The 266,976-nt window shown below is 43.3% G+C and overlaps 1 protein-coding gene across 3 annotated transcripts; it reads right to left on the bottom strand.

Moving 5' to 3' along the window:
• Positions 1-18,728: 18,728 nt before the first annotated feature.
• Positions 18,729-239,026, bottom strand: ROR1 (receptor tyrosine kinase like orphan receptor 1). Of its 3 annotated transcripts, XM_040407575.1 has the most exons (10): positions 238,778-239,026; positions 95,113-95,184; positions 65,721-66,008; positions 65,588-65,618; positions 39,821-39,948; positions 37,847-38,164; positions 36,917-37,162; positions 30,924-31,135; positions 21,101-22,045; positions 18,729-20,605 (listed from the first exon to the last, which is right to left on the bottom strand). In XM_040407575.1, exons 1-10 carry the CDS (start codon positions 238,863-238,865, stop codon positions 20,522-20,524), a joined length of 2,412 nt encoding a protein of 803 aa, XP_040263509.1. In that variant the 5' UTR covers positions 238,866-239,026; the 3' UTR covers positions 18,729-20,521. The 3 variants fall into 3 exon arrangements, with proteins under 3 accessions (XP_040263509.1, XP_040263508.1, XP_040263507.1); XM_040407573.1 differs by having other exon boundaries at positions 18,731-22,045; XM_040407574.1 differs by lacking the exon at positions 95,113-95,184 and having other exon boundaries at positions 18,729-22,045.
• Between the last annotated feature and the right edge of the window lie 27,950 nt (positions 239,027-266,976).

Here is a 266,976-nt window from a genome sequence, read left to right on the forward strand (position 1 = left end):
TTCTTTACAGTTCTGTCTGCGGAGCTGTGTGAGGGCTCCTGCTTTGTGCCGCGATCTGTAGTTTTTATTCATACCATTTTGGGTTGTGTATGACTCTAATCGCTTTTTTTTTTTTTTTTTGGGGGGGTTGAAGCGACGAAGAAATGGCGAATCGGTCATTTTGCTTTTTTTCTGTTACAGTGTTCACCGTACGGGATAAAGAAGTGTATCAGTAACCTTGCTTACTGTCAGTGAATGGAATTCTGCTATAGAGAATTGAGAAAACTGATCAGGCACCATTTACATGACCTTATTTTTGGTCCGTATCCGATCCGTATTTTATTGCGGATAGGATGCACTACAACTCCCAGCATGTCCAGGCTGATATAATGTGATATCAGAGGACAATACAGCGAGGAAGTATAAGAGGGGAGCACTACAACTCCCAGCATGTCCAGGCTGATATAATGTGATGTCAGAGGACAATCCAGGGAGGAAGTATAAGAGGGGAGCACTACAACTCCCAACATGTCCAGGCTGATATAATGTGATATCAGAGGACAATGCAGCAAGGAAATATAAGAGGGGAGCACTACAACTCCCAACATGTCCAGGCTGATATAATGTGATATTAGAGGACAATACAGGGAGGAAGTATAAGAGGGGAGCACTACAACTCCCAGCATGTCCAGGCTGACATAATGTGATATCAGAGGACAATACAGGGAGGAAGTATAAAGGGGAGCACTACAACTCCCAGCATGTCCAGGCTGATATAATGTGATGTCAGAGGACAATACAGGGAGGAAGTATAAGAGGGGAGCACTACAACTCCCAGCATGTCCAGGCTGATATAATGTGATGTCAGAGGACAATCCAGGGAGGAAGTATAAGAGGGGAGCACTACAACTCCCAGCATGTCCAGGCTGATATAATGTGATGTCAGAGGACAATACAGGGAGGAAGTATAAGAGGGGAGCACTACAACTCCCAGCATGTCCAGGCTGATATAATGTGATGTCAGAGGACAATACAGGGAGGAAGTATAAGAGGGGAGCACTACAACTCCCAACATGTCCAGGCTGATATAATGTGATATTAGAGGACAATACAGGGAGGAAGTATAAGAGGGGAGCACTACAACTCCCAGCACGTCCAGGCTGATATAATGTGATATTAGAGGACAATACAGGGAGGAAGTATAAGGGGGGAGCACTACAACTCCCAAGGTTTCTCAGGCTCTCCACTTTTGCGCTCCACCCCCTACACTGATCACATGTTGGTGATGTCATCACAGGTCCTTTTCACTTCTGATCTCCGCCCCTACACTGATCACATGATAGTGATGTCATCACAGGTCCTTCAGCTCTTGCACTGTAGAAGATGATAGGTCCCAGAAAGAGGTCATGTCCAGTAAAAAGAGGAGTTATGTTCACCCTAAGAATACAACTAGTTAAAATGGCGCCTGCCATGCTTCTGGAGGAGGATTCCATATATAAGCTCCACCTGTGCAGAGCTTGTCCATGGCTCCGCCCACATCACGATGAGTCATGGGGGCGTGGTTTGGCCACAATACTGTTAGGAAGCGGCAGCATGGAGCCTCCTCTTACCTTCCAGCACAAGCTGAGGTGAGGCTGCCTCATAGGAGGAACCCCTCCCGCAGTCTGTGCCGCTATGTGGATGAGGCCTCCGCTGCAAGTCAGTGACCTATGGGCAACTAATCCAGTTCTACATTACACCGGTTGTGATAACTCTCCCTCACTGACTATAAGGGCTCCTGCACACAAACATATCTTTATTCCATGTCCTTTCCGTTTTTTTTATTTTTTGCGGCCACTAGTCTAATATTTTCTTCGGTGCCTTTGATAGACCCAAATGGAGTGTCACGGACAGTGCCCCATGTGTTGGACAAGTCGCCCCTTAATCACTTGGGAATGATGTTGTCACGAGGGTGTCGAGGACCACGCCTGACTCCGTTATACCCGGGGTCAGGAAGTCGCAGCGGTTGGCTGCACGCTCTATTTAAGATAGGGCTGTTTTCCTTATGGTAGCTTTCTGGGTTTGCTTAGCAAACCCTTTTGGCTCACTCAGGGATCCGTAGCTCCTTCTCCTCAGCTGTTCCTTGTCCAGCACTCCCAGACCTCCTTATATTTCTCTCTCACACTTCTCTGGTTGCCAGAGATAGAGCTTCCTGCCTGGACATCTATTCTGACCTTCTGGAGCTGTGTTGCTGCGTTCGCTGGTAGTTGGTCCAGTACGCTACCCTCCAGATCCCTGTTGGACCTTTTTGGTTTATTGTGGTCGCCCACCTGGGTGTATGTGTTTGTATGTTTTGTCTGTCCTCTCCCTGGTGTTTCCCTCTTAGTGATAGTGGTGTGGACTAGCGATCCCACCGGCCTGTTCACTATCCAGGGCTCATATTAGGGAAAGCCTGGGTTTAGGCACGTGATCGCCGCACGGGTGAGGAACCCGTCTAGGGACGTCAGGGCAGTCAGGTGCCAGCCGCAAGGTGAGTTAGGGGTCACCACCTTTCCCTCTCCCTTGGGCAGGGCTCTCCCTGTTTTCCTCCCTGTGCGTGTCGTCGGTCATTACATTATCTCTGGCCTTTATTTTGTGTAGGTAAAAAAAAAAATAATCAAAATTTTTTTTTTACCTACTTAGAATCCAGTATGGATCAAATTGCTGCTCTGTCCAAACAATTTCATGGCCTGTCTTTGGAGGTGGTAGGATTGAAGGTGTCGGTCCTCCAGCAACAGCAGCAATTACAACTGACTGCAAGCCCAGCGGTTGCTACTGGTAACCAGGTTGTTGCGGAACCCAAGGTCCCTCTCCCTGACAGATTTTCTGGGGGAAGGGACAAGTTTTTGACATTCCGTGAGGCCTGTAAGTTATATTTTAAACTGCGCCCTTACTCCTCTGGTAATGAAGATCAGCGGGTGGGGGTTGTTATTTCCCTGCTGCAGGGGGATCCGCAGTCCTGGGCGTTCTCTTTACCTACTGATTCCCAGGCTCTTCGGTCAGTGGATGAGTTTTTCGGGGCCTTGGGTCTCATATATGATGACCCTGACCGAGTCGCCCTGGCTGAATCAAGATTACGGAGACTCTTACAAGGAGAGCGGCCGGTAGAGGAGTATTGCTCTGAATTCCGTAGGTGGGCTACGGATACCCAATGGAACGACCCGGCTCTTAGGAGTCAGTTCTGCTCTGGGTTATCCGAAAGGGTTAAGGATGCGCTTGCATTATATGAGACCCCCTTTTCCCTTGATGCGGTTATGTCCCTTTCTATCCGAATAGATAGACGCCTTAGGGTCAGGTTGAAAAAACCGGAGCAATTGGTAACCCTTCCCAAGCAGCAGTTAGTCTGTACGGACTTAGACGAGCCTATGCAGCTAGGAGGAACTACTCGTCAGGCCCGTCCTCCTGAGGCTCGCCGTAGGCGTGGGGTTTGTTTTTTTTGTGGGGAGAGGGGTCATTTCATTAATGTCTGTCCTTCTTTCCTCAGAAACAAAAGACCGTCGGAAAAACTACTAACCCCAGGCTGTGTGGAGGATGTCAGCCGGGGGGTATACGTTTCCTCCATACGTACATCGCAATTTGTGTTGCCAGCGGTTATTATTTTTGGTGATAAGACAGAGACTATTTCTTTCTTTCTAGACAGTGGAGCAGGGGTAAATTTGATAGATGCCCATTTTGCCCACACTATGGGTTTGTCTCTCTGTACTTTACAGAGACCCATTCCCATATTCGCTATTGATTCTGCTCCCCTGTCTCAGAGAAACCTCACGCACATTGTTCATAATTTACACCTTCGGGTAGGGGACCACCATAACGAGATGCTTTCAGGTTATGTTCTGGAGGGGCTTCCCACTCCGGTAGTGCTGGGTCTTCCCTGGTTGGTAGCGCACAATCCAGTGGTGGATTGGCAGGCCAGGGAGATATTGGAGTGGAGTGAGCAGTGCAGAGAAAATTGCTTAAATAGCAATTGCTTAATCGCCTCCATAGCTTCCCTACCTACATTTATTTCGGACTTTGAGGATGTTTTTTCTGAAAAGGGTTGTCAGAAGTTACCACCTCATCGTCCTTATGATTGCCCGGTTAACCTTATTCCCGGCGCAAAATTACCCAAGACCAGGTTATATAATCTTTCGGGTCCAGAGAGACAAGCCATGAAAGATTATATCTCCGAGAGCTTGGCTAAGGGACACATCAGACCCTCTTCTTCACCCGTGGCTGCAGGGTTTTTCTTCGTTAAAAAGAAAGATGGGGGCCTGCGTCCTTGCTTAGATTTTCGCGAATTAAATCAGATAACCATCCGTGACCCATACCCTCTTCCTCTCATTCCTGACCTGTTTAATCAGATTGCGGGTGCTAGGTGGTTCTCCAAACTTGATCTTAGGGGTGCCTACAATCTGATTCGTATTAAGGAGGGGGATGAGTGGAAGACAGCTTTTAACACCCCTGAGGGGCATTATGAAAATCTTGTTATGCCTTTCGGTCTGACCAATGCTCCTGCCGTCTTTCAACATTTCGTTAATGACATTTTTAGTCATCTAATCGGCAGGTTTGTGGTAATATACCTAGATGATATTTTAATTTATTCGTCCGATCTGAAAACACATGAGGTGCATGTCAGACAAGTACTGCAGGTCCTACGGACGAATGAATTATATGCTAAAATTGAAAAATGTGTCTTCGCCGTTCAGGAGATACAATTCCTGGGTTATTTTTTATCTGCGTCAGGTTTCCGTATGGATCCTAGGAAGGTCCAGGCAATTTTAGATTGGGATCTTCCTGAGAACCTCAAAGCACTACAACGGTTCTTGGGCTTCGCGAATTATATAGGAAATTCATTAAAAATTATTCACTTATTGTAAAACCGCTTACTGACATGACTAGGAAGGGGACTGATTTTTCTAAATGGTCTGACGCCGCTAAAGTTGCTTTTTCCTCTCTAAAAGAGAGGTTTACCTCAGCACCTGTACTGGTCCAACCTGATGTCTCTCAGCCTTTTATTGTTGAAGTCGATGCGTCAGAGGTGGGAGTGGGGGCGGTGCTGTCTCAGGGTCCGTCTCCTGGCAAATGGCGTCCTTGTGCTTTCTTTTCTAAAAAACTATCTGCAGCAGAAAAGAACTACGATATTGGCAATAGGGAACTATTAGCTATTAAACTTGCGTTTGAGGAGTGGCGTCATTTCTTAGAGGGGGCAGTCCACCCCGTCACTGTGATTACGGACCACAAAAATCTTCTGTACCTCGAATCAGCTAAGCGTCTCACCCCTAGACAGGCTAGGTGGTCGCTATTTTTTACCAGGTTTAACTTTGTGATTACCTATCGTCCTGGGGCAAAGAACACCAAGGCTGATGCACTATCTCGTTGTTTCCCTGGAGGGGGTAATGTGAGTGATCCGGTACCCATTCTTCAAAGAGGAGTGGTTGTTTCTGCGGTACACTCTGTTTTGGAGGGGAAGGTGTTAGAGGCCCAGGGGGACGCCCCGGTCTCTTGCCCCTCAGAGAAATTGTTTGTACCGTTGAACTTACGTTTCGAATTATTAAAGGAACATCATAATTCGGCACTTGCTGGGCACCCGGGTAGTAAAGCAACCTTGGAACTATTGTCTCGTCGTTTTTGGTGGCCAAGGTTGCGTCAGGATGTATTGGATTTTGTGTCTTCTTGTTCTACCTGTGCGCGCGCGCAAAAGTTTCACATACACGTCCTGCAGGGTCTCTATTACCACTCGTCATTCCCAATAGACCGTGGACACATCTGTCAATGGATTTTATCACTGACTTACCTTTGTCTGCGGGTAAAACAGTTATTTTGGTAGTAGTGGACAGGTTTAGCAAAATGGTACACTTCATTGCGTTACCCGCACTACCTAATGCTAAGACTCTTGCTCAGGTATTCGTCAGTGAAATCGTGAAGCTTCACGGGGTCCCCTCCGATGTTGTTTCGGATCTGGGTACCCAGTTTATTTCTAAATTTTGGAAAGCTTTTTGTTCCCGTTTGGGGGTACACTTGTCCTTTTCCTCTGCTTTCCATCCTCAGTCGAATGGACAGACTGAGCGTACCAACCAAAACCTTGAGACATATCTAAGATGTTTTGTGTCTGAAAACCAAGAGTTGTGGTCATCATATTTACCGTTAGCTGAGTTTGCCATAAATAATCGTCGTCAGGAATCCACTGGCAAGTCACCATTTCTTGGTGCATATGGTTTTCATCCCCAATTCTGTACTTTCAAAGAGGGGGGGTCTTCTGGGGTTCCCGAAGAGGAACGGTTTTCGTCATCTCTTTCGTCGGTATGGCAGAAGGTGCAAGCTAACTTGAAAAATTTGGGAGGTAAATACAAATGCATGGCTGATAAGAGACGGTCGCCAGGTCCGGACCTAGGAGTGAATGACTATGTGTGGTTGTCTACTAGGAATATTAAATTGAAGGTTCCCTCTTGAAAACTGGGTCCTAGGTTTATTGGCCCTTACAAAATTGTAGCCATCATCAACCCCGTGGCTTTTCGCCTGGAGTTACCTCAGACTTTTAAAATTCATAATGTTTTTCATAAGTCGTTACTCAAAAAATATGTTCCATCTCTAGAACCATCACCGCTGCCACCCCCTCCTGTTGTCGTAGATGGTAACCTCGAATTTCAGATATCCAAAATTGTTAATTCTCGTCGGGTCCGCCGCTCTCTTCAATATCTGGTGCATTGGAGAGGTTACGGTCCCGAGGAAAGAATGTGGGTTCCTGCGTCTGAGGTAAACGCCGACAGGTTAGTTCGGGTTTTTCATGCCTCTCATCCTGAGAGACCTGGTCCTGAGTGTCCGGAGGCCCCTCGTAGAGAGGGGGGTACTGTCACGAGGGTGTCGAGGACCACGCCTGACTCCGTTATACCCGGGGTCAGGAAGTCGCAGCGGTTGGCTGCACGCTCTATTTAAGATAGGGCTGTTTTCCTTATGGTAGCTTTCTGGGTTTGCTTAGCAAACCCTTTTGGCTCACTCAGGGATCCGTAGCTCCTTCTCCTCAGCTGTTCCTTGTCCAGCACTCCCAGACCTCCTTATATTTCTCTCTCACACTTCTCTGGTTGCCAGAGATAGAGCTTCCTGCCTGGACATCTATTCTGACCTTCTGGAGCTGTGTTGCTGCGTTCGCTGGTAGTTGGTCCAGTACGCTACCCTCCAGATCCCTGTTGGACCTTTTTGGTTTATTGTGGTCGCCCACCTGGGTGTATGTGTTTGTATGTTTTGTCTGTCCTCTCCCTGGTGTTTCCCTCTTAGTGATAGTGGTGTGGACTAGCGATCCCACCGCCTGTTCACTATCCAGGGCTCATATTAGGGAAAGCCAGGGTTTAGGCACGTGATCGCCGCACGGGTGAGGAACCCGTCTAGGGATGTCAGGGCAGTCAGGTGCCAGCCGCAAGGTGAGTTAGGGGTCACCACCTTTCCCTCTCCCTTGGGCAGGGCTTTCCCTGTTTTCCTCCCTGTGCGTGACGTCGGTCATTACAGATGTCATGTTATATGCTCCTCCTTGATTTACAAAGGGGAGGGGCATAGGGCGGCGACTAGAAATCTAAGTTATCACCCCCCTGAAAGGTTTTTGTAGAGACCCCATAGTGTTCCCCCTGATTCAGCGATAATTATGGCACCCAGCACGTGGCTTAATGCTAACGGGCTACTTCCAGTGACTGGTCCCCTTTTAAAGGGGATTTTCACCCATAGCCTAAAAATTGGCCAGATATTAGTAAATCAAAACGCTAACAAGGAGTTAAAGTTTTTTTATTGTATTTCATTTCCTTACAGAGATACCGGCCTGTTTCTTTTATGTTGTTGTGACGGCAGGAAAGGCAGCCATATTGTCTCTCACCTTTGAATTATGATAAAAGTGTAACTCTGTCAGCAGGTTCCGTCAATAACAAAGTGATAGTTCAGCAGTTTCTTAAAAGCCAACGCCTAGGTGACAACCAATGTGGCTGCACTTCCTGCTGTCACTTTTGCAAAAATGGTCACCACTGCAACACCAAAAAATGTCTATCTTTATAAGCAGAAGTAACATAATCGCCACATTGTGGCTGCTGCTTTAACTTCTCATTAACTAATTATGCCAATTTTATGTCTTAGGTGGAAGTTCTACTTTAAGGGGACCTGTCAGCAGGATCAACCTCATTTAAAAAAGCATACTGTCTGTATGTATACTTGTCTTGTGCAAATCGGGTGTGAGGTTCCAAAGAGAAAAATACTTTATGCAGATGAGGGCTTCGGAGCACCAAGGGGCAGGGACTAGCCCCTGAGTGCACCTCAGCTTTCCAGTGCTAGCAATGCCTCTCGATGCACTGAAGTCCTTATTTCCATAAAGGATGGAAGTCCATTTTCTTGGGAACGCCACAACTGATTTTCATAATTCAGGTATTGTTTTTGCCAGCAGGATCGACCCTACCAGACAGTATACCTGGCCATATATACGGTTGATCCTGCTGGTAGGTGTTCAAGTGAGTGTTCCTGCAGTAATCCCCTTAAAACTTTCTATAATATGCACCTCATTGTGTAAATTTTGGTTTCTAATTTAGAATAAAAAATAGTGCTGCATACTGTTGTTAATGTCATTAACTAGCAGGCTGCACACTCCATTCAATATGGGATGCGGCAGAAAGACTTGGATTACTGTAGCCCTTTACTTTCTCCTTGCAGTCAGTTATACAAGCAGATAGGTAGATTTGAGATAGATATGAGATAGATACATACTGTGACACAGTGAGAGGTTTTGTCTGGGAAAACAGATATTTTCCTCCCAGCATGTGCTGCTGCGCTGGTTTCCAGCCAGGTGAGGTCAAATACCGGACCGGATTTTAAGTGCCGGTCTGGGTTTTGGCAGCACCTGGCTGTCCTTAAATAGGCAGCTGGGCTCAGAAGCTGTGTCTCTGTGTTAGGATCTGGGAGCCTTGTGTCTGGATGAAGGCTTGCTACCTGTTTGGCGTGAAAACAGGTTGGTGCTGCTATGGTTAAGGACTCTATGAGGCAGAATTGCCACATGGTGTGAATTACCACCAACACCGCAAGGTGACTTTTTGTTTGAGTATGACTGCTTGTTTTGAAACTTGCCTAAAGTGTGAATAAAACACTGAACTGTTTGATCCAAAGAACCTGTTGTTGCCTCTATACTGCGTCCGCTAATCCTGTCTACCAGAGCGAAACCCCACAATACATACATATAAATATATATGGGAAAGATAGATATCACATAGTTGTGAGATAGATATGGGAGAGATGGTTAGGTACATATATATATATATATATAAAAAGAGGGCAGCACTCTTAAAAAGAAAGTCCTTTATTCACCCAAGTGGTAACAGCAAAGGCTGTTGTTGAGCTGAGACGTTGCTGTTACCACAACGGTGAATAAAGGACTTATTTTTTATTTTTAAGAGTTCTGCCCTCTTTTGTATTTTGGTCCATTTTTTAAATATTTATCTATATATATATACACACATGAGATAGATATTACATAGATCGATATGAGAGAGATATGCTAATAAAGACCTGTGATTACAGCAGCATCAGCACTGGTTCAAGTAAGCAGTAGGTGTGGGGTTTGGAGTGTACTAACAGGAGAGCTTAGGCAGGTGTGCCTCAAAGTGAGTGTTTCTGGAGGTTCTTTGTGCACCCCTGGGTGGATCGGAGGTTAAGCCTAAAATGTCGTGCATATGAAAAAATCAAATGCAGGGAGATATTTTGCTGGATATAATGCAAGAGAAGCTAAGATGTTGAGACCTTTATGACCTCCTGCTTGGATTAATCTCTACTTCTCACTCCACGCCCACCCTAGATCCACAACATCTTGTGTCCACTCCAAGAACCAAGGTTTGATGGTCCGTCCGGGACAGACACAGATGCTTAGGATAGTTGAATCTTTTATTGTATTTCTCCCTGTTTTCGGTACTTGACCCCCACGGCTGTTTGATGTGGGCACGTAAGCTGTGGCTCTGCGGGTAAATATATTGATGCTGGAGATGGAAGACCGGAGCTTAATAGGAGACGACCCACTGGGGAAGAAGCCTGGCCCGAGCGAAGAATTATCCAGATATCCAGGAATTTGGTGTATCTACGGTTTCTTCATTGTGAAACATTAAATGTTAACGGATGCAATAAAAAATACATGGAAAACGCAGACAGGTTTACAGGGCGCAGGACAGGAGCTTACTGCATGTAACAGCAGGTCTTAAAGTGATATACCGGTACGTCAAACGTTACAAAGAGACGAATAGATATATACAGTATATACTCCACCCACCTGCTGCGCACCGACCATGGCCATCCTCCATTAGCAGGCATTTTTTATAGTAAAGTTGTGCAACTTTCTATTACAATTAGCGTTTCAGTTTCTCACCAGTTTCAAGATCTCTGCTTGCTCTCAGTGAATGTGAGCATCTTTATTTACATCTGTAGAGGCTACAGCTTTTATCTTTATTACAACTGGTTACAATTGAAATCAGTCTGGACACCAGTTCTTTCCTATGAACACGCAGCAGCGCACTCTTGTAGTCCGGTGCTACAGTTTGTCAATGCAGGTAAATGTATCATCATCAGGCCACGCCCCTTTCTTCCACTTGTCTGCTGAGGCAAAAAAGTGTCTGCAATACTTGAAGGGGTTGTCCAGCAGTTGGTATTGATGACCTATTGTCAGTATCTGGTGTCGTACCCCCGCCGATCAGCTGTGAGACGAGGAGGCCGCTGTCCATGCGAGCGCCGCATCTTCGTCATTACATTACGTCTCATCTTCTGTGTAGCGGTGGCATAGTGTAATTACAAGCACTTGGTCCATTCACTTGAATGGAGCGGGTACTTGTATTACACTGCCCTTCTGAGACACAGTGCAGTGTAATGAAGAGAAGAAGGAGGCGCTCACATAGGTTGCCGCCTCCTTCTCAAACAGCTGATTGGCAGGGGTGCTGGGTGTCAGACCGCCACCGATCTGATATTGATGACCTATCCTGACGATAGGTCATCAATATTAACGGCAGGACAGCATCTTTAATAAATGTGGTGCACGGCCTCTGCACTAGAATTTTCAGTTTAGTTTGTGCGACAAAAAAAGTTGCATTTTCATTACTAAATCTGCCCCATTGTGTTTACATTTTTGGTGCAATTTTCTATTTTTTGGTCACTGTCCAGAAAGTCGAGCTTCAAAGTTGTCTGACATTTCCTTTTTCTGCAGCTTACCTTTCAGCTTTGCTGTGTAGACTGGGAAAACACCAACTGAGTCATCTCATTATCGTTATATTGCAGACTTTGCCGAATCATTCTTTTATCATTAGAGGTAGGTCGAGAAGAGTCATCTCGTTATCATTGTACTGCAGACTTAGCCAAATCATTTCTTTATCACTAGAAGTAGGGCCAGAAGAGTCATCTCATTATCATTAGAGGGTCAGCAGAGTTTCCTATCATTAGAGAGCAGGGACAGTAGAGTTATTGTATTACCATTAGAGGTTAAGGTAAGCAGAGACATCTCTTTATCATTAGAGGGCAGGGTCAATAGAGTCACCTTGTCGTTACAGGACAAGGTCAGCAGAGTCATCTTATCAATAGATGACAGGCAGAACAGAATCATCTCATTATTAGAGGGTCAGCAGAGCGATGGCCGCAGTGCTACTGGGAGCGCTGGTGTCTTCAGATACCCACCAATCAGATACTGATGACCTATCTAGCGGATCGATGATCAACAGTATAAAAATCTCGGAAAACCACTTTAAAAAGCAGGGTCAGTAGAGTCATCTTATTAGAAAGCAAGGTCAGCATAGTTCTCTCATTATGATTACAGGTAAATGTAACCAGAGACATCTCATCATTAGAGGGCAGGGTCAGCAGAGTCATCTCATTGTCATTAGAGGCAGGGTCAGCAGAGTCATCTCATTATTAGAGGGCAGGGTCAGCAGAGTCATCTCATTGTCATTAGAGGCAGGGTCAGCAGAGTCATCTCATTATTAGAGGGCAGGGTCAGCAGAGTCATCTCATTGTCATTAGAGGCAGGGTCAGCAGAGTCATCTCATTATTAGAGGCCAGGGTCAGCAGAGTCATCTCATTGTCATTAGAGGCAGGGTCAGCAGAGTCATCTTATTATCATTAGAGGGCAGAGTCATCTCATTATTGTTAGAGGGCAGGGTCAGCCAGTAGCGTACCTAGAAGTGACTGGGCCCCATTGCAACTTCTTCGCAACCCCCTTCTTCTTTGCAAACCTCACTCCCGTGGCTAGTCAAGATCATTCTCTCAGACTAGACCCGCCAGCCTCTGTCCATTTCCTACAATGTCTCTGTATATAATGTAATTTTATAACGCTGTTGAGGAGGCCCTGACAATAAAATCTACGCCCCTGGGGTCAGCTATGCCATCTTATCATTAAAGGGCAGAGCCATCTCATTATCATTAGAGGGCAGGGTCAGCAGAGTCATTTCATTATCATTAGAGGGCAGGATCAGCAGAGTCATCTCATTATCATTAGAGGGCAGGATCAGTAGAATCATCTCATTATCATTAGAGGGCAGGATCAGCAGAGTTATCTCATTATCATTAGAGGGCAGGATCAGCAGAGTCATCTCATTATCATTAGAGGGCAGGGTCAGCGGAGTCATCTCATTATCATTATAGGGCAGGATCAGCAGAGTCATCTCATCATTAGAGGCAGGATCAGTAGTCATCTCATTGTCATTAGAGGGCAGGGTCAGCAGAGTCATCTCATCATTAGAGGGTAGGGTCAGCAGAGTTATCTCCTTATCATTAGAGGGCAGGATCAGTAGTCATCTCATTGTCATTAGAGGGCAGGGTTCGCAGAGTAATCTCATTATCATTAGAGGGCAGGATCAGTAGAGTCATCTCATCATTAGAGGGCAGGATCAGCAGAGTTATCTCATTATCATTAGAGGGCAGGATCAGTAGTCATCTCATTGTCATTAGAGGGCAGGGTTCGCAGAGTAATCTCATTATCATTAGAGGGCAGGATCAGCAGAGTCATCTCATCATTAGAGGGCAGGATCAGCAGAGTCATCTCATTATCATTAGAGGGCAGGATCAGTAGAGTCATCTCATTGTCATTAGAGAGCAGGGTCAGCAGTCCTCTCATCATTAGAGGGCAGGGTCAGGGGAGTCATCTCATTATCATTAGAGGGCAGGGTCAGCGGAGTCATCTCATTATCATTAGAGGGCAGGATCAGCAGAGTTTTTGTATCAATACAGTATGCATGCAGTGTGCTCCCACTAGTGGCAGCTGCAGGTAACACAGTACCTGTGTGAAGTGAATCAGAGGATTTGGAGCTCTGACCCATATAAAAAAATAATTGCGTTCATGATCACAGAACTGAAGACATAAATCAAAATGATGTTCATAGCTCTAGAAATGACTTATATAGTGTGTGGCTGATAGAGGGTGTTTAGCCCCCGTAGGCAGAGGCTGATCTGAATGTCAGTGCTATATCGGCAGTGGGAGAGGAGTGATATCACGCCGTAGATAGGACCCTTGTCTGGCTACACTCGTGTATTATACAGCAATGTGTACATTACCTGCCACAGCAGTCATTAAACCATAGCAGTTTGCGGTTTCTTGCCGTGTTGACTCGCGGTGAATGGACGGTCTATCATCTGGTGTCTTACCGTACGCAGTGAGCTTTTCCTGCACATAACTTTTTAGGATCCAAAAAGAATGATTTTATGAATATGGATCGACCTCATTTTCTGGAAATATATCTTTCCCTTCAGCTCTATACATTAATATGGAACATGGCTTCAAACTTTCCTTTAACGGGCTGGCTGTGAAATCTGCAGCCAGAAGTTTCCTCAAAGTTTCCATTCATTGTGCAGTCGGCTAAAGGTGAAGCCACTCTGAATATTCGGTGACATTATTAGTCCAAATATTATTAGTGTGAGAAGCCAGAGAGCGCCCAGCATTCCTCCCAGGGCCGCTCCGGCCGCTCACACCTCGGCCATGGATAGCTAACGCTTTTGTATCCTCTGGATGGGGGGTGGTGGGAACGTCCCTCTAATGCTCTGAAGTGAGGCCAGGGGAAAATAAGAACACTGTCCCTTTAATCAGACCCCTCCCCTTCTGACAGTTCAGCTGAACCATGGAGCCAGCCAAACTGTGAAAGGTCCCTTCTTCTCTGGAAGATTTCGACAAGACTGTTTGTTTCACGGGTTTGCAGAAGCCGCTACAGACTGGGCTAAGGATGCATGATTATGATATGTTATATTTCTTAATATTCATTTCCAGCTTTAGTGTCCCTTTAAATCACACACTGGGAATATTAAAAGGGTTTTTACCAATAATCTGTCCTCTGGATCGATACCCAGGACCCCCACCGATCAGCTGTTCGAGAAGGCGCCGGCGCCGCGACCTTCTCTCTGCTCACCAAGCACAGCGCCGTACATTGTATAGTGGCCGTGCTTGATATTGCAGCCCAGCCCCATTGACTTCGATGGGGCTGAGCGGCGCCTAGGCCATGCGACCGATGAACGTGATGTCACATGGCCCAGGGAAAACTGTGAAGAGGCCGTGGCACTACTACGAACGCTGATTGGAGGAAGTCCCGGGTGTCAGACCCCCACCGATCAGATACTCATGACCTATCCTGAGGCCGGGTCATCAGTAAAGAGAGCTCGGAAAACCCCTTTAAATGTTAAAATTTTCATAGTTCCCAAGATATCCTCGCATTTACTTGAGCTGCAATACCAGACAAAACCCATAAGGAGGCGCTGTTTCTAGAAAAAGGACAGCCATGTTTTTAAATGTTATTTTATACAACCCCTTTAAACATGAGATGACCAGTATAACAAGCCCAATATGCTAAAAGGGATCGTCCAGTTTGGTTTAGATGAGCTGATTGCGGGAAAGGGAAGAGGGGGAGGGGTGTAGGACAATCAGTGGGGGGCTGATTTTAGGAATCAAGGGGCTGCAGCACTGATTTATTGTTTGCTGTGTATCCCTTCAGAGCTGCGCTCCTGGTCACGTGGGTAACTCCTGAGGTCCATTCAATTGAATGGGGCCATCTGCAAATCCCTGCATAGCTGATGTCCACATACCCTGATCTGCAGGGAAAACTATCAGGGGGATGTAGCTCTGAAGTAACGCTGCAGCCCCTTCATTATCGAGATCGGTGGGGGTCTCTTTTGTCATCCCAGGGGCTGATACTGTGGCCGCCTCTCCTGTAGACCAGGGTCATAGCTTGTCGATCTTCACTCAGGGGTAGAGATGAGCGAACTTCTGTTTTAAGTTCGGCGTCTAAAGTTCGGCTTCCGGTTAGCGGAGGATCCCGATATGGATTCCGAATTCCGTTGTGGTCCGTGGTAGCGGAATCAATAATGGTCATTATTGATTCCGCTACCACGGACCACAACGGAATTCGGAATCCATATCGGGATCCTCCGCTAACCGGAAGCCGAACTTTAGACGCCGAACTTAAAACAGAAGTTCGCTCATCTCTACTCAGGGGTAACATTGAGTCTACTGCCCTTGCTCTAAATACCTTGGCACCCCCGTCCAGCACCCAGTACCTAAGGCAAATGCCCCATCAGCGCCTCCTGCTGTAAATAAGCAGTAATGCAATTCAATGAATGTAAAAAAAAAAAAAAGGCCACACGCAGACATAAAACACAGACTTGTATTTCCACTTCTGCTGTATAAAACATAACACTTTGTGCAAAACTCATAATACAAAACTGTCAACGGCTGCATCTCCCCCCTCCCCCATAATTACAAAAAACTAGTATTTATATACATAACCCGACAGTGTGAAGATCAGAATAATATCAAAAATACGGTCTGAGCAATGCTGAGTGGTTTTCATAAGAACAGTTCATATTCGCTACAAAATACGGTTCCAAAAGATTCATACAAGTAGAAAAAAAAAAAAGGCACAGGGGGAGGTAAGTACCAGACTGTAGATAGGTAACTGCGGTTCACTGGTTGCTACTATATTGTCACCTAAGCAACAGGAATGTTTTTGTAGGTGCCTAAAGAGGAAAAACAAAAACATCTGGATACATTGTATCTGTGGCTTTCCAGCTGAGGTGAAACTACGACTTCTAGCATGCGGCTGTCAGGGGATGCTGGGAGTTGTAGTTTCAGCACAGCTGGGAAGGTTGATATAAATATGGTATGGAGTGTAGTGTACTCTTTAAAGGGTAACTCCAACCACAAGTGATGGAGCAGTAAATTTCCCTAAAATACCTGACAAACCAATTTCCCCCCCAAAAAAAATAATCTTTCCCAACATGCCTCAGGTTTCAGCAGATTGCTTTTCATCATAGGAGGAGCTTTCTCTTAGGGCTCATGCACACGGCCGTTTCCCGGCCGTTCCCGTATTGCCGCCTGCAAACAGCGGGTCCACAACATGCGGGCACCGGCCGTGTGCACCCCGCATCACGGATGCGAACCCATTCACTTGAATGGGTCCACAATCCGGAACTCCGCGGAAGCACTACGAACATGTTCTATTTTTTGTGGTGCGGATAGATCACAGACACATTGAAGTTGAATGGGTCTCGATCCGTCTGTGGAATCCGCACAGATGTTGCAAATTTCCCCAATGCACGGAACGGCTGAAAAACAGTTGTGTGCATGAGCCCCTATGCTCAGTGTCTCCACCTGCAATGTAAGTGAAGTGGGGGAAGGGAAGCGACAACTGCTCTGAGTCCATTTCTGTCTTGCAAAAGAAGCTGCCACTATTTAAAGGGATCAAGAAAAAATCCCAGAAATCGTCGCTTCCCCCCGCCCATCCTTTCCCTCTGCCCGCCCATCTACTTACTTCTTGTCTCGCCGAGATCCCGCGCCTGTGCGCTGAGTTTGTCAGCCGGCGCATGCGCATTAATTACTGTGATGCCGCACCAGGAATAAACATCGCAATGCGCATGCGCCGGCTGACAAACTCAGCGCGCAGGCGCGGGATTTCGGCGAGACAATAGGTAAGTAGATGGGCGGTCAGAGGGAAAGGATGGCCGGGGGGAAGGGACGATAAGGCAGAGCTGCCTGGGCACCTACGAGGTTGACGCTGCCCCTGGGGACTTGCGAGCCCTCATTTGCATATGCTACTAAGATGATTTTTGCCGGTTTTATAAGTCCACGATTGCTCATAAAGGTAACGTTTTTATCAACTGTAAGGCTGCTAGAAAGCTATGGGAAGGGTTAAAAAGGTGAAACTGTGATGACAGACTCCCTTTAAGCCTACTAATATAATACCGCCCCCTATGGGCCATCAGACTTTTATTCCACCTCTCCCCCATCCTCACACACCTTAAAGGGGTTTTCTGGGATTTTAATATTGATGACCTATGCTTGGCTCGGCGGCTCAGGCACCAGAGAGAAGCACAGAGAAGCCTCAAGCCGGGTGGCTGCCGATTCCGTTTTTTCCACGATAGTAAGAGACACTCTTTCCATCGAGTCTGAGAGTCTTGACTATGATAGACATAATGGCAAACGCGTCTCTGTAGAAGCCTCGCAAGCGTCACACCTCACAGGAGAGTCCTCACTAGATTGTCCATTCTTAAGGCTACATTCACACAACCATGTCCATTTTGGGGTCCGCAAACTGCACATCCGCAAAATCTGGATGCGGTCTGTGTGCATTCTGCATTTTTTTTTGCGGACCAATTGACTTCAGTGGGTCCATGGTCCATGTTTTGCGGACATATTCTACATTTTTGCGGAACGGACGTACGGCTGATTATCCACGTGCTTTCTGCATCTACATGTCCGTTCTGCAAATAGATAGAACATGTCCTATACTTGGCTGCAAAATGCGGACCACCGAGTCAATGGACAATATCTGCAATATACATACGGTTGTGTGTGAGGGAAACATCTTGCAGTGGCCCTGTCAAGATACTGAGCTACAGAGGGGGCTCATGACTAAGGCCTCATGCTGTCCGCAAAAAAACCGATCCGCACAAAATACAGATGACGTCCGCGTGCATTCCATAATAGAAGAGTCCTATCCTTGTCCGTAATGCGGACAATAATAGGACATGTTCTATTTTCTTGCAGAAGGGAAATACGGACAAACAGAAAGGGAATGCACACGGAGTAACTTCCTTTTTTTTTTTTTTAACGGACTCATTTAAATGAATGGTTCCGTATATGGTCCGCAAAAAAAACTAAACGGACACGGAAAGAAAAAATACGTTCGTGTGCATGAGGCCTAAGGATGGTTCACATATGTGCTTTGAACTCCGGCAGGCTGTTCCGGCGGACGAACAGACTGCCAGAGTTCACTGAATCCGTCATAGCCGGATACCACCGCGCACTGCCGGATCCACATTCACTGTAATGGGATATGGGCGCTTTCCGGTACACACGCCAGCTTTCGGCTGGACAAAAAAATGCTGCGTGTAGTAAAGCCGGTCACGTATGCCAGATACAGTGAATTTCGGCAGTCTGTCCCTCCGCCGCCGGAGTTCAAAGTGCATATGTGAACCCATCCTAGGGCCTTATTCACAGTCAGTGTTTCATCAGAGGTGTGGAGGCCATGCAGAGATCAGGTAGATTGGAAAGATCTGCACCTGTTCTGTGTTTTTGACCTGCACCTGGTTTGGGCTCACAATCACTGATGGAAATCACTGATCAAACACTGATGTGTGAAGGCCTAAAAGAGTATAAAATGCGAGCCTCCGATATAAGGTCTCTGGGAGGCTGATTTTAATAGGGCAGGCTCTGGCAGTACAGTTCACTGAGTAAACTGGAAAGCAGCCAGTGCTTGGCAGAGGAGGTGGCACAGGGAGCGGGCGCCGTCTTGCATTCTGAGCTCCGACACTAAACGCCCCCTTTTTAAGCTAAACATAAAGGCTCTGTTCTGGATTAGCAGGAGCTCTGAGCGTTATCATGATTTATAATGCTGCGTGCCTCTGCTTGACCTTACTTCTAAGGAATCATACTGACATAAAGCTGTCAGTATGAGTCTCTATCTGTAAGGTCAAGCAGAGGCACGCAGCATTATAAATCAGTATAATGCCCTGTGCTCCGCAAGTCCAGAATGGAGGATCACACACACACACACGGAGTGTGTTTCCCCCAATGGGCTCGCTGGAGTAAAACAGTCCTAATGCTGATGTGACCCTCTGTGAAAATGAGCTTGACACCCCGTTCTAAAAAGTAGGAGAACCCCCTTTAAAGGGCCCTGGACTGCTAAGGAGACAATAAGTCCGGCGCTACCCTTACATTTTACAGGCCTGGATCCATTACTAGGAAGGTGGAGCTGTGACAAATGCCATCGCGGGATGGATTCTTGTCCTAACAACCTAAAGAAATTACTTTAATGGGGTCTTGTGGTTGATTGATTATTGCAATTTCACTGTACAAGGCTAAGGGCCAATATTTAGATAGGAAAAGGCTTAAAGGGGTTTTCCAGGTCTTGTATACTGATGGCCTATCCTCAGTATCTGACTGGAGGCGGCGTGACTCCCAACCACCTGTGTGACATCGGACACGTGGCCTAGGCTCAGCTGAGTCCCACTGAAGGGAATGGGACTGAGCTGCAATACCAAGCACAGCCACTATCCAATGGAGGGGGGCTGCGGCACACACCGGAATGCCCCAGCCTCTGATAACCAGGGGTCCCGGGAGTCGGACCCCCCACCATCAGATATTAATTACCTATTCTGAAGATAGGTCATCAATATTAAACACCAAGAAAAACCCCTTTAGAAAAAATAAAAGATAGTACTTTGCTTTAAAGGTTTGTTTAAATTGAAGGGCTTGTTTAGGATTAGACGACATGGCCGCTTTCCAAAAATAGTGCCACACCTGTCCACAGGTTGTGTGTGGTATTGCAGCTCAGCCCCAGTCATTTCAATAGAGCTGAGCTGCAATGCCTTCAACACAAGCTGTGGACGGGGGTGAGGCTATTTTTTGGAAAGCGGCCATGTTTTCTAATCCTGGACGGTCCCTCTAAGTATTCATACACCGTGCGCAGAGGGCAGACATCATACACTATTAGAACTACATGAGGTGCACCATATGTCATTATTTCGCCCTGTTGGATACGAATATCAATGTTTTGCCGTAGTTTTGGACAAGGAGGTGATGTTCATGGTTCGGACTCGGCATGGAACGCTGATGACAATGACCAAGGGATTACATTCCGCAGCCAATGGCTTTTTAATGGGTCTCGTCTCACTCAAGATCTTTGGCAATATCATAGATACATATATATGAAATTAAAGAGGTTGTCCAGGAATGAAAAAAAAACAAAAACACGACAGCTTCCTTCCAATAACAAGGTTAACACCAGTCTATGGGTTGTGTTTGGCATCGTAGCGCCATTTAAATGAATGGGACTCGTCTACAATACCACGCACAGCCGGTGGATAGGGTTGGCAGTGGTTTTGGAAGAAAACAGCCATGTTCTTCCAATCCTGGGATCCCGTTTAAAGGCAATTATCTAAGGCGATGACACTGATATGAAACGATAGAGTCACCAATTTCTGAACTACATACAAGTCCACCTGTTGAGGACAATATTCAAACTTCACAGAAGATACATGAAGGAAACATCCGCGGAAGATCTGGAATGACCTCTGTTCAATAAAAATACTTTATATAAAACTTTTTTTTTCTTCTTAAAAGGTCCATTCGATTGTTTTCCTGCATATAGTATGTACATATCTACCACAAAAAAAATTACAGCTCTGCTGAGATCATTGAGTCGTTGTGTCCATGGAGGTCCGAGTCTTCCAGTAAGGAGGACTGTTTCATGTCCACCTTGTACGGTTTCATACCTTTGCTTCCAAAGGACTGTACTCCTATACTACTGGGATGGCTCTGCATAGACATATGGGATAATAAAGGGATGTTTGCATCCTGATTGGATCCTGAAGATGGTAAGCTGGTCACATGACCAGTACTTGTTGATCCGCTTGCACTACTTGGAGAGCGGCTCTTTGGTGGTGGGCAATGCTGAATGACTCTTGGTGGCCCAGGTGGTTGGTAGTGAGCAGTTGGGAAAGCAGCATATCCTGGTGGGATGGGGTATCCATTGATAGGTATGAATCTTTGATTTTGAGGTAATGGTGGGCCTATAAAACCAGTAATCTGGCCCTGTGGCATTCCTTGTGCTGAGAAAATAAAATTAGGATACCTCTGATTGCTCAAATTGCTTACCGGGCTAGCACTCAGAGATGTGGTCTGCGTTGTGGCATTACCTCCCGACGGCGTTGTGGAGCTTGTATGGCTTGAAAGTCCTTCCCATGACCTCAGCCTCATGTGGATATCCTTGAACCTCGGCCTCCTTGATGGCATCTCCTGCCAACATTCAGTCATGAGACTGTGCATTCGCGGTGGACAGTCTTCAGAACATGGAAGCAGTTGCCTCTTCCTGACCATCTCGATGACTTCTTGGTTACTGAACCCATAGTAGGGTTGAAGACCAAAGCTGAAGATTTCCCACAACACCACACCGTAAGACCAGATGTCTGAATCGGTGGAAAATTTCCCATACATGATGGCCTCCGGAGGCATCCATCGAATAGGAAGAAGGGACTTGTTTTGGACTCTGAAGTAATCAGCCGAGTAGATTTCTCTCGAAAGTCCAAGGTCGGAAATTTTTACATGAAGTTGTTCTCCAACTAATATGTTGCGAGCGGCAAGGTCTTTATGGACAAAGAAATGACTTGACAAATACTCCATGCCGGCTGCGATCTGAACAGCAATGTGGAGGAAGTCTCCATGGTCGAGGCTTGACTTAACCGTCCCATCCTCATCGCTGCTACAGCCAACGTCCGAATGAGGGGACCTCATAATGAGGAATTCATGTAGATCCCCAAGATTCATGAACTCGAACAACATGCACACCGGCTGCTCCTGGGTGACCACTCCAAGAAGACACACAATGTTGGGATGGTGTAACTCCGCCATAAGAGACGCCTCCTGCTGGAACTCTGCCCACTGCTGTGGATTGTTATAATCCTTCAACGTTTTGATGGCTACAAGTTGAGCGTGATCCATCCCTGGGAGGTAGAGGTGACCTTTGTAGATCTTCCCAAAGACACATTCCCCCAGCTCTTCCATGAAGCGCACCGCAGACAGGGGGAGCTCTTTAGCCTTGGTCTGCAAAGGTAAAAAAACAGATGAAAATCAATGACTTGGGAACATTTCCACCCAAATAGTACACAGCACTCTGAATGCTACAGAATGCTAGCTTCCGTAGGCAGCTCTGATGGCATTTATGAAGAGCTGCTCAGTCACCAGGTCACCCGGCCTGCATATACAATTGATTTATTTCTCTTACCTCCCTTTTTACTCTCTTAAAGGGGTTATGTCATGACGGATGTAAAAAATGAAAATCAGACATCATAGATAATGACAATCTCTTTCTAACAAAGCCTGTTAGAACCAGCCCTGCACCTCCCATGGATCCAGAGATCTCCCCATTCATTGCTCCAATTGTTCTGCTAGATTTATTTCAGACTGAGAGCTCAGGAGACATCTCCTTTCTGCAGCAGCTCTCTCCCTATCACAGCTCAGGAGACATTTACTTTCTGCAGCAGCTCTCTCCCTTTCACAGCTCAGGGGAGTGTCCTTTCTGCTGCAGCTCTCACCCTATCACAGCTCAGTGGGGGTGTCCTTTCTGCTGCAGCTCTCTCCCTATCACAGCTCAGGAGACATTTACTTTCTGCAGCAGCTCTCTCCCTTTCACAGCTCAGGGGAGTGTCCTTTCTGCTGCAGCTCTCACCCTATCACAGCTCAGTGGGGGTGTCCTTTCTGCTGCAGCTCTCTCCCTATCACAGCTCACGAGAAATTTACTTTCTGCAGCAGCTCTCTACCTATCACAGTACAGGAGACATTTCCTCTCTGCTACAGCTCTCTCCCTTTCACAGCTCAGGGGAGTGTCCTTTCTGCTGCAGCTCTCTACCTATCACAGCTCAGCAGACATCTCCTTTCTGCTGCAGCTCTCTCCCTTTCACAGATGAGGGGAGTGTCCTTTCTGCTGCAGCTCTCACCCTATCACAGCTCAGTGGGTGTGTTCTTTCTGCTGCAGCTCTCATCCTATCACAGCTCAGTGGGGGTGTCCTTTCTGCTCTAGCTCTCTCCCTTTCACAGCTCAGGAGACATTTCCTTTCTGCTGCAGCTCTCTCCCTTTCACAGCTCAGGGGAGTGTCCTTTCTGCTGCAGCTCTCACCCTATCACAGCTCAGGAGACATTTCCTTTCTGCTGCAGCTCTCTCCCTTTCACAGCTCAGGGGAGTGTCCTTTCTGCTGCAGCTCTCACCCTATCACAGCTCAGTGGGTGTGTCCTTTCTGCTGCAGCTCTCTCCCTTTCACAGCTCAGGGGAGTGTCCTTTCCGCTGCAGGCCTTTTCCTGTAACAGCCACAGAAGATATGGCTGGTGACAGCTGAAGATTTAAACTAAGCACATGCGACCACCACATGCGAAATTTAGAATATTTTTCGTGGCACAAATTCGTATTATGTAAGAAATTTAGCTCTCTACCGGAAGAAAAAAAACCCTGTCTCACTGGTGCCCCCTGTTGGAGATAGCTACCTTAAAAATTAATGTCCAATCCATTAAAGAACCCTGGAATATGTCTAGGGATTTAGCCAAAGACTCCTCCAAAAGTAAGAGACACCCATCTGTAGACAAAAAGTTCTTGCCCCTTGTCAGAAGAGAGCAGGGGACGTGGCCTCCCTCATACTGATATTACCATAATTTACGTCAGAAACTGGCATAAATTACGGTAGAACTTTTTTTTTTTTTTTTGGTGAATGGAGCCAAGGATGGGTGTGCCCCTCAAGAAATTTGGCGTATCTTCCTCCAGCTTACTTTGGATTAAGACTGGCGTATGAACCGCCGCCCTCAATAAATCTCCCTCTCCCTCTAGGACCACCTATTTGAGGAGACTATCCTGTAAGCCAGAGTCTGACTTTTTAATGGTTTGGACTCACAGGGTAGCTACCTCCAATAGGTGGCAGTAAAGAGGCAATTTCTTATTAGTATTATGAGTATTATATCCTGGGGTAATACATGAATTACTCCATGCCCATTATACTGCACCACATACAGCTTCCTCCAGGGGGCAGCAGAGTGCTCAGGTTTCTTTGAATATCTATGGCAAATTCCTAGGCGTCTATTAATAGGCGTCTATCAAACGAGCTACTGGCTGCAATTATAAGATGGAAACTTTCCGACATCCGACGTATCAACAAGCAGATTCCATCGTGTCTGCAAAACTACGTCTGCATGAGATGATGAGGTTTATACTCCTGCGTACACAACTAATCAGTGCTCTCTCGGCCGGGAGTAGTTCTGTATGTCAGATAATTAGTATAAATGGTGGGATCTATGGCTGAGACCCCATCTCTTCTTCTGTGGTTCCCAAGCCTTTGCAAAACTACTACAACTCCCAACATGCCAGCACGGTTATATGTGACCTCTATGGATAACCCTTTCCTGTAATGGCACGTGGCGTTTATAAAGGGAGACGGGTCAGTGCAGAGAGGATGATTGCTACTCTTCAGATACAAGGGGGGCAGGTACCCCTTTAATATATGGCAGTAATAATTCCCCTATTACTTTGTGGCTTCTAACAGCCCCGCATCCCCTACTAAGGGTCTGAGAGATCGGACCCCCACAATCATAACATGATGGCATATGCTAGTGACATGCCATCACTTTATGATTTGGAATACCCCATTGAGAAAGGGGGTCCCTTATTTAGATACAAAGAGCGTCTCTCTCTCTCTGGAGGACCCAGCTTGTCCATGCATTACGCACACCATCAATGATGTCAATCAGCCCCGTGTAATTCTCAATTTCCCCTGCGGAGGCGCTGTGGAAGAAATGCCAGGTTCTCCCAAAGACTACTTTGTGGTCTCTCAGCAAGTCTGAGAGACCCTTCTAACAAAATAAGTTGTATAAGGGTTCATGCACACATCCGTAGGTATTTTGCGGTCCTCAAAAAAACAGATCTGCAAAAAAATCCGGATGACGTCCGCGTGCATTCCGTATTTTGCGGAACGGAACAGCTGGCCCCTAATAGAACAGTCCTATCCTTGTCTGTTATGCGGACAATAATAGTACAGGTTCTATTTTTTGTGTGCGGAATGGACACACGCAAACGGAATGCACACGGAGTAACTTCCGTGTTTTTTTTTTGCGAACCCATTGAACTGAATGGTTCCACATATGGTCTGCAAAAAAAACGGAAAGAAAATATGTTCGCGTGCATGAGCCCTAAAACAGACTTCCCCTTTAACCTACAGTTTAGAGGTATGCAATAGAGATTTGTAGTGCTTCTGATCAGAAAATCGTGAAGCGCATAATTTTGTGTGAAAAATTAAAAGGGGCTTTTACCCAAAAAGTACAATAGTAAATCTTTCGGTCCTCATGGCCCCACAGCTCCTTCCGCAGCGGAGATCCCCCTAACAAGACACAAGTGTCCAATTTTACTCCAATTACTAAACTATCGGCCCGATGTAACCGTACCCCGGCGCAGTCAGTGACCATGTTACTGCCTGATTTCTCTTCACACAATTAGTAAGGAGAGGATATCGGACCCAGGTACTGAAATATGGAGCCAGTTAAGTGCACCGCCACGTCAGGAAATTAGCTGTGTTGTCGGACTCCAGATGGTTTACGTTACACGAATCCTTTAGGCCAAACTTGTTTACATCTGGCATATTGTAAATTATATCCCAGTAATGAAAGCGAGGTGACCTCTCCCTCACCTCCGAGCCGGCCGGCCTGAACCCACATCACAGGGGCCTATTAATGCAACCACCAAACTCGCCAAGACTCGGCGCTGCCCGAACGTGTGCAAAGAGACGAAGATAAGAGAAAGACAGAGACACACGGAGATCGTCTTCATCCACAAAAGGGTCTGTCTCATCTTAGGCATTGGAGGCATGTCGCTAGGATGGGCCATCCATGTCAGATAGGCGCGGATCCACACCTAGCTCCAGAGCGCATGCGCAGTGCGCTCTCCTTCATTTTAGGGGCCCCCTTCTGGAAATAGGTGTGGATCTTAGAGGTGGGACCAAGACTTATCTGACTTTGATGACACATCCTAGTGATACACCATCAAAGTCTGAGATGACACAACCCTGGAGGAACACAGAAGATTAAAGGGGTTCTATCATCTCAGACACTGTTGGCATATGTCGCCAATTGAGTCTGCACCTCTCTCCAGAACAAGCCCCAGAAAGTGAAGGAGAGTGAACTGTGCATGCTCGGCGTGCTCTCCATTCATTTCTATAGGAGTTCCGAAAATAGCTCAGCAAGTGTGCAGTATTATAGTAGTTATATTCTTGTACATAGGAGCAATATTATAGCAGTTATATTCTTGTACATAGGAGCAGTATTATAGTAGTTCTATTCTTGTACATAGGAGCAGTATTATAGTAGTTATATTCTTGTACATAGGAGCAGTATTATAGTAGTTATATTCTTGTACATAGGAGGCAGTATTATAGTAGTTATATTCTTGTACATAGGAGCAATATTATAGTAGTTATATTCTTGTACATAGGAGCAGTATTATAGTTATTATATTCTTGTACATAGGAGCAGTATTATAGTAGTTATATTCTTGTACATAGGAGCAGTATTATAGTAGTTATATTCTTGTATATAGGAGCAATATTATAGTAGTTATATTCTTGTACATAGGAGCAGTATTATAGTAGTTATATTCATGTACATAGGAGCAGTATTATAGTAGTTATATTCTTGTACATAGGAGCAGTATTATAGTAGTTATATTCTTGTACATAGGAGCAATATTATAGTAGTTATATTCTTGTACATAGGAGCAATATTATAGCAGTTATATTCTTGTACATAGGATCAGTATTATAGTAGTTATATTCTTGTACATAGGAGACAGTATTATAGTAGTTATATTCTTGTACATAGGAGCAGTATTATAGTAGTTATATTCCTGTACATAGGAGCAGTATTATAGCAGTTATATTCTTGTACATAGGGGCAGTATTATAGGAGTTAAATTCTTGTACATAGGAGCAGTATTATAGCAGTTATATTCTTGTACATAGGAGCAATATTATAGTAGTTATATTCTTGTACATAGGAGCAGTATTATAGTAGTTATATTCTTGTACATAGGAGCAGTATTATAGTAGTTATATTCCTGTACATAGGAGCAGTATTATAGTAGTTATATTCTTGTACATAGGAGCAGTATTATAGTAGTTATATTCTTGTACATAGGAGCAGTATTATAGTAGTTATATTCTTGTACATAGGAGCAGTATTATAGTAGTTATATTCTTGTACATAGGAGCAGTATTATAGTAGTTATATTCCTGTACATAGGAGCAGTATTATAGTAGTTATATTCTTGTACATAGGAGCAGTATTATAGTAGTTATATTCTTGTACATAGGAGCAATATTATAGTAGTTATATTCTTGTACATAGGAGCAGTATTATAGTAGTTATATTCTTGTACATAGGAGCAGTATTATAGTAGTTATATTCCTGTACATAGGAGCAGTATTATAGTAGTTATATTCTTGTACATAGGAGCAGTATTATAGTAGTTATATTCTTGTACATAGGAGCAGTATTATAGTAGTTATATTCTTGTACATAGGAGCAGTATTATAGTAGTTATATTCTTGTACATAGGAGCAATATTATAGTAGTTATATTCTTGTACATAGGAGCAGTATTATAGCAGTTATATTCTTGTACATAGGAGCAATATTATAGTAGTTATATTCTTGTACATAGGAGCAGTATTATAGTAGTTATATTCTTGTACATAGGAGCAGTATTATAGTAGTTATATTCCTGTACATAGGAGCAGTATTATAGTAGTTATATTCTTGTACATAGGAGCAGTATTATAGTAGTTATATTCTTGTACATAGGAGCAGTATTATAGCAGTTATATTCTTGTACATAGGAGCAGTATTATAGCAGTTATATTCTTGTACATAGGGGCAGTATTATAGGAGTTAAATTCTTGTACATAGGAGCAGTATTATAGCAGATATATTCTTGTACATAGGAGCAGTATTATAGTAGTTATATTCTTGTACATAGGAGCAGTATTATAGCAGTTATATTCTTGTACATAGGAGCAGTATTATAGTAGTTATATTCCTGTGCATAGGAGCAGTATTATAGTAGTTATATTCTTGTACATAGGAGCAGTATTATAGTAGTTATATTCTTGTACATAGGAGCAGTATTATAGTAGTTATATTCCTGTACATAGGAGGTAGTATTATAGTAGTTATATTCCTGTACATAGGAGGCAGTATTATAGTAGTTATATTCATGTACATAGGAGCAGTATTATAGTAGTTATATTCCTGTACATAGGAGGTAGTATTATAGTAGTTATATTCTTGTACATAGGAGCAGTATTATAGTAGTTATATTCTTGTACATAGGAGCAGTATTATAGTAGTTATATTCCTGTACATAGGAGCAGTATTATAGTAGTTATATTCCTGTACATAGAAGGCAGTATTATAGTAGTTATATTCTTGTACATAGGAGCAGTATTATAGTAGTTATATTCTTGTACATAGGAGCAGTATTATAGTAGTTATATTCTTGTACTCAGGAGAAGTATTATAGTAGTTATATTCTTATACATAGGAGCAGTATTATAGTAGGTATATTCTTGTACATAGGAGCAGTATTATAGTAGTTATATTCTTGTACATAGGAGGCAGTATTATAGTAGTTATATTCCTGTACATAGGAGCAGTATTATAGTAGTTATATTCTTGTACATAGGAGCAGTATTATAGTAGTTATATTCTTGTACATAGAAGGCAGTATTATAGTTATTATATTCCTGTACATAGGAGCAGTATTATAGTAGTTATATTCTTGTACATAGGAGCAGTATTATAGTAGTTATATTCTTGTACATAGGAGCGGTATTATAGTAGTTATATTCTTGTACATAGAAGGCAGTATTATAGTTATTATATTCCTGTACATAGGAGCAGTATTATAGTAATTATATTGTACTTTTTTTCTAGGGAATCTGTCATGTTAATATCAGTTGTGACTGTAATACGTCTTTAAAGTTTTAAGGCATTAGGCGCATGTTGCATTGGATTTGGAGATAGGTTGTGATTAGATATTTTTGCAGTGATGTCTGTGTTTTAGGATAATCCTAGTCATAAACTGTAATATTTTTGAAGAATTTGCGGTTATGAAATCAGATTTTGTTATACTTTGAGAAATCACGTTTTGTGTCTGTACATTATATTTGCGCCCGTTGGGTTCATGTAAGTACACGATTTTCTGCATCAGATTCATACACAAGGTCAAAATTTTGATAATTGGTAACAGAGCAGGTTTACACCGGATGATTGCTATTCTGCGACTAGATAAATATTCCTCTGACTTTTCTTAGCCCCATCTGTGAGTAACATTTCACTGCATCATTTGGCATGCAGAATCCATGGGATCTAACACCTGCTGGATTATCAAACATCAAATAGTTAAAAAACTGCTTAAAAGAGAACCTGTCACCTTTCTCCAGACATAACCACCTACCTAACCATGCCCACAAGCCATTGTTTAATAATAAAATGTTGAATTCTGCACTGACTGGGAGTGCACTAGAGAAGATGCTCAGCAGGACAAATGCTGCTTCTGAAGAGCCTACTGCCCAGTGTTAATACATTCACAATGGCAGTATCCATGCTCCCTTAAAGGCTACATACACCTTCGGGGGCAATTTTTTTAATGATTGCATTTTACTAGTTTTGGGCTAAAATTAATTTTTTTAATTGATTGTTATTAAAAATATTCAACCGTTCTGTCACAAAAGGTGAACAGTTTGTCTAGCTCTGTGAATTGTACTTTCACTTTGTGCCTGTCATCTAATAAACCTTATCTCTAAATTATTAAAAGGACCATAAACACTTATTTAAGCGTCATTCTCATCAGTAAGATAAGAATTGAGCTATAATTAGAGTTTAGGAGGTCAGAGATGAGGAGCCGTCAGCTGAGCTGCCTGACGGGAGACAGAAAAGATATGGAGCCAGCTACTAGAGAATCTCAAGGCTGTACAGAGAAAGGGACTCAACATTTTTAATAAAGACCAATTGAAAAAATGATTTTAAGCTCAAAATGAATGTAGTAATAATAATAATAAATGCCCCCAAAGGTGTACATAGCCTTTAACCCCTTAAACCACACATTTTTTAAAAAATTGCATTCCAAGAGCTATAACGTTTGTTTTTTCATCAATGTACTTGTATGAGGTCTTAATTTTTGCAGGACAAGTTATAGTTTTTAATGCACCATTTTATGTACATGTAATGGTTGATTAAAGCAAGCTGTTTAGCTAAAACCCCCTTTGTTTACGTCCATAAAAAAGCGTATTAGTGGTCACTAAGGGGTGTTTTCCCATCAAAGATTGTTATGGCATATCAACTATGAATAATGGGAAATTATGCAGTTTAATGGGTGACTCAGTTGGCAAATTATTCTCCTCAATTTGCAAAAAAAGAAACGCCAAATCATCCAAGTGATTTCCTCAATTGGACCCTTAAAGAGATATTCTCAACTTACACATTTATGGCGTAGCTTCCATTCTCCACCTACAGGGAGAATGGAGGTGGCACGCTATCTCCCACAGAAGCGAATGGAGAGATCTCTGCTCATGTGCGACCACCTCACCCAGATATCTTACCAGGCAGGCCAGGGACCCCATTCTCCATATAGTTGCAGGACCCAAAGGTTAGACCTGCACCCATCGGACATATCCTGTGGAAGTGCCATAAATGTCTACATTGCGAATACCTCATTAAGGCAGCGGGGTCGGTCCTGAAACTTGATTTGCGCTAATCAATCCCCAAACTATAAACGACTTCATTATACGAAGAATGAAGGAGTTTGACTTCATAAGATATGGAGATGTCATAAGATATGGAGATGTCGTAAGACAACCTTCAGCCCTCAGTATAACAATGAACGCAGTGTCTCTTACCTTTGGTTTATATGCATTTAACATGGACATCTCAACATTCTGCCCGCGGACGGGCTTGGGTTGCCGCTGCACTGCTGGAGAAGATGTCTTCTGATTATTGCGACAGATACAAATGAAGAAAAACAGCAAGGCGATCGCCAAAGGGATTGTGACACTTGGAACCAGGATGTAGAGAATCTCCATTTTGCTCTTTTCTTTGGAGTCCTGGGTATCTAACATTTAAAAAAACACATGAAGTGAATTAAAGCTCCCACTAGTGGCCTTCAAAGCCCACAGAGAAAAAGTGTAGATTAGGAGACCTTCCAGAAGAAATAAGTAGAAGTAATTAACTTCTGGGAGATGTATGATAATGAGGCCCTTTCTGACTTCTGTCAGGTACAGCATCATCATGGACACCTAGTGCGGACCCGAATCTACGTGAATGCTCACATATATTCAAGCTGGAGAGGATGTTAGATATTGATGTAGAATTATCCTGATGACATCACTGCGCCAGAAGATGACGTGTGACCATCAGAATGTCCCAGTAGTACAGGCTCAGGCTTTGGGCCTTTAACCTCAAGCGATCAGATCTCAGCCTAGAAGTAAAGCCGACCATACATATGAGAAAACGCCTATCCCTTCCGGTCACCTTGTACCTCATATGGATCCAAAGATATCCCTATTTATTGCTTTATTTGTTCTGCTAGATTCATTTCAAACTGGCAGTTCATTGGTGTGCAGTTTCTCAGGGGGCATGTCCTTTCTGCCACCACTCTCTCCCTATCACAGCTCAGGAGTGTGTCCTTTATGCCACCACTCTCTCCCTATCACAGCTCAGGAGCGTGTCCTTTCTGCCACCACTCTCTCCCTATCACAGCTCAGTAGCGTGTCCTTTCTGCTGCAGGTCTCTCCCTATCACAGCTCAGTGGGGAGTGTCCTTTCTGCTGCAGCTCTCTCCCTATCACAGCTCAGGGGGGAGTGTCCTTTCTGCTGCAGCTCTCTCCCTATCACAGCTCAGGGGGGAGTGTCCTTTCTACTGCAGCTCTCTCCCTATCACAGCTCAGGGGGGAGTGTCCTTTCTACTGCAGATCTCTCCCAGTAACTGCCATAGCTTCTAACAGTATATATTGCTGGTGGCAGAATGGAACTGAGCATGTGCGACCACCACAGGGATGTTACTGAGGTGGACAGAGAAATAAGAAAAAGAACAAACAGCAGGTGGAGCTAGACAGATTTAATTTCATTGGCTATATTACATTTTTAATTTCATGCAATTACAAAAGAATTCAGATCCGGTTGCGGTTTTGAAAACTGCAGAATATTTTTCATGGGACAGACCCTTTAAGTTTTAATTTTAGAAACCTTTTACAAAAATGTGTAAACTTTGTAACTAGGAGACTGATGGATCTGACGTGTGGCAGTAACCTTGAGAAATATGTACATGAGGCTTCCTATACAGCAAGTATAAAATCACCATTGTAGATGGAAACCACAAGGTCACAGATGGGAAACGGGCAGTAATGGGACCAATTAGTGCCGTAACTGGGGCCCTTCCGCAATGTTAGCAATGCTTTGGGCCTGAGATATCAGTGCGGATATTTTCTTTCCTTGTAAACATCTACAGTGAGAATATTTGCTGTAATTTCGGGACTTGCTGCACACATGGAGCAGCGGTGAAGCTTTGCCTTGTTGGGGAATTTCCTGTTTGAGATGTTGTGGCTTTCAGATCCCGGCTGCGCTCGGCTCCTCAGCAAGGCTCGTTTTTCATGTACTACAAAGGCCGCCTGTGTCCAGGGGCAGCCGCACCGCACAGTAGCACCGCTAACACGAAACAGGCGCCTCCCTCTCTCCACAATAAAGGGGCATATCGAACTTCCAGGCAGAGGGATGCGTATGGTGCATGCTATTGGAGGTATGACTGGAAACTGCAGGGGGTGCTCCCCCCCAGGGTGCTCCCCTTCCCCCCCCCCCAAATCGTTACTGGAAAGGTATTCCATGGGCCGTTTTCTGAGCAATGTGGCTGAGTTATCAAGCCTGCTTTTACCAAACTCCGCTTAAAGGGGGATTCTGGTTAGAACAAGTTATGTTATCCCCGATCTAGTGGATAGGAGATAACAGTAGGATCAGTGTAGGTCCCACCGCTGGAACCACCACCCATCAAAACAGGGGACCCGTGTTCTCCATTTCAACAGAGCATTGTCAAGCATGGCCTATCACTAGGATATGCATCAAATTGGTGCTGGTTCAACCTGTGGGACCTGCTCCTGTCTACAAAAGGGGGCCCCCAAAGTGCAGGACAACACATAGCGCATTCATCACTATGGGAATACCAAAAATAGCAGAGCGAGGGCACCCAGCTGTATTCAGAAGTCCCACAGCTCGAAATGGAGAGCGCACCGCGCAAGCGCAACCACCACTCCATTCATGCTCTGGCTCGGCTATATTTGGACCTCCCATAACAGTGATTGGAGGGTGGCCATGCATGAGTGGCTGCTCTCCGTTCAATTTGCATGCCGCAGAGTGGCGGTAGAAGTGGGTCCCAGACAAGGGACCTGGGCCTATTTGACATGGCATATCGTAGTCAATGCCTGGGATGGTAATACACCTTTAGGCCTCATGCACACGACCGTTGTGTGCATCCGTGGCCGTTGTGCCGTTTTCCGTTTTTTTTCGCGGACCCATTGACTTTCAATGGGTCCGTGGAAAAAACGGAAAATGCACCGTTTGGCAGCCGCATCCGTGAGCCGTGTTTCCTGGCCGTGAAAAAAATATGACCTGTCCTATTTTTTTCACGGCCAACGGTTCACGGACCCATTCAAGTCAATGGGTCCGTGAAAGAACACGGATGCACACAAGATTGGCATCCGTGTCCGTGATCCGTTGCCGTAGGTTAGTTTTTATACAGACGGATCCGAAGATCCGTCTGCATATAAGCTTTTTCAAAGCTGAGTTTTCACTTCGTGAAAACTCAGAACCGACAGTATATTCTAACACAGAAGTGCTACACTACAAACTGTGTACAAGACTGCCCCCTGCTGCCTGGCAGCACCCGATCTCTTACAGGGGGCCGTGATCAGCACAATTAACCCCTTCAGGTGCGGCACCTGAAGGGGTTAATTGTGCTGATTACGGCCCCCTGTAAGAGATCAGGGCTGCCAGGCAGCAGGGGGCAGACCCTCCCCCCCCTCCCCAGTTTGAATATCATTGGTGGCCAGTGCGGCCCCCCTCCCTCCCTCTATTGTAATAATTCGTTGGTGGCACAGTGTGCGCCCCCCATCGGCCCCCCCTCCCTCTATAGCATTAACAACATTGGTGGCCAGTGTGCGGCCTCCCATCTCCCCCCCCCCCCCCCATCATTGGTGGCAGCGGAGTTCCGATGGGAGTCCCAGTTTAATCGCTGGGGCTCCGATCGGTAACCATGGCAACCGGGACGCTACTACAGTCCTGGTTGCCATGGTTACTTAGCAATAGTACAATAGTAGAAGATTCATACTTACCTGCTGGTGGCTGCTGCGATGTTCGTGTCCGGCCGGGAGCTCCACCTACTGGTAAGTGACAGGTCTGTGCGGCGCATTGCTAAATGAACTGTCACTTACCAGTAGGAGGAGCTCCCGGCCGGACACGAACATCGCAGCTCCCAGGTAAGTATGAATCTTTTACTATTGTACTATTGCTAGTAACCCGCTGCCACCAATGATCGGGGGGGGGGAGATGGGAGGCCGCACACTGGCCACCAATGTTGTTAATGCTATAGAGGGAGGGGGGGCCAATGGGGGGCGCACACTGTGCCACCAACGATTTATTACAATAGAGGGAGGAAGGGGGGGGGGGGGCGCACACTGTGCCACCAACGAATTATTACAATAGAGGGAGGAAGGGGGGGGGGGGCCGCACTGGCCACCAATGATATTCAAACTGGGGAGGGGGGGGTCTGCCCCCTGCTGCCTGGCAGCCCTGATTTCTTACAGGGGGATATGATAGTACAATTAACCCCTTCAGGTGCGGCACCTGAGGGGTTAATTGTGCTAATCACGGCCCCCTGTAAGAGATCGGATGCTGCTAGGCAGCAGGGGGCAGTCATGTACACAGTTTGTAGTATATTCTAACTAGAAGCGTCCCCATCACCATGGGAACGCCTCTGTGTTAGAATATACAGTCGGAAATGAGGTTTCACGATCTAACTCATATCCGACAGTATATTCTAACATAGAGGCGTTCCCATGGTGATGGGGACGCTTCAAGTTAAAATATACCATCGGATTGGAGAAAACTCCGATCTGATGGTATAAAAGGGACTCCAGACTTTACATTGAAAGTCAATGGGGACAGATCCGTTTGAAATGGCACCATATTGTCTCAACGTCAAACGGATCCGTCCCCATTGACTTGCATTGTAATTCAGGACGGATCCGTTTGGCTCCGCACGGCCAGGCGGACACCAAAACAACTTTTTTTTCGTGTCCGTGGATCCTCCAAAAATCAAGGAAGACCCACGGACGAAAAAACGGTCACGGATCACGGGAAAACGGAACCCCGTTTTGCGGACCGCAAAAAAAATACGGTCGTGTGCATGAGGCCTTAGCGTCTATGGGACTGCCACAGATAGCGGAGTGCTCTCTAGCAGTCCCATAGAATTAAAGGGAGCATTGGTGGGACTGGGACCCACACCTATCTAATAGTTAACCCCTATCCACTAATTAGGGGATAACGTCTTCTAATTGAAATACCCCGCTTAAGAAAATATTCTCAAAATTGTATAAAAAATGTTGAATATCATCTAAAAGGTGCATTGTATGATCATAGACAACCCCTTCACAATCAAAGCATCTGCAGCAATCACTTGATTCTCCTGAGGGACGTTGCCATCAGCTGCTTGTTTTCCCTGCAGCGGCCACTACAGGTTAAATGTAGCATTACATGCAGCCATTCAAATACTTGGCCGACCATGTGACACAAGAACTGTCTCACGTTCTCCTCTCTGGTACTTAGTGGAGGAACCTGGAGGGTTTGTCCAGGTTGAAGAACCTCTTAAAGCAGGCCAAATCCTATGTGCCACATTACCCTATCATACATGTGGTACACATGGCAGAGGGTAATGGGGATGAGGGTGCATGACATGAAGGGTTTAGCCTGCGAAGGCACAGGCACAGATCCCCATCACTAGCCACAATAGGGTTCGTATCCATAGGGAGGGCGTGATAAGAAACCTTAGGGGTCTCCACTTTTCAGAAATTGTACTGTTGCGCTTAGTTCACCACACGTGGCGCTGTTCCTGCTATTTATTCTTGCCATAGCTCCCCCTGCAGGGGAAGTCAAGCCTAGCATTTCGCCATAGTGATGACAATGTTTTACGGGGTGGGCTTGTTTGCTATAGGTCTTTCCTACATAATCCACTACTAATCCACCTCTCACCCTGTTACTCCTCTGCCGATCCCTTCACTGGCTCCCCATTGCCCAACGAATTCACTTCAAAATATTAACAAATACATACAAGGCCGTCCACCACCTGTCCCCTCCCTACATCTCTGAGCTACTTTCCCGATACACCCCCACACGCACTCTCCGATCCTCACAAGACCTCCTTCTCTCCTCTCCTCTTATCGCCTCTTCCCACAATCGCCTCCAAGATTTCTCCCGTGCATCCGCCATACTCTGGAACTCGCTGCCCCAACATATCAGACTCTCACCTACAGTGGAATTCTTCAAAAGAAACCTAAAAACCCATCTCTTCAGACAAGCCTACAACCAGTGACCCTGCTGCCTCTATACCGCCATGACATACTTCACCCGCACCTACGGTGTCCTTCTCCCACACCATGTAGATTGTAAGCCTCGCGGGCAGGGCCCTCTCTCCTTCTGTACCAGTCTGTACCTCGTCTTGTTCATGCTTAGTGCAATTGTCTGTATTATGTATGTGCACCGCTTATCATATGTACAGCGCTATGGAATGAATGGCGCTTTAATAATAATAAATAATAATAGTGCCGAGTACAAGGGTCTCTCACGCTTACCACAGGCTGGGATGTCGCACACCTCGTGCTTGACGTTTTCGTCCAGTGTGAAGCACCAGGGAGCTTCTCTCTGATTCCCGGGGTTCCTGCAGTAGGAATGACCCCCGTTAAGCTCCTGGTAACGCATGGCGTTAAACATGTGGGTATGCGGATACTGGGAATTCCACGGCTGACACTGACGTCCTGATTTGGTGACGCTCACCGTTCCCCGATAATCAACCCCGGTGCTGTTGTAGCATTTATGGTCTGCAATGAGAACGGGCGCATTAAAGTAATAATCATAACAAGAAACTACAAACAAGGAGTAAAATCCGACCGATCACAGATCAGCTGCTAGGAATCTGGAGCAAGAGGACTAACTGGTCCCCGTTGGTTCTATGGACGACGTGGACCCTCATCTTGCGGTATGTGCTAAAATAGGAGCCATGTGTTGCTGTGCGGAGGGGCGATTATGTAACATAATGAAACGATTGAGTCCGCGGTTTGTAGCAGATATCAAATTGCTGTGATCAAGAGCTGAGGCTCTCGACCGTGATAGTAAAAAAAAAAAATTACATATGGCCCTGCTGTGGTGTTCCGCAAAAAAAGTCTGCAGGCTTCAAGGTCCTCATCGTGATATGATGGATCATGGTATACGGTAATAAAAGGAGGACAAGTCGGCATAAAAAGATACTGGCGGTATCCCAATGATGCGGAGTGATTGACACATCTGTTCACACGTCTGAGGCATCTCTCGGGGATTCCGACATATTTGATGGCAAGAATGGCACAGCATGCAGCAGTATTCTTCTCATCAAAATGACGGACGCCATGACGAAACTCATGGAGGTCCACTCGGCGCCATTGGTGTCCGTCATATGGCGGATCTGGCAATGAAAGTGTGAACAAAGCTTAATCTGTCTCTCAGATGAGGTCATCGGAAGCACTTACTTTTATTGATCGGGTCCGCTATGGGTATTCCGATCCGTATACAGTTACTGGCCTCGGGGCTGTCCGGCTGCGGAAGGTCCTCGCAGTTGGGTAGTTTTAACGTCCTTAAAATAATCGGGTTGGATCTGGCGAAGATGTACTCGGCCTGACACAGGACGTTCTCCAGGATCTCACACTCGTCCCGGCACAGGTCTCGCGGTTTGGCCGACGAGGATGCTTCAGAGCAGTATGGGAAGGCGTAATGGCAGAGAGAGGGGATGGCAAACTTCGAGCACTTATCCGATAGGTGATTGGAAGTACCGATCATTGTGAAGGCAGCTGAAATAGAAAGAATGGGTTAATAAGCTAGGAAGAAAAAAAGAATTCCCCAGAAACAGCGCCACTCTTGTTCTGGTGGCCGTGTCTAGTAATGCAGGTCAGCTCTATTCATTTCAGAGGCAGAGAGCAGCAAAACCAGACATAGGAGTGGCGCTGTCACTATGTGAGAACATAGTGGAAGTTAATGGCACTTAAATATGGATAGACTGGGAAGAAAACGCGTCACATGTATCACAGCAGAGCGCGCTGTGCAATAGATTCATCGTATATGGCAAGGTAGGCTAGATACTTTTCTGTTCCTTACATCGCCTCTTGTTGGCTTACTCTAAGGCTACATGCACATGACCGTATGTGTTTTGCGGTCCGCAAAAAAAAACTGATGAGATCCGTATGCCATCCGTTTTTTTTTTTTGCTGATCCATTGTAACAATGCCTAAAAGGGATAAGAATAGGACATGTTCTAGTTTTTTTGTGGGGCTACGGAACGGACATACTGATGCGGACAGCACACGGTGTGCTGTCCGCATTTTTTGCGGACCCATTGAAATGAATGGGTCCGCATCCTATCCGCAAAAAAAAAGGAACGGAAATGGAAGCAAAATACGTTCATGTGCATGAGGCCTAAACCAATACCTTGTGTCAAAATTCTGGGGCATGCCATCAATAAAAAAATGGGGGAGATTTATCAAGACTAGAACTTTCTGTGCCGCTCTTGGTATCCTCTGCGCTGCCGGAGGATGGCGAGGCGTAGGCCCTACGAGGCGTAGTCATAAATTAGGCGCATCCTTCAGCAGTCCATGCGCTGCTGTAGAATCCTGGCTTCATTTGCGCCAGAAAACTGGTGTAAATGAAGATAATTTTGTCTCCGCTAACGAAATAAAAAAAATAGAACATGTCCTATTTTGTCCGTTTTCACTGACCAACAGCCCCGATACAACTGGAGGGGACCGGTACCATTTCTCTGAAAGGTGAAAAAAACCTGCGTTAAAAATGGATGGTTTTGCAGTTTTTAAGATTCGCTACTTTTTTTTCACTGTCGTGTCAATGCAGCCTTAGGGCTCGTGCACACGAACGTATTTTCTTTCCGTGTCCGTTTTGCTTTTTTGCAGACCATATGCGGAACCATTCATTTCAATGGGTCCGTGTGCATTCCGTTTCCGTATCTCTGTTCCGCCAAAAAATAGAACATGTCCTATCATTGTCCACATTAGCTGTTCTATTAGGGGCCAGCTGTTCCGTTCCGCAAAATATGGAATGCACACGGACGCTGTGCTTACTTTTTGCGGATCCGTTTTTTTGCGGACCAGCAAAATACATACGGTCGTGTGCATGAGGCCTTAGTGTTTTTGAATCCTTGCATTATGCTTAACCCCTGGGGCCCTGTTTTACCTGGTGTGTTCCTTTAAGAACCAAAGGGTCTGTCACAAAGTATTAGAAGGAACTAAACACTGACATCAAATCTAAACACTATTAAGTCTTGTCTGCTACTGGGAAAGCTGGGTGAGGTTGAGCACAGTCCTGAATGCCAAATCTGCCTATCTGCGGATACATTACGAGGCAGGAGTCTGGGAAAGCAGAGTGATGTCACATATCATACAAGTATATCAGACTTCTTAAATAAATATTGAAAATAAGCAAACCCAATGGTGTCTGCACCTGTGATCTGGTTCTCTATTTCTCCTTGCATGTGCAGAGACTCCATGTAGATGGTCCGGTTGCCGATGAATCGAGCGCAGGCAATTCCTCTGTACGGTTGGCAGTAACCGTCTTCTTCAAACTCATCCCTGGTCAATATAATAACAATTATTAATTATAAAAATAATAATAAATATAATAATAATAATAATAATAATAAATAATAATAATAATAAAACAGATTCTGATCCACCACTAGAGGGCGCCAGAAAACAGTGCACTAAAGAGTTCAGAGCTTCCTTCCTAAAACACAAGAATCCATCAAATAGTATGAGGGGTAAAATACAAGGGCAGGAATAAGAATCACCCACAAAAAGTCACCTTTATTATTCTGCATAAAATTAAACAAATCCACATCTAAGATATTCTTACATAGTGGGTTACTATAGGACTCCTGGGCCCAATGCAAAATTCTACACCTATACGTGTGTCCTCTTAGGTGGCAGAGGGAGGTCAAGCTCCCCTATGGGACCAGGGCCAGGGGGCGACTGCTACCTCTGCACCCCCTATAGCTGTGCCCCTGTAGTGGCTGTGAGGCCTCGTTCACATTCTGATTTACTGCCCTGAGCGCTTTTCAACTTCAGTGAACCTGAAGATCAGCAGACCAGTCAGCCTTTGACCGTAAATTTTGTTAATTAGCTCCTATAGAGTGTCAGTATGACCCCTAGTCAAAGGACCTACTGGTATTCTGGTCCTTAAAGGGGCACACACTGCATAATCCGCAACAAAGAGAAAATGGTTACAATTGTTGCAGATGCCTTTTATGCAGAATGTTACACATGTATTTCATCTTCTAATTGGACGGATGCAGCACCAGAGAAGCGGATGGCATTTTACGAAATTCCATCCACGCTGCAAATAAAAAAAAATTAAAAAAAATCTTTAATTTTTAATCCACAGTGTCAATTTATGCTGCAGATTTCCTTAGTGGATTTCACACTGTGCAATGTATAAGGTAAAATCCACGGCAGAATTTTCTTTGCTCAAAATCCGTCCCTTGTGGCCGTCTCCAACATAGGCCAAACTGCTAGACCCCGTGTTGACAGTTTGTTACAATGTATCAACGCAGTTATACTATATCAGTCTGGACTCCAGAGAATTGTCTAGACTGGAGACAACTGTAGCAGAATCTCAGCAGTGAAAAGTATCAGCTCAGGATGGGTAATAATCTTCTGGATGTAAATTAGACCATTCCCATTCTCTGACAGCAAGCAGAGACCGTGAAACGGTGAGGAACTGAACTTATTAATATTCACCGTTTAAACTTTAATCGGAAAATTAAAAAAAGAAAATAAATCTATCGAATGATATAGTTTAGTCTGGTGTAAATGCTGCAGAACATGCTGTTGACCAGCAGAGGGCAATAAAGGTATATGAAGCCCTGCACCCTGAGAACTTGCCGTAGATCAGCAGAATTTTGAATGCAGCTCTGGATGTAACTGTTGCATACAACACAATGTCACTCAAGCAATGCAGAGTACAGGGTTATACTCAGGCGTCTTATGGCAGGGGAAAAGTTTATACTTTCTTACAGAACTGGCGCTGGGTCAGATTTAAAAATGAGAGCTTTGAAAGTGACTGCCCTTAAGGGCTTATTCAGACAAACATAAGGGCTCCGTGCCCGTGCTGAGGACCGCAAATAGTGGTCCCCGGCTGTGTGCACTCCGTGCTGCGGATGCAGACCCATTGACTTGAATGGGTCTGAGATCCTCAAAATACGTCAAACCATGTATCCTATCTTTTACGGTGTGGAGGCACGGATCAAAAACCTATGAAACCCTTCCGTGGGATTACGGGTCCATGCCTCCACACCGCAAAAGATAGGCCATGTCTTATCTTTTGCCGTATCTTGCGGATCGCGGACCCACTAAAGTCAATAAGTCCGAACGTCAGCACGGTGTTCGCATGGCCAGTGCCTGTGTATTGCGGACCCGCCATTTGTCGTCCGCAATACAGTCGCGGAGCCCTTATGTTCGTGTGCATGTGCCGGAATAGTAGGGATAGTACGCTGGTAAGAACTGAACTGAGGGAAGTGATACGGCAACTCTGGCGCAGGATTCAGCCTGAAAGACTCCACTGGATTCTATAATCAGTAACAAAAGAGGGGCATTCAGGAGATGCCAGGCGCATTCTGAGTGCCCCAGTGATTATACTGCCGGTTGGCACTCCACAAGGTGAAATGCATCAGGGTGACGGCTAATGGCTGCTTTGTGATGTGAATGCAGTTTTTTTGGTCTCCTGTTTGGATCATGTTTTAGCCAAAGACTAAAGGGGAGTCCGGGCTCTGAATTCCTGGCTGCCCTCCATGCGAGTATTGTAAGGCCTTCAGGAATAGAGGGCTGGACGAGCAGACAAGAAACGCGTTGTGTGCGTGCTGGGTGTTAGGACACAGACTAGGAAATCCCTCTTGTCTTCATTTCCTTTTTCCTCCATAGTCTTTAGGCCTCGTTCACATTTCTGTGTCCATTTGATGTCCATGGAAAATCCATGTTTCATCCATGAAGAATCCGCGTGTCAGTTTTTTTTCCCTGCGCGTGTCATCCGTATTCCACGGACACCGCTCAGCTGAAAATTCATTTCCTGAGTATCTCCTACCAATGGTCCTTGAAACACTGACAGGGGGGGCATTTGCCCCAGGTCTGCCACCATTTAGGGGCTTCAACCGACTTGTCCCTGCCATACTAAGGGTGCATTCACACGACCATATGAATGAGTCCGCATCCGTTCCGCAATTCATTTCAATGGGGCTGCAAAAGACCATGTGCTGTCCAAATCCGTAGTTCCGTTCTGCGGCACCGCAAGAAAGATACAGCATGTCCTATTCAAGAATAGGCACTTTCTATATAGCGCCGGCTAAAATGCGGACCACAAAACACTTACGGTCGTGTGAATTCACCCTTAGGGCTCATGCCCACGAACGCAAGGGCTCCGTGCCCGTGCTGTGGACAGCGAATTGCTGTCAGCAATGCACGGGCACCGAACGTGGGGCAGCCGCATGCGGATCGCGGACCCATTCACTTGAATGGAGTCCACGATCTGCATCCGACGGTCCGCACCGCAAAAAAGTAGTGCATTCACTATTTTTTTGCGGTGCGGAGGCACGTACAGTAAACCCACGGAAGAACTCCGTAGTGCTTCCGTGGGCTTCCGTTCCGCATCTCCCGGATTGCGGACCCATTCAAGAGAATGGGTCTGTGATCGGTGATGCACACGGGCCGATGCCCGTGTATTGCGGGCCACAATACGGCCACGGCCGGGCAACGGCCGTGTGCATGAGCCCTTACCCTGAGACAATCCCTTCAATTGATCAGATGGTGGAATTATACCTTCACGATAAAGTACTGCCATATGTTTACTATATGGCTTATATTATACCGCTAATCTATAGCCCTAATCTAGAGCACTGTATAGCACCATGACATATGTTAAATCTGACACCATATGGTGGCATTATTTTGTCGCAGGGTGACGTTATTATTTGGGTGGTATTATGACGGTATTACTTGGCACGCGTTGGCTTAGAAGTTCGGTGTGATGTGTGTGTCCTCTTTGTGAAGGGCCATGAGCCTCCAAGTCCTAAAGGGACAGCAGATGCACAGGTTGCATTCATATACTGTGCGTGCGGAACATATGAGGTCCGGGCTCTCATCCCCTCCTGCACCAATTGTACAACTCACAGACTGGTATACACATGCCCACAGATGGGGGTCTGATCGCCATCTGTGACTGAGCATGCCAAATCCTGGCAATGACTTTTATTACCGACTGCTAATTATTTGTCAGACAGCGCTTGTAAACCTCCGCAGTTTGATCCTATAGAGCAGAACATCTGATTTACATTCGTCCACAGACCCGTTTACAGCCGCGCAGTAATTATGGGACCAGATGTACTGAGATCCCGGCTTCTCCTGACGAGAATCTCATTAGATTGAGCTCAAATGTGTCTCAGGATGTAATATTTTAGGTATGGCCCAAATAAGATTGTCGCCCTCCTCCGGCTAGGCTGCCTGCTCCTCGTATCCCTTAAGTCAGGGATGTCCAACCTGCGGCCCTCCAGTTGTTGTAAAACTACAACTCCCACAATCCCTTCTTTAGACCGATAGCTGTAGGCTGTCCAGGCATGCTGGGAGTTGTAGTTTTGCAACAGCTGGAGGGCCGCAGTTTGGTCATCCCCGCCTTAGGTCAAGGCAATCCTGTGTGTGACCCTAATCATGGGACGCGGGTTATGGGGCCTTTTACTCCTATTGTACTTTTCATCCAGCAAAAGCGGCATCCAAAATGGGGAACCCTTCTGGTGAATGACATTGCACCCCTGGCGGTCTATGGTAGCAGGTTCTGGAGCAAGCTTGTCCCATATCCCCTTGGCAAAGATCCTACCACCCATAAGGGGCTGGCCTCCCTCTGTCTAGGGACCCCAAGAGCTGGGAATGACAATTCCTCCACTCCATGGTTCATTTATGTATAGGGCAATTATATGTAAGACTCTTTCATCTATACCACCAAACATCCTGGCACCACTTTACTATATGGCACTGCTGTCAGGGTATAGGCGGTACTATTACTCTCCATGGTCCTCCTTCCCAAAACGATAATGTCAGCCCCTGACCCAATGTTACCTATGTGCCATGAGATAACACTACCCCCTGGCACACCCGGCCGACTGGCATGACTCAGGGAGTGATGTCATCGACCAGAAGTTTCCGGCTGATGAGGTAATGTGATTAATGAATCCAGTGGAGGAGCATAGGAAAACCCATTCCTCCACAGTGCACTGATGGCTCCTGTGAGCAAAAGGGGCATGTAGTGCCCAAGGGGGATCCGCCACTCTGCCCCCACCATGATCTAAATTGGCTGGGTCATTATTAGAAGCTATGTAGGGTTATATGCACATTACATAGTTCTGTTATTTTGGCAGTGTATACCAGTGCTGAGTGGCTTTATTATGTAAGCACTATATGGTGGTATTATGTGGGCACTGTATAGTATTAGATTTAGTACCACAGGGAGATCTTAATCCAGCATTAGGCTCTTTCACACTGTGCCTTGTACAATTTTCATAAGAGGAGCGTCATGTTACCAGATTCCCAAAGTGCAGATCCACACAACTTTGGAACAATAAGTAACTTTCTCCTACAAGCAAGTTATGTGTAATGAAAAGGGTTTTTCCAGGTTTTTAATATCTGTGACCTATCCTTGGGGTAGATCATCAATAACTGATCACTAGGGTTCCGACACTTGGCACCCCCGCCAATCAGCTTCACCCCCGCCAATCAGCACTGAATGTAATGTCAATGTAAATATGCCTATAGCACTGGGGTGGGGGTATACTGTGCCGTATACTGGGCCTTTGTGTCACTTCATCTGCCCCTGGGTACAACATGCATGCATTATGAGTCTGGAGCACTGCCCCATTACTAATCCCAGCAGACGCCGATGATATGCGTGTTTTATCCACGTTATTTACCTGAGTGATATGTCAGCACAGAACTGCTGACAGCAATATCTCTCCGAAATTAAAAACTGATGTGGAATGTATGGCAGGAAAGATAAGCCCGAGCCTTTCAGCACTTTTAATTACAGCTCATCTGGCTGATGGCGCTCGGCGACTTTTACGGTTCTGACTCCAAAACGGGGCAGATTTATTAATCTGTCTGAAAGAAAAACTCACTCTGTTGCCCAAAGAAACCAATCACAGCGCAGCTTTCATTTTTGAAGAGGAACGAAAGCTGTGCTGTGATTGGTTGCTATGGGCAACAAAGGCGTTTTTATAAATGTCTGACTGTGTAGGCCTCAACCAGACGACACAGGGGGCCCAAGGTCTAGGAGGTTCTGTGATTGGTTGCTATGGGCAACAAAGACACCTTTGTAGATGTCTGACTATGTAGGCCTCAACCAGGCAACAGAGGGGGGTCCGAGGCCTAGGAGTTTCTGTAATTGGTTGCTATGGCCACAAGACACTTTAATGAATTTCTGACAGAGTAGGCCTCAACTCAGGGGGGCCTGAGGCCTAGGAGTTTCTGTAATTGGTTGCTATGGGGAACAAGACACTTTCTGAATTTCTGACAGAGAAGGCCTCAACCAGGCGACAGGGGGGTCCGAGGCCTAGGTAATCTGTATATGGTTGCTATGAGCAACAAGATACTTTCATAAATTTCTGACAAATTAGGCCTCAGGTACTGGTAATGGAAACTTGGCAGTCAGGAATGAAACGTCACTAAACGGTGTCTACTGACATGCCAATTTTAAGGATGAGACCGTGAAAAAAGGTACAAAGGTGTAACCGCCACTCTCTACGCAAACAAGGTGGAAGTAGTAATGGTAGCCCAAGGGACCAGCGAGTGGAGTGGTGTATCCTCCACCCAATACAGTGGTGTTACTGGTAGTGATAAACAATTTAAAGGTGCCAGATGCTAAGATAAGGATATCAATAATATTAAAATCAAAACATCAATTAAAACATCAATCATGATATATTAAAACCGTAAGAAACATACTGTAATAAGTCATAGGATGAAAAATCATAAGGTAAAAAACCCAACCAGAGTATAAACTCTAGTGAACGCACTTCACTGGGGGGTTGGCACCAGGATAAAGCTCAAGACACCTGGGGCAATACCCTCTGGCCGGGATCGCCTGTAGTGTGGTGGAGATTGAAGTCAGCGCTCCGGTCATGCAGTAGAGATGACAAACAGCACGCAGGTCACAATGGGAGTGGGAGCGGTGGAATCTATTTTACGCGAAAGATTTTTAATGGTGAAATGGCGGTGGAGAGTGAGTTTACGTATGAATTGGTTAAGGTCTACGAACAATTCAAAGAGGTCGGGTTGATTGGTAGGACAAAAGGAAAGGCCCTTACTCAACAGTTGTATTTCTTTTCTAGTGAGGACGTACTTTGATAGATTACATATACCCACTTCCCTTTCTAAGGTTTTTTGGTCACCGATGTTACTCTTAGTGGTCTCAGAATTCCTTATTGTTTGGGTTTTGCGGGTCAGCAACTTTTTCTTCAATCACTTTATTGCAAGGATATGCGGCTCAACGCGTTTCGGGGAAAGCATAAAATCCCCTTCATCAGGAGCAATAATAATAATAAAAAACGGGTGACCGGTAGTACACATATAAATACACAAACGGATAACAATATCCGCCAAAGGCCTAGGAGTTTATGTAATTGGCCTCCTAGGTCCGAGGCCTAGGAGTTTCTGTAATTGGTTGCTATGGGCAACAAGATACTTTCCTAAATCTCTGAGAGAGTAGGCCTCAACTGAGAGAGGCCTGAGGCCTAGGAGGTTCCTTCTAGCTCCCAGTCTTATTTACATGGCTGTCCCTGTACAATCATATGAAGCCTGGTGGCTGCGAGGGGTTTCTCCACAGCTGGAACGCTTTGGAGCAATGCCCGCCCACTCCTACTAAGCCCCGCCCACTTTTATCACCCCTTTTGAACAGTAGCGAGGGAAGTGAAAACTCGCAAATTATGGCCCAAATGTAGCGTGTGTCATAATTTGCAAATTTTTACGCGGGAGTATATTATAAACTAAGACACCCCTTTACATACAACCTATGGGGTTATATGGACGTCATATAGCGCAGGGTTTCCTACAACCCTGATGCTTTTTATCTGCATCCTTCCTTCTAGGAAGTTGTTTATAAGATCCCGCCGCCGATTTACAAGGTCTGTGGGGCTTAAATGTAAAAAAAAGGCAACTTCACGATATCTCAGGCCTTGATTACATGGAAGATTTACATACGTGCTCTCTGTAGCGCTGTAATGAAACTCACTGATTACAATTCTATGATGTCAAGTCTAATTACAATAGACCCACGCTGAGACAAGTCAGATTTGTACCGAGACGTAAACATCGGCTGCGGAAGGTGACATGTTAAATGTCCAAATTAAAGGGCGGTCTGCCGTCTAAGAGACGGTAAGAAATCGTGCCAGCATTGTGCGAAGACATTATTTATTGTAGAAGATACAGAAAAATGTAGACTGTAAAAAGACATATTATAGAAGTTATATTCTTGTACATAGGAGCAGTATTATAGTAGTTATATTCTTGTACATAGGAGCAGTATTATAGTAGTTATATTCTTGTACATAGGAGCAGTATTATAGTAGTTATATTCTTGTACATAGGAGCAGTATTATAGTAGTTATATTCTTGTACATAGGAGGCAGTATTATAGTAGTTATATTCTTGTACATAGGAGCAGTATTATAGTAGTTATATTCTTGTACATAGGAGGCAGTATTATAGTAGTTATATTCTTGTACATAGGAGCAGTATTATAGTAGTTATATTCTTGTACATAGGAGCAGTATTATAGTAGTTATATTCTTGTACATAGGAGGCAGTATTATAGTAGTTATATTCTTGTACATAGGAGCAGTATTATAGTAGTTATATTCTTGTACATAGGAGCAGTATTATAGCAGTTATATTCTTGTACATAGGAGCAGTATTATAGTAGTTATATCCCTGTACATAGGAGGCAGTATTATAGTAGTTATATTCTTGTACATAGGAGCAGTATTATAGTAGTTATATCCCTGTACATAGGAGGCAGTATTATAGTAGTTATATTCTTGTACATAGGAGCAGTATTATAGTAGTTATATTCTTGTACATAGGAGGCAGTATTATAGTAATTATATTCTTGCACATAGGAGCAGTATTATAGTAACTATATTCTTGTACACAGGAGCAGTATTATAGTAGTTATATTCTTGTACATAGGAGCAGTATTATAGTAGTTATATTCTTGTACATAGGAGCAGTGTTATAGTAGTTATATTCTTGTACATAGGAGCAGTATTATAGTAGTTATATTCTTGTACATAGGAGCAGTGTTATAGGAATTATATTCTTGTATACAGGAGCAGTATTATAGTAGTTATATTCTTGTACATAGGAGCAGTATTATAGAAGTTATATTCTTGTACATAGGAACAGTATTATAGTAGTTATATTCTTGTACATAGGAGCAGTATTATAGAAGTTATATTCTTGTACATAGGAGCAGTATTATAGTAGTTATATTCTTGTACATAGGAGGCAGTATTATAGTAGTTATATTCTTGTACAGAGGAGGCAGTATTATAGTAGTTATATTCTTGCACATAGGAGCAGTATTATAGTAGTTATATTCTTATACATATAGAGCAGTATTATAGTAGTTATATTCTTGTACATAGAAGCAGTATTATACAGTAGTAGTTATATTCTTGTACAGAGGAGCAGTATTATAGTAGTTATATTCTTGTACATAGGAGCAGTATTATAGTAGCTCTATTCTTGTACATATATGGCAGTAGTATACCAGTTATATTACTGTACATAAGGACAGAATTATAGTAGTTTATCTTGGATGTAACATAGCTTGGGTGCTTCACTGTTTTCGTGACTCCTCTAACTGGCAGTTTAGGTGTCAAAGGATGAAATGCCCACTTATCCAGTTACCTAAAGACATCATTCTCCTACACTTTGGCGTTTGCCCTCTACAGACCACATGAATTCCTGATAATTTCCTCTTAATTACACAAGGTTATTCTCCAGGAGTGTAAATAAGGCTGTAAACACTATTTGTGGGGCAGGTCACATTAATGATCATATTAACCACAGGAGTCAATGAGAGCCTCATTTAAAGGGCAATTACTTATTTCACCACAAATGACCTAACCACAATTAATCACATCTCTTAGAACCGACTTAAGTTTTTCTTCCTCCCCTCTGGCCTCACATGCTGCTGGTAATAATAATGTATCCGCCATGATTTACAGCCATTAATACATTTATTGTACTATAAAACTGGAGATATGTTATAACTGTTAATGTAATGCATCGTATGTCAGCTCCAGGCAGAAAACAGCTCAGTAAGAATTAATAAAAAAAGAACCTGACGCCACATGTACAGTTCCTCTAAACGGGGGCACTTAATGTACAGAAACTGCTTTATGAAGGAACCACAGCTGCACATTTCTGCTGGTGAGAATGCAAAGTACATCTGCAAAAGTCCCGGGCACAGAACAATCCCCTCTGCTCATCATGTGCCAATCACATGGGGAAAAAGTGCCCCTACATGTCGTAGGACTGGCTAAAACCTACACATGATTAGTAGAGGGGGTTCCTCTATACCTCTGCAAGTGTAATTTGCATTGGCAGCAGGTAAGATTTCAAGGCTCCTTACTTCAACACTCACAGGATGCTGTAAGCAGACTGTGCAGACACTAAATAAGCAGGGAGTACTGGGAGATTTCAGCTTTGAAACAAGCAGAATAGTGAGTGCAGCTCTGGAGTATTACACAAGCCATAACTCGGGATCAGTACAGGATAAGTAATGTAATGTATGTACACAGTGACTTCACCAGCAGAATAGTGAGTGCAGCTGTGGAGTATAATACAGGATATAACTCAGGATCAGTACAGGATAAGTTATGTATGTACACAGTGACTGCACCAGCAGAATAGTGAGTGCAGCTCTGGAGTATAATACAGGATGTAACTCAGGATCAGTACAAGATAAGTAATGTAATGTATGTGCACAGTGACTGCACCAGCAGAATAGTGAGTGCAGCTCTGGAGTATAATACAGGATGTAACTCAGGATCAGTACAAGATAAGTAATGTAATGTATGTACACAGTGACTTCACCAGCAGAATAGTGAGTGCAGCTATGCAGTATAATACAGGATGTAACTCAGGATCAGTACAAGATAAGTAATGTAATGTATGTTCACAGTGACTGCACCAGCAGAATAGTGAGTGCAGCTCTGGAGTATAATACAGGATGTAACTCAGGATCAGTACAAGATAAGTAATGTAATGTATGTACACACTGACTGCACCAGCAGAATAGTGAGTGCAGCTCTGGAGTATAATACAGGATGTGACTCAGGATCAGTACAGGATAAGTAATGTATGTACACAGTGACTGCACCAGCAGAATAGTGAGTGCAACTCTGGAGTATAATACAGGATGTAACTCCGGATCAGTACAGGATAGGTAATGTATGTACACAGTGACTGCACCAGCAGAATAGTGAGTGCAGCTCTGGAGTATAATACAGGATGTAACTCAGGATCAGTACAGGATAAGTAATGTATGTACACAGTGACTGCACCAGCAGAATAGTGAGTGCAGTTCTGGAGTATAATACAGGATGTAACTCAGGATCAGTACAGGATAAGTAATGTAATGTATGTACACAGTGACTGCACCAGCAGAATAGTGAGTGCAGCTCTGGAGTATAATACAGGATGTAACTCAGGATCAGTACAGGATAAGTAATGTAATGTATGTACACAGTGACTGCACCAGCAGAATAGTGAGTGCAACTCTGGAGTATAATACAGGATGTAACTCCGGATCAGTACAGGATAAGTAATGTATGTACACAGTGACTGCACCAGCAGAATAGTGAGTGCAGTTCTGGAGTATAATACAGGATGTAACTCAGGATCAGTACAGGATACGTGATGTATGTACACAGTGACTGCACCAGCAGAATAGTGAGTGCAGTTCTGGAGTATAATACAGGATGTAACTCAGGATCAGTACAGGATAAGTAATGTAATGGATGTACACAGTGACTGCACCAGCAGAATAGTGAGTGCAGCTCTGTGGTATAATACAGGATGTAACTCAGGATCAGTACAGGATAAGTAATGTAATGTATGTACACAGTAACTCCACCAGCAGAATAGTGAGTGCAGCTCTGGAGTATAATACAGGATGTAACTCAGGATCAGTACAGGATAAGTAATGTATGTACACAGTGACTGCACCAGCAGAATAGTGAGTGCAGCTCTGGAGTATAATACAGGATGTAACTCAGGATCAGTACAGGATAAGTAATGTAACGTTTTTACAAAATGCCTCTTCTTTTTATGTAGATTCATGTAATAACAAGCAAGTAGTCACAATACACAAATAATATTTGAACCAGAAGAACACATTTAGAATCCTCTTATTTCTATTACCACCTTAAATGAGGTCATCTTGGCTCCATCAGTACGTAGATTACCTTGTATAATATCAGAATTTCCTTTCATACTTTCATGGTACATAACTGGTTCTGTACACAACTGGCACGCTTTTGTGGCCTCAGTCCCAGGCGGCCTTGCAAGGGTTAAATGACAGTCCTAACGTGTTTACAACAGCGGCTGCGCTGAGCAGAGTTAATGCAGCGCCGAAGCCGCTGGACAATTAGAGTCCGGCCCACATCTGGAATTCATCTCGAGTCTCATTTCTAAAGAGCTGCCGCGAGATTGCTGCTTTCCCAATGACAAGTGAATGAGTGTGCGGGAGAACTTCACATCTCATTGATTATAACTTATTAAACACACAGCTCTAACTGCTTCTCCCAGAATGCTTCATTAACTCAACCGGAGCAGAACTCCCCCTCCCCCCACAAAACATATATTTCAACTGGAAAATGATTGAGGTTTATGAACTCGAAAGGACACAGCAGACTGAGCCCATTCCGTACGTGATTTACATTGAGAAGCCGGTTAATAATCGCCGATGGGGCTTTTTAATTCCAAAGTCAAAATTGTATATTAAAGGCAAATCTGCCCGACCTTTTCTAATTATGCAATAATATATCATTAGACGTCCATTATTCCACCCTGCAGCTACATTCACACTGCATGATCACAGGCATGATTTGCTGATACTGGCTGTAATATCTTCCTCTTTCATGATCCTGCTTATTGTCATAATACACATCCATCCATAAGGGCAAACATTTGATAAAGCCGTCTTCATATGGTGCCTTGGAGACATACATTTTTCCCCCTTTACCTTCACATTCTATTACTACAGATATTGTGCAACATGCTTGGTAAAAAGTGGATTTTAGGGCTCGTTCAAACGAACGCGTGATGCCCGCTGTCGTATTGCGGACCGCATTTGCATATCCGCAATACACGGGCACCGTTCCGTGTGCATTCCGCATCACGGATGCGGACCCAATCACTTCAATCGGTCCGCAAATCCGGAGATGCGGAACGGAACACTACGGAGTGCTTTCTGGGGTTCCCTTCTGTGCCTCTGCACCGCAAAAAGATAGAACTTGCTCTATCTTTTTGCGGAACGGAGGGATCGCGGACCCATTCAAGTCAATGGGTCTGCGATCCCCATTCGCCTGCCTCACGGACGGTGCCCATGCATTGCGGACCGCAATTTGAGGTCCACAGCACGGGCTTCACACGTTCGCGTGAACGAGCCCTTAGGCTGTTTCTTCTGTGGCTGAGAGGCAACTTACTGCTGCAGTAACCTCCCTCCCTGCTGTGTCTGTAAGAGGGACCTACTGTAGCCTCACCACTCTATCTAATTCTACCCCAGCAAACATGGAAGCAGCAGGAGGTATTTTATTGTTCTTCTGGTTTTCATATGACTCTTATTATTTTTAGGTTCTGTCCTGAATAAAAGATTCAGAATGGCATGAAGAAAGAAAAAAAAAGTCACACTCATCTCCTCCACCGATTTCCTGCTGCTCCCGTTCCAGCACTCCACTCTACTTCCTGGACACACAGGAAGTTCATTCTCAGCCAATCACTGGTCGCAGCAGTGACCCGTCCCAGCCAATGGATGGCTTTGTAGGCATTTCTTGTGTGTCAAGAGTAACATTGTCCATGACAATGTATCACACTGCTTGACTGATTCTCCTGATGTACCAAATAGTTAGGAAATGTGTTGGCAGAAAATGATGGGATAGAGCAGGTTTGAGCAGGGTGGGGGTGGAGGATATTAGTGTCAAAGAATAGGGAGACGGATTGTGAAGAACACCACTATAAGGGTCCATTCACACAAATGTATTTTCTTTCCGTGTCCGTTTAGGTTTACTCCGCGCGCATTCCGTTTCCGCATGTCCGTATTTCTGTTCCGCAAAAAAATAGAACATGTCCTATTTATTGTCCTGCAAGGATAGTACAGTTCTATGAAGGGCCAGCTGTTCTGCAAAATGCGGATCCGTTTTTTGCGGACCGTAAAACACACCTGGTTGTGTGCATGAGCCTTTTACTGTGTCTATTCATAACGGGACTAAGACCATTAAACCAAAGCAAACCGTGCTTTGTAGAAGACCAGGGGTGGACTGGCCATAGACCCTGCAGTGAAATTTCCCAGTGGGCCAATGTCAAGGGGGCTGCACAGCCCTCCTTACTCCGTCGGCCACTTACATAACGATCTGATGCTCTCAGCATTAATTAATGCTAGTGGCATCAGGTACTTATACACCTGGCTGGTGGCTCCAGATCTCCTCAGGACGGTGATACAGTTGAATAATACTGCAGCGGGCATGGAGTATTTTGGGCTGCACTGTGGTATTTGGTTCTGCTAGGGCGGTATTTTGAGCTGTTCTACAGTATAGCTGGCCCCACCTACTGATGTTGTCTCTATCTCTTTGTAGTGGGTGTAATGATAGGGAATGGCAATCGAGTCGCCCCCCATCATTGAAGCTCTCACATGCCACGTTCATCACTGATCGCGGCATCTGAAGCTACCTTTTAGGGGTTAATCAGGGTAAAAAAAAATACATACTTACCTTATCCGTTTGCTAGTGGAGAGGCAGTTGCGACCATCTTGATTGAAGACACTGTGCAAAATCTTCCGTGATGACCTCAGATTTCAAACGTTATCTTCAATAAAGAAGGCCGCAACGGCCTCTCCACTAGCAAATGGATGACGAGAGTATGTTTTTTTTTTTTTTTTTACCGCCATTTCCGGAAAATTTGATTCAATACCACGAAATGTGAGGAAATTCGGCCTCACAGCGTATCGAATTTTTCCTGAAATTTGAATTGAAGTCAATTCGTTTGGCTTCGACTTGCTCAACACTACTGGTTACACACCTGACTGGCGTCTGTAATAGATCATTGCGTGCTTTTGTGGATTTGGACGTTGTTTTTTAAAGATTTAGTAAAAAGTACATTTTAGTCAAAGTATTTTGCCGTGATACAGTGTATCATGGCTGCATCAGGTGTATCATCATCCAATTCCGAGGAGGCAATTGATACATGCCGGTGACTGGATTTAGAAGCCATGTTTGAGCGCAAATCCGGTTCTTCATCTTGATCTGGACCGCAAAATGTACACACGAGAGAGGCTGTGAGCCCCATGAATGAAGACATGTTCTAGTGCTGGCCGCACTGTGGTGGAGATGTAATGTTTTATGCCTCGTGTAACATATGTGGATGTCGGTTTCTTTACTTCTTGTGCTTTTTGTCTCTGGGATATTGGTGCGAATCCAAATGCTGATCCGTAAATGAGCTCCTGGAGATGGGTTTATCTCAGAGATTTCCCTGTCCTGCTCTATGTCTTTCTAGCTTTGTATCACATTTCTGGATGTTTTCATCCTGCACGGTGGAGGAAGAAGATTGCTGGAATTCCTGACTTGTTGCATGGACAAAGAGACGTTACCGCTGAACCGAAAATCATTCCGCTGGTTTCTTCTCTGGCATCTACAAGGTTATTTTAAGCCAATGCAAAGAAAGGAATCCAAAGAGATGTGACTACTGGGGAAGGAGGTGCTAAGAAGGGCATCCAACAGAGAGAGATATGGCTTCCAAGAACAGTTATTCGATTCCATGTCTTCATGGGTGGTTTAGACCTTTGAGATGGGGTCACAGACAAGCAAGGACCAGGTCTTCCGGTATGGCTTGAGTTTGCACAAGGACAGCGTCCAGTTTACATTTTGCTAAGTTCTCTCTTAGTCATGCATGTAAGCTCAATGTTGAAGGGGTTCATTAGACTAGAAAATGATGGCCTATTCTTAAGACAGGCCATCAATATAAGACTAGTCTGGATCTGACTCTCGACGCCTCTGTTGATCAGCTGATTAGAGGAGCTGTGGTATTGCGGAAAAGGCAGACATTTGAGACCCCCATAAATTGAACAGCACAAAGATCCTCCTCTTCCTGGGGAACCAAGTAGGTCCATGTCTCATGGGCAGCATGTGATCCCTTATTTCCCCTGTGGTGGCGCTGCAGGGGAACTGGAGACTTGCTGTTCGCTCCCCCTGCAGATTACAGCTATTTGTTTAGGGCTCCATCGATGGACGTCCTGTCATCGGCTTCTTTTTTTGTGAAGCCAAAATATCATGTAACAAAAATAACAGCCCCTTTATATATTTAAGGATGAGCACTTGAGGAACACCTCCTGCTTAAAGGGGTTGTCCACGGTAGATAACCCAATTTTATAAAATCAGTTAGGGAATTCTGGGTTAAAGGAGGGTGTCCTCTGTTTAGGATCCTCATTTTTGACCAGATTGTAGAGCATTTATGAAGAGCATCTCTTTCTCTGGAGGACCCCTCCTGTCCTATATTACACAGACAATCCATTGATATGAACGGACATTGTGTAATACTTCCTTTACTCTTTGGGGGCGCTGCAGGGAAACTCACTTACTGGCAGGTTTCTCCATTTTTTCTTATTTTGTGATCAGCTTATTTTCAAAAGACCCTTCTACAGATGCAGTCCGTGTGCCATCTGCATTTTTTCTTTTTTTTTGCACACCCATTGACCTCAATGGGTCCGTGGTCCGTATTTTGCAGACACAGAGGAAATTTATCATGAGGGGAAAATATGAAGTCAGTTTTGCTGACATTTATCAAATGTCTTCTGTTACTTGATAACTTTGTCTTATCCTTAGGCTAAGTTCACATGAACGTGTGTGATCCGTGGCCGTATTGCGGCACGCAAATCGCGGGCCGCAATACACGGCCACAGTTCCGTGTGAATTCCGCATCACGGATGCGGACCCATTCACTTCAATGGGTCTGCAAATCCGGAATCGCGAAACGGCCGCACGGGACGGGACCCCTCGGAAGCACTACGGAGTGCCTCCGTGGGGTTACGTCCCGTACTTCCATTCCGCAAAAAGATAGAACAAGTCCTATCTTTTAGCGGAACGGCCGGATCGCGGACCCATTAAAGTGAATGGGTCCGCGATCCGATGCGGCAGACCTACGGCCGGCGATCGTGCATTGCGGCCCGCTATTTGCGGGCCGCAGCACAGGCACGTGTCACACACGTTCGTGTGAACTCGGCCTTAGACCTAAGACTTTTGTCTAGAGAAGCTACTCCAGTTTTCCTACTCCACCTCCTACTGGAGTGAGATTGCCACTTTTTTGCGACTTAAAAAAAAAAAAAAAGTCTCAGTAATAAATCTGGAGTGAATCTCTTTAACATAGCTAAAACTAACCACACCCACTTTTCCAGCCAAATTACAAAACTGGAGTGAGTAGTGTAAAAATGCAAAAAGTTGCAGAATTTTTAGCAAGTAAGTGCAAAAAGTCACAAAAGCTCTATTTTTGCAACTTTTTGATGCCAGAATTTTGAAGTGAAGGTATGATAAATCAGGGCCATAGTCTATCTTTTTGTACAATGGACATACGGATGCGGAGAACACGCATACAGTATTATCCACAACGTGCTTTCTGCATCTGTATGTCTGTTCTGCAAAACGGTAGAAAATGCCCTATACCTGGCCCCAAAATGCGGACCACAGACCTATTGAAGGCCGCAAAAAATGCCCATGCAACACGGACGGTATCCGTATTTTCCAGGTCCGCAATTTGCGGACCACAAAATGCATACGGTCGTGTGCATGAGCCATGAGGTCTAACAAGTAGGGATTTTCCAAAGAGGAGAACTTCTTTAATACAGAAACCACCGCTGCCCCAGGGGCCAAACAACGACCTCCATTCTCAATAAGGAGGGCACCGAGTCGTCGATGAGCATGTAATGTGGTTCAATGTAAACACGAGCGTATATGTGAAAATGATTTTGCACGACCACAGACAAAACCACATCCCTCCCGTTGTTAACAAGATCAATAAAACCAAGGTGGTTTAAACACCATTTATCCAGAAGGTAATGGAGGCGACTGCATTAAGCGCTCCGTCCTCTGCATGGTTTTAATTATAGAGGTATATTATGTAACACCTCGTAATTGCCTTTTTTTGGACCTCAATTTTTTTTTTTATAATATGATGGGACAATTGGTTACTTTTACCATTTCCAACTATTATAACCTTAGAGGGTAAATTATATTGTCAGGCACTTTAAGGGCTTTTTAAATGCTTTATAACGCACAGCCGCAGAGGAAAGTATATTGGTCTAGCAGAAATTTTACGACCCCATTTAATGTTTTTATTAGGTCAGATAAACATGTTCCCCGGGCCGCTGGGACTGATACAAAGGTCCCTGCGCCGTGATTGACAAGTCTCTACAACAATGGCCTGCATTGTCACGCCAGCACGCCCATTGTTCTCCTCGGTCCCCTATTATGTTTCGCGGTGCCCAGGTGGTCCTGGAAGCACAAACACCATCCTGATTAATGACATCTGAAAGAAGCTACAATTTCCAAAGCACTAATCCTCAAGGAAGGAAAGAAAGGAATAGAAATGAGTCTTTCGGAAGTTCACACCAAGACCACAGTAAATCGGAGGCAATGAAAATATTTTTGAATTTTTTTGAATATCTTTGTACTGGAAAAAATGTGGCATTCCAGTAATTGAAGGATATTGATTGATGATTGGTGCGGGTTTGACTGCTGGGGCTTCAAGTGGCTTCTGTCCAAGTGCTGTGCCCCGTTCAAGTAGATAGGGCTGCAATATCTGTCCCTTGGGTCCACAAGTGATTAAAATACCCTATTTAAAAATAATTTCTAGATCCTTTTTTAAAAAAAGCTCATCAATAACTATTAACCTTTGATTGGTCCCATGGGCAACTGTCCGTGCTTCTCATTCCTATTTCCGCAGGATGCAGAAAACAGACTGAGGGCCGCTCTTCGGCTCTTGTCTGCATTTGACTGCTCATGTCTAATATTTTTATTATATTGCTTTAACAGCCTCTGTGGCCAAATGCAGCACTGCACGTGAAATAAAAAGTACGAATTCAATACTTTGCAAGGAAAACTGTTTTGGGAATCTTTCACTAAAACTGAATAACAGCAACCTGTGGTGTCTGTATATAACTGTATGCGGGTGGCATGAGCAGCATGTACAGTATATAGTGCAAACTGTGAACGGCACCTGATCAAGGACTGATCAGCCTTTACATTTCCATGTTGCACATGAGGGGGATCTGATGGCACTGTGCGGGAGCTTATGGAACTGGGGGAGCTAATCGCATTTGGGGGCTGATGGAACTGGGGGAGCTGAGGGTATTAAGGTAGCTGGTGGCATGGGGGAGCTGATGGCACAGAGGGCTGATGGCACTGGGGGGGAGCTGATGGCACTAGAGGGGAGCTGATGGCACTGGGGGAGCTGATGGCACAGAGGGCTGATGGCACTGGGGGGGAGCTGATGGCACTGGGGGGAGCTGATGGCACTAGAGGGGAGCTGATGGCACTGGGGGAGCTCATGGCATGTGGGGGTGATGGCACTGGGCGGGAGCTGATGGCACTGGGGGGGAGCTCATGGCACTGGGGGAGCTCATGGCATGTGGGGGTGATGGCACTGGGCGGGAGCTGATGGCACATGGGGGGGAGCTGATGGCACTGTGCGGGAGCTGATGGCACATGGGGGGGAGCTGATGGCACTGTGCGGGAGCTGATGGCACATGGGGGGGAGCTGATGGCACATGGGGGGAGCTGATGGCACTGGGGAGGAGCTGATGGCACATGGGGGGGGGAGCTGATGGCACTGAGGAGGCAGCTGATGGCACTGGGGGGGAGCTGATGGCACTGTGCGGGAGCTGATGGAACTGGGGGAGCTAATGGCACTGGGGGGACCTGATGGCATGGGGAGGGGATTGATGGCACGGGGGAGGAGACTGATGGCACTGAGGACTGATGACAGGGGGGGCTAAAGAGTTTTTATTAAAGAAAATGTTCTTTTAATTACTTTTTTTCTTATTAGAGTACTTGATTAATCGTTGGAGTCATTAGTAGAATACTTGATTACTAAAATGATCAATAGCTGCAGCCCTACCTACAACCACCGACTCATTGTACATGGCACATAATACAACGCAGGCTATGGCCACCTGTAGATTGTAAGCTCTAGCGGGCAGTGCCCTACGTCCCTGTGGCTCAATGCTTGCAGACATTAGAAGTAACAGGACGTAGCTTGAAGCCTCCAGGTGTAAAATCCTTACCAGGGACCCCAACCGCAGTATTGCTGCCAGGGCCCCTTGTGGCTCCTACCTCTGCGCCCCCTATAGCTCCAACGCTGAATAATAATAGCGCTAACAATGATAATAAATTGTAATACGGCTGAGCTGCTGACATCTGAGACAAGATAGAAGTCCTTGTCTGATCCCATTAAGTCGCTGCTTAGGTTCCATTAGCGAGAGGCCAAATATAGTAATTAAGTCTCATTCGGCTTGAAATGTAAACCATTCAGGAAGAATTCTCTGTCGCTGTTATTAATTATCTCCCGGCTATTTGCTCATCCACATCAGAAGAGTCCCGGTTATGCCCCCCCCATGCATGACCAAGCAGAGACAAATACAGATCAAACAGACTGAAGCCGCAGCCAAAAAACCCGCTCAGATATTCTCAAAATAAGCATGAGAAAAAAAATGTCATAAAACGGCAAGAAGGCCATAATAATGTACCACTAAACCCCCAGCGTGCGCTGACAAGTGCCTTCATGGGTTAATAAAACGCAATCAGTGTATAATGAAAAGTTCTGCAACTTTGTAATATACGTTCAGGGTCATCTACTAAACTGTCAGTCAGGGACTGGAGTCGGACGGCCGGTCAGGTGTGCACAGGGGCTAACAAAGACCCACATAAACCACTAGTCTTTGATGAAGGACCCCCGTTGTGTTTCAATCCTTCACCATTTTCAAGTTATCTGCTGCCTGTCACTGAATAGAAAGATTCATGTTTATCTACAGAGGCGAGCACATGGCTTGTCTCAGTGCGCCAGAGCTCTCTCTCCTAGCGGAGCTGGCCGCCTGGATACAAGCATGCTTCTTTTCACTGACAGCAAGCGAATGTCTTGTATGAAAAAGCTAAGTAAATTAGCAAAACGCAGAACTACAAAGAGAATGAAAGAAGTCATTTGACTGACAACTAAAATCCAGAATCAGATCTGTATGCAGATGATGTAGCTTATGTACTATGCAATGTATTGCAACCTGTAGCTTCCCAGCTTTTCTGATACTACTACTCTCAGCATGCACGTGCAGCTTCCAGAGGACCTGTAACCTCCCATGACTTGTCTGTTTTACCAAGTACTTGCATTCCCAATTAAATAACAACTCTGCTTTGTTCTATTCTTCTATTATACCTTCTAGAACAGGCATCCTCAAACTGCGGCCCTCCAGCTGTTGTAAAACTACAACTCCCACAATGCCTTGCTGTAGGCTGATACCTGTAGGCTGTTCGGGCATGCTGGGAGTAGTAGTTTTGCAACAGCTGGAGGGCCGCAGTTTGAGGATGCCTGTTCTAGAAGTTATACATTCGTTGCTAGCAGTTTGTAATAAAGGTCCAACTGGGTGTTACCAGTTGGGGGGGGGGGGGAGGGGCGTCCCTAACTCTGGTAGCACTCACTGGATAAGGTCAGACACTCCCCCAACTGTTAACACAAGGCTGCACCTTTATTTCAGACTGCTGGCAATTCACTTATAATTTCTAAAAGGAATAATAAAGGAACAGAACAACAGAGTCATAAGAATAGATTCTCCAAGACTGTTATTACATGGGGAATGTGAGTAGTCAATAAGACATGTCAGTAGAGGGGGCAGCTCCTCTTTAAAGCTGACTGACAGTCTCTGACTTGAACACTCATTCATTAACCTTGCCCTGGCAATCCCTGTGCATGCTGAGAGTTGTAGGTTCAGCTCATAGGTCTACAGCTAAGTGTTTGACTTCTTCTACCCAGCGGGAATTCTTAGACTTTTAATGGCCTTTAAAAATGGCGCCTGCTCAGAAGCTGAGTGGGTGACATAGCTGCCGGGTGCCTGCTGTTTCACACAGCAGACACCCTTAATCAATATCTGTGATCGGCGATAACGCTTATCATGGACATTCAATTCCTCAGATTCTGTGGTCAACTGCGATCATGGTACCTGAGAGGTCTTTCCCCAGAAGCGATGCTCTCCCGGGGCCCGAACGGCTCCTCAGCACTCTATCTCGGGATAGAGGGAGCTGTTCGATTTCTGTGGCAGCCTCAAGCCTTCTGAATGCTCCAAGGCCTCCCATAGGCTGCATTGATAATTCATTGCATTCTATGGGAATAGCAATCTTACATTTGCATATTAAAGACCCCAGGGGGGACTTAACAGAAAAGTGGCTGATTTGCCGTTTTTTCTTCAGTTCACCTGCCAAATTTTTTTAATAAGAAGTAATCAAAAAATCGTACGTACTCCAAAATGGTATCAATAAAATCTACAGATCACCCCACAAATGATGATCCCTCGCACAGCTCCGTAGATGTAGATATAAAAAAAGCTATGGAGTCAGAATTATGGCGATGCAAAGAAAAAAAAAATTCAAAAGTATTAAACTACAAGAAAAACTTATTGCACTGACCCAGAGAATGAAATTAACAGGTCAGTTTTACCACATAGGGAACACAGCAAAAAAGAAACCCAGAAACCTGTGGCAGAATTGTAAATTTTTTCCCAATTTGGAATTTTTTTCTAGCTTCCCATTATATTGTATGCAATATTAAATGGTGCCATTGGAAAGTGCAATTTATCCCGCAAAAAAATAAGCCGTCATTTGGCTATGTGAAGAGAAAAATAAGTAAAGAAAAGTAAGTAAAGTAAAAAAAAAAACGAAAATGGAAAATCGCAGGGTCTTGAAGGGGTTAAATGGAGTTGTAGAAGTTCCAGCAAGTGACTTATGAAACATCTGCAATGAGCTATTAGGGGTACTAAGCCCTGACACCCGGCAGAACGGCTTTCATGTGTTGCACATGTCAGTTTTAGCACTCCGGGCATCACTAGGAAACATAAAATCTGAAACATATATCCATATTTGTCAAAATCAAAATCGTACCCCCGTAGTGCCAGGGAAACTGGCAGGATATTAAAGAGAAAATATCTTGCAGCGTCGGCCGTTGGAGGCAGCGAGTTTGGCAGCTTTCAGTAACCACGTCAGGGATATTTTTGCTTTATTAAATGAAAGGGGAACTGGAGGGCAATGAAAGAATAGGGGGGGAGCTATGAAGCTGCAGGCTGGGGCTGGCGGGTAATGGCGCATAACCATGTGGGGGGCACCCGGGCTGATCTAGAATACAGTCACACAAAGCATCCAGCTGTAAGAGGCTGCAATATATAAATGTTTTCAAAAGTCCAAATCCGCATTTAACATTGCTCTATAGTGCCCCCTCTGGAACAAACTTTTACAAAACTTACAATGAGTAATTTGCCGATACTTTGTTTCACTTATCTTGAGTTTTATACTGATGAGGTATGCTGAGAGATGAGATTGGCAGGGGTCCGACGCCGGGCACCACTGATGATCAGCTGTTTGAGGAGGCCACATGGCTACGGTACTGCCGCCTCCTTGCTGCCTACCAAGCACAGCGCCATCTATTGGATTGTGGCTGTGCTAGGTATTGCAGCTCAGCACCTAGGGACTGGAACTGAGCTGCACCTAGGCTATGTGACTGATGAACGCGACGCCTAGGAAGAGGCTGCGGCAATCACTGATCGCCGGGGGCTGCTGGGAGTCAGGCCCACAACGATCTGTGGACAGGTCATCAATATCAAAATCTCGGACTCCCCAGTGTTTTATACTCCAGTCACATCCAAAGCTGCATTCAAAATGTCACTGGCTAATGACAGACAGATTTAAAGGGGTTGTCTCATCATGGACAATGGGGGCATATCGCTAGGATATGCCTCCATTGTCTTATAGGTGCTGGGACCAGCACCTACAGTATATCGAGAACGGAGCCCCGCAAGTGAAGGCGGGCACACTGCGCATGCGCAGCCGCCCTCCATTCGTTTTCTATGGGGCCGCTGGCTCAGCTATTTCCGTCGGCCCCAAAGAAATGAATGGGAGCGAGGGCCGAGCATGCGCAGTACGCGCCCATTCACTTTCTATGGGAGTCGGATTGGTGGTCGACAGACCAGAGTCCTCCAGCCACCACCTTGCGGGGCTCCGTTCTCGATATAGGTGTGAGTCCCAGCGGTAGGACCCGCACCTATCAGACAATGGGGGCATATCCTAGTGATATGCCCCCATTGTCCATGATGAGACAACCCCTTTAAGGCTCTCACACACACTGCCTCATGTCAATGTTGTATGGATCTGTATTTTTCCACGACCTGCTCCAGGCCCTCCATATATCCTTACATACAACCGGTAACAGTTCTAGCATGTTCCGTCATACGGTGAGACAGAGAGCTATTCTGCCCTTCATACTACAGGATGCTGGACTGAGGTTTGGGTAACAATTACATCTTCTACTAGGCACCACAGGAAGACACGACTGTCCAGACATTGAACAAGAAGGGGCTGCAGGGAGATGTGAAGTCAGCCTGAGAGCTAACAGAAAATCAGCAAACATTGTGGGCACAGTTTTAGATGTGATCGGAGTATAAGGCATGATGAAACCCACCATAGGATTCATTGGCATAATTATTAAACTTTTCATGTAGAAAATGGAAAAGTTTATGGAAGAGGATGTCCAAAGTGGAGTTTTCCTTTAAAGGAAATGCGTCACCAAAAATGTTTTCTGCCAGATACAACCAGATAGTGACACATCTTTCTAATCAGTTTTTATTTAATGATTACAGATTTTCTTTATAAATTCTATTTCCTGAACATGATTATGGGGGCGGCCATCTTGCCTGAACTGTTCTTAACCGCATTTAGAAGGCATTAAGAAAATTGCTTTACCGGCAGCCCCATGGTCCATAGACACAATGGACAGGAGGGGACCTCAATGACTTCTATGGGAGAGTTTTCTGGGCTCCGTGACCTGAGGTCATCGTACAAGGAAACAATAGATAAGCTCTGACAATCACCTATTGTGAATGGTGAATACTGTCTTATCCTTAATTCTAATTCTGCCTGTAATGATATCCCCCTCTGCGTATAGATAAGCAGATAACTGCAGTAAAGTGATCTGTACAGACCAAGAAGTGGCGACTATTATTAGGCTTAGTGGTCACTGCGAAAACTGCAGGATTTTATTTTTTTTGTTTAAAGGGGTTGTTCGGGTTCAGAGCTGAACCCCGACATACCCTTATTTTCACCCAGGCAGCCCCCCTGAGTCTAGCATCGGAGCATCTCATGCTAAATCGCGCAGGGCACGGGCTCTTTTGTTTTCAATAACACACTGCCGGGCGGAAACTTCCGCCCGGCAGTGTGTTCGGTGACGTCACCGGCTCTGAGGGGCGGGCTTTAGCTCTGCCCTAGCCGTTTTACTGGCTAGGGCAGAGCTAAGTCCCGCCCATCAGTGCCGGTGACGTCACCGGGGTTCCTGGCAGCCCCCATCACCGGATCTCCAAAAAATGCCTTTGCTCTGCGCAATTTAGCACAGGGCAAAGGAGAGCATCGGAGCATGAACATGTCAGGGGGGCTGCCGGGGGGGAAATGGAGGGATGTCCGGGTTCAGCTCTGAACAAGAACAACCCCTTTAAATACAGATATTGACATGAAAAATAAATTTGAAAAAAAATCACCAAAAATTCTTTAAAAATATGTTAAACATAAAACATGCTTTAGACAATAGGTCATTTTCTGATGATACATTCCCTTTAAGTAACAGGATTCTATGTAACAAGTCAGAATTAAAAGAATGTGTTACTTACACAGAGCCAGGACTTGCTGTAGGAGGGGGACCTGGAAATGCAACGATAAGGAGTTTAATTAATCCAAATGATTACATAATTACATTAATGTTAAGACACAAAAATTGTTTCTGTTCTCTTCTCAAAAACTCACCAAATTTGACAAACAGGACCCCGGTGGTGGAGACAGTCTTCCTCCCATTCGTGGCCACACACTGGAAATATCCGGTATCGGTTGTGTCCAGGTTTCGTATCCGCAGCCTGGAGCCATAATTAGTGGCACGGAAGGATATCCTGCGGGGTTCTTGCACGACAGGAGCATCATTTTTCAACCATCGAATGGTAGGGGAAGGATTCCCTGACACCCTGCAGTGCAACTCTGCCGTCTGGCCCAGCGACGTTGTTATATTATTCATTGGTTCATCAAGCGTCAAATAAATATCTGTCAGGACAAACCAGAGGACAGGGAGTGTTACAAAAAGTTACATAGTTGCCTTGTGTAGAAACTGTTGACTGAATCCTATTGCACTTGTCCCACCCTCTTATACACACCTGTCAAAAGAGCTGTCAGCCTTTGAGCTGCAGTTTACATACAGATAGGATCTATATAAAAAGTTGAGATACTTTGTAAATACATTGTGTAACTTATTTTGAGTTATGGCTGTACTGAACTCCAGAGCTGCATTCACAATTCTGCCCGTTGCAATGGCAAACAGTCAGCAAGCTTCTTGTCACATACCCCTAATAGTTTAGCTATAATTTAGGGAAAATGTTTTGCTTTTTTTCATCAGATTTCTGTAGAGTATGAAATCTTTCTGCAGAACCTGCTGGTTCAGTGTCTTTACAAATTAACCCCCTGTTCATTTGCATTCCAATAACCTCTCGCCTATTTCCTTGCATTCTGGGAGGTGTTTTCCTAAGTAACCTACCACAAGGTAAATCATGATTAGAACAGACTCTGAACAAGCAGAGACATTTTTTTTAACCAAGTTAGAACATCAGTAACACTGGGTGTGAATATAAAACACAATGAAAGCAGATTTACAGTATTTTGAAAGTTGCTCAGCATTGTACATGGATAATATATAGCTATGAAATAAAAAAAAACTGTGATCACAGAACAATAAAGACTTCAATCTTGAGGAACACAGCGAAGAACCTGTAGATCATTAGGCTATGGACACCTTTAGGGGTATTTTTTATGATTGCATTTTACTCATTTTGGGCTAAAAAATTTTTTTTAATTGGTCTTTATTAAAATTCTTTAGCTATTTCTGAGATACAGGGGTAAAAAAATCAGTATGTTTGTATTTTAATCCTGTCATCTGACAGTTCATGTGTAGCTGTTATCTCTGATCTCCTGACCTCATAAACACTTATTTAAGCCATATTCGTATCAGTTTCAGAATTGAAATTTATCACTTTCTGTTTTCTTTTAATCCTGTCCTCTGACGGTTCATGTGTAGCGCTTATCTCTGATCTTCTGATCTCATAAACACTCATTATAGCTCAATTCTTAACACACTAATAAGAATATGGTTTAAATAAGTGTTTATGAGGTGAGGAGAGCAGAGATAAGAGCTACACATAAACTGACAGGTGACTGGATTCAAAGAAAACAGAAAGTGACAGCTTGCAAACCCATGAGCTCAGAATCAGCTGAACATTTTTTTGGGAAAAAAATAATTTTTAGCCCAACAAGAGTAAAATACAATTATTAAAAAAATACCCCCAAAAGTCTACATACGATGTTAACAACTTGAATTCTATACTGCCGTTCTCACAGGTGCCTTCTGTACAGATTCTTTTTCTCAGGGTCCCATATCTTCCTGTAGACCCTGCTGGTTCAATATCTTTATAAACCACGCTCAGCCCAGTTTTTATTCCAGTAGCCTTTGACCAATTGTGTTTCATTCTAGGACACCTACCAATATGTAAATCATGATTAGAACAGACACTGAAGAAGAAGGGTTTGCTTGGAGATTTTTAGCCTACAGCCAACCGGAAACCAGCAAAATTGTTTGCAGAACATTGTTGCTTGGTCTTAGAATATAGAATATGCAGTGTATATCTGTACAGTGAAAAACAATGGAACGGCAAAGGTAACTAACATCCTGCAACACGCACAGCGCGTAACCAACATGAGAATGTTACCTATTTTCTCAGTCTCTTATAGATTGTATTTGACCTGTTGTATCATATGGATACATTGTGTCAACATAGGAATGTTTCCCGTGCCAAAATAACACGCGGGATGACTAATAAAGCTATCCTTGTTTAATTCCTACTAGAAACTGTCTGTTTAACAGCATTCTTGGTTTTTGCCAAGACAAACACTTTGGACCAATCTCTAGATATGACATGGACATCAAAGCCAGGGGGATCACATAAAAACAGAAGCTTCCCAGAACCAGTCAAACAAAAACTTATTTTTCCCTTTCTTCTTGGCACTGTGGCCACATTGTTCAGCTGCCGGCACCATGTGCGTCTCTTTCATGTCAATCTCCAGCTATTCCTTAGGAAATGAATACTTTTGCTTTGGCTCGGGAGTGCACTGTAAAACGGTAATAATCCCCGATTTTGCCGTGATTGTCACCAGACCATCTTAAGAACCAGCCAAGACAGACGGCTTCGTCAGGAGGGCCCTGATGATGGGACCTGGCAGATTGAAGACTTATCCTGTAATTCTACAGTAATGAAAAGCCAGAATGTTCTTCTAATGATCCGCAATCTTTACTTAATTATCCGAAGACACTCAACACAAGCTCCGCCGTCTCCAAGTAATCTTATCAGGAGAACGGACAGGGAAGGGTGTCCAACAAATGAGTCAACCACTGCCAGGAGAACTCACCAAAGATGCCACACAAACAAATGCACTGTACCACAAAAGTAACCATAGTGGCTGCACCTGGGCCCCCAAAAATAATGGGAACAAAAAAGGGCCCATTGGAGACTGGTAACATAAATTGCACATGATGGGGGTCCTGTTAGATCTTCCATTAGATTCTCAACTCATTCAGTCCTGCATTGATGTAAAAAAGAGGGCAGAAGTATCGTAGATATATCCTCGTACATAGGAGCAGTATTATAGTAGTTATATTCTTGTACATAGGAGCAGTATTATAGTAGTTATATACTTGTACATAGGAGGCAGTATTATAGTAGTTATATTCTTGTACATAGGAGGCAGTATTATAGTAGTTATATTCTTGTACATAGGAGCAGTATTATAGTAGTTATATTCTTGTACATAGGAGGCAGTATTATAGTAGTTATATTCTTGTACATACAGGGAGTGCAGAATTATTAGGCAAGTTGTATTTTTGAGGATTAATTTTATTATTGAAGAACAACAACCATGTTCTCAATGAACCCAAAAAACTCATTAATATCAAAGCTGAATATTTTTGGAAGTAGTTTTTAGTTTGTTTTTTGTTTTAGCTATTTTAGGGGGATATCTGTGTGTGCAGGTGACTATTACTGTGCATAATTATTAGGCAACTTAACAAAAAACAAATATATACCCATTTCAATTATTTATTTTTACCAGTGAAACCAATATAGCATCTCAACATTCACAAATATACATTTCTGACATTCAAAAACAAAACAAAAACAAATCAGTGACCAATATAGCCACCTTTCTTTGCAAGGACACTCAAAAGCCTGCCATCCATGGATTCTGTCAGTGTTTTGATCTGTTCACCATCAACATTGTGTGCAGCAGCAACCACAGCCTCACAGACACTGTTCAGAGAGGTGTACTGTTTTCCCTCCTTGTAAATCTCACATTTGATGATGGACCACAGGTTCTCAATGGGGTTCAGATCAGGTGAACAAGGAGGCCATGTCATTAGATTTTCTTCTTTTATACCCTTTCTTGCCAGCCACGCTGTGGAGTACTTGGACGCGTGTGATGGAGCATTGTCCTGCATGAAAATCATGTTTTTCTTGAAGGATGCAGACTTCTTCCTGTACCACTGCTTGAAGAAGGTGTCTTCCAGAAACTGGCAGTAGGACTGGGAGTTGAGCTTGACTCCATCCTCAACCCGAAAAGGCCCCACAAGCTCATCTTTGATGATACCAGCCCAAACCAGTACTCCACCTCCACCTTGCTGGCGTCTGAGTCGGACTGGAGCTCTCTGCCCTTTACCAATCCAGCCACGGGCCCATCCATCTGGCCCATCAAGACTCACTCTCATTTCATCAGTCCATAAAACCTTAGAAAAATCAGTCTTGAGATATTTCTTGGCCCAGTCTTGACGTTTCAGCTTGTGTGTCTTGTTCAGTGGTGGTCGTCTTTCAGCCTTTCTTACCTTGGCCATGTCTCTGAGTATTGCACACCTTGTGCTTTTGGGCACTCCAGTGATGTTGCAGCTCTGAAATATGGCCAAACTGGTGGCAAGTGGCATCTTGGCAGCTGCACGCTTGACTTTTCTCAGTTCATGGGCAGTTATTTTGCGCCTTGGTTTTTCCACACGCTTCTTGCGACCCTGTTGACTATTTTGAATGAAACGCTTGATTGTTCGATAATCACGCTTCAGAAGCTTTGCAATTTTAAGAGTGCTGCATCCCTCTGCAAGATCTCTCACTATTTTTGACTTTTCTGAGCCTGTCAAGTCCTTCTTTTGACCCATTTTGCCAAAGGAAAGGAAGTTGCCTAATAATTATGCACACCTGATATAGGGTGTTGATGTCATTAGACCACACCCCTTCTCATTACAGAGATGCACATCACCTAATATGCTTAATTGGTAGTAGGCTTTCGAGCCTATACAGCTTGGAGTAAGACAACATGCATAAAGAGGATGATGTGGTCAAAATACTCATTTGCCTAATAATTCTGTACAGGGTGTAGGAGCAGTATTATAGTAGTTATATTCTTGTACATAGGAACAGTATTATAGTAGTTATTTTCTTGTACATAGGAGGCAGTATTATAGTAGTTATATTCTTGTACATAGTAGGCAGTATTATAGTAGTTATATTCTTGTACATAGGAACAGTATTATAGTAGTTATATTCTTGTACATAGGAACAGTATTATAGTAGTTATATTCTTGTACATAGGAGGCAGTATTATAGTAGTTATATTCTTGTACATAGGAGCAGTATTATAGTAGTTATATTCTTGTACATAGGAGCAGTATTATAGTAGTTATATCCTCGTACATAGGAGGCAGTATTATAGTAGTTATATTCTTGTACATAGAGGACAGTATTATAGTAGTTATAGTCTTGTACACAGGAGCAGTATTATAGTAGTTATATTCTTGTACATAGCAGCAGTATTATAGTAGTTATATTCTTGTACATAGAGGACAGTATTATAGTAGTTATAGTCTTGTACACAGGAGCAGTATTATAGTAGTTATATTCTTGTACATAGAGGACAGTATTATAGTAGTTATATTCTTGTACATAGGAGGCAGTATTATAGTAGTTATATTCTTGAACATAGGAGCAGTATTATAGTAGTTATATTCTTGTACATAGGAGCAGTATCATAGTAGTTATATTCTTGTACATAGGAACAGTATTATAGTAGTTATATTCTTGTACATAGGAGCAGTATTATAGTAGTTATATTCTTGTACATAGGAGCAGTATTATAGTAGATATATTCTTGTACATAGAGGACAGTATTATAGTAGTTATAGTCTTGTACACAGGAGCAGTATTATAGTAGTTATATTCTTGTACATAGGAGCAGTATTATAGTAGTTATATTCTTGTACATAGGAGCAGTATTATAGTAGTTATATTCTTGTACATAGGAGCAGTATTATAGTAGTTATATTCTTGTACATAGGAGCAGTATTATAGTAGTTATATTCTTGTACATAGGAGCAGTATTATAGTAGTTATATTCTTGTACATAGAGGACAGTATTATAGTAGTTATAGTCTTGTACACAGGAGCAGTATTATAGTAGTTATATTCTTGTACATAGAGGACAGTATTATAGTAGTTATATTCTTGTACATAGGAGGCAGTATTATAGTAGTTATATTCTTGAACATAGGAGCAGTATTATAGTAGTTATATTCTTGTACATAGGGGCAGTATTATAGTAGTTATATTCTTGTACATAGGAGCAGTATTATAGTAGTTATATTCTTGTACATAGCAGGCAGTATTATAGTAGTTATATTCTTGTACATAGGAGCAGTATTATAATAGCTATATTCCTGTACATAGGAGCAGTATTATAGTAGTTATATTCCTGTACATAGGAGCAGTATTATAGTAGTTTTATTCTTGTACATAGGAGCAGTATTATAGTAGTTATATTCTTGTACATAGGAGGCAGTATTATAGTAGTTATACTCTTGTACATAGGAGCAGTATTATAGTAGTTTTATTCTTGTACATAGGAGCAGTATTTTAGTAGTTCAAGTGTTCCTTTGGTAAGAATTGTCAGGAAGAAAAGAAAATCCCAGCATTTTAGATGTGAGCATGTCTCTTAATATGCAAGAATGTTTGGCACAGTACTCTCTAAATGGTATAATTGTAAGCAAAAAAATATAAAAACAAATTACAATAATTATGTTATTATTTAACCCCATCATTATTTCCAGATTACACTGTTAAAATGTGGCAAAGATTTTCTTCTTTGGGGGGGGGGGATAGAATCTGTATTTTGAACAGTAATTGAATCGAAAATGCATCAGGTTTTGTCACGGTTTGGTTATAGAAAGCCATTTTGGGCCCATATTTTTATTTGAATCAGGCATAACCCCTTCCCACAATGAATAATATAATAGGCATGATGTAGATATAGTGGTCCAGGATTGCTAGTAATGGGTTAATGTGTTGATAATGGTCCAGTACCACTTTGTTAAAGACCTTCTCCTTCCTTCATGTACCTTATCCTCATCCAAGACATCTGCAGCGACTTAAGTCCTTGGCACTTAACTCTGCATGATGCGAGTTCTACCAATCCACAGTCCTCCATTCACTTTCACCAAAGTGAGTTTGGCTCGAGAGCCCGAGACTGCAGCCAGTGTAATATGCCTGCCAGCTACTTCTCTATCTCGGATCTTAAAAAGTAGTAAGAAAACCCAGTAATTAAAGCCCAAAGCTGAAATACTAATTATTTTGTGTCAAAGCGTATCTTCTCTACGATAAATTTGGATTCATAGAATTTAATTCATTCAGTTCACCTTATATTTACAGTATAATTCCACTTTTATTATGACTTCAAGACCTAAATTTACATAAAGTAGTGACTTTATCAATACTTTACTTTTGAGTTATTTTATGTTTTTTTTCCCCCATTTATATTCATCGCTGCTTTCAAATTTCCATTGGTTGCCGGTTGAAACAGACAGAAGTTTAGCTCCACCCCACCGACGGTCATGTGACCTAACAAATGAACTCATGTGCAACATTGTTGCAAGGAGCAGATCTTACATGAAAGTTGTAGAAGACCGAAGATGAAGCTTCAGACTAGCAAAGTGATGACATCTACAGGTACTGTAGAGAATCTATACCTGGGCCCCCACCTAACCGCCTACAATTTCATGACCTTCATTTGTGTAGTGAGATCTGTACAGGATACTTACATTACTGTGCAAAAATCATAGCACCACCTTCCTATAATCCTGCTTTCTTATGTGGCTATGGACCCCCAAGATCTGGAAAGCCATTGCAATTGCTATGTCTGTAGCTCTAACATTTATTAGGTTGGAAGTATTCAGATGTTCTACAAAAAGTCAAACATATTACCTGGAATATGTGTAGAGTAGAAGAAGAAATCAAAATGGCACCCCCTTGTGGAGACAGTTCACTCGACCACATGACAAGTCCTTCTCATCTTTTTCTCCAGTGCAGTGGCGTAGGGATCGCCATAGCAGCCATAGCAATGGCTATGGGGCCCTATGCCACTGGGGGCCCAGGCCGCCGGCTGAGGATTTAAAAAAAATAAATAAAAATTATGCGGCGAGTGGCGGTGCGATAGGGGGCAGCCTCCCCCCCATCATTGGTGGCAGCGGCAGTTCCGATCGGAGTCCCAGCAGTGTAATGCTGGGGCTCCGATCGGTTACCATGGCAGCCAGGACGCTACTGAAGTTCTGGCTGCCATGGTCAGTTACTCTGCAGCAATATACTTACATGCGCTGTGGCTGCCCGACGCTCCTTTTTCTTGTAACTCATCACAGGTCTGTACGGCGCATTGCTATAAGCATAAGCAATGCACCGCACAGACCTGTGAGTTACAAGAAGAAGGAGCGTCGGGCGGCCACAGCGCATGTAAGTATATTGCTGCAGAGTAACTGACCATGGCAGACAGGACTTCAGTAGCGTCCTGGCTGCCATGGTAACCGATCAGAGCCCCAGCATTGCACTGCTGGGACTCCGATCGGAACTGCCGCTGCCACCAATGAAGGGGGGAGCGCACTGCCCACCAATGATTTTAATACCGGGTAGGGGGGGAGGGCGCACTGCCCACCAATGATTTTAATACTAGGGAGGGGGGAGAGAAGGCGCACTGCCCACCAATGATTTTAATACTTGGGAGGGGAAGGGGGAAGGCGCACTGCCCACCAATGACTTTAATACCAGGGAGAAAGGGCAAGGCTCACTGCCCACCAATGATTTTAATACTGGGGGGGGGGGAGGCGCACTGCCCACCAATGATTTTACTACTGGGGAGGGTGCACTGCCCACCAATGATTTTAATACCGCGGAAGAAGGGGAAGGCGCACTGCCCACCAATGATTTTAATACTGGGGGGAGAGAAGGCGCACTGCCCACCAATGATTTTAATACTTGGGAGGGGAAGGGGGAGGGCGCACTGCCCACCAATGACTTTAATACCAGGGAGAAAGGGCAAGGCTCACTGCCCACCAATGATTTTAATACTGGGGGGGGGGGGAGGCGCACTGCCCACCAATGATTTTACTACTGGGGAGGGTGCACTGCCCACCAATGATTTTAATACCGCGGAAGAAGGGGAAGGCGCACTGCCCACCAATGATTTTAATACTGGGGGGGGGGGAATGCGCACTGCCCACCAATGATTTTAATACCGCGGAAGAAGGGGAAGGCGCACTGCCCACCAATGATTTTAATACTTGGGAGGGGAAGGGGGAGGGTGCACTGCCCACCAATGATTTTAATACCGGGGAGGGTGCAGTGCCCACCAATGATTTTAATACCAGGGAGGGGGGGGAATGCGCACTGCCCACCAATGATTTTAATACCGGGGAGGGTGCACTGCCCACCAATGATTTTAATACCGGGGAGGGTGCACTGCCCACCAATGATTTTAATACCGGGGAGGGTGCACTGCCCACCAATGATTTTAATACCGGGGAGGGTGCACTGCCCACCAATGATTTTAATACCGGGGAGGGTGCACTGCCCACCAATGATTTTAATACCGGGGAGGGTGCACTGCCCACCAATGATTTTAATACCGGGGAGGAAGGGGAATGCGCACTGCCCACCAATGATTTTAATACCGCGGAAGAAGGGGAAGGCGCACTGCCCACCAATGATTTTAATACTTGGGAGGGGAAGGGGGAGGGTGCACTGCCCACCAATGATTTTAATACCGGGGAGGGTGCACTGCCCACCAATGATTTTAATACCGGGGAGGAAGGGGAATGCGCACTGCCCACCAATGATTTTAATACCGCGGAAGAAGGGGAAGGCGCACTGCCCACCAATGATTTTAATACTTGGGAGGGGAAGGGGGAGGGTGCACTGCCCACCAATAATTTTAATACCGGGGAGGGTGCAGTGCCCACCAATGATTTTAATACCGGGAAGGGGGGGGGAGGGTGCACTGCCCACCAATGATTTTAATACCGGGGAGGAAGGGGAAGGCGCACTGCCCACCAATGATTTTAATACTTGGGAGGGGAAGGGGGAGGGTGCACTGCCCACCAATAATTTTAATACCGGGGAGGGTGCAGTGCCCACCAATGATTTCAATACCGGGGAGGGGGGGGAGGGTGCACTGCCCACCAATGATTTTAATACTGGGGAGGGGGGGAGGGTGCACTGCCCACCAATGATTTTAATACTGGGGGGGGGGAGGCGCACTGCCCACCAATAATTTTAATATTCGGGAGGGGAAGGGTGAGGGTGCACTGCCCACCAATGATTTTAATACCGGGGAGGGTGCACTGCCCACCAATGATTTGAGGTGTGATCTGAGGTCTTATTGGGGTCTTATTAACATTGGGGATCTTATTGGGGCTGTGAGCTGAGGTCTGATTAACATTGGGGGTCTGATTGGTGGTCTGACCTGAGGTATAATGAATTTTTTTTTTTTCCCGGAGCATCTTGGAGAAAAAAGGCCTCACAGTCTCCCACACTCCTTCTGCCTGGCCAAGCGAGCCAGCACCCCTGAGGCCAAGCCTGCCAGCACCCCTGAGGCCAAGCCTGTCAGCACCCCTGAGGCTAAGCCTGCCAGCACCCCGAGGCTAAGCCTGCCAGCACCCCTGAGGCTAAGCCTGCCAGCACCCCTGAGACCAAGCCTGCCAGCACCCCTGAGGCCAAGCCTGCCAGCACCCCTGAGGCCAAGCCTGCCAGCACCCCTGAGGCCAAGCCTGCCAGCACCCCTGAGGCCAAGCCTGCCAGCACCCCTGAGGCCAAGCCTGCCAGCACCCCTGAGGCTAAGCCTGCCAGCATCCCTGAGGCTAAGCCTGCCAGCACGTGTATCAGCACTAGATATGATATATACCCCTTACTCTCCCTAATACCCAAACTACACAAGATACATATCCCTACCTTCTGTCTAATACACATACACACCCCACGATATGTACTTTCACCTTCTTGTGTTACAGACCCCTGTACAATTTAACAATCTTCTTTAATACACAGACATTTAGATTCATACATTTCGTACACTGGCACAAATGCGTTGCCAGTGACCAACTGTCTGTGCTCAGTCCTACGCGTAACTGTCGCAAGTGCATGAGGAGCTGCGGATGTGGCGGCGAGGTCCGAGAGGTGTGTGGGGGTGGGAGATGCGGGAGGGGGGGCCATAATTTTTTTTTGCTATGGGGCCCAGTCTTTTCTAGCTACGCCCCAGCTCCAGTGTTACAAAAACATGGCCACTTTCTTCCAAAAACAGTGCCACAGATGTCTACAGGTTGTGTTTAGTATTGCACATCAGCTCCACTCCTTTCAATGGAGCTGAGCTGCAAAATCAAACACATGTAGATGTAATGTTGTTCCTGGAAGAAAGAAGTCATATTTATATAACCCTTTGCAAAGAGAAGAACGACCTCCAAGCTAATTCTACTTAGGGTCATTCAAGGCACTGGGGTGGCAATGGCCTTGTGCCATATAATTCTGCACTCAATACCCGATAATGACAAAGTGAGAACCGAACGTTTAAAATTTTTGCTAACTAAAAAATATATGTTGCATTGACATAAGTATTCAGCCCCTTTACTCAGGACATGAGGATTCAGCCCAGGGGCGTAGCTAGAACTGACTGGGCCCCACAGCAAATATTTTGCACGGTACCCCCTCTTCATGACCATCGCATTGCATGTGTGCATATGTAAGAGTGGGTTCACATCACCTTTTTACCATCTGTTTGACATATACGTTAGAAAAAAGGGATACAAAAACGCAGCACACCGCGCTTTTGTATCCTGCAGAGTCCGGCAAAAAAGTATACTTTCTTTTACAATGGAATCCTATATATGCCGCTGTATGACATCAATCTGAGTCATCCGTTAAGGTATACGTTTTTGTATATGTTAAACACATGGCAAAAAGGTGATGTGAACCCAGCCTTAAGTGTGCCAAAATAAGCATTAGTACATGGCGGAGCAACATGGCAGAGAAGGGAGGCTGCCATGTACTGTAGGCTATACTACAGAAGGCTGGTCCTGGTGGTCAGTGGTGTGGACTGTGTTCTACAAGGCTCATTTACTCTACCGGGAAATACAGGCCACACTACAGCATAATATACTGGAATCTACAGTATACACTGTAAATATATTAGCCTTCCAACCAAATAATAACACCGCCATACAATGACCTGATAACACCTACATACAGGGACCGGATAACACCGCCATACAGTGACTGAATGACGCTGCCATACAGTGACTGGATGACGCCACCATACAATGACTGGATAACGCTTAAATACAGTGACTGGATAACACCACCATATTGGATGACGCCACCATACAGTGACCGGATAACACCGCCATACAGTGACTGGATAACGCCGCCATACAGTGACTGGATAACACCTCCATACAATGACTGGATAATGCCTCTATACAGTGACTGGATAACGCCACCATACAGTGACCGGATAACACCGCCATACAGTGACTGGATAACACCGCCATACAGTGACTGGATAACGCCGCCATACAGTGACTGGATAACACCTCCATACAGTGACTGGATAACACCTCCATACAGTGACTGGATATAGGGTATTAAGGGGCACAGTATAGAGTATTAGAGGGCACAGTACAGGGTATGGTAAGGGGGCACAATGGAGGGTATAAAAGGGCATAGTAGAGGTTAGGAGGCACAGTACAGGTGTATCCCCTTATACCCTTGTATTGTGCCACCAACAGTGTATGTTTAGGGGGCACAGTCCAGTGTAGGGTAGTGGGCACAGTCCAGTGTAGGGTAGTGGGCACAGTCCAGGGTATCAGACTCACCAAAGCTGGCAGGGAGTCTGAAGCAGGAGGGTCCTGACTCCTGGCTCTGGCTTGCAGGCCGGCAGCAGCGGTTCTCAGAGGTGGGTGGTGGGCGGCAATTCAAAGCTGCAGCTTGGCGGGCATACAAACGTGCGGCTGGCCGGGCGGCCATACAATATGGCTGGGTGGAAGGGCGGGCAGCCATTCAACCGTGCAGGGTGGCTGAGCAAGAAGGCAGGCAGCCATACAAACGTGCCTCAGCAGTAGGAACCCCACCACCACCGTCAGGGATAGAGTTGAATAGCACCAGGGCCGTATTTAATATTGTTTGGAGTTGGACCCTGGGCAACCCCACAGATCATCCCCCCTTTGTACTTGTTCCGCTGATCCGCTCCGTACTTGTGAGCTGCGCGGGCATGAGTTCGGTCACTTCGGTGCGCAATCCCGTCCTGCGGCGTGTGATCCCGTGAGACCCGTGATTGCACTCCGAAGTGACTGAACTCTTGCCCGCGCCGCCTGCAAGGACGGAGCGGATCAGCGGAACAAGTACAAGGGGGGTGGGGGGATGATCTGTGGGGTTGCCCAGGGTCCAATCGATATTAAAGACGGCCCTGGAATAGCCAAATAAATAAAATAAATTAATAGGGCCCAGATGGCCCCACCCCCCTGCTGCTGCTACCGGGCCCCTCCTCAGCTCGGGCCCCAATGCAGCCGCTTCCCTTGCTTCCCCGATAGCTACGCCACTGATTCAGCCCCTTTACTCAGGACATAAGTACAGTGATCCCTCAAGATACAATGGCCTCAGGATACAATATTTTCAACATACAGGGGTCTTCTCTGACCCATCGTAAGTTGAAACTAGACTCAACATACAATGTCTCAGACTCAGATCCAACCACTCAAGGCCATTTGTCTGGTAAAATATCTGTACTAGTTGGTAGTTATCAGCTCTTATTGACTGTTATATGTGAGGACTTTCCCGCAGCATGATGCTACCACCTCCATGCTTCACTGTAGGGATTGTATTGGGCAGGTGATGGTGCTGGTTTCCTACAGACATGACACTGAGAACTGAGGCCAAAAAGTTTAATCTTGGTTTCATCAGACCAGAGAATTTTGTTTCTCACACTGAGAGTCCTTTAGTTTTGTTTTTGCTGAGTAGAGGCTTCTTTCTGGCCGCTCTGCCATAAAGCCCAGATTGGTGGAGGCTGCAGTGATAGTTGACCTTCTGGAAGTTTCTTTCTGGAGCTCCACCAGAGTGACCATTATGTTCTTGGTCCCCTCTCTTACTAAGGTCCTTCTCCTCTGATTAGTTGTTTGATGGGACAGCCAGCTCTAGGAAGAGTCCTGGTTGCTCCAAACTGGAAACGTTCAGTGCAGCAGAATTTTTGTACCCTTCTCCAGATCTGAGCCTTCACACAATCCTGTCTCTGAGCTCTACAGGCAGTTCTTTCCTCCTCATGGCTTGGTTTTTGCTCTGATATGCATTGTCAGCTGTGAGACCTGATATAGACAGCCCTGTGTCTTTCCACGGCATGTCCAATCATCTCAATTTAGCACAGGTGACTCCAGTCAAGGTGTAGCAACATCTCAAAGATGATCAAGAGAAATGGAAGGCCCCAGAGCTAAATGTCAAGTGTCATAGCAAAGGAGTTTGAATACTTATGTCCAGGCAAAAGTTTCTTTTTTTTCCTTTTTAATAAATCTGCAAACATTCTGCTTTCACCTTCTCATTATGGGATATTAAGTGCAGATTGATGTGGAAAACTCGATTTATTTTTAATTTTAGCAAGAGGAGCAACATAACAAAATCAGAAAAAGTGAAAGGGTCTGAAGACTTTCCAAATGCATTGTAGGACCAGAATGGGAGCCACATTTTATTTGCCTCCATGTTATGTACACCCTTGACCGTAACGATATTCCTCTACATATTCAGCCCTATATCGCTGGAAATCTCACCTCCTCTAGACTCACAGGTCCTTTCTCCTTGCTTCTTCAGGCAATATCTCGTTCTCTGTACACCATTTTTATTGGCAGTTGTTAATTTAAAAGTTGAGAAAAAAGTTAAATTCTTTCCACAAATCAGTAAAACTTAAGAATAGTAGAGATATATCGTTGGCGATAATGTCTTGTGATGTATGGCGAGATTCATGGCTCTCTTATGTATAGTTCTGCTGTAACACTCAACATAAATATTGGATCAACCACAAAGCATGAAATGTATGGGAAGAGCCGTCTCTGGCACGAGGAGAGCTGCGAGCCTTCAGGAATGGGGCTCTTTCCTCACTAATGAGAGAAGTTTTCCCAACAGTGCTTTTTTTTTTTTCTTTTCTGCTTCAAAAAATTGGCTTTTTAGTGGGTTCCTCAACATTTTTCTTGGCTCATCTTCTCACCAGCAGAGGAGACAAGGATTTCCTTAATAAAATGCATCAATCCTGGTGTGACTTCCTTAAAGAACATTAGAAGCCGTTGCGTTTTTGAGGAAAGGTATCAGACAGGTACCGCCTTGCACTGAAGATGTATGGGGGAGGGGGTGAGAGGCAGCGCTGGGAGTAGTTGTTCCCCTGCCAAGTTCTAGACTCATGGTCTGAAGTGATGTTGCTGGCCACCAGTTCTTTCCTGAATCTTGATGTTTATGTGAACATTTAATGAGTTCCGTGCTGTAAGCATGAATCAATGTAAAATCACGGAGCAGCGAGCGGGGACAGTGAACTGATTCTGCAGGGCAGCAGATCTCAGTACAAGCTGTGAAACAACAGGGAATCAGAACAAAGAAGTACGTGCAGGTTCAGGAGGGGCCACAGATTCTCTCAGGGCACGGTGCACTTTTTTTTTTTCCATTCCATTGCAAAACACTTAAAGAGCATTTCCAGTCACTACTCAGATAAAGATCAATGATGCAGTAACATTCCTCAGTTATATTGTAAAGATATAACAGAAATAGATTTTATTACTAATTATCACTCCCATAATATCTCAGGATAGAGAGCACTGGTTCGATAATCTCTTTCTACTGGGAGAAGTGTTTGCTGTGTGCTCATTACTGCCCCCTGTCGAGTAAACAACTTTGTATCAGCTACCATAAGGAGTGAGGGAAGAGGAGTGACAAATGCTCTGAAATGTCTTCAAGAGTGACCTGCCAAATGAAGGAAATATACAATATTTTTTAGACTATAAGACGCACCAAACTAAAAGATGCACCTTTCAGACTCCCCAACTTTCATCAGCCTCCTATCAGACCCCCAAGCTTTAGATCAGACCCCCCCAGCTTCCATTAGCCTCAGACAACCACCGCTACAGCCCCCCCAGCCCCCATCACACTCATATCAGACCCCCAATAAGCCTTGGATCTGGCCCAGTCAGCCTCAGATAGGACCCCCCAGCCACAATCTGCCTCAGATCAGAACCCCCCCAACCCCCATCAGCCTCAGATCTGCCCCCATCACACTCAGATCAGACCCCCAGCACCAATCAACTTCAGATTGGAACCCCCCATCCCCAATCGGACCCCCTATTAGACCCTATCCGTCTCAGATTGCACCACCATCAGCCTCAGATCGGACCCCCATCAGATCTCAGATCAGATGTTACAAATAATAAATAAACTTACCTTGCTTCCTTATCTTATAGTCCGAAAAATACGGTAACTACTAATAGAATCATATAATGCTGCCACCTATCTACAAGAATATAACTACTATAATACTGCCTCTTATATACAAGGATTTAACTACTATAATACTGCTGCTATGTCCAAGAATATAACTACTATAATACTGCTCCTATGTACAATAATATAACTACTATAATACTGCTCCTATGCACAGGAATATAACTACTATAATACTGCCCCTATGTACAAGAATATAACTTCTATAATACTGCTCCTATGTACAAGAATATAACTACTATAATACTGCTCCTATGTACAAGAATATAACTACTATAATACTGCTCCTATGTACAAGAATATAACTACAATAATACTGCCTCCTATGTACAAGAATATAACTACTATAATACTGCTCCTATGTACAAGAATATAACTACTATAATACTGCTCCTATGTACAAGAATATAACTACTATAATACTGCTCCCATGTACAAGAATATAACTACTATAATACTGCCTCCTATGTACAAGAATATAACTACTATAATACTGCTCCTATGTACAAGAATATAACTACAATAATACTGCTCCCATGTACAAGAATATAACTACTATAATACTGCCTCCTATGTACAAGAATATAACTACTATAATACTGCCTCCTATGTACAAGAATATAACTACTATAATACTGCCTCCTATGTACAAGAATATAACTACTATAATACTGCTCCTATGTACAAGAATATAACTACTATAATACTGCTCCCATGTACAAGAATATAACTACTATAATACTGCCTCCTATGTACAAGAATATAACTACTATAATACTGCTCCTATGTACAAGAATATAACTACTATAATACTGCTCCTATGTACAGGAATATAACTACTATAATACTGCTCCTATGTACAAGAATATAACTACTATAATACTGCCTCCTATGTACAAGAATATAACTACTATAATACTGCTCCTATGTACAAGAATATAACTACTATAATACTGCTCCTATGTACAAGAATATAACTACTATAATACTGCTCCCATGTACAAGAATATAACTACTATAATACTGCTCCTATGTACAAGAATATAACTACTATAATACTGCTCCTATGTACAAGAATATAACTACAATAATACTGCCTCATATGTACAAGAATATAACTACTATAATACTGCTCCTATGTACAAGAATATAACTACTATAATACTGCTCCTATGTACAAGAATATAACTACTATAATACTGCTCCCATGTACAAGAATATAACTACTATAATACTGCCTCCTATGTACAAGAATATAACTACTATAATACTGCTCCTATGTACAAGAATATAACTACAATAATACTGCTCCCATGTACAAGAATATAACTACTATAATACTGCCTCCTATGTACAAGAATATAACTACTATAATACTGCCTCCTATGTACAAGAATATAACTACTATAATACTGCCTCCTATGTACAAGAATATAACTACTATAATACTGCTCCTATGTACAAGAATATAACTACTATAATACTGCTCCCATGTACAAGAATATAACTACTATAATACTGCCTCCTATGTACAAGAATATAACTACTATAATACTGCTCCTATGTACAAGAATATAACTACTATAATACTGCTCCTATGTACAGGAATATAACTACTATAATACTGCTCCTATGTACAAGAATATAACTACTATAATACTGCCTCCTATGTACAAGAATATAACTACTATAATACTGCTCCTATGTACAAGAATATAACTACTATAATACTGCTCCTATGTACAAGAATATAACTACTATAATACTGCTCCCATGTACAAGAATATAACTACTATAATACTGCTCCTATGTACAAGAATATAACTACTATAATACTGCTCCTATGTACAAGAATATAACTACTATAATACTGCTCCTATGTACAGGGATATAACTACTATAATACTGCTCCTGTGTACAAGAATATAACTACTATAATACTGCTCCTATGTACAGGGATATAACTACTATAATAAGTAGTTATATTATTATATATAATATAACTACTGCAAAACTGTCTCAGACTAACTACTGCAGAATAAAGCAGATTTGTGATTAAGATGCTGGGATACTCAGAGGACAACCCCAGGAGGAGTCTTAGAAGCCATATTTGTTGTCAGCCTGGTTTCCCTGGAACTTTTGTGATAATTTTTGGTTTTATTGGAAATCCTATGTACAGTGAATACTGTAAAATTCCTTACTTCTCACGCCATATGGTGAATTTCAGGTGACACTGATTTTAGGACCATTTATTATCAATTTTAAGACACTGGGTTCTCCAGAACATTTGGTGCCAGATTAACAAACCGCCATCAATATGGGGGAACCCCTCTCCCACACTGATATACACAGATCTTCTAGGATGTAAAGTCTATTTTTCAATGCACCAGCTCCATGAATTATGGTCCCCCCAGATGTCCAGAGGGGTCTCCAGACTCAATTGATCACAAGAGAACAGTCGGAGTCTCTCACCTCCAGGACATGAGTGATCTGCTGTCACACGGGGTGCACATACATACGAGACAGGAGGGGCTCATTTATAAGCTTTCATGAATATCTATACGCCTGACTTTCAATAATAAATATCCACATTAGATCTATTCCTTTACACCCCATAATTCAGCCGCTTTGTGTTTTCGGCTGGTGGATGACATTTCCCAGGCGGGAGGAATGTAGCAGAGCTGTGTGTAAAGCCATCTCACATACAACATGCTCAGTCACTGGAAAGATGGAATACCATCCTGGAGCTGGGTGACTCCCACCTACAGTCCAGGCGCTGCCATAACTCACCAGTGCCCTGCCCGAAGTCATCAACATAGAATATTGTCCAGTTTTCTTTATTATATGCAAGTTCCTCCTTCACTTTCATGTTTTTTTATGTTGTTTGACATATTGTTTGGTTTGTAGCCTGGGTGGGATGATGGTTTGGCAGTTGGACAGTACCATACAACCCCCGAGCAAATGGTGAGACCAAGTGGTAGACCAATATCTGAACCTCCAGCTAATTGCTTCGCCTTGTCCCACTATGTGATGTCACAGCACTGGTCGATGATGTCACTAAGGAACCCATCTGTCCACCCTTCCTACAACGCTATCGTTCTGTCTATTGCCCAGATGTTCATGGCCATTTCCAGTTGAAGTCTCCTGCAGACACCTTTGGTGGCCAAACTATGGTGCACTGCAACACATGCGTACAGTAGGGAGTGTGCAAAGTTAAGGCTATGCGTAAAACCATAAAAAAAAAAATGCAATATTGTATTTTAATGTATGGCTCCATCATTGTATATCACTTTAGTTTATTAGCATGTGTCCTTCTGCAACTTTCGCTTTTTTTTTTTTCATTTTAGCCATGAATTTATATAATTTGATACAACTGTAACATAAAAAAAAACTAAATAACCCAAAATATTATTGTCAGTGTGCGCAAGACTGATCCTTTAGTCTAGAAACACAATGGTGTGGATGTTTTGGAGACACCATAGAGATGACCATTGTAATGCAATAGCCTAATCGCCCGGTGGTCCCGAAGATACAGCCTTAGCCTGGACCCTCAGCTATTGGAATTTTACTGAAATCATATGTTCATATAGTTTTAAACATAATGCGACATCACTCTGCAAACAAATAAAGTAAAGTGTGTTTTTTTCTTCGTGTTTCTAGCCATGGCAGCGTGCATCTGCGCATTGGGATGTGCTGACGGACCCCCTTTTTTTGCACTTTGTACTGGAGGTGTGGCTGACTCCAGTTAGTCTTGCACCCCTGACCGGCCTGTCTGCCCCACTGGCTGATTTTAATCCGTGTAAGGCCTCCTGCACACGAACATGTGCACCCTGTGCCCGTGCTGCATGAACACCGACCGTGGGGCAGCCGCAGCGGATCGCGGACCCATTCACTTTAATGGGTCCGCGATCCGCCCGTTCTGCAAAAAGATAGGACATGTTCTATCTTTTTTGCGGAACGGAAGTACGGGACGAAACCCCACGGAAGTACGCTGCCAAAATCCCGACTACGTCAAAGTGAGGAAGCCGGCATCAGGAGAGCGGCCTTCACTCACTGCGCCTGCGCCGAATACAGAAGTGAACGGCGCAGGCGCGGGATTTCGGCAGCGATGCAGGGAACAGTGACATCAATCAAGAGGAGCGGGGCGGGCAGAACCGGGGACCTGGGCGGGATAAAGGGTGAGTGGACGGAGCCTCTAGGTGCTGATCTTACGCCCTAGAGGCTCATTAGCATATTTAAAAAGTGCAGGGACAAATGTCAGAAACTTACTGTTATGTAGCGCATCGCTACTGTCAGTCAGCTACATAACAGTATTTCTGGTGGTAGAAACCCTTGATTGTCACATTGGCTCATAATTGTACAGATAGGCATTCTGTGTGTATATATTATATGCTGACTGGCATATATATAGTTAATATATAGTAATAAGAGGCTCTCTAAAGAAAGGGATCTATAAAATGTCAAACTGGTTTTTCCTTAAAAGTCCCTACTTGTTAGAAGGGTCTAATGACAACAAGCTGATCACAAATTGTCCTCCTCCCGGAACCTCCAACAATCAGATGTCATTTGTAACGTGTTCAGTTTTCCTGCAGCGCCTCCACGGGAGAAAGGAAGCATTACACATGTCCATTCAAATCAGCAGGATGTTATGTCTGTGTCTTCCAGAAGGAGAGATGCTCATTGAGATGAGGAACCAGAACAGAGGACCCCCCTCTACTGATCCCCAAATAGTGTGTGCCTGGCATCCAGCTGAAAAGGACTGGGAGGGGTGTTACAAAAAAGTCCTGTCTGCTGCAGAAGACATGATATGATTGGACATAGAGATGCAAATGGTAAACTATGACCTCTTTATGGACACAATTATTTATTCTTTACACCAGTGCACACCCACAATGGGTTAACGCTGGAGCGTGTAGCAGCATAAACAGTTGTCACCCATGTTACATGCTCCACATTGCCGTATACAGGAAACATTACTCATCGATTTCTGCCATAACTAATGCAGGACGTTTTATTTAGCCGATCCTATTCTTAATATGTTCCAAAATCTCCGTTCTGTTAAGAAAATGTTTAGTTTTTTTTTACTTGGAGAGCGCGTCGGAGCCCGTGCGTTTCGTATCTGTGTACAGTATATGTTATGTGAATTATGAGGCTGAATTATGATGTGTTTTGTGGGAGCTTTGCAGATATTGGTGAACGTTCCCAAGTTTATAACTGCTGACTACCCCATTGTTATCCTTTATGTATACAGATAGTGCTGACAGAGTCCGCCGCCGCCGCGCTGGACTGGAGCGGCCCCTGCAACAGCAAAGCATGCAATCTAATGGTCATGTCTGCGCAAATTAGACTCAGCTGCTGTGGAATACACAAAGGGGAAGGAGGGCAAAAAGCAAAAATAGAAAGGAGGTCCCCTCCTGTCACCTCCACCACCCCACCTACAGCTAGAAGGACCTGCTGCATGTTTTCTGCAGCCTCTCTGAAGGAGAGAATGATGGTGCGGCCCTAGAACCGGTTCCTCTCTCATTTGCTAATGTTCCTGTGGGGAGAAGTAGCATCAGCTGCACTTCCCCCCATCTATATGCTCCTCGGGGGTGTATCTATAGGAGGTGCAGAGGACGCAGTCACACCTGCTCACCAGTCCCTGAGGAGGGTCATAAATGGCTGCAATGTTACAGGTCTTGCATTGAGGAGGACCAGGTTCTTCAAGTTAATCCTTTGGGCCCCATAGATACATATGGCCATGTTCAACTGGGTAATACCCTGATCCTGCCCAAAGGATTAAGTTGTGGGGTGCAGTTGGAATGTGTCAGAGGAAGGGATAAGGCCAAGTAGGACCTATGGAAAACCAACATGAACATGGGGAGAGCAAGCAGTGGTGTGATGGGGTCTGATGAAAAGGGGTCCACTCACTTAATATTTATCTGCAATGAACATGGAAAGATTGGCCGAATTCCACCTGTACTATGAGGTCCCAGGGTGGTGACCCAGATGGGCCCAATTCTACACAGCTTGAAACTCCTGTGCCCCCTAACAGTTACCGGACCCTTATAGTCCTCCAAGGTGCAAAAAGCCTTTAGGCCCCAACAAACGTGACTGTAACCTCGGCTCTACACCCCCCATAACCGACCCACTGGTCCCATTATGACTTTTTATGGATTGGAGTGAAAGAAAGTAAATCCATATGAACACCTCCTTTCAGTAGTCATGGGAGAATTAGGAAACAAGAGCAAAAGTTTAGCAAACGAATTAGGACCGGAATGAAATCTAAAACAAATGTAAGACACAATATTAAATGACCAATTAGCAGATACCGCGTCAAAAAGGAAACTGCGCCAGTTGACATAGTGGTCATGTGATATGCTCCCCATAGAGGGCCGACCTTAGGGCCTGTATGGGCCCCAGTAGCCGTCCCTCTCCCAACCTTAAATTAGACTTGACGCGTCCTAAAACTTCGAGGGACTGTCCTTTTAAGAAATGGAATACATTGTTACAATGCCCGATCCATCTTAAAGGGCCATTACTCCTATTCTTTTGGGATATGGGGCATGTGTTTTCCACATTCTCTAGACTGTTATTTCTCCTTATCTCTCGCAGACAGGCAGAGGAGCCCCCGAGGGGCATTGGGGAGCGAGTGTAATAATTTATCCCCCACTACCATGTATCAGAAGTCGGACTCTGGGAATTCCTGACATGCACACAGAGACAAACTTTTCCGATTATCTAGCAGTCAGCACATACCCAATCAGAGTCATGAGAGGCCTGATGAAACAAAGGCTAATGTGATATCTGTCTAACACGATTAGGTTGTATAAGGTTATGCTTCCCCCCCACCCCCCTTTCTTTAATAAATGTTTGCAATCGGGTATTATTGCAAAACTCCTCTGGAGCGGCTGGAGATGGACCCCATCTGGATGTGCAGCTGTACAGACCATCTGGGTCTTCTTATGAAATGATAACACAAATATTAACAGAAGGTTAAACGATCTATTACGTGGTGTGTTTTGCAGGGAAGAAGCATTTGAAGGGCAGTTCCATCCAGAGACAAAATACTGAGTCCGATCAGCAGCACTTATCTATAGATGGGTCTTTAAAAGGGTTGTCTAATTTAGGGAATATTGAGTTGACCAGAGCATCTACAAAGAGTGTCTCAGTACAAACCATGCATCACACATAAAGCCCATTGACTTTAATGGGAACTGTGTAATTCCTCATTTGTCCTGTAGTGGCGCTGCGGGGAAAATGACTACTTACAGCTGGGTTCTTTTGCGGATCTCAGCCGATTGCTAGGGTTCCCTTGGTTGGGAGATTCAAAAAGCAATTGACCAAAACAGACAATCCCTTTAAGGGCATTCTGATCATCCCATAATGTACATACTTTTTCAGTCCTATAGGTAGTATTATAGCTACTAGTGGCGGAATGTGGTACTGCAAGACAAATGCAAATGAAAATAAGAAGGCATTATTCCTTAGTACCTAGAACGGAGCATTAAAAGGGACTGTCCCCAGATTTACCCTTATCTCCTTTTCACAGAATGGCTATAAGAACATTATCGCGGGGGTCTGATAATGTATGAGTTGAGCATACACGCTGGCGCTCCATTCCTCTCCATGGGACTGCAGGAGATAGCCATGCCCTGTACTTAGCCATCTCCAGCAGTCCCATAGAGATAAATGGAGCGGCAGTGCGCATGCTCCATGGCGCCTCCATTCATAAGACCCTCGTTCCCAGCAGAGGGAACAAATCAGAGATTTGTCACAAATGTAATTTTTTTATTATGTGGAAGAAAATTATACAAAAGAAAACTTTAAAAAAAAGTAGCGCTCCCTGACTTTACCTAACTTTTATGTCAGCACTTCATAAATATGGCGCCCATTACGACGCCTGTATTTCTGAATGTACTTTTTGCAAAAATAAATCTTCCGCTCACACAGCGTATTATAAAAGTAGCTGCCTGCAGTCACCACAAGGGGGAGCTCAGTGCAAAAGAATGTATACAGTTACCATTGAAATGAATGGAAGTTGTACAAATCTCTTTTCGTTATGCTCCCTCTAGTACAGACTTCAGGAAAATGCCAATTGCTTTATGTCGGGACCAAAAGAAGGAGTTCAGCGCTGGTCCCCAGGCCACAGAGCAAGAGCAGTCTCTTGGTCTTCCTTCATAGAAGGTAGGGCACTGTATAGATCTAAGAGTTAATGATGATAAAATTCTGCCACCACTAGGGGGAGCTTAGGAACTTACTAAATAGTGTGTACGCCAGGGATGCCCAACCTGCGGCCCTTCGGCTGTTGCAAAACTACAATTCCCAGCATGCCTGGACAGCCTACACCTATAAGGGCATGCCGGGAGTTGTAGTTTTGCAACAGGTTGAGCATCCCCGTGTACACATTGAACTGAACAATAGCACAGTATGCAGACAGCTCCCTCTAGTGGCAACAGCAGGCAGCCAAAATTGTATCATGTCTGTGCAGGGACTTTGGAGCTCTGTAACAGTAAGTAAGACTGGGATTCAACTGCGATAAAAAGAAACCAATATACCATAATATGTTATATTGTATGTGAGTTTGGGTCAATTGCATTTAAACCATAAACTAAATGAAGACTATAAACAACTTGCAAAATTGACACCTATTGCATATATATGTATACATGTCACGGGCAGAACAAGATCTTAAATGTCTGCGTGCTGTGGATCAGGGGATACTTAGGCTCTATTAGCGCTGGGCATTATGGAATGGAGAGAATTTAATGGCAAAAAGTTCAAAAACGCCAACTATTCTGACACTAAGACATATGGCTTTCATTGACTTCGGCTTCCATTAGCCTAAAGTTTACCTGCTAAGCGTCTGGCTAACAGCAGTGTCATATGACTTCAAGCAGAAAGGTATAATGGGACAAGTCTCTTGACCTCTTCATCACTTAACGTCTCCGAAGAACAAAAAAAAAAAAAAAAGTGTTTGGCGAGCCCGGCAGGCATTATTAATATAATGTGTTTAATTAGTTATTTACGACCGCACAGTTTGAGATGAATGGATCCCAGGAGAATTACATTTCACTCGGGGTCTCCAGTCCTGGAAAACATGTGATTTGCGATACAGTATTGTGCGCCCTATAAATATTCATAGACCGGTAGTAAAAAAATAAATAAATTATCATATAAAATGCTGTTTCCTCGACTCCTATGGAAAAGAAAACAAAAGGAGTAAATGTTCTGCATCTACAATAATGTTTAAATAAACTGCTGGTAATTTAGTGCTCGGGGCCCCGGGGGGGCCGGGGGGGGGGGGGGGGGTCGCACGCAGGCCTCGCTGGGAGTGATTTAGTAAATGGCTGAGGATGACTGGGGGAGGGGGAATAAAAAGGTTAATTGGGCGTTCAAGCCTCTGTTTGTGTTCCAGTTTATTGGATAGAAGTCATTTATTAACACAAGATTTAAAGTGATGGATAAAAAGTTCAAAAGTTTGGAAAGAAACAGAATCACTGCTGGAGCGATCCAGATTATATGGATTAAAGGGGAGGCCATCTAATGGGAATGTCAGAATTTACCCCCCCGATGGCGGATGTTGGGGCAAAGAAGGTTCGGCCTGTTGGATTTCAACATGCCCAATGGGACTCAATTCTTCGGAGCGCCTTATTTGCATTTCATCGTAGCCAGAAGTCCCACATTTTTCAGGGATGGTCCCTAATTTTTCGAGACCGTCCAGACAAATGGGCCATTTGTGGGCGGTGCTTTGTGGGGTTGGTTGTTCCTCTGGGCGGGGATTATTAAATGTCCCAAATTTACTGACTACCATGTGACCATTTTGTTGCAGCCATTTTAATCTTGACTTGAAGACTGAACAGAAGAACTAACCTAAAGAAAACCCGTGCGGTGATAGAGCCCCTTTAAATCAAATTCAAAGGGATTTTAAGAAAATCTCAGAGATAGTCTTGTAATATAGAACATGATGGGGGTCATTTATTAAGACCAGCATTATACACCCTGTCTTAAAAAAAATCTCTGCGTTTGGCGTTGGTGGATCCACCGAAGTTATGAAGAGGCACCGGCATCCGCCGCCAGTCTACATGTAGGACGGCTTCCTCGCTGTCTTACATATAGATCATTTTCTACACTTAAAACAGGCGTAGAAAATGATAAATGAGACGGTCCTCCTGGCCCGTCCCCACCCACGCCAAGCCCACTTTTTTTTAGACATGACGCGAGCAGGGAAAATTCGCAGATAGCGGCGCCTCAATCTGCGATGGATATACTCCAGAAAACTGTCGTATATCTGATAGTAAATGACCCCCGATATTTCTACACACTGTGAAGCAGGAGGCGGAACATGAAACACGTCTTTTCTCCTGTTATAATTAATACGTTTTCTCCCGCGGATATTATTACATCACAGTGCGACGTCCAATTTCCACCTGTCAATCAAAGGCAGGGAAATTGCTCCACCTGTACCTGACGTGTGTCAGGGAGTCGTGACCCGCTCTCACTATCGGATTAGGTCACTTCCACATGTGGCGGATTTATGAGGCAATAAGAAGCCAGTCTTTGGAGGGAAAGTTGACTCGCCGGGTCGGCCGTGGCGGCAAATTCAAGAACAATGGCCTGTATTCAGTGCGGATCCCGGCTGCTCATTGTACTGCAGGGACATCCCGAGCCCAAAGGTCACTCATATCTGCAGAACCAACAGTAAGTTTTAAGATGCCCTATAGATTAGTTACAGGCCGAAGCCTGAGGCTGCACTACTGAGAGATTTTGAGGCCACCAGGCCCGCTTCCCATTAATATCAAGTATAGAAACACACATCACACGCAGCTTTCATCTCTTAGGGCAGAGGTTCAGCAACCTCCGGCACTCCAGCTGTTGTGAGACTACAACTCCCAGCATGAACATTTGCTCTGCTGTTCTCAAAACTTCCATAGAAGAGAATCGAGCACACTGGGAGTTGTAGTTTCCTAACAGCTGGAGCGCCAGAGGCTGCTGGACCCTGTCTTAGGGGGGTTCACATCACGTTTCTGTCATACGTTCAAGGGGCTGTTCACATCTCATTTTCGTTGTACTTCAAGCGGATACATTTGCAGAAAAAAAACGTATAGAAACGTATTAGGCTACTTTCACACTAGCGTTTTAGTTTTCCGGTATTAAGTTCCTTCATAGGGGGCTCAATACCGGAAAAAAACGCTTCCGTTTTGTCCCCATTCATTGTCAATAAGGACAAAACTGAACTGAACAGAACGGAGCGCTCCAAAATGAATTCCATTCCGTTTAGTTGCGTTCCCAGACCGGAGAGCAAACCGCAACATGGGGTTGGGACGGATCCGTTTTCTTTGACACAATCTGCCACAATAGAAAACGTACCCATGTTTGACTTGACTAGTACCCAAAAGCATACCACGCTTTTCTATGGTGCACAAAATCGTATACGTTTTTTGTTTAAAAAACCCCCAGACACAAACGTATTGAAACGTTCGCACATCCATCAAATGTATACCTAAAAAAATTGCATCCGTTTGTGTTACTGTATAGCTAAACATATCCGCTTGACGTACAGCAAACACTAGATGCGAACAGCCCCTGAAATATATTTAAGGGGTTGTCCGCGTGCAGAGCTGAACCCAGACGCAGCCCCTCTGAGTGGAGCATCGGAGCAGGTTTCCTCGCCCTGTTTGTTTGCCTTTCGACACTGCTAGGTGGAGGCTTCCGCCTAGCAGTGTTGCCGATGACGTCACCGGCACCGATGGGTGGGCTTTAGTGCTGGCCTGGCCATTTTACAGGCTAGGGCAGCGCTAAAGCCCGCCCATTAGTGCCGGTGATGTCACCGGGCTCACTGCTAGGAGAAAGCCTCTGCCTAGTTTACCCATGGAGAGCCCCGATACGTCACCGGATCTCCAGAGAAGGCCATTTCGGTGAAGGGCAAAGGGGAGCATCGGATGCTGCTATGCTTATATCGGAGGGGCTGAGTTGGGGAAGAAGGGGATATGTCTGGGTTCAGCTCTGACAGATGCCACAGACCAATGTCATACAGCGGGATCTGTCACCCTAGAGTTTCATTGTGGAAAAAAACTAAAACTTATATGTTAATGTAGACATTTTTTTGCTGGACTTTGCAGGAAGGATAGTGTACCACGTTTTTCTATCCTGCACGTTGTACCACGTTTTTCTATCCTGCAGAGTCTTGCAAAAACAATATAAATAAGTATACATTAATGTACACGTTTCTTTTCACCATGGCACTCTGTGGTGACGGACGCCACATCAGTCTGAGGTATCCGTCAACATATACGGTAACCCACTGCGGTATCGTGCAGCCACACCAGCCACAGTGGGCTCTAAATAATAAGGACACACTGTTTAGGCGGTCTGCTTCGGTAATGGCTGTGTGGCACCCCCAAAACCGCACGGTTATTGACAATGCAGCCCGACTAAACAGTGCGGCCCTAATTAGTTGTGTGGCTGGTCGCAACTGCAGCGCGCCCGTGCCGTGTGGTCGCACCCTCAGACAGTTTTTATAAATTTTCAGTACCCCAGAGCATGCGACCAATGTAATCTCAAGGGGGACTCCGGGACTTCAGATTTCTTGATCGCTGGGGGTCTCAAGGACCCGATTAGTGTTGACAATGAAATGTGTATCTTGCACCCAGGACCACCCGCTTTGGGGTTAGTTTGCACAAACACTGCCCCCTTGTGGTCAGCCCTGCCTGTTTCTTCACACTGCTGTCAACTATGGTCCCCATCACATGCAGCCCAGTCCTCTTTACCATCATCCCAGAGTAGACCGGCCTTCCACTCCATCAGCACACTCCTCTCCTGAAAAGCTCTGTGCTGCTGTGCAAATCTGAAGCTCATTCATTAGCAAGAACGATCTGGTAACTAGAGGTGTGAACAAAGGCTTGTCTGCCCCTAAGAAGAACATGAGGCAGATCGACCGTAAGCACCGAGGCTCCACTGGGGGGGGGACGCAAATTACCAAGCAGGTGATGACTGCGCAGCCGGCGGTTCATAAGTAATTACTTCAATTATAAATGTGCCCCAGCGACAACCCGCCCAATGGTACCAGTGATCTCCGTAACACAGTGCAGGCCTCGCGAGGTACGAGACATCTTGAAACATTTTCACCATGTGGAACATTTTATAAAAAGGAAAAAAATAATTCCCGTCAAATCACCAAAGATATTACTACTTAGATGTCAGAGCGATTACGAGATGAAGACAGCCGCCTGCGGATGGGGCCGGCTGATGGGACGCACCTTTGTCGAGGTCACTTGAAGCGCTCCACGGTGAGGTAGGCCGTAAATCAGCGTCAACTGTCAGCTCGGTTCCTGTTCGGGACAAAACAAGACATATTTAATATGCATCAATTTATGAGCTGCCACCAAGTCTGAATATACGAGGCCGCGGAAATCTCTAGGAGAAATGGCTGACGTGCTCTAGAGTTACCGGCAACTAATGAGATGTAAGTGACTCCAGAGATAGCGAGAGCGAACGCGGAGTCAAAGGGTCACATACAGAAGGGGCTACATATAACGGGTCAATATAAAGGGAAAAGGGTCACATACAGAAGGGGCTACATATAAAGGGTCAATATAAAGGGAAAAGGATCACATACAGAAGGGGCTACATATAAAGGGTCAATATAAAGGGGAAAGGGTCACATACAGAAGGGGCTACATATAACGGGTCAATATAAAGGGGAAAGGATCACATACAGAAGGGGCTACATATAAAGGGTCAATATAAAGGGTCAATATAAAGCGAAAAGGGTCACATACAGAAGGGGCTACATATAAAGGGTCAATATAAAGGGGAAAGGGTCACATACAGAGAGGGCGATATGTAAAGGGTGAATATAAAAGGGAAAAGAGTCAGACCCAAAAGGTCACATTGTATGAAGAGCGATATCTAAAGCGTCATATAGAAAGGGCCACATATAAAGGGAGGCTTCCGCCCATCAGTGTATTCGGTGACGTTACCTGCTCTGATGGGCAGTCTTTAGCACAGCCCTAACCATTTTACAGGCTAGGTCTTCACTAAAGCCCGACCATCAGTGCCGATGACGTCACCGGGCTCACTGCTGGGTCGAAGCCTACGCCTGGCAGTCCCCATGGAGAGCCCGCTACGTCACCGGATCTCCAAAAAATGCCTTTGCCTTGCGCAATTCAGAGCATCAGAGCATTTCATATCAGGGGGGCTGTTGGGGTGAAAATGGGGATATGTCCAAGACAATTCCTTTAAGAGCACGGCAGCCATGTTTAATCCTGTACAAACCCTCTTCTCCCACCTTACAGAATTTGCCATGAGTCATCCCTCACTACAACCACAATCATCCTTCTCCCAAAATATTCAAGGAATTTCTTCTAAAAGGATAATATTTAATGTTCTGTAACATTGAGGCATTGACTCTGGATGGATCCTGAGAGCAAACGACTGAGAGGAAAATCATCACCTACAATTAACACAGATATGTCCATCAATGATGCTACAAATGAGCAACGCCTAAGAGGACATATAGTAACCAGATCACCTTCCCGAGAAAGAGAATAATAATAGGAGCAGTATTATAGTAGTTATATTCTTGTACATAGGAGCAGTATTATAGTAGTTATATTCTTGTACATAGGAGCAGTATTATAGTAGTTATATTCTTGTACATAGGAGCAGTATTATAGTAGTTATATTCTTGTACATAGGAGGCAGTATTATAGTAGTTATATTCTTGTACATAGGAGGCAGTATTATAGTAGTTATATTCTTGTACATAGGAGCAGTATTATAGTAGTTATATTCTTGTACATAGGAGGCAGTATTATAGTAGTTATATTCTTGTACATAGGAGGCAGTATTATAGTAGTTATATTCTTGTATATAGGAGCAGTATTATAGTAGTTATATTCTTGTACATATATCCTTGTACATAGGAGCAGTATTATAGTAGTTATGTTCTTGTACATAGGAGCAGTATTATAGTAGTTATATTCTTGTACATAGGAGGCAGTATTATAGTAGTTATATTCTTGTACAAAGGAGCAGTATTATAGTAGTTATATTCTGGTACATAGGAGGCAGTATTATAGTAGTTATATTCTTGTACATAGGAGCAGTATTATAGTAGTTATATTCTGGTACATAGGAGCAGTATTATAGTAGTTATATTCTTGTACATAGGAGGCAGTATTATAGTAGTTATATTCTTGTACATAGGAGCAGTATTATAGTAGTTACATTCTGGTACATAGGAGGCAGTATTATAATCTTGTACATAGGAGGCAGTATTATAGTAGTTATATTCCTGTACATAGGAGCAGTATTATAGTAGTTATATTCTTGTACATAGAAGCAGTATTATAGTAGTTATATTCTTGTACATAGGAGCAGTATTATAGTAGTTATATTCTTGTACATAGGAGGCAGTATTATAATCTTGTACATAGGAGGCAGTATTATAGTAGTTATATTCTTGTACATAGGAGGCAGTATTATAATCTTGTACATAGGAGGCAGTATTATAGTAGTTATATTCCTGTACATAGGAGCAGTATTATAGTAGTTATATTCTTGTACATAGAAGCAGTATTATAGTAGTTATATTCCTGTACATAGGAGGCAGTATTATAGTAGTTATATTCCTGTACATAGGAGCAGTATTATAGTAGTTATATTCTTGTACATAGAAGCAGTATTATAGTAGTTATATTCTTGTACATAGGAGGCAGTATTATAATCTTGTACATAGGAGGCAGTATTATAGTAGTTATATTCTTGTACATAGGAGGCAGTATTATAATCTTGTACATAGGAGGCAGTATTATAGTAGTTATATTCCTGTACATAGGAGCAGTATTATAGTAGTAATATTCTTGTACATAGAAGCAGTATTATAGTAGTTATATTCTTGTACATAGGAGCGGTATTATAGTAGTTATATTCTTGTACATAGGAGCAGTATTATAGTAGTTATATTCTTGTACATAGGAGCAGTATTATAGTAGTTATATTCTTGTACATAGGAGCAGTATTATAGTAGTTATATCCTTGTACATAGGAGCAGTATTATAGTAGTTATATTCTTGTACATAGGAGCAGTATTATAGTAGTTATATTCTGGTACATAGGAGGCAGTATTATAGTAGTTATATTCTTGTACATAGGAGCAGTATTATAGTAGTTATATTCTGGTACATAGGAGCAGTATTATAGTAGTTATATTCTTGTACATAGGAGGCAGTATTATAGTAGTTATATTCTTGTACAAAGGAGCAGTATTATAGTAGTTATATTCTGGTACATAGGAGGCAGTATTATAATCTTGTACATAGGAGGCAGTATTATAGTAGTTATATTCCTGTACATAGGAGCAGTATTATAGTAGTTATATTCTTGTACATAGAAGCAGTATTATAGTAGTTATATTCTTGTACATAGGAGCAGTATTATAGTAGTTATATTCTTGTACATAGGAGGCAGTATTATAATCTTGTACATAGGAGGCAGTATTATAGTAGTTATATTCTTGTACATAGGAGGCAGTATTATAATCTTGTACATAGGAGGCAGTATTATAGTAGTTATATTCCTGTACATAGGAGCAGTTTTATAGTAGTTATATTCTTGTACATAGAAGCAGTATTATAGTAGTTATATTCCTGTACATAGGAGGCAGTATTATAGTAGTTATATTCCTGTACATAGGAGCAGTATTATAGTAGTTATATTCTTGTACATAGAAGCAGTATTATAGTAGTTATATTCTTGTACATAGGAGCGGTATTATAGTAGTTATATTCTTGTACATAGGAGGCAGTATTATAGTAGTTATATTCTTGTACATAGGAGCAGTATTATAGTAGTTATATTCTTGTACACAGGAGCAGTATTATAGTAGTTATATTCTTGTACATAGGAGCAGTATTATAATAGTTATATTCTTGGACATAGGAGCAGTATTATAGTAGTTATATTCTTGTACATAGGAGGCAGTATTATAGTAGTTATATTCTTGTACATAGGAGCAGTATTATAGTAGTTATATTCTTGTACATAGAAGCAGTATTATAGTAGTTATATTCCTGTACATAGGAGGCAGTATTATAGTAGTTATATTCCTGTACATAGGAGCAGTATTATAGTAGTTATATTCTTGTACATAGAAGCAGTATTATAGTAGTTATATTCTTGTACATAGGAGGCAGTATTATAATCTTGTACATAGGGAGCAGTATTATAGTAGTTATATTCTTGTACATAGGAGCAGTATTACAGTAGTTATATTCTTGTACATAGGAGCAGTATTATAGTAGTTATATTCTTGTACATAGGAGGCAGTATTATAATCTTGTACATAGGAGGCAGTATTATAGTAGTTATATTCTTGTACATAGGAGGCAGTATTATAATCTTGTACATAGCAGGCAGTATTATAGTAGTTATATTCTTGTACATAGGAGGCAGTATTATAATCTTGTACATAGGAGGCAGTATTATAGTAGTTATATTCCTGTACATAGGAGCAGTATTATAGTAGTTATATTCTTGTACATAGGAGCGGTATTATAGTAGTTATATTCTTGTACATAGGAGGCAGTATTATAGTAGTTATATTTTTGTACATGGGAGGCAGTATTATAGTAGGTATATTCTTGTACATAGGAGCAGTATTATAGTAGTTATATTCTTGTACATAGGAGGCAGTATTATAGTAGTTATATTCCTGTACATAGGAGCAGTATTATAGTAGTTATATTCTTGTACATAGAAGCAGTATTATAGTAGTTATATTCTTGTACATAGGAGCGGTATTATAGTAGTTATATTCTTGTACATAGGAGGCAGTATTATAGTAGTTATATTCTTGTACATAGGAGCAGTATTATAGTAGTTATATTCTTGTACACAGGAGCAGTATTATAGTAGTTATATTCTTGTACACAGGAGCAGTATTATAGTAGTTATATTCTAGTACATAGGAGCAGTATTATAGTAGTTATATTCTTGTACATAGGAGCAGTATTATAGTAGTTATATTCTTGTACATAGGAGCAGTATTATAATAGTTATATTCTTGGACATAGGAGCAGTATTATAGTAGTTATATTCTTGTACATAGGAGGCAGTATTATAGTAGTTATATTCTTGTACATAGGAGCAGTATTATAGTAGTTATATTCTTGCACATAGGAGCAGTATTATAGTAGTTATATTCTTGTACATAGGAGCAGTATTATAGTAGTTATATTCTTGTACATAGGAGCAGTATTATAGTAGTTATATTCTTGTACATAGGAGCAGTATTATAGTAGTTATATTCTTGGACATAGGAGCAGTATTAAAGCAGTTACTAACTGCCTATTTACTAATCCTATAGATGGTGTAAGCTTAGACCGGTATGAGATTTATCACAGTGGCTCAGGCTGGATGGTGAATGTGGTGCAGGGATAGACCTACATGTCAATTGCACCCCTCTCAGATAGAAATGTGGAGCCTGATCCCCGCTTTCTTTGAACTTTTGAGGTCCCGGAGAAAGAATCCTCACCAATCATATTTTAATGGAAGTTCTTCAACTTCCCCCGCCTTTCACATTATTGGTACAATGTTTTTACAGGTCAAACAGGATGAAACTCCATTACATAAACATGAATACTATATAAATAACCAAATGTTCTTCACGTGCCCCCAAAAAAACTAAAGCACAGAGTTTCCCTTCTCTTCTCTACCACCATGCTGCATATTTTCTGTATCGGAGCAGACAGTGTTCCCTACTGACATTCTTCCACCCCGATCTTATCTTCCTGCGGCTTCATCTCACCGAGACGTTACAGTTTGATCTGAGCTTCTATTGTGTGGAGTTTTTTTATAAGACATAAATTATTAAAATATAGCGGACCACCCTGGAGACGATGAGAGATGGGCCTCGCTCAAGCACTTTTAATATAACTGTAATGTGTCATTTGTATCCATCAATGCTATGGGATGTGGCGTCTGATCCTGCAACACTGGATCCTCTGCTATCAAGGCATGCTGAGAGTTGTAGTTTGAAAGTAGTGGTTTCTAACCTGTGGTTCTCCAGCTGTTGCAAAACTGCAGCCCCCTTCATGTCCCAATAGCCTGCGGAGGTGTAGTTTTGCAACAGCTGGAGAGTCACGGGTCTAGGAACGTTGGTGTAGGACATACAATGATATATGGTGGAGTAGGTAAGTATATCTAATAGGAATCCTCTTACAGAAATGTAGGTGATTGACGACTTTTGACTTAGTTCTTGTACCAACACGAGGATCAGAAGGCACTTGTACCGAAGTCAGATTTTTTATAATTATTTGAAATTATAAGCAACTGGTTTTATAGGAAAGTTTCTAGGTAAGTTGGGTGACAGCTCGGGTGGACACCCAGTTTCCCAAATTCCTAAATGTCAAGTCGGCCTAATTTTGCAGTACCTGGGTGTCCCCATCACCTGGTGCTTCAAACTTTAGCTAAGACCAGTATGAGGTCCTGTGCAATGGGTGCAGCTCTTGGTTTTAGGTTACACAGTTGATCCCCAACCCAGGCAGTGGCGGATCCAGGGGGGAATCAACGGAGCAATTGCCCCCCCCCCCCCGAGCTGCTCAGAGGCGGGGGCGGCGGCAGGACATCGATACAGAAGGCGGTGCGGAGGAGCAGGGGAGAGGTGTGTCCCTTCCCTGTTCCTCTGATAGGCTGCAGGCACTAGGCCAGCAGCCTATCAGAGGCCGGCGCAGGACACAGGTCGGAAGAGGCCTGCATCGCATCGCTGCCAAGGAGGTAAGTATAAATGTTTATTTTTTTTATATATATATAATACTTTTACTGGCACATTGGGGGGGCTGTTATTACTGGCACATAATGAGGGGAGGCTGTTATTACTGGCACATAATGAGGGGAGGCTGTTATTACTGGCACATAATGGGGGGGGCCTGTTTCTACTGGCACATAATGGGGGGCTGTTATTACTGGCACATAATGGGGGGGGGGGCTGTTATTACTGGCACATAATGGGGGGGCCTGTTATTACTGGCACATAATGAGGGGAGGCTGTTATTACTGGCACATAATGGGGGGCCTGTTTTTACTGTCACATAATGGGGGGCTGTTATTACTGGCACATAATGGGGGGGCTGTTATTACTGGCACATAATGGGGGGGGCCTGTTATTACTGGCACATGATGGGGGGGCACTATAGGGGCATCTACTAAGGCCACAAAGGAGGGGTATTTTATATGGGGGCCTCTCCCTGCTCTGCTATCCCTCTGCCCCTTCTCCAAATCCTTATTATAAAATTTTTCTCATTAGGATAAAACACAACATCAGCTTCGCCGAGCCCCCGGCCAAAGTGTGGAAGTGGCGTCCGAGATCCCCAAGGACCAAGCCAAGTAATTGTAAGTTTTCATGTGAAATATGTTTGTTATACACATATAACCTACACTGTGCCACACAATGTACAGTATACCGCTACACTGTGCCACACAATATACAGTATACCGCTACACTGTGCTCCACAATATACAGTATACCGCTACACTGTGCTCCACAATATACAGTATACCTCTACACTGTGCCACACAATATACAGTATACCTCTACACTGTGCCCCACAATATACAGTATACCGCTACACTGTGCTCCACAATATACAGTATACCGCTACACTGTTCCCCACAATATACAGTATACTTGTACACTGTGCCACACAATATACAGTATACCGCTACACTGTGCCCCACAATATACAGTATACCTCTACACTGTGCCCCACAATATACAGTATACCTCTACACTGTGCCACACAATATACAGTATACCGCTACACTGTGCCCCACAATATACAGTATACCTCTACACTGTGCCACACAATATACAGTATACCTCTACACTGTGCCAATGTACAGTATACTGCTACACTGTGCCACACAATATACAGTATACCTCTACACTGTGCCAATGTACAGTATACTGCTACACTGTGCCACACAATATACAGTATACCTCTACACTGTGCCACACAATATACAGTATACCGCTACACTGTGCCACACAATATACCTCTACACTGTGCCCCACAATATACAGTATACCTCTACACTGTGCCACACAATATACAGTATACCTCTACACTGTGCCACACAATATACAGTATACCTCTACACTGTGCCAATGTACAGTATACTGCTACACTGTGCCACACACTATACAGTATACCTCTACACTGTGCCACACAATATACAGTATACCTCTACACTGTGCCAATGTACAGTATACTGCTACACTGTGCCACACAATATACAGTATACCTCTACACTGTGCCCCACAATATACAGTATACCTCTACACTGTGCCCCACAATATACAGTATACCGCTACACTGTGCCCCACAATATACAGTATACCGCTACACTGTGCCACACAATATACATTATACCTCTACACTGTGCCACACAATATACAGTGTACCGCTACACTGTGCCCCACAATATACAGTGTACCGCTACACTGTGCCCCACAATATACAGTATACCTCTACACTGTGCCACACAATATACAGTATACCTCTACACTGTGCCACACAATATACAGTATACCTCTACACTGTGCCCCACAATATACAGTATACCTCTACACTGTGCCCCACAATATACAGTATACCTCTACACTGTGCCACACAATGTACAGTATACCGCTACACTGTGTAGTCTGTTCTATAAGCACCATTGTTTTGTGGCGGCGGACAGAAAATAATCTGGAAGTGCCCCTCCCGAGACCAGGCTCTGGATCCGCCATTTAACCCAGGGCCCCCCTCCATGCCCCCCCAGTCCAGGCTGCACCTGCTTCCCAATAATGTCCCGGTCCGATTATTTTTCCCCAATTATCCTGACAATAAATATTTGACTTTGGCTGTCAGTGTTAAGTGCTTGCGTTGCCTTTGGACACATCAACGACTCCATTCACTTCCTGAACGACTGCAAAAATGCTTATTATTTTCAGCCGCGTCTGGCGTGACATAAGATTTCCATACAAGGCCTATATTGTCCGGCGTGAGAGGGACAGCAGACCATCTGGACAGTGCTGGAGATTGTTTATACAAGTGTCAGCGAGTCTGGGCGGCGAGGGCGGCAGGAAAATGAAAGATCTTCATCCACCATCACCACGATAAGGGTCATTCTGTCCGGGTAGAAAAAAATCTGAAATCTGGAGGCAAATCTTCCTGTCTATGGGCAACTATATACCTAACCTCAGATACTTCTGCTGTATCTGACTATACGTCATGGTCCCGGCACCGGCGTCAGGTCTGCTCCTTAAAGAAGCCATCCAATCTAATTGAATAGGGTTTAAAGGAAATCTGTCACATTGAACATGATGTCTAATCCACAGGCAGCAGGTTATAGAGCAGGAGGAGCTGAGCAGAACGATGGGAAAAGATTCAGTATAACCTGTATTTTGGTCATGTAAATCCCTGCACTTTCTATGCTGAGGAGTCCAGTGGACGAGCTTTCTCTATATGCAGGACAGCCCACCGGACTCCGAAGTATAGAAAGTGCAGCGATTTACAAGAAGAAAATAGGGTCCATTCACACGTCCGTTGTTTTGGGTCAAAATTGCAGAACGGGTGCGGACCCATTCATTTCAAAGGGGCCACAAAAGAAACGGACAGCACACCGGGTGTTCCCTGGCCCCACAAAAAAAGATAGAGCATGTCCAATTCTTGCCCGCGGACAAGAATAGGCATTTCTATCATAGGGCAGGCCATGTGCAGTCTACAAAATGCAGAACGCACACGACCAGTATCCATGTGTTGCGGATCCCTTATACTAAATATTTTCCCATAAAACTATATATTAATCTTCTCAGCTCCTCCTACTCTATAACATGCTGCCAGCACATTACACACAGGCTCTATATGCAGGACCGCCCACTGGACTCCGAAGCATATAAAGTGCATCGATTTACAAGAATAAAATACTGAATATTTTCCCGTAAGAATATATATCAATCTGCTCAGCTCCCCCTGCTCTATAACATGCTGCCAGCACATTAGACATCACATTTAATGTGACAGGGTCCTGAGTCCAGTGGGCGCGCTGGTCTCTATATGCAGGACCGCCCACTGGACTCCGAAGAATTGAAAGTGCAGGAATATTGCAAGAAGAAAACACAAGATTTACAGAATCTTCTCCCATAAAACTATATATCAATCTGCTCAGCTGCTCCTGCTCTATAACATTATAAGCATTCTTGTTTGCTGAGGATTTGTTACAATGTGTCAGCAGAGAACAAGTTCGGTCTGGAATGTATAAGGCAGATAGAAGTTACACCAGCTCTGTGAGCATGAATAGCTTAGGATGGTTTTTCAACAATTAGTATTTGCATTCAGTGGCAGTCAGCAGAGATCTTAAAAATGATGAAAACACAAACATAAAGTACATTAGACAGATACACATAGCCAATGAGAATATTCCAAGATGTGTTAGTTTCCATTGTCAGTACAGGATTAGGAAAAAAAAGATTGTTGCCTTTGTAGCTGGCCAGCTAAGACCTGTCCTAGGTTGCTAATATAGCTTATATGTTTATACAGCTAAACCTGCCAATAACCTTAATACAGTTCCTATGTTTGTGTGTTAAAGACAAAAGCAGAGTTATTTACAGTGACTTCATGTTTGGATGTAATATAACTGTTATATATATTGTGTTCACAGAAGCAGAAAAGATAACATAAGATTCATTATATAATGTAAGGTAAGCTCAATGACACAGCAGAAACAACAGAAAGCATAGAGTTAAACTGTTGTTGCTGGGCAGGAGTCTCGACCAATCACAGCCAGCCTCACACACAGCAAGAGTTTTGACCAATCACAGCCAGCCTCACACAGTAAGAGTTTTGACCAATCACAGCCAGCCTCACACACAGGCTGTGTGGGAAATTCCCCTAGCAGGATCTGCTAGAATCATTACACTCCACTAAGAGCTGTGTTTTATGGAAGCAGAGAGGCCAAAATAGGTATTTAAACCATATAAACATAGAAAACATAGAAAACAGTTATATAATGTTCCTACTGTTAATATAGTGATTAGAACTGTATACTGAACCAGTTATATGTGTGTTTACTTACAGTTCCACCAATTGCATACAAACTAACTACTGAGCCATACAATCATACATTACTACAAATTGCATACAAATGCGAACTGCTCATACCAGATTATAAGCAATTGTATAGAGCAAACTGCAAACCAAGTAGAGCAAGTGAACTATTGGTTAACCTCAGATATACCTCTCAGAGAGATCACAAAGTGCTTAAATAACTTAAAGTGAGAGTACAGATACTGAGGAGAGAAATTTATCCACCATTTTATGTTGAATGACAAGATTGAACAGTTGAACCACCATTTTATGCATACCGCCATTTTATGATACTTTATTCAACACGTGTTTTGTACATGGACTATCTGCTGCGGAGGCGGCAGTGTTATATGAAGAAAAGTTGAATCTAATAAAGAAGTTATTTCAAGCATTTGATGTGCTATTTAAACCTACTGCTTCCATAGAACGGCACTAGAGGAATTACAGAGTAACAGACAGTCTGGTTAGACTAAAAAGTCAGAGATATGAAAATTCTTCTAATGACACAGCGCAAAAGGCACTTCATAGTGTTGCGCCTGCCACAGTGGAACTATTACCCTCAGAGGGCGAAGTGATAGCGCTCCTCAACTTGCAACTGTTCCCTGTGTGAGGAAGCAAAGACACCTCAGCGGAGCTACCTTAGAGCCCATAGAACGTGTGCATTAGTCAAACTGCAGCCGACTCTTAAAGTTGCAGAACAGCAAAGGCAAAATAGTCAGAGAAAGAGCCAACCCTCCTGCGATCCCTAGAGAGAGAAAGAGACGCATGGTGGGAGGCAAAAGTCCAGAGCTTGAGTGCCCGCACAGCTATCAACCGAGAGACCACGTACTGCAGCCAGCTAGTTTCCCGCCACTAGGCCCAAAGCATACAAGCAGCGTATCCAAGCCAGCGCATTGCAAGTCTGCACAGAGCATCGCAAGTCTACACAGAGCATCGCAAGTCAGCACAGAGCATCGCATCATTTCAAGAAAAGACACGTCTCCTTTCAGACTGACATTTGTTCCTGCTCTTCAGAATAAGGTCAGAGCTTTCCTTTTATTACTTATCATTGCATATAGGCTTTGGCATAAAGAGTCATTTTTTGTGTTCAGAAATTAGAGACTTTAAAGTAAAAACAAAGAACAGTTTGTAGTATATGGACTCTAAAGTATTTAAAGTGAAAGCCATTTATTGCCTGTATCTATTGCTATTGCATTTAAAGTGAAAGTCATTTATTTATGCATTTTGTCAGTATTGCATTTAAAGTGAAAGGCATTTATTTCTGCATTTGTCAATATTGCATTTGAAGTGAAAGGTCCTTTAATATTCGTATTGATTGTTATAGCATTTAAAGTAAAATGTCTGAGCCTAGTATTACCATGTCACTGTTAGAGGATGCAAAGATAGATGGAGTAGAAGTTGAAGAGCAAGGGAACCTGTCTGAGGTAGAATAGTCTGATACAGCATTAGTCTTGCCTCAAACAAATATAGCCCAAGCAGATAAACTAAGACATACATCACGTGCCAGAAAACCGACCTCAAAGATGCTGGAAAATTTGGAGCAAGAAGCAGCATTAAAAGAGAAAAAGTGAAAATTATACATTAAAGACATTCGTAAAAAACTAAAGCAAGAAAGTATAAAAGGGAACTTGAGTGATATGGTAGAGACGGTAGAAGAATCTGAATCACAGCTTATGGCAGTATATGTCACCCTGTGGTCGACACCTTTCCAGGATATTGTAAGGAACATGGACACATGTACTGCAGTCGCTAATGATTTAGTAAAGAGATGAGAACTTTCATCTGCATTTACCGTATTTTTTGCCCTATAAGATGCTCTGACCCATAAGACGCACCTAGGTTTTAGAGGGGGACAATAAGAAAAAAATATTTTTCATTACACCTCAGGTCAGTCCACCAATCAGACCCACAATGTTAATAAGACCCTAATAAGACCTCAGATCAGACCTCAGCTCAGACCCCAATGTGAATGACCCCCAATAAGACCTCAGATAAGAGCCCCATGCCTCTCTGCAGCCCCCATATGCCTCTCTTCAGCCTCCATATGCCTCTCTTCAGCCCCCATATGCCTCTTTTTAGCCCCATATGCCTCTCTTTAGCCCCATTTGCCTCTCTTTAGCCCGAATATGCCTCTCTTTAGCCCCCCCATATGCCTCTCTTTAGCCCCCCATATGCCTCTCTTTAGCCCCATATGCCTCTCTTTAGCCCCATATGCCTCTGTTCAGCCCCCATATGCCTCTCTTCAGTCCCCAGTGCCTCCATCAGCCCCGAAATAAAATAACACTTACCTTTCCTGCTCCAGACGCTCCTCACCGCCCGTGCTTTGTAATCCTCCTCTTCAGTCTGCTGTGTGACTCCCACAGTGTGAGGTCACAACGTGCCCACACCCGTGCGCAGCCTTCACAGCAGAGCGCCGAGGACCAGGAAGAAGTGAGTATAGCCCTTTCACCACTTCCCGGTCCACCGGTACTAATCAGCGCTTCCATACGGTAATTATGATGAAGTTAAAGCAAGAAGTAGAATGAATGAGATTTTTATGAGAGACTATGCTAGGTCCTCAGGGGGAACCACAATCTCCAGTATGACTTCCTTTGCTAGCAGAAGTACCACCCACATATCAGAGTCCTCAAATACTAGCCAAAAGAAAGGAATTAGCTGAACAACTTGCTGTCAAGAGAGAAGAAACTGAAATGGAAGCTGCCATCGAGGCACAGCGCTGTCAAATGGAAGCACAGTGCCATCAAATGGAAGCTGAAATGGAGGCACAGCACCAACAAATGGAAGCTGAATAGAAAAGTTTGGAAAGGCAAAAAGAAGTTAAGATCATAGAAGCCAGACTCAGAGTACACGAAGAGGATATGAATCAGAGTAGTCATAGGTTCAAATCTGTACTAAGTGAAGAAGCAGACTCCTACTTTCCTACATACTCCCAGGAGAATAGAAGGAAATCTCCAGCACTTAGTGAGGAAATAAGTCATTATCCTTCCATCACTGCTCAGAAAGACAAAGAGAGGCCTAGTCCAGTGGTAGGAAAAAGGTGTGTGGATTTACCCTCTATCTCTACCGGAAAAGAAGAAGAAAGGGACTCACCTAATTCAGAACTAAGTGAGAAAATAGAACCGGATGATTCTATTCCTAGATGCCACGGCAATGCTCAGAAGAATGTTACAACCATTGTCCTAGCAAGAACACAGAGAACAGTCCTAACTAGACTTCCCGTTCCGGAACCTACTGTATTTTCGGGAGACGTACTGAAGTTCATAGAGTGGAAGGCAAGTTTTGAAATGATCATTGAGCATCATTGCTTCAGTCCAGTTGACAAGTTATTCTTCCTTCAGAGATATGTTGGTGGGGAAGCAAAGAAAGTTCTTGAAGGTAACTTCTATAGAAAAGACGAAGAAGCCTACAAGCTAGCTTGGGAAAAATTGAATGCAATATATGCTCATCCTTTCTTAGTACAAAGAGCTTTTAGAGAGAAATTGAATAACTGACCCAAAATAGGTCCTAAATAACACTTCAGACTCCAAGAGTATGGTGACTTCCTGCAAGCATGCAGCAATGCCATCCCACATGTTCAAGGTCTAGAAGTACTGAACGACTATCTAGAAAACCACAGGATGCTAGCCAAGCTGCCTGAAGAAGTGGTTTCTAGATGGAATCGCTATGTGACTGAACAGTTAGATCTAGGCAAGAACTTCCCAAGTTTTAAAGAGTTCTCTGAGTTCGTCAATAAGGAAGCACGGATAGCATGTAATCCAGTAACATCATTTACGTCGTAAAATCCTTAGAAGAAAGGCCTACAAGAGAGATAAGACGTGCAAGAGCAACTAGCTTTGCAACCAACACAGCAGCTAAAAGTCCAGATACCTACGAGAGCAAGTTCAAAGTCACTACTGGGATCAGTAGAGAGACAGAACCAACACATCTTTAGACTACCTTCAAATGTATGTTCTGTGTAGAGAACCACTCCATACACAAGTGCCAACAATTAAAGGAGAAGTCCCCAGATGAAAAGAAAAGGTTTGTACTTGAGGACCAACTGTGTTTCGGTTGCCTAAGAAAAGGCCATGTTACTAAGGAGTGTAAGAAAAAGGCCACATGCAGCGTTTGCAAAGGGCGCCTTCCTACACCACTACATGAAGAACGTCCAAAGAAAGATAAATCCTCAATACCTAAAGATACTGAGGAAGGAAAGAAAGTATCAGTATTCTCTTGAGGAGTGAGGGAAGGAGAAAGCAATGGCACATCAGTGGTTGTACCAGTGTGCATTTCAAATCCTAAATGGAGGAACAAGAAGGTATACGCCTATGCGCTACTGGATGCCCTGAGTGACGTCACCTTCATTGATCAAGAAATCTGCAAGAAATTACAAGTGGCTACAGAACCAGTGAAGCTCAAACTCACCACAATGACAGGGAGAGACACATTAGTGAACAGTCAAAAGGACAAAGGACTGAGAATTAGAGGACTTCATTCAAACTGCACATTAGATCTACCTCCAGCTTATACAAAAGACGATATACCTCTAGATCGAGATTGCGTACCTACCTAAGAAACAGCCAATAAATGGGAGCACCTATCTGTCATATTACATGAAATGTCCCCGCTGAAGGAGTTTGGTATTGGACTGTTAATAGGCTACGATTGTTCCGAAGCTTTGGTACCACGGAAGGTAATCACAGAAGGAAAGGGTGAACCCTACACTGTTCAAACTGATCTATGATGGGGTGTTGGAGGAAAACAGCAGATCGCAAACTCAAGACAGGTGACAGGATTGTGTCATCGAATATCTGTCCAAGAGTTACCAACTGTAAGCCCAGCAAAAGTAATTAAGATCCTTGAATCCGACTTTGCAGACATAAGTTCTAAAGTGTATCCCAAGAAGACATAAAGTTCGTACACACTCTAGAAGAAGAAAGTATTCAGCAGAATCAACAAGGTCATCTTGAAATGCCCTTACCTTTTAGAGAACGACCTCGTCTGCCAAATAACAGAAATCTTGCCATAGCAAGATTAAAATGTTTGAAGAAAAGGATGGGAAGAGATCCCAAACTTAAAAATGATTATTTGAAATTCATGGAAGGCATCCTCAAAGAAGAACATGCTGAGAAAGTTAATAACCAAACTAAAGAAGAAGTGTGGTACATCCCACATCAAGGTGTTTACCACTCAAAGAAACCAGATAAGATTAGAGTAGTATTTGATTGCTCAGCAAAGTACGATGGTGTTGCATTGAATGATCATCTACTTAAAGGAACAGATCTTACAAACACTCTGCCTGGAGTAATCTGTAGATTCAGAAAGTATCCCGTAGCGGTCATGTGTGACGTTGAAAAGATGTTCCACCAGTTTCATGTGAAGAATGAAGATAGAGACTTCCTGAGGTTTCTATGGTGGGAGGATGGAGATACAGATACAGAGCCAACAGAATACAGAATGAAAGTACACTTGTTTGAAGCAGCATCATCTCCAGGTTGCGCCAATTATGGTATAAAGTACCTGGCCAATCAGAGTGAAAAGGATTGCCCATCAGCAGCAAATTTTCTGAAGAAAAACTTTTATGTAGATGATGGTCTCATATGTCTAGAGTCCACAAAATTATGCGCAAGAGGAAACCTGCGGCTTCATAAATTCATCTCAAACAGAGAGGTACTGGAATCCATCAGTGACTCTGAACGTGCATCATCAATGAAGAATGTAGATCTCAATTATGATCATCTTCCAGTCCAGAACATACTTGGATTGGGATGGAATGTAGAGAATGACAATTTCTTCTTTGAAGTGTCTATTGAAGAGAAAATTTCAACTAGACGTACCATTCTTTCCACAGTGGCTTCTATATTTGATCCATTGGGATTCTTGGCCCCAGTAATCCTCAGAGCAAAATAAATACAAGAATTATGCAGACAGAAGTAGGGATGGGATAAGCCCATACCTTAAAATTTGAGACCAAGGTGGGAGAGTTAGATAAGAGACCTGCAAAACTTGAGAGAAGTTCGAATACCCAGATGTTTTGTACCTCATGATTTCGGAAAATACAAAAAAATAGAACTTCATCACTTTTCAGATCCTAGTAGTTATGGTTATGGTCAGTGCTCCTACATCAGAGTGATAGGAGAAGAAAAGATACACTGTTCCCTGGTTATGGAAAAGGCCAGAGTTGCACCTACCAGTATTCAGACAACACCAAGACTTGAACTGACATCAGCTGTTGTTTCAGCATCAGTAAGCAAGTTTCTGAGAGAAGAATTGGAATAAAAAATAGATAAAGAATATTTTTGGACACACACACAAGTTGTCCTAGGATACATAAACAACAAAGCACGAATATTCCATATCTTTGTCACCAACAGAGTTGAGAAAATTCAGAAAATAACAAATCCGGCACATTGGCATCACATTGACACAAAGCATAACCCAGCAGATCATGCTTCAAGAGGCCTGAATGTAACAGAATAGAAAAATTCTAATTCGTTCACAGGCCCAGAATTCCTTTGGAAAAAGGAAATCACGCCCAATAAAGGTTACATAGAATTGTCTATGGGTGATCCAGAAGTAAAAGTTGTACAAACATTGAGCACTGCTGCCAAGTGTCAAGATGACATACTTGAAAGACCAGCCAGATGTTCAAAATGGAATACGGACATAAATGTAGTAGCTCGAATTCAATGTTTGGCAAAGGGAATCAGAAAGAAGGAATTTTTGAATGTAGAAGAAAGAATGAAAGCTGAAGAAGACTCATTCAACAGAGATTCTACAGTGAAGAGTTGAAGAGACTTAGTCAAGAACCTAAAAGGCTTCCAAACAACCACCCATTGTACAAGCTTAATCTTGTTCTGCAGGATGGTATACTGAATGTGGGAGGGAGACTGGAAAATGCATTGTTACCTAGCAGAGTGAGGCACCAGCAATTCTACCCAGAAACTCTACCTTCACAAGATTGATTATTGATCACCACCACAACAAATCCTTACATGAAGGAAGAAGCTTTACCAAAAGCTGTTTGGGAGAAGGTGGTTACTGGATAGTGAAAGGAAGCAAAGTTATAGCAAAGTATATAAGTAAATGTGTAGTCTGCAGAAAGGCACGTAGACCTACTGAAGAACAAAGAATGGCAGATTTACCGGCAGATCGTGTAAACCCATCACCACCATTTCTTTACAGCGGAATGTATTGCTTTGTACCATTCATCACCAAACAGAACCGCAAGGAGTACAAGAGATATGGACTAATATTTACATGTCTAAGCTCCAGAACAATTCACCTGGAAATGTTAGAAGATATGTCAAATGACACATTCATCAATGCCTTGAGATGTTTCATAGCCATTAGAGGTACTGTCAGAGAGCTTAGATCTGACCAAGGATCTAATTTTGTCGGAGCGAAGAATGAATTGAAGAAAGATCTAAAAGAGATCGATAAAGAAAAAGTAACTGAGTATTTGTTAGAGAAACAGTGTGATTTTCACATGAATGCTCCACATGCAAGCCATCCAGGAGGAGTTTGGGAAAGACAAATCAGAACTGTAAGAAATGTGTTAAGTTCAGTGTTGAAAAAGAATGCCGGAAGAATGTATGATGCTTCACTTAGGATCAGTAGCGTAGCTAGAAATGACTGGGCCCCACAGCAAACTTTTGAATGGGGCCCCCCTCCTCCAGTAATTTTTTCACAACCCTTTCCTTTCATGCCGCCCCCATTCCTGTGACTAGTAAAGATCGCTTTTTCAGACCAGGCCCGGCAGCTGTTCCTTCCGTTTTCTACACTGTCTATACTGTCACTGTATATAATTTCATTGTGTAATACTGTTGAGGGGGCCCTGACAAAATCTTTTAGTCCTCCTCCTCCTGGATGGGCCTCTTCTGGGTCAGGGCCCAAAAGCAGCCGCTTCCCCTGCTTCCCCTATAGTTACGCCCCTGCTTAGGACCCTATTCTATGAAGCAATGTCTATTGTTAACAGTCGTCCACTTACAGTTGATAACATCAACGATCCAACAAGTTTGGACCCTTTAACTCCCAACCATCTACTTCATCCAAAGTCTGATTACATACAGCCACCACCTGGCAAGTTCACCAAAGAGGATTTATATGCCAAAAACAATGGCCAAGAGTTCAATATCTATCAGAACAGTTTTGGAATAGATGGAGGAAAGAGTACTTAGCCAATCTTATGCTAAGAAGTAAATGGCAAACACCCAGAAGAAATTTCCAAGTTGGTGACATAGTGAAAGAAGATTTACCTAGGAGTCAATGGAAATTGGCCAAAGTTCTAGAAGTTCAAAAAGGATGAAGACAAACTAGTAAGAAGAGTGTTGTTACAAATAAGAGACTCAAAACTTAACAAAAAGGGAAAATGTCTCACTACTCCACTCAAGTTGTTATGTCCTATACAGAAGTTAGTTGTTCTACATGAGAGTGATAAAAGACACTTGGAAGTTGAGAACCTGATGGAAAATCCCTCAAATTCATGTTCAATTCCTACCACTAAGAACATAGAATTATAGGTCATTTTGGTGGGAGTGTAGCTGGCCAGCTAAGACCTGTCCTAGGTTGCTAATATAGCTTATATGTTTATACAGCTAGACCTGCCAATAACCTTAATACAGTTCCTATGTTTGTGTGTTAAAGACAAAAGCAGAGTTATTTACAGTGACTTCATGTTTGGATGTCATATAACTGTTTTATATATTGTGTTCACAGAAGCAGAAATGATAATATGTCTTAAAGATTCATTATATAATGTAAGGTAAGCTCAATGACACAGCAGAAACAACAGAAAGCATAGAGTTAAACTGTTGTTGCTGGGCAGGAGTCTCGACCAATCACAGCCAGCCTCACACACAGCAAGAGTTTTGACCAATCACAGCCAGCCTCACACACATCCTGTGTGGGAAATTCCCCTAGCAGGAGCTGCTAGAATCATTACACCAGAGGAGAGAAGCTGAACAGACATTCACTCCACTAAGAGCTGTGTTTTATGGAAGCAGAGAGGACAAAGTAGGTATTTAAGACGGTTATATAATGTGCCTACTGTTAATATAGTGATTAGAACTGTATACTGAACCAGTTATATGTGTGTTTACTTACATTTCCACAAATTTCATACAAACAAACTACTGAGCCATACAATCATACAATCCAAACAAATTGCAAACAAATGCGAACTGCTCATACCAGATTATAAGAAATTGTATAGAGAAAACTGCAAACCAAGTAGAGCAAGTGAACTATTGGTTAATTTCAGATATACCTCTCAGAGAGATCACAAAGTGCTTAAATAACTTAAAGTGAGAGTACAGATACTGAGGAGAGAAATATATCCACCATGTTATGTTGAATAACAAGATTGAACTGTTGAACCACCATCTTATGCATACCGCCCTTTAATGATACTTTATTCAACACGTGTTTTGTACATGCACTATCTGCTGCGGAGGCGGCAGTGTTATATATGAAGAAAAGTTGAAGTTAATAAAGAAGTTATTTTGAGCATTTGGTGTGTTCATTAAACCTACTGCTTCCATAGAACGGCGCTAGAGGAATTACAGAGTAATAGAGAGTCTGGTTAGACTAAAAAGTCAGAGATATCAAAATTCTTCTAATGCCACAGCGCAAAAGGCACTTCATAGTGCTGCGCCTGCCACAGCCTTCTTCCAAAAACAGTGCCACACCTGTCCTCAGGTGTGTGGTATTGCAGCTCAGCACCATTGCCTTTTTGCAATACCCGATGCAGACATTGACAGGTGTGGCGCTGTTTCTAGAAGCAGCTATGTTTTCTAAACTTATGCAACTTGACAAAACTTTTTTTTATTTTTATAAAACTATAAATTGCATCCCCTTCGCCCACTGCACCATAGACGACTGCCTAATCTGCCTCTTCCATGTGTCTCTGCTAAATGCAGTGCAATACTTTTTAAAACCAGAAAATTGAGTGCATGCCGCGATTTGATAACAACACCAGCAAAAATCAAAAACTTCACATGCTCCTACTACTGACTACCTGCAAATAAATCATCAATGTGATTAGAGCAACAAAAAATGGCAGAAAATGGCACGGAGTAAATATTTGTAGGTGCCATTAAAAGAAAAAAAGTAACAAAAAATTTAATAATAATATAAAATGTGCAAAATGATATAAACATGTAAAATAGTATTTAAAAAAAATATACCGTAATACAATTTAATAATACATTTTTTTTTTTACAATTTTCCAAATGATATATTCATTCCTACAGTTTTACTATAGGCCTCTTTCACACTACTGATACGGATTGTGTCAAGAAACTGAACTGATGGTTTTGCACGCAAGTTCAATCAGTTTTTTATGCAACTGGGTTCAGTGTGTGCGTTTTTTTCCGTCCGGATTGTACCCGGATTGCATGCGTTTTTCAGAAGAAAAACGGAAGAATAACAATCTACATCTCCTATCGACCATCAGTGAATAACCCAATGCACCCGGATGTCTCCGGTTTTCACGCAAGCCCCATTAACTTCTATGGGGACAGAGCGGTGTGAAAAACGCAGAATACAGAACCTGCTGCAAATTTTCCTGAACGCAGAGATGATGCGTGAAAAACGACGCCCATGTGCACCGACACAATGACACGGATGGCTCAGGATTCAGTATGAGTTTGCTACATGCATCGCATCTGGGTGGAAAACTCGCTCGTGTGAAAGAAGGCCTTATACCGGACGACTATTGAAACGCTCCCTCAGCTCTGCTTAGTCATACAAGATACATCTGTTCTGTGCAAACTGAAGCAGGAAGTACGCAGGACTCCAGGTTACAGGGCTCCGGAGCTTTACCAGACCTGGCCGCAGCATTCTCAACCACTTCTGTGCACCGGGCCTGGTTCAAAGTCAACGCCTACCCAAAAAATATTAAAAGCCACAAAAACAACACCCAACTTCCTTGTATTAAATTTCAAGCATGTTCAGACCATGGCCAATTGGTACATGTGTGATTTGCTAGTATGTCAGTCTTTACTATAATTTTTACTTTCAGTTCATGCCCCACCCAAACAGAATGTCATCTATATGGGGCGTCCAGTAATAGTTTTTATTTAAAGGGATTGTACAGGATTAATAAAACATGGCTGCAGAAACAGCGCCCCCCTGTCCATAGGTTGTGTCTGGTATTGCAACTCGGCTACACTGTAAGTGAATGGGACCGAGCTGCAATACCACCCACACTCTGCGCACAGGTGTGGCGCTGTTTTTTTAGCAGGGAAGCAGCCATGTTTTACTAATCCCATACAACCCCTTTAACGATTATCGTAATCCTTCTGTGGTGTTATGACATGGGACGTGATCCAAACCCTGCAGGCGAACTCATCTTGCATTCAGCTCCACCACCTCGGGCGGCCGAGACGATCCTTAGGAATTTACCTACATTTAAATATGCCGAGGGATTACACAATATTCTCTGGATTTATTTTGGCACTTTGGGAGGACAGCGTGGCGCCATTTCTGCAAACGCAACGATTCTTCAGTCCAAGATTGTTCAGATTAGGTTTATTGAATATTTAGAAAGATCAAATCTTGACCCAATTTTGAATAAAGGGGGGGGGGGGGGTTTGGAGTCATAATAAAAGAAGACATCTGTATGTCTGTTAAAAATTTTCAAAAAAACCTGATTCCCAGAATTCAATACATTTTTATACTACAGTTAGAAATAAATGTATCAATCCGCTTTTATTTTACCGCATATACTGTACATATAACTGCAATTTAAAGGTGGTGTGCTCTTTCTGCTGTAGCTTTCTCTCTATCACAGCTCAGGGGGCGTGTCCTTTCATCTGCAGCTCTCTGCCTATCACAGCTCAGGGGGCGTGTTCTTTTGGCTGCAGCTCTCTGCCTATCACAGCTCAGGGGGCGTGTCCTTTTGGCTGCAGCTCTCTGCCTATGACAGAGCAGGGGGCGTGTCCTTTCTACTGAATCTCTCTCCCTATCACAGCTCAGGGGACGTGTCCTTTCTACTGCAGCTCTCTCCCTATTACAGTTCAGGGGCTGTGTCCTTTCTGCTGCAGCTCTTTCCCTATCACAGCTCAAGAGGCTTCCCCTCTCTGCTGCAGCTCTGTTCTTCTGACAGCTCCAGGGGCATGTCATTTCTGTGGCAGCCCTTTCCCTATCACAGCTCAGGGGGGGCATGTCCTTCTGCCGCAGCTTCCTCCCTATCACAAGTCATGCAGTTTGAAAAGTATTCAGATCCAGGGGCTGGTTTGAAAAATGTGGAATATTTTTTGCGGGGGGAAAACCCTTTAGGTATAAATGCTGCTCATTTTTCTGAAATAGACCTGCCAAAATTGTGACTTTTGGCAAGACTGTGTCATCCAATGACTCTTAGGTCGGCAATACACAGATGGCTGCAGCGCGAATGTTCATTGGACTGACTGCAATCTCTTTTGCCCTCTTTTAGATGCATACTCAGCTCAGCCGAGCATGCATGTCTCCTAAACACAGAGAGGGAAGAAAGCCATGGCCACGCTCCTCTGGAGCCATCTTATATGAATGTGTTGAAATCTAACAGCCGACATCTGTTCCACCACTCTGGTGCATGGACGCCTATTGAAGTAATACCAGGCACCGCCCAGGGACAATGGTGGCGTTATTTCTAATCCTGGACAACCCCTTTAATGAGAAATCACCCCATTAGGCCTCATGCACACGACCGTTACGTTTTTTGTAATCCGCAACTTGCGGATTTGTAAAACACGGAACCCGCCCGTGTGCCTTCTGCAATTTGCGAAACGGAACAGGCGACCCATTGTAGAAATGCCTATTCTTGTCCGCAAAACGGACATTAATTTTTTTTGCGGAGCCACGGAACGGGGCAACGGATGCGGACAGCACACGGATTGAAGTAAATGGGTACGCACCCGAGCCGCAAAAACTGCAGCTGGGATGCGGGCCAGAACAACGGTCGTGTGCATGAGGCCTTATCATGCAGATTTCATCAGTTTCTGGTGACTCCCCACTGGTCCCTATGTAACGAGGTCACGCTCATGGCCACTTCCAGGACAGGAACCAACCTGCACGTGATACCGGCAGCTGTAATGGATCACTTTAAGACCCATCATGTGGCGATGATTGCTCGGGTTTCATCATGTGGAGAATGCAGGGATTTCTCTGGAGACCTTTCAAGCCTCAATGTTTTCTTAGGAGGAAAGAAGCAGAAAAGCCGAACAGATATAAACAGATTTGTTGTGTGTTAAAAGCAAGAAGTAAATCCGATATTGTCACAACACTGCAGCGGATGGAGCGGCCTCCTCCATAGCTCCAGGGGAGGCCGAGAACACGTCAAGAGCCATGACAGCAACGTTACACCTTGTGGTAATGAAGTGACTAGCGTGAACGGAGGAGAAATCTCTCATAGACTGAAGTAACACGAGAATATATTTATAATTAACAGTAATTTACCAGCCTAGAATAATTGTGTACATATATTATATTAATTATCCTGTATTATACTCCAGAGCTGCACTCATTATTCTGCTGTTGAAGACCTTGCGTGCATACATTACATTACTTATCCTGTACTGATCCTGAGTTACATCCTGTATTATACTCCAGAGCTGCATTCACTATTCTGCTGGTGCAGTCACTGTGTACATACATTACATTACTTATCCTGTACTGATCCTGAGTTACATCCTGTATTATACTCCAGAGCTGCACTCACTATTCTGCTGGTGCAGTCACTTTGTACATACATTACTTATCCTGTGCTGATCCTGAATTACATTCTGTATTATACGCCAGAGCTGCACTCACTATTCTGCTGGTGGAGACACTGTGTACATACATTACTTATTCTGTACTGATCCCCAGTTACATCCTGTATTATACTCCAGAGCTGCACTCACTATTCTGCTGGTGGAGTCGCTGTGTACATACATTACATTACTTATCCTGTACTGATCCTGAGTTACATCCTGTATTATACTCCAGAGCTGCACTCACTATTCTGCTGGTGCAGTCACTGTGTACATACATTACATTACTTATCCTGTACTGATCCTGAGTTACATTCTGTATTATACTCCAGAGCTGCACTCACTATTCTGCTGGTGCAGTCACTGTGTACATACATTACTTATCCTGTACTGATCCTGAGTTACATCCAGTATTATACTCCAGAGCAGAACTCACTATTCTGCTGTTCCTTCTGCCCTCTTCTCCAGGCTCAGCCACTACCAAATATACAGCACCATGCCTGGTAAACAGTGAGGAGGACCCTTCAGGCAGCTGATCAGCGGGGGGAGTCAAGAGTCAGACCACCACCAATCTGGTATTGATAGTTTATCTGAGGTATAGGCCGTCAACATCCCCCAAAAAAAACCTTTAAAGTTTATTCATTGACATGAAGTGGATTTTGGAGGCTCCCCCTATTCTGGGGTCTCTGCCGGGGGTCCGGTAACAGGAGACGCTCAGTAACAAAACTGCCTTTGTGATGCTGAGAGACAGCAGATGGGATCCTGCAGGTTCGGGAGGAACAGAAATACCCCACAGACTTCATACCAGATGCCAGGAGCTCCACATACAGAGAGAGAGAGCGAGACAGAGAGAGCAAAAGAGAGAGCAAGTCAGCGAGACAGAGCAAGTGAGAGACAGAGAGCAAAAGAGAGAGAGCGAGTCAGAGAGACAGAGCAAGTGAGAAACAGAGAGAGCAAAAGAGAGCGAGTCAGAGAGACAGAGCAAAAGAGAGTCAGAGAGACAAAGCAAGTGAGAGAGCAAGTCAGTAAGATAGCAAGTGAGAGAGAGAGACAGAGAGAGAGAGCGAGACAGCATAAGTAAGAGAGAAAGAAAGCAAAAGAGTGAGAGCGAGAGACAGTGAAAGAGAGCAAATGAGAGAGGGACTGAGTGAGAGAGAGTGAGAAAGAGCAAGAGAGAGCAAAACGGAGAGCAGTACAGAGAGAATAAGAGCAAAAGATCAATAGAGAAAGAGCAAGAGAGAGATTCTCCTAAAGGACGTGTCTTATTGGCTCCTTAACTTACAGGTGTAGCTATGGGGGGCAGAGCAGTCACATCCTGGCCCTGGTGTCTGAGGGGCCCCTCTGCCTCATAAGAAGACACCAGTATTATATATAGCACATGGTAGGTGGGGCCCCCGTTATAGATTTTGCTTTGGGGCCCAGGCGCTTCAGCTGTGAGCACATCCTATAATATATATGGTAAGGGAAACCTTCTTCTCCAATGGAGAGGAGTAAGCGCTCCTTAAAGGCACACCGCCATGAGGGCAGAGACATTCCTGATTAGTTTTGCCCCAATTAATGGACTTGTCCTGGGGCTTTCACCTCTCAGAGGTCTAGTGACAGGCTTCTCCTGAGCTTATAAGACATCCATAGGGGCAGCCATATTGCCTCCAGGCCCGAGGAGTTAACCTAAAGCTCCTGAGCCCCTATGCAAAATCTGTCAACCCCCTCACCATGTGCCATCTATAATAGTATCCGGATGTGACTGCTACCCCTGTACCCAATAGTGTGAACGGAGAAGAAGATATTGTGCAACTCAAAAATGGTAGAAAGTAAATAATGCAAAGAATTTCCAAAGTTGCTCAGCGTATCCTGAAGATGTTAAAGGTGCAGTACTGTCAACTGCTCTTTCAAAGTGGAGCTCTCCTTTAAAGGGGTTGTCCTACAAAAACTCATCTACATTTTTTAAACCAGCACCTGGATCTGAACACTACTGCAATAAAAAATGTCGTTTGGCCACGGAGTTAGGCTACCAGTGCTTCTCAAATAGTGGGGCGCGCCCCCCAGGGGGGGCGCCAGGCTCCGTGAAGGGGGGCTCGTTCAGGGCCTGGAGCTGGGGGCCGGCAATAGCGGTGGGGCGGTGCGGTCGCTGTACTATAGCCCCGCCCCACCGCTCCTCCCCACTTATAGAATGTGTAAAATTAATAATGATTCTATTCACGAGGCCCCCTCTGTAGTAGAACATTCAATATATCCATCCTACTCACAGGGCTGTTATCGTAATCCAGGCCGGCCGGGCAGACGAGCGGCAGCGTCACTGACTGACGTCACGTGCCCGGCATACTTTATGAATGAAGCAGGCGGCGCAGGCACGTGACGTCAGTCAGTGACGCTGCCGCTCGTCTGCCCGGCCGGCCTGGATTACGATAACAGCCCTGTGAGTAGGATGGATATATTGAATGTTCTACTACAGAGGGGGCCTCGTGAATAGAATCATTATTAATTTTACACATTCTATAACTGTACTGGAGCGGCAATGGGGGGAAGGTCTGTGGATGGCACTGTTATGGGGTGGGGGGGTCTGTGGATGGCACATATATAACAGTGCCAGCCACAGATCCCCCTGTAACAGTGCCAGCCACAGATCCCCCCCATAAGTGTCCGTCATCCACAGATCCCCCCATAAGTGTCTGTCATCCACAGATCCCCCCCCATAGGTGTCCGTCATCCACAGATCCCCCCATAAGTGTGTGTCCATCATCCACAGATCCCCCCCATAAGTGTCCGTCATCCACAGATCCCCCCCATAAGTGTCCATCATCCACAGATCCCCCCCATAAGTGTCCGTCATCCACAGATCCCCCCCATAAGTGTCCGTCATCCACAGATCCCCCCATAAGTGTGTGTCCATCATCCACAGATCCCCCCCATAAGTGTCCGTCATCCACAGATCCCCCCCATAAGTGTCCATCATCGACAGATCCCCCCCATAAGTGTCCGTCATCCACAGATCCCCCCCATAAGTGTCCTTCATCCACAGATCCCCCCCCATAAGTGTCCGTCATCCACAGATCCCCCCCATAAGTGTCCGTCACCCACAGATCCCCCCCATAAGTGTCCGTCATCCACAGATCCCCCCATAAATGTCCGTCATCCACAGATCCCCCCATAAGTGTCCGTCATCCACAGATCCCCCCCATAAGTGTCCGTCATCCACAGATCCCCCCCATAAGTGTCCGTCATCCACAGATCCCCCCCATAAGTGTCCGTTATCCACAGATCCCCCCATAAGTGTCCGTCATCCACAAGCGGCGTCCCACGCGGCGTCGGTTCCCTAGCAACTCTACGGCTGGAGAGAGGGAGCCCCCGACAAATTATACTATTTACAGTCGCGCGGGGGGCGCGAAATGTTTTCTTCTTCCTAGGGGGGGCATGACAGAAAATAATTGAGAAGCACTGGGCTACATGCACACGACCGTATGTGCTTTGCGGTCCGCATGCATCTGTATGCCATCTGTTGTTTTTTTTTTTGCGGATTCATTGTAACAATGCCTAAAACAGACAAGAATAGGACATGCTCTATCTTTTTGCGGGGCTACGGAACGGACATACTGATGCGGACAGCACACGGTGTGCTGTCTGCATTTTTTGCGGACCCATTGAAATGAATGGGTCCGCATCCTATCCGCAAAAAAAAACAAAAACGGAACGGACAAGAAAACAAACAACGTTCATGTGCATGTAAGCCTTATTCAGTAAAAATGTATCCGTATGACGCCACCTGCTGTTTGCTCTTTTCCTTATTTTATGTCCACCTTGCTGGGGTGGTCGCACATGCTCAGTTCTATCCTTCAAATGCCACCACTCATATCTACTGTTAGAAGCTGTGATAGCTACAAGGAGAGAGTTGCAACAGAAAGGGCATGCTTCCTAAGCTTTGATAGGGTGAGAGCTGCAGCAGAGAGGGAACACCCCCCCGAGCCGTCATAGGGAAAGATCTGCAGCAGAAAGGACACAGCCCCTGAACTGTGATAGAGAAAGAGCTGCAGGAGAAAGCTTACATTTCTTAAGGCGTGATAGGGAGACAGTTACAGTAGAAAGGACACGTCCCCCTGAGCTGTGATAGGCAGAGAGCTGCAGCCTAAAGGACATGACCCCTGAGTTGTGAAAGGGAAAGAGCTGCAGCGGAAAGGTCAGATCACATTTAAAGTGCAGCTATATGTACAGTACTTGCGGTAACATATAAGCGGATTGCCAGAGACTTAATAGAGAGAGCTGCAGCGGAAAGGACACGCCTCCTGAACTGTGAAAGAGGGAAAGCTGCAGCAGAGAGTGCACGTCCCCTGAGCTGTCAGCTTGAAATAAATCTTGCAGAGCGATTGGAGCAATGAATGGGGAAATCTCAGGATCCATGTGAGGTGCAGGGCTGGTTCTACTTTTGTTAGAAAGAGATTCATGGTTTAACCCCTTGATGGATGAGGACCGGCTTCTCTGGCACGTCTACAGTCAGCTGACCTGGAGACGTCTCAGATCCTACTGTTTAGCTTTGCCGATAGCTGGAGCTTTATATGGGCAGCCAGATACATGAGTCTTGGCAGTGGTGGACAAGAAGCTAATTCCTTGTATCACCGGAGGAAGCTGCTGACGTCCCACTGAAGAGAATTTCCAAAATGAAGATGATCTTGCAGACAAGGGAGATGCACTGTCTGTGGGCGACGTGTGGAAGGATGACCACGATCCTCATTCAGATGGAAAAATTAAACACAAACACATGGACAGGTAATTGCCCCTAAATGCGCCAATTACAGGAGACATCATTTGGTCATTTTCGGTAACACGATACAGAAAATTAGGCGAAAAGTGAAAATAACTAATTCATCCTGACATCCGAAGATTTAGGAATCATGTGAAATGAAAAAATGTGGGGGTCTGGGTCACCCCGTTACAGGGCTTCAATGTCATATCCCACATGTGGGTCAATCACTCCTGGAATTTTTATGTCATTTACAAAAAGTTCTTGATTTTCTTCTGGGTGTCATTTTATTTTTATTTTTTTAATTTAATTGACATATCATGAAAAGTTGTACAGTTTTCTAATATACCTAGTGCTTCAATTCTGCATCATATTCAAAATCTTTGCTTGCTGTCGACGAATGGAAATACTTACCGTAGATGCAAATCCAAGTGTCTTTATGCCTTTTAGGTGAGAAATGGCTAGAATCCAGTCAGGACAATGCTCTGTGAGCGAAGCACATCAGCAGCAGCTGCACAGATCTGGTTTGTGACAATGTATCAGTCTGACGTCACAGAGCGTTGTCTAACCTGGTTATAATTGTATCCACTTCTCAGCTATCAATGTACTGTATTTTTCACCCCATAAGACGCACTTTTTCACCCAAAACAGGGGGGAAATGCCAGTGCGTCTTATGGAGTAAATACTAATGAGAGCTTCCATCAAGGAAGCGTTCATAAGTACTGGAGGACCAGGAAGCGGTGAATGCAGCACCCCCCGGGGTCTCTACTCACCGCCTCCTGGTATTCCTCTGCCATCGTCTGTGCTGTGCGCGTCAAGTCACAGCAGAGGCCAGGCAACAAGAGATGGCGCCAGATCCTGGGACCAGCAGTGGCAATGCCCAGCGCAGGAGAGGTAAGTGGATTTTTTTATTTTGTTTGCTCTGAGCAAGGGTGTCTTACTGAGGCCTGGGGATAATTCACATTCAGTGGTCTGATCTGAGGTCTAAATGGGGGGGGGGGGGGGGGGGGGGGTCTGGGAGTCGTTCAAATTGGGGGTCTGATCTGAGGTCTGAATGGGGGGGTTCTTATTCATATTGGGAGTCTGATCTGAAGTCTGGGGGGTCATTCACATTGGGGTCTGAGATGAGGTCTGATTTGAGGTGTTATTGGGGTCTTATTAACAGGGGGTCTGATCTGAGGTCTGATTGAAGGTCTTATTAACATTGGGGGTCTGATCTGAGGTCTGATTAAAGGTCTTATTAACATTGGGGGTCTGATCTGAGGTCTGATTAAAGGTCTTATTAACATTGGGGGTCTCATCTGGGGTCTAATGAAAAATATTTTTTTCCTTATTCTCCTCTTAGGTGCGTCTTATATGGCGAAAAATATGGTACATAAGTGTGTTCTCAGCAAACAGATATCTTGAAAATGGTGAGGAATTGAAACACAATCTCTATTAGAAGATGCAGAACTTTTTATTATATAGTAATTAAAGGGGTGTTTCAGTAATAACAAGTTATCCCCTATCTACTGGGTTAGGGGTAACGGCTAGGTCGATGGGGACCTGACTGCTGGGTTTCAATGAAATCTGAGGATCCTCACCGGGGGACACCAATGATGTGATTGATGGCAATCTCTAAACAGAAGCAATCGGCAGCAGAATTTTAACGAATTTTGAATAAATTAGAATTTATGCAAAATATATTTTTTATGTACACGATTTTAGACAAGCTATAAACAAGCAGAATATAATATAACACAACTGTTCTATAAACCTAAACAAGACTATAAGACATTGGACGCCACCAGCCCCTTGTTTCCCTCTCATATGATTCGTGACCTTAAAGGGCCCCATTAAGACTTGAGGAGTAAACCTAATATCTGTCCCTCCCGATTATATCTGTTTAGTAAATCTATCCTGAGAGTGACTCCCTGTGAGCTGCAATGAACTGTTCCTTCAGGGATAAGCTCATTAAAGAATGTTAATAACCTAAAGCAAAGTCATGCGTAGTGATACAAAACACAAGAAGTACCCGGGAAAAACAAAAACCTGCAGAACCCACATCCCTCCATCGCTATATCTCCTAAATCCCTGCCGAAAGCCAAGGAAGCCATCAGGAGATAGCGACCACGGCTGATAACTGGAGCAGTCTGGAGGAGCAGGGATTCTAACAAATGACCTGATATCTCCATCCCTGTGAGATAATATATCTGGACTGGGCACATGCTGGATGTTGAGCCCCAGGTTTATCTCAGACCTTTGTTGTTGGAGTGATGGGTAACAAGTTGCAGAGCCCAACAACATCCTGGCTCCTGGCCTAACATTCTACCGCCAGATATCTGACAGGGCCACTAAGCCCAGAATAGAATTTGATCCTTTTGTGAAAGGTCTCAGCAAAAACTGAATGTTGTAATGTATAAATACATTGTATAAATAAAAGTTGAAACATGTATCCAATTTTTTAACTGTTTAGATAAAAAAACAACTTCTCTAAATAATATTAATTATTAAATATATTGAACTAAATAAAATCCCATTTAAAGGGCATCTGTCAGCAGTTTTGTACCTATGACACCGGCTGACCTGTTACATGTGCGCTTGGCAGCTGAAGGCATCTGTGTTGGCCCCATGTTCATGTGTGCCCGCATTGCTGAGAAAAATTATGTTATAATACATGCAAATGAGCCTCTAGGAGCAACGGGGGCGTTACCATTACACCTAGAGGCTTTGCTCTCTCTGCAACTGCTGCACCCCCCCATTTCCACTTTAATTGACAGGGCCAGGTGTGATGGCGTTTTCTCTGCTTGACACTGTCAATAAAAAATAAATAAAAAAGATCCCTGTCTGTAACTATAGAGGAGTAAAACATAATGAAATGACAATAAAATAAAATTATTACGCAAATACATTTTCTTTACAGGATTTTTACGGTGCAATGGAAATGAAAATGGCGCTGTCCTAAAGGACTAGTGTTGTAGCTGGGCTTTCCCTTACTCGGGGTAAAGGTCCGGTCCTCTGCCCCGATACCTACCAACATTTAAAAAGGCAAAAATTGGACATTTAAGCCCTGCCCCCTGGGACTCCCCAAACCTGCCTAGGAAGACCACCAGACACCCACTTTTGGATCGGCTTTCCTGCCTCTTTTTGGCAGTGGGACTTGGTTTTCTGGCTCAGTTGTGAATGTTGGTCAAGGCAAAGGTGCTTATTTGCATCGGCTGGCGCCCGGCACTCAGGTCACATGCCCGGTAGCCCCCTCCAGCTATGACCTGGACTATGGCCCACCCTATAACATCTAAAAATGATGCAAGAAAGCCAGAATTTGGTTACTCACTGCTAACAAATCCTTCAAAACATTTTAACATTATACACTATTAAAGGGGTTGTCTCATCTCAGACAATGGGGGCATATCGCTAGGACATGCCCCCATTGTTTGATAGTTGTGGGACCCACACCTATATTGAGAACGGAGCCTCAAAAGTGGTGGAGGGCGCACTACGCATGCACAGCAGTCTTTCTTTCATTTCTATGGGGCTCATAGAAGTGAATGGGAGCGGCGGCCGGTCATGCGCAGTGCGCTCCCATTTACTTCTATGGGGAGAGCACTTGGCGGTGGCCGTACCGGAGTCCTCCAGCCACCACCTTGCTGTCTCCATTTAGGAGATAGGTGCGGGTCCAAAAATGATCAACCTTCCCATATACAACAGCTACCCCTGAACTGCGCAAAATATAATTTATAATGAAACCTAAAAACGGAAGCCTTGACAATTACATTTACAGGTGAATCTGCTCCACGTGAACGCACTCCCAGATCTGTGTTATTAATCTTAAAGGGGATGTCGACTAGTAGGAAAAAGGCTATTCGTTTTTCCAAGCAGTAGCGCCATCATAGGCAGTGAATGGTATTGCAACTCATTCCCATTCAAATAAATTGGCTTAGCTGCAATACCAAATACAGTCTATGCACACGTGTGGCACTGTTTCAAAAAGTATCCTTTAAATTCTGACTTTACGGCGAACAGATATAGAAAATGACGGCGAGGACGTGAAGCAATCACCAACTGTAATGGAGAATTAATACGGGGTGGTGAGCAGCCAAGTGAATATTTCAGTTAATAAGTTGGATCGCTCCTCTTATTCTTCGAGCAAAGCCAGCAGGAATTCCCGGGGACTGATCTTCCAAGGCATTCAATTTCCATGAAAAGTTTTCCTTCCAAAACCACAAGTAATAATCTGTCTGAAGAGGCCGGGAAGGATTATGAGATTTATGCTCCGTACAGGCGGCTCCAGGTAGTTCGCGAAGGAGCCGATGACAACGTCTTTGTCTTTAGAGGCCGAAGATGAAGACATGTAAAGTTGCGAAAGGCTTTCGTCATCATTATACCAACCAGTCGGTAACCAAATCTGAGCGTCAACAAGAAGGTCTGGAAATAATCCTCCAGAAAATAGAAAAAGTGGCAAAATTCTACGGTTAGAAAGAAACCCGTGTAACCCATTAAACTGATATAAAACAACCCCCCCCCCTCCCAATATTATTTTTATGGCAATACATGGTGTTTTTTGGCATCTAGGGAGGAGATGCTGCACAACTGGTCCAGTATAGTGCCATCAGATATAGTATCATCAGATTTTCTATACACATCTCCATCCAATGGCATTGGTGGGACCAAAAATGGGCAGATGTCTCAAGGACCCTTTCCTACAAGATCTACCCAGCTACTTCTAAACCACTGTTTACCTATCTATATCTATTCTAATCTGCATGCCTGATCTGGCACAAATGCCGGCTGTCGGCCAGACGAAGAATGGTGCATGCAACAGTTTTTGTCTCGAAACTCGCCATCTATGCCGGAAAGCAGATGGATCACCGTTGAACCCCATTATAGTCAATGGGGGTCCGGCAAACTGTAGAATCCGGAAATGCTGGATCCAGCGAAATCTGTCAGGCTGCTCTACTCTGGGACAGCCTCCGCTGATGCATATGTGAACGTAGGGACTGTGCCGCTTTCTCCTGCCCATAAAAGTTGGGTGAACTGGGCAATTTTGGTCAACTATTGGACTGTTCATGATGGCCGGCCTCTCTGCCAAGCTAGAAAATTTTGGCCATGGTGGGCTGAGCCTACAGTGGTTCAGGCGTGATCAAGCCGATTTCTCACTACTCTGCCCACTTTTTGTCTACACTGGTTCCCTGATGGGCCAGTTTTGCCAGTTTTAGAAAACGGAACCGCTTTTGAGAGCTGAAGCTTTACATGGTCCTACAGGCCTGGTCCTGAATGAGGATCCCATGTGGCCCCTTTTAATAAATGTATATAATACTGGTGTCTTATGTGGTAGGGAGACCTTTGGGCAGGGTGCACCTAGCCTTTTTGCTGCCTGAGGCGAAAAAAACTGAAACAGTAACCCCCCCCCCCCCCCCCAATGCCAATTTCTTAACCTAACCCCTTGGCCACAATGAAAGCGCTCATTGCCCGTGGCCCTTCCGCTGCCCCCCTCTTGCCCCTTCGTGGTGCTGCCTGAGGCGATCGCCTCACCCCGCCTCATTAGTGGTGCGCCCCTGCCTTTGAGGCCTGTTCCTCCCCTCCCCTGCAATCAATACAATACTGGGAAATGATGTGAGCCAATCCATAACATGCACCATATTTGTCCATTTTTGTAATTATTTTTTTTAAAAACTCTGCCTCTGCATTTAAAAAAAAGCAAAGGGTCAAAAAAATGTGTTACATGTACAGAAGACGTTCACCATTCAGTGTACATGTATGTTACCCATCTGTGCATGGAAGCGTCGACACGACTGCCTTTCAGGTATAATTGAAATTTAAAGGGGTGACATCACCATCTCTTACATTATGACCCTCCAAACGTACATTGACTTCACTACTCACCAAGCACGGGGATGTTATTTTCCAGATATTCATGTCACTTGTGTAATATATAGTCATATACAATGTAGGCAGGTGTGCTAATTGGCAAGCGTCGGGCCCACAGAGCATTCCTTTTCCATTGTGTGATCTTTTTTGGCAATTTTAAATGTTTCTTTTTATATTATTTTTTATTTGTTTTAATAAATCTGCTTCGTTCTTTATGGCTTATTACACTGGCAGGATGTACGCAGCCCTGGCGCTGTCGCTCTTGTTTTATTATTATTTTTTACAAGTATTTTGGTGCAGAGAGCTTCAAAACTAAAGTATGTTTTCCTTGGCCGATACGTCATTTTTTAATGCAGTTTCGACTGACATTTTAAGATTTTTTTTTATAGCACTGCTCTCTGCGTTTAACATCCGTGGAGGTCAAAAAGGAAATAGCTGTTCTAGAAAAATATAGATCTGTGGCATAGAAGACAGGAGTCAGCTGTGAATGGCTGCATTGTGGCCGTTCTACATGTTGGGTCTTCAGGGATGAGGGTAAAATTCAGGTTTTATTGCTAGGTCCTTGCTTTACAGACAGAGGGAGGAAGAGTATCACTTTATGGAAGAAATTGATCCAATTTTATATATGTTATCATTATAGAATTCATTTTTTTATCTCCCCCACAGATATATTACTATAAAGGTTTTGGCTCCTCATGGGTGTGGTCAATTTATTTACCATCAGACTAACCACACCCACTTCAGTAAAACTCTGCACCATCTTAACTGATGGAAATTGGACTACTGGCAGGCAATAGGAGTAGGCTGCTGTATTGCAGACTAAGCCCATATACAAGGTATAATTAGGCACCAATTAATATTTCTGGTGTTATATAAAAAAAAATTAACAACAGATATCTATGAAGTGTAATAAAGCCACATACTACAAAGAATCGTGCAATTTCTATTCACCACTGGCTAAGGAGAAGAGTTCAGTAAATTAAAGGGGCTCTCTGATAACATCCTAGTCATGTTCTACCAAAAGACGGATGGGCTTCAGAACCCTTATATTTTAGACAGAGGAGACAGCAGCTACAAAGACCATCTGGTACTCTGGAGGACCCGATGCATTACATGGACGGCCCATTCTATTTTAAAAGGAACGGTGTAATCCTTCAAGTTACCTGTGGTGGCGCTGCAGGGGAATTGAACACTTTCTGATGGATCCTTTCACAGATTACAGCTGATCACTAGGGAATTTTGCAGCAGAACAACCTGTGATCACCTTATGATTAGGGGAAGGGACCCTTCTAAATTAAGGAGGAGAATCTAGATAGATAGATAGATAGATAGATAGATATGAGATAGATATGAGATAGATAGATAGATAGATAGGAGATAGATAGATAATAGATAGATAGATAGATAGATAGATAGATAGATAGATAGATAGATAATAGATAGATAGATAGATAGATATGAGATAGATAGATAAATACAAACCGGATTCCAAAAAAGTTGGGACACTATACAAATCGTGAATAAAAACTGAATGCAATGATGTGGAGGAGCCAACTTCTAATATTTTATTCAGAATAGAACATAAATCACGGAACAAAAGTATAAACTGAGAAAATGTACAATTTTAAGGGAAAAATATGCTGAATCAGAATTTCATGGTGTCAACAAATCCCAAAAAAGTTGGGACAAGGCCATTTTCACCACTGTGTGGCATCTCCCCTTCTTCTTACAGCACTCAACAGACGTCTGGGGACCGAGGAGACCAGTTTCTCAAGTTTAGAAATAGGAATGCTCTCCCATTCTTGTCTAATACAGGCCTCTAACTGTTCAATCGTCTTGGGCCTTCTTTGTTGCACCTTCCTCTTTATGATGCGCCAAATGTTCTCTATAGGTGAAAGATCTGGACTGCAGACTGGCCATTTCAGTACCCGGATCCTTCTCCTACGCAGCCATGATGTTGTGATTGATGCAGAATGTGGTCTGGCATTATCTTGTTGAGAAATGCAGGGTCTTCCCTGAAAGAGATGACGTCTGGATGGGAGCAGATGTTGTTCTAGAACCTGAATATATTTTTCTGCATTGATGGTGCCTTTCCAGACATGCAAGCTGCCCATGCCACACGCACTCATGCAACCCCATACCATCAGAGATGCAGGCTTCTGAACTGAGCGTTGATAACAACTTGGGTTGTCCTTGTCCTCTTTGGTCCGGATGACATGGCGTCCCAGATTTCCAAAAAGAACTTCGAATCGTGACTCGTCTGACCACAGAACAGTCTTCCATTTTGCCACACTCCATTTTAAATGATCCCTGGCCCAGTGAAAACGCCTGAGCTTGTGGATCTTGCTTAGAAATGGCTTCTTCTTTGCACTGTAGAGTTTCAGCTGGCAACGGCGGATGGCCCGGTGGATTGTGTTCACTGACAATGGTTTCTGGAAGTATTCCTGAGCCCATTCTGTGATCTCCTTTACAGTAGCATTCCTGTTTGTGGTGCAGTGTCGTTTAAGGGCCCAGAGATCACGGGCATCCAGTATGGTTTTACCGCCTTGACCTTTACGCACAGAGATTGTTCCAGATTCTCTGAATCTTCGGATGATGTTATGCACAGTTGATGATGATAGATGCAAAGTCTTTGCAATTTTTCGCTGGGTAACACCTTTCTGATATTGCTCCACTATCTTTCTGCGCAACATTGTGGGAATTGGTGATCCTCTACCCATCTTGGCTTCTGAGAGACACTGCCACTCTGAGAAGCTCTTTTTATACCCAATCATGTTGCCAATTGACCTAATTAGTGTTAATTGGTCTTCCAGCTCTTCGTTATGCTCAAATTTACTTTTTCCAGCCTCTTATTGCTACTTGTCCCAACTTTTTGGGGGATTTGTTGACACCGTGAAAATTGGAATCAACGTATTTTTCCTTTAAAATGATACATTTACTCGGATTAAACGTTTGATCCGTCATCTACGTTCTATTACAAATAAAATATTGACATTTGCCATCTCCACATCATTGCATTCAGTTTTTATTCACAATTTGTTTAGTGTCCCAACTTTTTTGGAATCCGGTTTGTAGATAGATAGATAGATAGATTTTTTTTAACACTTAACAAGTGACAAAATATTTTTTTTATAATTTTTTTTATAATTCTGTATCATCACTCTGTAGTGGGTGGAAAAAAAATTCCACAAGAGCTTACAAGTAGGCGCTCTTCAAAGGTGAGGGATTTAGAAGGATATGAACTCGTACACCTCACAGGTCAAATTAAAAAATCAAAGCCGGGAACCTGGATGCTTGACATAGCTGAGACAAGCGAGCAAATTCATCCACCGCTCCTGATGTGACGCCCCCGGGGGGCGAGAGCATCAGACGATATCAATCACAAGTCAGGAGGGGAAGTATAGATAAAAGAGGGGCAGATGTCCACCAATCACCTGCAATCATAATGTATAATATGTTACACAACATGCAAAATATTCTAAACGCGGGACTAAGGCGACTTTCACACTAGAGTTTTTACTGCATCCTTTATGGATCAGCAAAAACGCTTCAGTTCCTGATGATACAACCGTCTGCATCTGTTATGAACGGATCCGGTTGTATTATCTTTAACATTGCAAAGACGGATCCGTCATGAACTCCATTGAAAGTCAATGGAGGACGGATCCGTTTTCTATTGTATCAGATTGGGTCAGAGAAAACGGATCCGTCTTCCATTGACTTGCATTGTGGGTCATGACGGAAAGAAAACTACAGCTTGCTGGGGTTGGCTCTCCGGTATGAAAACGCAACCAAATGGAACGGAATGCATTTTGGAGCTCTCCGTTCTGTTCAGTTATGTTTTGTCCCCACTGACAATGAATGGGGACAAAGCGGAAGCGTTTTTCTCCTGTATTGAGACCCTCTGACAGATCTCAATACCGGAAAATGTAAACACAAGTGTGAAAGTAGCCTAAGGCCTCATGCACACGACCGTATGTGTTTTGCGGTCCGCAAATTGCGGATCCGCGAAAAAAACGGATGACGTTCCGTATGGTATCCGGTTTTTTTTTTTGCGGATCCATTGTAATAATGCCTATCCTTGTCCGCAAACTAGAAAAAAATAGGACATGCACTATTTTTTTTTGCGGAGCAACGGAACGGACATACTGATGCGGACAGCACACAGTGTGCTGTCCGTGTTTTTTGCGGACCCATTGAAATGAATGGATCCGCATCCTATCCGCAAAAAAAACGGATCGGACACGGAAACAAAATACGGTCGTGTGCATGAAGCCTAAGACTGAAGAGGATATCACTGAGGAGCATGTGGAGAGCAGTAACCAGAGGGCGGAGTGGTGGAGGGAAAAGGATACAAAGTAAGACAATGTATCTAACGTATCCAACGCCCATGGCGCTACTCCCATCATTCAGGTCCTGAGGCTGATAACTCCAGGTTCCTCCGCTGGCAGCACAGGTCCAATCACCATAGTTCTGCTACGTCCTTGGATGTAGATAGTGATGGAGGAGCCCGGCTGGTAAGGCTACTTTCACACTTGCATCGTGAAGATCCGGCAGGCAGTTCCATCACCGGAACTGCCTGCCAGATCCAGAAATCCGTGTGCAAGCGGATACCATTTGTAGACGGATCTGGATGCGGATCCGTTTAACAAATGCATTTAAACACCAGCTCCGTCTCTTCGGTGTCATCCGGAAAAATGGATCCAGTATTTTATTTTTTTGCATTTTTAAAGGTCTGCACATCCATTTTGCCGGAACACTTGGTGCCGGATCCGGCATTAATGCATTTCAACGGAAGTGTTCTGGAATTTTGGACGGAGAAAATACCGCAGCATGCTGCAGTATTTTCTCCAGCCAAATACCGTAAGAGTGACTGAACCGAAGACATCCTGATGCGGATCGCTCTCCATTCAGAATGCATTAGGATAAAAAAGATCAGTTATTTTCCGGTATTGAGCCCCTAGGACGGAACTTAATACCGGAAAAGAATAACGCTGGTGTGAAAGTACCGTAACACAACTCCAACATGTTATTTTTATCATGTATGATGACTATACTATGATTACTATTATTTATATCCATTTCTGAAACCAAATGTCGCAACCATTAGACATATTATATAAAGTCAGGAGCCATAGAGTAATCTACCCCACTCCTCACTTGAATGGGGTGGGGGGAGGGGTGTGGCTTAGCGAAAGGGATGAGGCATAAAAAGAGAGAGGACATAAAGAAAAGTCATTACACCATCTTTACCAACTAATTGGGGCAGTTTGCAGAACAGGGACTCAAGAATAACACAGTATACAGTGAGCTCCCCCTAGTGGTGAATGAAGGTAACCAGGATTTTCTCATTTACCCTAATGTCTGTAGGGATTTGGAGTTCTGCTTCAGAAAAACAAAGCTCCGACCTCTATAAAGATATGTTAGGAAATTACTCCGCACAGAATGTTCTATCTAAACCTGGTGTTAATATTTGGAGATCGCATCGTTTTTTCTGAATTTGCTCTCCCGGACTAAACGTCTCCTGTTAGTTTCGAGGATCTGAGACAATCCTCACCTAGACTTCTACTTACTCTGAAGTCAGATACGACCAATGCACAGAGGGGGGGGGGACGCTTCATGCTGCATTGTAATCTGTCATTCTGGTCGGGGGGCCTGTAAACCCCTGCGGGGTATAGCAGATGACACAGGAAAGGGAGCGTCATTCATGTACAAAGTACAGACACAAATATTTTGAATTGCTTTGATTTTTGCTGAGTTTTGTGGTCAGTGGAGCGTGACGGGAATACCTCACCCCATGGTGGAAATATATGGGGCGTCGTTTAAAGCAGGAAACAGAAATAAAAAATAATAATTATCACTAATAATAATTTATAAGAGATGAATCAAGAGAGACTGTAACACTATAAGGCCTCTTGCACACAAACGTTTATTTATTTATTTATTTTTTCTTCGGTTATGGTCCGTTTTTTTTGTTCCGTATATGGACCGTATACAGAACCATTTATTTCAATGAATCCGCAAAAAAAAGGAAGGTACTCCGTATGCCTTCCGTTTTCTGTATTTCGGTTTTTCCGTTCCGTTCAAAGATAGAACATGTCCAATTATTGTCCGCATAACGGACAAGGATAGTAGTGTTCTATCAGGGGCCACCTGTTCCGTTCCACCAAAAAATGGAATGCACACGGACGTCATCCGTATTTTTTGTGGATCCGTTTTTTGCGGACCGCAAAATACTGAAAAAGCCATACGGTCGTGTGCAAGAGGCCTAACACTGCACTAAGGCTACTTTCACACTAGCGTGTTGGATCTGGCAGGGTTCAGCAAAAACGCTTCCGTTACTGATAATACAACTGTCTGCATCCGTTATGAACGGATCCGGTTGTATTGTCTGTAACATAGCCGAGACGGATCCGTCATGAACTCCACTGAAAGTCAATGGAGGACGGATCCGTTTTCTATTGTGTCAGATTGTGTCATAGATCCGTTCCCATTGACTTGCATTGTGGGTCATGACGGATCCGTCTTGCTCCGCATCCCAGGACGGAGAGCAAACCGCAGCACGCTGCTCTCCGATATGAGAACGGAACGGAATGCATTTTGGAGCGCTCCGTTCTGCTCAGTTACTTTTTGTCCCCATTGACAATGAATGGGGACAAAACGGAAGCGTTTTTTCCCAGTATTGAGACCCTATGACGGATCTCACTACCGGAAAATATTAACGCTAGTGTGAAAGTAGCCTCATACCATACTAATACTATACTACTGTACCATACTACTACATTTACTATAATTCTATGCTATTTTATATTACCCTAGTATTCAAATACTACCCAACTATACTATGATAGTATATTGCATTATGCTAGACTGCTAATAGTTCCCCGTTATTATACCATACTAAATGATACTGGATTATACTGCTCAATTATATGACAGTGTTACACAATACAAAATGCTGCTGTATTATACACGATTATATTATTATGTACACAATGATACTATATTATATGACACAGTTATATTATACTGTTATGCTATACAAAATGCTAGCGTATTACACATTGTTATATTATACTGTTATTTTATGTTGTACAAAGTGACACTGTTATATTATACTATACAAAATGAGAATACATTATACCACATATTACACTATACTGTGATACTACGTTACTTAGATTACCCCATTCTTTTCCGCTCTCCCTCCATCTACATAGACAGCTGTGCTTTTAAAAAATTCTTCCTTTTCATCACTTCATAAAATGTTTTTTACAACTAAATGATTTCAACCTGATTATCTTATCAGCAAAATCCAGCAGATTGCACAGACACATGACATCATGCGATGACATCACGGCGAGGGGATGAAATTACCGCTATTATGATACGGACATTTCCCAGGGGCCCAGAACTTTGAATGATTTCCAATTTGTCAATGAGCTGCTTTACATTTCCTGCACAAATCACAGCGATATTAGTCATTGGGAAGGGTTTAGATTCCCCCTCAGGGGAAAAGAAGAATGGAATCCGATTCCTCCGGCACTTTGTGGTAACGGCGAAGAGGAAGACGGATTGTGTTATGTTTTGTATCTTGTGCGGCCATTGTACTTGTTATTACCCTGAGTCTGGGAGAGGCTTCTGCAAAACATCAGCTCCTATGACACAGTGAGATAGTAGGGACTAGAAAACATCACATTTAAAGGGGCTGTCCAGGATTAGAAAAACATGGCTGCTCTCTTGTAGAAACAGTGCCCCACCTGTCTGCAGGTTGTGTTTGGTATTGCAACTCAGCTTTTTGGTAGTGAATGGGGCTGAGCTTCAATACCACACACAACCTGTGAAGAGGTGTGGCGCTCTCCTTGGAAGAAAGCAGCCATTTTTTTTTTTTTTAATAATTCTGCAACGAGAGGCCCCTTTAAATTAGGGCACTTGTATCTGCCTTAATATAGGGAGCATATGCAAGAACAGCCATTATTAGGAGGTCAAAATGAAGCATGCTCCAGAAGGGCATTGGTGCGAATACTCATTGTCTACAGCTCCTATGCAGAACTATGTGTCTCCATGGTAACAAGCTTCAAGATGTGTATCTAATTCTGCAATCACAGTTGCTTCCATCTGTCCCCCACGTCTTATATAAATGTGGCAGGTTACCATAAAGGGAAAAATGGACAGCAAAATGACTGCAGCATCAGACTGCACACTGGTTGTAGTCTGTTACCATGGAGACGCACAGGTCTGCATAGAAGCTGCAGTCACAAGACTATGGGATATTTTTAAATAACATTATTTGCAAAGCTGTTTCTTTTTCCGTACCAGAGGCAATGGCGCAATATAATACCTGGCTGTGATGGTGGACATGGCCTTTAAGAAACCCTTTTCAAAATCAATGAAGCCATCGGATTGGTTGCTTTTGATAATGTAGCCATTCGCCGGTTATTGTGTCGGAGAAAACGGATCCGTCCCCATTGACTTGCATTGCGTGTCACGCCGGATCCGTTTTGCTCCACATTCCATGACGTTGTGGTTTGCTCTCCGGTATGAGAACGGAATGCGTTTTGGAGCGTTCTGTTCGGTTCCGTTTTGTCCCCATTGACAATGAATGGGAACAAAATGGAAACGTTTTTCTCCAGGTATTGAGACCCTATGACGGAACTCAATACCGGAAAATGTAAACGCTAGTGTGAAAGTAGCCTTAATCTCAGTAACAATAGTTTATTTACAGTTTATCGGCGCTGACTCCGCGCCAGCATCTCCGCGTCCAAAGTAAACCCATTAGTGGAGCTTGAAAGGAAGCAGTTAATGCTATCTGGCAGAAAATAACTGTAATAAGATTATGAGAACGATATCAGAGACATGGAGACAGTCCGCGAGGGAAATTCCAGAAGAATGACTTATTTCAGGAGAAGGAGATCAGGTTATTAGAGTCGAGACTGATAGGGGCAAAGTCATGCAATGAGAAATAACTGTCATTTAGGTACTTTCACACTTGCATTTTTCTTTTCCGGCGCTGAGTTCCGTCAAAAGGGCTCAATGCCGGAAAAGAACTGATCAGTTTCATCCCCATGCATTCTGGATGGAGAGCAATGCGTTCAGGATGCATCAGGATGCCTTCAGTTCAGTCGTTTTGACTGATCAGGCAAAAGAGAAAACCGCAGCATGCTACAGTTCAGTGATGGCCAGTTCGCCAGCGAACACATGCGGGCTGCCATCTTTAGTAAGGTAGACTCACCCGTCCGGCGATGCACAGGTAGGCCCTTACCTGTGCCTGTGCGGGGAGCCGGTCTGAAATCAAACGCAGTCACTGGGAGCAGAACAGCCGTTGGGGGCCTTCATCGGGCTGTTCTCGGTGAATGCGTTTGATTTCAGACCGGCTCCCCGCACAGGCACAGGTAAGGGCCTACCTGTGCATCGCCGGACGGGTGAGTCTACCTTACTAAAGATGGCAGCCCGCATGTGTTCGCTGGCGAACACTGCGAACTGGCCATCACTGCTGCAGTTTTATCTCCGGCAAAAAAAAACGGAACACTTGCCTGAATGCCGGATCCAGCGTTTTTTTCCCCATAGGAATGTATTAGTGCCGGATCTGGCATTCAAAATACCGGAATGCTGGATCCGTCCATGCGCAGACCGAAAAAAAGGTGAAAAAAATAAATGCCGGATCCGTTTTGCCTGATGACACCGGAAAGACGGATCCGGCATTTCAATGCATTTGTAACGGATCAGGATCCTGACAGTCTTACAAATGCCATCAGTTGGCGTACGTTTTGCTGGATCCGGCGACGGAACTGCTTGCCGGATCACTCTGCTGCAAGCGTGAAAGTAGCCTAACACGTAATTAATGCGACAGATAGATAAATAGATAGATAGATAGATAGATAGATAGATATGAGATAGATAGATAGATAATAGATAGATAGATAGATAGATAGATAGATAGATAGATAATAGATAGATAATAGATAGATAGATAGATAGATAGATAGATAGATAATAGATAGATAATAGATAGATAGATATGAGATAGATAGATAGATAGATAGATAGATAGATAGATAGATAGATAGATAGATAGATAGATAGATATGAGATAGATAGATAGATAGATAATAGATAGATAGATAATAGATAGATAGATAATAGATAGATAATAGATAGATAATAGATAGATAGATATGAGATAGATAGATAGATAGATAGATAGATAGATAATAGATAGATAATAGATAGATAGATATGAGATAGATAGATAGATAGATAGATAGATAGATAGATAGATAGATAGATAGATAGATAATAGATAGATAGATAGATAGATAGATAGATAGATAGATAATAGATAGATAGATAGATAGATAGATAGATAGATAGATAGATAGATAATAGATAGATAGATAATAGATAGATAGATAGATAGATAGATAATAGATAGATAGATAGATAGATAGATAGATAGATAAATAGATAATAGATAGATAGATAGATAGATAGATAGATAGATAGATAGATAGATAGATTGATATGAGATAGATAGATAATAGATAGATTGATAATAGATAGATAGATAGATAGATATGAGATAGATAGATAGATAGATAGATAGATAGATAGATAGATAGATAGATATGAGATAGATAGAAGATAGATAGATAGATAGATAGATAGATAGATAGATAGATAGATAGATAATAGATAGATAGATAGATAGATAGATAGATAGATAGATAGGAGATATGCCCGCCTTCTGCCTCCATGTATGAGACACTCCATGGTAATAGCTTGGCATTACCATGAAGGGTTAACGCCGGTTGCGCAGATGACTTCATGCTGGGTGGGTAGAACATTACACTCAATTAGTCCTGTGAAGCTATTTTGGGGCAGATTAGGGCCAGAATGGGGTTTCGCAGCATGTGCACGGTTTGGGTGGAGATCCCTCAGACATGTCTGCTCTGCCCCGAGAATTGATTACGTGAGATTTCGGAGCCCTCTGGGGGCGATTTACCTCTACGGAGAGACGCTGAGAACTCTGCATCATCCACATGTAACACGCCTCACTCATCACTCCTTTTAGGAGGGCAGATGTAGCAGAGCTGAGTTTGTCAATGTAGAAGATTAGAGTTTATAATGCAGCAGGGTTGAATTTGTCAATGTAGCTGAGCTGAGCTGAGTTGGTCATAGCAGTACTGAGTTTATCGGCGTAGCAAAGCTGAGTCTGTCATTTTATCAGGGTTGAGGTTGTCAAGTTAACATTGCTGAGTTTGTCATATGACAGGACTGTCCGTCAACTCCGTCCATTCTCCATCAGAATTCAGTTTGTCTATGTAGCAGTACTGAGTTTGTTTATGCAAAGGACTGAGTTTGTTAATGTAGCAGTGCTGAGTTTTTCAATGTAGCAAAGCTTAAGTTTGCAATTGTAGCAAATCTGAGCTTGTTAACCTAGCAGGCCTGAGTTTAGTAACATAGCAGAGCTGATTTTGTTTACGTAGCAGAACTGAATGTGTGAATGTATTAGAGCTGAGTATGTCAGTAGGGCAGGCCTTGTCACAGATGAGTTTGTTAATGTGGTAATGCTAAGTTTCTTAATGTAGCAGTGCTGAGTTTCTCAACGTGGCATAGATGTCTTTGTTAGAGTAGCGGGGTTGAGTTTGTATTGTAGAAAAACTGAATTATTTAATGTAGCAGGGTTGAGTTTCTCAATGTAGCAGAGCTGACTCTATTAGAGTAGGAGAGTTGAGTTTGTTAATGTAGCTGGGCTGAGTTTGTCAGCTTAGTGGTGTTGAGTTTGTATTGTAGAAAGGCTGAATTATTTAATATAGCAGGGCTGAGTTTATCCATGTCGCTGGGCATTTCAGGGACAAACGCCAATGTCAACCATGAAAAAAACCCTGCAGAATCAAGTCCTTATGCAAACGAGTCAAGGTCCCATGATGATTGTGCAGTCATGAAAGAATTCACACACATCTCACAAGGTCTTGGGCCTATGTCATGCAATGGTGTGGGTGCAGTAACGTGCCCACAGCGGGGGGCTGCCCGCTACAAATGCAGTACAGGGACCACAGACTGGCAGCAACAAAACCATCAGGTCATTTATTAACAGTGACGAGCCGGATTAATTAATGCACAAAGTTCACCGAGAGGTTAATACAGAGAAGGCATTGAGGGCCCGAGTGTCAATCACAAGATGGATGGGACGGACAGGAATATTCTGTCCTGGTTTCCCAGGAGGGGACCTTACAGTAGATCTGATACAAAGGGGACATTCATCTGCTCGTTACTCATCAGCCACTAATAAAGTCTCAATAATGAGGAGGACACGAGAGGCTAAGGGGACATTAGATGAGTTCTGGGACAGGACGCCGCCGCCGTCGTCTAAAGGGTCCCCAGTGTAAAATCTGTGTCAGGGCCCCTCATGTATTATAAAGGCTCATAGAGGGGGCCCTGGGTTACAAGCAAAGCAGGGTCCCTATCTTTCCAGTTTCAGCCAACACAATAGTGGAAAGATAATTATATATATATATATATGTGTGTAGTCCATGTAGTGCTTTTATATAGTTCCAAAGAATATTGCCAGATAGTTCTCACATAATCCTGTTATATAGATTCCACATAATGCTGCTATATAATGGACTACTATATATTGTCCACATGATACTACCATATAGTTCCCACATTATACTGCCACACCGTTCTTACATAATACTGCCAAATGGTTTACATATAATACTGCCATATATAATCCCCATAATACTACCATATATAGTCCATATAATACTGCCATATAGTTCACAAATAATACTGTCACACATCTGTCACATACTACTGCCATATATTTTACATATATAATACTGCCATATATAATCCCCATAATACTACCATATATAGTCCACATAATACTGCCATATAGTTTACATATAAAACTGCCATATATAATCCACATAATGCCGCCATACAGTTCACACCTGAATCAAATTCCGTGGCCAATTTGGACGAATTGGACCGAAACCAATGTTAGGAAATAATCTCTATTTCACATAATAGTGCCATATAGTTTCCACATAATACAGCCATACATAGTACACATAATACTGTCAAACAGCTCCCACTTAATACTTCCATATAGTTCCCACATAATACTGCAGTAGAGTTCCTACTTAATACTGTCATATCGTTCCCACGTAATACTGCCATACAGTTCCCACATAATACTGACATATAGTTTTTATAAAAGACTGTCATGCAGCTTTCACATTATACTGCCACATAGTTCTCATATAATACAGTTCCCACATAAAACTACAATGGATTTCACAGATAATACCACCAAACATCATTACATAATACTGGGTGGGTTCAGTGTCCTTCTAGGGTTCTTGTCTTTGGGGGGCACCTAGGAAATTGGGGAGATGCCCGTTCAGCAGCATACTAATGCCAGACGTTCTCTTACGTGGCAGACATGGAGGAATGCAGAGCTGTATCACACATGATAATACAAGTGGCAACTATGCAGAGCTATATAATGAAGATGATATATGGGGAACATCAAAATTATTATTATTATTATTAAAGCACCATTCATTCCATAGCGCTGTACATATGATAAGCGGTGCACATACATAATACAGACAATTGCACTAAGTATGAACAAGACGAGGTACAGACTGGTGCAGAAGGAGAGAGGGCCCTGCCCGCGAGGCTTACAATCTACATGGTGTGGGAGAAGGACACGGTAGGTGCGGGTGAAGTATGTCATGGCGGTATAGAGGCAGCGGGGTCACTGGTTGTAGGCTTGTCTGAAGAGGTGGTTTTCAGGTTTCTTTTGAAGGATTTCCCTGTAGGTGAGAGTCTGATATGTTGGGGCAGCGAGTTCCAGAGTGTGGGGGATGCACGGGAGAAATCTTGGAGGTGATTGTGGGAAGAGGCGATAAGAGGAGAGAAGGAGGTCTTGTGAGGATCGGAGAGTGCGTGTGGGGATGTATCGGGAAAGTAGCTCAGAAATGTAGGGAGGGGACAGGTTATGGACGGCCTTGTATGTATTTGTTAGTACTTTGAAGTGAATTCGCTGGGCAATGGGGAGCCAGTGAAGGGATCGGCAGAGGGGAGAGGCAGAGGAGTAACAGGGTGAGAGGTGGATCAGTCGGGCAGCAGAGTTGAGGATAGATTGGAGGGGTGCGAGAGTGCTAGATTGAAGGCCACAGAGGAGAATGTTGCAGTAGTCTAGGCGGGAGATGATGAGGGCATGTACAATTAGTTTTGCAGACTCAAAGTTAAGGAAAGCGCGGATGCGGGAGATGTTTTTGAGTTGGAGGCGGCAGGTGGTGGAAAGGGCTTGGATGTGCGGTCGGAAGGAGAGGGCAGAATCCAAGGTCACTCCAAGGCAGCGGACTTGGTTGACCGGGAAGAGTGTGCCGCCATTGATCGTGATAGATAGGTCTGTTGGGTGGGTTGAGCAAGATGGGGGAAAGATGATGAATTCTGTTTTATCCATGTTAAGTTTTAGAAATCGAGAGGAGAAGAAGGATGATATGGAAGATAAACATTGATTCTGGATAGTAAGGTGGTGATGTCTGGACCAGAGAGGTAGATTTGTGTGTCGTCAGCATAAAAGTGATACTGAAAGCCATGGGACTCTATGAGCTGCCCCAGGCCAAAAGTGTAGATAGAGAAGAGCAGGGGTCCAAGACAGAGCCTTGCGGGACACCAACAGAGAGGGAATGAGACGAGGAGGTGGTGCGAGAGTGGGAGACGCTAAACGTCCGGTCTGTGAGGTGTGATGTGATCCAGGAGAGGGCCAGGTCAGTGATGCCAAGAGATGAGAGAGTTTGCAACAGAAGGGAATGGTCGACAGTGTCAAAGGCAGAGGACAGGTCAAGGAGAAGGAGGACAGAGTAATGGAGAAGGCAGAGGACAGGTCAAGGAGAAGGAGGACAGAGTAATGGAGAAGGCAGAGGACAGGTCAAGGAGAAGGAGGACAGAGTAATGTTTTTTGGTTTTGGCTGTTAGTAGGTCATTGGTGACTTTGGTAAGGGCAGTCTCAGTCGAGTGGTGGGGTCGGAAGACAGATTGTAGGCGGTCAAAGAGGGAGCAGGAGGAGAGGTGAGAGGACAGTTCAGAATGGACATGTTGTTCAAGTAGCTTTAAGGCCTACGGAAGAAGTGACATGGGGCGATAACTAGACAAAGAAGATGGGTCAAGTGAAGGCTTTTTGAGGATGGGTGTAATGGTAGCATGTTTAAAAGCAGAGGGGAAGACACCAGAGGTTAGTGATAGGTTGAAGAGATGAGTTAGGGCTGGGATAAACACTGTGGTGAGGTTAGGGATGAGGTGGGATGGGATTGGGTCAAGTGCACAGGTGGTGAGATGAGATCTGGAGAGTAGAGTGGAGAGTTTTTCTTCTGTAATGGCGGAGAAGTGGGTTTTGGTAGAAGAGGACCGAGCAGTTGTGTAGAGGGTCTGTGGGGACTGTGCACTGAAGTTCCCTTGTCTTCGGGGCTCCCTTTCAGGATTAAGAGGCTGCCATAGTGCCGACAGACAAACCAGAGTGTCGACAACTGCCAAGCGGCCGGGGTCATGGCTTCACCAGTTGAAGGCCGGGCTGACAGTCGCCCAGTTGGTTCGCCCTATCGATAACACAGCTGCTATTTGCCATTGTATCAGGTAGACCGTGGGAGATTGATCTTGTGCACTGCTGAGCTCCCCCCCCCCCCCCCCCCCAGCTCATATTCTCATGTAATGTACGCAGAGCTGGTCCCTTCTGTACTGTACTGCCATTTAAAGGTACGGAGTACCACAACGACAGATGAGGATTATGTTGTCCCACTGGACATGGTCCCTGTCCCTGCAGTTGTCACTCTTTCCACATTGATAAGATCTAGATATATTTGTCAATGACAAAACCATAGGGACAGAATATACATCAGAGGGCTGGTGGGGATTAACATGAGCCAGTGAAACAAAGTATCCAGCAATGTATAAACAAAGAAGATTTATTGTTACAATGCATGAAATTGCGGATTTAAAGGGCAACTCGATTCTATGTATTCATTAAAAAAGACAATGTCAGAGCATGATGGGAGTAACTGTGTTTGCAGCTTGGGGACTCAGGGGATGAATCCATGATTAAATAATTAATTTTAATTTGTTATGTTGCGAATAAACATGTTTAAATTGCTGTCTAGCAACAGACACAGCAGACTACAGGTGACATCACCGCGGCACCTTTCTCTTGTGTTGTCACTTATCGGTTTGTAGAATTTCTGGATCTTGTTTCTTTACTGCATTTAGAGTTAATAAATGGGAGTCCTCCATTTAGGACCCTCGTCCATTCACCAGAGCAGAGAAAAGCCACAAAGAGCATCTCTCACTCCGGAGGACCCGACGCGTCCATCCATTACATGGACAACCCATTCTTTTCAATGGGGACTGTGTAATACTTTATTTCTCCTGTGGTGGCGCTGCAGAAAAACGGAACACCTGCTGCTGGGTTCCTTTACAGCTGATCACAGGAGCTAGCAGCGGAACATCCTGTGATCTGCCTTGAGTTGGAGGACCCCTTTACTTTCTAGTGCAATAGATCAAATGCTAAGCATGCTTTCTGCAAGTCTGGAATTTCTGGAAGATGACGCCATTTCTGCTTCATATCTGGACAGAGAAGTTTCCCGCTAACCACTGGCAGGACTGCTTCTAGGCCTCTTTAATCATCTGCTGATGAAAAAGTCCCTTGGATTCCATCAGTATTATCTGCTGATCAAAGCCTTGAGGAAAGACAGACATGAGCCTCGGATCCAGCCCCCCAGACGCCATGCTGGGACAGAAGGACTGCTGATCTGAGAGCAGTGCAGAGGCTATCCTTAATAAAAACAGCATCACATGAGCAGACTGACAGCCGCGCCAAACTGCACCGTGCGACGTATGTGCACCACATGTATGTAGTATGTGTCATATACTTATCAATAGTGTCCTACATTACAATGAAACAAAACAAGTGTGCATGATGGGAGATGTAGTTTCACCACAGCTGGAGTGCCGGAGGTTGCTGCCCCCTGGTCTAGTCCTTTCGGGCGTGCCCCCTTTTTTGTTGGTTGCTGACCCCTGGACTAGACTATTGCCCAATACACAAAGTAGCAAAAAGGCAGCACTGATTTTGGAGTGCTGCCTTTTTGCTACTTTTTATTTATCTATCTATCTACCTGTCTCTCTATCTGTCACTCATATCTGTTTATAGTTTTGCTTTTTAACACTTGATGCGCTGGAATTGGCCACTTGTGGCCTGTAAATGGCTTGTTAAATGCTGGGAAATGTTACCTCGTAAAAGTAAAACATCTACAACGTAACCGCTTGTAAATGGCGTCCTGAACGGCAGCAATAACACCGTTTACTGGCGCTCTCTAAAGGGACTGATGTTTGAGCTGGGACTTTCCCTCATTAGCGGCGTTTCATGTAATTAGTAATATCATTGAAGCGTCTTCAGAAGTTTCTTACAAGAAACGCAAAATGAAAAGTGAGACGTCTGTATTTAGGATAATGTTTGGCCCTATACTTTACTGCGACAGGCCGGATCCTCGGGCGCGGTATTTTCTGGATCTCGGAGGACTTTCAGTCTTTTTAAGAGTTTGTGGTTGTTAAGCCCCTGGAAGAACGCGCCCTCCTGTTTTCCTAATTTATTGGACCTGCCATGTTTGGGTCTCTCCAATAAATAAAAGTTCTTAGAGATTCAGCGAGCACATGAAGATATATGTCTCCTGTAGTAGATCTGCGGTCAGGAATGCTGGGAGTGCGCTACTATAAATCTACCGCATATTTTTCCTGTTAGAAAAATTGTTCTCATAAACCATAACCTACACAAGTTGGGATGAACATAGAGCTGCGTGTGTTCTCCGCCAGCCATTATACAGCACTGGATAGCCCCTCAGTTTAAGTAGTCGCCTAGACCTGGGTGACTACCCGGTGATCTGCACTCTCTTGTGGTCACCACTGATACAGAAGGTGATCCGGTGCCCTAGGCAGGTAATAATTGCACCCAACTTGCCATATACACTGTGCTTAGTTCCAGAGAGTTCCTACCACTCAAATGAATGTCTAGGGCTAGGCACATTCATGGCTATTCCTATATACAGGGCCCACCTACAATGCTACTGTATATATAGTGCTCCAGCCAGAGAGGAGCCACACCGTAATCCTATATACTGAGCCTTGGCCAGAAAGACCCCTAATCATCATAGCGTTGGGTCAACCTGAAGATCCTCCTGTGCCGACCTTCAGTGTAAAGGATGGAAATGATGCGTTACATGGCAACCAATGAAAAAATGGCAGCAGGTGCCTGTGGTGCTTCTAGAACTGAGGTCTTGGCTTTGTCTATTGGGGGTGGGGGTCCCCTCAATTCGCTTACTAGGGCATACGAGAGGAATTTGAATGGGGTTGTCTAGAACACTTCATACCTAAGTGCTGCTGAGTTGCTTCCAAGTTTCCACATTCATGTTCCAGGAAAAATTTCAACTCAGAGATTAAACATTTATCCTCAATGTCACCGAATAAGCCCGAGATTCCATGTGACTGATCTGAGAGTCTCCTCTGTCCGGCGAAAATCTAACTCTGAATGTAAAATGCTTCCTTAATTTCCACTGACGTTGTCTTTGTACCAGTGCAACAGATGGGAGGGGGTTAAAGAATATGGGTAATGGACTGTGGTTTACAGAGTGCAAGTTACAGATGGCAGGTTACAGACTGATTATAGACTGCACATTACAGACTGCAAGTTACAGATGGCAGGTTACAGACTGCAGGTTACAGACTGATTATAGACTGCAGGTTACAGACTATGGGCTCATGCACACGACTGTATTTATTTTACGGAAAGGAACAGCCCGCTCCTAATAGAACAGTGCTACCCTTATCCGTAATGCAGACAATAATAAGACATGTTCTATTTTTTTGCTGAACGGAAATACGGACATAAGGAAACGGAATGCACACGGAGTAACTTCCGTTTTTTTTTTTGCGGACCTATTGAAATGAATGGTTCCGCATACGGTCTGCAAAAAAAACAGGACGGACACGGAAAGAAAATATGTTCGTGTGCATGGGCCCTACAACATACAGGCTACAGATTGCAGACTGCAAGATACAGACTGCAGGTTACAGACCTTTTCCACTTCGGAAGAAAAAAGGAATGAAGGAACGGTGAAAAGGATGGAAGGAGAAATGTAAAAAAAAAAGAGGTGAGAGGAAAACAAATGTGAAAGGGATTTTCTGTGATCAGCTCTGATGCTCCCCACGGGTCTTAGGCCTCTTTCACACGGGCGTTGCGGGAAAAGGGTGCGGGTGCGTTGCGGGAACATGCGCGATTTTTCCGCGCGAGTGCAAAACATTGTAATGCGTTTTGCACTCGTGTGAGAAAAATCGCGAATGTTTGGTACCCAAACCGAACTTCTTCACAGAAGTTTGGGCTTGGGATCGGTGTTCTGTAGATTGTATTATTTTCCCTTATAACATGGTTATAAGGGAAAATAATAGCATTCTGAATGCAGAATGCATAGTAAAACAGCGCTGGAGGGGTTAAAAAAATAAAAAATAATTTAACTTACCTTAATCCACTTGCTCTCGCAGCCGTCTTCTCTTCTGTCTCATTCTTTGCTGATTGTAGGAACAGGACCTGTGGTGACGTCACTCCGGTCATCACATGATCCATCACATGATCCATCACCATGGTAAAAGATCATGTGATGATCACAGTGACGTCACCACAGGTCCTTTTCCTGCAATCAGCAAAGAAGGAGACAGAAGAGAAGCCGGCTGCGCGAGCAAGTGGATTAACCACCTCCGGACCGCCTAACGCAGGATTGCGTTCCGGAGGTGGCAGCGCTGCGCAGAGTCACGCATATACGCGTCATCTCGCGAGACGCGAGATTTCGCTCAAAGCCGGCCCGCGCATGCGCATCGCGGGCCGGCAAAATTAAAAGAAGTATTTCGTCACCAGCCTGCCAGCAACGATCATTGGCTGGCAGGCTGGCGATTTTCAAAAAATCCAATCCAAAGTCATATAACAGATCATATTAGTAAATATGATCTGTTATATGGCTTGTCTGCTCCTGTGCTGGTCCTTTTCGTCGGTTGGATCCAGCACAGGAGCAGACTGAACTGTGAGTACACCAAACACTACACCTTAGCCCCAGATCACCCACCTGCACCCCAATTAACCCTTTGATCACCCCTTTGATCGCCCCTGTCAATCACTAGTGAAAGGAAAAAAAGTGATCAGTGTAAACTGTCACTTTTTTTTTTTCACTGGTATTGGCTGTTAGGTTTTAGGGATAGTTTAGGCCCCTTGGTTAGGTAGTTAGCGTCAGTTAGCGCCCACCCCACCGCACCGCAGTCACTTTTATTCGCTGTTTAGCGTATCGCTAATCAGCATTTGTACTTTTATAGTATCTGTAAGTGATCAAAACTGATCACGGTCAGATCTATAATAGTATTAGTGTCACCTTAGCTCGCCCTCCACCCAAAACGCAGTGTTTGCCCGATCAGGCCTGATCGGTCGCCCACACGTGCGTTCACCCACGCCCGCCCCACCGCAGTGACAAAAAATTATTATTTTTTGATCACTGCACATTCATTTTACACGCACTGCGGCGATAAAAAAATCAGTTTTGATATTTTTTATCAACCGCAGCAGCCTCCGGTACTTCGCTAGCCTCCCCTTTGTAAGACAGGTTTGCTTTTTTTCTTGGGTAGTCTCAGGGAATACCCCTAAATTTAGTAGTCCAAAATGTCAAACAGGGGGTATTCTTCTGAAGAGGCCTACAGGATTCTGACCCAGTCGGATGAGGAGTGGGAACCCTCATCTGACGAATCTAGCGGGTCAGAATATGAACCTGTGGAAAGCAGTGGCTCTCTGACCCAAAGTTCGGACGAGGAGGTGGAGGTCCCTGGCAGCACCAGGCGTACCCGGCCCCATGTCGCTAGACCACAGGTTACGCAGGATCCGCTTCAAGAGCAGCAGAGTGGGGCTGTCGCTGCCGGATCACGTGGTGAGGCATACACCAGCAGCGCAGCCCTTCCTGGACCTAGTACCAGCACTGCCGTACAACCTGGTGAAGTAGCGAGCACCAGAAGGGCAGTTGAAGCTGGTACGGTGGCACGTGCAATAGTTACCCCGTCGCAGCCACCGCAAAGACGGGCCCGTAGAGCCCCTAGAGTCCCTGAGGTGCTGGCAAATCCTGATTGGCAGTCACCAACTTCAGCCGCACCAGTAGTTCCCCCTTTCACCGCCCAGTCTGGAGTTCGGGTTGAGACGGCTCAAATCGGTTCGGCCCTGGGATTTTTTGAGCTGTTCTTGACTGCGGAGCTCTTGGACTTAGTCGTGGCAGAGACCAACCAGTATGCCACACAATTTATAACCGCTAACCCGGGAAGCTATTATGCCCAGCCTTTCCGGTGGAAACCAGTCCAAGTTTCCGAGCTTAAAATTTTTTTGGGCCTTCTCCTCAACATGGGCCTGACAAAAAAGCATGAATTGCGGTCATATTGGTCAACGCACCCAATTCATCACATGCCCATGTTCTCTGCTGCTATGTCCAGGACACGATTTGAGACCATCCTACGTTTTCTGCATTTTAGCGACAATACCACCTCCCGTCCCAGAGGCCACCCTGCTTTTGACCGGCTCCACAAAATTCGGCCCCTCATAGACCATTTCAACCTGAAATTTGCAGATTTGTATACCCCCGAGCAAAACATCTGCGTAGACGAGTCCCTAATACATTTTACCGGGCGCCTTGGCTTCAAACAATACATCCCAAGCAAGCGTGCCCGGTATGGGGTCAAATTGTATAAGCTCTGTGAAAGGGCCACAGGCTATACCCACAAATTTCGGATCTATGAGGGAAAAGATCAGACCCTGGAGCCGGTCGGTTGCCCTGACTACCTGGGGAGCAGTGGGAAGACAGTCTGGGACTTGGTGTCACCCTTATTCGGCAAGGGGTACCATCTTTATGTGGACAATTTCTACACAAGTGTGGCCCTCTTTAGGCATTTGTTTCTAGAACGGATTTGCGCCTGTGGCACCATGCGAACTAGTCGCGTGGGCTTCCCCCAACGGCTTGTAACCACCCGTCTTGCAAGGGGGCAGAGGGCTGCCTTGTGTAACGAAGAACTGCTCGCGGTGAAATGGAGAGACAAGCGTGACGTTTACATGCTCTCCTCCATTCACGCAGACACGACAATCCAAATTGAGCGAGCAACCCGTGTCATTGAAAAGCCCCTCTGTGTCCACGACTATAATGCGCTCATGGGAGGGGTGGACTTCAATGACCAGATGTTGTCTCCGTATTTAGTTTCCCGCAGAACCAGACGCTGGTATAAGAAGGTGTCTGTATATTTAATTCAATTGGCGCTCTACAATAGTTTTGTTCTCTACAGTAAGGCTGGGAGAACAGGATCCTTCCTCAAATTCCAGGAAGAGATCATCGAGAACCTCCTTTACCCAGGAGGTTCCGTGGCCCCATCCACCAGTGTAGTTAGCCGTCTACACGAGCGACATTTCCCCAGTGTCGTTCCTGGTACCTCAACCCAACCGTCACCCCGAAAAAGATGTCGTGTCTGTAGCAGGAGTGGAATAAGGCGTGACACCCGCTATTTCTGTCCTGACTGTGCTGACCACCCTGCCCTATGCTATGGAGAGTGTTTCCGGAAGTACCACACACAGGTACACTTAGCATAGGGATCACATCTCACCAGGACAGGCACACAGGGCTATTAGGGCCCATTCACTCACAGCTGCTGCAAACCTCTCCTTTCACCTGGGATAAAGTGCATAATGTACTTCGCCACATCTTTGGGCGATTTGCGCTTTGCACATTGTCCCATGGGGAAGGAGAGGTTTGTTCTATAAAAGGTAAAAAAAACTAAACAAAAAAAAAAATACCGGTAAGTAAAAAAGTTAAATGTTCAGTTAAAAAAGTTTAAAAAAAGTTTCTATGTTCTGTTCAACAGTTAATAAAGTTATTGCTTTGCGGCCTGGTTTTTTCTTTTTTGTTTTGTTTTTTTTACCTTTCAGGTGGACCAACCGATCGACCAGCTGCAGCACTGATGTGCATTCGGACAGAAGCATTGCGCTGCTGTCAGATTACACGCAAGTCGGTGTATGCGGCGCTGCAAGACGAGATTTCTCCTCTGCAGTAAAAGATACGTTTGCCGAGGCATATGAGCTGAGGAGGTGGCGGTGTTCATATACTTTGGCAAACACTTTGTATATATAAAAAAAAAAATCCCGGCAATGATTTATTCATCCACATCGATTGATGTGAATGGAGAAATCTGGTTTGCCAGGGCATACGAGCTGAAGTGGGTATGGATGTTGGGCGGAGCTCCTATGTCCTGGCAGACGCCTTTCCCCTCCTTTTTCTTTTTTTGGCAGAGATTTTTTCATCCACATTGATCGATGCGAATGAAGAAATCTGTGCCGTTCATTTTTTTCTTTCAGCCCAGAGGCTGAACGGAAAAAAAAAATCTCATTACCCGTATGCTCAATATAAGGAGAATAGCAGAAACTCCTAATGCTGGGCATACATGTAATGATTGCGGAGACCCTCAAATGCCAGGGCAGTACAAACACCCCACAAATAACACCATTTTGGAAAGAAGACACCCCAAGGTATTCGCTGAGGGGCATATTGAGTCCATGAAAGATTGAAATTTTTGTCCCAAGTTAGCGGAAAGGGAGACTTTGTGAGAACAAAATCAAAAAAATCAATTTCCGCTAACTTGTGCCAAATTTTTTTTTTTTCAATGAACTCGCCATGCCCCTCATTGAATACCTTGGGGTGTCTTCTTTCCAAAATGGGGTCACATGTGGGGTATTTATACTGCCCTGGCATTTTAGGGGCCCCAAAGCGTGAGAAGAAGTCTGGTATCCAAATGTCTAAAAATGCCCTCCTAAAAGGAATTTGGGCACCTTTGCCCACCTAGGCTGCAAAAAAGTGTCACACATGTGGTATCTCCGTATTCAGCAGAAGTTGGGGAATATGTTTTGGGGTGTCATTTTACATATACCCATGCTGGGTGAGATAAATATCTTGGTCAAATGCCAACTTTGTATAAAAAAAATGGGAAAAGTTGTCTTTTGCCAAGATATTTCTCTCACCCAGCATGGGTATATGTAAAAAGACACCCCAAAACACATTCCCCACCTTCTCCTGAGTACGGAGATACCAGATGTGTGACACTTTTTTGCAGCCTAGGTGGGCAAAGGGGCCCACATTCCAAAGAGCACCTTTCGGATTTCACAGGTCATTTACCTACTTACCAGACATTAGGGCCCCTGGAAAATGCCAGGGCAGTATTACTACCCCACAAGTGACCCCATTTTGGAAAGAAGACACCCCAAGGTATTCCGTGAGGGGCATGGCAAGTTCCTAGAATTTTTTATTTTTTGTCACAAGTTAGTGGAAAATGATGATTTTTATTTTTTATTTTTTTTTCATACAAAGTCTCATATTCCACTAACTTGTGACAAAAAATAAAAATTTCCATGAACTCACTATGCCTATCAGCGAATACCTTGGGGTCTCTTCTTTCCAAAATGGGGTCACTTGTGGGGTAGTTATACTGCCCTGGCATTCTAGGGGCCCAAATGTGTGGTAAGGAGTTTGAAATCAAATTCAGTAAAAAATGACCTATGAAATCCAAAAGGTGCTCTTTGGAATGTGGGCCCCTTTGCCCACCTAGGCTGCAAAAAAGTGTCACACATCTGGTATCCCCGTACTCAGGAGAAGTTGAGGAATGTGTTTTGGGGTGTCTTTTTACATATACCCATGCTGGGTGAGATAAATATCTTGGTCAAATGCCAACTTTGTATAAAAAAATGGGAAAAGTTGTCTTTTGCCAAGATATTTCTCTCACCCAGCATGGGTATATGTAAAATGACACCCCAAAACACATTCCCCACCTTCTCCTGAGTACGGAGATACCAGATGTGTGACACTTTTTTGCAGCCTAGGTGGGCAAAGGGGCCCATATTCCAAAGAGCACCTTTCGGATTTGACAGGTCATTTTTTTCAGAATTTGATTTCAAACTCCTTACCACACATTTGGGCCCCTAGAATGCCAGGGCAGTATAACTACCCCACAAGTGACCCCATTTTGGAAAGAAGACACCCCAAGGTATTCCGTGAGGGGCATGGCAAGTTCCTAGAATTTTTTATTTTTTGTCACAAGTTAGTGGAAAATGATGATTTTTTTTTTTTTTTTTTTTTTCATACAAAGTCTCATATTCCACTAACTTGTGACAAAAAATAAAAACTTCCATGAACTCACTATGCCCATCAGCGAATACCTTGGGGTGTCTTCTTTCCAAAATGGGGTCACTTGTGGGGTAGTTATACTGCCCTGGCATTCTAGGGGCCCAAATGTGTGGTAAGGAGTTTGAAATCAAATTCTGAAAAAAATGACCTGTCAAATCCGAAAGGTGCTCTTTGGAATATGGGCCCCTTTGCCCACCTAGGCTGCAAAAAAGTGTCACACATCTGGTATCTCCGTACTCAGGAGAAGGTGGGGAATGTGTTTTGGGGTGTCATTTTACATATACCCATGCTGGGTGAGAGAAATATCTTGGCAAAAGACAACTTTTCCCATTTTTTTATACAAAGTTGGCATTTGACCAAGATATTTATCTCACCCAGCATGGGTATATGTAAAAAGACACCCCAAAACACATTCCTCAACTTCTCCTGAGTACGGGGATACCAGATGTGTGACACTTTTTTGCAGCCTAGGTGGGCAAAGGGGCCCACATTCCAAAGAGCACCTTTTGGATTTCATAGGTCATTTTTTACTGAATTTGATTTCAAACTCCTTACCACACATTTGGGCCCCTAGAATGCCAGGGCAGTATAACTACCCCACAAGTGACCCCATTTTGGAAAGAAGAGACCCCAAGGTATTCGCTGATGGGCATAGTGAGTTCATGGAAGTTTTTATTTTTTGTCACAAGTTAGTGGAATATGAGACTTTGTATGAAAAAAAAAAAAAAAAAAAAAAATCATAATTTTCCACTAACTTGTGACAAAAAATAAAAAATTCTAGGAACTCGCCATGCCCCTCACGGAATACCTTGGGGTGTCTTCTTTCCAAAATGGGGTCACTTGTGGGGTAGTTATACTGCCCTGTCATTCTAGGGGCCCAAATGTGTGGTAAGGAGTTTGAAATCAAATTCTGAAAAAAATGACCTGTCAAATCCGAAAGGTGCTCTTTGGAATATGGGCCCCTTTGCCCACCTAGGCTGCAAAAAAGTGTCACACATCTGGTATCTCCGTACTCAGGAGAAGGTGGGGAATGTGTTTTGGGGTGTCATTTTATATATACCCATGCTGGGTGAGATAAATATCTTGGTGAAATGCCAACTTTGTATAAAAAAATGGGAAAAGTTGTCTTTTGCCAAGATATTTCTCTCACCCAGCATGGGTATATATAAAATGACACCCCAAAACACATTCCCCACCTTCTCCTGAGTACGGAGATACCAGATGTGTGACACTTTTTTGCAGCCTAGGTGGGCAAAGGGGCCCATATTCCAAAGAGCACCTTTCGGATTTGACAGGTCATTTTTTTCAGAATTTGATTTCAAACTCCTTACCACACATTTGGGCCCCTAGAATGCCAGGGCAGTATAACTACCCCACAAGTGACCCCATTTTGGAAAGAAGAGACCCCAAGGTATTTCGTTATGGGCATAGTGAGTTCATAGAAGTTTTTATTTTTTGTCACAAGTTAGTGGAATATGAGACTTTGTAAGAAAAAAAAAAAAAAAAAAAAAAAATCATCATTTTCCGCTAACTTGTGACAAAAAATAAAAAGTTCTATGAACTCACTATGCCCATCAGCGAATACCTTAGGGTGTGTACTTTCCGAAATGGGGTCATTTGTGGGGTGTTTGTACTGTCTGGGCATTGCAGAACCTCAGGAAACATGACAGGTGCTCAGAAAGTCAGAGCTGCTTCAAAAAGCGGAAATTCACATTTTTGTACCATAGTTTGTAAACGCTATAACTTTTACCCAAACCATTTTTTTTTTACCCAAACATTTTTTTTTTATCAAAGACATGTAGAACTATAAATTTAGAGCAAAATTTCTATATGGATGTCGTTTTTTTTTGCAAAATTTTACAACTGAAAGTGAAAAATGTCATTTTTTTGCAAAAAAATCGTTAAATTTCGATTAATAACAAAAAAAGTAAAAATGTCAGCAGCAATGAAATACCACCAAATGAAAGCTCTATTAGTGAGAAGAAAAGGAGGTAAAATTCATTTGGGTGGTAAGTTGCATGACCGAGCAATAAACGGTGAAAGTAGTGTAGGTCAGAAGTGTAAAAAGTGGCCTGGTCTTTCAGGGTGTTTAAGCACTGGGGGCTGAGGTGGTTAAGGTGAGTTTAATTATTTCTTTTATTTTTTTTAACCCCTCCAGCCCTATTTTACTATGCATTCTGTATTCAGAATGCTATTATTTTCCCTTATAACCATGTTATAAGGGGAAATAATAATGATCGGGTCCCCATCCCGATCGTCTCCTAGCAACCGTGCGTGAAAATCGCACCGCATCCGCACTTGCTTGCGGATGCTTGCGATTTTCACGCAACCCCTTTCATTTCTATGGTGCCTGCGTTACGTGAAAAACGCACAAAGAGGAGCATGCTGCGATTTTCACGCAACGCACAAGTGATGCGTGAAAATCACCGCTCGTGTGCACAGCCCCATAGAAATGAATGGGTCAGGATTCAGTGCGGGGAGTAGGGAAGAAAGGAAGTGATAAGAGAGATAGTAGAGGAAAGGCATTAAAAGAATGACAGGTGAGGGGAGGGGAAGAACAGTGAAGTGGAAGGAAGGTTGGAATATCCTCATATTTTATTTCTACTTATTATTTCACTTGCTTCATTCTCCTCCAGAACCTTTTATAGCAGAAGGATTTCTCAATACTTTCACTGAGATTTTTATTAAGAATAAGCTTCACCTATTGACCTCATCAGTGAAATATAACTTTACAATGATTCTGAGAATACATTCCAGGAAAATCATTCACTGATAAAGAACATGTGACGCCTATTGTTTCCCAATGGAAATTTGCTGCCAATATTCTTAGCGAATCCCACATTTTATTACAGAGAATTCTACAGTATGATGTCTACTTATTGCTAACCTTTTATGATCACCAGATAAATATACAGAGGAAGAAATGCACTCCTGCCCTCACTGCTCAGTAATACAGTTCTCTGAACTGCAAGAAAGAGTAGGAAGGGAACCAACTACTACTCTGAGCATGAGTCTGCCTCACAAAAGTGGCTTTCACTTTCACAAATCATTCATTCATTGCCCTAATCAGTATTGTAATTGCACTAGCACTAAAAATCTAAATACTATAAATCAATACTGTGCCTTTACTACAAGAATAATACTGCCTCCTATGTACAAGGATATAACCACTATAATACTGCCTCCTATGTACAAGAACATAACACCTACAATAAAATAGAACTACTATAATACTGCTGCTATGGACAGGAATATAACTACTATAATACTGCTAATACCGCTCCTATGTACAAGAATATAACTACTATAATACTGCCTCCTATGTACAAGAATATAACTACTATAATACTGCCTCCTATGTACAAGAATATAACTACTATAATACTGCTCCTATGTACAAGAATATAACTACTATAATACTGCTCCTATGTACAAGAATATAACTGCTATAATACTGCTCCTATGTACTAGAATATAACTACTATAATACTGCTCCTATGTACAAGAATATAACTACTATAATACTGCTCCTATGTACGAGAATATAACTACTATAATACTGCTCCTATGTACAAAAATATAACTACTATAATACTGCTCCTATGTACAAGAATATAACTACTATAATACTGCTCCTATGTACAAGAATATAACTACTATAATACTGCTCCTATGTACAAGAATATAACTACTATAATACTGCCTCCTATGTACAAGAATATAACTACTATAATACTGCTCCTATGTACAAGAATATAACTACTATAATACTGCTCCTATGTACAAGAATATAGCTACTATAATACTGCTCCTATGTACAAGAATATAGCTACTATAATACTGCTCCTATGTACAAGAATATAACTACTATAATACTGTTCCTATGTACAAGAATATAACTACTATAATACTGCTCCTATGTACAAGAATATAACTACTATAATACTGCCTCCTATGTACAAGAATATAACTACTATAATACTGCCTCCTATGTACAAGAATATAACTACTATAATACTGCTCCTATGTACAAGAATATAACTACTATAATACTGCTCCTATGTACAAGAATATAACTACTATAATACTGCTCCTATGTACAAGAATATAACTACTATAATACTGCCTCCTATGTACAAGAATATAACTACTATAATACTGCTCCTATGTACAAGAATATAACTACTATAATACTGCCTCCTATGTACAAGAATATAACTACTATAATACTGCCTGCTATGTACAAGAATATAACTACTATAATACTGCTCCTATGTACAGGAATATAACTACTATAATACCGCTCCTATGTACAAGAATATAACTACTATAATACTGCTCCTATGTACAAGAACATAACTACTATAATACTGCTCCTATGTACAAGAATATAACTACTATGTTACTGCTCCTGTGTACAAGAATATAACTACTATAATACTGCTCCTATGTACAAGAATATAACTACTATAATACCGCTCCTATGTACAAGAATATAACTACTATAATACTGCTCCTATGTACAAGAATATAACTACTATAATACTGCTCCTATGTACAAGAATATAACTACTATGTTACTGCCTCCTATACACAGGAGTCAGGCCCCTCTAGTGCAGACACTGACCCCAATACTCAGGGAACTGAGCCTCCGTCAGGCCTCTCTAGAGCAGACACGCACCCCAATACATAGGGGAAGTGAGCCCCGTCAGGCCCCTCTAGTGTAGACACTGACCCCAATACTCAGGGTAGTGATCCTCCGTGAGGCCTCTCTAGTGCAGACACTGACCCCAATACACAGGGTAGTGAGCCCCCGTCAGGCCCCTCTAGTGCAGATACTGACCCCAATAGACAGGGAACTGAGCCCCCGTCAGGCCCCTCTAGTGCAGATACTGACCCCAATACACAGGGAACTGAGCCTCCGTCAGGCCTCTCTAGTGCAGACACGCACCCCAATACTCAGGGAAGTGAGCCTCCGTCAGGGTCCTCCCAGAAACGCCTGGAGCCGCTCCATCCTTCACCTCCAGTGCAGGCTATACAGGCCAGGCGTTTAAGAGGAGGAACGTGGTGAGGTTTAAATACTGAGGCACCAAAGAAGACCTCCTAGACAGGAGGTTTGTGGTGAGGGAACTCCTGTGTCACCAGATGGGGTTTGCTCCAGAGGACATCCTGGCAGTGATAAACCTACCAGACAGGCAGGGCTATGATGTCAGCTTTAAGCTCATGTCTAGTCTGGATAGGTTCTGGGCAAACTTTGCCAGGTTGAGGGACACAGATGGCTGGAATAAATTCATTTTCATTCCGATTTCCAAGCCAGACACAGTTATTGTCAATGTCATCTTCTGGAATGAACCTGTTCCTCCGCAGGACATTGTGGTGTGGCTCCGGAGGCACTGTGACCTCGTGTCTGACCTCACCAAGAACAGGGACGATGATGGTGTCTGGACTGGAGGGTGGAAGGTGCTGGTGAAGCTGCGCCAGCACAATAACATCACCTTACATCTTCCTAACCCCTTCTTTATTGGTAGAGGAAAAAGGCGTCTGCTTCTATCCTGGGCAACCTAGGAAGTGCTTCAAATGTGGCAAAGTCGGTCATGTGGCAAGTGTGTGCACCGTGGTCAAGTGCAACCCGTGCGGTGAGCTCGGCCATCTAAGTGCAATGTGCAAGAATGTTAGATGCAATCTCTGTGGACAGATAGGCCACTCTCATAAGGATTGCCCAGATGCCTGGCATAACGTATGCAGGGAGCTTCCAGATAAAGATCTAGTGGAGGCCGCAGACGCTGTAGAGGAGGAGGCTTTGATGTCAGGGACCATACTGACAAGGCAAGAGGTGCAACAGGGGTCAGGTGAGACAACACCCCAACCTCAGCCTTCAGAGAACACACAGGGCACCATGGAGGTAGTCACTCAGGACCAGCCTCAGGCAGCCGCCTCTGTATCACCTTCTGTATATGAAGAGGCCAAGAGGAACAAAAGGAGGAAAAAAGATAAGTCTTCCCATAAGTCTGAGGAGGAACATAACCTGGGCCAAAACACCAGGAGAAAAGTCAGTAACGGTGCAGGAGTCCTGGTCCTATCAAACAGATATGAGGCTTTATCAGAGTCTGATGGGGATTATGAGCAAGAGCTGCAGAGAATAGATAACGAATGCGAAGCAGACACAGGGGACCCCCCAACAAAGAAGAAGCCCCCTCCTGTAGAAGCCCCTATAGAGTCAGATATGGAGACTGGTGGTAGGCAGGAAGCCTCTGATTCTGACATAGGATGATGGGAGTCGCTTATCTGCTCTTTCTCTGTTGTCTTATGATGGCTGGGTTTTCTCTAAAAGTTGCTTTAATGCAATGTGAACAGCATCAAAGTAAGAAGGACCAGACACGAGGTATACGATCCCCTCAGATATCTAGATGCAGATGTCCTCTTTCTACAGGAGACGTGTTTGACCACCTTAGTCTACTTTCACACTGGCGGTTTGGTTTCCGTTTGTGAGATCCGTTCAGGGCTCTCACAATCGGTCCAAAATGGGTCAGTTTCGCCCTAGTGCATTCTGAATGGAAAAGGATCCGTTCAAAATGCATCAGTTTGCCTCTGTTCCGCCTCCATTCTGCTCGGGAGGCTGCCTGCAGCGTTTTGGTGTCGGCCTGACGAGTCGGCACACAATGTAAGTCAATGAGGACGGATCAGTTTTCACTGACACAATCTGGCACAATAGAAAACGGATCCATCCTCCATTGATGGATCCGTTTTGGCTATGTTACAGATAATACAAACGGATCCGTTCTGAACGGATGCATGCGGTTGTATTATGTGAACGGAAGCGTTTTTGCGGATCCATGAGTGTGAAAGTAGCCTTAGGGCATCTACGGGAGGCTGAGAGTGAATGGCGGTCTGGTCCTTCTTACTGCTCACTGGCTGTGGAGCCTTATGCCGGGGTGGCCATATTGTTTAATACCAATGACGTGACAGGTTCGGCACAGTAATAGGGCGGAACATCTCTGGAGCAGTCATCTCGATAAGGGAGATGTTTGAGAGATGTAAAGCTTTTAGGTGTGGGAAATATGTTGTTGGTCTTGACCAGGCTAAAGCCTTTGACAGAGTAGACCATGAGTATCTTTGGGCCACTTTGTCAAAGTACGGTATTCCGGGACAATTTATTGATTGGCTAAAAACCTTATATTGTGAGGCGAAGAGCTTTCCTCTGATCAATGGTTGGCAAGGGGACACCTCTGAAGTAGAGGCAGGGGTGAGACAGGGTTGCCCGTTGAGTCCACTACTGTATGTGTTTGCCTTAGACCCGTTCCTGAGGTCGCTGCAGAGTATGATTTTCAGGGGATGCAGGTCCCCCACTGCTTGCCTTTGAAAGTAGTTGCTTACGCGGATGATGTGACTGTGGTGATATCTGAGCCTCGTAAGGTGCAGATGTTGTCTGCAGCCATCAGAAGCTACTCAGAGGCCTCCGGGTCTCTGGTCAATCTTGAGAAGAGTCAAGCTTTATGACGACAGAGGGTATGGATAAGTGCAGCCCTAAACTCCACCCCACCTCTGTCCCTGCCTACTTGCACGGCCCGTCCTAACCGACGGCGTACAACTTGGCAGCAGTCCCTCGCTTAAATATGTGCATGGGCCTAAGAAGATAACAGAAGTACCGTAACAGAGTCAGACAAGCCAAAGTCAAAGCCAGGAGGTCACGCAGGTACACAGGAAAGTCAAAACACAATCCGGAGTCTGAAGCCAAGAGGTCACGTCAATTCCAGGGAGGTCACAAGGTCGAGGTCAAAAACAGAGCCAAGGTCCAAAACACACAGAAGGCACAATACGGAAATGCTGGTGAGGGTAGCAAGACCATTCCCAGGCAACCTGTGGCCAGCAGGCTGCCTGTTTAAATAGCAGAACAAGTGGGTCACATGACGTGGCCATGGTCACGTGACCCAAGTCCAGCCCAAACCATCTGAGCGCCGATTAATTGAGATCGGCGCTCAGTACCTCTTTCAGCTAGGAGGATGCCTCCCCGCTCCCAGGTCCCCATGGAGACGAGGCCGCAGGCCGCGTCCTCGCTCCTGCACAGATGCAGGATGCCGGCAGCGCCGCAAGGAGGAAGCGCGTCACCGGCACCCCGTTACACTTTCTAGACTTTAAGTACTGATCCTGGCTTTGATCTGCCACAATTTGCAAAGGCCTCCACCTATATTAAAATCCTTGGGGTCAAATTTGGGAGGGATGATAACGCCAAACTAAATTGGGAAGAAAACTTGGAATCCGAAAATGCAAAGGTTCAGAGATGGAAGAACTGGAGGCTGACCTATAGAGAAAGGGTTACTATTTTGGAGACTTACCTGGTCCCTGTCTTCCTATATATGTCTCTGTTGTCTTTCCTTTGCCAGAATCTTTCTCGGCTAGGCTCTTTAGCCTGTTCTTTCAACTTTTGTAGGAGAACAGGTTGAACCCAATAAAAAGAGGCATCACCTACCTACAGAGGAGAGAAGGTGGTTTGGATATGTTAAATCCAAGGGTTTTCTTTGACTCCATGTTTCTAAAAGTTAATTTTGGTTGCCTGGACTCAGAGAACAGCTCCCTGTGGGTGAACAGGGTCAGGGACTGGATATTGCCTTTTGCAGAGTCTTGGGTGCGAGGCGGCAGTCTCAAGAGGGGTCGGTTGACTCGTGACTACCTCCCTAAGTACCTGGAATATGGTCTTAAGTGCCTGAAGAAGTGGAGAATAGAGAAGGTTTATCTGGAGACTATGACCAGGAAGGATCTCTATATCAGGATCTGTAGGACCTTCTATAACTTGCAGCCAGCACTGAGAGACTGCACAAAGGCCACCTTGCAGGAGAGTCTAAAGTTCCTCAATGGATCGAGGCTCCCTGCTAAGTTTTTTTTGTATACGGTGTATCACAGGTAGCTGACATTGACCGGGGGACCATGCATCTGATTATTGCCACCATCAAATATTAGCACTGGCATACAAGAACGATTGAGCCCTTCAATCATGTGAAAGCCGTAAACCTCATCCTGTCAGAGCTAAGGTGGATCAGATCTATAGAGGTTAGGAAAAAGGGTCAGAATGAAAAATTATGGAGGAATGTATATTTGGAGTAATTTTGGCTCAAGTATCCTGAAATTATGTTTATTTATTAATTCCCCCCCCCCCCATTTATTTGTGATGGACTATTAAGTTAAAGTTAATATACATTTATTCTTTAGACAATATGTATGAGTTGTTTGTTCATTCTGTTTCTGAAATGTATTACTGTATTTTTGCTTGTTCTTACTAATAAAAATTGTCTCCTATGTACAAATATATAACTACTATAATACTGCCCCTATGTACAGGAATATAACTACTATAATACCGCTCCTATGTACAAGAATATAACTACTATAATACTGCTCCTATGTACAAGAATATAACTACTATAATACTACCTCCTATGTACAAGAATATAACTACTATAATACTGCCTCCTATGTACAAGAATATAACTACTATAATACTGCTCCTATGTACAAGAATATAACTACTATAATACAGCTCCTATGTACAAGAATATAACTACTATAATACTGCCCCTATGTACAGGAATATAACTACTATAATACTGCTCCTATGTACAAGAATATAACTACTATAATACTGCCTCCTATGTACAAGAATATAACTACTATAATACTGCTCCTATGTACAGGAATATAACTACTATAATACTGCTCTTGTATACAAGAATATAACTAATATAATACTGCCTCCTATGTACAAGAATATAACTACTATAATACTGCTCCTATGTACAAGAATATAACTACTATAATACTGCCTCCTATGTACAAGAATATAACTACTATAATACTGCTCCTATGTACAGGAATATAACTACTATAATACTGCTCCTATGTACAAGAATATAACTACTATAATACTGCCTCCTATGTAGAAGAATATAACTACTATAATACTGCCTCCTATGTACAATAATATAACTACTATAATACTGCTCCTATGTACAGGAATATAACTACTATAATACTGCTCCTATGTACAAGAATATAACTACTATAATACTGCTCCTATGTACAAGAATATAACTACTATAATACTGCTCCTATGTACAAGAATATAACTACTATAATACTGCCTTCTATGTACAAGAATATAACTACTATAATACTGCCTCCTATATACAAGAATATAACTACTATAATACTGCCTCCTATGTACAAGAATATAACTACTATAATACTGCTCCTATGTACAAGAATATAACTACTATAATACTGCTCCTATGTACAAGAATATAACTACTATAATACAGCTCCTATGTACAAGAATATAACTACTATAATACTGCCCCTATGTACAGGAATATAACTACTATAATACTGCTCCTATGTACAAGAATATAACTACTATAATACTGCCTCCTATGTACAAGAATATAACTACTATAATACTGCTCCTATGTACAGGAATATAACTACTATAATACTGCTCTTGTATACAAGAATATAACTAATATAATACTGCCTCCTATGTACAAGAATATAACTACTATAATACTGCTCCTATGTACAAGAATATAACTACTATAATACTGCCTCCTATGTACAAGAATATAACTACTATAATACTGCTCCTATGTACAGGAATATAACTACTATAATACTGCTCCTATGTACAAGAATATAACTACTATAATACTGCCTCCTATGTAGAAGAATATAACTACTATAATACTGCCTCCTATGTACAATAATATAACTACTATAATACTGCTCCTATGTACAGGAATATAACTACTATAATACTGCTCCTATGTACAAGAATATAACTACTATAATACTGCTCCTATGTACAAGAATATAACTACTATAATACTGCTCCTATGTACAAGAATATAACTACTATAATACTGCCTTCTATGTACAAGAATATAACTACTATAATACTGCCTCCTATATACAAGAATATAACTACTATAATACTGCCTCCTATGTACAAGAATATAACTACTATAATACTGCTCCTATGTACAAGAATATAACTACTATAATACTGCTCCTATGTACAAGAATATAACTACTATAATACTGCTCCTATGTACAAGAATAGAACTACTATAATACTGTCTCCTATATACAAGAATATAACTACTATAATACTGCCTCCTATGTACAAGAATATAACTACTATAATACTGCCTCCTATGTACAAGAATATAACTACTATAATACTGCTCCTGTGTACAAGAATATAACTACTATAATACTGCTCCTATGTACAAGAATATAACTACTATAATACTGCTCCTATGTACAAGAATATAACTACTATAATACTGCCTCCTATGTACAAGAATATAACTACTATAATACTGCTCCTATGTACAAGAATATAACTACTATAATACTGCTTATATGTACAAGAATATAACTACTATAATACTGTCTCCTATTTACAAGAATATAACTGCTATAAAATGATAACAATTTGTGGCTGTAATCTAAAATAAAAAAATTTCACATAGAAACAATAACTCTTGCAAGGCTCAAACTAAATAACAGTCTTATTCCTTTATACATATGGGTCGGCTTCTTTATCGTCTGTTACTTAGGAAAAAGTTCTGGACTCTGAGTATTTCTGACAGTTTCCTGAATTCCATTCCTTTAGGACTGACCTTCTCAGATGAAAATTCCTAGATCCTTATCTTTGGGCTGAGATTCAGTATAATTTTTTTGTATTCTTGGACGGCAGAATTTGGGGTGACTTCTTGTTTGGCCAAAATGCTTATTGTTCGATCAGAATATTTATTTATCTTCCAACAATGAACAATTTTAGAGTCTGTACAAATGGCCGCCGCAAAGTCACTTCTTGTTTTACATCCTCTTGTGTTTTAGTTTATTATTATACTCTGGGCAAAGTCCTGTCCAAATAAACGTGACAGGCTATTTACTCGGTAGTTGGCTGAGGCCTCACTGCCCCAAGAGCGGTGATGACAGAACCTCTTGGGTGTCTGTAGCTATGGGTTAGCGCATACAAGTATCAAAAACAAAGGCTGTCAAATCGAAAATGTGCTCATGCAGGAATATAATTCTAACATATTCTGTGCCCTGGGAAGAGGGGGTGGGGGATGCATGGCAGAAACATAGAGTTGAACATTTTGTCATGTAACATTCACACAGTCCAATCACACAAGTAAAGAAAAAACTTTAAGGGCATAAAAAATTCTCCCAAAAATATAAATAACATACGGCCTTTAAGTTTTTCTTTTTCCTCAACTTTATTTTTTGAAATTTTGCTAATCCCATTTCTTTGCTACAACTTTATCTTCTTTATAATTTTTCTAGGAAGAGGCTGCCATTACATCCCCAACAGAAGTAGTCACCTATTGTTTCCAGACTATTGTAAGGATAACTGGTTACACTCTGCTGTGCAGGTAAAACTGGATGTAGTGCTAAACCAGTGCTGCTGCCCCTCCATTCTCAGTGGGGGGTACCCTAGAGGTCATAACTCAACTAATCATAAAATGATGGAATTTCCTAGAGACCACTTTGCCTTTGATGGACAAAACCAAGTATGACAACCAGTTTTATGATTCAGATTTCTGTTCAAAGCAGTTGTCAGTCCCCTTCCCCATCTCCTCCTCTCACTGGCTGATAAAAAAAACTGCATTACGGAGCAGGGGGCGCCAATGAGCCCAGGAGAAAGCTCATCACATGGGGACTATGCGCAACCTGTGCTCCATTCTGAGGAATCACAAGAATCAGAAGAATGAGAACTTTTTGAAACTCAAAAACAGTTCTATACAGTGTGACAACCTTCCATTCAGTTGTCCTCAGGGTTGACCTGATTTCCTTCTGAATCCCGTATGTTAATTATTTTATTCGGGGCTCATGAGAGGTTGACAAGAAAAATACGATATGTAATAGCCATAGGCAGAAGAAAGAATTTGGTTCAGGTCAGAGAGACGGGAACGCCAGCCTTAAATAATTAGAGGGATTAGTTTTGTATAACACACAAGGCAGATTACTAATGATGTTATGATACAAGATCGTGGGCACCGGCGTACACGGTATGGAACATTTAACCCTCCGCTGGTCCTCAACCCAAGTTACTTAAGGACACGTTAAGGAACAGATTAATAAATGTGAGTAAATCCACATTTCTGGCCTTCAAGCCAAAAATCCAAAAAAGCCTGTTACTGGGATAGACATTTGATGTGAAACCTGACCTCTCCACCGCTTAAATCTTTAAGTCCTCCAAACAAACATCTTGGAGGAAACCTTTGGAAAGCGACAGACCCTCAAGATCACGAGCGTGAATTTTATACTTAGGAAGGAAAACCATTAATTCCTAAGAGAGGAAACAAAAGAAACATTACAACGTATTGTTGAAAACCTTCAGACCTCCAATAGCAAAATAGTATCTGGTGTATATGGACCATATAGGTCAGTGCAGCCGACACAAGGTCAGGTCTGGGCTGCCCAGGTTCCAGAATGTCAAATAATCCCACACTAAGTAGGAAGATATGCCTTCAGGACTCCAGTAAAGCTAACTGGAAACCCATTTGAGAAATGCAATGGCAGCCATACTGGTTGTAACCCTAACCCTAACCCCTAAACCAAACCCATAAAGACGTTATCCAATGTTCTGAACTATACTTTGTTAGAAAAGTGGCAATCATAAGTTTCCGTTGCTGAAACCCCCATCGATCAATTGTAATATGCAGAAGAATAGAACAGCAACTGCTTAGTGTCCCTGCAGCTCCCCCACAGGAGAAATGAGGCATTGCATGGTGCACATAGAATTCAATAAGTTTTTCACATACTCTATGAATATGCCGGATCTTCCAGAAAGAGAGGTGCTCTCTGTAAGCGCTCGTCCTTTAATTGAAGGAGGGTCCAAACAAGGAGCCACCCACTGTTAATGTTCTAGAGACCAGATGACCCCATTGAGAAATGGTTATATACTATAAACATAAAATAGGAATTCCACTGCCGTCAGTCATTCATCATGTCTGTTAGACCATGGATAAGGTATCCAGAGAGAGACACTCTAGATGCAGCAGGGGGCAACCAAAACTGGACTCAAGAATCCTCTGACCAAATTTTTCTCTCTGGGATCAGTCACTGAAGCAGCATTTTTAGAAGACAGCAGAGACGCACAATAATACCCTGGAGATTCACAGTTTCAGGTTCCCACAATTACCAACCCGGCTGCCCTGATGCTTTTACATGTCCAGGGAGCCTGGTGCCAAATCTGTAGGGGCTCAGATATAATTACATACCCAAATAATGAACAGTAGATGTCTGCCCTCAAACTGTTTATTTGGGGCTGATGGAATTCACAAAAGTTCACAATTCTGGGCTTATTAATTTAATAAATCAATTTTTATAGCGGTCATTTTTTCTGATGCAAAGCTCCATATCTCCTACATGGACACAAAATGAGATGCCACAATTCTGTCTGCCTGCAGCCACCACTAGGGGGAGAGATGAGGAGCTTACTGCAGACATGCTTTGCATTGAATCCAATCATAAATCTGTCTTCAGTAAGCTTTTAAGCTCCTTCTAGTGGATGGTAAGTCTGACCCCTATAAATAAAGTATTTCTTAGAAATGATTAGAAACAGAAGCTCAGATCTTTTTAAAAAAAATGGTGCTAAAAGACAGTATAAGCGGGTCATAGACGTTGAATATTTGTAGGCCGGTCCTGCAGATTTCAACTGAATCTACCAACAGGATAATGTCAGGTTGTAATCTTTCCGATCCTTAATTGTCCACATTGTAAGCAATGAAAAGGTAGTCCTACACATCAAACAACTGTTGGTGGACTGCTCATTTGCCAAACAGTCGTCCGTTCCAACCCCCCCACCCCCATTCGCATGCACATTTGGCTTGGTTGAGCATACATGCGTTCAGAATGGGGAGAGGAGAGAAAGTCGCCACCAGACACCTCCAGCGGCTGCTTAAATCTTGAAAACAAAAAGATCAGGCATATTGAAATCGAACAGCCCTATCCCAGACGTTGGGGGAGAGTCAGGGGGCTTAGCTCGGCCAATCCTGCCAAATATAGGTGGGCTGGACTGAGAAGCATCCGTGGTATGGCTGTGTATGGTGATTTTACTAAAATAAGCTGGATCAGCCACTGATCTGCAGATAAACATCTCGGTCTGCGGCCAGCACTAGCTGCAGGACCCTCGACTACAAAGAAAGAAATCCGTATTAGAGCTGTTTTTTTTCGTTTTATTGAGTCTTTCCAGATAAAACATTGTTTTCATATCTTCTAAGATTTATCCAAAAGTCATAAAGTCTGCAGCATTTTCACATCTCAGTCAAAAAATATTGTTACTTCAGATATAAAAATACAGATAATAGGGTCTGATCTGGCAGCTCGGTGAGAAGGAACACAGGCGCGATGCCATCACACACGCCTGAAAGCGGCAAGACCATAATGTGAAGGGGAAGCTCTGCTCGGGGGAGCCTTTCACCTCACACAGAATATCATTTTGTAACATAAACTGGTCATACACATTGATATTGACTGAAGCTCCGATTTTGGCAGAACCCATCGACCATCTAATGTGTATGGGAGGGGAAGGGAAGGGGGGGGGGGGGGTGTCCAGACTTTTTCCCAACAGAATGACACCTTGCAGGATAAAGCTGCTGGATTTCAACATGATACTGATCCTATTGTGTTCAGGGGAAACAAGCCATCGCCAGTGGAGTTTGGCAACAGTTTACTCCCATCTCGCCATCCAGAACACATGCATGCCCGGCTAGGGGGGGGGGGGGGGGGGGGTGGAGAAGGATAAGCTATTGACAGCTATCTAAAGAATATAGCCAGCTATAGAATATACACTAACTTTGTGACACAAAATACTATCGTGTGATACAAAATAAAATAGGAATAAAAAAGGATACAATTTGGTGACAAATTATGCTCGTTTATTTGACTATTTGATGTCACAGAGTAATATTTTATGACCTGTAATCTTACTTTCTGTCATTTTGCAAGAGTTGCTTTTAATTTTGATCAATTTATGTATTTTGTGTTTACAAAATATGTTTTTTACTACAGAATATACTGTTTACAAACAACATCTGGACTCTGGCCCCTGTAGCTGCTGTACCACAGGCAGAGCCGTCTGCAGTACAAGCCGCTTATCGATAAAGGTTAGGGGAGCCCAGAAGGGTTTGGTCCGAGATTATGACAAAAGCAATTTTTGCAGATTTTTTTTTTTTTTGTAAATGGCTCCTGATACTATAGGTATAATAAACACCTTTTCTTGGAAGAAAGCGTTAAGACACAACAAGGCATTACTATTCCAAGTAATTATAGCTTCTAAGGCTTTGTTGAGCCTTGGACTTAAGACCCCCTAATGTCATTAATTTACAGCACTTTAAAGCCAGGTCAACCATTCTGACCCCGGGGCTTTACTTTCAGACACTTCCCTTTGAAGGTGTTTTCCATTCTGCTCCTGTTGACTGTTTACAAACCTCTCGCCCTCCATGTAAGGGCTCATGCACACGACCGTATGGCTTTTTCAGTGTTTTGCAGGCGATTTTTAACGGATCCCTTTTTTTGTTTCAGTAGTGTTTCAGTAGTGTTTCCGGTTCCATTCCGTTTTTCCGTTCCGTTTTTCTGTATCGCATATACAGTCGTGGCCAAAAGTTTTGAGAATGACACAAATATTAGTTTTCACAAAGTTTGCTGCTAAACTGCTTTTAGATCTTTGTTTCAGTTGTTTCTGTGATGTAGTGAAATATAATTACACGCACTTCACACTTTTATCGACAATTACATGACATTTATGCAAAGAGTCAGTATTTGCAGTGTTGGCCCTTCTTTTTCAGGACCTCTGCAATCCGACTGGGCATGCTCTCAATCAACTTCTGGGCCAATTCCTGACTGATAGCAACCCATTCTTTCATAATCACTTCTTGGAGTTTGTCAGAATTAGTGGGTTTTTGTTTGTCCACCCGCCTCTTGAGGATTGACCACAAGTTCTCAATGGGATTAAGATCTGGGGAGTTTCCAGGCCATGGACCCAAAAGGTCAACGTTTTGGTCCCCGAGCCACTTAGTTATCACTTTTGCCTTATGGCACGATGCTCCATCGTGCTGGAAAATGCATTGTTCTTCACCAAAATGTTGTTGGATTGTTGGAAGAAGTTGCTGTTGGAGGGTGTTTTGGTGCCATTCTTTATTCATGGCTGTGTTTTGGGGCAAAATTGTGAGTGAGCCCACTCCCTTGGATGAGAAGCAACCCCACACATGAATGGTCTCAGGATGCTTTACTGTTGGCATGACACAGGACTGATGGTAGCGCTCACCTTTTCTTCTCCGGACAAGCCTTTTTCCAGATGCCCCAAACAATCGGAAAGAGGCTTCATCGGAGAATATGACTTTGCCCCAGTCCTCAGCAGTCCATTCACCATACTTTCTGCAGAAGATCAATCTGTCCCTGATGTTTTTTTTTGGAGAGAAGTGGCTTCTTTGCTGCCCTTCTTGACACCACGCCATCTTCCAAAAGTCTTGGCCTCACTGTGCATGCAGATGCGCTCACACCTGCCTGCTGCCATTCCTGAGCAAGCTCTGCACTGGTGGCACTCCGATCCCGCAGCTGAATCCTCTTTAGGAGACGATCCTGGCGCTTGCTGGACTTTCTTGGACGCCTTGAAGCCTTCTTAACAAGAATTGAACCTCTTTCCTTGAAGTTCTTGATGATCCTATAAATTGTTGATTGAGGTGCAATCTTAGTAGCCACAATATCCTTGCCTGTGAAGCCATTTTTATGCAACGCAATGATGGCTGCACGTGTTTCTTTGCAGGTCACCATGGTTAACAATGGAAGAACAATGATTTCAAGCATCACCCTCCTTTTAACATGTCAAGTCTGCCATTTTAACCCAATCAGCCTGACATAATGATCTCCAGCCTTGTGCTCGTCAACATTCTCACCTGAGTTAACAAGACGATTACTGAAATGATCTCAGCAGGTCCTTTAATGACAGCAATGAAATGCAGTGGAAAGGTTTTGTTGGGATTAAGTTAATTTTCATGGCAAAGAAGGACTATGCAATTCATCTGATCACTCTTCATAACATTCTGGAGTATATGCAATTTGCTATTATAAAAACTTAAGCAGCAACTTTTCCAATTTCCAATATTTATCTAATTCTCAAAACTTTTGGCCACGACTGTACAGTATACAGTAATTACATAGAAAAAATTGGGCTGGGCATAAAATTTCCAATAGATGGTTCCAATAGATACGGAAGAAATATGTATTTTTTTTGCAGACCCATTGAAATGAATAGTTCAGTATAAGTAACGCATACTGAACTCAAAAAACGTTTGTGTGCATGAGCCCTTTCTCAGCTGAAGGTGGGCGATCCGCTGATATCTCTGCTGGTTATATCTTTACCCTATGTTATATCAGTTAAAGGGGTTTTCCCATGAGCTCCATTACAGCATATGGACATTAGAGGTGGGAAGCCCCCTGTTTGAGTCAGAGTGAAGAGCCACTGGCATTCATATGCATGGCCTCCATTTAAAGGCATGTTCAGATGGTGTTTTTTTGTGTTGGAAAAATCCACTGCAGAAGATGACGCTCCTAATTCCACAGCAGATTTGCAGCTTCACATGCCGCAGATTCAGCCCCATTCAATGGGGTCAATCTGTGTGTGGCCGCCTGCCGCAATTTCCAAATGGGATCCGTTACACGTCAGTTCTTTTTTTTTCTGCAGGGAGGATTTTCAAATCTGCATCGGAAAATCCAAAACCTTATATTACCGCACAGATTTCCCTTTAAAATCAATGGGGTGTAGATTGTGGTTGTATTAAATGCAGAATATGCGTCAAAATCTTCGTTAATATTGCATCGTGCGAACATGCCCTTGGAAGCTGTGAAAGGGGTTGTATGGGAGTAGAAAAACATGGCTGCTTTTTTCCCCAAATAAAATATACCGCCAGGTTGTGTGTGGTATTGCAGGTTAGCTCAGTTCACTTCAATACCAGATACAGGCCATGTATAGGTGCGGTGCTCTATCTGGAAGAAAGCAGCCATGTTTTTGTAATCCTGGACAACCACTTTACGGGGATAGATCACACTAACTACTGGAGGGGCATCTGTTATCCTAGAAGGAACACACAGTGAATGCTGATATACCCAAAATAAGCACTTGCAATCGAAATCAATGGGCGCCCCCTGACTTTATTGGCCCTTCAGAGAAATAAGTTCTGCTTGCCCTTCTGCAGGTAGACATTATAGCTCTGCTACCTTGCGGTCGTGGTTTCGAATGTTTACGTGCTTCCTTCCTTACTACAAGGACCTTTTTTGTGATTCTTTTATTTGATTTTTGTGCAAAAAGAAGCAAGACCAAAAATCTGTAATACGGGCATGAAGTACTGAAAGAACTCATTGACGTCTTACTAACACTTAGCTCAGCAGTGGAGGACGGTCCGGTGAGAGATCAGATCCCGCCGTCTCATCACAAGGAACCTGTATTGAGAGCTACAAGTTGATTCCTAAGACAAACTGCTGTCCCCCCCCCCCCCCCCCCATTAAAATGGACGGGGGTCATTTGTCAGGGTCTTTGGGGAATGATACAGATGTTAAAGTCTTCTCGATGTATCGCACTGTATATCCATCCCGCTCTCGGGGGCTCAATGAAGTTCTAATCTTTGAAGTAATATTTAAAGTAAATTACATTCCAAACTCTTCTAAAAGGGAACGTTTATGTTTCTATTTAAAGCAGAACTGTGGGTTCTCACTTCTCGGCTCTCGGGGGTCCGGACGGTGGTCTCTTCCGCTCACATGGTGACTGGCAGCTTCTAACATTTTCATACAGCCAATGGTATCAGATGTTCCAGACCATACAGATAATTACGTGGCTGATAAATCACAGATAGGCGATACATATACCTATTATCCCGTACCCTGCACTGATCTATATGGCCACGCAGTTCAGGAAGAGAAGGACAAAGGGGTGCATCACATTCAGATTCCTGCATCAGGCAGCACAGAATGCGGTGGGGCCTTCACTGCCCTACACCACCAGGGATACTGATGTCAACCACTTCTCTAGACCATCAGGGATGGTGGCATTAATCCCTTTACTGCCCTAGATCACCAAGAATCCTTCATTCAAAGACTTTTCTGGAACTTAATAATTGATGAGCTGTCCTCAGTATATCTGATCAGTGGGGGTCTGACTCCCAACACCCTGACCCCAGCACTCAGTCAATCTCCATGGCCTCTTTCTTGGCTCGTGACATCACATCCATTGGTCACACGTGTAGCTCAGTCCCATTCAAGTGAATGAGCTGCAATATCAAACACAGCCAGTATACAATGTGTGGCAATGGGCTTATACTGGGAAGAAGCCATAGTGCTTTTCAATGCACTGGGGCCCTTTCAACCAGTTGATCGTTGGAGGTGCTGGGTGTCAAATCCTCGCAGATCAAATATTGATGAACTATCCTCAATATATAAATCCCCAAAAACATATTTCACCCTTCCAGTAGTCCATCAGGGAGGACGGCACTAAACTCTTCACTACCTTACACCACCATGCACTGTGGCCCGTTCAACCAGTTGATCGATGGGGGTGCCGGGGCGTCAGACCCTCGCCAATCAGATATGGATGACCTGTCCTCAATATATAAATCCCAAAAAGCTAATTTTACTCTTTCACTAGGCCACCAGGGATGGTGGTGTTAAGCTCTTTGCTACCCTAGACCTCCAGGGATACTGAGCTAGCCCTCTTCACTATCCCAGACCACCAAAGTTATTACCATTATGTCATTAATCCACATAGTCTATCTAGGATAAAAGTATGCATGTGCATGTAGTAGTGTACCACCCAAGACTACCAGGGACATAATTAACCCCTAAGAAATCTCATACCTCCTTATGCAGGGGGAGGGGGTCAATAATTTAATCTTGGTAGGAAGCCCAGAACTTTTTTGAGTAGGAATGTATGTGACATCTAATCCACTGTTAGGGCCAACAATGTGACTGAAATGGATAAATATGTTTGGCCCCTACCTCAATGGCAGGTACGCTACTGAAAACTAGATGGCCAAGAATTTTTGGATGGTGCTGCCAACTCTACTGAGCTCACGGCTTGCACCACACCATATTTGCACCAGTCTCCGTATTGAACATGCACCCTTAAAATACATTAGACAGACGTGGATGGAAGTGACATGTGTTTATATACAGGGATCTGCTCCCAAATACAATACTGTCCTTTAATGTCCTATACACAAACAATAAGGAGCTGGACATCATTACTCAAGTAATACTCAGGTTAAAAAAAAGGGACCAGGGTTCCCATCCATCAGACTTTGTTGTCCCCATGAATTGGTCGGCCATAAATCATGACGTAGTGTTTAGTAAACCCCAGTCACATGACAGAGTGCAGGATTTAGGATTCCCGACAAAGACAGCCTATGTTTAACAGTCATTAGTCTTAATGATCCCGTTAATGATCCTAAATGGCGGCTGCGCCTGCTTTCAAGCTCTGCTAAATGTTACATGGCAGGAAATGGTCTAACCGTATTAAACCGCCATGAGCAGCGCAGTCTGGAGTCATTTGTGGGAGAATTAAAGCGGTTGTCACTGGGGGCAATCCCCACCGGAGAGGAGCCGAGTATGGAGGGGGCGCGCTAAGGACTTACATAGAGCACAACTCCCAACATGGCCATGGCACAAATCTATTGTACTACTGTATACATAGAACACTATAACCAACAAGATGACCATAATACAATTGTATTACACTCTATACTTAGAGCACTATAACCCCCAACATGACCGCCACACAATTCTATTATACTATATAGATAAAACATTATAAACCCCAACATGACCTGACCTCTATTATACGCTATAAATAGAATACTACAACTCCCAACATGACCCAACCACTGGACAGGACTATAATACAATTCTATTATGCTCTATACATAGAGCACTACAACCCCCAACATGACCTGACCACTGGACATGGCCATAATACAATTCTATTATACTCCATAGATAGATCACTACAACCCCCAACATGACCTAACCATTGGGCATTTCCATAATACAATCCTATTATACTGTATACATAGAACACTATAACTCCCAATATAACCCAACCACTGGAAATGACCATAATACAATCCTATTGTACTCTATACATAGAACACTACAACTCCCAACATGACCCAACCATTGGACATAACCATAATACAATCCTATTGTACTCTATACATAGAATACAACAACTCCCAATATCACCCAACCATTGGACATTACCATAATACAATCCTATTGTACTCCATACATAGAATACTACAACTCCCAACATGACCCAACCATTGGACATTACCATAATACAATCCTATTGTACTCCATACATAGAATACTACAACTCCCAACATGACCCAACCATTGGACATTACCATAATACAATCCTATTGTACTCCATACATAGAATACTACAACTCCCAACATGACCCAACCATTGGACATTACCATAATACAATCCTATTGTACTCCATACATAGAATACTACAACTCCCAACATGACCCAACCATTGGACATAACCATAGTACAATTCTCTAATGCTCTATAGAACACTATAACCCCCTACATGACCTGACCACTGGACATGACCATAATACAGCTCTATTATACATTCTACATTTAAAAAAAAAAATACTCCCCCCATCATGACCTGACACAGTCATTCAGATTCAGTATCAAGTCTAATGACTCTATTGAGATGTCATCTGCCCTGCTCTTGGGTTAATATCTGGACTGTCAGAAGCTCTTGGACTTTCTTCCTCTTTCTTCCAGTCCCGGACACAATCAAGTAGAAGGCACTTTCCCAAATTTTTATATTTCAGCAGGTCCAGTCCATGCATTATCACTGGGCGGTGACCTGCACTGGTCATGGTTTATTTGCAGGGTGACTATGAGAAATCTGTCTGCAAACCACAGCACAAAGAGGGAGGAATTCAAAGACTCTGAGATCCTGGACTCATGGATCCACGATTGCTGAATAAACATAGGTAAGAAGACACAGATCAGATGTCACAGGGAAGTTTCCCTTTCATACGCAGTTCCAGCAAGGTCACGGCCACATGTGTTCAGGAGATCACAGGGCACTCTCATGCAGAGAGGGCTGCCATTAGTCAAATTCTTGGTCCTTACCCTTTAGACCCTGAGCATTAAGGTTGGTGAGATGTCCCCTCTAGACACTGAACATAAAGGTGGGTGAGATGCCTCCTGCAACCAGATATGGGACAAACCCAATGCAAAGTCAACATCTAGGCTCAATCCATCTGCCCTATGATCAACCTTAAAACTAAACAGTACAATCTAGAAGTCCAAGTCCAATTGGACTTCTAATGCATGCAAGTATGACTGAAGAAGGTCCAGGTTTAGCAAAGGGGAACATACAACAGAGTAGTGGTCTTCAACCTGTGGTTCTCCATATGTTGTAAAACTACAACGCTCAGCATGCTCTGAGTATGTCAGCAGTATGTGGTGTTCAAAGGCGGCCAGTCTGATGAATGTCAGTCCGTCCGTGTGGTATCTGTGAGAGCAGATCCTAATTTGGATTCATAGAGGCGATTTCAGAGCAGGGCCCCCACCAGTATGGCATCCAAACAGAACATTCATAGAGCCCCTTTAAGCTCTAACAAACCCACACAAATTCCAATATATTTGGTAACATAAAGCTCCAAAATAAATTTCATTAAGATCCGGTGAGGTCATGGGATTCCAGATAATTTTGGCTTTTTCCATTGTGTACATAGTGGAAATGTAAAGTCATAACATTAAGTCAAAATACATAATATCTAAAGTAAATACATTAAATACATTGTATCAAATGATTTCGTCTCAGATACAAAGTACATTTTCCTGAAGAAAATCTGCAAAAACCCCCCCCCCCCCAAAAAAATGCAATAATTTATATACTAAAAATAATCATAATAGGGAAGAAAATAAAATGTAATTTGTGTTAGCGGCATCCAACATTTTTGCTGCGGTCATTTGTATGGGCTTAATAGCCACCACATCCTGGTGGTCTGCACGCTACACAAATTGGGTTGTAATTTAATAAAAAGTCTGGATGGGTCGGGCATTCCTGGGTCGTCCCAGAACCCTTTGTGGCTCCACGGATCTCAGTTGGTCAGCGACTTGAGGCTTAGCCAATATCTACTGGTATCAGCGGCTACAGAATGGTAATTTTAGAAGAATATTGTACTGTCTGATATTTATGACGGTCGTCCTTATTATGCCAAATTTCAATCAAGACATCCACAGAGGAAGAAAAAGAAAGGGACACTACACCTAATATCAGTCACACACTGGAGGAGCATGGCCATAGACAACACAGCCAGCCGGCTGATTTCAGTGGGCACAGTGTAATACTTTATCTCTCCTGGGGTGGCGCTGCATGGAACCTGAACACTTGCTGTCAGATCAGCTTGAAAATTACAGCTAATTACTGGGGATCCCAAGGTGGAGCAAACTGAGAATAATTTATTTTTGGGGTACGCTTCTAACAAAAGGGGACTGCGGACTGCAAACGGACCCTTTTAATATACACTGAACAAAAATATAAACGCAACACTTTCGGTTTTGCTGCCATTTTGCATGAGCTGAACTCAAAGATCTGAAACATTTTCTACAGACACAAAAGACCCATTCCTCTCAGATATTGTTAACAAATCTGTCTAGATCTGTGTTAGTAAGCGCTTCTCCTTTGCCGAGATAATCCATCCCACCTCACAGGTGTGGCACATCAAGGTGCTGATTAGACAGCATGAATATTGCACAGGTGTGCCTTAGACTGCCCACAATAAAAGGCCACTCTGAAATGTGCAGTTTGATCACACAGCACAATGCCACAGATGTCGCAACGTTTGAGGGAGCGTGCAGTTGGCATGCTGACTGCAGGAATGTCTACCAGAGCTGTTGCCCTTGCAATGAATGTTCATTTCTCTACCATAAGCCGTCTCCAAAGGCATTTTAGAGAATTTGGCAGTACATCCAACCGGCCTCACAACCGCAGACCACGTGTAACCACCGCAGCCCAGGACCTCCACATCCAGCATGTTCACCTCCATGTTCGTCTGAGACCAGCCACCCGGACAGCTGCAGCAACAATCGGTTTGCATAACCAAAGAATTTCTGCACAAACTGTCAGACACCGTCTCAGGGAAGGTCATCTGCATGCTCGTCGTCCTCATCGGGGTCTGGACCTGACTGCAGTTCATCGTCATAACCGACTTGAGTTGGCAAATGCTCACATTCGATGGCGTCTGGAACGGTGGGGAGGCGTTCTGTTCACGGATGAGACCCGGTTTTAACTGTTCAGGGCAGATGGCAGACAGCGTGTGTGGCGTCGTGTGGGTGAGCGGTTTGCCAACGTCAACGTTGTGGATCGAGTGGCCCATGGTGGCAGTGGGGTTATGGTATGGGCAGGCGTATGTTATGGACAACGAACACAGGTGCATTTTATTGATGGCATTTTGAATGCACAGAGATCCCGTGAGGAGATCCTGAGGCCATTGTTGTGCCGTTCATCCACGACCATCACCTCATGTTGCAGCATTATAATGCACGGCCCCATATTGCAAGGATCTGTACACCATTCCTGGAAGCTGAAAACATCCCAGTTCTTGCACGGCCAGCATACTCACCGGACATGTCACCCATTGAGCATGTATGGGATGCTCTGGATCGTCGTATACGGCAGCGTGTTCCAGTTCCTGCCAATATTCTGCAACTTCGCACAGAAGAGGAACGGACCAACAATCCACAGGCCACAATCAACAACCTGATCAACTCTATGCCACGGAGATGTGTTGCCCTGCGTGAGACAAATGGTGGCCACACCAGATACTGACTGGTTTTCTGACCCCTCCCCCAGTAAGGCAAAACTGTGCAGATTTCAGAGTGGCCTTTTATTGTGGGCAGTCTAAGGCACACCTGTGCAATATTCATGCTGTCTAAGCAGCACCTTGATATGCCGCACCTGTGAGGTGGGATGGATTATCTCAGCGAAGGAGAAGTGATCACTAACGCAGATCTAGACAGATTTGTGAACAATATTTGAGAGTAATGGGTCTTTTGTGTCTGTAGAAAATGTTTCAGATCTTTGAGTTCAGCTCATGCAAAATGGGAGCAAAACCGAAAGTGTTGTGTTTATATTTTTGTCCAGTGTATTTCTAGATGAAACTTCTCCTCTGATTAACATTAGATCTAAAGTCAGAAAAAATAAAATCCAAAATGTTTTTATTTTTTATTTTTAAAATTTTATGACCTTTTCTTTGCTAATTTGTCTTCACTGTACAACGTAGGGTAAAAAAAAAAAAAAGGATTGCTTACTGGAAACTGTCAGCAAGCAGATGCTGACTGATGCACAGTTTGATTCAATAGCACATGAACATGCAAATAGCCTGACCTGGGAATATCTAGTAACTATATTGAGTATTTATGTGTTAATAAGTAGTGGCTGCAGGGGGCTATTAAGGGGTTAATGAGCAAATGAACCCATTCACATGAGGAAACCATCAGGGTATATTTACAGAGGGACGTAATAGGGCAATGACCAAACTTCTGCAAATCCACATGTACTTACATGCACGGTTGTGCCGCAGATGCAGTTTTGCTCTCTGTCGCACCGTCACCGCCCTGTGTGAATATACCCTTAGGCCCCTGGCTGTATATATTGAGTGCCTATGGCAGATTAATAATACAGTTATTACGCTTTCCCTTTCACCCCCTACGGCTCTGAAGACAGGACTCACTGACAGATGATGATTCTTCCCTTCTGGAGGAGCAGGTGACAGAGGAGCCATAGATAAAGGGAATGGCCTCCTAGACTCCAGACACATACAGTGAACGGCAGGGGGTCCGGTAACCGATCCCAGCGTTCCTCCTCTTCCTGGACACGGGGTCCTACCCTTTGTAATGTTATGCAGGGGTATTACCTCTCCGCAGGAGGACTGGACCCTGGTATAATAATTATCTGCTCATCATGATACATAATACATGATAAAGAGCCGAGGGGTTTACACTAGAAAGAATGAATTTAAAGGGACAGTATGCCATATATACAGTATATAGAAAAGTTGTATCATTCGCTAAACAGCTGCATAAATCACAACAGGACGGCAAATATGTGATATAACCATGTGATTGTATGACCCACGGACTCCAGCTCATGCATACACTGAGGTCAAAGTGCGATTCAATATGTCCGCCTCCATAGGCTATTATGGGCCCATACCGTACCGCCATATAGCCACTCCATCACATGCCATGTTATGAGGCACTTTCCCCTACAAGCACAGCTCCTGTGGGAGAACTCAAATGAGTCGCGTCCACTGGATCACGGAATAAGGGCTCATGCACACGATCGCATGTATTTTGCGGTCCGCAAAAAACGGATCCGCAAAAAATACGGATGACGTCCGTGTGCATTCCATATTTTGCGGAACGGAAGAGCTGGCCCTTCATAGAACTGTAAAATCCTTGTCCGTAATGCGGACAATAATAGGACCTGTTCTATCTTTTTGCGGAACGGAAATACGGACATATGGAAATGGAATGCACACGGAGTAAATTCAGTTTTTTTTTGCGGAACCATTGAAGTGAATGGTTTCGCATACGGTCCGCAAAAAAAAAAACAGAACGGTCACGGAAAGAAAATATGCTTGTGTGCATGAGCCCTAAAGGAATTTTTAAAATACATGTAATAATTGCAATCAGCCATGACAAGATGAAGGCGGCTCCCCCTGCACCCGCCGCTATACAGACCCCAGATCCGGTTTTCCTCCTTCCTTTGCCTACCCTATCAATGGAACAAACCGTGCAAGGAATGCAACATGGAGAGGGGAGCGGCATAAGGATCACGTCCCCTGGGTGGCAGGGCTGGTCTTACACTAAAAAATGTCCACTTTTCCATTTCAAGTTTTTATAATTTCAGGCTGAATATGGCCATATAGTGAAAAGAGGGAAAATACTATATAGAATATAGGGTCCACATAAAACCACCACAGAGTGCTCAAATAATATGCCGCATCTGAATACTCCCATAGAGATCTCACATAATACTGCCATATAGATCATATTATACTGCCATATGGTTCACATATGATACTGCAATAGAGTTTACACTTAATACTGCCATAGAGTTGACATATAACACAGCTATACAGTTTACATATAATACTGCCATATAGCTCTCACATAAGGCTACTTTCAGATAATACAACCGCATGCATCCGTTCAGAACGGATCAGTTTGTATTATCTTTAACATAGCCAAAACGGATCCGTCTTGAACACCATTGAAAGTCAATGGAGGACGGATCCGTTTTCTATTGTGCCTTATTGTGTCCGTGAAAACGGATCCGTCCCCATTGACTTACATTGTGTGTCAGGACGGATCTGTTTGGCTCAGTTTCGCCAGACGGACACCAAAACGCTGCAGGCGGCCTCCAAAGCGGAATGGAGACTGAACGGAGCCAAACTGATGAATTCTGAGCGGATCCTTATCCATTAAGAATGCATTAAGGGCAAAACTGATCCGTTTTGGACCCAGAACGGATCTCACAAACCGAAACCAAAACGCCAGTGTGAAAGTAGCCTAATACGGCCATATACTGTGCCTCACACATAATACTGCCATATAGTTCATACATAATACTGCTACATATTGCATACATAATATTATCATACAGTTCACACATAATAATTGCAATGTACTTCACAAATAATACTGCCATACAGTTCACACATAATACATAATTGATAAATAATGAGTTGGGTGGTATAAATTTGTATATGGAGATTTTATCTATGATGCCCCCATTAAATAGTGGCCCAGGGCTAAGGCCCAGCTTCCCAAAAATGTGTCCTAGCATCTTGATTTTCTACAGTCCCCTCAATCCATAAACTTCTGTTCAATAAATCTAGAAGGTTGGGGGACATTGGGCCAAAGAATCCTCTTCCTGGCCTAGAGAAAAAAGTTCAAAGCTACTACAACCTCCAACAGAAGCGGATAATCGCAGCTTCACAGGCGGTTTTATTCCACATTATTGGAGAACATCACAGCCTAAGAAAACAACCTTGAATACAAGGTCCTCAGGGGGTCTATGATTTGTAAGCAACATTTCAAAATTTTCAAAGAACTCCCACAAAAGCTGAAGTTACCCAACTTTGGCCTTGAGAACCAACGATAAATTACATCCTACAGTAACAGCAACACCATGAAGAGATGTCAGCCATACCAAAGAGATGTCCATAGCGTCGCAGTGTGCGCTGACAGGCTCCATATGCTCTGTTTAAAGAAGAGTTTAATGCGAAGGAGAAAGATCTGAGGCCTGACATAACAAATAGATCACACCTCAGTAATCCTGCCCCGGAAGATACTGGGAAAATAACGCAAAAAAAGAGGTTAACTCCTTCAGAACGACACGGTGGCGTTTACAGACCTGTAGTTACAGGATATTCTCTGATGGAGTTCAGACATATAACATGACATTGGCTTCACATACTGTAGCAATGACAGGGTTGGGTCGAAATTAAGAAACTGAGAAGACGAACTACTATAATACTGCCTCCTATGTACAAGAATAGAACTACTATAATACTGCTCCTATGTACAAGAATATAACTACTATAATACTGCCTCCTATGTACAAGAATATAACTACTATAATACTGCTCCTATGTACAAGAATATAACTACTATAATACTGCTCCTATGTACAAGAATATAACTACTATAATACTGCTCCTATGTACAAGAATATAACTACTATAATACTGCCTCCTATGTACAAGAATATAACTACTATAATACTGCTTCTTATGTACAAGAATATAACTACTATAATACAGCTCCTCTGTACAGGAATATAACTACTATAATACTGCTCCTATGTACAAGAATATAACTAATATAATACTGCTCCTATGTACAAGAATATAACTACTATAATACTGCTCCTATGTACAAGAATATAACTACTATAATACTGCTCCTACGTCCAAGAATATAACTACTATAATACTGCCTCCTATGTACAAGAATATAACTACTATAATACTGCTCCTATGTACAAGAATATAACTACTATAATACTGCCTCCTATGTATAAGAATATAACTACTATAATACTGCTCCTATGTGCAAGAATATACCTACTATAATACTGCTCCTATGTACAAGAATATTACTACTATAATACTGCCTCCTATGTACAAGAATATAACTACTATAATACTGCCTCCTATGTACAAGAATATAACTACTATAATACTGCCCCTATGTACAAGAATATAACTGCTATAATACTGCTCCTATGTACAAGAATATAACTACTATAATACTGCCTCCTATGTACAAGAATATAACTACTATAATACTGCTCCTATGTACAAGAATATAACTACTATAATACTGCCTCCTATGTACAAGAATATAACTACTATAATACTGCTCCTATGTACAAGAATATAACTACTATAACACTGCCTCCTATGTATAAGAATATAACTACTATAATACTGCTCCTATGTACAAGAATATAACTACTATAATACTGCCTCCTATGTACAAGAATATAACTACTATAATACTGCTTCTTATGTACAAGAATATAACTACTATAATACAGCTCCTCTGTACAGGAATATAACTACTATAATACTGCTCCTATGTACAAGAATATAACTAATATAATACTGCTCCTATGTACAAGAATATAACTACTATAATACTGCTCCTATGTACAAGAATATAACTACTATAATACTGCTCCTACGTCCAAGAATATAACTACTATAATACTGCCTCCTATGTACAAGAATATAACTACTATAATACTGCTCCTATGTACAAGAATATAACTACTATAATACTGCCTCCTATGTATAAGAATATAACTACTATAATACTGCTCCTATGTGCAAGAATATACCTACTATAATACTGCTCCTATGTACAAGAATATTACTACTATAATATTGCTCCTATGTACAAGAATATAACTACTATAATACTGCTCCTATGTACAAGAATATAACTACTATAATACTGCCTCCTATGTACAAGAATATAACTACTATAATACTGCTCCTATGTACAAGAATATAACTACTATAATACTGCCTCCTATGTACAAGAATATAACTACAATAATACTGCTCCTATGTACAAGAATATAACTACTATAATACTGCTCCTATGTACAAGAATATAACTACTATAATACTGCTCCTATATACAAGAATATAACTACTATAATACTGCCTCCTATGTACAAGAATATAACTACTATAATACTGCCTCCTATGTACAAGAATATAACTACTATAATACTGCCTCCTATGTACAAGAATATAACTACTATAATACTGCCCCTATGTACAAGAATATAACTGCTATAATACTGCTCCTATGTACAAGAATATAACTACTATAATACTGCCTCCTATGTACAAGAATATAACTACTATAATACTGCTCCTATATACAAGAATATAACTACTATAATACTGCTCCTATGTACAAGAATATAACTACTATAATACTGCCTCCTATGTACAAGAATATAACTACTATAATACTGCCTCCTATGTACAAGAATATAACTACTATAATACTGCCTCCTATATACAAGAATATAACTACTATAATACTGCCTCCTATGTACAAGAATATAACTACTATAATACTGCTCCTATGTACAAGAATATGACTACTATAATACTGCCTCCTATGTACAAGAATATAACTACTATAATACTGCTCCTATGTACAAGAATATAACTACTATAATACTGTTCTCTATGTACAAGAATATAACTACTATAATACTGCTCCTATGTACAAGAATATAACTACTATAATACTGCTCCTATGTCCAAAAATATAACTACTATAATACTGCTCCTATGTACAAGAATATAACTACTATAATACTGTTCTCTATGTACAAGAATATAACTACTATAATACTGCTCCTATGTACAAGAATATAACTACTATAATACTGCTCCTATGTACAAGAATATAACTACTATAATACTGCTCCTATGTCCAAAAATATAACTACTATAATACTGCTCCTATGTACAAGAATATAACTACTATAATACTGCCTCCTATGTACAGGAATATAACTACTATAATACTGCCTCCTATGTACAGGAATATAACTACTATAATACTGCTCCTATGTACAAGAATATAACTACTATAATACTGCTCCTGTGTACAAGAATATAACTAATATAATACTGCTCCTATGTACAAGAATATAACTACTATAATACTGCTCCTATGTACAAGAATATACCTACTATAATACTGCTCCTATGTACAAGAATATAACTACTATAATACTGCTCCTATGTACAAGAATATAACTACTATAATACTTCCTCCTATGTACAAGAATATAACTACTATAATACTGTCTCCTATGTACAAGAATATACCTACTATAATACTGCTCCTATGTATAAGAATATAACTACTATAATACTGCTCCTATGTACAAGAATATAACTACTATAATACTGCCTCCTATATATAAGAATATAACTACTATAATACTGTTCCTATGTACAAGAATATAACTACTATAATACTGCCCCTATTTACAAGAATATAACTACTATAATACTGCTCCTATGTACAAGAATATAACTACTATAATACTGCTCCTATGTACAAGAATATAACTACTATAATACTGCTCCTATGTACAAGAATATAACTACTATAATACTGCCTCCTATGTACAAGAATATAACTACTATAATACTGCTCCTATGTACAAGAATATAACTACTATAATACTGCCTCCTATGTACTAGAATATAACTACTATAATACTGCTCCTATGTACAAGAATATAACTACTATAATACTGCCTCCTATATATAAGAATATAACTACTATAATACTGTTCCTATGTACAAGAATATAACTACTATAATACTGCCCCTATTTACAAGAATATAACTACTATAATACTGCTCCTATGTACAAGAATATAACTACTATAATACTGCTCCTATGTACAAGAATATAACTACTATAATACTGCCCCTATGTACAAGAATATAACTACTATAATACTGCCTCCTATGTACAAGAATATAACTACTATAATACTGCTCCTATGTACAAGAATATAACTACTATAATACTGCCTCCTATGTAAAAGAATATAACTACTATAATACTGCTCCTATGTACAAGAATATAACTACTATAATACTGCTCCTATGTACAAGAATATAACTACTATAATACTGCTCCTATGTACAGGAATATAACTACTATAATACTGCCTCCTATGTACAGGACGGTATTATGTGTTTCATATAGTGGCTCATGATACATGAATAATCTGAGCTACAGAGACATTTACAGAATTTCTTTTAGGTACAGTCTCTGACTTCAGTCAGGTCTTTAAGTAAGAGATAAATGGGCGGCCTGCCCCGGGCAGCGGACCCCTGTGTGTTTGTTGGGGCCCATCCTCTGATTGGTCAGCTCCGGACGTTTTTTTATGTTTCATATTGACTGTAAATTACACAGAAAAGAATCGGGTCAGTGTGCAGAGCAGCAGGCCCCGGCTCATGCTGCTGTCGCCCCTCTGCAGCCCATGGGAAGTTATGAGAGGGGAGTTTTCAGTGTCAGCCGCGCCAATTTATGAAAGCCAGATGTGTGAACAGTGGGCTAAGGTGACTCCACAGGAGTATTCTCCATATACCGGCTGGGGACGCACCGACTGTGTCCATGTTTCTGACCCCAAAAATATGACTTCCCCCATTTTCTGGATAACGCTTCTCTCTAGAAGCCAAGATAGCATTTCCCTGCGCAAGAGCGCGCCGGATGCGACATCTGTACAACACATTGCACAAACATGGCCGCCCGCTGAGCCTCCTGATATCTCAGGACGACTTCCGTGAATTAATCAGAGGAAATAGTCATCACATACAATACATTTAACCTCGCAAGCGCCGAGCTCATGTGCACTCTTAGCGCCAGTTCACACAGAGTTTCAGGGCGCTGAATTTGGAGCGGTTCCATCTCAAAACAGCCTTCCATTCATTTCAATGAGAAGCACGTGTAAAAAAGAGGCAGCGCAACCTACATTGGGTTGGAGTCCGCACTGAATCTCCCTTTGAAATTAATGGGAAGTGTCAAGAAATCGCCCCGTACTTGTATGTGCGGTTTCTGCGCAATTTCTGCATGAGTCGCACCAAACACCGCAGGAATTTTTCAGTTTCTGCCTCCCCGCCGTCCAATGATTTGCAGATTTTTTTTCACTGAAGGTTGGATCACATTCACTGTCATCCGTTACAATGTAGCAGCGCAATGTTACAATGTTACCATGCACAACCCCAGGGCGCCATGTGGCTTTCGCCTTTACCCCTGAGACGACCCCTTTCTATTTACCCGTCATGGGTCTCCACATGAGACCTTCTCTCTTCTAGTAAGGCCTCATGCACACGGACGGTTTCCGTTGTTTCGTGATCCGTTTTTTTCATCCGTGGGTCTTCCTTGATTTTTGGAGGATCCACGGACATGAAAAGTTAAAAAAAAAACTAAGTCAAGTTTGCATTGAAAATGATAGGAAAAACGGACACGGATCACGGACACGGATCACGGACGCGGATGACTATCTTGTGCGCATCCGTGATTTTTCACGGACCCATTGACTTGAATGGGTCCGTGAACCGTTGTCCGTGAAGAAAATAGGACAGGTCATATTTTTTTCGCGGACTGGAAAAACGGATCACGGACGCGGAAGCAAAACGGTGCATTTTCCGATTTTTCCACGGACCCATTGAAAGTCAATGGGTCCGCGAAAAAAAGGAAAACGGAACAACGGCCGCGGATGCACACAACGGTCGTGTGCATGAGGCCTAAGAGCGGACCTGGTCCATCTACGGATTCCGTGGTCGGCCATTCTTCTGGATGAGGTCATGTGATATCCCCAGCATCCGACGCCGCAGAATGAACGTATGGACGGAAAGTAATACATTGTGATACCAGCGGTTCATCAGAAGCCGAAGAAAAAGATTTAGGGCTCATGCACACAAACATATTTTCTTTCCGTGTTTATTCTTTTTATTTTTTTGCAGACCGTATACGGAACCATTCATTTCAATGGGTCCGCAAAACAAAACGGAAGGAACTCCATGTGCATTCCGTTTCCGTATGTCCGTATTTCTGTTCCGCAAAAAAATAGAACATGTCCTATTATTGTCCGCATTACGGACAAGGATATTACTGTTCTATTAGGGGCCAACTGCTCCGTTCCGCAAAATACGGAATGCGTATTTTTTGCGGACCGCAAAATACATACGGTCGTGTGCATGAGGCCTTACACATAGCACGCTTAGATACAGCAGCTCAGCAGCATAATATCACACATAATAGGCTTAGATACACCAGCTTAGTAGGCAGGATTACGTGTAATAGGATGAGATACACCAGCTCAGCAGACAGTATCGCATATGATATGATAGATTAGATACAGCAAATATACAGACTGTATCACACATAATAGGATTAGATACACTAATTCAGCAAACATGATCACACACGATAGGATTAGATTAGATATTTTGGCTGAACATAGAGTCCTACATAGAATTGGCTTAGATACACAACCTAAGTAGGAAGTATCACACAGGATAGAATGAGATACATCCGATAGCATCCTACATGATAGGCTTAGATACAGCATCTCAATAGACAGTACCACACATGAGAAGATTAAATATATTAGCTGAACAAACAAATAAACACATGATAGGCTTAGATACACTACCTCAGTAGGCAGTATCACACATGAGAGAATGAGATACACCAGACAGCATCATACATGATGGACGTAGATTCAGCAGTCAGTATTGCAGATGCTAGGCTTAGATACAGCAGATCAGTAGACAGTATCACACATGCTAGGCTTAGATACAGCAGTTCAGTAGACCGTATCACATATGATAGGATAAGATACACAGCTCATTAGGCAGTATCAGACCACACAGGATTAGATACACAGCTCAGCATTCAGTATCCCACATGATAGGCTTAGATACATAGCTCAGCATTTAGTATCCCACATGATAGGCTTAGATACACAGCTCAGCATTCAGTATCCCACATGATAGGCTTAGATACACAGCTCAGCATTCAGTATCCCACATGATAGGCTTAGATACACAGCTCAGCATTCAGTATCCCACATGATAGGCTTAGATACACAGCTCAGCATTCAGTATCCCACATGATAGGCTTAGATACACAGCTCAGCATTCAGTATCCCACATGATAGGCTTAGATACACAGCTCAGCATTCAGTATCCCACATGATAGGCTTAGATACAGAGCTCAGCATTCAGTATCCCACATGATAGGCTTAGATACACAGCTCAGCATTCAGTATCCCACATGATAGGCTTAGATACACAGTTCAACATTCAGTATCCCACATGATAGGCTTAGATACACAGTTTAACATTCAGTATCCCACATGATAGGCTTAGATACACAGCTCAGCATTCAGTATCCCACATGCTAGGCTTAGATACACAGCTCAGCATTCAGTATCCCACATGATAGGCTTAGATACACAGTTCAACATTCAGTATCCCACATGATAGGCTTAGATACACAGTTCAGCATTCAGTATCCCACATGATAGGCTTAGATACACAGCTCAGCATTCAGTATCCCACATGCTAGGCTTAGATACACAGCTCAGCATTCAGTATCCCACATGCTAGGCTTAGATACACAGCTCAGCATTCAGTATCCCACATGATAGGCTTAGATACACAGCTCAGCATTCAGTATCCCACATGATAGGCTTAGATACACAGCTCAGCATTCAGTATCCCACATGATAGGCTTAGATACACAGCTCAGCATTCAGTATCCCACATGATAGGCTTAGATACACAGCTCAGCAGAGAGCATCACACATGACAAGCTTAGATACCTATAATAAAACATCCCAGTATCTTTCACTGCGACAAGTAGGAGTTTGGAGGAATAAGGAAGGAATTAGTGACAGATGTGAAAATAAACCTAATATTTCGTACACAGCGATGAAGATACAGGAGGAGAGAAGGGCTCGTCCCATTCGTCTCGGTGAAGTCATTCATTTTGACAACCCGCGTCACTCTCACTCTGTAATTTTCCACCATAAACTGAAGATGGTCGTCTTTGAAGACAATGTTCGCAGATGGTCCAAGATTAATTCCCTTTCTCAACCGTCCCTGTACAATCATCGATGCCCCGATCCCCTCCCAAGCTTCCTACAAGAATAACACAGGTGTTCCCCCCGGCCGCAGGAGCAGGAAATACCGAGCTGATTAAAAAGTGGAATGACACGAGACAAAGCAGCGAGGCGGTTTTATATTTGACTTTTTTTTTTAAAATAGCAGAAATCACAAGAACTGCGTTTACCGCAAAGTTCACCCCTAAACATCAATAAACCAAAGAAAATCTGACTTATTATCAGGTTACGGGAAAACACAAGAAACACAACTTTCTGAGTCTAGAACTAAAAATACTAAAACATTTACAAAAAATGATAATAACAACAGAGTAGATTTATATGGTCTTCACGCAGTCTTTATAGTTCCTCCACTAAACAACAAAAAGTTGACAATATTGTATCCAGAAAAAAGTTTTTAAACCATAAAATATTTTTTATATGTATTTGTGTCAATTAGAATGCTAAGACAAGGATCACAGGTTAGAGGGTCTTAAAGGGGTCCTTCCATGATTAATGTGAAAAATGAAAATCAGACCTCATACAGCACATGACAGTCTCTGTCTAACAAAGCTAGGACCAGTCCTGCACCTCACATGGATCTAGAGATCTCCTCATTCATTGCTCTGCTACATTTATTTCGGGCAGACAGCTCAAGGGCGTGTCCTTTTGCAGCTCTCTCCCTGGCACCTGGCACCTAGCACAGCTCAAGGGTGTTTCCTTACTCAGGGGGTGTGTCCCTTCTGCTGCAGTTCTCCCTCTCTCACATCTCAGGGGGCATGTCTTTATTCAAGGAGCATGTCCTTTTGGCTGCAGCTCTCTCCCTAACACAGATCAGTAAGTGTGCCCTTTCTGCTGAAGTTCTCTCCCTATCACAGCTCAGGGGGCATGTCCTTTATGCTGCAGCTCTTTTCCTATCACAGCTCAGTAGGTGTGCCCTTTCAGCTGCAGCTCTCTCCCTATCACAACTTGGGGGGTGTTTTTCCTGCTTCAGCTCTTTCCATATCACAACTCAGGAGCTGTGTCTTTTCTGCTACAACTCTCTCCCTATCACAGCTCAAAGGTAGTGTTTCATTTCTACTGCAGCTCTCTCCCTATCCCAGCTCAGGGGGTGTGTCCTTTCTACTGCAGCTCTCTCCCTATCCCAGCTCAGAGTGTGTGTCTTTTCTACTGCAGCTATGTCCCTATCCCAGCTCAGGGGGTGTGTCCTTTCTAATGCTGCTCTCCCCTATCCCAGCTCAGGGGGTGTGTCCTTTCTACTGCAGCTCTCTCCCTATCCCAGCTCAGGGTGTATGTTTTTTTTACTGCAGCTCTCTCCCTATCCCAGCTCAGAGGGTGTGTCCTTTCTACTGCAGCTCTCTCCCCATCCCAGCTCAAGGGGCATGCCATTTCTAGTGCAGATTTGTTCATATCACAGCTCAGGGGACGTGTCCTTCTTGCTGCAGCTCTCTCTCTGTAACTACCACAGTAGATAGGACTGGTGGCAGTTGATGGATGGAACTGAGCAAGTGCAACCACGCCAGCGATGTTACTGCGGTAGATAGAGAAATAAGGAAAGGAGTGAACAGCAGGTGGCGCTACACAGATACATTTTATTGGATATTTAGTGGCTATACTAAATCTATAATTACCTGTAAATGCTATTATAAAAGTATTCAGATCCAGCTGCTGGTTTGAAAAAAGGTATAATATTTTTTGAATGAGAACATCTCCAAAAATAAAGTCAATATTGCACACAAAATATAGAAAATAAAGCAAAATAACCAAGAAATGATTTAATAACATGCACCTCATGCATTTGAATTTGTATGTTAGCCAATACTGAATATAAAAAAGCTTAAAAAAATCTCATAAATTAAAATGAAAACATAATATAATTTAATAATGCATTTTTTCTCATTTACTATTTCATCTTATTTTCACCATTTATAAAAAAAATTCAGCCTATACCATAATTAAAAAAATGCAAACAATAAAAAAAAAAAAAAATCAGGATAAGATTTTATGAAATGCCTTCTTTCCCCATTTGCAATTTTTAGATGCAGTTCGCTCAGGATGATGATGTGGAGGGGCTTTTATGATTAGACAGTTTTCATTGAATGTGAAGGTACAGGGCCATATGTAAAAGCTATTTTTTTACAAGCAACTTTGCCAGAGCATGCACACAACTGTAATTTAGTCTATAAATGAGCCCACACCACACCTCTAAGTGCCCCTAATTTTGCATTAGGTCAGGTTCTATTGGACTCTGTAGAATCAGCACACAGGGGCCCTAGAGCTCCATAGTACGGATCATAGGGGCTCCTGGTGCCTCCATACAGGCTCTGCACCTGGTCACTGCAGCAAAATATCAGAGCAGCGGAATCAAAGTAAAAAAAATAAAAGAGACAAAGAAAATAAAAATCAAGATAAATAAAAAGTATTTTTAGACCATTAGCTTTTATTGTTTCTTTCTCGCAGTTTTCAGGGTTTTTCAGCTTTCAGGATATTTTACACAACATTGTCATATTAGGGGAGTATTTGTTTTTCAGGCAGGAGTTGTGTGCGAGGAAATTACCCGTTACGGGTCACCGACTCCCAGAAATCAGAGTCTTTTTCACCTTTGCCCTAAATTGTAGATTGCAGTAATCTTCCTTTAAAGCCACAGGGACTCGCAGCACATTGCTGGGTTATGGCCTGGAACTTTGCAGGATTTTCCCTTCACAGAGGGATTAATGGTGACCCAGACTCAAACACAGTAAATTCCTATAAATAAAAAAAGATTAAGTCCCGGGACAATTATCGAGGTATTGATTAAGTAAAGTCAACACCGGGTTGTTTGCTGTGTAAAATTGGTCTTTAATAAATTGCATCTGTCGGCCGCCATATTGCAAGGCAAGGCAGATACAGAGGCTCCTATAAATTCCTCATCATGAAGACTGGCCGTAACACTCTATATGGTAGAGATACATTGTTACAACCAGCACCATTATTACCATACACCATGTTAGTGAGGCTTAGACCTGTGTTACACCGACAGATTATCTGACAGATTTTCTGACCAATCATTGCTCAGATGGCCGTTTACACACAAATATTGTAAGAAATGTTTAAGGATCCAGCATCTTGGAATTTAAGATAAAACATAGCTTTTATTTACATGACTAAAAAAAACTTCATGGTGTCCTCGGCCATGGAGACCAACTATTGGTCTGATTGGACAGAAATTGGTCAGATAATCTGTTGGTGTTACAATAATCGTCTGGCTGATTGTCTTTCCGCCTCTCAAGCTGTTTCCATTACAGATGACAAGCAGGGGCCGGTTTACACCAGTGAATTTATGGGCAAATTATCACTGATTGATATGAGATAGATAGATAGATAGATAGATAGATAGATAGATAGATAGATAGATAGATAGGAGACAGATAGATAGATAGATAGATAGATAGATATGAGATAGATAGAAAGATAGATAGATAGATAGATAGATAGATAGATAGATAGATAATAGATAGATAGATAGATAGATAGGAGATAGATATTAGATAGATATGAGATAGATAGATAGATAGATAGATAGATAATAGATAGATAGATAGATAGATAGATAGATAGGAGATAGTAATGAGATGAATACCAAATAAGTGGGTGGGAAGGGGAATAGATTATCAACATGTATCTTTCTCCCCCACCTATACAATGTCGTACAACCAGAGAGATAGAAAAGACAAATAGATGGATGGATAGATAAATATGAAATAGATAGAAAGACCGAGATGATAGATAGATAATAGATAGATATAAGGTAGACACCGACCCCGGGTGTCCCCCCATTTCTCAACCCCCTATTTCCCACATGCTTTGGCAATACTAATGTATAATTTTAGACCTGCCAATAAAGATTGATTGATTGATAGATATGAGATAGATAGATAGATAGATAATAGATAGATAGATAATAGATAGATAGATAGATAGATAGATAGATAGATAATAGATAGATAATAGATAGATAGATGATAGATAGATAATAGATAGATAGATAATAGATAGATAGATAGTATATAATTATAATCAGGTACATTTTATATATAATAATTTTAGATGCTGGTATTATGGGGCGAATATTCATTTCCCCAGACTTGCGGTTCCCCGCACACCGATCAGGCGGTTTGTATCTTCCACGTTAGTCTGGACTCCTAGGCCTGTGTTGCTGTAGAAATGAGAGGCCTCCGATGTGAGATCCGTGCTGCGCCAGAACGGCCTATACTGTGCCAAAGAAAGGGACCATTGATGGTCCAATATGACTGCCTCATTGTCCTTCCCTCACGCGGGGACCTGCAATTATCCTCATTCCTTCAAAGACCGGCGCAGTTACTCAACCTCGTAATCTTATCATTATGATGTCAAATTATATCACAGGAATCATCTTCTGTAAGAAGGGGCCTTTATAAGGAGCAGACCCTGAGCTGTCCTGCAGATCAAAACACATGAAGACGACCGTCTATACATCCGCATCGACACAAATAATCCCGAACGGTAACTAACTGTAACTAATACGGTTCAGGAGATTCTATCTGTACAGCATCAATGCACGGAAACCCAAACAAACACAGCGGCGGCGACATGACCGCTACATGGTGTGCAGTCAGTGAAAAGAAGGCGTACGGCATAGGGGCTCCTGAGAATGTCTGATCTCATGATTATACGTTTTATACACGCAGATCAGGACTGTACGTAAAATCTCTACCGCGGTTCCTGATTACACATTGGGGCACATTTACTAATAGTGTCGCACTTTACACTGCTGAAGAATATGAACGGTCTTAGGATACATTCACATGAACGTAAGCCGTCTGTACTGCGGACTGCAAATTGACGCAATGCACGGGCACCGGGCTCGTGAATCCTGTATTGCGGCGCAGATCCATTCACTTGAATGGGTCCACGATCCACAATATTCGGCAAAAGATAGGACATGTCCTATCTTCTGCAGTGCGGAGGCAAGTACCAAAAAGGCGATACGTGCCTCCGCTCCGCACCATACTTGAGGATTGTGGACTCAAGTCAATTGGTCCACATCCGTGATATGGGATTCAAACGGTCGTTGCCTGCATGTCGCGGAACCGCCATTTGTGGTCCTCAATACGGGCACGGATGGCCTACAGTTGTGGCAGTGGACACTTAAAGGGGTTGTCTGAGCTTAGGTCATCAGGATAGGTCATCAATATCAGATTAGTGGGGGGCCGACATCCGGCACCCCCGCTGATCAGCTGTATGAGGTGACGGCGCGCGCAGTGCACACGTGCCCTCTCCCTTCTCTCTTCCTGTTCGCTGGCGCTTTACCATAGACAGCAGAGGTGAGCAGGAAGAGGGAGAGGGCACGTCTCCTCAAACAGCTGATCAGCGGGGGGCCGGGTGATGGACCCCCGCCGATCTCATAATGATGACCTATCCTGAGGATAGGTCATTGATACTTAAAGCTTCTGCCACATGGACCTTTCTAAATTTGGAGTATGGTAAATCCGTCACCAGATTTATGCATAATAAAAAAACAAACGTCTAGTCAAAAGTTTACACCACCTGTGATGTCTCCTAAGGATAGACCATCAATCCCAGAAGGATAGTCCCAAAAATCAAGTCAATCGGACATATTGTCAGTACAGTCCGGAAAGATGATGCCTGCTTTGGACAATGCCTCCTTAGAAATATTGCTTCACCATACGCCGATCACAAAGTGATCAGAGCGATCAGCTGTAATCTGTGGGAAAACAAGTGTTCAGTTTCCCTGCAGCACCACCACAGGAGAAATGAAGTATTACACCGTGTCCATTAAATTGTCACGGATGGTGTTGCAGAGAGCTGGAACTTATAAATAAACATCCGACTGGCTTGATCCCAAACTAAGGAGCATATGGGTGAGCCCTATAAAACCCCTAGAGCTCTCCCTGACTGCTGTGCCCATGCAAAGGTCTTTATGGTAGACGATTGCATGTCCACGTACCTTATGCTATGTGACACCTGAAAACCCAATAATAGTGAGGGGACACAACCACCGGCTCCCTGCACTTAATACGGACGGAGTCAGGGTCACCTAGAATCAAGCCAGCAAGGAAACATAAATAAAGGAAACAGACTTATCTGAGGAATCAGCAGTAGCAGCCTCCAGCAGTGAACAACTCATCCAGGAAGAAGTATAAACCGCAAAGTGAAGCAGTATGGGAGGGAATATAAAGGGAGACAATCAGTGCAAATAGGTTACAGCTGGGAGAAGGAAAGGAGATGACAAAGTGAAACCAAAACAAAGAACGTCATGCAAGAGGTAGAGAAGAACGTCTAACAGACCTTCTCACAAAGCTGGCGGTGACATAAATTCTGTGGTTGCCTGTGTAATGCAGGACAGGGCAGGTCCTCCAGAGAGGGAGACCCTTTTTATAGAGCTGATGACATGAGGATCCTGAACAGGGGACTAAAGCCACCGAATCAAATGGAGGTGACATAACCCCCCGCAGTGCTCTCACTCACATCCCATAAAACTCTAGTCCGAGAAACACAAATTTGCTTGTAAAACAAAATTTTACAAGGTTAAAAAGTTGGACAGTGGATCCACCTGTAAAGGCTGAGGGGAGGGGCGATGGACAGCTGCATGAATCAGATGTGACGGCCTTTAGAAGATATTATGAATGATTCAACACAACTGACAGGATCCTGAGGAAGAGCCTGTCTGATCAAATACATGGCCCCAAGGTCTGGGAGGATAGGCGGATTAGCCGGACCTTGCATCCTTGTCACTGGAAAAAACCTTGAGGTGCAATTTATTTCATAAAGTGTAAAAACCGACATGCTTGGGATGACAGCGGACGGCGCGAAAGCGAGGCCTGAGGGCGTACAGTACGTAACGTCGATGACTATCTGCTGTCCCTGCAAGCGAGGAGGGCGTGCTCATGAGATAGGTACAATTATATTCTTATATTGTGTTATTCCAGCCTGACAATCGGAGGCTAAGACTGGCCCTTTACATGGTAGGTTGCATAAATAATAGCGCCATATAGTGCAAAACCACAGTGCTAAATAGAATCCAAATGCATCAGTAAAACATTTGCCACGATAGAAGAATTTTAACGCATGCATGCATGTCTCCGCTATGATCCAGGCCTGGTGATAATAGTGCAGGACACACTGCACATGCATTTATACCACCGCACCACTGTGTCCGGTAGGGTCAGGCTGTCCGCTGTGACATTCTGCTGAATTAAAGGCGCACTCTTCCTCCGTGCATCCCACGCCACGGGTGCAGGGATAGGATGAGCTGAGTGAAAACAGAGCAGGCAGAGTCCTGCAGCGCACAAGGGGTTAATCCCTTCCAATAACAAAGTCTATGAGTGAAAAAGGCATTTGGGAACATTACCAATTGTGTTAATTTCCTCCCCAAGACCCATGTGTCAGAATATCACTCCTGATACAGCCTTGGCCGCCTGCACGCCAAATATTAAACCCGCAGAGCTTAGGAAACGTGACACAAAAATTCTTCCCGTCTGTAGGATGGACGGCGCACGGACCCGGAGGGGGTTTTACGCTGGAGAAAGGCGTGGTGGAAAAACACTTGGATCAAGAATATCAACCCTTGTTATAGCGCGACGGTCGTCCAGGTTGGACGGTAGAAACATTTTTTTTTAAAGTGGGGGAGGGGTGTTCACAATAATATAGGAAGCATTGGAGCCATGTAAAAATGAACGGCTCTAACGGCACAGTACAGATGTGGATGTGAAAAGAAGCCACGCCCACATTTTCTGGGATGCGCAACTTTGTAGCACTAAAAGATGTTGTGCTGACATTTAATTAGGTGACCCCCCAAATTAGCTGCACGCTCCAGAGGAACAGGTGTGACAGCGATGACAGCAGCACTGAAGGTTTATAAGGCTGCGGACGCGGAGTGATAGCGGCACGTAAATCACAGAAAAGCCGCCCTCACCACACGGATCATCTCCTGCAACCTCTGTAACCACAGGGCACAATGACTGCGATTTGTGAGCATTCAGTCACAATGAATGACTAGAGACATGTATTCTGCTTTCTTCTACAAGATCTGCGGGTGGTGTGTGCGGTATTTACTGGAACAGAGCTGCAATACTACAGACAACCTGGAGACAGGTGTGGTGCTGCTTCTGGAAGATATCTCATCAATAAATGTTATGAGGATTTCAGCTGGAAATGACGTTCATGATACAGAGTGAGGTTTCCCAAAAATAGGTACAAAGGAGCAGTATTATAGTAGTTATATTCCTGTACATAGGAGCAGTATTATAGTAGTTATATTCTTGTACATAGGAGCAGTATTATAGTAGTTATATTCTTGTACATAGGAGCAGTATTATAGTAGTTATATTCTTGTACATAGGAGCAGTATTATAGTAGTTATATTCTTGTACATAGGAGCAGTATTATAGTAGTCATATTCTTGTACATAGGAGCAGTATTATAGTAGTTATATTCCTGTACATAGGAGCAGTATTATAGTAGTTATATTCTTGTATATAGGAGCAGTATTATAGTAGTTATATTCTTGTACATAGCAGGCAGTATTATAGTAGTTATATTCTTGTACATAGGAGGCAGTATTATAGTAGTTATATTCTTGTACATAGCAGGCAGTATTATAGTAGTTATATTCTTGTACATAGGAGCAGTATTATAGTAGTTATATTCTTGTACATAGCAGGCAGTATTATAGTAGTTATATTCTTGTACATAGGAGCAGTATTATAGTAGTTATATTCTTGTACATAGGAGGCAGTATTATAGTAGTTATATTCTTGTACATAGGAGCAGTATTATAGTAGTTATATTCTTGTACATAGGAGCAGTATTATAGTAGTTATATTCTTGTACATAGGAGCAGTATTATAATAGTTATATTCTTGGACATAGGAGCAGTATTATAGTAGTTATATTCTTGTACATAGGAGGAAGTATTATAGTAGTTATATTCTTGTACATAGGAGCAGTATTATAGTAGTTATATTCTTCTACATAGGAGCAGTATTATAGTAGTTATATTCTTGTACATAGGAGGCAGTATTATAGTAGTTATATTCTTGTACATAGGAGCAGTATTATAGTAGTTATATTCTTGTACATAGGAGGCAGTATTATAGTAGTTATATTCTTCTACATAGGAGCAGTATTATAGTAGTTATATTCTTCTACATAGGAGCAGTATTATAGTAGTTATATTCTTGTACATAGGAGGCAGTATTATAGTAGTTATATTCTTGTACATAGGAGCAGTATTATAGTAGTTATATTCTTGTACATAGGAGCAGTATTATAGTAGTTATGTTCTTGTACATAGGAGCAGTATTATAGTAGTTATATTCTTGTACATAGGAGCAGTATTATAGTAGTTATATTCTTGTACATAGGAGGCAGTATTACAGTAGTTATATTCTTGTACATAGGAGCAGTATTATAGTAGTTATATTCTTGTACATAGGAGGCAGTATTATAGTAGTTATATTCTTGTACATAGGAGCAGTATTATAGTAGTTATATTCTTCTACATAGGAGCAGTATTATAGTAGTTATATTCTTGTACATAGGAGGCAGTATTACAGTAGTTATATTCTTGTACATAGGAGGCAGTATTATAGTAGTTATATTCTTGTACATAGGAGCAGTATTATAGTAGATATATTCTTGTACATAGGAGGCAGTATTACAGTAGTTATATTCTTGTACATAGGAGGCAGTATTACAGTAGTTATATTCTTGTACATAGGAGGCAGTACTATGGTAGTTATGTACTGTATTATTGACCAAAAAATTCTGTGGTCATTTTCAGCAAACAAGGAATTAATTGTCAAGTATGATTTTTTTAACAGTAAGACAGACACAGTTAATGTTATTGAATGTGTCACACTTAAAGAGGTTCATTGGGGTTTTTTGTAGATAATTTTTTTGTGACTGCTCCAGCTCTTACAAATCATCTTGTAGCTTTGGGAAAGTCTTCAGCCTTAATGAAAAAGTTTCACAATGAAACAATTGTACTAAGCAGATAATAAGTTGTTCCCAAATGAATGTTGACATCTGAGTAAAGTCGCTGAGTCTGGGACACGGGATCAACTGACAGTCAACAGGGAAAACAGATATAGCAGAGATAATGCCCTTTCTGCACCTCAGTGAGTACCGAAAATGAAGTAGATTGTTGACCACGACGCGTTTTGCATCCAGCACTCCCTCACTTAGTGGTCGCTGTTCGTGCTCCAAGCCCACATTTCCAGGAATATATTATTGTTCTCAATGTCTCCTGGAAATCACAGGCCCCGCTGCCTCAGTGACTCCTCATGGCAGGAATGTTCCTCATTTTCTGCTTCATGTACTGAATGCTATTGCGTTTCAGAGGCTGAGGCAGAGCAGTGGTTATCATTCATTATCTGTGGTTGTGGCAAATTATAGGGTTTACTTAACTGGCATTGCTGGTATACCGTACTAGGCGCAATGACATACCAATATTTGGGGGCCCTGGGGTGTGAGCGGGCACAAAGGTCCTGACCACATAAGAAGACATGAATATAACAAATGACACATGAAAGTTTGGGGGCACTGGTACACATTTTGCATTGAGGTGAATTCTAGTTAAGCCACTGACAAACCCCCCTATTGATTACGGTAGTTTATATTGGATTAAAGGACATCTGTCTGCAGGGTCAAACCTATGAAATCATGCATACTTCCTGTTAGGGTTGATACTGCTGATTAAAACAATACCTATTTTGTGAAAATCGGCTGTGGCGTTCCTGAGAAATAAGCTTTTTATTCTCGAGCAAATGTGGGCTTCAGTGTACCAAGGGGTGTGGCCGACACAGGAAATGAGAGGAGCTAAGCCACGCCCCTCAGGGCACTGAAGCTCTCATTTGCCTCAAGTATAAAAGTCTTTTTTCTCAGGAACGATGTAACCGATTTTCACAAAATAGGTATCGTTTTAATCAGCTTGTACTCTTTAAGTGAAACTAAATGATATTCACATATAGTTACAATATTAAAGTGTGGCCACTTATCTTAGTCTCAACATGTGACCCTAAGTGGGTTGTACAGGCGCCTCATTGCAACCTCTTGTGACTCTGGGCTGGCGACACAGGTGCCTTATTGCAGCCGCAGTGTATCACCCTGGCTCCATATAACCCTGCTGGCAGTCATCTCCTGAAACACATCCTGCAGAAGGTTTTATTTAAAGTACATTAAGAAACTGGCAAATACAGAATGAGATTTATCCCGCAGCCTCGGATTCTGGGGCAGCTCATTTATACAGGCGCAAAAATCCACTGGATGCAACGTGATATTGAAGTCCATGAACCTGGACGCTGAAAGTCTACAGCCCAGAGGATAAGATGAATGAATCGCTGCTCCATTACATTCTGGCCTGGCCAAAAAAAGAGTGCAGTATTCATAGTACAGTATAGTTGCGGTAGTATAGTATACATGTGGTAGTGTAGTATGGTAACAGTACAGTATGGTTGCGGTAGTATAGTATACATGTCGTAGTGTAGTATAGTATACAGTACAGTATAGTTGCAGTAGTATAGTATACAGTACATGTGATAGTATAGTATACAGTAGTGTATAGTTGCGTTAGTATAGTATACAGTATATGTAGCAGTGTAGTATAGTATAAAGTACAGTATAGTTGCGGTAGTATAGTATACAGTATATGTGGTAGTGTAGTATAGTATAAAGTACAGTATAGTTGCGGTAGTATAGTATACAGTACATGTGGTAGTGTAGTATAGTAACAGTACAATATAGTTGCCATAGTATAGTATACAGTACATGTGGTAGTGTAGTATAGTATAAAGTACAGTATAGTTGCGGTAGTATAGTATACAGTACATGTGGTAGTGTAGTATAGTATAAAGTACAGTATAGTTGCGGTAGTATAGTATACAGTACATGTGGTAGTGTAGTATAGTATAAAGTACAGTATAGTTGCAGTAGTATAGTATACAGTACATGTGGTAGTGTAGTATAGTAACAGTACAATATTGTTGCCATAGTATAGTATACAGTACATGTGGTAGTGTAGAATAGTAACAGTACAATATAGTTGCCATAGTATAGTATACAGTATATGTAGCAGTGTAGTATAGTATAAAGTACAGTATAGTTGCGGTAGTATAGTATACAGTACATGTGGTAGTGTAGTATAGCAACAGTACAATATAGTTGCCATAGTATACAGTACATGTGGTAGTGTAGTATAGTAACAGTACAATATAGTTGCCATAGTATACAGTACATGTGGTAGTGTAGTATAGTAACAGTACAATATAGTTGCCATAGTATAGTATACAGTACATGTGGTAGTGTAGTATAGTATAAAGTACAGTATAGTTGCGGTAGTATAGTATACAGTACATGAGGTAGTGTAGTATAGTATAAAGTACAGTATAGTTGCGGTAGTATAGTATACAGCACATGTGGTAGTGTAGTATAGTATAAAGTACAGTATAGTTGCGGTAGTATAGTATACAGTACATGTGGCAGTGTAGTATAGTATAAAGTACAGTATAGTTGCGGTAGTATAGTATACAGTATATGTAGCAGTGTAGTATAGTATAAAGTACAGTATAGTTGCGGTAGTATAGTATACAGTATATGTAGCAGTGTAGTATAGTATAAAGTACAGTATAGTTGCGGTAGTATAGTATACAGTATATGTAGCAGTGTAGTATAGTATAAAGTACAGTATAGTTGCGGTAGTATAGTATACAGTATATGTAGCAGTGTAGTATAGTATAAAGTACAGTATAGTTGCGGTAGTATAGTATACAGTACATGTGGTAGTGTAGTATAGTAACAGTACAATATAGTTGCCATAGTATAGTATACAGTATATGTAGCAGTGTAGTATAGTATAAAGTACAGTATAGTTGCGGTAGCATAGTATACAGTATATGTAGCAGTGTAGTATAGTATAAAGTACAGTATAGTTGCGGTAGTATAGTATACAGTATATGTAGCAGTGTAGTATAGTATAAAGTACAGTATAGTTGCGGTAGTATAGTATACAGTATATGTAGCAGTGTAGTATAGTATAAAGTACAGTATAGTTGCGGTAGTATAGTATACAGTATATGTAGCAGTGTAGTATAGTATAAAGTACAGTATAGTTGCGGTAGTATAGTATACAGTATATGTAGCAGTGTAGTATAGTATAAAGTACAGTATAGTTGCGGTAGTATAGTATACAGTACATGTGGTAGTGTAGTATAGTAACAGTACAATATAGTTGCCATAGTATAGTATACAGTATATGTAGCAGTGTAGTATAGTATAAAGTACAGTATAGTTGCGGTAGTATAGTATACAGTATATGTAGCAGTGTAGTATAAAGTACATGTGGTAGTGTAGTATAGTATATACAGCACATGTAGCAGTGTAGTATTGTGTACAGTATGGTTGTAATAGTGCAGGTTTAGTAAAGATGTGGTAGTGTAGAATGGTAACAGCATAGTACTGTTGCTGTATTATTGTACAATATAGTTGTTGTAGAGCAGTGTCAGTTTTTACTACTGTCTTGCATTTTACTCAATAATCAGAGTGCTCAGGATGAACAATTCTATAGGTCCTGACTACACGGAGGAGAGCCTGTATGAGCGCATGGAATTGTGGGAAGTCAGATAAAGGATAAAGACAGTTGAATGAATGTATTCATGAATAAAACGCAAGACAGCAGTATAAACCGACACTGTCTCTTATAGGGACCTCCTAGAATATGGGGAAATTTCCCCCTCTACTCATCTATGTGGCAAACCCCTCGGTCTGCGGAGGATGGGGGTCTTAGCGCACGTTTTTCCTTCCAAATTCTTCTTTTAAGCTTCTTATTTTGCTGCTCGTAAAATGTGAGTGAAATTTCTGTGAAACACCAATGAAATCAGTGATTCGGCAGCACCTGGCGGTCAGCGAGCAGTAAACCGTACCCTCCTCCGATATATAAAACAGCGTTTGCCCCTCGTAAACGCCAGGACTGAGAAATAGGGAGTTCGGCTCAGTGAACTGCCAACTGGAACCAGTGTCAGGTGCGCGGCACCAGTAAAAGCCTCCACGGCGGCCAGGTAAACACACACAAAGCCAAAGAGTGAGGGAGTCAGCCAAGGCAGCCATATTGCCCACAGCAACCAATCAGAGCTCAGCTTTCATTTTCAAAACCGAAACACAGACTTCAAGGGTTGCTACGGGCAACAAGGGTCATTGCTAAGGGCGACAAGGACAGTCTTCATACATAGGGCTGATTGTGGTCCCATATCACAGACATAAAGCCATAGACATTTAGCCAGTCCAAGGCATCCATGTTTCCTACGGCAACCAACCAGCTTTCATTTTCTAAGCTGACTCATGGACTTGAATTTGAACGGTTGCTAGGGGCAACAAGGTTTGCTGCTCTGGGCCAACATGATAGGTTGCTATGGGCAACAGGGCCTACAAAGTTGGCTACAGTTCCAAATACACCAGGATTAGCCCAAAGTTTCGAAGGCAATCCTAGCAAATTCAGGTTGCCTCGGCTTGGAATCGGGTGGGGTTTAGGGAAATCATGCCCAAAAATGGGTGTTTCCAGTCAGGTTAGGGGCGGGGCTTAAATTCACCAACACAAATGTTGGCAAATACAGGCCTATTGTATTTCTGCGCCATAGAGGCGAAAGTCCAGTTGTTGACCCAAAAGAGGGCATTCCCGATTGTTTGGGGGGGCGTTCTCCTGGGGTGGAGCTTACATTTCAATTTTACATATGTGAAAGTAGGAATCTTTCCTGGATACGGCGCTGCCTTCAAACAATGAGAACTTTATTGCTCAGTGTAAACGAAATTTAAGAACAACGTATTTAGTGCAACAGCCTGCAAGGGCTGTGTGGTTCCAAAATCTGACAGAATGCGCTTTCGTAATGTATTACACCATTTTGTGACGCACAATATCATTTTTGTGATAAATAATATGATTTTGTAACCGACATAAAATGCTATTTTGTGATGCATAACAGTTTTCTTGCTGAGTAGATTTTTGTGTCACGGACTATTTGGCGGCACAGTGTAAGGGCGGGTGCCATGTAATATCATTCTGTGACGCGGAATTAACTTTTTACAAAATATATTTTTGTGCTAGGAAATAGAAGCCATAGCGAGGCCGGTCAGAGAGCGTCATCAGTCAGTCGTGGGATGCAGGAAGGCAGGGATTTTCTTACAGCTGCCAGGAGAGAAGATTCTGAAGGCTTTGTCAAGGTTACTTTGTATTATACTTCAGAGCTGCACTCACAACTCTGCAGGATTCAGAGCTCAAATCTCCCAGCATTTCCTGCTTGTTCATTGTATGCACAAACATTCCTCTGGTGAAGTGTATTTGGGAAAGAGTCATCTTTACACCAGAAATTGTAATATTATCTGATGAGGAAAAGTAACTGCTGCTTTATAGAGACTCGGCTGAGTTGTTATGGGAGTGTCTATCAATATACTTACTGATTGTTTCCAATAACCAGCAGAACTCTATAGTACAGGATGTAACTTAGGATCAGTACAGGATAAGTAATGCATGCACACAGTGACTGCACCAGCAGAATAGTGAGTGCAGCTCTGGAGCATAATACAGGATGTAACTCAGGATCAGTACAGGATAAGTAATGTATGCACACAGTGACTGCACCAGCAGAATAGTGAGTGCAGCTCTGGAGCATAATACAGGATGTAACTCAGGATCAGTACAGGATAAGTAATGTATGTACACAGTGACTGCACCAGCAGAATAGTGAGTGCAGCTCTGGAGCATAATACAGGATGTAACTTAGGATCAGTACAGGATAAGTAATGTATGTATACAGTGACTGCACCAGCAGAATAGTGAGTGCAGCTCTGGAGTATAATACAGGATGTAACTTAGGATCAGTACAGGATAAGTAATGTATGTATACAGTGACTGCACCAGCAGAATAGTGAGTGCAGCTCTGGAGCATAATACAGGATGTAACTCAGGATCAGTACAGGATAAGTAATGTAATGTATGTACACAGTGACTGCACCAGCAGAATAGTGAGTGCAGCTCTGGAGCATAATACAGGATGTAACTCAGGATCAGTACAGGATAAGTAATGTAATGTATGTACACAGTGACTGCACCAGCAGAATAGTGAGTGCAGCTCTGGAGTATAATACAGGATGTAACTCAGGATCAGTACAGGATAAGTAATGTATGTACACAGTGACTCAACCAGCAGAATAGTGAGTGCAGCTCTGGAGTATAATACAGGATGTATCTCAGGATCAGTACAGGATGAGTAATGTAATGTATGTACACAGTGACTGCACCAGCAGAATAGTGAGTGCAGCTCTGGAATATAATACAGGATGTAGCTCAGGATCAGTACAGGATAAGTAATGTAATGTATGTACACAGTGACTCCACCAGCAGAATAGTGAGTGCAGCTCTGGAGTATAATACAGGATGTATCTCAGGATCAGTACAGGATGAGTAATGTAATGTATGTACACAGTGACTCCACCAGCAGAATGGTGAGTGCAGCTCTGGGGAATTATTATAATGAAAGACTACATACTCGCGCCCATCCTTTTGCTGGGTCTGAGCGGCCACCGGTTTAGTATTGTGGATCTTTGTCCCTCACCTGACAATAGTTTGAGCCCATTAAATGATACAAAGCTGTGAATTCGTCCACCAGTACAATGCACTGGAAGTCAATGGCCAAATCCCCATTTAATTGCGTTTGATGCATGACAAGGCGGTGAATGTCCCACATCTCGTCTTTCGGAGGCAGGAAACGAGATATATTTGTAGTTCAGTTTGAGGAGCTTATCTGCTGCACAGAACACCTGCCTTCACTTAACCCAAAGGGAACGTTCTGTCTCGGCTCGCCTTTTCAGCAAGGTCAGTAAATCAACAGGGGCCCGGGTTCTTTGGAAGGAGAACGCTTTCTCTACACAAAGTCTCACCGGCCGCCTCTTTCTCTTTGTGCATTCAGTCTCCAGTGTCCTCAGCATCATAGAAATGTCAGGACAAGGCGGTTTTGTTACGACTGAGCGTTTCAATGTAGCCTTCCCCACTCGAGTCACGATGCCAATCAGTTGCATTCTCATAGGTCAAAAGTTACTCGCCAGCCCCTGGAGCTGTGCGATCCTCGGCCATTTTCATTTTCCTTGGACAATTCGCAAAATGCTTGACCTTGAAATGCGAAGTCAGCTTATTAACAAGGTGAATATTGTTTGCATGGCATTCTCAGAATTGTGCCATTGTTTAGACCTGGAGACGGAATGGCAAGGGCATGGACACATTAAGCAACCACCCCAATTTGTTGATGACATGGTCACATATGGGGTCTTAAAGGGCATCTGTCAGCAGTTTTGTACCTATGACATCTGACAGCTGAAGGCATCTGTGTTTGTCCCATGTTCATATGTCCCGCATTGCTGAGAAAGATTATGTTTTAATATATGCAAATTAGCCTCTAGGAGCAACGGGGGCGTTGCCATTACACCTAGAGGCTCAGCTTTCTCTGCAACTGCAGCGCCCTTTGCAGTTTGATTGACAAACCAGGTGATGACAGTTTCACTGCCTGGTTCTGTCAATTACAGTAGATTGGGCGCAACAGTTGCCGAGAGAACAGAGCCTCTAGGTGTAACGACAACGCCCCCGTTGCTCCTAGAGGCTCATTTGCATATATTAAAATATCACTTTTCTCAGCAATGAGGGTACATATGAACATGGGACCAACGCAGATGTCTTCAGCTGCCAAGCGCACATGCAACAGGTCAACCATTGTCATAAGTACAAATCTGTTGACAGATTCCCTTTAACAAACAGCCAATCACTATGGCGGTATAATCACATCATAGCCGTCTCATGTTTTTTTCAGCAATTTATTGGGCAAATCATACTGCAATAAGGAATATACCCAAATGAACAACCCCATTCAACCATTTCTGGGAAAATTGGGTAGCACCCAATATGGCTGCCATTATAGCGTATCTCATCCGGCTTTCCATAAATGTCACGTCATCTCAGTTTCTTCCGGGGGCAATATTCAGCAGTCTCATAAAGGTGCATGGAGCTGCAGCACGCCTGGTTGACCGCTGCTCCATGCTTACGTTCATTCATGCTCCATTCATACAAGGAGACACAGGACCCCTTTATATGATACTGCCATACAGCTAACTGTGAATGGTCAGCTGTGTGAGCAGGCCTACGTTCATTCACAGGCAGCAAGCAGAGATCCTCTTCTGAGCCAATCAAATTTTCACGTTTGAGTTTTTCTTAAAGGGGCTGTCTTACAATGGACATTTTCCATGGGGTTTCTTTCTCAGGGCCTCGTCTATGATCCTGGGTGTAGAGCTGCTCCCACAAAGGTGTGGTGGACCTGGCCTGTTCATGGATGATATGGTCCACTGTACTGATTGCTAGGCGTAAGAGAATCCAGACCCGAAGCTTCTTTGTGAGATAGAGAAGGTGCAGTGCCTTGAAAAAGTATTCACCCCCTTGACTTTTTTTTCGTATTTTGGTGCCTCACATCCTGGAATTAATATGGATTGTTTGACTTTGAAGATGTTTTTTTTATTATTATTATTGTGAAGCAAACAACAAATGAAACAAAATAACAGAAAAAGTCAATATGCATAACTATTCACCCCCCTAAAGTCAATACTTTGTAGAGCCGCCTTTTGCGGCAATCACAGCTCCAAGTCGCTTTGGATAAGTCTCTATGAGCAGTTTCCACATCTGACCACTGGGATTTTTGCCCGTTCCTCCTTGCAAGACTTCTCCAGCTCCTTCAGGTTGGATGTTTGCCCTTGTGAACAGCAATCTTTACGTCTGACCACAGAATTTCTATTGGATTGAGATCTGGGCTGTGACTCGGCCATTCCAACACATTTACATGTTTCCCCGTAAACCCCTCAAGAGTAGCTTTAGCCGTGTGTTTGGGGTCACTGTCCTGCTGGAAGGTGAGCCTCCGTCCTAGCCTCAGATCACGCACAGAGTGGGGCAGGTTTTGCTCAAGAATATCCCTGTATTTGGCACCATCCATCTTTCCCTCCACTCTGACCAGTTTCCCAGTCCCATCCCACCAGCACGATGCTGCCACCACCATGTCTCACTGTTGGGATGGTGTTCTTTGGGTGATGTGATGTGTTGGGTTTGCACCAGACATAGCGTTTTCTTTGATTGCCGAAAAGTTAAATTTCCGTCTCAACAGACCAGAGCCCCTTCCTCCATACATTTTGGAGTCTCCCACAGGCCTTTTCGTAAACTCACAACGCGCCTTATTGTTTTTAGCTGAAAGTAATGGTTTTCTTCCGGCCACTCTGCCATAAAGCCCAACTCTATGGAGCGTACGGCTTATTGTCGTCCTCTGTACAGATCCTCCAGTCTCTGCTGTGGAACTCTGCAGCTCCTCCAGGGTTACCTTAGGTCTCTGTGCTGCCTCTCTGATTAATGCCCTCCTTGCCCGCTCCGTGAGTTTTGGTGGGCGGCCGTCTCTTGACAGGTTTGCTGTTGTGCCATGTTCTTTCCATTTGGTTATGATAGATTTGATGGTGCTCCTGGGGATCATCAAAGATTTGGATATTTTTTTATAACCTAACCCTGACTTGTCCTTCTCAACGACATTGTCCCTTACTTGTTTGGAGAGTTCCTTGGTCTTCATGGCAGTGTTTGGTTAGTGATGCCTCTTGCTAGTGTTGCAGCCTCTGGGGCCTTTCAAAAAAGGTGTGTATGTGTAATGACAGATGATGTGACACTTAGATTGCACACAGGTGGACATAATTTCACTAATTATGTGACTTCTGAAGGTAATTGGTTGCACCAGAGCTTTTTATGGGCTTCCTAACAAAGGGGGTGAATACATACGCACAGGACAATTTCTGTTTTCTATTTCTAAACAATAGTTTTAATTATATATTTTTCTCATTTCACTTCACTAACTTAGACTATTGTGTTCTGATCCATCACATAAAATTTAGATTGACAAAACATTGAACTTAATGCTATAATGTAAAAAAATCAAGGGGGTGAATACTTTCGCAAAGCACTGTAAATCTAGTATCGGGTTTTGACCCCTTGTGTGGTCGTCATATGCGTTATGCTCATCCACAACGTAACCAGTTCTGTCTACATTGCCCAGTTGACCTGTTTTCTGGCCATACAGAAGATCTGGGGCGCTGTGGGTGGGAGGAGGACCCCATGCTGATAAGTCAGTAGTAAGTTCACAATTCATGTTTATATAAATAATCCAAAACAGAGTAATCCGGAAATGAAGTCCTTGGTAGTGATCCCCCCCCCCCCCCTCCTCAAAGCTGCCCTCCAGGGGGATCTCTCTGCGGGATCTCTGCTCCCCCCACCCCTCCATGCTCACAGGCTTTGAACTAATTTGATGAAAACCCCATTTGTTGTGACAGAATACAGGAAAAGAGTCCTCCGTCCCCGTTCCTGGACACCGGACTCCTCAAGGAAAGATATAGCCAGTGTGCAAAAGAATGAGACACAAAGACGAGGAAACATTTCTCAAGTGGAAGACGTTCAGATCATCACCACCGAGTACAGAGGAAAGAGGACACGAGAATGACCTGAACCTTCTGTAATATCTTGGGAAAAAGGCTATTTATGAACTTTACATAGGTTTATAGATACATAGAAAGATAGATAGATAGATAGATAGATAGATAGATAATAGATAGATAGATAATAGATAGATACAGATAGATAGATAGATAATAGATAGATAGATAGATAATAGATAGATAATAGATAGATAATAGATAGATAGATACAGATAGATAGATAGATAGATAGATACATAGATAGAAAGATAGATAGATAGATAGATAGAAAGATAGACAGATAGATAGATAGATAGATAGATAGATAATAGATAGGAGATAAATAGATATGAGATAGATAGATAGATATGAGATAGATAGATAGATAGATAGATAGATAGGAGATAGATAATAGATAGATAAATAGATAGATAGATAGATAGATAGAAAGATAGATAGATAGATATGAGACAGATAGATAGATAGATAGATAGATAGATAGATGTAGATAGATCTGTCCTCCCCCTTAGACATACAGATGATATCTTTTTCCCAGACCTGTGTGTTCTATACAGAAATCCTCTACCAGTTACAGAAATTGTTCCATTATCTCATATGTTTAATTAAGCGGCCGGAGCTCGTGCGTCTGTGACTTTTCTCAGATGTTTCCTCAGAAAGGTCTTTACAGGCAGCATTTTATTGAGCACTTTGGGCTGATGGAATGAAGATAGGGACTGATGGGGAGATTGGTGGCCGCCCCCGAAGTGACGCCCATTAACACTCATTATCTGTCTCTTTATCTAGGAAACCACCACTAATTGCAGCCATGTTACAGATTATCAGGCGGGCTGTTGTTGGACGATATCCAGGACCACCAGCATGGAGTCACTTACAGGAGAGCCTGGGTCTATAACACAAACATCAGGGCAGTAACATTCACTCAAAGAGACGGGAACTTCTGTACAACAATCACAGCAAATCCACATCCTTGAAATATCCTGCTAGTAAAAACCTTCACGGATCTTTGGGTTTTTATAGACACAACCCCCCACCCCACCCCCCACCCTTCCCAAAATGGAAATGTTTTTATTTCTTTTTCTACTATCCAAAAAATCCTGAACTATTGCAGTTCTCACACTGACCACTAGAGCAAGCGATGAGCTGACATGTCTTGCTTTCTGCAGCTCACTTAGCTTTGCTGTATGCACTGGGACAGAATGAGCAGAGTCATTTCAATACGATTAGTGTTTAGGAGAGGTAATGGTGGCTCTTTTGTACTTCTGGAGGCTTAGATAAGCTAAGATAGTAGTGCTGACCACAAGCATTCAATAGCAGACTCCTCCTGACTCCCCAGCTCAGTATGGTCACCCACCCTGACAACACAGGAACAAAATGAATAGCTGTCAATAGCCAAATTTGGCCTTGAAAATCGATGGGGTTCACATATGGGCATTACTGGCATGTTAAGGGGGTGTAATGGACGTTACTGGCATGTTTGGGGCTTAAATGCCTCAAATATCCAATTAAAATGTTGGTAAGTATGGGAAATGTGTGTCTCCAATACGGCCGCTTGTCACCACCTAGCCTGAAACTATCCAATAAGTCAAACTGTGTGATAGATGCCCTATAATCGATTTCTTGACATATTTTTAGGAGGAATAACAGAGGGACAGCACAATGCAGTGGGGGAAATAACACGCCTCATGATTGTTTTTTCATTGGGCACACAAGTATATAGTAAAACAGATAGGTAAGGAGAGCCGGAGTTCTCCTTTAAGTTGGAAGTGAATTCAATCCAATCTGGGGAAAAGTTGGGTGGGGTGCTTTGACAACTTGGGCCACAGAATAACCAGAAACTTGTATGACTGGATTTGGATTGTGCTCAGTTCTAGACGGAGCAGATTTATGAAACTGCCTAAAAGAAAAACTGCAACCAATCACAGTGCAGTTTTCATTTTATAGTCTGCTCTCGAGAAATGAAAGCTACGTTGTGATCGGCTGCTATGGGCAACAACTACCGGCGCCAGATTTAGGAGACTATCAAGAAGAAAAACTGTCCAATCATAGCGCAGCTTTCACTTTGTGCTCTGCTCTTAAAGAATGAAAGCTGTGCTGTGATTGGTTGCTATGGGCAACATACAAGGGACAGATTTGTAAAGCTGTAAAAAGAAAAACTATCCAATCGCAGCTCAGCTTTCATGTTTCAAGAGTAGCATACAAAATGAAAGCTGTGCTGTGATTGGTTGCTATGGGCAACATACAAGGGACAGATTTGTAAAGCTGTAAAAAAAAAAACTATCCAATGGTAGCTCAGCTTTCATGTTTCAAGAGCAGATTACAAATTGAAAGCTGTGCTGTGATTGGTTGCTATGGGCAGCAGACAGTTTTTAGTTTATACAGTTACATAAACCTCCCCTCATATACTGTATTTTCGGTAAAGCGCGCACGCACGGCGTTGGCGGCCGCACTCTCTTTCTTCACGCGCAGTAAATTGTCCACTTCTGATTCCCACAGTCTATTAAATCCGAGGTCTTATTTTCAGGCTCTTGTTTTGACTCCCAGTCAATGTGCGGCAGCGGCGGCCAGGCCTGAGTAATCAATCACTGTCTAGGTGTGTGAGTCAGCGCGGACCTTTCGTCCTGCTCACTGTTATCAGCAGAGGGAGCGAATGTAATCCTCCAGCACAGTCGTATTCCCGCCAGGATGTGGAGGCTGCCGGTTATTCAGGCGCGGATCAAGTCTGCCCAATGCAAAATGAATGGTGGAGAACTGATAGTTATTACGATCGTTCATCCCCCATTCAGCGCCACAGGGTGATGTGCTGCCGGCAAACAAGTATATGCATATAGACTGCCTGCCGGATCCGGCAATCCGGACGCAAACTGATGGCATTTATCAGACGGACCGTATACGGAACCATTAATTTCAATGGGTTTCCAAAAAAACGGAAGTTACTCTGTGTGCTGTCCACATCCCTATATCCGTTCCACAAAAAGATAGAACATGTCCTCTTATTGTCCGCATTACGGACAAGTATAGTACTGTTCTATTAGGGGCCAGCTGTTCCGTTCTGCAAAATACGGAATGCACACGGACGTCATCCATATTTTTTGCGGATCTGTTTTTACGGACCGCAAAATACATACGGTCGTGTGCAAGAGGCCTTAGGTACAGAGAGTATCATACAGCATAGGCTTAGATACACCAGCCCAGCACCCAGTATCAAACATGATAGGCTTAGATACATGACTCAGCAGGCAGTATCATTCATGATGGGCTTAGACACGTGAGCCCAGCAAACAGTATCACACATGATAGGCTCAGATACATGGCTAAGCACACAGTATCATACATGATAGGCTTAGATACATGAGTCAGCAGGCTTTATCATATATGGTAGGCTTAGATACACCAGCCCAGCAAACAGTATGACACAGGATAGGCTTGAAAACACGACTAGGCATACAGTATCACACATGCTAAGCTTAGATACATGGCTAAGCAGACAGTATCATACATGATGGAGTTAGATACACCAGACTAGCAAACAGTATTGCATAATAGACTTAGATACACAGCTCAGCAAACAGTATCATACATGATAGGCTTAGATACAAAGCTCAGCAGGCAACATCATATATGATTTGCTTAGATATACTAGCCAAGCAAACAGTATAACATGAGATAGGCTTAGATACATGGCTAAGCAGAAAGTATCAAACATGGCTGGGTTAGATACATGGCACAGCAGACAGCATTATTCATGATAGGCTTAGATACATGGCTCAGCAGACAGTATCATACCTGATAGGCTTAGATACGTGGATCAGCAGACAGCATTATACATGATAGTCTTGGATACATGGCTCAGCAGACAGTATCATACCTGATAAGCTTAGATACACCAGCACATAGTATCACATAAGATAGGCTTAGTTAAATGGCTCAGCAGAAAGTATCAAACATGGCTAGGGTTAGATACATGGCTCAGCAGACAGTATCATACCTCATAGGCTTAGATACGTGGCTCAGCAGACAGCATCATACATGATAGACTTAGATACACCAGCACATAGTATAAGATAGGCTTAGATAAATGGCTCAGCAGACAGTATACTAAGCAATAGGTTTAGAGACATCAGGCAGTACCACACATGATAGACTTGGATACATACACATGTGTAACACCACCACGGTATTTGCTATAGCTGCATGTCACCCTTCTCTCCGCTCGTTAGCGCTTGGCGTTGTGCGGATAATGGGGGTGATGACTGCTGGAGCTGCATGCTAGGTCCTGATGGATCTCTTATTAGAACTGAACAGGTTGTAGTATGTTAATGACGCTATCACGTGGCTTTGGCTCGGGTCCCAATGGCTACCGCCGCCAACACGTGAAGACTTCCAAGAGGAAATGAAATAACTGCCCAGCTGGAAACATAAATCCATCTGTAGTGGTCAGATCCCAGCCTAAAGCCCAGCCGTAGTGTCCTAGTGTCCTTAACAGGAAGCTTTTCAGGACGGGGGGGGGGGGGGGGGGGGGGGTGTTTCTATTGAACTCTACCGGTTCTGGAAATGAGATGATTACAAGGAGTATTCAGCTCCAAATCCCCTGCCTACAAACTGAGCTAAAAGGGACATGTCAATTCTCTCTGTTATTCCTCCTGGAAATATCAGAACAATTTGACAACTAGGTGTTACCAACCCCTTTATCAGTTCTGACGCGGTCCCATAGGTGCTGACAATGTCTGACACAAATTATCAGTAAGGATAATTCTGGCTTCAGCTGCCACTAGGGGGAGCTCAATACATAATCAGTATGCAGTGAGTTCCTGAGCTCCCTCTAGTGGTGGCAACCACACAGTGCTTCTACAGAAATCCATTATGGTTGTCATTACTCAGGGATTGTTACTCAGCTTTCCTAGAATCCAGAACATCAAATCTTCCTAAACATATGTGATAAAGTATCATGACTTTGTAGATTTATATTCTTAATGCTCCTCCTCTTCAATTATTTACACATAGACAGTTCTTCTCATAGATGTGCCGTGGAAAGTTCCATCTAGTACAGGACGCTGCCAACGCTTCATCCTCCAGTCCACTACACAGGACACCGGTAAGGTCAACGCTCAGCGCACACTGAATAGAATTAGCACAAGATTGTCGCTTGCTTTATCAACGCAAAGTAAACACCGGCTGATGCCCGCACCGCGCTGGAACAAACGGACAAAAGGCAGACGGCACTAAATCAACACAAACCTTTTCCCACTATTGAAAAACACTCGGATAACTTGCTGGAGAGATCTTAATCCCTTTAAGCAGACCGTACTGAATGGATTATCAGGCGAAAAGTCTGTGTAAATCACAGCTAAATTAGATGAAAAGAGATGTACAAAGCAACCTGGTACCACAGGGGTGACATAGATAGATAGATAGATAAATAGATAGATAGATAGATAGATAGATAGATAGATAGATAGATAAGATAGATAGATAGATAGATAGATAGGAGATAGATAGATATGAGATAGATAGGAGATAGATATAGACATAGATAGATAGATAGATAGATAGATAGGAGATAGATAACATAGATAGATAGATAGATAGATAGATAGATAGATAGATAGATAGATAGATAGATAGGAGATAGATAGATATAGACATAGATAGATATGAGATAGATAGGAGATAGATAACATAGATAGATAGATAGATAGATAGATAGATAGATAGATAGATAATTACATATATAGATAGATAATAGATAGATGATAGATAGATAATAGATAGATAAATAATAGATAGATGATAGATAGATAATAGATAGATAGATATAGATATAGATAGATGGATAGATAGATAGATAGATAGATAGATAGATAGATAGATAGTTATACTTGTGACCCCTTACAATGATTAGGTTTTTTGAAATATTTTAGGATTTTTCTTACTTTGACACTTTGTATCACACAGCGGCCTCTATACGGCTCTGACGGGGCAGGAGTTTATTACAGAGGTGGAGGATGGATTCATATAATGTATTTCTACCACATTCGTCAGACGTTTCGTGGCTGGGTCACTGATCTTTCTACCAATCTGTTCATAAAGCAAATTACAGGACACAGAGTCCGTGACCCATACAGCCTAACGGGTGACCTGTGGGCAGACTTCTGGTGTCGGCCGCCAACGCGCTTGAGTTACCAACCAACCTTTTTGTGAGTTAGCCAAGTACCAGGCGGCACAGTCCGGCCATATTCTGGTGTCCCCCGTTACAACCAAACCAACCGCCGTGAGTCCATCAAACTTAAAGGGGTTTTCTGAGATTTTAAAATTGACGACCTGTCCTGATGATGGGTCATCAGTATCTGATCGGTGGGGGTCTGACACCTGGGACCCCCGCCGATCAGCTGTTTGAGAAGGCACTGGCGCTGGCAGCAGTACCGTGGCCTTTTCTCAGCTTTCCCTAGGCCAGTGATGACACGTTCATCGGTCACGTGGCCCAGGAGCAGCTCAGCCTCATAGAAGTGAATGGGGCTGGGCGCGATACCAAGCACGGCCACTATACTATGTACGGCGCTGTACTTGGAGAAGGCCACGGCACTCAGAAGGCACATATAGTTAATGTAAAAAAAATATATCAATCCTTCTGCCTCTGGGGTAAAGAAAAAAAGGACCACATGAAATAATACTCAGCCTCCCTGACACTGGCAATTTGGAATAGATAAAGCTGACATGGCACTGGCAGATAGATTTCTTGTGTGCCTTGGCAGCCGACATGCCGTACGCTGTAAGGTAGCGTGTTTTTCTTTCATACAAATTTTTGTTATGTTTTTTTTTACATTGTAATTTCTCCTGAATTGGAAGCGGCCGAAGCACACACGTTAATTGCCTGGGGACCCCTTAACTCCTGAGACAGTTACCTTTTTATGGGCCGGGGGGTTGTGGCGGCCTCGGAATACTTACGATGGCTGCCATCCAAGGCTCACTACGACTGTCTGTTACGGTTTCTACGGCGACAGAGGACAACATGCCAGCTACATACGAAGAGATGAAGCTTGAATCCAATTTTCAGTTTTTCAATTAAATTAAAAATAATTTTTTATTTTTTTTTACAAAAATGGAGCAGCAATCTAAGGATATATGCACACGAACGTTGTTTGTTTCCGTGTCCGCTCCGTTTTTTTTTTGCGGATAGGATGCGGACCCATTCATTTCAATGGGTCCGCAAAAATGCAGACAGCACACCGTGTGCTGTCCGCATCAGTATGTCCGTTCCATAGCCCCACAAAAAAATAGAACATGTCCTATTCTTGTCCGTTGAAGGCATTGTTACAATGGATTGCAAAAAAAAAAAAGGATGGCGTACCGATGTCATCCGATTTAGTTTTTTTTGTGGATCCGCCATTTGCATACGGTCGTGTGCATGTAGCCTAAGGCACATTTCTATTTCAGGGAAAATATCCACTTGTAAGAAATTGTTTCTTGAATTTTTTTTTGTAAAAAGTGTGGCAAAACTGTTAAAAGAAATGCGATATTTCCATGTGGTAAAGGCACAGCTTTCTGATCCACCATTACTGTTATGTCGGAAGGAGTTTGTTCACACAGAGGATTTCCTACATCGATATCCAGCGCAGCAGTCGATACGGCACAGAATTTTTCACTCGTGACTCAAAAAAAAACTTTTTGGGGACAAAATCCGTGTGCGGATCCGCGGCACGTACAAATGCAAATTCAAGGCAAAAATGTAACATTTCTTCTGTGGATTCCACAGCATGAGGCCTCATGCACACAACCGTATGTATTTTGCGGTCCGCAAAAAATATGGATGACGTCCGTGTGCATTCCGCATTTTGCGGAACGGAACAACTGGCCCCTAACAGAACAGTCCTATCCTTGTCCGTAACGCTGACAATAATAGGACATGTTCTATTTTTTTCCAGAACGGAAATACGGACATACGGAAATGGAATGCACAAGGAGTACTTGTTCCGCATACGGTCCGCAAAAAAAACAGGATGGACACGGAAAGAAAATACATTTGTGGGCATGAGCCCTGACTGTGTGAACATCACATCGATCCAGAGATCTCCACATTCATTGCTCTGCTAGATTTATATCAAGCTGTTATCTCAGGGGCATGCCCTTTCTGCTGCAGCTCAGGGGGCGTGTCTTTTCTGCTGCAGCTCAGGGGGCGTGTCTTTTCTGCTGCAGCTCAGGGGGCGTGTCTTTTCTGCTGCAGCTCAGGGGGCGTGTCTTTTCTGCTGCAGCTCTCTCCCGGTCACAGCTCAGGAGGCAGTTGAAGGATGGAACTGAGCGCGTGCGACCACCTCAGAAAGGTGGACAGAGAAATAAGAAAGAAACCAAACAGCAGGTGGCGCTATACAGATACATTTTATTGAATAACTCATTGGTTATCCTAAATTTTTAATTACATGCAATTACAAAACTATTTAGATCTAGGCGCTGGTTTAAGAACTGCAGAATATTTTTCATGGCACAATCCCTTTAAGTATCAATAATAGTATTTATTATTATTCAACCTTTTTCGCCCACCCAACCCAATATCTAATGGGCTACAAGGGGAGCGCGGACTTGTCTTTTACTCTTGGACTTAGATTCTACAAATAATATTTTTTATTTTTTTTTCCATCTGCATAAAGCGCTCTCCAGGTCCGCGCCGGCCAAACCTCAGCCTGATCTAATTTGCGATTTAAATGTTATTCATAAGAAAAAATTTGAGATTTAAAAATTTCAATTTTCTCATCAGAAACCCACAGGAAATCTGCGCCGAGAGAGGGCAGAGAGTGGATCACAGACGTGTCAGGAGCGCGGCGCAGGTTACGACGCGCGCTTTCCACATAAAATCTCGTCCAAAGGGAAGACGGGAGGGCGGGGAGGATTTGGTTTCTTGACTGTAATGATTTCTGACATGGAAACAGAACGGCACAAAGGCTCAGACATGATATCATATTAAAGAGCGTGTCCTGTACGAAATACCCGCTTGGCAGCGGCGACGGCCCCCGGAACAATATAGAACGGGAAAATGTACAAGAAGGTCCTTCAAGAAAACCTATAGGCTTATGGCGTCTGGCAAAAGACAGGACATTGTCCCAATACACGGGGATCATCGCCCCTAAAGGGAAACGCCTCCGAGAGGTGCGCTCTCCAAAGTCGCCATCTGCAAAAATACTTTAGTTGGCAATGATTCGGCAGTGATCATAGGATCATAATGTATCATAGGAATGCTCAGGCAGACTTGTCTATATACTTCTCGTAGTCTCAGACTAGTATGGGAATGATGGATTATCACTCCGCTTGCTGTCAGTGAATGGGAAACTGAAACCTCTACAGATATTAGGCTCGGTTCGCATCACATTTGGAGTATACCATAGTCTATACCCTAGAGACGTATCCCTAGAGCGCCAGTCACCCTACATAGGCCAAAAGAGTGTCCTTTAGGCAAGCCGATATATGTCGATATATATTTTTATTTCTAAGGCTATTCAATATAAAGGTATAAAGACAAAAATTGTATACAGCATAGAATTTTTTTTTTTTTATGACAGGAGACTATGAGCGTCATATCCCACTGTCTGCCTATGCAGTGGGATGCGTTGCAGCCGTCCCCTCAGCGTATACCTCTGACAGAAGCTCCAAACACGAGGTGAACAAACGAATAGATCTCGCTACAATCAGGTCCGATCTAGGAACTCTTCTGGAAACAGCGACGACCCCAGATTGATATATTTTATCTATAGTTTATCTGCAGTGATACATTGTAACAAGTTATCAAGTCAAGGATAAAATCAGGCTGCAAACGGTCACGTGCATGAGGCCTAAGACAGATTTTTCAGCCAAAGTCAGAAGTGGATTCAAATGTAATCAGAAATATAGAGGAAGGCCTTGTGGATCTACCTCTGACTCTGGAGGAAAAAACGTGCAGGAAAATCTGCCTCAAAACTTCCACCAAAAATCCCTGGGTAGGTTTTCGGATGCGTTTTTTTATTCTGATACGGTTTTTGATTCTTCCCATTTCAACGGGAAGTTTGCATGCGGAATCTACACCAAGAATGAACACGTCGCTTTTTTCCAGACTGCAGTTTTTAAAACCGTGAGTGACAAAAGCAGCACAGTGTGAATTGGCAAGCGGTTTTCCCATTGAAATGAAGGGAGATGATTGGCAAGCGCTTTTGGTGCTGTTTTGGGGTGCAGAATCTGCACCAAAATACACATAGAAAAAACTCAGCTTGAACATACCCTAAGGATAGGTCCATCGCAAATCTTCTGGCAGATTCCTCTACAAATCCCACAGTGAATAATCTGTTGCAAAATCTGCATGTGTCAAATGTGGATTTTGTTTTGAATTTCAAAGTGGATTTAAAAAAAAAGTCAATTTCTGCCACTTTGCTGCTACCGTATTCCACTGTGGATTCTCCGTCCACGAACCTGACGTAAAATCTGTCCCGTGTACATAGCCGCGCTCGTTAGCGATTATCTTGCGGAGTAGGTAAACAGCACAGATCCCTCTCCTGTCCTCATAGTTTGTTACAATGTATCAGGGCAGATAAGATGTATCAGTCTGGAGTGTTTACCTCACTGGATACAATTGTAGTGAACCCTGAGTATTAGGTCTGATGGGGTTTCCAGCTTCTGAATTTTAAGCAAAAATGTTTCTGTTCACTGACAGCATGCAGGGATCCTAAAAATCATGAAGAATTGAAACATAAAGTCTTATTAGAAAGTTGCCCAGCTTTTCATTAGATGACGATTAAGCAAAGCAGGCTAAAAGTTCTGTAGAAATCTCTTCCGATACTTCCGTGACCTCAATAATACAATCCGCAGCAGATTTCGCTCCGTGGCCTCTGGTTGCCCCGACCCTACAGCCTTGGAAAACAACACGCCTTTGGGAAGAGAATGTAGAAGCTCGGTAATAAGTAGGAAGGGTCTTGGGATCTCCTGCTGGATCATGTAATAAACTCTTAATGATAAAAGGCTTTGTGTTTAATAAGGACATTAACTCATTAAGGGATCTGGATTCCCACAGCCGCCGACGTCCTCGTACTTACAAGTTTCCTGTAATTTTGATTTTTCTTAAAACAGCGTTTTTAGGCACGGGCTCGGCTTGTAAAATAATAAATTATATGTTATGTGTAATTCTGTGGCTTCAGCTATTCATTTACCGGAGACAATGTTACACACCCACGTACAATGGCCGTACTGTGTCTTTAAACGTCATGGGCTCCGCTATTTCAGCACAATTATGGTTTCCGAAATTGCCTGTAAAAGTGGACCCACGGGTGGTGGCATGATATGCAGTCTCTAAACAGTTACAGAACACTGCCACCTAGTGGACATTTCATAGCGAAGTTTCCACAATTTTCTTAAAGGGGTATCCCGATCTGGCCATTTATGACATATCGATAGGTTATGCTATAAATGTCCCACCTTTGGGACCAGCTCCTATCATAAGAACAGGGACCTGGTGTGAATGAAGAGCACAATGGCGCCCCCTAGAGGGTCAACTGAAGTGCAAACCTGGGGGCAAAAATGCCTTCCCATATATGTCCCCATCAGTAAGCCCTCCAAGCCAATCAGCACAGCTGAGAAGGGTCACATGACTCCATTCCTTTCAGTCCAAACCTCAGTGGGTGCCTTGTGTTTAAGTTGTCAAGAGGGAGGGGTGCATTATATATTCACTACCCCTTGACTGACTCTTTAGGGGCAAATTTTTGGGCAAAAAAATCTGCATCCACAACTCAGCTTTGATAGGACATTGTATGATAGCTCTAAAACGTGATGACTGGGTTACCCTTAAAATATGATCTGGTAACTCTTATGTAAAGACGCTGATCAAAATAAAAGGGGTGATCCATGCAAAACTGGTTAGGGGCTTAGGGGGTGGGGCAGCATGAATTCCTGTGTCCTGCTCCGCCCCCTCAGGTCCAGCACTAAATATATTGTATTGGTTTTGCTGGAGTGCTCCTTTAAATTAGTTTGTTGCATTTACACACCAGTTCTAAAGACAAAATATCTGATTACCTGGTGGAATCCCCTAAAGGTTATCAGAGGTTGTCGACCTTTGACCTGTTTACTAAACCCCGGGATAAAGCTAAACCTTGTGCTACCTGATAGATGACATAGTACACATATGTAGATAGTAGTGGCGTGTTCTATCTCACCAGTGTACTGCGACCCCTCCATCACCCCCTCGAGGGTCCGACTGTCTGTACACATCAAATACAGAGGCCTTTAGATTGCTGTCATATTGATCGAAGTTGGCACCTTCTGGAAGACCCCACAGATTGCGGAGCATGGTCAGAATCGGCAGGATCGGCCAATTAGATTGTAATAATATCGCCAGCTTATTCCCTTGTTACCCCAATGATAAGCTGGTCACAGTGTATCTGCTGAGACCCCCAGTCATCGACTGTGATCTGTCAACAAGTGTTCAGTTTCCCTGCAGTGCCTCCACAGGACAGATGGAGAATGACATGGTATCCACTGGAATCAATGGGCTGTCTGTGTAATGTATGGACAGACTGGGTCCTCCAGATAGAGAAACACTCTTTGTAAGAGCTCATTAATGGACCCCTATAAATCCAATCAATGTCTTCATTAAAGGGTTTTCTGGGAATAAAATATTGATGACCTATTTGCAGGATAAGTCCTCAGTATCTGATTGGTAGGGGGTCTGACCCTCACCGATCATCTGTTTGAAGAGGCCACTGCTAGGCCAGTGATTGTCATGTTCATTGGGCTCAGTCCCATTCAAGATAATGAGCTGCAATACCAAACACAGCCACTATACAATGGACGGCGCTGTGCTTGGTAAGCTGAGAGGAGACGGCGGTGCTCACCGGAGTCCCATGGTCTCTTCCAAGAGCTGATCGCCAGCAGCTAGACTCCCACTCACGACATACTGATGACCTATCCTGAGAAAAGGCCTTCAATATCCAACTCCCACGAAAACCCTTTAATATTTTGGGAGCCACAGGCTGAAATCCCAGCAGTCGGTCCCCTGTCTCCAGCTGCTGTCCAAAAAAACACGGCTGGACGGTTACTACGAAACCATCATGTTTAGCCGACTGACATATTGGTACTTGTAGTCCCACCCCAGCTGTAGAAACCGCAACCTAAAGCGACCTGGACAAACTAAAGCCGACACAAAATACTATTGTGCTTTTTTTTTTTCTTCTTCTTCTTTTTTGCAAATGTAATTTTGAGGCGACGCAGGAGTTTATTTTTACAGTTTGCGGGTAACTTCAGGTCCATTTAAGTGTAAAAACAGAGCAGGACGGCCGGTGAGTAAGACACAACATAGGACAGGGAACCGTGGCGGCGGCCTCCATACATAAAGGGGGGAATTGTTCTGTCTCAAGTCTTTGTTTATTTAGTAATATTTGACATGCGGCGAGCAAAATGTGTTGCTTTCTTTCAGTCTGCGCTATAGGACGCATGGCACTCGTCAGCCGTCTCACGAGGAACGTGCCAGATCTGCTTCATTCCCTGGACCTCGGCCTCTGCCAGAGCGATGGCAGCAGTCAGGCCTGATCCTAATGGAGACATGTTGTTCCAATTGATAAAGGGGATATTCACACATGGAGGCTCTGATGCATTTTTGAACCCCCCCCCCCCCCCCCAGTGCCCCAAAAAATAAAAAATATAAACTTTGGTGCATTTTAAAAGTGTTTCTGGGTATAAATCTTAGTCTTTCTTCTCCAAGTTTTAGTTCTCCAACTTTCTAATACTTTATGTTTCAGTTCCTGACCTTTTTCAACAGCTCTGCTTGCTGTCATTTTAAAGGGATTGCGCACCTTGGCCAAAACCGCCCCTCCTGTGCAGACCTGCGAAGGGAAGCACACTGGCCGCTTCTCTCCTCGACCTCAGGTGTTCCGCTGTGCTCCCAAGATCTAAACTTCTGTTTGACGTGGCCGCAGCAGTGGCCTGCTCTCCTTGCATCATGTCAAATGGTCTTGTAACGCAAGAGGAGCAGGTCGCCGCTGCAGCCAGCAATTGGCTGCAGCGGTCTCAAAATGGAAGTCCAGGGAGCCGAGCAAAGAAGTTGAGGTCGGGGACGGAAGGGGTCGGGAGCAGCGCTGGGAACTACGCTTCCCTTCAGAGGTCTGCCCAGGAGGGCCAAAAGATCCCCCAAAGATGCACAACCCTTTTAAGGCTTTTCACAGATGAGTATTTGATACAATTGTATCGAGTCTAGACAATCCTCTGTGACAGTGTCGGACGACTAGGGTGTCCATGCAGATATATATACATGCAGATATTACCTGGCCACACAGCGGCAGGCAGCAGCAAGACGACCATCGGCCGGTTGAGATGCTGCCTATCTATATGTAATGCAGCCAGTACATTGTATCATGTGCCAGAAGTGCAGGTGGTGGGGGACTAGGGGCCCCCACCTCGCTCAGGAGCCCACCAGGGATTCACCTGTTCCCTTATGGGCAAGTCCAACCCTGCTGTGTGAGCTGAATATCTTTAAAGGGGTTTTCCAAGAGTTTTTTACTGATCGGTGAGGGTCAGACACACATGACCCTCATCGCCGATCATCTGTTTGAGAAGGCACCGGCGCTCGCAGCTCACCAAGCACAGCGCCGTACATTGTATAGCAGCTGTGCTTAATATTGCAGCTCAGCCCCATTCATTTCAATGGGGCTGAGCTGCACCTCGGCCACGGGACCGATGAATGTGATGTCACATGGCCCAGGAAAGGCTAGAGAAGGCTGCGCCGCCACTGCGAGCCCCGGTGCCTTCTCAAACAGCTGATTTCAGAAAATGCCACTAAAAAGGCATACCGTATGAAAAAAACACAAGCAGTTTCCATGTTTTTTTTTAGCTGCCAGACATTATATTGTCATAAAGAAAACCCTCAACCACAAGCCTTATTAGTTAATAGACTTAACACCTACGGAAAATGACTATCTGTACCTACATCATATATATAGAGACAGGGAGGCAGTACTATATGTACCTACATCATTTACAGGGAGAGACAGGGAGGCAGTACTATCTGTACCTACATCATACATATAGAGAGACAGGGAGGCAGTATTATCTGTACCTACATAATTTACAGGGAGAGACAGGGAGGCAGTACTATCTGTACCTACATCATATATATATAGATACAGGAAGGCAGTACTATCTGTACCTCCATCATTTATATAGATAGACAGGGAGGCAGTACTATCTGTACCTACTTCATTTACAGGGTGCGACAGGGAGGCCGTACAATCTGTACCTACATAATTTATATATAGAGAGAGGGAGGCAATACTATCTGTATCTACATAATTTACAGGGAGAGACAGGGAGGCAGTACTATCTGTATCTACATCATTTACAGGGAGAGACAGGGAGGCAGTACTATCTGTACCTACATCATTTATATAGAGAGACAGGAAGTCAGTACTATCTGTACCTAAATCATATATATAGAGATACAGGAAGGCAGTACTATCTGTACCTACATCATTTATATAGATAGACGGGGAGGCAGTACTATCTGTACCTACATCATATATATATATATAGAGATACAGGAAGGCAGTACTATCTGTACCTACATCATTTATATAGATAGACGGGGAGGCAGTACTATCTGTACCTACATTATATATATATAGAGAGATACAGGAAGGCAGTACTATCTGTACCTACATCATTCATATAGATAGACGGGGAGGCAGTACTATCTGTACCTACATTATATATAGAGAGAGATACAGGAAGGCAGTACTATCTGTACCTACATCATTTATATAGATAGACGGGAAGGCAGTACTATCTGTACCTACATTATATATATAGAGAGATACAGGAAGGCAGTACTATCTGTACCTACATAATTTATATAGAGAGACAGGGAGGCAGTACTATCTGTACCTACATCATTTACAGGGAGAGACAGGGAGGCAGTACTATCTGTACCTACATCATATATATAGAGATACAGGAAGTCAGTACTATCTGTACCTACATCATATATATAGAGATACAGAAAGGCAGTACTTTCTGTACCTACATCATTTATATAGATAGACGGGGAGGCAGTACTATCTGTACCTACATCATTTACAGGGAGAGAGAGGGAGGCAGTACTATCTGTACCTACATAATTTATATAGATAGACAGGGAGGCAGTACTATCTGTAACTACATCATTTACAGAGAGGCAGTACTATCTGTACCTACATAATTTACAGGGAGAGACAGGGAGGCGATACTATCTGTACCTACATCATATATATAGAGAGAGGGAGGCAGTACTATCTGTATCTACATCATTTACAGGGAGAGACGGGGAGGCAGTACTATCTGTACCTACATCATTTATATAGAGAGACAGGGAGGCAGTACTATCTGTACCTACATCATTTATATAGATAGGCAGGGAGGCAGTACTATCTGTACCTACATCATTTACAGGGAGAGACAGAGAGGCAGTACTATCTGTACCTACATCAATTACAGGGAGAGACAGGGAGGCGATACTATCTGTACCTACATAATATATATATATAGAGAGGCAGGCAGTACTATCTGTACCTACATCATTTATATAGATAGGCAGGGAGGCAGTACTATCTGTACCTACATCATTTACAGGGAGAGACAGGGAGGCAGTACTATCTGTACCTACATCAATTACAGGGAGAGACAGGGAGGCGATACTATCTGTACCTACATAATATATATATATATAGAGAGGCAGGCAGTACTATCTGTACCTACATCATTTATATAGATAGGCAGGGAGGCAGTACTATCTGTACCTACATCATTTACAGGGAGAGACAGAGAGGCAGTACTATCTGTACCTACATCAATTACAGGGAGAGACAGGGAGGCGATACTATCTGTACCTACATAATATATATATAGAGAGGCAGGCAGTACTATCTGTACCTACATCATTTTTACAGTGTATAGTTTTTAAAGGGACAAATAGAGGCGTAACTTGTAGTCCTGGGCTCCAATGCAAAATCTGTAACAGGACCCCCACCTACCATCATTTATGATACTGTCTTTAGGCCCACACAGCCACCAGTGCCTGATGTGAGTGACACTTCTGCACCCCCTACAGGTCTGCCCGTGGGGTTGGCTGACAGGTCCAGTATAATGCCTTCCCTCTTTGACATGTACATCCATATGTGTGACCAATATCCTCTGATGATTACCTTGCTTAAAGGGGCGTTACACCTAAAGTCAACCATAAAATAGAATTCTCTGTAATTTACATGCTGCAGAGATTGATTTAATGCAAAGAAACAAGACTTTCATGGTGGTTCCCAGGGCTGAGCTGTGAATTCTGATGGACATCGCTTAATGTGGCACCTTAGGGTTGCGTCCTCAGCACGGATAGGGCACTGCGTCTGCTCTCAGACTAATCTAATTTAATGAGGTTTAGTTGGGCTGAGCAAATATCAGATAAAAGAGACACCTTTAATTATCGCTCATTAATACCTGCTAGTAATCTCGGGTCACGTATGGCACACATAGGGATCCATACATCAACACAAGGAGCCTGGGATGTCTCTGCTTAATTACCAAACCCAGACTGCAGTAAAACAGCTAATTATCTTCACTCGATACCTGTACATCATACTGTGGGGGGCGCCACCTGACAAATATGAAGTACCTCGGCTGGTTTTAATAGCAATGGCCGGTGTAACACATGGCAAGAACAGAAGGGTCCTGGAAGCTGAGAAATGTGGAGCCCAGAGTACTTATTCTGTGGGGCAATGGAGCCATGTTGGGGGGGTTACCTCTTTTTGCTGAGGACCACCTTCTGAACTGTGACCATGATTACAAGTTACACCATTTATGCAGCCCCCCCTCCCCCCCGCGCTTCCCACTCTAAACTCCCACTCTAGTTGCAAAACTCATATCTTACGTATAGGAACTATCTGGTGTCATTGTTTTGTTTGGGTACTATATGCTACTGGCAATGTTACAAAGGAACTGTGTGATACTATGACAACACTGCCATAATAGAGATGTGCCTGTATTATTTATATAAAAGACAGGGAGGCAGTACTATCTGTACCTACATAATTTATATAGAGAGAGGGAGGCAGTAATATCTGTGCCTACATAATTTACAGGGAGAGACAGGGAGGCAGTACTACCTGTATCTACATCATTTACAGGGAGAGACAGGGAGGCAGTACTATCTGTACCTACATCATTTATATAGAGAGACAGGGAGGCAGTACTAACTGTACCTACAGCATTTACAGGGAGACAGTACTATCTGTACCTACATCATTTACAGGGACAGACAGGGAGGCAGTACTATCTGTACCTACATCATTTACAGGGACAGACAGGGAGGCAGTACTATCTGCACCTACATAATTTATATAGAGAGACAGGGAGGCAGTACTATCTGTGCCTACAGAATTTATATAGAGAGACAGGGAGGCAGTACTATCTGTACCTACATCATTTACAGGGAGAGACAGGGAGGCACTGCTATCTGTACCTACATCATTTACAGGCAGATACAGGAGGCAGTACTACATGTACCTACATCATTTACACAGAGAGACAGGGAGGCAGTACTACATATATCTATATCATTTACAGGGAGAGACAGGGAGGCAGTACTATCTGTACCTACATCATTTACAGAGAGAGACAGGTAGGCAGTACTATCTGTACCTACATCATTTACAGGGAGAGACAGGGAGGCAGTACTATCTGTATCTACATGATTTACAGGGAGAGACAGGGAGGCAGTACTATCTGTACCTATATCATTTACAGGCAGATACAGGAGGCCGTACTATATGTACCTATATTATTTACAGGGAGAGACAGCGAGGCAGTACTATCTGTACCTACATCATTTATATAGAGAGACAGGGAGGCAGTACTACCTGTATCTACATAATTTTCATGGAGAGACAGGGATGGCAGTACTATCTGCACCTACATCATTTATATAGAGAGACAGGGAGGCAGTACTATCTGTGCCTACAGAATTTATATAGAGAGACAGGGAGGCAGTACTATCTGTACCTACATCATTTACAGGGAGAGACAGGGAGGCACTGCTATCTGTACCTACATCATTTACAGGCAGATACAGGAGGCAGTACTACATGTACCTACATCATTTACACAGAGAGACAGGGAGGCAGTACTACATATATCTATATCATTTACAGGGAGAGACAGGGAGGCAGTACTATCTGTACCTACATCATTTACAGAGAGAGACAGGTAGGCAGTACTATCTGTACCTACATCATTTACAGGGAGAGACAGGGAGGCAGTACTATCTGTATCTACATGATTTACAGGGAGAGACAGGGAGGCAGTACTATCTGTACCTATATCATTTACAGGCAGATACAGGAGGCCGTACTATATGTACCTATATTATTTACAGGGAGAGACAGCGAGGCAGTACTATCTGTACCTACATCATTTATATAGAGAGACAGGGAGGCAGTACTACCTGTATCTACATAATTTTCATGGAGAGACAGGGATGGCAGTACTATCTGCACCTACATCATTTATATAGAGAGACAGGGAGGCAGTACTACCTGTACCTACATCATTTACAGGGAGAGACAGGGAGGCAGTACTATCTGTACCTACATCATTTATATAGAGAGACAGGGAGGCAGTACTAACTGTACCTACAGCATTTACAGGGAGACAGTACTATCTGTACCTACATCATCTACAGGGACAGACAGGGAGGCAGTACTATCTGTACCTACATCATTTACAGGGACAGACAGGGAGGCAGTACTATCTGCACCTACATAATTTATATAGAGAGACAGGGAGGCAGTACTATCTGTGCCTACAGAATTTATATAGAGAGACAGGGAGGCAGTACTATCTGTACCTACATCATTTACAGGGAGAGACAGGGAGGCAGTGCTATCTGTACCTACATCATTTACAGGCAGATACAGGAGGCAGTACTACATGTACCTACATCATTTACACAGAGAGACAGGGAGGCAGTACTACATATACCTATATCATTTACAGGGAGAGACAGGGAGGCAGTACTATCTGTACCTACATCATTTACAGAGAGAGACAGGTAGGCAGTACTATCTGTACCTACATCATTTACAGGGAGAGACAGGGAGGCAGTACTATCTGTACCTACATGATTTACAGGGAGAGACAGGGAGGCAGTACTATCTGTACCTATATCATTTACAGGCAGATACAGGAGGCCGTACTACATGTACCTATATTATTTACAGGGAGAGACAGCGAGGCAGTACTATCTGTACCTACATCATTTACAGGGAGAGATAGGGAGGCAGTACTATCTGTACCTACATCATTTATAAAGAGAGACAGAGAGGCAGTACTATCTGTATCTACATCATTTACAGGCAGATACAGGAGGCATTACTACATGTACCTATATCATTTACAGGGAGAGACAGCGAGGCAGTACTATCTGTACCTACATCATTTACAGGGAGAGACAGAGAGGCAGTACTACATGTACCTATATGATTTACAGGGAGAGACAGGGAGGCAGTACTATCTGTACCTACATCATTTACAGGGAGAGACAGAGAGGCATTACTATCTGTACCTACATCATTTACAGGCAGATACAGGAGGCATTACTACATGTACCTATATAATTTACAGGGAGAGACAGCGTGGCAGTACTATCTGTACCTACATCATTTACAGGGAGAGACAGAGAGGCAGTACTATCTGTACCTACATCATTTATATAGAGAGACAGGGGGCCGTACTATCTGTTTCTACATCATAAACAGGGAGAGACAGGAGGCAGTACTACATGTACCTATACAATTTACAGGTAAGCAGTACTATGCATGTACATTTCAACTACAGGAAGAGGCATGAAGGCAGTACTGCAGTAGTACCAGTGCCTAATAGTTTTGTACTGGGCCTCTTAGCAAGGTGCCCAACACATTACACTGAATCCTCAGTATGAAGAAGGTGGTCTACAGATAATTCTCACAATGCACAGGAGACAATGCAGGTACAGGGGGTTAACACATAAGTATTTGCTGCGGATTAGCTTGACTTTTCCTAATTTTCCTGCCCTGCCCGGTGGCAGTAACCAGTCTTCGCCGCCCTGTTAAGGCTCAGTTTCTAAAATGGACCCAGATATGAGAGGGCGACTCATTACTAAAGATACAGCCATTAATCAGGCTTAAACAAAGGTCACTGGTCTAGAAGTGGGCAGATAAGCGGCCACCGGTGTGTGTCACAGATAACTTATCTCCACATACAGAAAAAAACACTAACTTCTTCAAAAAACCCAAATAAAGTTTAAACCAGGTAACACGGTGGCGCTGCGGGTATACACCGCGGCCGTGATCAATCACCTGGTGTGTGTTTTACGCTGACGTCTCATAAACAGGGGGCTTAGTGCAGACATACAACTTAGCACATGGACAATCCCATAACATAAATTCTGCCCTGTGTTTGGGAATGGGGGCTCGGTGTGGGGTCACCGCGTGGCGGTAATATTATATCAAACCTATAAATCATACTGCAATCATGTCTGGAGGTCATCAATATCTGTCTGACAACCCTTAGAGTCACCATTGCAGCACCTACAGGGGTTGTCACTTGGCTTTGCCAGACGCCTGAACGGCAAAACCGCCGCACCTCTGAGGAAGCCAGGAAAGCTGGGTGACAACCTCTAGTGATGGCCTGGGTATACCTTACCCCTCGCCTCCAGATTTCTATCCAGGACTCTAGAAAAGCTGAGTGATAACCCAGGTGCACACTGTACCGGCCGCCATATTTCCCAGGAGCGGATACACCCAGCTTTCCCAGGAGCGGATACAAGACGATTCTAGCTGGCACTGGCAACCTATAGGGCGGGTGGCGACGCCCCCAGATTGGCTTTTTACAGAGTGGATTGTGGTTTAACCCCTCAGGCCCTGGACAGCTGTTCCATGCAGATTAATGAAGCAGCCTTCAAAGGCCAACCCCGCCAGGGTCACAAGGGCTCTTTGTGCCTCTTTGCCCCCTGCAGGGCCAGAAGAAATGCCCGGGATCTTTCTATTAGCTTTTCCCCAGATCTACCACATCCCCATTAGCTACGCATTACAATGGTGTCCACTTCAGCGCATTCATCGCCCTCCTCATTAACCGCCATGTATTCCTGAAGGGTTATCTGCCGCGTTACCGCTGACAATCCTCTAAAAGGTTATCTGCCGCGTTACCGCTGACAACCCCTAAAAGGTTATCTGCCGCGTTACCGCTGACAACCCCTAAAAGGTTATCTGCGGCCGTGCAGGATACCCACACCTCTATCTGTCACCACAAGCACCGTTCAGACTGGAGCAGATGAAAAGCACATGGACTGTTATAAATGTCCGCTGATGTGAGGAGGCGTCGGGGGCCTCGTACCTCCTGAACCCCCAGAACACAGGGACGCTGCATCTCTCAACACCTATGACGAGGCCAAAGCCAGGAGCGGGTCCAAATGACGGACAGACTGATACGTCTCCGCTTTTGTGTCCATTCATGTGTTTGGCTCCAAAACTGCAACTTGAATGGGTCCGTGATCCGTCCGCAGCGCAAAAAAAACGACAAGTTCTCCTTTTTCGTGGTACAGAAACTCTGTAGTGCTTCCATGGGGTTCCGTGCCGCGGCACTTTCCGGATTGCGGACCCAATCAAGTGAACAAACGGTGCACAAACCGCTGAAAGCGAGCCGTAATACGGGCCTTAGCCGACAACGGTCGTGTGCATGAGCCCTAAAGCAAGAAAAAAAAACAAAAAACGGATGGGCGAGAAAAAAGTTGTGAGAAAATATGGCGGTCAGAACATCTGCCACATGTGTTTTCTAAAGGGGCGCGGCTAATCAATGGCAACATTGTTACCAATGTATCCACTCATCAGCAAGATCGTGGAATCCATCAGTTGACAGGCGGAATCCACTGTAGATTTGGTGACACAACGGTTACGATAAATGTTGTACGCGGACACAAGATCCCACCAATGTCCAGTCCACAGGACCACAGCCCCATCCATCGCTCTATAGATTGCAAGCTCTTTGGCCAAGGCTTCAAGCCTCACCCAGAACTGGAGTCAGATACATAAATAACACGACAACTTATAGAGTGATTACCGCAATTACATAGAAATGTTCACTGCCAGACGAGTGCACCTCGGGGCCCCAGGGCGTCTGCCGTTTGGAGCCCAGGTTGTAACAAGTTGTTGCACATTATTAATATGCAGATGTGAATTATAAAGTGCGTGAATCATAATAGATGTATAATGTCCGGCACTGGACAATGTAACCCCCCAGCCCCAGCTACATGATCGGGGGGGTCACACACAATGTCCATACATGTCCTAACCGTGTACTCATAGGTAAGTGGCCCCAACATGTCCTAACTGTGTACTCATATAGGTAAGTGGCCCCCACACGTCCTAACCGTGTACTCATATAGGTAGGTGGCCCCAACATGTCCTAACTGTGTACTCATATAGGTAAGTGGCCCCCAACACGTCCTAACTGTGTACTCATATAGGTAAGTGGCCCCAACATGTCCTAACCGTGTACTCATATAGGTAAGTGGCCCCCAACACGTCCTAACTGTGTACTCAAAGGTAAGTGGCCCCAACATGTCCTAACTGTGTACTCATATAGGTAAGTGGCCCCCACACGTCCTAACCGTGTAGTCATATAGGTAAGTGGCCCCCACACGTCCTAACCGTGTACTCATATAGGTAAGTGGCCCCCAACACGTCCTAACCGTGTACTCATATAGGTAAGTGGCCCCAACATGTCCTAACCGTGTACTCATATAGGTAAGTGGCCCCCAACACGTCCTAACCGTGTACTCATATAGGTAAGTGGCCCCCAACACGTCCTAACCGTGTACTCATATAGGTAAGTGGCCCCAACATGTCCTAACCGTGTACTCATTGGTAAGTGGCCCCAACATGTCCTAACTGTGTACTCATATAGGTAAGTGGCCCCCACACGTCCTAACCGTGTACTCATATAGGTAGGTGGCCCCAACATGTCCTAACTGTGTACTCATATAGGTAAGTGGCCCCCAACACGTCCTAACTGTGTACTCATATAGGTAAGTGGCCCCAACATGTCCTAACCGTGTACTCATATAGGTAAGTGGCCCCCAACACGTCCTAACTGTGTACTCAAAGGTAAGTGGCCCCAACATGTCCTAACTGTGTACTCATATAGGTAAGTGGCCCCCACACGTCCTAACCGTGTAGTCATATAGGTAAGTGGCCCCCACACGTCCTAACCGTGTACTCATATAGGTAAGTGGCCCCCAACACGTCCTAACCGTGTACTCATATAGGTAAGTGGCCCCAACATGTCCTAACCGTGTACTCATATAGGTAAGTGGCCCCCAACACGTCCTAACCGTGTACTCATATAGGTAAGTGGCCCCCAACACGTCCTAACCGTGTACTCATATAGGTAAGTGGCCCCAACATGTCCTAACCGTGTACTCATTGGTAAGTGGCCCCAACATGTCCTAACTGTGTACTCATATAGGTAAGTGGCCCCCACACGTCCTAACCGTGTACTCATATAGGTAAGTGGCCCCAACATGTCCTAACTGTGTACTCATATAGGTAAGTGGCCCCCAACACGTCCTAACTGTGTACTCATATAGGTAAGTGGCCCCCACACGTCCTAACCTTGTACTCATATAGGTAAGTGGCCCCCAACAAGTCCTAACCGTGTACTTATATAGGTAAGTGGCCCCCAACACGTCCTAACTGTGTACTCATATAGGTAAGTGGCCCCCACACGTCCTAACCTTGTACTCATATAGGTAAGTGGCCCCAACATGTCCTAACTGTGTACTCATATAGGTACTCTTTCCCTTTTGTATGGGACTGTCCACTACTTTATGTAGGTGCCCCTCCCCCACACCTGACCCCTTTATTACACTACTGTACACTTTTTAGTGCCCCCCCCCCCCCCCATGTCCAGTCATACAGGACCTTCCACTTCTATATGAAATTAACCCCCACATGTCCAATCATAACTGACTGACCCCTTAAATGCAGGGCATTACACTTCTCTGCAGGATTAACCCTCACATGTCCTATCTTTTGGATGACCCCTTTAGAACAGGGCAGTCCACTTCTGTCTGTAGTTAACCCCCACACAGCCAGCCATGAGACTGACCCCTGAAATATAGCACAGCCCCCCACTTCCACAGATAGGTAATCCCTCCACACGTCACATGAATGACCCTGTAACATAGGACAGTCCATATGTGAATGGCCCCCTCTGCCCCCACACCACCAGGGGTGCAGGTCTTACCTTCAGCCCGGTGTCTCCCAATGTCCAGCAGCACCAGGACCAGTATGGAGGACCAGGCGCATCCCCGCCGCTGCCTGCCCGGGCACATCCCTGGGATCCTGCCACAAATCCTCCGCAGAGCCGGAATTCTGGGTCCCTGTGGCCCCTGGGATGCCCTGCTCGGGTGCGGGCAGCTTGCAGAGCTCCGGGGGCTGCACACCGCCTCTCTGCTGATGGAGACTGTGAGGGGTCGGAGCTGCTGCTGCCTCCTCTGCCGAAACTTTCTCAGCCCCCTTCACTGCGGAGCGGAGGGGAACAGAGCGCGCAGCGCCACCTGGCGGCCGCCCCCCCTCACGGCAGCTCCGGCACCAGCACCATCAACAGCGCCATGGGAAATGGAGACAATCAGCAGGGAAAGGGAAATGTGACATAGAGCAAGAAAGTAACAGCAAAGTAGTAATGAGGTATAGAGAGTGGATGGTGCCCTGGGCAGTGTGCTATATGCTATGATGGATGTATCAATAAGGCTAAGTTCACACCTGCATTATCAATTCCGTTTTTCTACTGTTTCATAGGAATGTCTGAAAAATTGCAACTAGGACACCAACCCACTGATTAGACGGCACGACCCGCTGCTCAGAGACGATAATTTAGGTGCCTGCACGCGCGTTTTGCTCATTTATCGGGTGATCAGCGGCGCCTTTACACGGGCAGATTGTGGGACCGATTATATGGGCATCTAAGTCCATCTGATAGTCCGGGGCGCTACCTGTGCGGCCACGCGGGGCTCATCCTGTTATCTGTCACAGCAGTGGTATTGCGGTATTTCACATTAGATTGTGAGGTGACAGTGCGGATTACAGCAGCAGCAGCTCTTATATCAACAGCCCACTGTTTGCTGATCCCTGGTGACCTCTGGGGGCTCAGGGCAGCGGTCGGTGGTCTCTACACATAGTATGTATGTAGGGCGGAAAGCTGAGGGTAGTCCTGAGCTGCCCCCAAACCATGCTTTACATTCTAACATCACACCATTATACCTCACATGTCACCTCCAAGATAGATGGACTGATAGATAATCGACAGATAGATAGATAGATAGATACACCGACCCCGGGTGTCCCCCCATTTCTCAACCCCCTATTTCCCACATCCTTTGGCAATACTAATGTATAATTTAGACCTTCCAGTAAAGCTTTTTTTATTTGATTTGATAGATAGACAATAGATAAGGAATTTCAGGGGACATTCAAGCAGTAAAAGAAAAGTCACTGCTTGAGAAAGGTCCCAGCATTGGGCAGAAACGTCGCTGTCTGGTGAATAAAGTATCTACTTGGATTTTACGCCGTGGAATTTCTTATCTATTTGATATTTTGGGAGTGGATCGTCCCTACAGCCGCTGGCACCCGCATCTGTGCTGCCCAGACTTTGTATCTTCTAGATAGATAGATAGATAGATAGATATGAGATAGATAGATAGATAGATAGATAGGAGATAGATAGATAGATAGATAGATAGATAGATAGACAGCCAGACAGAGATAGATAGATAGATAGATAGATAGATAGATAGATAGATAGATAGATAGATAGATAGGAGATAGATATGAGATAGATAGATAGATAGATAGATAGATAGATAGATAATAGATAGATATGAGATAGATAGATAGATAGATAGATAGATAGATAGATATGAGATAGATAGATAGATAGATAGATAGATATGAGATAGATAGATAGATAGATATGAGATAGATAGATAGATAGATAGATATGAGATAGATAGATAGATAGATAGATAGATATGAGATAGATAGATAGATAGATAGATAGATAGATATGCTGACAAAGGGCGAAATCCAGAGGACGATACACAAGTACAAAGAGGAGTATATTAGCGTCTGGAGGAACGACATACGGACATCCCAGAAGCTGACAGTATACCAGAGCCTGCAGAGGGAGCACAAACTGCCCCATATCTGGAGAAACTCCCCAATCTGAGAGACTGACAGATCCTGAGTCGGTACAGACTGAGCGCCCCCAGCCTGCTCATTGAATCCGGGCGTCACCGACAGAGGTACACGCCCAGGGAGAGCAGACTGTGCCAGCAGTGCGACCAGGAGGCCGGGGAGGATGAGGCTCATTTCCTGCTGCGGTGCCCCAAATACTCAGCAGTGAGGGAGACTGACTTCAGGAGACTGTCTGATCTCTGCCCAGACTTCATCTCCATGGAGGAGGAAGAGAGACTCTCCATACTGCTGGGGGAAGAGGAGAACACAGCGGCCACAGCAGCCCAATATATTACTGCCTGCCATAGACTGAGAGGAGCCTGATATACCATGGACTCCTATACCCCCACCCTGGATGTGTCCCCATCCCCCAACCCTATACAATTATTTCCCACTTGCTTTGGCAATGTTAAAATGTATTTAGTCCTGCCAATAAAGCTTATTTGATTTGATTTGATAGGAGATAGATAGATAGATAGATAATAGATAATAGATAGATAGATAATAGATAGATAGATAGATAATAGATAGATAATAGATAGATAGATAATAGATAGATAGGAGATAGATAATAGATACTGTAGATAGATAATAGATAGATAGATAAATAGATAGATAGGAGACAGATAGCCAAACCAAAATAACCATAAACAAAGGCATATATATCATGTGTGGCCAACTAAATAGAACGGTTATCTTTATTACACATAATCATGTCCACTAAATATTGCACAGAAAGTATACAATGTAGAATCAGCGGGCAAGAGCTATAAAGCAAGAATCCCCCCCCCCCCCCCCCCCCCCAGTATAATAGGTCTATTATACATACAGTATACAGATGATACATGCACATCTATGAACAACACATAATAAAGTGCTTATACTATAGGATATAGTGCAATCATCTATGGCCGGTTAAGCAAAAGACAGTCCAATACTCATCTCACGTGCCCGGGACACACCCAGGTTCCCCCATAAATATGGTCCAAACTCCATGGCTCCAACTTAGGGAAATCCCAGTAAGTGTCGCTGACAGCAGTCAGAGTGATACGGACAATCACTAACCAACACAGACAGACAATATACGGACCCTGGTATCCGTGGGGAGGGAGAAAGGGGACGACTCTCTGAGGTAGGTTTCGCCTTACTGTATACTGTATATGCCATACGGAAAAACGGAACAGAAAAACGGATTGAAACCGGAAACACAACAGAAACAAAAAACGGATCCGTTAAAATCGGCCCGCAAAACACTGAAAAAGCCATCCGGTCGTGTGAACAAGCCCTAAGGCTACATGTACACAAACGTTATTTGTTTCCGTGTCCGTTCAGGTTTTTTTTTTGCGGATAGGATGCAGACCCCTTCATTTCAATGGGTCCGCAAAAGATGCGGACAGCACACCGTGTGGTATCCGCATGTGTATGTCCATTCTATAGCCCCGCAAAAAAAATATAACATGTCCTATTCTTGTCCGTTTTAGGCATTGTTACAGTGGATCCACAAAAAAAACCTGGATGGCATACAGATGTCATCGTTTTTTTTTTGCGGATCCGCAATTTGTGGACCGCAAAACACATACGGTGGTGTGCATGCATTCTAATCCTGATGATAAAAGCTCCACAGAAGGTAGGTTTTCCTGCTCTCCCAGCCCCCACTGAGTGCTGTCAGCAGTTTGTGATGGTCAGTGCTGCTGACAGACTCCCTTAACATCCTGCTTATTAGTCAGTTCTAACAGTCGGACTGTAGAAGCGCGGTGTGTGTCTGGTGTGTGGTACGGACTGAGTGTTTCCGTCTGTCCCCCGGTCACCCCGCTGCGCTGTTCTCTGGAATATTCTGGCACGTTATAAATAAATGTTAATAATATTAATGAGCTGTTGGTGAAACGTTTCAGTGCAGCCTCGAGATCGCGGTGAACGCTCACCCGGGAAATGTGCGACTTCTCCCTCCTCCATCCAGTTCTCTACCAGCAGAATAAGCGCCGCAGACGCCGCGCTTCTCGGACTGACACAGTCGGATTTTATGGCCTGGATTTGACTTTGTTAGAGATCCCCCATATGAAATGAGATCATTTTGGCTGCTGCTCTTAGACCTCGTCCACCCGGAGACGGATCCCACCTCGTTACTGCGAGCTCTGAAGATGTATAACCAAACTGACAGAGGGGTAACTCACCGGACCTGGGGCCCAATGCAAATCTATCCAAGGGCCCCACATATACCATGGGCCATTTATAATACAGGCGTCTTCTTTCGTGGCATAGGGGCTTTTTAGCCCCCTCGGGCGCCAGGGCCTGAACGCAACTGCTACCGTTACATCTTCAGATAGATAGATAGATAGATAGATAGATAGATAATAGATAGATAGATATGAGATAGATAGATAGATAGATAGATAGATATGAGATAGATAGATATGAGAGAGAGATAGATAGATAGATAGATAGATAGATAGATAGAGAGATAGATAGATAGATAATAGATAGATAGATAGATAGATAGATAGATAGATAGATGGATAATAGATAGATAGATAGATAGATAATAGATAGATAGATAGATAGATAGATAGATAGATAGATAGATATGAGATAGATAGATGATAGATAGATAGATATGAGATAGATAGATAGATAGATAGATAATAGATAGATAATAGATAGATAGATAATAGATAGATAGATAGATAATAGATAGATAATAGATAGATAGATAGATAGATAATAGATAGATAATAGATAGATAGATAGATAGATAGATAGATAGATAGATAATAGATAGATAGATAGATAGATAATAGATAGGCAGTGGCAGTCTGTGACAGCCTCCATTGCTGGTGCGGTCGTTCACGTGACGCGGTGATCTCTCGGATGTGACAGCTGGGACTCGCCGCTCTCAGGCCACTCTCTCTCTCTGCTGCAGGTGGAAGTGATTTGCAGACGTGTTTGATGCTTTTATTAGCTGCACATTTCCTGATCCTCCATAGATGAGACGTAGAGAACAGTCCATTCATTCCATACCTTGTGCTGTATCTGGAGCTCCTTATTAGTAGAAGAGGAGCACCGCCACATGTGAGGGGCCTCTACTTACATCTCTAGGTTTCATCAGTTACAACTATTTTAAGACAAACATGACATACACTTCACTGTGCATTATGTATCTCAGCCTATCACGGGTGATACGGTCTACTGGGTAAGTATGTTTCAGCGTGGAAGGAGTGTAAACCTTGGCACCGCTTATGAATGGACTCTTTTCCTATATAAATGATGTCTCTGCTGTAATTGTCTATATGGAATGCTAATGTGTGAGTTAAACCTGCAGTATAAACTGTGGTCACTAGAGGTCGCTGTTGTCGCAGAAACTAGAAGCTTATATAAAGAGCTGCCAGCAGGAAGTGAGTCAGTGTGTGGCTGAGGCCACCTGGTAGGCCAAGGTCCCCCGTGCTAAGCAGATCTAGGCTGGAGGCATTAAGCAGTTCCTAAGGAAGGGGTCTGACAAAGAGGAGGACTCAGAGAAGCCTGTAGCTACAGAGAGACCTTCTAGTGATGACGTGGTTGCAGTAAGCTTCATCTCAGCCCCAATGATATGCAGTGTGGTGCGGAAGGGCGAAAAACTTTGGGAACAGCTGGCTGTAGTGTAGGGGACAGACTCTTGGACTTGTGGATGATGGATGTCTTCTGTCTGGCTTCCAGGGTCTGTTAAGATACCTGGCTGAATAAGTTACGCTGAGGTAGGTGCACCACAATGCTGGTAGAATCAGTGAGTAGTGCATACAAGGGAAGGAGGTGCAGTTAGATCGTGTCCATCATGGAGGTGTCGCCCTCTAGAGTTATTGGAACCATCAAGTTTATTGTACCTTCCGTTGTGAACAGAAACCATCAAGCATAATGTGCCTTTTTTTCAAGGGTATTGCGCAACCATCAGGTATTGTACCATCGAGTGTGAACTGTGACCATGGAGCTTAATGTACCACTTGACCTCCAGAGGAGCATGAATGGCCTATAAGTCTCCTCACGCCGATTAAGGCGCTCTCTCCCCAAGGAGAGATAGTACCCCCCAAAACTTGACATCTTTGTAACAATCAAGGAGTTGTGTCACTGTCTTAGATAGTTTTAAAGTTTTTTTTTTAAGTTCTTTTAAAGTTTATTTTAAAGGAGAACCATCAACCACCTCAAGCAAGCCTATCATGAGTGATACAGTTTGTTGGATCGGTGTATCTAACCCTATCATGTGCACTACAGTTGACAACCAATATGGCCGCCATTCCAAGCTTTTCTAGAGCTCTAGTTGGCCACTGATGCCCCGGTGCATATTGCTGTATAATGGCTAATGCACACGACTGTATATGTTTTGCGGTCCGCAAAACAAGGATCCGCTAAAAATACGGATGACGTCCATGTAACATCAGTATTGCATCCATTTTTTGGGAAGCCATTGAAGTGAATGGTTCCGCATATGGGCCGCAAAAAACCCTGAATGGACACGGAAAAAAAATACGTTCGTGTGCATGAGCCCTAACTAGGTGGGAGCAGCCTTCTCAGTTGTCATCCATCTTGACTGAAGACGCCTTGAAGATTTATCTTTACGGATCCTCCAGAAAAGCTCCTGGCAGATCTTGTGTATAGAAGGACGTGTCGAGGTCAAAGGTGCCCGGAGGAATTGTAATCGGCTGTCAGGTCCCGTGATTCAGCTCCAAGACTCTCTGCACTGGCAATAACGGGGTTAATGAGGATTTAAAATCGGCCACGGTTTGTGGTTGGAGTCTTCCTCCCCAGAAGTGGAATCTAAACAATTGCGCCGCATGTCGTCGGTGAGATGACGGGAGCGCCGTCTGGAATCAATTCTCCGCAACATCGAAATAATACCGTTATTTTTAGAAACATATTCCCAGCGGCGAGTGATACATTGTGTCTGCGCCGCCTGATGAACTGACGGAAAGACGACTAATTACCACACTGTACATCCATGCCGCGTGTAACGACGTGTGTGGGGGAGGGGCGGGGGTTTGCAGAACAATGTGTTACCGATCAAGATTGGTTGAGATGGACGTCCCTCTATTAATTTCATCCCGCGCTGCAGAGATCATTCATGAGGAGATCTGGTAGTGATTACATCCATCTCTGGAGGAAACCTAGATGGAGGCCATCAACAACGCAACGTCTTAAAGGCACAGTGAGCAAAACATAGATTTAAAGGGGAAATAGAGGGCAACTTGAGATCCAAGAGACAGTCCCTGCCAGTGACCCCCACTCTATGAGCCAGGGGCCACCAACAAGCAGCAGTTCTCACTCATACCCACCGTGGTGGCTTCCAAAGGAGTAGTCTGTGGAAATGATGACGCAGAAGACCTGGGAGCACATGGGTTACCCACAATCATCTGAGCTATAAACGTTCCCCACATATATTCAAAGGGGTCCTAGCTCTGGCATCTGTGGAGTGCGCCCAATATTAGAGTCCACACAGTACGTCAAAAATAATTGTGCCAAGTAGAATGCCCTCTACACATAGGGCTCCCCTAGAGTAAACCCAAAAGTAACTGAGCTAACCAGAATGCCCTAATAGTGGTCTGCCATAGTGCCCCCCATTATAATAGTACCACCAACAGTAAGGCCCTACTCTACTGAAAAAAACACGTTTTCCCTCAGTACAGGTCTCACCATTGTTCTCGATTTTAGGACACCCGGACTTCGCAGCAAGTTCCTTAGTCGGTCCATTTAAATCTGGGAAAATGCCGCGTTCCTCATTTTAGAACATTGGGAGGATGGCGAACCTGTTCAGAACCGCTCCACCTCTCTGACCCTTGCCAACTGGGCCCCTGGAGGAGCAGGCAGTTATCCCATTTTCTATCTGCTCTCCCATCACGTTCAGGATATGATAGGTCCATCACTGCATTCGAAAAAGCCTGCACCGGCTCCGGTATCCTCCGACACTCCGGACTTTCCTCTGATCAATGCTCCCGGTTATTTCATTTTACCCATAAGCTTCACCAATAGCTAATAGATACCAGGAAGCGGGTTACTACTGACCAGGTGGTGCTATCAGGGTGCCCAAGCCTTTCTGCTGCCCGAGGCGATAACTGAAACAGCGCGCCCCCCCCCCCATCGAATGCCAATATCTTAACCTAACCCCTTCCCTTCAGCCAATGGCCCTTCGGCTGCCCCCCTCTTCCCCTACCTGCTGCTGCCTGGCCTCATTGGTGGCGCACCCCTGGGTTCTATGTCCCAACACGGCTGCACACAATGTCTCCTGCATCTTCCCCAACGAGCTTTCGCTGTGACTCGGCAGAGGGCGCGCTTTTTAATATTTTTTGGCAATGCCGTAAGCTCAGACCCTTTTGGGAGAAAATACATCTGACTTTGGCTACATGCACACGACCGTATGTATTCTGCGGTCCGGAAATTGCGAATCCGCAAAAAAAAAAATGGATGACATCCGTATGCCATCCAGTTTTTATTTTTTTTGCAGATCCATTGTAACAATGCCTAGAGCGGACAAGAATAGGACATGCTCTATTTTTTTTTGCGGGGCTACGGAACGGACATACTGATGCGGACCCATTGAAATACCCATTTTTGCGGACCCATTGAAATGCATTAAGTCTGCATCTTAGCCGCAAAAAAAAAACCCCACAACGGACACGGTAACAAACAACGTTCGTGTGCATGTTGCCTTTCTCTCAGATTATTCCTTTCTCAGTACCCAATGCCCCAGCGTTCTTTTTACTACACTTATCGGACCTTCCGATCCTTCTCCTTCGCGAATCTGTCGTAAGATACATAGTAAATGCTGCTCGTTCCTGCATACCAGCTCTGTGGAAATCTGCTTCTCCACCCTCCAAGTCTCAATGGATTCTCACAGGTAAAGAGGCACCGCCACCACCTCTTGATTGACATCTCACCCGGCCTTGATAATCTCACATAATCTCCAGGTAGCGGTGCAAGCGTGAGCAGTGACGGCGTATGCGCTGCTACACTTTCGAGTAATGGCGCATGAACAGTTGCTGCTCCAGAAGCTTGCACCTTTACGTGGAGCGGGGGCACAGGTGCAAGATTCTCAGGGCCGGGCGAGATGTCCAGCCTTGTCCAGAAAAGGCTGGGGGGGCTCAGAGATGTCCAGAAAAGGCTGGGGGGGCTCAGAGATGTCCAGAAAAGGCTGGGGGGGCTCAGAGATGTCCAGAAAAGGCTGGGGGGGGGGGGGGGGCTCAGAGATGTCCAGAAAAGGCTGGGGGGGGGCCCCTCAGAGATGTCCAGAAAAGGCTGGAGGGGGGGGGGGGGCTCAGAAATGTCCAGAAAAGGCTGGGGGGGGGGGGGGCCTCAGAGATGTCCAGAAAAGGTTGGGGGGGCCTCAGAGATGTCCAGAAAAGGCTGGGGGGGCCTCAGAGATGTCCAGAAAAGGCTGGTGGGCTCAGAGATGTCCAGAAAAGGCTGGGGGGGGGGGGGGGGGCCTCAGAGATGTCCAGAAAAGGCTGGGGGGGGGGGGGCTCAGAGATGTCCAGAAAAGGCTGGGGGGGGGGGTCAGAGATGTCCAGAAAAGGCTGGGGGGGGGGGGGGGGCTCAGAGATGTCCAGAAAAGGCTGGGGGGGGGGGGGGGTCAGAGATGTCCAGAAAAGGCTGGGGGGGCTCAGAGGTGAGGAACTCCTGCTGACGAGATGAACCGATTCATTCGTATTCATTTTGCTCATCCCTAGTATCAAACTCTCAGCTCAGCTTTCAACGGAGGTATCGGGTCCATACAGGTTTTTAACCTCTAGATGTAAATAGAAGGGTACTCATTCACAGACAACAAGTAGAGATCTTGAATTTCATGCCGAAAGTGTATTAGAAACATGTGTGATATAACTCAGGGGTCTTCACAGAGGGGACATGCGGCTAGATCTGGTCCCTCCCATCTATGGGCACCCATGAAGACCCATTCGTCAGCGCCGTTTTACCCGCTAGCCCAGCGTTATAAAGGGATCTCCCACTCATTGGCTCTGACGTGGTGTCATGTTCCCTTTAATACTCTGCGCACATTAATGCTGTCACATGGTGCCACATACAGCACATAATGCTGCCCAGCTGTGACATCATCCGCTCCCTCTTTATTTTTCCGATGCAATCGCTTCACCAACCTCCCGTCCTTATTTTTCTCATTATTTACGTCAATGATCTTATCAAGATGAATGCGGTCTTGAATATTAGTTCATAGAAGCCATAAATAAGAGCAGAGCGCGGCCTGTGCCGCATCTGTCCGACTGAGCCCCGCGGAACTCTCCGATTTTATGTCCCTGAAACCTGTTACCTGACACATGAAACGAGCGCGAGGCCAGAAGTGAGCCCGATGCGGGGGAAAGAGAGCGTAACCATATGTGTGGTCGTCATATAGAGCACCACATGGACCGGGACTAAGTCACATATACATATATTATCCAAAGGGGGCCGTGTTATAGCAGTTATATTCTGGTACATAGGAGCAGTATTATAGTAGTTATATTCTTATACATAGGAGCAGTATTATAGTAGTTACATTCTGGTACATAGGAGCAGTATTATAGTAGTTATATTCTTGTACATAGGAGCAGTATTATAGTAGTTATATTCTTGTACATAGGAAGCAGTATTATAGCAGTTATATTCTTGTATATAGGAGCAGTATTATAGTAGTTATATCCTTGTACATAAGAGCAGTATAATAGTAGTTATATTCTTGTACATAGGAGGCAGTATTATAGTAGTTATATTCTTGTACATAGGAGCAGTATTATAGTAGTTATATTCTTGTACATAGGAGGCAGTATTATAGTAGTTATATTCTTGTACATAGGAGCAGTAGTATAGTAGTTATATTCTTGTACAGAGGAGCAGTATTATAGTAGTTATATTCTTGTACATAGGAGGTAGTATTATAGTAGTTATATTCTAGTACATAGGAGCAGTATTATAGCAGTTATATTCTTGTACATAGGAGCAGTATTATAGTAGTTATATTCTTGTACATAGGAGCAGTATTATAGTAGTTATATTCTTGTGCATAGGAGGCAGTATTATAGTAGTTATATTCTTGTACATAGGAGCAGTATTATAGTAGTTATATTCTTGTACATAGGAGCAGTATTATAGTAGTTATATTCTTGTACATAGGAGCAGTATTATAGTAGTTATATTCTTGTACATAGGAGCAGTATTATAGTAGTTATAATCTTGTACATAGGAACAGTATTATAGTAGTTATATTCTTGTACATAGGAGCAGTATTATAGTAGCTATATTCTTGTACATAGGAGTCAGTATTATAGTAGTTATATTCTTGTACATAGGAGGCAGTATTATAGTAGTTATATTCTTGTACATAGGAGCAGTATTATAGTAGTTATATTCTTGTGCATAGGAGGCAGTATTATAGTAGTTATATTCTTGTACATAGGAGCAGTATTATAGTAGTTATATTCTTGTACATAGGAGCAGTATTATAGTAGTTATATTATTGTACATAGGAGGCAGTATTATAGTAGTTATATTCTTGTATATAGGAGCAGTATTATAGTAGTTATATTCTTGTACATAGGAGCAGTATTATAGTAGTTATATTATTGTACATAGGAGGCAGTATTATAGTAGTTATATTCTTGTACATAGAAGCAGTATTATAGTAGCTATATCCTTGCACATAGGAGCAGTATTATAGTAGTTATATTCTTGTACATAGGAGCAGTATTATAGTAGGTATATTCTTGTGCATAGGAGCAGTATTATAGCAGTTATATTCTTGTACATAGGAGCAGTATTATAGTAGTTATATTCCTGTACATAGGAGGCAGTATTATAGTAGTTATATTCTTGTACATAGGAGGCAGTATTATAGTAGTTATATTCTTGTACATAAGAGCAGTATTATAGTAGTTATATTCTTGTACATAAGAGCAGTATTATAGTAGTTATATTCTTGTACATAGGAGCAGTATTATAGTAGTTATATTCTTGTACATAGGAGGCAGTATTATAGTAGTTATATTCTTGTATATAGGAGCAGTATCATAGTAGTTATATTCTTGTACATAGGAGGCAGTATTATAGTAGTTATATTCTTGTACATAGGAGGCAGTATTATAGTAGTTATATTCTTGTACATAGGAGCAGTATTATAGTAGTTATATTCTTGTACATAGGAGCAGTATTATAGTAGTTATATTCTTGTGCATAGGAGGCAGTATTATAGTAGTTATATTCTTGTACATAGGAGCAGTATTATAGTAGTTATATTCTTGTACATAGGAGCAGTATTATAGTAGTTATATTATTGTACATAGGAGGCAGTATTATAGTAGTTATATTCTTATACATAGAAGCAGTATTATAGTAGCTATATCCTTGCACATAGGAGCAGTATTATAGTAGTTATATTCTTGTACATAGGAGCAGTATTATAGTAGGTATATTCTTGTACATAGGAGGCAGTATTATAGTAGTTATATTCTTGTATATAGGAGCAGTATCATAGTAGTTATATTCTTGTACATAGGAGGCAGTATTATAGTAGTTATATTCTTGTACATAGGAGGCAGTATTATAGTAGTTATATTCTTGTACATAGGAGCAGTATTATAGTAGTTATATTCTTGTACATAGGAGCAGTATTATAGTAGTTATATTCTTGTACATAGGAGCAGTATTATAGTAGTTATATTCTTGTACATAGGAGCAGTATTATAGTAGTTATATTCTTGTACATAGTAGCAGTATTATAGTAGTTATATTCTTATACATAGGAGCAGTATTATAGTAGTTATATTCTTGTACATAGGAGCAGTATTATAGTAGTTATATTCTTATACATAGGAGCAGTATTATAGTAGTTATATTCTTGTACATAGGAGGTAGTATTATAGGAGTTATATTCTTGTACATAGGAGGCAGTATTATAGTAGTTATATTCTTGTACATAGGAGCAGTATTATAGTAGTTATATTCTTGTACATAGGAGCAGTATTATAGTAGTTATATTCTTGTACATAGGAGCAGTATTATAGTAGTTATATTCTTGTACATAGGAGCAGTATTATAGTAGTTATATTCTTGTACATAGGAGGTAGTATTATAGTAGTTATATCTTGTACATAGGAGCAGTATTATAGTAGTTATATTCTTGTACATAGGAGCAGTATTATAGTAGTTATATTCTTGTACATAGGGGGCAGTATTATAGTAGTTATATTCTTATACATAGGAGCAGTATTATAGCAGTTATATTCTTGAACACAGGGGGCAGTATTATAGTACTTTGATGATGTTTGTTTATAGAGGTAAATCCTTTTTATAAGAATCTCTTTAATGGTCTGGCCTTTAGTAGTTGTACTGAATCGACTGGTGAATGCAAAGTTACTGATCCCTCCCATAACGCAGCAAGGCCCCTTTCAGTAACATATGCCATGCATGACCACTATCAGGTTACACATGGGAACTGTGTATCCTGAGAACGGTGTTATCTGCGGGCACCATGATCCTGGGACAAGGTAGATGCTGTCTGGAGGTTTTCATCATGCAGATATAACGCATTTCACTGGAGTCTGTCACCGTAGGGCAAAAAGTAACACGTTCAGTCTGTTCCTTGAGAGTGTGCAGCATGATGGGGCTCCCACACCTCATTACGAGTTCTCCTCTGCTTTCATCGGATTCATTCTTTATGCCTGGCATTTTTTGGGAAGTTCAGTTCACACGTACCAATTATGCGATTAGAGAAATTTCGCAATTATAGATTATAGGAACCATTGTCTCTGCCACAACATTTACAATGGGAAGAAGTTTTATCACAACTTAAATTTGTAACTTTTAATGCACAAACGTTAAATGGATAATAAAAGAAAAATGTGTCATAATGAAGCTGAATTATATGTCACATCTACTGGAGGAAAGAGGCCAGAATAGGTTTGGGTTTAAAATAATGACCACAGATTCTATAGAAAAATATCTATCTATCTTTATATCCATCTATCATATTGCACCGAATAAAAAATTTAACCGATATAAACAGTTTTGGCCTCTTGCTTCTCCTGTTTCCTTTCATGCATTGTCAGTAGGGGGCGCTCTGTCTACTCCCGGTATATCATCTGAGAATTTTTGCCCCTTTCCTTCATTTCTCAATTACAATCCATACATTCAATGGGAATATAATAGAATGCAGTTAAATCTATATTTTTCAATCCTGTAATAAAAATACATATCCGCCCCTCGCTTATGAATTACATTGTAACCCCCGTAATAAAGCGACCCCCTCCTCCCCCATTGCCCAGCGCTGAATGCTACAATAAAAATCACTCTATCTTCTTTCCATTGATCAGAACCAGAGGAGAGGAACTGAGCGAGATCTGATAACGAAGATGAAGTCACCGCTTGTACAGATTTTTTTATTTCCATCGTATTCTTTTTTTTCTTTTTGCTCCAGTCCATCGCTCGCTGCCCCGGGGATTTCATGTGCTCTGCTCTGCGAGGTTCTGGGTTTGATTATTTTCGCTCTGTAGGCTGGTTAAGGGGGGAAAAGTGCAAACTCGCCGGGTCACAGTCTGTAACGTGAGATCGCTGAAACGTTCTGAAGTTTTATGGGAACGAGAAGGAAACTCTATACAGTTCAAAAGATGGATTTAATGTTGCATCATGTGAAAACAATTGAAGGCCCTTAATCCCGTCCTGCAGCTTTTAATAACGCGGCGGCCATCGATCACCGGCAAAAGTCAATTTCATTTGCCTGATTTGACGTACAATTATCCGATGCCCCTCCCCCTATTGCCGGTCCGCAGGACACTTACCGTACGCTGGTACTCGCCAAGCCTCGTCTCATCCATCGGTAAAGCCCAACAGGTACGTTCACACAGAGTATTTTCTGCGCTGAAAAAAGCCTGATGCTGAATTCACATAAGTTTTTTTTTTTATACTTTTTTTCCTGTTTTTTTTTTAGCGGTTTTGGTGCAGAATTTCATTCTCTGCCCATTTTCAATGGAAATTCTGGACACAGAATCCGCGACAAGAATGGACAGGACAGTTATTTTTTTCTGCAGAGGTTTTTAAAACCAAAAGCAATGTTTGAATTGGGGCAGGTTCACATGGAGGATTTTTTGTGTGACACTAACAAGAATAGGACATGAACTGAATGGGTCCACATCCGAGCCGTAAAAAATGTTCGTGTGTTTGAGGCTTTATGAGGAGGGAAAGTTGGGGTGGAAGAAAAAATACAAAATGGCCGACCATGGGCAGGGGCGTGATTTTATGTAAATACAGTTTAATCATTGTATAATGGAAAGTTTCTAACACTTCGGTCCCTTTCAAACGAGCGAGAATTCCGTGCGGGTACAATGCGCATGAAAAACGCATCAAAACGCATTGCACCTGCGCAGAAAAAAAAAAAGGAACAACTGAACACAATCGCAGACAAAACTGACTGAACTTGCTGGCAAAATGGTGCGAGTTTCCCTGAACGCATCCGGACCTAGTCCGTCACGCTCGTGTGAAAGAGGCCTTAATGTTTCAGTTTCTCTCTATCTACATCTATGTTACAATTGTATCCAGTATAGAAAAACCTATTGTGACCTTAGGTTCCTTTCACACTTGCGCCAGCAGGGTCCGGCCGGGGAACAGCCTGCCGGGTCCATACGAACGCTAGCCCATGTGTGCGGCCGGAAGTCTACGATTGAGATGGGCCAGAGGTCCGGCCACAGCACGGCAAACATGCTGAAAGGTGGCCAGACAAAAACTGCAGCATGTTACTGTGAAAGTAGCCTAAAGACATCTGCAGCACAACTCTGTTACAATCTATCAGTCTGGAGTTTAGCTCAAGCAATGACTCCACCAGCAGAATAGTGAGTGCAGCTCTGGAGTATAACACAGGATGTAACTCAGGATCAGTACAGGATAAGTAATGTATGTACACAGTGACTGCACCAGCAGAATAGTGAGTGCAGCTCTGGAGTATAATACAGGATGTAACTCTGGATCAGTACAGGATAAGTAATGTAATGTATGTACACAGTGACTCCACCAGCAGAATAGTGAGTGCAGCTCTGGAGTATAATACAGGATGTAACTCAGGATCAGTACAGGATAAGTAATGTATGTACACAGTGACTGCACCAGCAGAATAGTGAGTGCAGCTCTGGAGTATAACACAGGATGTAACTCAGGATCAGTACAGGATAAGTAATGTATGTACACAGTGACTGCACCAGCAGAATAGTGAGTGCAGCTCTGGAGTATAACACAGGATGTAATTTAGGATTAGTACAGGATAAGTAATGTATGTACACAGTGACTGCACCAGCAGAATAGTGAGTGCAGCTCTGGAGTATAATGCAGGATGTAACTCAGGATCAGTACAGGATAAGTAATGTATGTACACAGTGACTGCACCAGCAGAATAGTGAGTGCAGCTCTGGAGTATAATACAGGATGTAACTCAGGATCAATACAGGATAAGTAATGTATGTACACAGTGACTGCACCAGCAGAATAGTGAGTGCAGCTCTGGAGTATAATACAGGATGTAACTCAGGATAAGTAATGTAATGTACACAGTGACTCCACCAGCAGAATAGTGAGTGCAGCTCTGAGGTATAATACAGGATGTAACTCAGGATCTGTACAGGATAAGTAATGTATATACGCAGTGACTGCACCAGCAGAATAGTGAGTGCAGCTCTGGAGTATAATACAGGATGTAACTCAGGATCAGTACAGGAAAAGTAATGTAATGTATGTACACAGTGACTGCACCAGCAGAATAGTGAGTGCAGCTCTGGAGTATAATACAGGATGTAACTCAGGATCAGTACAGGATAAGTAATGTATGTACACAGTGACTGCACCAGCAGAATAGTGAGTGCAGCTCTGGAGTATAATACAGGATGTAACTCAGGATCAGTACAGGATAAGTAATGTATGTACACAGTGACTGCACCAGCAGAATAGTGAGTGCAGCTCTGGAGTATAATACAGGATGTAACTCAGGATCAATACAGGATAAGTAATGTATGTACACAGTGACTGCACCAGCAGAATAGTGAGTGCAGCTCTGGAGTATAATACAGGATGTAACTCAGGATCAGTACAGGATAAGTAATGTAATGTACACAGTGACTCCACCAGTAGAATAGTGAGTGCAGCTCTGAGGTATAATACAGGATGTAACTCAGGATCAGTACAGGATAAGTAATGTATGTACGCAGTGACTGCACCAGCAGAATAGTGAGTGCAGCTCTGGAGTATAATACAGGATGTAACTCAGGATCAGTACAGGAAAAGTAATGTAATGTATGTACACAGTGACTGCACCAGCAGAATAGTGAGTGCAGCTCTGGAGTATAATACAGGATGTAACTCAGGATCAGTACAGGATAAGTAATGTATGTACACAGTGACTCCACCAGCAGAATAGTGAGTGCAGCTCTGGAGTATAATACAGGATGTAACTCAGGGTAAGTAATGTAAGTACTTGCCCATAATAATAACTATTATATACTGTATATTATAATGTCCGGTGGAACCTGAAATACTGAAGTTTTGCTCTATTACTTATATTAGTATAAGGTAAACTCCGATGGTTCTAATTCTTGAATACAATGTTATCTGTAGAATTGGGGGAAATGCAGAACATCACAAAGCACCAAACCCTCAGCTTCTGCCTTTAAGACTTTAGGCAAAGACAAATAATTGATCAGAACGTTTGTCCAGGACCGAGGAGGAAAACACAGATGGCGCCTCCTCCGCCTCGCTCTGTATGTTCCTGCGCTTCGAAGATTCATGTCATGGAGTAGACAGGCATGACCATGTACCTCCATACTCTGTGTAGGTGCTGTCACCCTGAAACGCATCCAAAAAAACCCGACTTGTGCCGAGAATTTTTAAAAGTTTTTTTTAGCGTTTTTGTCAAATAGTGTGCTTGAGCACCTGCCTTTTTTAGGGAGTCTTCTTTGCAATTCATTGACTGTAAGTATGCCCCTTCCTCTGTAGATCAGTATAAAAAAATGCCTTTGATAAATAAACAAACAAAAAAAAACATCACCCCCTGGCACTTGCAGTTCTTTTACGCCAGGTCAAAAAAAAATCAGTGGAGGCCTATGGGAATAAAATGCCAGATCCAGAGCATGAACGAGCATTGGTGATTAAAAACTGCCTGGACTCCACATGGATACATTTTACCTGCACTGATACATTGTAACAAATTATCAGGACAGGAGAGAGGATTGTTTAGTCTGGATACAACTGTAACAGATCCTGAGCTGTGAGAATGATCAGGTCTGTACAGGTTTTCAGACCAGTGATGTGAATAAGAATGTTCCCATTCCCTGACAGCAAGCCGAGATCTTGAAAATGGTGAGGAGTTGAAACAAAAGGTATATTTAAAAAAAAGATGAAGAACGTAATGTTGTAAAGTTCAAGAACAGCATGTGTGGGTCACGCACCCAAGCTAGGAGAACAGGGTGCCCCCTGAGGGCCTGTGTGTGGGGGAAGGGACTGTTACATCATGGTTGGTGAAGGGGTTGTTACAGTCGTTCCTCAAGGGCCGTCCTTCAATAAAATAAAAAAACGGACGCCTAGGGGCAGGGAGGAGACAAAAAGGGCCGCAATATAATACGTTCGATCACACTTTGAATTTTTTTTTTTTTATATATTTTTACAAGCATTCTAATTTAAAGGTCACAACAGACTTTTCTTGCGTCGTCACCTTCCGTTTTTTTGTTTGGTCATTTGGCAACTGCAGGAATTGTGGGACAATCCGACGGTAATGTCTGGGTTTACGGGAGATTTATTTATTTTCAAATTTTTCACGAAGTGGTGTTACTTATCAGTAACAACAGAACCGACCAGAGAGCGGGGGGGGGGGGCATAAAGGGTAAATTGTTTTATGGCCTAAATAACACCCAGACTCTGAAGTCAATTATAAGGTAATTAACCCTGCAAAAGGAGGAGAGGGGGGGGGGGGGGGGTTAAATTCTGTTATCAGTTTTTGCGGACACTCACTTAGAGGGACCTCTCATATCAACAAGCCACTTTCCATACAGTCCTGGCTTCAGATCAGCTCTGATCACCAGGAACAAGCTGCACCCAGCCGTTCATTTTCCTCAACAGTGGCCTCTAGAGGAGAAATGCGGTATTACATGGTGCCCATGCAAATGAGAAGGCCTTTTATGAAATACACCCCATGTTGAGTCCTCCAGGGTGAGATCCTCCTCTCTGATTCATAGAAGGGGGTTCTGGGCACGGATTTTATTTTTTTTATTCCTTGGCATAGGGAGCTTCTTAGGGAACTTTTGCCCCACGGGGTTAATACAGTGTTGGAAAGATCATAGCTGCATTCGTCCTATAACGGCGCCGCGCCTTTTTGCAGGATGTGTTCAGTATTGAAACTCAGCCCTATTGACTTTGATTGAACTGAACCGCAATAACATTCACAACCTGTGGACAGGCTCTTCTAATTCTGTAGCGTTCTTTCAAAGAGCCGCCGTCAGCAAGATTAACCCTATTAAACCAGGTATAATGTCTGGTGGGGTTGATTCTGCTGAGTAAACCAATACTTCCTTGATGTTCCTAAGAAAAATACATTTTTATTAAAATGTAAATGAGAACTTCAGCGCACCAAGAAGCCACTCCCCCCATCCTCTTGATTTAAAGGGTGAGATATCTCACCAGACCCTGCACTGTAACCTACACAATTGGCGCATGTGCAGTTTATCGGACTCTACTTCCTCAGCGGTGCAAAGGACTACTGCGCATGCGCTGATGAGGTCATCCTACTCAGGGAAGGGAAGATGCTCATCATTGCTCAGGGTGAAGGATGCCATCATCGGCACATGCGCTGGAGTCACTTGCACTGCTGGGGAGGCAGGTGCACTGCGCATGCGCCAATAGCGTAGGCTACTGCGGAGGATTACAAGGCCAGACAAGATGTCAGACACAGTCAATCTAGAGCAGGGATGGCCAACCTAAGGGTCTCCATCTGTTGCAAAATTACAACTCCCAGCATACCCAGACTGCCTACAGCAGAGCACGATGGGAGTTGTAGTTTTACAACATCTGGAGAGCACCAGGTTAGCAATCCCTGATTTAAAAGATAAGGGAAAGGCTCTAAGTGCAAAGCAAAGGAGCTCTGGTCCGCCACTTGGCGCACGAAGACCTAATTTACATATTCTTGGCGCAACATAGGGATGTACATGAGGTATCGTTTTACTTAGCAGGATCAACCCTACAAGGCATTATGCCTGGCTTAGTAGGCTTCTGACAGATGCAAAGCACCGCCAAAAATCACGCCACACCATACGCATGTCAAATGTGGATTTTTTTGCAGTTTTTGCAACTTTTTTTCCCATAAGGAATAACAGTCGATTTTCTGTTGGATTGCAGCCCGGAGCGGCTCTGTTCACACGCATCCTGTGTGTATACGGGGACAATGCAGAGCGGGGGGCGCTGTGTACTGGGCTCATGGGGGGGCTCAGGTGAGCACACAAGTCCTGCTGTTCATCCAGTCTCCTGCTGATGCCGGATAAATATTAGACATTGTGCACCACGTTATTATTTGAAGAGCTTTCTCCCGCCCTCCTGACATTTATAGAAGGCCAAATTATACATAATTAACATGCAAACATCAGAGTGCGAGGACATGTAATGTGGCTATTGTTCCCGGGGTGGGGGGCACAGGAGATAGGGGTGGGCTCAGCAATGTAGAAGTTTGGGGCCCCAGTGTTACATGATTGTGCAGGTGTAACATGGACGCAACACGTAAGACCCTGCCAGAGAGGAACACCCGCAGTCTCTCAGCACCTAGGGTGGCCCTCAGGACATTCCCTCTAGTGCGACCAAGGTACCCCCCCCCCCCCTACTAATATCAGAATGAAGCTCAGTGCCGGAAAGAGAATCGTCCACCGAGTTATCTGTGATAATGATCTCTAGAGAAGTGAATCATATAAACTCCAAGTGTCTTAAACGGCAGCATCCACCTCCAGGCCAGTGATAATTACACACCGCTCCAGAGCTTTCATGTCACCGACACAACACGGTGCAAGTATTAGCCTGTAAAGAGCCGGGTAATCTGCATCAATCCGAGGGCATCGTCACCAAGATCCCCCCCCAACAGCTTCAAGATCAAGAGGAGCAAATCTTATACATTATTACCCAGAACTAATAGATGTGATTACAGCACAAGGAGAAAGTTCTCTATGGCATTGACATTCAAATATTATACATAGGAGGCAGTATTATAGCAGTTATATTCTTGTACATAGGAGCAGTATTATAGTAGTTATATTCTTGTACATAGGAACAGTATTATAGCAGTTATATTCTTGTACATAGGAGCAGTATTATAGCAGTTATATTATTGTACATAGGAGCAGTATTATAGTAGTTATATTCTTGTACATAGGAGCAGTATTATAGTAGTTATATTCTTGTACATAGGAGCAGTATTATAGTAGGTATATTCTTGTACATAGGAGCAGTATTATAGTAGGTATATTCTTGTACATAGGAGCAGTATTATAGTAGGTATATTCTTGTACATAGGAGCAGTATTATAGTAGGTATATTCTTCTACATAGGAGCAGTATTATAGTAGTTATATTCTTGTACATAGGAGGCAGTATTATAGTAGTATACTCTTGTACATAGGAGCAGTATTATAGTAGTTCTATTCTTGTACATAGGAGGCAGTATTATAGTAGTTATATTCTTGTACATAGGAGCAGTATTATAGCAGTTATATTCTTGTACATAGGAGCAGTATTATAGTAGTTATATTCTTGTACATAGGGAGTAGTATTATAGTAGTTATATTCCTGTACATAGGAGCAGTATTATAGTAGTTATATTCTTGTACATAGGAGCAGTATTATAGTAGTTATATTCTTGTACATAGGAGCAGTATTATAGTAGTTATATTCTTGTACATAGGAGCAGTATTGTAGTAGTTATATTCTTGTACATAGGAGGCAGTATTATAGTAGTTATATTCTTGTACATAGGAGCAGTATTATAGTAGTTATATTCTTGTACATAGGGAGTAGTATTATAGTAGTTATATTCCTGTACATAGGAGCAGTATTATAGTAGTTATATTCCTGTACATAGGAGCAGTATTATAGTAGTTATATTCTTGTACATAGGAGCAGTATTATAGTATAGTAGTTATATTCTTGTACATAGGAGCAGTATTATAGTAGTTATATTCTTGTACATAGGAGCAGTATTATAGTAGTTATATTCTTGTACATAGGAGCAGTAATATAGTAGTTATATTCTTGTACATATGAGGCAGTATTATAGTAGTTATATTCTTGTACATAGGAGCAGTGTTATAGTAGTTATATTCTTGTACATAGCAGGCAGTATTATAGTAGTTATATTCTTGTACATAGGAGCAGTATTATAGTAGTTATATTCTTGTACATAGCAGGCAGTATTATAGTAGTTATATTCTTGTACATAGGAGGCAGTATTATAGTAGTCATATTCCTGTACATAGGAGGCAGTATTATAGTAGTTATATTCTTGTACATAGGAGGCAGTATTATAGTAGTTATATTCTTGTACATAGGAGCAGTATTATAGTAGTTATATTCTTGTACATAGGAGCAGTATTATAGTAGTTATATTCTTGTACATAGGAGCAGTATTATAGTAGTTATATTCTTGTATATAGGAGGCAGTATTATAGTAGTTATATTCTAGTACATAGGAGCAGTATTATAGCAGTTATATTCTTGTACATAGGAGCAGTATTATAGTAGTTATATTCTTGTACATAGGAGCAGTATTATAGTATACATATATATAGCATATGTATATAGTATCTACAAAATATCTGTAAAATAACCCTTTAATATTAATCTACTTTTTGCTGAACACCAACAGATATTACACATGAAGCCAGAAAAGGGTTTAGTCGTTATTACAATAAAAAGCCCCAGAAAACTAGTCCTGACATTACGACTTCATTGTGTCCTCAGCCAAAAAATACATCTGAAATCCCTTATTCAACATCAAACAGGTCTATAAAACGGAGCAGGCTGATTATGATAAAACAAGACGAATCCTGTGATAATGAGGAACAATTCCAACAGACATTGATCGTAGAATATTCCATCGTAGCAGTATGGACCTGTGTACAAGACTAGTATCCACCTAAAATGTCGTCATTGCCCATAGCAATCGATTAGCTTACCCTTTTCTTTGACATGATGCCGGTGTTACTCATCTCTCAGCATTTAAAAATCAAGTTGCAGAAACAGCGCCGCTTTTGACCTTATGGCTATGCCAGGTATTGCACTTCATTTATCACCATTTAATCTGTACAGCAGATTCCTAACATTATGTCACATAACTTTATAGGAGAATATTTAACCCTTACATCACAGTTCTTCACCTCACCTGGACTTAAGCCCCCTGCACACGAACGTGTTCTTCCCGTTGCCGTATCGCGGACCGCATAGGCGGATCCACAATACACGGGTGCCGTTCCGTGGGCATTCCGCATCACGGGTGCAGACCCATTCACTTGAATGGGTCCGCAAATCCAGAGATGCTGAATGGTACGGAACGGAACCCTACGAAAGCACTACGGAGTGCTTCCGTGGGGTTTCGTCCCGTACTTCCGTTCCGCAAAAAGATAGAACATGTCCTATCTTTTTGGGGAACAGCCGGATCGCGAACCCATTAAAGTGAATGGGTCCGTGATCTGCTGCGGCTGCCCCACGGACTGTGTCCGTGCATTGCAGCCCGCATTTTGCGGGCCGCAGCACGACCACAGGGTGCACATGTTCGTGTGCAAGAGGCCTTAGTGTCACAACAGCTGCAGAGCCACAGCTTGGAAATCAATGCAGAACATTATAACTGGGCCTTCATATGTGAATATTTAACCTTTACATCCATGTTCTTCACATCCCCTGGATGAGGATGCTGGGAGTTGTAGCGTATCAAAAGCTGAAGAGCCACAGTATATTATAACTACGTCTTTAAGGCCTCATGCACACGACCGTTGTGTGTTTTGCGGCCAGCAAATTGCTGATACGCAAAACACGGATGGCGTCGTTGTGCATTCCGCCATTTGCGGAACGGCACGGACAGCCATTGATATAACTGCCTATTCTTGTCCGTAAACCGGACAAGAATAGGACAGGTTATATATTTTTGGTGGACCACGGAACGGAGCAACTGGAGTGCTGTGCCTTCTGTCCGCATCTTTTGCGGCCCCATTTAAGTGAGTGGGTCCGCATCCAAGCCGCAAAAACTGCGGCTCAGATGCGGACCAAAACAATGGTCGTGTGCATGAGGCCTAAAAGGTGAATATTTAAGGCTCCATTCACACCCCAGGATATTATCACCCGACCTTCTTATGTGAATATTTAACCCTTACATCCAGGTTCTTCACATCCCCAGATGTGTCAGGCTGGATGAGCATGCTGAGAGTTGTAGTTTATGAAAAGCTGCAGAGCCACAGCTTGGAGAACATGCCAGCATATTATAAACAGGCCTTTATATGAGAATATTTCACCCTTAGGGCTCATTCACACGAACGTGTGCTTCCCGTTGCCGTATTGCGGACCGCATTTGCGGATCCGCAATACACAGGCACTGTTCCGCGCGCATTCCGCATCACGGATGCGGACCCATTCACTTCGTTGCACGGAACGGAACACTACGGAAGCACTACAGAGGGTTCCGTTCCGTGCCTCCGCACCGCAAAAAAAAAAGAAAGAACTTGCTCTCTCTTTTTGCGGAACAGACGGATCGCAGACCCATTCGAGTGAATAGGTCTGCGATCCCCATGCGGCTGCCACAGACCGTGCCTGTGCATTGCGGACCGGGCAGGAGCTTTACGCGGTCGTGTGAAAAAGCCCTTACCATCCAGGTTCCTCATGTCCCCAGATCTTGCAGGCCGTAAGGGCATGCTGGGAGTTGTAGTTTATTAAAAGCTGCAGAGCCGCAGTATATTATAACTACGTCTTTCAATGTGAATATTTAAGGCTCCATTCACACCCCAGGATATTAGAACCAGGCCTTCATATGTGACTATCTAACCCTCACATCTAGGTTCCTCCCCACTCCTGGACCTACAAGGCTGTTGGGGCATGCTGGGAGTTGTAGTTTCACAACAGCTGCAGAGGCACAGCTTGGGGAACACACCAGTCCATTATAACCAGGTCTTTAAATGTGAAATATTAACCCTTTGCCTCCCCCGGACCTACGAGGGAGAGAACATTGATGCACTATTTATAGTCGAGCCTTTCATGGTCCCCAATTCTTAATCCCGGGGAAAAGAAATAAAGCCGACATTTGACTCCAGGTCCCTACAGCGCTGATGGAAGCCGAGGGCAGATTAGGCCAACGTCTTCACAAGGTGGCCTCTCTCCATCACTAAATAGAACCTTGTTTAATAATCTTTCACTGGAGGCCGAAACGTAAGGAGACTTTTTCTTTTTTTTTTCCTTTTACCCCCTTACATGACATTTTAAATGACTAGGGTCTGCGGTATTACAGTACGGCACTGTTACATGCCCGCATGATGTCATTAGGCAGGGGGTTAGGTTTAGGAGAAGAGCTTTCATTACTGCTTGGAGCGCCGCCAGCGCTTTTCAGTCGAGTGTCTACCGCGGAAAATTGGGTTGTTTTGTGCTGGTGTAACACGATCCAGAAAATATGTCGACTTTAAAAAGAGAGACAATTCACGTCTCATATCATCTTAATAAATAATTGGTCGGGTGCCAGAAGGGTTAAATTATTTTATTTCGAGGTATCAAGGTCTTTTAGGGGAATTTTTGGGAAAATGGCGACACCTACTGGTCGGTGATCAGTCTGCAGTCATGGTTCTATAGCGGAGATTTGGTGGACTGAAGGTGGCCGCACACATTAGATACGGGTCACTATAACCGGCTATATTCAGTGGGACCAGCCGACCATCTACTGTGCAAGGTGGTGCCCCGACTCTCCGCCGACGGTGGAGAGAAAGATCAGGCATGTTGGATTGAAACATGCCTTGTTCTCAAGGGAGATCATACTCTGCGGTGTCCAGTAGTGGCTTACGCCCACCTTTCAGGACACGTGCATGCTCAGCTGGGAGGAAGAGCTGACAGCTAGTTAAAGTACATGGCCCACTTAAAGGGATATTCACATCTGGCTATTTAATGCATATTGATGGGATATGCTAATAACTGCTAAGTGCGGACCCGCTCCTACCTCTAGAACGGGGCCCCCGACTTAAAAGAAGAGCACGACGCACATGCAATCCATTCACTGCAATGGGACGTCTGAGCATATTTGAGCGCCGGCTCGGTTATCTTCAGAAGCCTCATGGCAGTGAATGGAGAAAGCCATGCATGTGCGTCATCCTCTCCATTCACTTCGGGCCCTGTTCTTCAGATGGGAGGGGGTCCGTGCACCCATCAGACATTTATGGCCCATCCTATTGTCCAGGTGGGAATATCCCTTTAAGGCCATTACCACCCAGTACACAAAGGAATTAAACACTCCGAGGGCGAGGCAGAAGTATGGACACCCATTTAACTGCTGTCATTTGTAGAACACCAACTTCCAGGGCATGAAAGTATTCATTGGGAGGGAGGCGCATTTATTTGGTGGTGGAAAAAAAATTCGGACACCATTTTGAAATCCGCCATATTGAATTCCGTTCAGGGTCTTGCCAATGACAAAGGGGGTCATGTGATATTATTAATCTTGGCTACAATTTACTCAGAAACGCACTGGAAGTCTCAGTTTTCGACCTATGGGTTCAAAGTTACCTAAAGTGCTTGACATGACGTGTTCAATGTGCCCATCGTTCTGCTGGATGTGCGGAGATTCGGAGGATGCGGGGCGGTGCTGGTCTTCTTCACAGTGGGGGAGGCTGGGCTCAGAGTCGGAGAACGCTGGCCTCCTCTCTCAAGCATGGAGGAGACAGGACTCCTCTAAGGTTCACTTACATATATATAAAATCGTTTTTTTTGCACAATAAAGCACACAGAGCTATGGGGACTGGGTATTGCGGATGTGCTAGCGGCCATCTAGCAGCCCATGTCCTCAGCTCTATACACAAAATCCCTTTGACAGGTTCCCTTTAACTCCTGACACATGTTAGACGGTGCAAAGGGGTCAGTCTGGCCATGAAAACAGCCTCATATACTGCAAATGGTTCTAAAAACTGCCATGGAACGACGGATAAAAAAAATAAAAAAAAAAGTTTTCACGTTTGTGTTAGGGCTCTTTCACACTTGCGTTCTTGTCTTCCGGTATAGAGTTCCGTCGTCGGGACTCTATGCCGGAAGAATACTGATCAGGATTATCCTAATGCATTCTGAATGGAGAGTAATCCGTTCAGGATGCATCAGGATGTCTTCAGTTCCGGTACGGAACGTTTTTTGGCCGGAGAAAATACCGCAGCATGCTGCGCTTTTTGCTCCGGCCAAAAATCCTGAAGACTTGCCGCAAGGCCGGATCCGGGATCAATGCCCATTGAAAGGCATTGATCCGGATCCGGCCTTAAGCTAAACGTCGTTTCGGCGCATTGCCGCATCCGACATTTAGCTTTTTCTGAATAGTTACCATGGCTGCCGGGACGCTAAAGTCCTGACAGCCATGGTAAGTGTAGCGGGGAGCAGGGGAGCAGCATACTTACCGTCCGTGCGGCTCCCCGGGCGCTCCAGAGTGACGTCAGGGCGCCCCATGCGCATGGATGACGTGATCCATGCGCATGGGGCGCTCTGACGTCATTCTGGAGCGCCCGGGGAGCCGCACGGACTGTAAGTATACCGCTCCCCCGCTCCCCACTACTACTATGGCAACCAGGACTTTAATAGCGTCCTGGGTGCCATAGTAACACTGAAAGCATTTGGAAGACGGTTCCGTCTTCAAATGCTTTCAGTACACTTGCGTTGTTACGGATCCGGCAGGCACCTCCGGCAACGGAAGTGCATGCCGGATCCCAACAACGCAAGTGTGAAAGAGGCCTAAAGGAGACCTTCTCGGTTTAACCTTATCCGTCAGAATGGTGGCCACACAGAACACGTCATGTAGAGATGAGACCAAGACTGATATATACCATGACTCCCTTTATATTGGAAAAACATGAGCTCAATTCAATATGGCGGATTTCAAAATGGCGGCCGAAAACATTTCCACCACCACAAATAATGCCGCCTCCCTCCCAATTAATATTTTCACACACTGGAAGTCTATTTTCAGTTAAAAGGGGGTGTCCAGACTTTTGCC

The sequence above is a fragment of the Bufo bufo genome, chromosome 9 (genome assembly GCF_905171765.1).
Source record: "Bufo bufo chromosome 9, aBufBuf1.1, whole genome shotgun sequence".
Lineage (NCBI taxonomy): Eukaryota > Metazoa > Chordata > Amphibia > Anura > Bufonidae > Bufo > Bufo bufo.

Excerpts from the sequence above, each read along its gene's own strand:
- ROR1 (XM_040407573.1), bottom strand. The coding sequence starts at position 238,865 with ATGTGCCCGGGCAGGCAGCGGCGGGGATGCGCCTGGTCCTCCATACTG. Across the intron at positions 38,165-39,820 it reads AATAGAGAACCAGATCACAG|CTGCCTTCACAATGATCGGT; the intron begins GTGCAGACACCA and ends TTTCTATTTCAG. Across the intron at positions 37,163-37,846 it reads AGCGGACCCGATCAATAAAA|ACCATAAATGCTACAACAGC; the intron begins GTAAGTGCTTCC and ends TTCTCATTGCAG.